Genomic DNA, 255,813 nt, shown 5'->3' with positions numbered 1-255,813 from the left:
TTTTGTGTTGAACAAAATAGTAGCTAAATAAGAATCATATAAGCTTGCAAAATTAAACAAAAAAAAAACCATAAACTTAGTATTATTTTTTTATATACCTATTCAAATAAATGGATACATAATATATTTTCAACAAAAATAAACTTTACTCTGTAAGTAATATTTATACTTTTCGTTAATTGAAAAATAAATTTATTCTTAAATAAAAAAAATATTAGCACTAGGACTGACACGTAATACAGGTGGTATAAAAGGCTTAAATTAATTTTATTAAATTTAATTATTAAATTATTTTGCAACTTGGCGTTTAAAGAAAATAATATATCAAATAAAAAACTTACTGTTTCTCTTCGACGCAAAGTTCTAAAGCATATACGAAACCAGTAGCACATTTCTCCATTGTCGACAACAAATTACGTTTCGTTCTTACACCCGTTTCACCGCTCACTCTTGAATCTTTTTCGAACGGTAAGATAGAACGAACAGATTTTGAGTCGAACGAATGAATGGTTCGACATTCAACACATTTCCTCACCGCGGAGAGTGCAACGAACACAACACACAAGAGGATAACCGACTTCATACTGCGTGTTTTAATGTCGAGCGACTGATGAGTTTGCCGAAGTTTTCATACGTTTTATACGGAACTTTGACGGCTCCTAGTGACTCATATAGCCATAGTTAGTTTGGTTCAATCCAATCAATTTTATAATATATTGTACTAACGGCTGATTGTCTGTTATACCTAGCTCTCAAAATCCGATGGGACGGTAATCCGACACGACAGGAAGGAGTTCAGGCGCATGACCAATGGCTTTACGTGCTTTTCGAGGCACGGGAGTGTACACACTTCCAACTTCCAAGCCCCGGGGTGCTTCTGAGAATTTTCTCGAGACAGAAAAAACCAATAACTTTTTATTGGCCCAACCTGGGAATTGAACCGAGGACCTCCGGGTCAGCGGCCTACTAGACCTTTACTGGTGGTAGGGCTTTGTGCAAGCTCGTCTGGGTAGGTACCACCCACTCATCAGATATTCTACCGCAAAACAGCAATACTTGATATTGTTGTGTTCCGGTTTGAAGGGTGAGTGAGCCAGTGTAATTACAGGCACAAGGGACATAAAATCTTAGTTCCCAAGGTTGGTGGCGCATTGGATATGTATATATGTATAATATGTACCATATAACAATACTGAGTTGTGACGTTTAGCGGTAGATTAAGTGGTAAGTGGGTGGTTATATCCTATCGTAGACTTTCCGATAGATGTCCAGCTATTTTCAATTAATGATATGAGTGAGCCCGGATTCATTATAAATTTCGTAAATTATTAAATAAATATCACCAATCAATTATATTTTATCTGAATAATAACCTAAGTTTTTACCGGTGGTAGAGCATTGTGTAAGCTCACCTAGGTACCACCCACTCATCAGATATTCTACCGCAAAACAGCATTACTTGATATTGTTGTGTTCCGGTTTGAAGGGTGAGTGAGCCAGTGTAATTACACTTTACAATTATTTACTGGTGGTAGGGCTTTGTGCAAGCTCGTCTGGGTAGGTACCACACACTCATCAGATATTCTACCGCAAAACAGCAATACTTGATATTGTTGTGTTCCGGTTTGAAGGGTGAGTGAGCCAGTGTAATTACAGGCACAAGGGACATAAAATCTTAGTTCCCAAGGTTGGTGGCGCATTGGATATGTAAGCGATGGTTGACATTTCTTACAATGCCAATGTCTAAGAGCGTTGGTGACCACTTACCATCAGGTGGCCCATATGCTCGTCCGCCTTCCTATTGTATAAAAAAAAAAAAAATAAAATAAACACCAACTATCTAGCCACTAGACCAACGAGGCAGTCAAATTTTCCTATAATGATTCATTATTTTCGATTTGTTCATTTGCAGCGAATACATTCAATTTTGTAACTAAGTACCATATTATATAACAATATTTATGACGCATGTTAATTATCTTATTTAAAAAAACGGATACATTTAAGGTATATTTAAGTATATTAGTATGTATATACGTAGGTATGTTATGGACAAAAAATTTAGTGTATGAATAATTATGGATGGGAATTTATGATTTCCAAATAAATCTGGTATCACTTATTTGTTGCAGCGGCTATTAAAATATGACATTTGTCAGATTGTCGATACTAGTTCCGTTTTCGACCACCTTTTCGTACACAATATAAAATTATAGTCAAATTTATATTATGCATAGAAATTCAGCTTTTAAATAATATAATTTTCTTCAATAGCTGTATCCGCCTTATTCTTAGAAATATTTATGGAAACGGCTAAATCTGCACGATCTAATTTTGAAAATAATAGTCAATATTATAATAATATTATTTAATATAACTAGTCTGATTGATATTTATTACGAGACAGTATATGTACATAACAAATTAATATTTATGCTTATTACTATACAGCAACATTTCTCATTCGGCACTCCTTATAAAGTAAATAACAAAGTTATGTATATATTAGGTTTTTATAAATTAAATTAAATTATGGCAATTAAGTGACGTCATTTGTTATCGCTTTGCAAGTGAATTTGCGCGAAATGTCGCTTAGTAGAAATGTGCGTACGTGCAACGCTTTTGTCTTCCAAACAAAGAGTCGAGTCAAGTAGATTTCATCATCCCTTCTTCGTCCACTGCTGAACATAGGCTTTTCACGCACTCCACTGAGTTCGATATTCAGTTGTCGATTTTCATCCGCTCCGCACTAATTTTCGTATATCGCCACCCCACATAGCTAGAGGGCGTCCTACGCTATTATTGTTTATCTACACATTATTATTTTTTGTAAACTAGAAACAGGTGAATGTACTATTTAAATATTTTAAAACTTTAAAACGCTTTGCGACTTATTTGTCCTTGACAGTATTGTTTCCATGTTGGTTTGAAGGTCGAATGAGCCAGTGTCACTACAGATACAAGAAATATAACAACTTAGTTGCCAAGGTTGGTGGTGTATTGGCGATGCAAGAGATGGTATATTTCTTTTAGTACCAATGTATAGGGATGCTGGTGACCACTTACCATTAGAGTCTACCTACCTATATGAAATTAGCGTTTTGTCGTACTGACCATTTTGATCTGAAATATCTCCTCCTCTTTGGTTAAGAATTTCAAATTCAAATTTATAAATTCATTTAGCTGGTACATTTGTACAGAGTTTTGAAAACAGTCATTCATTTGTTTTTTCCTCATTATTTTTTTCTTTAGCGTCGCTTATTACCTCACAATGGAAAACATGAAATATCGGTATATTTACGAGTACGTGTTCACAGAAAGCACGGTACGTTTTTGGTTTCAACGTTTTCGTTCTGGAAATTTCGACCTTCAGAACCAACCCCGTGGACGGCCGGAGACCAAAGTGGAATATGAAGAATTAAAGGCTATTGTGGAAGCGGATCCATCACAAAACACTTCAGAGATAGCTGCAGGCTTCGGGGTAAGTGATAAAACTGTATTAATCCACTCGAAGCAAATCGGGACAGTAAAAAAAATTATGAGTACTTTATGAATTGAGTGAATCGAACTTGCAAATACCCGTCGACTACTGTGTTACTTTGCTCAACCGACACAATAATGAAGGGATTTTAAATCGAATCATTACTTGTGATGAAAAGTGGATACTGTCCGATAATCGGATGCGCTCGTCGCAATGGCTGATGCCTGGAGACCTTGAGAGAACTTGAGAGGGCCAATGTCGTTCACTACAGCTTTCTAAAATCAAACCAAACGATTACGGCAGATATCTATTGTCAGCAATTGCAAAGCATGAACGAAGAACTAGCTGCTAAACAACCAAGATTGGTCAATCGCTCTAGACCACTGCTGCTTCACGACAACGCAAGACCACACACTGCACAACAAATAACCACTAAGTTAGATGAGCTACAATTAGAATGTCTGCGACATCCACCGTACTCCCCGGACCTTGCTCCAACAGATTACCTTTTTTCCCGAATTTGAACAACTTCTTACATGGAAAAAAATTCAACGCCTACAAAGAGTTTACTGATTCTCGCCCCTGTGTTTTTATTAGTAAAGGGATCAATGAACTACCTATGAGACGGCAAAAGTGCATAGATAACAACGGTGCATACTTTGATTAATTAAATATATTTTACAACAAAAAATGACTTTATATTTCTCCCGTACAAAACGCCAATTTCATATGTAAGGACCTATATATTTATATATATATGTATATACATAAGCGAATTACGTACTTACTACTCATCACGAGATCTCCCTAAACTTTCCGATTGACTTGAAAATTGTCACAGTTCCTACCCCAACGTAGACGTTCACTAAGAATGGATTTTACACAAATCCTATCCAAAATATATTTTTCTTATCTACCCGTAAGAAGCCGGGATAATTAGCTAGTATATTATAAAAAAAAACTTTTTCAAGAGGTCTGTCTGACAATGTAAGAAGAATGTACGATTAGTCACCGCTCACACACGGAACCCGTAGACAGAATTCTAAGAGACCTAAGAAGCCGACAATGTTTCGTATAATACGTATAAAACGGGAAAACTTCAGCAAACTTATCAGTCGCTCGACATTAGAACAAGTAACATGAAGTCTGTTATCCTCTTTTGTGTTGTGTTCGTTGCACTCTCCGCGGTGAGAGAATGTGTTGAATGTCGAACCATTCAGTCATTCGATTCAAAATCTGTTCGTTCTATCTAACCGTTCGATCAAAATTCAGGAGTGATTGGTGAAAATGTATAGAGAACGAAACGTGATATTACGTGGTTGTAATATTGTATCGACATATGCTACTGGTTTCATACGTATTTTAGATATTCCTACAAAAAGAAAAGTAAGTATTTTATTCGATATATTAATTTCTTTAAACGCAAAGTTGCATAATAATTTAATTTATTCTTTAATAAAATTAATTTAAACCATTTATAGGATTTTGACCCTATATTGGGAGTTGAACAAAATTTGTATTTCATGATTATTTAACGTCACTAACGCCGATGGTACCTACTTTTAATATTACAGCCATCGCCCAAAAGAATATTAAAATATTCGTTTCTTTATTTACAGTTAACAAAAACATAGAATTAAACTAAAGTAAAAATTTCTTCCAGTGTCAACATCTCCACGGCTACGCAGATAGTGACGAAATTAAGAAGAATGAGATTGAAATTCCGTCGTTGACTTGAAGCGTCGCGTCTGAGCAGAGCGGCCGACAAGTCCGCGTCACTATTTGATAGTCTGTTGTAATTTAAGATCAAAGCTAAGACTGAATATAATAACAATATCCTGGGACATTATTCACACACGGCCATCTGATCCCAAACTAAGCAGAGCTTGTACTTTGGAAACCAGACAACTGACGTACTACAGATACTAGTTTTTTTTATAAATACATATAGTAACAGTCTGTTAATATCTCACTGCTGGGCTAAGGCCTCCTCTCCCTTTTGAGGAGAAGGTTTGGAGCATATTCCACCACGCTGCTCTAATGCGGGTTGGTAGAATGCACATGTGGCAGATTTTCAATGAAATTAGACAGGTTTCCTCACGTGTTTTCCTTCACCTTCAAGCACAAGATGAAAGATATAAAGATAAACACAAATTAAGCACATGAGAATTCAGTGGTGCTTGCCCGGGTTTGAACCCACGATCATCGGTTATGATTCACGCGTTCTAACCACTACGCCATGTCGACTTTTTTAAATATATACTTATAGATATATTTACACTCAGACTCAGGACAAACAGACATGTTCATACACATTAATGTCTGTCCTGGGTGAGAATCGAACCCACAATCTTCGGCGTGAAAGGCAAGTATCTACCAACCACGCCAACCGGCCCGTCAAAACTAATAAAAGTATAAATTAATTATACGTATAAGTAAAGTTAAAACATATATTAAAAATCATTTAAATAATATTTTATTGAATAAAATAGTATATTTCATTCTAAATATATATTTATTAATGATTATTGTTGAGTTATGTATGTTTGTTTCTCTATGTATTTTTATTTAGTTTAAAGGTTTATTTCTTAACATCAATATTAAGAGGAAGATAATTAATATATACAGATACATAATACAAGATGTAGCGTATCTACATTTCCAAAAAAAAACTTTTTTTATTTAGTATAGATAGGACGAGCATATAGGCCACCTGATGGGAAATGGTCACTAACGCCCATATACATTGGCATTGTAAGAAGGTTAACATTTCTTAGGTAAGGTAGCCCATCGCTATGCAAATCTTCTCCTCCCGCCGTAATCTGCCTGTACATCGTACACCGAGAACCCCTTAAGATTTGGAGACTGGCAAGGCGGGCCAACCGTCGGGGCGTCACGGCAGTATGCGCAAGCGGTCCCGCGACGTCTCTCGAATAGGCGGTATGGGTACCACTGGTTTTTAGTGGGTATTCCGGCGCATGCTCAGCGCCTGCAAGTCACATCCCCCCCCCCCATACCCCCACATACCCCCACTTCAAATGATGGAAATGCGTAAAGGCGTTTTTCGAGCGAAAGAAAAGCCCATATGCTCGTCCGCCTATACCTAAACTATAAAAAAACCATTAAATTCTAAAAATCTAAAATTCTTGAATGTAATATGTTAAAGTAATTTAAACCACAGAACCATTCAATTACTGGATTTTAACCTAAAATAATAAAATTTAATGTTTGTACCGCATAGTTTCTCACAAACATGTTTTATCGAACTTCCTTCTCTCTCATAAAAGCGATGAATACCTTCTGTATTTTCCTTGATGCTTACTCAAGTTTGAACTCATGAGATTTTCGGTTCAAATTTTCTAACCACCACGCTATACACAATATACAAGCTACCCATTCGGAATCACGGTGATTACTATATTATAAAGCATACAATTTCGGTAGTATATAAGCCTTTACATTAAGTTTGTGTGTTAATATTTTAAAAACTGACCCGTTATATTGAAAACAATATACTGTTCATAATTTTTCGACCGCTTACCATATGGCTAGATTTATTATTAACTAAAGGTTCTTACATTTATGTATAAGAGTAGTGTTTTTATGTCCCATGGCTGGAAAAAGGCCTTCCTTTGAGAAGAAGGTAGTGGTCTTTGCTTGGGTTTGAACCCGCAATCATCGGCTAAGCGCGGCTAATTCACGCGTTCTCGCCACTAAGCCATCTCGGCTTTTCAATACAAGAAAAATCTCAATTATTAATATAATTACATAATATATACCGATTGGGTTTCAACGATATAATCAGCGTTAAAACCGATTAATATGTGCGTTGAGTACATTACATTTATAATTATAATAATAATATCCTGGGACATTTTTCACACACGGCCATCTGATCCCAAATTAAGCTTGTACAGAGCTTGCACTATGGAAACCAGACAACTGATATACTACATATACTATTTTTCTTTTGTAAATACATACTTATATAGATAATTACACCCAGACTCAGGACAAACAGACATGTTCATGCATTACAAATATCTGTCCTGAGTGGGAATCGAACCCACAACCTTCGACGTGAAAGGCAAGCATCTACCAACCACGCCAACCGGCTCGTCAAACACCTTAACATATTCTTAAACATAATTTTCCTTCTTTTGTTTAATTATAATCAAACGTATTAGATTCATTACCCAATGACGTCGCATTCCCCATGACGTAACGTATCAATTTAAATAATCTTATGAAATAAAGAATTATGCAAATGACATAAACGTGATTCAACATATATGAATTTACTTTTTCCAGCTTTAAATTTAAACCGACACTTATTATCAATTTAATACATATTTCGATTGTTAGTTCTAATAAAAAATAATAAAAATACCTGCAAAAAAATACGACCTCTTTAATTTTTACTTCCTCAAAATTAATATGACTTAAAAAATTATATAATCGAAATTTTTAGATCAAGATTGAGCCGTGTCGCAAAAAATCAATATTTACTTTTTAAATATTAAGGAATTTCATAGAGAATGTTGTCGCCACGTCCATTTTTTCTAAAACCCCTTAACAATCAGCGTCCTCGATTCACACGTAATTATTATGACTGGAATATGCAACATTCTATCATACCGGTGCCTCAGTATAATTATCTTAATTGCCCTGTCAATTATTAATATTAATCTATTTAATAGTAGGTTTTATTTTCAATTTACGGATACTACGTCGTTTATTACCCGCCAACATTATGAAATGATTACTAGCATTATGTTATATTGAACTAAGCGCCAACCACACGGGAGTTCTTTTAATTATACATCTCCACAAAATGAGCAATATGTGGCGATACATCACAGCAATGGTATCTACTATGGGAGTTCGAAAAAAATCGATTTTCACTCCACCACTGTGAAGAGCAACTCGGAGTAAGACTTGAGACTGTCTCTGAGTGCTGCCTATTGCCCAGGGTACGCAACATGGAAGGGAGGGCCAATTCGTATTATAAAAACTCTCAGTATAAGATAATTTTACTGTTATTTATTGTCAAAAATGTACCACCGGTTCCATGCCACAGGCTTACGCTCACTTATTACTACGAACTACTATTATTTTTTCAACAATTTACGTTTGCAAATTCAATATATTTATATTTTTATTGACACGAACTCTGGCTCGTCTCATTTCCAAGGTAGTAGGTACTAAGTTTAATAGCACTAAACATATGGAGTAATTTCAAGATACGTGGGACAAGTCGTATAGCACGACATGGGATGGGTAGGATCTTTTCAGAACCAAATCGAGGACATCCGAAGATTTTTAATAGGTAAATTTACATATAATGGGTCTTTCAAATTTTTTTTTGTTTTTCTACTCATTGAGGTCGATGATAGCTTACTTCAACTTGCTGAACCGAGTCGCAAGCGCCGACAGGATACGACACAGGATATAAAAGATGGATCCAGCGAATTCCAAAAGAGAATTTTGAACGATCAAAGGGATTTTGCAAAATAAAAATGGTAATGTAACTATGCTTTATATACTACTAAATCAAGCTGAAATGTTTTTGTACATATAAGTGCGCTAATCTCAGAATTTATGAATCTGATTCGAAAAAAAAATAGCGTAATGTAGCTTACTTATTCATAACACATGCTACAGTTACGAAAGTCCGTATTTGCGTATTTATTTATTCCAACATAAGTACTAACATTTATTTTTATTTTTGGCTTATGGGTAAAACTGACCCATTTAATGTTATTTTATTCTGATGTGTGAAGCCGCGCGGGGCAGTGTGTATGAAATAAAATTGATTAAGATGTAATAAATTTTTTATCAAAAAAAATGGGTTTTTGTTTACATATAAATAAAATAAAAATTTATAAATTAAATGTAACTATGAAATAAGTACTCGTTAATTTAAAACAAAAAAATCTTTACGATTTAAAGAAAATATCGTTTCATCTTTTAAGCTCGTGCAATTCACTGATTAGCTTTAAGCGTCAAAATGCGTCACATACCAATACGACTATGAAATACTCTAATTACCCTTAAAAGAACTGTTTGATATAAATGACGTGTCACAATGCTAGAAAGTTTGGTAGGTATCACGCAAAGAGGTTGACTAACATGCATGTACGTGGACAATAAATTATTACGTCAGAGTAAATTACGTGTTATATTTTTATAGTATATCTAGGCAGACGAGCATATATCTGATGGTATATACCTGATGGTAAGTGGTCACTAATACCCATAGACATTGGCATTGTAAGAAATCTTAACCATCGCTTACATCGCCAATGCGCCACCAACTTTGGAAACTAAGATGTTATGTCCCTTGTGCCTGTAATTACACTGGCTCACTCACCCTTCAAACCGGAAAACAACAATACCAAGTACTTCTGTTTTGCGGTAGAATATCTGATGAGTGGGTGGTACCCAGGTGAGCTTACACAATGCTCTACCACCAGTAAAAGCTTAGGTTATTATTCAGATAAAATATAATTGATTGGTGATATTTATTTAATAATTTACGAAATTTATAATGAATCCGGGCTCACTCATATCATTAATTGAAAATAGCTGGACATCTATCTGAAAGTCTACGATAGGATATAACCACCCACTTACCACTTAATCTACCGCTAAACGTCACAACTCAGTATTGTTATATGGTACATATTAAGTAGTCACCGATTGATTTCGTCCCTGTAAGTAAAAAATTAATTTAATAAATTTTAAAATTATTTTTGGCGACGTGCTCTAAATAAAAGTTCCGTAATATAAAGGATTCGGTACCCAATTAAAGCTTAGATCTCGAAGTTATCGCCCATAATAATTCCTGTATGTAATTAATTTGTGTATAATAATAATTTGATAATATAATCATATTACGATAAACATGAAGGCTTTATAATATATATTTTAATTTTATTATATTATTTAATTTAAACTAATATTAATTATAAATTTGAATATATTACATACCTGTTAGTTCAGGTAGCTCTTATAGGTTATTTTTGTCTTTATAAGTTAAAATAAATTTGCCTTTTTTCAGTGTTTCCGTGGGTTTCTAAATAATGGGATATCCCATGTTATAATTTTTTTTTTTGCGTTTCCCCCAAATGAGGTAGAGAGGTATGTAGGACTCGCCGACGTTGAAAGCGCCGGGATACCCACTAAAAACCAGCGGTCAGCCACACCGTCGTTTCGGGGACGCCACAGGATTGTTTGCGCTTACTACCGAAACGTCCCGAAGGTAAGCCCGCCTCTGCAGGCCTTCAAATTCTAGGGGGCACTCGGGGTAAAGAGACCCCCTAGCCCCGGTGACACTTACGGTGGGGGGAGAAGGTGTGCATAGCTTCTTATGGGGTGCAATGCTAGTTATGGTATAATAATATAAGTAGGTAGACTAGTACTACTAGCACTAGATAGCTTCTATATTATCTGTTACAAAGCTTTTACTGTACGACTTTTAATTACTTTTCTACGCAAACATTTTCGATTTAGTACAAAAATACGTAATTTTATGAAATATATTTTGTAATAATAAACAATGACAATACACAAATTTTAGCTTTCTGCACTCCTACAAACTTAACCTATCCCAATTATTAATAGCGCTCCTGCGCACAATTCTAAAACGGGTATAAAGTTTCCTCTTCCGGTATATAATATAGCTCAATCGTAAGTGTGAAAATAAAACAGCGATTATGTTTAAGTGTATTGAGTTAAACAAGCGCATGAACAGTCTGTAGAAATTTTATAAAAAAGCACAAACACTTACAAAACCTGCCGACAAAATTTTCTATACTCTCAGTACATTACATACATATATACGCATCAACCCGCATTGGAGCAGCGTGGTGGGATAAGCTCCATACCTTCTCCTCAAGGAGAGGAGGCATTCGCCCAGCAGTGGGATATTCACAAGCTGGTACTTTAAATACGCATGTCGTAAATATAATGCACTAGTTTCTGCTCGCTGCTTCACCGTGTTATGGGGGGAGAAGTATTAGGAATAATAGATTAGCCTGTTTCTTTTCAAAAAATTCGGTATGAAACAGTTCATACCAAGTTTCAACAAATACAAATTAGTGATTTAGCCGTGAAAGTATTACAGACAGATATAGAGTTACTTCCGTATTTATATTTGTATAAATGCCAACAAAATCTAAGACTTTTACAAGCGCTTTTCAATTGTTATTAAGTATATAAGTTTAAATTAAAGCTTCTAGTTCATAACTTAAGTATTCAATCGAAATTGACCAGCATATATTCATTCACGGTTTTTCTTGTACTGAATATTATGTCTTATTTATACGTGTTTTTTGGAATATTAACGTTTTTTGACGTCGGCATCTTATAACAAACAATTTTATCTATTACACAATGTTTCTCATTCAAAAGCAACAAACAAAATCAACGAAAATAGAAACAAAATATGTGAATAAATATATGAAAACTACTAAAACAATAATTTATTTAATTTGAATTATTTAAATTATTCAATTGCACAATATATATTTAATACATATATGGATTTAAACAATTAATGATTAATGTTACATTTCATATTCGTAGCTCCTTATGAGGTAATAATGTATGTAATATTTTAGGTTTTCATTAATGTCAATTGGATTTTAACAATTTAGACAATGTCGTCTCCATGAATCACACTATGAGTCTCCCAAGCGTAGTATAAAACATGCGAACAGTTCGGCAATTCCATCAGTCGCTGGACACTGGAACACGCGAAATGAAGTCTATTATCCTCATGTGTGTTGTGTGCATTGTGCTCACAGCGATGAAAGAGTGTGTAGAATGTCGAGCGATCGGTTCGTTCGATTCTAAAATCATTCGTTCTATTTTACCGTTCGACCGTGATTCTGTTGTGATCCGTAAAAATGTGTTGAGAACGAAACGTGAAATTACAAGCGTGTATTCATGCTCTGCACAGAACAATCGAAAAGGTCCGATTTGCATCCCTCAAAATTTGTAAGTACCTTTATAATTACTTTTCTTTACCAAGTTCTTTACCGGCTGTTTGATAGTAACTAACATGTTGGTAAATATTGAAACCTAACAATTATAATACGTATAAATTTTTATTAATGATTCATATGCAAATACGATGTTATTCGGAAGGAAAAAAGTGATATTTTAAAATGAATGTTGAAAGTATTTTTAATGTGAGTCGAGCTGCATCGTAAATTGAATCGCGAAGTTCAATAAAAACTCGTTTCTCTGATGATTATTGCTCGTTCATTTTGTATGATACCTAATTTTTATGTTATAATTGAATTTGTAAATAAACAATTTCAAATTTGAACAGAAAAGAGACATATTTATTACATAACATATAAAACAAATAGAACGCTTCTTCACTATGTCATATTTTTTATAGAATATCGTAGACAAATATTCAAATAGTGATTTTCTTAGACAATTGAATGAGCAGTATTGAGATTAAAATAAATAAAAAAATAAATTAATATCTTAATTACAAACTAAATATGAAAATATTAATAATTATTTATATTTTAAACGAACTAATAAAGTTACTTTGTCACGCACAATGCACATACAAGTTATATCTGTAAGGCTTAAATATAAATTAATTGAACATTTTTGGGAAGCAATTACAATCAAGCAGCGAAATACGACTACATTTATGTAGTGGGTTGTCTAAAATTTGCATAAATTGCATGCATATTTTAGTGGATACTAATAACAGCCATCAAAGATATACTAATGGCTAAAGATATTATATCTAGTACTCATTTCATCCTGCTTAATTATGAGGTTATATGTTTAAAAAAATTTAAAATAAATTAAAAACAAATGTATATTACAATATTATGCAATTAAGCGTCAGTATAGGCTTATGGGCAAATAGCAAAGTAGAAATTGCTGTTTCAAGCTATTGCATCTTCGTTAGTAACATCATCGGTCTATACTGATTTTAATTTCAAGTAATTTGATATGAAAATATAATATTATTTTATTTGAAAATACAAATCTTATTAAAAGTTATCATATAATATATAATAAATTATCATATAAATATTAAAATTCTTTTTTTTTTTGTTTACAGAAGGAAATTCAATCTCCACAGCAAACACCATCAGAAACATTAAACCAATAAAATATTAAATCTTCAAACGCAAACACTAATTTCGACAGCTACGCGATGCGTGATGAAATTAAGAAGAATGAGATTGAACGTGACGAAATCTGTCCTAGCGACGGCTGACGTGTCGTTCTAGAGTGGCCGTCAAGAAAGGTTCCTTAGTGGAACATGACGCCTGAGCAGTGTACTCTGTAAAAACTTACGTCATTACTCATCCGTGAAATATTGCAAGTGACTTAAAATATCATCATTATAATAGCTACTGTCGCATATCAATTTGTGGCATTTCACGTTCATCTTCTGCGGGATCAATTTTGTTCTTATAGAATAGCCCTACAGTTATCACACTCCTAAAGCTGTTGAGCGCTAGATAAATAATCATTTAATTAGATCCACTAGAAAAAATAAGTTATTTTTACAAATGAATCTATTTTTTTCGTCAGTGAAGTACTCACGGAGTAACTCACGAAGTACAGATATAATCAATGAAGTAGTATTGAACACATGTGCATATGGCTATCTCCTACCGAAATTTAACATCGAAGCAAAGACTGAATAGTATAAGACTATGATAATACCGCAAATTACTTAAATATTTTATTAAATTATCATAGTATTTATAGAATATTACCTGATTTATTTAATTATTTATAATGTTTATATTAAAATTGTGAGCTGGTACTAACAAATAATAAGACATAATAGATTTAATATTATATAATATGCATATCTTTAGCTGGTCTAAAGATGCTATTTATTAAATTATGTAATTTTTTTTTTTTTTAATTTTAATTGTTAGGCAATGGTATGTTATATAAAAATTAATACTACGTAATCCACAGATTAGAGATTGACATTGTAAGTAATATTAACCAAACCTTACATCGCCAATGCTCTACCAACCTTGGGAACTAAGATGTTATATTTTACTGGTGGTAGGGCTTTGTGCAAGCTCGTCTGAGTAGGTAGCCCACTCATCAGATATTCTACCACAAAACAGCAGTACTCATCCTTCAAACTGAAACACAACAACACTAAGTATTTCAGCTTGGTCTTAGCCACCCAGATGGGCTTGCAAGACACTATTACCAATAAGAAATAAATTACAGTTATTTTAGAATTATCTTTTCACATGTATTATAGCGGGTTAAACCCCGAGCTTATTAAGACCTTGAACCAAGCTTAGTAAGTTATGTAACAAATATTCGTTCACAATTTGTGTCATAACGCGTAGACTAATTTAAATACACTATATATAAACGTATTTCCCAAGAATACACTTTAAATATTATTGACCTTTTACCATTTGTCATTAATAATAAATCAAACTAGTTCACATGAGTATTATATATTAAGCTAGCTATGATCTAAACGCTTAACATAACAATACGTCATTCAAAACTGTTTATTACTTTTAATTTAACTTAATTGTTGAACACAATTACACTAAGTGTTAGTATTTACATTTATCATTAATTACTTAATTAAGTTATCATAGAAATATTTATAGTAATCGTTTATTCATACTACATTATTATATAAGTTGTTATGGTAAGTAACCATAGATGCCTATGGTTACTTACCATTCATCAGATGGCCACTTAGCCAGTCTACCTGCTTTATTTTAATTAAAAGACTTGTAGAGTTAATAAAATTATAATCAAATGTGAACTTACAAATTAAATTACGCAATTTCTCTGATACTGTTAGTTTTTAAACTACTGTTTTCGTCAAAATAGTTCTCAAGAGTAATTTATTTACTTGTGTGATGTGACATTGAGATATATAATAAGCATATTATTAACTAAAAGTGATATAAATAGGCTGTTATTCATATAATTAATTTATTATTGTATTATTGCTAAACTTACATTAACGTTTTATTCAATATTTTAATTTAATGTTAATTAACAATGTTTATTTATCTTCGAAGACTGATTGCTTTTTATAATTTGAAATAAAGTTGTATTTTCTATTTCGGTTTTTTTTTTTGACAAAATGACATCTTTTACTCGGCTCCGCAAGGATGCAATTTACTAAAGAAAACGAGAAGTGCACTTAGCAAGATAATATTAATTATACATATTCATTTTGTAATCTTTATTTATTTATAAGCTTATATAAGAATGTCATAAATGATATTAAATTATATTATAAATAATAATAAAATTGACTGGTTCACATAACAAATCTATTGATTAAAAAATTCACAATAAAAAGAGTAGAGTTTAGAAAGTGAGTGTCTACAATCTTGTACCTCGTACATCACGTAAAATAGCAGAATAATGACTTATTCTTGTACCCTTGTTTTTTCGCTGGAAAAACATATTTACGTGTTTCCACCGCATAAGATGGGAGGGTATGTGGAACTCGCCAGCGCTGAAGGCGCCGGAATACCCACTAAAAAACCAGCGGTACCCACTCCGTCTTTTCGGGGGACGTCACGGGATCGCTTGCGCATACTACATAGTAGTATGCGCAAGCGATTCCGACGGTTGGAGGAGATGATGTGCATAGCGCTGACATCTTCTCCCCGGTCTTCTTCGGCGAAGCGGGTCAGCGGAGGCACTCTCCTCACGCTCCCGCTCCGTGGCCATCGGCGGCTCTGCGACATGAAATTTTCGCAAAAGGAGACCATCTCCATCCACCACGTCTCGCTATCAAGCATGGCATTTATCACGCTCGGCAGCGAGGGGTCTCCGCCGAATTATTCTTGTAACTGCCTCTATGCAATCGTGTCGGATTGCCATCTACGCGGGCTACAACACAGAGTATCAAGTGCACCTGTGCTTGCACAAACACCTGTGCACGTTTATATCTCTCGCGCAATAGCTAATTTCTCTTGAGAATAGTAGCCGTGGTTAGTAGGACATCATAATCATATTCAAACGCAATCAAATTCGACCTTGAAGTTCTCTCAAAAATAAATCACTTCAAAACTTAAAATGCTCTTGAATTTATAAACATATTAAGTAAATCCCGTGCCGTCCCGTGTTATGTTATAAAATATGTATTTACATGTTTTTTATGTCTCTCAGGCTGTAGAGGATAATGATAAACACACGTTGTGTTGGTTTTTACGTAACTTTAAACTGGTTCCACACTACCTTTACAACTACTATACATAATGGGGATACCTCGGGTTTTTCTGGTAAAACGGAAATCTACATATCTCTGATTCTATAAAAAGTTATTATAGTTATATAAGGTTTTTGTTTAATTTTTAACTGTGTTAAATTGTTTGATTTTATTATGTTATCAGGTTTTTCTTATAATGTGATATAATACTAATATTTTTTGTTCTTTTGATCAGTTTTATTACTATCGTATTTACACAAGTTTTTTTTAAATGAATAAAGTAGGCGGGTAAATGTGTCTAATGGTGATGGTGGTCACCATCATCCATAGACAATGACGTCGTAAGCAATATTTACCGTTCCTTACATCGTCAAGGCACCACCAACCTTGGGAATTAAGATGTTATGTCCTTTGTGCCCGTAGTTAATTGGCTCACTTACAACAATACTAGTTATTGATATTTGGCGATCCTACCCAGACAGCCTTGCACAAACCCCTACCACAAAGTGATAAGGCTACCAGCAAATGAGCATATTTATTCTACTGAGATAATATATGATTATATAATAATAACTATTAATAATATGATTATATCATTCTTATAACTTTTTATTACATTTTACATACTTCCTGTTTTACCTGCAGCTTTAAAGAAATAAGTTATCTACTTCATTGGCATAAGCCGCATGGTTCGCGATCTAAAACTGTGTAAATGTAAACGTATAATATATATAATATAAGTTTAGGGATATCTTGTCCTAATTTTTTTTATAGAATAGGAAGGCGGACGTACGCATAGGCCACCTGATGGTAAGTGGTCACCAACACCCATAGACAATGGCATTGTAAGAAATGTCAATCTTCACTTACCAATGCACCACCAACATTTGGAACTAAGATTTTATGTCCCTTGTGCCAGTAATTACACTGGCTCACTCACCCTTCAAACCGGAACACAACAATATCAAGTATTGCTGTTTTGCGGTAGAATATCTGATGAGTGGGTGGTACCTACCCAGACGAGCTTGCACAAAGCCCTACCACCAGTAAATATATACATATTTTTTTTAAATGCACATAAAACATGCAATCTAAAAATCGTTTGTCAACATAATTTGTCATCGATTGAAAACAGAATACCTTTTTTTTAACAAACTACGTCATTAAGGCGCAAGGAAACGTTATTTGGATCGATAAAAGATTGTTTTGTGACATTTTATCGATTCGATATTTCATTACAGCAAGAGTTTATACCACAGTAACTAAGCTTTAGGTTGTACAACGTACGGTAAAAAACCCGTGATCTGAATCTCATATGTATATAGTAATATTAAACAGGCAACATTAAAAATAAACATAAGTTAACTATTTGTTAGCGTTTCCTAATACTGACTGGGAAATCCCTTATTAGCAATGTTTCTTTGACCACAGAGTAAAAATATTAAAGTTAACGAGTAATACAAGTCATGCAAGTTATAATTAGAATAATATTCAACAACAGAAACTCATTTATGTACCAAAATTTTAACTATAATAAACTTAGTACCAGCTGCCTATCTCGACTTCGTATGAAATAAAAATTTTAATTATTATATCATTAAAAAAAACCATCTACCGGGTCAATATTAACCATTAGGAATTCAAAAATACACACAAAAACTTTTCAAAATCGGCACGTCTGTTTAGGAGTTCAGTGTGTATATAAAATAAATATATAAGATGCTTTTACGTATATTTAATTACTTTTAATATATAACTAGTCTATTTTTAAATATTTGAATAAATAAAGAATAAAATACTGTTTTATCTTTTAGACATTTATATAGAGAGAATTTTTTTTATATAATTAGATTAATATTATATAGCATACTTAATATTATATTACTTTCACCAAAATTAAAAATATTACAAGAACGACGAACTACCGGCATAATATTTTCTTTTAAATTGTAAACATTTCTCATGTAAGAGACTGTATTTTCTTTTTTGAGGAATAAATGTCTATAAACTGAAGATCTCTTACTCCCTGTCTCCCTTTTTCCGTACCTTTAGTGTATTTTTTGTGAGTCGTACCGATTTCTGGATCTAGGTATAAAAAATATTATACGTTTGAATAGATCATTCATTCGCTTAATATTAATAAATATTTGTAAATATTAGGACACTGTAAGTACAAACTTAAAACTCACCGTAGAACACGGTCGTAAAATATCAGAATGTGAAATGCGACTTTAACCGCAATAATTAAGACAATCAAAGGAATCGCACATAAAAATAGCGTATCACTGTAAATAGGCTTACAACATTTTACGAGTGAGATACAAAGCGACTTCTTGAAGAACAGCGCTGGTGTACAGAGCTCCTAAATGCTTAAATGATCATTTCATGCCTTCGATCACTAAAGTTTCAAGCATATTATATCGGATCACGCTAATAATTCTGCCGAGAAGCCATTATTTTTACTTGCAAAAAGTCATAATACATCCTATTATGTTTCAATGCGTGTAAAAGTGGAATTCTAACGTTAGATATTATTTTGATTATAGTTCCTCATTAATATGAATAGTTTCATATATCTTTAAAACACAACAATTGACGATAGAATATCTGATGCGAGAGTGGTACTAGACACTACTTCCAATTATTCGTATAACTCTACAAATTACATTACATTCAATATCATAGCATATCATATTCAATGCGACCCATTAATGAATAAGCCCTTAAGTAATAATACGTCAACTAAAACGTGTGTGTCTCGTACCCGGCTCGGGGAATTTTATTTCTAGCACACGATGACATAATTGTAATATAATCGTACTTGTGATGAATTCTTAGATGCTATCTAAGAAGCTGATAAAAGTTTTTTGTTGATTTTTATGACTAATTAAATTTGTGTACATTAGTTGAAATTTTAAACAGAAAATAACAAAAACAGTTGACAAATATTATTAATTTTCCAGTTGTGAATAGAACGTTTTTATGTGAATTGTTTAATTTAACGATAAGTCATGTTAAACCGATCCAAAACAAAAATATTTATTAGTTTATGAGAAACGAGACCGTATATACACGTAACCACAACACGTAACCACAATGATTATACAAATATAAAATAATATTTTTTTAAACTATACTATAATTATAAAAGCCAATCCACCAGTCGTTGTAGATAGAAAAAGCATGAAAAGACGCTTCACGAGAGAGTCGTGCGCGTATAAAATCTGAATTTTTGTTAGTTTTAGGTGCATTCTTAAGCATAGGTATATATTTAAAAAAACGGCCTTTTTTTAATTTTCCTTATTTTTCCCTGTATGTCATTGGGAAGTCTTTAGAATATTTGATTCATTAATGACTCAAATAATGCATGTGCATAATAATTACGTTAAGTTACGGTGCAAGCCGGTTTTTCCAAGAGAAAAACTATGACGTAAATCTAGACCTACTCGTATAGGTCAGTTTTTTTAGTGATATATTAAACTATGCCATCTATATCACTAAAAACATGATATAACTATGTAATGAACAAATGAAATAAGGAAAGGCTTCGCACCTTCTAAAATTTTACTTAAAAATCGGTTCATCGGCTAGTATATAAGAACTCACTTAACGTATTTTTCGATATGTTACGTAACATGCGAGGTAAAGAAAAACTACTATTAATGCACTCTTAGGTTAAGATATCTCCTAAACCTAAACCAACATAAACTCTGACTCAGATTCGAATTCAGCACGTAGAAAATACTCGGGAAAATATATAGTAGGTTTCTTGTTATAAATTCATGTCCATTTTGTATCTAAACAAATTGCAAAGCCATTGCTTTAAATTGCTATATTAATACTGCACTTTAATTATACATATTATGGATAAAACATATATAAAATTATATAATAAGCGATGTATGTGTGGCCTATGCAAGTAAATATGCCTATACTAACATGTAGTAATTAAATAATAATAATAAAAAAATACACGCACGCTATCACGGGGTATGGACGTCTAATACCTGCACCCGCTCCCACGCAAGTGACGCCGTGGGCAAAAACTAATAAGCTATGTTTCGAACCGGTTAAAAACCCGAGCAAAACATACACACCTCCATTATTTATCTGGTCGCAATTTGCTTCTAATTTTATATTTTTTTAAATTACAAATTCAAAGAAGGAAATAATTAACGCTTTAAGAAATCGTGTTATAAAAAATAATAACTATAATATATATTTCCAAATTTAATATCCTTCGCGGTAGAATATAATAACATACAATTTCACCTCGGAATGTAAGTTATTTTCTAGTTAATATTATAATTAAATAACTGTTTTATTCTGTCATTTTTGACATTCAAAACTATACCATACCAACCCGCAACGGAGCAGCGTGGTGGAATAAGTTCCATACTTTCTCCTCAAGGGGAGAAGGCCTTATCCCAGCAGTGGGACATTCATAGGCTGGTATTGACATAGACATACATTTTATAATGATTTCCTGATATGATATTTGATTAGTATTCAAAAATATTAAGTGTAAAAAAAACAAAATGACATCTAAAAGAACCGTATCTGGTATATTTTCCAAACTAATTTGGTTTTTCTTGCAACAATACCGCTTTAAATTTGATATTTATAGAGTAATATTCACCATGTTTCGAAAGACCCATCATCACATGAGGACGCGTCAAAATCACGTCGCCGATTGACCGAGCGATATTCACCAATAAAGATTTATAACAATACAATTTAATTGGTGGTAGGGCTTGGTGCAAGCCCGCTTATGTAGATTAGGTATAGGCATAGACAAGGGACATAACATCTTAGTACCTAAATATGCCGCATTGGCGATGTAATAAGCGGTTAATATTTCTTACAGCGCCAATGCGTGTAGATTTTAGATCCTAGTGACCACTTACGATGAGATGGTGTGTTCAATTTGCCCGTCCTTTTACCTATTTTATAAAACAGCCTTATGTAATGAATACAGACGTAGTAGATATTCATCAGTAAAGAAAATTATAAATGAATTAAATTAATAAAATTATTGAAGCTGCGAAAATAAAGAGAGATTTTAGTGGATTTTATTCTTGGAAATTCATAAAACAACTATCATTTGATCCAAAGACAGGTGGAGTAACCGCGGGAAAGAGGTTTTAGAGGTATTCAGAGATTCGATCAACACCTCTAATTATCGTTAGTATTGTTGTGTTCTGGTTTGATGAGTGAGAGAGCCAGTGCAACAACACAACCCAACTTAGCTACCAATGATAGGCGCATATTGTTGATGTAAGTAATCCTAATATGTATATAAACGGAATACAACTGACTCACCACGAGATCTCCGAAAATTTAGCATCTACTTTGAATTTTACTTGTAAAAAGTTGGATCGGGCAGCTAGTAATATTATAAAGGCGAATGTGGGTTTGTTTGTTACGTCTTAATTACTTTACGCGAAACATAAAAAAGAATGAAATAAAATCAACGGCGGATGTATACAATAATGTTCATTATTTCTACAATAATAAAAACTAACTCGTAAAAGATTACTTTTTGTCTCAAATGCATTATCATCAATAATTTCTTATATTTTTATTCTTTTTTTGTATTTATCTTTTTTCGTTTTGTTTGAAGACTTGTCGTTTTTATTATTATTTTTATTTTATATTGTATGTATTTATATTATGTGTAATTTATATTGGCATTATTTTAGTTATAGGTTCATACAGCACCACGTACATCATATCCCATGAGTTATTCCTTACACTGTTAGTTGCCTGGAAGAGATAGCAATAAAGTCGCCAAAGTGGTAAGCTTTTTTTATTTAGACTGTTTTTATGTTTTATATATTTTTTATCTTTGTGGTGTAAAATAAAGTATAAAGTAAGAAGCTAATTTTCCAATAATGTCTTATGCATAAAATATGACCTTATATGATCCATGCATCCTTTTAAAGCTATGACGTCACAGCTGCTCCAACTACACACTAACAGCCCTTGAATTTATAGGACAGCGTGATTATTGGCAGAAACTAGGTTATGAGGTAGGTGTAAGTCGATCGGCAAACTATCTGAATAAAAAAAAGTTACACGACAGCAAAATAGTATATAATACACTAAGCAGTGCCAAATGACGAATTGAGTTTTTAAAACTGATCTACTTTCGTAAAAAATACTAAAACATTCGTCTTTGTTTTAAACAGATTGATATCCGCTGCGAATTTATTAATTAAAAACAATTTGAGAAGTTTTAATTATAGTTGAATAAAATTACAGCAATAAATGTAATCCTGACCTTCCTTATTGAGTCATGAAGACGCTCGTATGAGAAATCCGTGACGTGTACATAATGTACATGTAATGATGATAATGTAATGTCATCGCACTACAATGACCTTAAACTTACGTATAACGGTTGATTACATGCTATTTATAGCATGTAGTAAATATAAAAATAAATATTGTTTCTTAGAAATTGTACTAATATTATAGAGATGAGATTTGTATAGCAACAAATAAACAATACATCTTATAGTATTGCAATACATTATAATAGTAATTTACTGTTATTTACTTTTATTATCTTTAGGGTGAGCATGGCTTTCCAGTAAACATCACTGTATCTAATTGATAAAAAAAGGGCTTAAAAAATATATTGAAGCAATATTTTATTTACGACTTTCTGAATTACTAACTTGAACATTATTTATTTTATCAATTAATATTACTTAACTAAAACTCTAATACTGTCTATGTATGCTGTCTGTGCGAGCATAGCGAAATATTATGGAATATCTTCATTTTTTGTATAATAATATATTGCTTTTACTGACTGTAATCTGTTATGTGCCAAATGTGCATAAGTATCTGTGTATTAAAATAAAAAGCATTAATTTATATACATTTATAATAATTAATATTGATTAGATGATAAATATTGAATAGTTTTTATATAAGAATGTAAGAGAAAATATTATTTTTTTTCGTATTATTTCGTTTTATTTTATACTTTTCTTAAATGTGTGTAAAAAGGTAATTTCGTAGATAAGAATCTAATTAAAAGTCACGATTATATAAATTTTTTTTTTAATTGCATGTTAATATTTGCTTAATTGCATATTAATGTTAAAAAGAAACGTTAAAGATATTTTATAACTTTTTGACTAATCAAAAATTAATTTGAATTAATATTAAGAAAAAAACGATAATTCAGTTTTAATTTCAAATGTCGTTATCTCGAGTTATTGTTTTTGTTATTTGATACCGTAGTCCTTCAATTCAGTGTTGACTCTAAGAATCACAGTAGGAGTCGACATAGCGTCGTATAAAACATTTTAACACTTCGGCAAAACCATCAGTCGCTGGATACATTGAAACACGTGTAATGAAGTCTGTTATCCTCATGTGTGTTGTGTGCGTTGCGCTCACCGCGTTGAGAGAATGTGCTGAATGTCGAACTGTCGGTTCGTTCGATTCTAAAAATATTCGTTATCGTACGCCGTTCGACCAAGATTCGCATGTCGACATTAATGTGTTGAGAACAAAACGTAGTGGTATAGGGGGTGTGGCGTGTCCTGAAGATAAAAAGCGTTTCGGCTCGATTTGCGTTCCCAAAAATATGTAAGTTATTTACTTTATTTAAAATTCATATACGTTGGTAGACTGGCAAATGAGCTACCTGGCGGTTACTAGAGTATGAGCTCTGATTATTAGTTATATTAGCATTGTAAGAAATATTAGCACTTCCTTAATTCGTCTTAATCGTAATCGTGCTTAACTTGTACTTATAATTCATCTTGTACTCGGCACTTAAGGAAAACTTCGTGAGAAAATTTGCACGTGTTGGTTTAAACTTGCCACGTGTGAATACACCAACTGGCACAGCAACATGGTGAATAAGCTCCAAGTATCCAGCAGATGGATATTTAAAGTTTTTTTTATTTACTAATAAAGTTTCAATCTTATTTGCCAACACTTAATTTCTAACTAAATTAAAATGTGATTTTTTTTAAAGTATATATAGGTAAGCGGACGCGCGTATGGGTCACCAACGCCCATAGACATTGGCATTGTAAGAAATTTTAACCATCACTTACTTAGCCAATGCGCCACCAACCTTGGGAACTAAGATGTTATGTCCCTTGTGCCTTTAACTACACTAGCTCACTCACACTTCAAACTGGAACACAACAATACGGAGTACTGCTATTTTGCGGTAGAAATCTGATGAATGGGTGGTACCTACCCAGACGAGTATTTATATTATATATAAGCCTAGCGAAATAAAATTAGCATGTTATTAATTCTGTCTTAGTGTTCTTTAGTGAGCACTTCTATTAATTTATTAGCAATATTTATAGTTATTTGCAGTTGATACTGGTATTTTTATTAATAAAAAAATATATACATAATTTTGTTGCAGAAAGAAGATAAATGTTGAGAAAAACAATATGACCGTCACGGAACTTCCAGTAGATGTGAAAGATTAAAATTATAGTCATTGAAAGAATGTATAGATAGAAAATCGATAAATAAATATGAAATAAAAAAAATTAAAATAATTCGTTAATAAAGAAACGCATTAAGCACGCACAAGGAATTAGAGAACGGCATCAGAAAAAGGCGTACGAGAGCGTAAAGCCGTTTACTGTCAAGACGTACGTGGTGATTACCCCCAAGACGATAATAGATATTTCAAATCTATAATTGTTATAATATTCTGTCGGTCTTCAATCGCCAATAGCTATGCAGCTAGTGATGTACTGAGAATATTAAACAAGATTCTCAATAATCAAAATTCCTCTCCCGTCGGCGATATGACGTATCGTGCCTGCTGTAATACAGAATGACCTGCTTAAACAACTGACTTGAAACAATGTTCAGTCCGCAAGCCTACAAATCCACCACGTATCTAAATCCTCGTATCCTCTATACGAAGATTTCGAAGCTTATTCGACCACCAGCATACTCGAATGCATATTGGTGGATACATGTGTGGCAGATTTTAATCCACACATGCAGGTTTCGTCACCATGTTCTCCTTCACCAACTAGCACGAGACAAATTACAAATTACACTTATGAAAATTCAGTGATGCTTGGCTTGATTTTGATCAAACATATGAATAAGATCATAAGAATTTATAGTTCTCGATCTGCAAACTGAGTATTTCTAGCTTTGACTTGAGTGAGGTGAGTCAGGGGTCTCAATATATTCTACAAATCAACATCGAATATAAAAAGGAGTAATATATGTAAGTATTTAGTGATCTCGTATTTATTATCGTAGTAATTTCGTGATCTAATCTAATATTATAAATACGAATGTAATTCTATCTGTCTGTTACGCTTCCACAGCTAAACTAATGAACCGATTTTTATGAAATTTGATATGAGGCAAGCTTGAAGCCCAATGAAGAACATAGAGAACTTTCTTGTTACCTAGTGTTATACTCAATACCTGCTCCTTTCCTCTTTATACACGAAAAAATCGCTTTTTCTATTTAAAATGTTCAGTCTTAAGATATATCTTTAGCTGGTGTGTATGTTATATTGATGTCAGTTATAATTATGGATAAATTAAATATTTATAATCAAAAACAAAACGAAAGTCTTTATTCAATTATTTATCAATCAACAACAAAATATAACTATTTAATCAGTAGTTCTAGAACATTCTGGTCATAGTCTTGCAAACGGCAGCGTGAATTCTCCACATGCATTTGCCCAACTTTCCCGAGCAGCCAGAAGGTTTCCATTAAGCCTTTACCCTGAAAAAATAATAACATTTTGAATTAAACGCCTTGATTTTCAGTACTCAGTAACAGCTTGTGAATATCCCATTGCTGGGCTAAGGCCTCCTCTCCCTTTTTTAAGAAGAAGGTTTTGTTTCATTTAAATTTAATAGCCAAATTTTTTGATTAATAATGGCGTCAAGTAGATTTTTATCGATATTCAAAATTAGACCTTAACCAATGTGATAGCAGGAAACTGAACTTCAATGAAACAAATTGCAAAAATTACCGCGACATCGACCATCCCCCGGGATTCCACCATATAATTTCCGATAATATCCAAGGCTGTCTTCGTCGTATGCGATATATGTATTTTCATTGCTGTAAATAAAATAAAATACGTTCTTATATATCCATCCAATATATCCATTAGAACACTTATTTTTAGTATTTGGTCACTATATAAAGTTAAATATATAATCCACTTTTTATTTTGGGCCGGTTAGCGTGGTTGGTTGGCCACTTGCGTTTCATGTTGAAGGTTGTGGGTTTGATTCCCACCCAGGACAGACATTTGTATGCATGAACATGTCTGTTTGTCCTGTGTGTAATTATTTATATAAGTATATATTTACAGAAGAAAAGTAGTATATACAGTATATCAGTTGTCTGGTTTATATGGTACAAGCTCTGCTTAGCTTGAGATCAGATGGCCGTGTGTGAATAATGTCCCAGGTTATTATTATTATTATTGTAAAACTATCAACGCCAATGTACATTCGGTAAAAATTAAAGATAACTTAATTGTTTTTATTTAATTGGGGAACCTTTCAAAGTTATCCAGCATTTGTGACATATTGTTTAAGCTGTGCATTGATAGTCGTCAGAAACAAATTATTCCGTACATAAAAACATTCAATTTCCTCTCATAAACTTCGCGCCTATTTAATTTGTCTATAAGAGAAATCATCAACTCACGTTCCCCTGTGCTCTCCATCCTGCTAGCGGTGTTGATGGTGTCGCCGAAGAGGCAGTATCGCGGCATGGTGGCACCCACGACGCCAGCGACGCAGGGACCAGTGTTCACTCCGGCGCGCACCCGTAACGTCTCTAGCGGCCGGTGCGGCACGCACGCGCCTTGCACGCTATGCATCAACGCCAGAGACATATCCGCTATCTCGGACGCGTGACGATTGCCTACACGAATGGTATGTTTATGATAAATTTGTTTGTTTGCTATATTGATATTTATATCACAAAACTATATATATACATATATATCGCTCTAAACAATAAAATTTAACTATAAATATTACAGATATGCTAGGTAAGAGTAATCTCGGCCTAAAAATGGTTTTACACTGGTGAAATTCTGACTATACAAAGTAAAATATTACCTTCAATCTAATAATTGGCAGCGCATTGATGCGGTAAGGTTTAACCAAAATAAAACAAGGACTTACCGTTCCGCTGTGGTAGACCAGATACGACCATATACGCGTCACCTATCGTCTCCACTTTGTACACGTTGTACTGCATTATTGTATCGTCGAACATTCTGGAACATATTATAAGATCATTTAAAAACGTGAAAAAAAATACAGATGTCTGTTAACGGTTGCAGTAGTATTATCGATAAAAATTTAATATTGATTTAAAAAAAAACACTTAATAAACAATACATAAATAAAAATAATTCTAACCGATTTTTGCAACATTTACCGACGTTAATCTAGCTAGCTAGCGATATCGACATTTTCTCACTTCAAAAACAAGATTTTGTTAAAGTTTTGTAATATTCTCACCGGGACGATTTCATAATGTAATTTTACATTTGAAACACAATTCGTGTTATTCACAAATAATATCCTCCGGAACAATTTCTTTCACGGCAGGCGATCTCAAGAGAGATTAGCCAACTACGCAGGACATATTATAGTGCACAAGTGTGTGCGCAAACACAAGTGCGCTCTCTATTCCCTATCTCTCAAAATCCGATGGGACGGTAATCTGACACGGCTTTACGTGCTTTCCGAAGGTCGGGAGTGTACACACTTTTAACTTCCAGACTGCGGGCTGCTATGATTTTTTGAAAGCTCAAAAACTTTTTATTGGCCCGACCTGAGATTTTAACCCAGGACCTCCGGGTCTCCGGCCTTACATCTAGCTGCTAGACCAACGAAGCACTCTTTATTAGTGTTATTAATATTGATGCAATTAATACATATATGAAAATATAAGTATCTCATCTATCTAATATCTAAGAACTAAGATTAAATATTTGTCCGCCCTTTGCTGGCACTATAACTCATTATATTAAAACGGAAAGACATACTTTTTGACATTGTATTCAATTTATGACCTTTTAAAGGTACCACAGATTCAAATTAAAATTAATCTTGTAAAACGATTCAATCATGTGCTACTTGAATATAGTATATTTTGCTTTTGTCCATTTATAAGAAATCAAAAATAGTTAATTTAATGATAAAATGACGCATTATTTTTTTTTTATTATGTATTATGATCGCCATTTAAGAGAACACTTATCATAATAATTACTTCTTTGAAATTTCCATATTCCGATTAATTACTTATATATTTGTTCGTTTCAAAACTTTAAGGAAAATTATTGAATTCATTTTTATCAATAATTATGTATAAATAATACTTACAATTTTATATTATAAATATAAGTAAAAAGATGTGGAATATCAGGTTGTGGTTCAGGCTCCTCTTGGCTCTTCGGATCACAGCCTTATATCTACCAGAGTGCCACAGGCCAAGCTGCCGCCACTAGCGGTATGCAAACGTCGCGTTTGGCACTATAAGACGGCGGATTGGGACGGTATGCGCGATTACTATGCGTCGTTCCCTTGGAAGGAACGTTGCTTCAGTGGGAATGACCCGACAGCTAGTGCCGCTGCTGTTGCTGACGGGATCATGTCGGGAATGGAATACTACATTCCTAGCTCAGATCTCGTCAATAGGAGTACGCGTAACCGTTGGTTCACTCGTGAATGTGCCGATGCTGTATCATCTAAGCAGGCGGCATATCGCAAGTGGATCAACGGCTGCATTAGCGGGGCATCTAACATTGACTCACTGAAAGCAAACTATAATAAAAATTTCAAGTCCTGTAGAAAGACATACACGAGAGCGGATGCACAGCGCATTGTACAGATTGGTCATGACCTTGTTTCGCATCCTAGGGGCTACCGTAGCTTTTGGCGTCTGACCAAGTCTGTGCAAAACAATTTCTGCCAACCTTCGCTGCCACCGCTCAGAAATCCGGACGGATCGCTAGCTCACAGATCCGCAAGAGCAAGCTGATCTGCCTGGCTAAACTCTTTGCCGACAATTCCGTCATCGATGATTGTAGTGCGCTGCCACCTACAATACCTTCATGTGGCCATACGATGCCTGACATTAAAATCAGGCAACGTGATGTGCGTGCGGAGCTGCAATCACTTGATGTACGGAAAGCTAGCGCTCCCGATGGAATACCAGCCATAGTGCTAAAGAAGTGCGCAGCGGAGCTGTCTCCTGTGTTAACGCGCCTGTTCCAACTTTCTCTCTCTTCGGGATGTGTGCCGGAGGCTTGGAGAAGAGCTAATGTGCAAACGGTTCCCAAAAAAGGGGATCGGTCTGACCCGGCAAATTATCGGCAAATTATCGGCCAATAGCTATCACCTCAGTACTTTGTAAGGTGATGGAACGGATTTTAAACAACCAACTGATCCATTACCTAGAAGATCACCGTTTAATTAATGATCGTCAGTACGGGTTTCGACCAAAACGGTCCACAGGTGATCTTCTAGCGTACGTAACACACCTCTGGAGTGAAGCTATCGACAAGCATGGAGAATCGTTGGCTGTCAGCCTCGATATCTCCAAGGCTTTTGACAGGGTCTGGCACAGAAGTCTTCTCTCCAAGCTGCCGGCATATGGTCTGCCTGCTCAGCTATGCACCTGGATCGCCAGCTTCCTACACAAGCGTAGCCTTCGTGTTTTAGTTGATGGTTGCTCTTCACAAGAAGCCGAGATGGCCTAGTGGTAAGAACGCGTGAATCTTAACCGATGATCGTGGGTTCAAACCCGGGCAAGCACCACTGAATTTTCATGTGCTTAATTTGTGTTTGTAATTCATCTCGTGCTTAACGGTGAAGGAATTCATCGTGAGGAAACCTGCATGTGTCTAATTTCATTGAAATTCTGCCACATGTGTATTCTACCAACCCGCATTGGAGCAGCGTGGTGGAATAGGCTCCAAACCTTCTCCTCAAAAGAGAGAGGAGGCCTTAGCCCAGCAGTGGGACATTAACAGGCTGTTACTATTACTGCGCTTCACAATTCTATGTAGTGAATGCTGGGGTCCCCCAGGGATCTGTGCTATCTCCCACACTCTTTCTTTTGCATATCAATGATATGCTCTCTCTTGGGAACATACATTGCTATGCAGACGATAGTACAGTGCATGGTGGATACCACGGACGCGCAGTGGCTTGGTGAGCGGAAATTGAGGAGAGGCGGAAGGATCTTGTCATTGAACTCGATAGGACGTTAGGGCTCATCGCCAAATGGGGCTCTGATAATCTTGTTGAGTTTAATGCCAAGAAAACACAGGTATGCGCTCTCACGGTGAAAAAGTCAACATTTTCCCCTCTTCCCTCCCTCTGTGGTACTCCGCTGGTGATGCAAAGCAAAATCGCCATGCTGGGGATTGACGTTTGCTGCGACCTTAGTCCAAGGGATTACATCGAGGCTGTTATAAAAACAGCTTCACGGAAACTCGGAGTTCTGAACAAGGTGCGGCGCTTTTTCACGCCACAACAACTGTGCCTGCTGTACAAAACACAGGTACGGTCTTGCGTGGAATATTGCTCGCACCTTTGGGATGGCTCCGCTAAGTACCTACTTGAGGCCTTGGACCGGTTGCAGCGACGTGCCGTACGCATTATTGGCGACGTAAAGGTCACAAACACCCTTGAACCTTTACAATTGCGTCGTGAGATAGCAGCACTCAGCGCTTTCTATCGAGTGTATCACGGTGAGTGCTCTGAGGAATTATTCTCTCTAATTCCTGCTTCCCCCTTCCTTCTTAAGTCCACGCGAGCTGGTTCTCGATGTCACCGCCTAACTGTGACATCAATTTCCATAGCGAACAAAGAAATTTGGCAACTCCTTTCTTTGTCGCACTTCCAAAAAATGGAATTCCTTACCAGCTCACGTGTTCCCCTCCTCTTACAACCCGGGTTCCTTCAAACGAGGCGTGAAGAGGCATCTTGCGGGCCGGCAAGGCGAAGGCGGCTAGTGCGGAACGTTTTTCCCGTCTGTACTGGCCGTCGTCGCGTTTGGACTCTACTACCACTTACCATCAGGTGGAGTAGAGTCATTTGCCCTCCCGGCGAATATAAAAAAAAAAAAGATATATAATATCATTCGAAGTATAAACAAAATGGTAGGTAAAAATTGTAAGCTAATCAATAAAATTATTTAAATTCGCTTTTATATTATTATTTATTAGTTTATAAATAAGTCTTTTATCTCAATTTATATATATTAATAACACTGTAATATTTTATACTTTCACTTTATACGTATAGATTTATTTTCTTATATCTAAGAAATGTAGCAGTAATTTAGCAGTTTATTTTTATTGTTCACAATATTTCTTTAAGTTCTTGAAATTGTGTGTTATGTTGGATTCCCATTAAGTAAGTTATGTAGATGTGTCGTATCACTTATCAATTCAAATAATTAACTGACATTGCCGATAACCCCAAATATATTTGTCATATTAAACATTGAGTTTCTTTAATTACATACTCTATTAATCATAACATATCATAAAACAAAGTGCCCGCCGTGTCTGTCCGTCTATTTTAACGCGATAAACTCAAAAACTGTCGAACGAATATTCATACGGTTTACAATAATTGACGAAGTGATTCATGAGAAAGTTTTAAGCATATAATTTTTTTATGTTTTATGTAAATTGGCTGATATATGACGATAATTGCTGAAGACGTCGGAAAATATCATGCCGTCTGGGAGCATTACTAGCGTGCACCACGTAAACCAATATAGTTATATGAATATTAAAATATTAACGTTTTATACAGACCCTTGTTCTACCCGTGCGAAGCCGGGACGGTTCGTTGTCTAGTTGATTATAGAACTAAATTATTTATCATTTTTAAATTGAAACTGATTTAATTAGTAGTATAGATATATATTCTCAGTATTAGCCGCTTAAATGTTTCTTTTTAAGCTAAGCTTTAGAATTTAGGCTTATTATTATTATTATTATTATTATTATTTTTATAGAATAGGAAGGCGGACGAGCATATGGGCCACCTGATGGGAAGTGGTCACCAAACGACCTTAGACATTGGCATTGTAAGAAATGTCAACCATCGCTTATACAGGCAATGCGCCACCAACCTTGGGAACTAAGATTTTATGTCCCTTGTGCTTGTAATTACACTGGCTCACTCACCCTTCAAACCGGAACACAACAATAACAAGTACTGCTGTTTTGCGGTAGAATATCTGATGAGTGGGTGGCACCTACCCAGACGAGCTTTCACAAAGCTCTACCATTAGTATTAGTGTACATAAGGGACATCATCGGCAATCTGCAAGAAATAAAATCAAACGCGAACTACGCTTGCGCGCCACGCATTCTGTAATGCTGACTTTGATATCGACCATCTCTAGTCATTTCCACTTAAAAACTTCGCTAAAATTTTAAAAAAAGTAAGTAGTGCCTAATGTAAGATCCTTATACATACGTAGCCGAGTGCTGTCCTAGATGAGTTTTTTTGAGAGTCAAGTACCATTACTATATAAATATAATAGAAAAGAACGCCAACGAAGGTCTTTACACATTTATAACATGAAAGTTAAAACGGTTCCTGATGTTATCAGAAGTACTTTAAAATTAGATTTTTTTTAATAAGACCTTGGCTTTTTCCCTTATAAGCTACAATGTTTTTTTTTTATTTTACAAATTTCATTGTTTTACAAGCTAAAGCTACCATAAACTATGTCGCCCTAGTTTATTGTGATGTGTGGTTTACTAATCAATGGACGGATTTCCGATTAACGCAGTGACGGTGTGGCTGTTGTACTGCCTTGATATATATGACACACAGTATTGCAATCCAGCACCATCGTAGTAGCACCGCCATGTACACGAATCTTTACCCCTAATACCTCAACATGTATAAGCGATTGTACTAGTTGAGCGAGTTTAGTTTTATTTGAATTACTTAAAATGATTTTGTAAATTTTAATTCCTTTTTATTTATATTATATTATTATATACTGATTTTCTTTTTAATATTTTAAATGAGATGTTTTCAGCGTTCATTTAGAAATAATTCATTTTGAGATTCATATTTCTCTTGCACGTTACTTGGCAATTAAAAAAAATGTAATTTTTTTTAAGATTATTAATATAATCTAGTTTTTTATTTAATTGGATTAGAATTAAATATTTTTTATGAATCAAAATGCGATGTATGTAGTCCCTCGCACAAATATATAAAATAGCAGTCTGATGATAATAATATAATATATATAGTTATTTATAAAAAGTTATTGGGTTTTTCTGTCAGAAAATTCTTAGTAGCATCCCGGAGTCTGAAAGTTGGAAGTGTATTCACTCTCGTGCCTCGGAAAGCACCTAAAGCCGTTGGTCCTGCGCCTGAACTCTTTCCGGTCGTGTTGGATTTGCCGTCCCATCGGGTTATGAGAGTTAGGGAATAGAAAGTGCACCTGTGTTTGCGCACACACTTGTGCACTATAATATATCCTGCGTAGTTGGCTAACCTCTCTTGAAATTGGCCGCCGTGACGTGATCAAATAATGATCGTGGGTTCAAACCCGGGCAAGCACCACTGAATTTTCATGTGCTTAATTTGTGATTACAATTCATCTCGTGCTTTACGGTGAAGAAAAACATCCTGAGGAAACCTGCATGTGTCTAATTTCACTGAAATTCTGCCACATATGTATTCCAGTAACCCGCACTGGAGCAGCGTGGTGGAATAAGCTTCAAAACCTTCTCCTCAAAAAAAGGGAGAGGAGGCCCAGCAGCCCAGCCCAGCAGTGGGACATTCACAGGCTATTACGAATCAAATACACCGACCTGTACAGCATGTTCAACATATTGATGATCTCCATGGGCGTACTGTTAGCAGATATAGTGGTGAAGCCGACAATATCGCTGAAGTATATGGTGACGGCGTCAAAAGCCTCCGCCGGTACCGTCCTCTGAGCTCGCAGTCTCCTCAGCACCGGCATCGGCAACATCCTAGACAGCAACATGTCACTCTTCTGTTTCTCTGCCATCAGCTGCTGTGTACTCAGCTCTATGGATTCTGTGAATATCTGAAAATTGTTTATCTGCACTCAATTTTTAAGATTTGATGTTCTTCTAAAATGCCTATAAATTTAAGATCATTTAAGCAGTGTTCTGGTATCCAACTTGAGTATAAAATAAATAAGTAAGAAATTTGAGTAAGTTTATGTTACTGAACAAGTCAGACAGTTACTTATTAAACACCGTACCGTTAAAAACAACTTAATAAAAAATACCGTTAAACAGCTTTACTATTTTTTTTTTCAAAATGTGAGTGAGTCAATATATAATTACAAGCACAAGAAACATAATTTTTAGCACCTAAAGTTAGTGGTGGATTTTTGATGTAAAGAATAGTTTATTCATACAGCACTGAATTCAATAGGCGGTGGTGACCATCAGATAACCTATTTGCCAATAAGTCTACTTACTATTATAATCAATAAAAAGGAGTATTAGCAAAGGGGGGATCCCTTATTCGTCCTATCCAGCCATTGCGCCTGATATGTCTCTCTCTCGTGTCGGATTTGCCATTCCATCGGAATATCAGCTGTATTCGCGCAAACACTGAGCACTGAACTATCTCCTGTTGGCTATTCTCCGTTAAAATGGACAAAATGACAAAAATTGGCGAACAGACATCATTAAGAAATATATAAAATAATTATTTCAAATACAAATGCCTGATATTTGCGGACCATTTTATATGCTCACCTGTATAGTGGTAAGGGTGTGCTGCAGCAGCACAACGAGTACGGGTGCCGCGAACAGCACTATCGCGAGTACGCTCACACCCAATACTAGAGTACGTCGTGAGTTCCATATTTCTGTTGCCGTTGATTCGCTGGAAAAGAATCCATAATACTGGTAAGTTACATTTTTAGTGCAAAAGGTTACGATGTGTCTTAATTTACACATCACTTAACAATCAGTATACTTATATACCGTACACCTTATCTCTGAGATGAGTGCCATTTTAAACAAATATGTAACACTTTACCAATAAAGATATACTTTTCCCCCTCCTACGAGCTTTAAAATATCCACTATTCAGGTAAAAAGTTATAAAAAAATAAAATTCTCAGAGGTTCCACAAGTAAAAAAATTTTATAGAATTATAGTTTCGTATTGTCTGCTCGTGGCTTTGTCCACGTGAGGGGTACGTAGGGGGGTATGAAGGGTGTTAGATACCTTACCTCCCTTTCTATATCCCAGACAAAGTAAATGCAAAATATCATGATGATCCGTTCAGTAGCTAACACTTGAAAGTCTTACAAATAAACAAACTTACTTTTGCATTTATAATAATATGTAGAAAACGAAGTCGCAGAGGAAATCGTAAAACTGCGTGCATTCCAAGCGAATGATGTCAATCGTAGAGCATTTAAAAAATCAATGAAGAACTTTTCTATGAAGTAATTCAGGGAGAATTACTCCTAAGCAGTCTAGAGTATTTACACTCCTATGTCTCGGTAAGTAAGTACTCCCGTTGGTTCTATGCCTGAACTCGACCAAGTCTTGTCGGATTGTCATCCTATCAGATTATGAGAGTGAAGGAATAGAGCTCTCTTTTGCCAAGCACACCTGTATTTGAACTTACACTTATGCACTATAAATAGCTTAAAATTTACATTATTTGTTTACACGTTCCCAAAGTTAGGACAAATTATGGCCGTAAAAAAATAAAGTATAATATAAGTATAAATATTTGAGTTCATAATTCATCTTGTGCTTGACGGTGAAGGAAAACATCCTGACGAAAACTGCATGTGTCAAATTTCACTGAATTTCTGCCACATGTCGCATTGGAACGGCGTGGTGGAATAAGCTCCAAACCTTCTCCTCAAAAAAGGAGAGGAGGCCTTAGCCCAGCAGTGGGTCATTCACAGGCTGTTACTGTAACATGCACAACACAGCTTTTTAATAAAATACCATCTGAAATTAAGAACGCTTGATTTTATTACTATATCTTTAATACATTTAAAAGTAAACTAGCTCTGCTACATTATGACAAATACAAATAAACATTTATATACAAATAAATGCGCTAGAATGACAACCAATTCCATTTACATTTTGTATGAACTGTCATATTATTTTTCATATCTTAGACAGACAGACTTTTACATATCTTAGTTCTTGCATTGTTCTCGTATAAGTTACTTGTTAAGTCTTTAACCACAAAATAAAAAGTTAAATTAAGCTTTTTGCCATATTAAGGTTAAAAGTGATAGCTGGTGTTATTGCAAATTTAGAAATATATTATTAACGAAAAACAAAACAACCAACTATTAATGCTGTAATCAGTTGAAAATTAATTTTAATACGCAAAGTAATTAACTTCATACGAAGATATCCGTAGTTTAGAAATGTTATCATGTCGTAATAAAATAATTAGAGTTGTACAATAACGTCAACAATGCTTTTCACAAAGTGGAAGCTGTCGTTTTATAAATCGCAATTATGAATTTAATAAGCGAAAAAAACTATTTATTAACTTTTGGTAACAAGTTGCTTTAGCTGGTGACTAGAGCTAGGACATGCAGCAATACTTAGTATTGTTGTGTTCTGGTCTAAAAAAGTGTAAGAGCCAGTGTAATAAGGTGCATCAAGGGACATATCATCTTATTCGATTTATAGAAACGAGCAGACGATTCGATAACCTCGTTTTTGAAAGTCAGATAAAATTAAGGTCTTATGACTCTCATTTGAAAAGAATTTGTCGAGTCCGGATTAAAATAAAAGCTTACTCGTTGATTCACGACCAGGGCATAATAATTTTTATTAAAATATTTCAAATAGCTGACGCAGAATCAATCCGGTATTTTTCGGTTTAAAATATCTAAGCTTAAAAAATGTTTCCTCCATTAATATATAATATAAGCAATTATTTTTATTACACCTCTCTATGTAGAACTTATATATATATTGAATATAATTTCTCCATTAAGTACATACGAGCTATGACTGCGATTACGTTTGAATGAATCTAAATATATTTTATGAAATTTAAGATTCATATTTAATTTTAAATCGTTTTATTGAAATATTTGCTAATTTATAAGCATACTCTTGGCTTTAAGGTCCGTTTCAGATAATAATGCAAGTTTGCTAATGAAAACATAGATACGTGTGTGGTTTCTAGAAGCAATTTTCTCCGCAACTATATATGCAAATAAATGCTCTAGCATTCATGTCCTGAACACGTTCTCAAGACAAATGGATTCAATAAAGAAGGAATAGAACCGATATAATAAATAAATACATGGGTATTTCATAATTGTCATAGTTATATCGTACTAATAATAATAAATAATAATAATAATAAAAAAACTAATATACAACGATCAACATCAACGTTTATTCTGTTGCTAGCTTACAAGACTGCAGGTCACGATATTAATATATTATAATATCGATTTTCTTTTTACTACTATTTTTATGACTTTTTTATGATATTATTTACTGATCTGTATTAGTACATTGATTAGCCATTAACCACTTTTGATCACGTGACTCATTTTTACCAATCCTTTACAAGAGCGAAAAATATTTCATTAGATTTATATCTAAAATAATAAATGACCTTTGTGTATATTATATATCTTACTGTTTTGACAATGTTTTCCACTAACGTTGGGAAATAAGATGTTATGTCCCTTAATGCTACAATTACACTCACCTTCAAACCGGAATACAACAATACTAAATATTGCTACGGTATTGCTATTGGTACGTACCTTGACGGGCTTGCACAAAGCCCCAAGTAAAAAATTTGTTCCATATTTGCCAAAAACTCACACTTATGCAAAGACCCTTCTTTTCATCTTGTCTAAGGTTTTGCTTGAATTGCACATGGGGCTCGTATATTAATACACCGACATTAGTATTCAATATAGATATTTTCTCCGAAAATAATCTTTTACAATTTTATATAGATATTTTTTAAATATAAATAAAAATCGGCTTCTAAGAATTTTCTGAATATACAAAAACTTAAGAGATTAGATTTAATGAAGATTCAACTTTGTAACAACACTGAACCCATTTCAAAAACAATCATTAACATTGGTTCATAAAAGAAAAAGTTATACCCGAACAAGCATAAATTAAGTCGGTTAAAAACTTGTAAAAAAGTTAGCAAAAAAAATCAATAAGCTGGGCGAATTTCAAACACACGTGCTATACATATAAATATCGAGTACGCTTACCGAACTATAATCCACAAGTTGCTTTGAATTTCTCTCAAATGTTCTAGAAAGTTGTAGGTTTTCTCTGTAAAGTTGTATGACGTGTAGTGCCACGTACCTTCAGCTACATTTGTTTCATTCCAAACTAGCAACGTTGATGTTTTGTAACTGAAAATATAATATATGTAGTTTAAAAATATGATAAAATCCTTCTGATCGGTTTTGGCAACAGCGGCTATTGTCAAAGGCAGTCATTTACGCAGGACATAATAAAGTGCACAAGTGTGAACACAAACACAAGTACAGTGTTTATTTCTTATACTCATAATCCGATGACACGACAAATCTGACACGACCAAAAAAAGTTGAAGTGCAACGACTTTTGGGATTTTTAAGGTACGGGAGTGTAAATACTACGAATTTCCAGAATCCAGGGAGCTACTACACAGAAAAATCTAACATTTAAAATGTTCGCAGAACAACAGAATCTACAGCCTCATAAGGTAGTCAATTAGACCTACTAAAACAACATAACAGAAAGAGACATAAAATTGTACATATTCTTAACTTGTTTAGTAATAGCAATTAAATTTTTAATTGCTATTACTAAACAACACTCATATTAGGAACTGTAAAAAATAATGTTTTTTTCGTATTCTTTTTGGCATTATAGATCACATCGCTGTAAAAAGTCCGTATCTTAGTTCCATTTCAACTTTTACGACATCGCTTTTTTTTGTGCATTTATAGCGGTACCATATAAATACTTACAATACTAAAATCTCCTCAAGATCAGTAGTATTGATCCTCTCAACTTCCAAGTATTGAACAGTCGATTGCAGATGTTCCAGCGCTACGGCCAGATGGTTCTGCGCTTTCTGAATTCGTTCCAAATTTCCAGGTGACGAAAACGTAACCATGGTAAAAGCAATAGATAATTCATCCATTGTTTGCACGAGTTCGTAAGTCGCTGACAACTGCCTGAAATTGAAAGCATAAATAATTTTATTCTTAAACAATTTAAAACTATATCTCTGTTTGCGTTTAGTCGCTTTGTTCGCTTACTTCTTTGAAAGTAGTTGATGGATATTCTCCATAAACAAGACTATTTTCTCCGAAATTTTTTATTTAATAATAAAAGACGAATTTTAATGTTTTGTAATAATAAAAAAGATATCAAAATAAATATCCATTAAATAGTAGGCTTAAAAAGTCTGCTACGGCATATAGTTTAGCTTTAGTTTATAACACTTAAAATAATTTTAGCGTATATATTTCCACAATGTTATTTCATATTGAAATAAATAATATGCTAACTTATGCGTTTTCTGTTACAAAAAACCTATTAATACTTTACAATTTTGACCAATCCATGTAAAGATATTTAAACTCATTTCAAAGAGAGCGGTAAATTGAATTACCACTGTACAAGCGGATAGATCGTTTGGATCCATCGTTATTCTACTGTTTTTGTTAATTCAGATATAAACAATTAATTCATTCGGAATGTTGTAACTAATATTATATTAAAGAATATACGTTTTACATAAAACTCCTAAACATTTTTATATGTGGTATAAACAAAGTAAATATAATAATTCATTTTCCAGAATCTGAGCGAGCAACTAAATCAAGTCCGTTAACAGTTGTTGTTGTTGACGTTGGCTCTGCTACAAACACAATATCTGAGACTGCAATAACAAGAATTGGATATATCATGTCAGACTAGAACAATATCAAATTTATCATATAAAAAAGTTCACCTGATTTCCTCTCTAAGTCCGTCCAAACTGTAAGGCTTCCGAGCTTACTTAGTATTACTACAGGCAAAAAGGGCATAACATCTTCATTCTCAAGGTTTATGGCGCATTGGTAATGTAAGGGATAGTTAATATATCTTAGTGCCAATGTTTATGAGCAGTCGTGGCTACGTACCGTTAGTCGGGCAACTTGCCAATCTGCCTACCTTACAGGCGCTGATGCAAATAAGTAACTACTAAAAAGTAATTTAAGTACGTTTCCGTAGTTTAAGCTTAAAATACTTTTTCTAACACTGTCAAGTGAGATATTCTCTGTTCAACTAAGGATTAACTAGAAAAGTATACCTCTTGGCATTATTTGTGCAAATTAATAAATAAAAAGAAGACAGATAGTAGATTATAAGATTATTAGTTTAATTATTAAAGTATTCAGTCAATCTGCATGATAAACAATTATATTTGAAGAACATTAAGCTATTATAGCATCACGAAAGCATTAAAATTTGTCCAGCTGAATGAATTCCACTGGTCCGAATCATTGTTTATAGTGTATGGCCGATTAAGCCCCAAACCCAAACGCCAACATACACTTTATAACGCTATCTGCGTAGCTTTTACACTTAAATTGCAGTGGCGTAGCAGCAACTTTAATAATTCCAACAAACGAAAAGGCTTATATATTAGAGGAATTAAATCATATATATGATATAAATGTCAACCTCGTATAAATAAATCTTGTAAAATGGTCACTAACAAAATGGAGGAATCGTTGTTTTAATGTTTATCCAGTGTAAAACATTTATTGGTGTGGTCAATGATACAAAAGTAACTCATAAATATACGATGTAAGAATGAAAAAAAATAGCCTTCAATAACCCAAAACGTTTAATTTGTTATCAATGACTGTTACTTTGATTCGTTAATTGAATATGAAAATTATGTTACTAAGTCCACGAAAATAATTTGCTAAATAAATAAATTAAATAATAAATTCATAGTCTAGTCGTATATCAATAGCATCAATGCAATACATATCTTAGTCGATAGACCAGTGTAAGAAGTGACTAAGCCAATATAAGTACTTGGTAAAAGGTAAACACAAGGCCGGGAAAGAACACCTGAGTCTTCATATGCTTAAAATTCATGATGCGATCATCCGTGTTAACATTACGAGGAAAAATGCGTGTATCAGAAAATATCTACCATATGTTTCATTCACCAATACGTATTTGAACAGCGTTGTGTAATAAGCCCCAGTGTTTCCCTCGAGAGGAGGGGAGGTCATTACCCAACAGACATTTATAAGAACCTTTATAGACTGTTACTTTCCCTTTATAATAGAAGGTTAACTATCCCAGTAGAGCAATTAAATTGAGCATTTTTAGAACTTTTTATAGTACTAATGATCGATCATCCATAAAGATGAAGAAGATTAACAACCATTAAGTGAAAAATTAGTTCAACGAAGTTCTTATTAAAAAAAAAGTTTTTTTTAATTACCTCCATACCGCTGAATTTGTTGTCCTTGCATATTTCACGAGATAAACGAGCAACACGGCATTTATTTGTTGATATATTGATATCCTCTTGAACAGGTCTTCCTTCTTCAGATTTCTGGAATATTTTTTGGCAAAAAATATAATTTTTAATTTTGGTAAATTAACTTCGTCGTTGATATATAATTTGAAGATATATCCTAATTGCTATCAAGTATGTATGATGTATTAGAATCGACATTTCTCTGGACGTAACAAAAAAAAAATCTCAAGGTCGAATATGAGTTTAACGTGTTTATATGCAACATTTACAATGTTTCCGACACAAATAAGCTTCTGCTACATAATCGCGATTATTTTTTTACATTATATAGTGATTATGCTTTTAGTATTTAAATATTAAAAAACTCTACTTGCCGTCAGAATACAGAGTACAACCGAAAAGACGGTACAAACCAATAATAAAAAATAAAAAACAATATGAAATATTGCAAATACTTACGATATGCTCAGAATATCCTCTCTAAAATGGCTGCGTGAAATTTCAATGGGCATATTGAATAATCTATGTAAGATTTAAGTATATTTGAGCGTATTAAACAAAGAATGCCACTATCCAAAATAGGAAGCATTAGCTTCGTTAAAATCATTATTCATGCCACATACATATATAAAGTCGAGATGGCCTAGTGGTAAGAACGCGTGAATCTTAACCGATGAACGTGGGTTCAAACCCGGGCAAGCACCTCTGAATTTACATGTGCTTACTTTCTGTTTATAATTCATCTCGTGCTTTTCGGTGAAGGAAAACATCGTGAGGAAACCTGCATGTGTCTAATTTCATCGAAATTCTGCCACATGTGTATTCCACCAACCCGCACTGGAGCAGCGTGGTGGAATAAGCTCCAAACCTTCTCCTCAAAAAAAAAAAAAAAGGGAGAGGAGGCCTTAGCCCAGCAGTGGGACATTTACAGGCTGTTACTGCCACATATATCCTATTCACAAATCGTGGTTTAGTAGTTTTTACGTAACTAGCGAAGAAACAAACAAACAAAAGTTGAGTTATCTTCTATGTCAAATAACGTATATTAAACAGATGGAAAAAATATTTTTTGTAAAACACGAGTGTTTTTTTTTAAGATTAATTCGTCTCAATTAAATGTAAAATAAAATATAGTCTAATTACTTTAATATAACTTTTTTTCTGTTATCCTTAATTTTTTTTTACATACTCATAATTATGTTAAGTTTTTTAATTAAATTCCTATTGTCTAAAATTATTCATTAATTGTATCATACGTTAACTCTAATTTTATTTCACTATGTACAAGTTTGTATGAACTCTAAAGTAATAAATATCTTCATTTAAATTTTAACTATCTGCTAAAACCAGGTGATTAAAAAAAGTTGATTATTTTGTTGAATTTAAATAAATTGTAATTATCATATTGAAGCTGACTCATATTCAATTACCTATATACTAAAATTAACTCTATTATATAAAATCTAGAGCATAATTTACTATGAAAACAAATAAATACAAACGTATATCTCTGGATATTAATTGGACCGCGTTGTGCAAAAATGTTCCAACCTCCATTTATAAAAGTTATTAAAATTCAAAAGAGAAAACCATTTCTAATGTGATTTTTAAAATAATTCTGTTAAATAATATTATGCATATTATTACTTCAAAAATCTAATTATCATTCTCGTTTAAATATTCGTAACTTTTATTTGTGCTCCTGCACATTTGTACACAGCACGGTCCAATTTAATGTTATAAAGTTATCTCTTCTACTAAATATAAAATAATAATTAATCACTTAGTCGTTTCGCACTAGCTACTTCTAAAGATGACTTCCAACGGTGCGTATTATACGGACGAACGCCGACCAGCACGTACCGACGTACCGTGGGAAAAGTATCGCAGGCAAATCCGTAGCGGTGTTTCGGACCCGCAATGAGTCGGTAACTTCAAAGCTGCGATGCGAGAGCCGTAGCGGCAGGATACGTTCTCTTTTCATTTTGCATTATGGAATGACACAATGGCTTCGAATCTCAAGACTGACACGCACCGTTGGAAGAGCCTCGGTGCGGTCCGAGGCTGTCCGTGTTCATCGGCCATGCGTGAGTAAACCGCAGAATCACGCACTGTGGGAAGCCGGCGTATTAAGTTTTTAAGTTGTAAATGAGAATATTTAAAGCCCAAACTTAATAATATAAATTTCTGCAGTTGGTTAAAAATATAAACGGCATGCATTTAATTGTTTTTACTCGTTAACAATTTATTTTAATGTACGTAAGACAGGTTGTAATATATTATGTTATGTCGTAATTTTAGATTAATTATTAACCTTGATACGGCAAGGTTTCAAAAATTTGATTATTTGGTATATATTTATTACTCAATAAACAACTAATACACTTTTAAGCATATACGTCCTGAGAAACCAGAGTATATATTATCCGTGCAGAAAATCTAGCCATCGCGATGTAGAAATTCGATGTTTCGAGACAGCGCTATCTAGTGTAACTTATAGGAGTAATGTTGAAATACATGTGGCGCCGTGTGACAATTTTATTGCAGCTTAATTTTGGCTGTTATATTATTAAACTATAATGTACAAAATGTTTTATTTGAAGTAATGCGTGGATTATATTTTCTTCTTTTTTGAATGAATATCGATAGTTATCAATATTTATATAATGCGTACAGCGTTTATGCGTTTATTAAATTGTTTTGTTATTAATTTAAGATTAAAAAAGTATATGAAAACAAATATCGAAAACTTATTATATTTAATTCTTTCTTCATGCTAAGATTTCGTACTAGTTCATGTATAATTCTTTTTTCGAAGTTTTTAAAACTATATGATATATTATTATTGTATATCTACAGATGTACTTTTGTTCTTTTGTTTTATCATTTCTATAAAATAATTTACGTTATTTTAATGTGCCTGCTGTTATTTCCAGGCAGCAGCATAATACAAATTTTAGGATTGCGAATTGATGACAATTTGATGTTTATAATATTGAAAATCTTTTTTTTTTTTTTGTTAAAGGTAGGTGGACTGGCAAATGAGCCACCTGATGGTAAATGGTCACCGCCCATAGATTCCGAACTGCCAAACAGCAATACTTAGTGTTTATTTATTTTTATTTTATTTATTTTAAGGACCACTAGTAGCTACTACATGTTTTAATGACAAATGTAAAACAATTTAGTGAAAATAGCTAACATGTGAAGCTTTTTAAAGTAGCCACAACAATTACAATATTTGTTTTAAAAATACATTAACACATAATTATAGCAACATGAGTAGAAAGATTAAAAAAAAAAAAAAAGTCCAAATTGGTACAAATTAAAGATCATAAAAAAATAAACATGCACTTAATAAAATTAAAATTAATAACACAAATAGTTTGAAATTGATATAGGTACAAATTAAAATTAAATAATTCATTAAATTCATGCAAAGTTTACGTTACAAAAAAATTACTAAAAATATACTAATTAATACAAAATAAAATTAAGATAACATTATTTATTATTTATTTATTTATTTATTATTTATTTGCATCTCTCAACAATTCTAGCGCCCGTTTACGATAAATCATGGCAGAGTCATTGAAAATATCTAGATCTTGACAAAAACCATTGTACAACCGTGACGATCTAGGCATTGGTGCATTACATCCTAATTTCGTTTTTGATATTCTGACATCAAAAGTGCCCAGAAAACTACGAACATTGCGCCCTGGAATACGATAGTATATCTTTTCAAGTAAGTAAGTAGTGTTGCTGTGTTCTGGTTAAAAAGGTGAGAGAGTCAGTAAAACTGCAGGCACAAGGGACATTACGTCTTAATTCTCAAGACTAGTGGCGTGATAATGTAAGGAATGGTTAATATTTCTAACAGCGTCAACGTTTATGGGCTAGGGCCCACCTGACGCCCGCCTTCGTGTTTAAAAAATAAATAAAAACCTCACAAAAGAACCGACAACTTTTGAATAATTGAGTCGAAATAAGATTAATATATCAAAATCAAATTTCGGTTATTAATATGGAATGAGTGAAAAAAACGCCGAGATAGCCTAGTGGTTAGAACGCGTGAATCTTAACCGATGATCGTGGGTTCAAGCCCGGGCAAGCATCACTGAATTTTCATGTGCTTAATTTGTGTTTATAATTCATCCCGTGCTTGACGGTGAAGGAAAACGTCATGAGGAAACCTGCATGTGTCTGATTTTATTGAAATTCTGCCACATGTTATTCTACCAACCCGTATTGGAGCAGCGTGTGGAATAAGCTAAGGACCTTCTCCTCAAAAGGGGGAGGAGGCCTTAGCCAAGCAGTGGGACATTAACAGGCTGTCAAATGTTAGTCAGCAGATTAGATATTTCTTGCAGAGACTAAACAATAGCTCAAAAATATATTTTTGAATACTGTATCTATTTTGCATAACTCCGCCCATGTGAGCTACAAAATAATTTATTTATTTATTTTATTTATACTTTATTATACACCACAAAGATTAAAAAAACACAAAAAAAAATGAAAAAAGACTATGTTATGCAAATGTGAATCTAAGTAATTCAGTAAGTAATCTAAGTAAGCTCAGAGAATTGCACGGCTGTTGAAACGTTATAATATTAAATATATAAATACACCATTATGTATTTAGTGTCTTAATATTAATTAATTTACTGGTGGTAGGGCTTTGTGCAAGCTCGTCTGGGTAGGTACCACCCACTCATCAGATATTCTACCGCAAAACAGCAATACTTGATATTGTTGTGTTCCGGTTTGAAGGGTGAGTGAGCCAGTATAATTACAGGCACAAGGGACATAAAATCTTAGTTCCCAAGGTTGGTGGCGCATTGGATATGTAAGCGATGGTTGACATTTCTTACAATGCCAATGTCTAAGAGCGTTGGTGACCACTTACCATCAGGTGGCCCATATGCTCGTCCGCCTTCCTATTCTATAAAAAAAAAAAAAAAAAAAAAAAAAAAAAAAAAAAAAAAAAAAAAAAAAAAAAAATATATATATATATAATATATCATAACATATTGCAAACAATACATAAATATCATATAATAATAAAGAGATAATAATTTCCGAGTGTCTGGATGAGATATGCATTGCTTATATAATGCTGCAAAAAGATGCAAGTCGTTTCGGTTACATATTTATAAAAAAAAATTATAAATAATTTTATATAAAATAGGAATGCATATATGAATTCGAATTTCGAATATATTTTGATACGCTCATTTCTATTTTTAATTCATAACATAAAGGCTAAGTACTCACGAAGCGGTTTTAAACTGCGCCCCCGCAATTTTGGGCCTGCGGTTTCTGTAAAATGCAGAATGCAGATATGATAAAAAAATTGAATACGTTTTACGCCACGTTTTCGAGCTCAACGCCGTTGCCGCTTTGACGGGCCTCGCCCGCGCGCTTGGCGGGCGTCGCACTTACAGAAATCTTCGCCGTTTTGTATAATTGTTCGTTTACGATAATCGCCTGCCTAGTTTGCGGGCGATAAACGCAACCGCGATGTTCGCGTTAACCGAATAGAATTCCGATCTCGTGAGCTTAGAAATAAAACAGCTATTCTGCCACCGCGGCGGGTAAAAACCGCTCGGTAAGTTTTTAGCCTAAAATTCGTTCATAGCTACAAAATCAACAAAAGAAAACAAAATCAGTGTATAATCAATATATTTATACGTATAAATATGTATCCAAAAGGACTAGAAAAAACGTCTAATTAAATTAGCCACATCGGCCACGGCAGCCATTTCAGCCACACAAGGAGACTTTTTTCAACGCTAAAAAAAAGCGTTATGCTTTTTCCCCACGGAAACAGCGGGAAGGGGTATGTGGGCTCACCGGTGTCCAAGGCACCGAGTGCACCCCGAACATTGGAATACCCACTAAAAAACTAGCGGTACCCTTTCCGTCTTAACGAGGAGCGCCACGGGATCGCTTTTGCATGCTACCGTGACGAAACTCAAGGGAGACTGACCAACTGACGATATATTAAAGTGAAAAACACAGATGTGTGCACAAATACAGATGCACTCTCATAATCCAATGGGACAGCAAATCCGACACAACCGGAAAGAGTGCAAGCGTAGGACCAAATGCTTTACGTACTTTACGTTACAAACTCGAGCACAAACATACATAAATAAACTACAAAAAATATAAGTGTACTTTACACTGTCAATGCGTCCCCAACCAAACGTACTAAGTCATTTAACTTTGAATTACATAACTCATTTACCATTTAAAACGGAACTGAACAATACAATATATTTATAGTATTGATTTTTTTATAACACCAATGCGCCAGCAACCTTGGGATCTTAGATATTATGCCCCGTGTGCCTGCAATAACACTCATTCACTTCTCAAACAGCATATTTAGTATTGAAAGGTATGCTGTGTGGCAGTAAAATATCTGATGAATGAGCGTTACCTGCCCAGACTTGCAAGCCAGCCAAGCCAGTAGGAGCTTGCACCGGACCCTACCTACAAGTAAACATTATGAGTCAGATGATAACAAAATCCGTGTAAAAAATTAAATTTAATTAAATATTTCACATTTCTAAATAGCGCAGGCCAGATATTAGTTAGTAGGCATATAATAAAGTATAGAAAATCATTTTTAAAGCTGAACAAATTAATTAAAGTTACATGAACATTAGAAAGCAACTCCCGATAGTATTTCGAGCGTCAACAAGTATAACAAAACTTTATTGTAACTACGTTGCATTTGCAATTCGGCTTAGTTTTGAATAATAGTCGAACTTGGGTTATCTTTAAATAGGAATCCAATTGTTAAACTGCTACTAAAACGGAATCGATTGGCTAACTTTCCAAATTAGTGGAAGCCGTTTCCACATCACAATCGTTTGATGTAAAACTATTTTCCTGACTCACTTATAATATAAAAAGCATTGCTATTTTGTAAGAACTCACATTACTCGCCCGTGAAATGTTGATAACCGACTTATACTGATATACAATTTTGATGCGTGTATTCTTGAAATGTAATAATTATTATGGTCAATGTCGCATATCCCACTCTGATATTTTACGATCGTTTTCTGCGTAATGTTTCGAGTTTGTTCTTACAGAATAGCCCAACAGACTCGCAAATGTTAAAAGAAAAAGAACCGTATAAGTTCTGACGTCGAGACTGCTTTAACAATATTGATTCTGTGTACGTTTGTATAAATTGAATTGGTATGGCTTGAAGTCACTATACTGCTTACAAATGTAAGTTCAGCTAAGTGTTCTGTTAAATGAATAAAAAGTTAAATGGAAGTAAATTTTCTCTAAGGAATATGTAATAGAGTTCCATTGTATTTAAAACAATTGGTTCAATTATCTTGGTTGTATAAAAAGTTTTACTTTTCGCTGTTTAGTAATTCTCAGTAATAACTTGGAATTGGTAGTGTTACATCCTGATCTCTAATCTGGGTGCTCTCTGTTCTCAGGATGTCAATCTGACATCATGTCGGAGTGACATCTCCTGTACTAGCCCTTGAGCTTCTTCAGGAGGACTTTATCACACAAAAATGCTCTTACATGATGATGATGATCTCGTGAACAATTACGGTGACGGCTATTCTCAATTATGATTAGCTAAATGCGCAGGAGATAGTATACAACACAATATTGAGCATAAATACAAGTACACACTCGATTTCTTCTCGCTCATACTCCAATTTGCCAATTCAAACCACACACTGCTACTAAGAATTTTCCAATAGAAAAATCATTTACTCTGTATTAACCCTACCTTGTGCTTGAAACCAGTACCTCGAGATTTGCAGTCTTAAAAGCTCAAAAATATTAACGTCGAGTTAAAACAATGGAAATGTACAAATCGACTCACTATAACGCTAGCTTGAAGGAGTTCGGGACGTGAAACGTAGACTCCTCGTCTAACCAGCGATCCGTTATTGAAAATGTCCTTTGTAGTACTGTCCTGAAACAAATAAAAATTATATAGACCAAGTATTATTTCATAAAATTAAAATCTAAAACCCAAACATAAAAACACGAAATATTATTTGTTAAAATATCAATTATAATATTTCCGAACGTAATGAGACTTACGGCGGTTATCTCTTGCATGATATGGCCGCCATTTTGAATTATTATGATAACGTCATACCCTATGACAGGGGGTACTCTGACAAAGGTAAGACTGACCCCTTATTCGTCATATAACCAAATTTATAAAATTACATACATACAACCACAGACTGATCCATTAAATCATCCTTCATTTTGTTTTTAATTATAGCAGATTATAAGGGTAAATACATAATATCCTGTGTTTTGAAGTTAGTTAAAAAAACAAGCTTATTGTTTAAACAACATGGCATACACATGTTGTAATAATCTATGAGGAGAGAAATCCTGCAACTTTCACTTTGAACAAATACTTTGAAATACGATGAAAATACATGACATATCAAATCCATCAAAACAACATAAGAAAGTCAATATTAAATAAAAAATTTATGTCAAGGACATAAAACGACGTCTTAAAATTATCTTTCTTGATTAATAATTTTTCAAATGGTTTTAAATTTCGAATTACAAAAACAAAAAACGTAAGGAATGTTATGATATTCGCAGTCAAAAATCATTTTGTTTAGGCATTTTTATAGATAAAAAAGAATTTTTTCAATTATTTTCATTCCATTTTTGTAAAAATAAAAATATTTCTGCAAAGCTTTACTTAAAAATATAAAAATAATCTGTATTTATTCTAACACTTATATAAGTGTTGTATATACAAACTATAAGTAGTAAGAGATAAAATTATTAAAAACTAAAATTAAAAAACAAATGATGAAAATCATTATTACACATATTAAAATAGATAGAATTTTGTGATGTTTTTGTGCCCTTCGATAATTTGCCTGCATGTTTATTAACAGGCAACATTGACAATCTACGTTTCAGGAAATTATGGATCGTTTTATGACAACACCATATAGTTACATATTTGACTATTTTATCAGTCCGACTCACTCACATTTTGTGACTTGTGTAAATTTAAACACATATATTATTCATTCATTATATATATTGACTCGATAATATTAACTTAGTCTAATTATTCTTGAATTGATTGTTAAAATGTCTCATCATCCAAAAGGTAATGTGATACGATCAACGATTTCTGGGATTGAGTGCTACGCTACGTCATTCGTAGCCCGAAATGGTTCAAATATTAAGAGTCTAGAAAGCCACGCCTGATGATACTGCAAGCTAGAGCCAACAGTACACACTTTTTGATTTATTGCAAAATTCATTACAATAAAATAAACAGCAACTGGTAAAAAGGAACCAACCTTTAAAATAGCTCAAACATTACTTTTTCTTCCTAAATTTGTATGCTACTCATATTAATGACAGATAAATAATATAATCGCTCCGTAGAAAATGTTATGGTCAAATATGAATAACTGTACTACGCATGCTGATTATAATGACGTAATGATACGACATAAGTACAAAATACACTCATAAACCACAAACATACAAAGTTTTCCTGTATCCAAATTGGGACACATAATACACGTGAATCGAATCGAGAGTTGAATACGAGTTCCGTATTTCAAGAGTGCCTGATTTGTGCTCACTTAACTTGTGATCAAGTAATAAGGAAAACTTTCTAAAGAAAGTTGTATATGGGAGCAACTTCGAGACGTAATTAGATAACAATATACAAACCCGCAGGCTCTAATTCATCTTATATCTTTAAAATAGCCCTAAATATAATAATTATACGGGTGGTTAATCTAATGTTGATATTTCTAATGTGTGTTTCAAAGATGGACTTATCAGTTAACAGCCTGTGAATGTCCCACCGTTATCCCATTTGAGGAGAAGGTTTGGAGCTTAGTCCACCACGCTGTTCCAATGCGGGTTGGTGGAATACACGTGTGGCAGACTTTCAGTGAACAACCAGGTTTCCTCACGACGTTTTCCTTCACCGTCAAGCACGAGATGAATTATAATCACAAATTAAGCACATGAAAATTCATTGGTTCTTGCCCGGGTTTGAACCCACGATTATCTTTAAGATTCACGTGTTCTTACCACTGGGCCACCTCAGCAACATGGACTTATACGTTTACGTTAATAATTTTGAAATAAATCATCATATATTATTAAAAAAATCCCCGTCACATCTATCTGTCTGAACACGATAAACTCAAAAACTACCAAACCGATTTTCATTCAGGCTTACCCAATAGACGGAGTGATTCATGACGTAGGTTTATGTATATTATTTATTAAGGTTTTGGCTAAATTGACTGAAACATGAGGATTTCTGAGGTTATCGGAGAAAATATACCAACTGGGAGTCCTACAGCGATAGATTTATTTAGATTATTTTTAAGATTATTATTAAGATATATTTTTTAAATGTTGATCCATATTTTTTCCGTGCAAAACCAGGAAGGGTAGTTTGAATCCAACAACAATATGCGATTGTAAATATCCCTGAAAACGTTGTAATCTTTTAAAAGTTATCGCGAAATAGCAATACTTTTTATTGATGTGTTCCAATTTCAATGTTTACTGAGCGATTTCATGCAAAAATGACATAGCAGCCTATAGTAGTTGACGGTATAAAAATCGATTTATTTTTATTATAGCGTTAAACATTTTTTTTTATATATACAATAGGAAGGTGGACGAGCATATGGGCCACCTGATGGTAAGTGGTCACCAAACGCCCTTAGACATTGTCATTGTAAGAAATGTCAACCATCGCTTACATAGCCAATGCGCCACCAACCTTGGGAACTAAGATTTTATGTCCCTTGTGCCTGTAATTACACTGGCTCACTCATCCTTCAAACCGGAACACAACAATAACAAGTACTGCTGTTTTGCGGTAGAATATCTGATGTGTGGGTGGTATCTACCCAGACGAGCTTGCACAAAGCTCTACCACAAGTGAATTTTCTCCATAACAATTCAAATGATCCATTTTCTATATAACAAAAGTGGTCAGCACTTATCAAAAGATTTATGCATCTCGCATTTGCTTACTTACTTACTTGCCTTATTAAAATAAATAAAAAAGGAAGTAACATCATTAGAAGTCCTAGTTTCGGTAATGGTGGAACTTACCGTATCTTCTTATTTATTTTTATTTTATTTTTTTTTATTTTTTTTTAATATATTATTTTTTTTATTATCTATCTATACTAATATTATAAAGAGAAGAGACATGAATTTTTATACGTTTATTTTTAATAGATAAACTCGAAATCAACTAAACCGATTTTAAAAATTCTTTAACTTGTAGAAAGCTACACTCTCAACGCCTAACATAGACTACATTTTATTTAAAAAAATTGAAATCCGTACAAAAAATGCAGTAATGTTATCCAAGGTATCAATTTTTTCCCTTTAAAAGTTATTATTGGCATAAAAATGACAATTGTTTAACCTTACAGAAGTCGGGGTAGGCTGCTAGTATTTAATAATGTATTACTTATTATATATATTTGTTTAAAAATTGAATTAGTTACTACCTTTTGTTTCTGTTTTTGTTTTTGTTATTTATTTAAATATTTCTATCATTCCCAAATATAAGTTTGGGAATGGTGTGTTCTCTTGTAATCGGTTGTGCATTGTTAGTTTTAAGTTAATGTAAAAAGTGTTTTAAATGTGTGTTATGTACAACTGCTGGAGATCCAAATAAGTAAATATCTAATGCGGATACAATAAATCTTACTATTGCTTGCGGAAATATCCTGCTATTGCAATTTCAATGGTTAGAACATAATAATACTGATTATTATCAAAACACCTGCAGTATTTCACAACTCGCTCGCTTTCGTTCCATACGAAAAGTAAAGAGTAAATACTCTTTAAAATATTTTTGATAAATACAAAATATTATTGTATTATAGTTTTATATATTGAAAGAAATGGCTTCTGCCGAGTTTTTTGTATCTTTGCACTTCATTATGTCTTGTAACGTGACAATTTCTTGAGGATATATTTTTTTAAATTGACTGGCAGCAAAGGATCTAAGCTCTTTTATGTTTGACGGTAAAAAATATTGAATTTTATTTATATTTATTGTAGAAGAAGAATAAAAAAAAACATTTCTTTTTAGACATATCGTAATAATTAAATAATGTACAGCCGTATAATAAAATCCACAGATAATTGCCCTGTCCTGGGTTGCTTAAAAGTATTTTTAATTATAAAAATAAAATAAAATACAAATTTGAACTGATCATTATGGTTCTAAACATACAGCCTCGTAATATACAGACAAATAGCAAATAAGTCACGGTTAGTAAAAGGATAATCTTTGGGCATCAAACAGTAATCATTAGCTTTCACACTCGACCTCATTCCCGTAGCAATTTTTCTAATTTCACAAAATATTTAAAATTTTCAAAGTAAAAATAAAGTAAATCGGCACCCAAATAAAGCCAGTTTTTTTATATTTGCTATGTAAAATGAATGCCCCGCAATTGTTAGTATATTAAGTGTAGTGACTGACTCGTTGTTCTAGAGATTTCAGACCCAGTGGTCCTGGGTCAAATCCCAGGCTGGGCAAAGTTATTGAGTTTTTCTGTCGAAAATTCTCAATAGCAGCCCGGAGTCTGGAAGTTGGAAGTGAGTACACTCCCGTACCTCGGAAAGCCCGTAAGGCCGTTGGTCATGCGCCTGAACTCTTTCCGGTCGTGTCGGATTTGCCGTCCCATCGGGTTATGAGAGTTAGGGAATAGAAAGTGCACCTGTGTTTGGCCCACACTGGTGCACTATAATATCTCCTGCGCAGTTGGCTAATCTCTTTTGAAATTGAGTAGTACTCAATTAACGTTTGCAGTGCCTAACAAAATATTACGCAAAGCTATTTGTATCACTATTATTAATGTAATTTATATAAAATAAATAGTTAGTTATTACTTAGTTTTGCGAGTGTATGTTATAAAATAAATAAAAGTTTGTTTTACTTAAGCTTATTAGTCTAGTTATTATTTCCAATACAATACCAGATATCCAAACGGCATAAAGTTTATCTAACTTTACTTCTAAACTAGGGTAATAAAAAGAGGCTTAAATCTATGGCTATACCTTTCACTTAACGATCATTGTGTAATAAAACGAAGACCGCTAAGGCTTTGTGCAGGCCATTTGAGCCTAGACAATAGATAACTACCACTATACAATAATACTTAGTATTATTGTTTTTCAGCAGAACACGTAACTTATTTTATAGCGCACAAGATAATGTCTTTAAAGGTTGTTAAGTTATTAGCGCACTAGTAAAAACTAAGTAACAAGTAACTGCTTGTAATTGATATCCATCTACGAGAATGTTCGAAGTATCTCTAATGGATACACATGTTGAAGAATTCAGGATCCGGAACAAATTGGAGGAGGAGTAAATGAAAAGCTTCCAGCTAATCCTCTAATAGGGTGTGTGGCCTTATATGCTTTTTGTGACATTGTGTAAAATTTTGAAATCCGGGCCTTTGGAAAGTTCTAGACCAACGAGACATTCAAATGCTCATACGAATGCGTTGTATCATTATTTTATAATTTAATATGTTATCATTATGTTTAATTAAACATGTAATGTATTTGTTTACTATATTACCTAGTTAAGTTTTTCTATTTTTATGTTAAATATTATTATTATTAGTAGACGGGCCGGTGTAATTATTTAATAAATATTATATAAGTATGTAACAAACAAAAGAAAAGTAGTATATGAAGTATATCAATTATCTGGTTTCCATAGTACAAGCTCTGCTTAGTTTGGTATTAGATGGCCGTGTGTGAATAATGTCCCAGGATATTATTATTTTATATTTTAATGTTTGAATTTAAATATTTTATTGATTATTTTTTTCTTTGATATATTTTGTTGCTAACAACTTTTTGTATTAAATATAAATATTGTTACTAACTATAAATTATAGTGTATATTAAGATAAAATGTATCTTAAAATAGGTGTTTCTTACAAAAATAAATATATAAATCATCATAACATCAAAAATAAATCTTTATTATTTTTTTTTTATACATTACAGTCGCCTCCAGGTTTTTTTATATAACATAAACAAAAACTTTATAAAAAACAATAATCCCTCTGAATTTTGTTGGTTATTTTCAAGTTGAAGGCAATTATTTTCAATATATCTGATAGAAGTTTTAATAATCAGTAAGACGTTAGCTTTTAATTTATATAGAATTTATTTAAAAATATAGTTAATACATGCAAATGAAAGAGTGGTAGGACTTTGTGCAAGCTCGTCTCGGTAGGTACCACACACTCATCAGATATTCTACCGCAAAACAGCAGTACTTGGTATTATTGTGTTCCGGTTTGAAGGGTGAGTGAGCCAGTGTAATTTCAGGGACAAGGGACATAACATCTTAGTTCCCAAGGTTGGTGGCGCATTGGCGATGTTAGCAATGGTTAAAATTTCTTACAATACCAATGTCTATGGGCGTTGGTGACCACTTACCATCAGGTGGCCTATATGCTCGTCCGCCTACCTATATTATAAAAAAAAGATTACCACGAGACAAACAATAAATCGAATGTGATCTATTACTAAACAGTGACTAAAGTCTCAATGGGAAAGATAATGATCATTAGAATGATGACAATAATGAACAAAATAAAGAAAATGAAGATTAAAATTATAATTATGAGAATGCTACCAATGATTCTAACGATGATATTAATGGCGATGATGTTTTTTTTTATTTATTTATTTATAATAAACATTTACAGATAAAAAATAAAAATAGCTACTGTAAAAATTGTGACCGCGTGGAACGGTAGCAAGAATGCTGGCAGCATTTCCAGTTTGAATCGCAATTTCAATTCTCTGGGCAAAAATTAACCAGCATCTCACTAGTACAGGCAATAAGACGAGGTATCGCATATAATGACAATGACAAATAATAGTGAAATAAGAGAATAAGAATTACGTTATTTAATAATAATAACGTATTTAATAATAAATATAATAAGAAAAAAAATGTATTTATATTTCGATAAATATAAAAATTCAATACTGTAATATTTCAATGTTCCTTTGTAATGTACTTGAACATAGCATTATTTGATTTTGTATTAAGAGAAAGCCATAATTTAATCTCATAGTTTAAACATCCACTCAAGATCTAAGATGTTATTTTAAAATATAAACAACACACAAACATATGAATATTAAGTAAATATTCCTGATATAAAAACAAATCTATTTCATAATTAGACACAGAATCTACTGACACAGACAAACGTTGTTACATTCGCGCTAAACTATCGCTAATGGCTTATGATAATGAACTTTTTTTATAATAATTATAAGTGGTTTCACGTGTGTCTTGTATATGATGCATAATGTACGCAATTTAATATATATTTCCGATAATAGCAGTTCTGTTGAGTGAAATAACTTATTCATTTCGTTGAATAGAACGTATATTGACAATTGTGTTGATACAAAGTATAATCTAGGACATATTTAATCAGTTAGTATCGAACGTATTGAAGACATAATAATATGACTAATTACAAAATATATAAATAGCTCGATCATGATATACTAAATCATTATTCAACATATATTTGTTAAAAATAAAGTAGCAGCCTGTGTGTACTGGACTGAAGCCTCCTCTCTTTTTTGAGGAGAAACTTAAGAGTTATATCACCACGCTTCTCCAATGCGGGTTAGTAGATACATATGGCAGATTATCACCCACCATATGCACATTGTAATTCCAAGCACGAGATGAACAACAAACACATATTACGCAATTGAAAATTCAGTTGTGCTTGCCCGGTTTTGAACCCGGTTAAGATTCACGTCTTCTAACCACTTAGCCATCACGGCTCTTTTGTCTTACGAGTATTTAAACCGATTAATTCCTTCAGGCTATATTATGGACGATCTTTGACAGATCATTTTAGTGAATAAAATAATCAATAAAATCCTTCTATTGTTAACCTTGTTTTACATCCTTCAGGTTGTATAAGCCTTTAATAATAATAATCTGTATTTCTGATTGTCGATTATTCATAATCTTACGTATTGTTCTTAGTGGCCCGCGTAAATAATTTGTTAAGTTATGGCGATTCTTTCTTTTCAATTATTACTTGCAACCGTATGAAATAAATTCGATAGCAGCCTGAAGCCCTACTCCTATACTCCAGTCTAAACGTCATTGTAGCCTCACCTGACCTTACTAATGGCAATATCAATCCAGAGTCATATACCCTAACATATAATATAACATATATAAATCAATAGACCGGGCCGAACTCAAAGGAAACTCATAACGCAAAAGTATGCGCCATGACGCAACGATAAAGCTTCAGCCTGGATGAAAAAAACAACCACGTAACCTGACGGTTTATTTTATATTGAATCCGGTAGAATCTGCAATAAGTCCTAATGGTCCTAAAATTGGACACGATTTCCCGAATATTATATAAATGGTTCAACAAGTAATTCCATGTTCCATGATGTTTTTCAGAAAAATTAATAAAACAGATCTAATAAACGTAAAGTGTTGTTTTAAGCAATGTGGAAATAATATGAAAAAGTGTATAATGAAATTTCTATAATCCGCTTTAAATACATTTATTGATTTTATTTACAGCGCTTTGTTTTCTGTTTCTCCTAAGCCGGATTGACTAAAAATTTCCTAGCGAGTTGGACGTGAAGTCTTAAACTAATCCTTGGAAATTCTTTTATATCCGGGACAAACGAATCTACATTAGTCTTACCTACGTACGGTCCAGATGGCCCAGTGGCTAGAACGCGTAAATCTTAAGCGATGATCATGGGTTTAAACTTGTGCAAGTACTAATTAATTTTCATGTGCATAATTTGTATTTATAATTAATGACGTGCTTGATCTTGAAGGATAAGATCGTGTTGAACTTGCATGTGTCTAATTTCATTGAATTACACCGATCCGCATTGGAGCAACGTGGTGTAATAAGCTCCAAGCCTTCCCAAAACAAGGAGAGGAGGCCCGGCAGTGGGACATTCACAGGTTGTTACTACACTATATATGGTATATCGTCATGACCAAACTATACTATGTATGGTCATGGAGATATAAAATCTCAATTCACTCAAAAAATTTAATAGTTTACTTACTGTATTTGTTTTACTAATAGATAGAAATACGAACAAAGTTATTTGTAATTTTGATATACAAATCAAGATCCGAATTATTTTTATCTCATTAGAACAATTCGGAATAAAACACTTAAATAAATTCAACATGAATTGCATTCGTTTAAATTTTATCATTAAATAGTCTCTTTTTTAATTGCAATTATATGGACGAGACCGTTAAATGGTAAACCTATTTTAGTATCGATTTGATTCTGCCAGTACGTAATAAAACATGAGCTTCCCCTTAAATAGGATGCGGTTGGAATTTGAAGTATTTGATATTCGCTAGAAATTGCGTCAGTTTATCGTAAACGCGTTTGATATGATTTGTCCTATTTATTATACTTGGCATGTTTAATAATAAATAATTAATCAATGAGAGGTAAGTTTGGTTTTTAAAAACATTTTTTTGTAAAAATTACCATCACCAAATTTTTTGTAAAAAGGTTACCATCGCCCACGGACTTTGGCATCTTAAGAAATACTAACCATTCCTTAAATCGTCAATGCGCCAAAAATCTTGGGAACAAAGACGTTACGTCTCAAATATCAATATATTTTTAAATATATAAAAAGAAACGGAATATATTTATTTCTTAACGACTAGGATTATAATAACAAATCACTTAAATACATCTTCTTACGGCAAATAGTTGTATATTATATAATGCCTTTACCCAAAGCAGAAAGTTCGTAGCAAAGTTTACCAACTATGAACTAAAATATTGAAGAGCGCTTAACTAATAATTTATATATGACAATGTAACAAATAAAATTTCGATGTTCAGCTGCCAGAATAAACTGAGGACATTCCACATAAGCATAAGAGCTTTATACATCGAGGTGTGGAACAAGACTAAAGGGTCAACTCATTCACATTTAAAAAAATAAATATCTGGTGATTATTTCGCATTGATGGTGTTTTGCTAGACCCAAGTATTTCAGGAGTATAAAAGGTTAGGTATAAGTATAGCTTTTTCGAGAATGAATTCTATATAACAAACATCTTAATACACTTTAATCTAGTAATCGTCGGAATTAATCGTTTTAATTAATAAAAATACCTAGTTCTAAGCAAAAGTACATAAATAAATACTAACAACGGAAGAAATAGTCTAATTTTTTACAGACCATTAAAAAAGCTCTCGTATTTAAAATTACTGAAAGAACATCGCTCGGGGCATTAACCTTGCTGACGGTTGCTGTGTAGTATGTACCCACAATATTTGATACAAGTATACACAATGATGTCACACGACAGAAAAGCGCTTTCTCATACACACATTCATAAACTTCTAAAAAGTCACGTGACCCTGAGCAAAAATACATGGATCTTTAAAAGAAAAACACACGCGAGAATAGTAGCTTTTTTAGTACTTTAACCGTCGGTGACAAATACCGAAGTCTCATTAGAAGATTTTCTTTGAGTTATGGAACAAAAACCTTACGTTTGAGGAAAAAATAAATTGACTCAACCCTCGCCAAGGGAAAGTTTTAATTGAAGCGATCGCTGACTACATTTTTTTTTTACGGAAAGAGCTTAATATTAAATTTGTATTGGAAACCTGACGAAGAGGTTAATTATTCAGCAGAAAAAGTCTAAGCATTTAATAACTATTGCTACTTGCTTAGGCTTCATTAATCTTTTATGATTATTTACTTTCATTATATTCTTTTTTTAAATACAGCCTAGTTTTTTTTTTAAATACAGCAGTTTCTAGTTTCATTTCAAATGACAGCTCTTGACACTATTTTCAAATGACTATTAAAAAAACTTGTCGAACTTTATAAAGAAATGTTTTTTTTGGTTTAAGCTCAAATCAAGCTTTACAAGCTTGCAAAAAAAATTAAAAATTTAAAAAAAACTTTTCTTAAAACAAGCTTTTATTCAAATGCGCTAAACAATAAAATAATTTTTTCCCTTAAAACTTTTACTATGAATTAATATCGTCATTACACAATTGATATAAAAGCTTGTCGCGAGATTAAAATATTCGTATTTACATAGTTTACACATTATTGGTTTTTTTTTTCGCTCAATTTTAGATAAACTTCGAACGAGCTTCAGTTGTCAAATCAAACCAGCTTGACAACAACTGGCTTCCCACGAGGGGGATGACCCCTCCACCCTTCTACCAACCCGCATTGGAGCAGCGTGGTGGAATAAGCTCCAAACCTTTTCCTCAAAAAGGGAGAAAAGGCTTTTAGCCCAACGGTGGGACATGCACAGGCTGTTACGGTATTTACTAAGTTTGAAAATTTTAATAAATAAAATCAATCAGATCAAGTTATTTAATTAACTTGATTTTTCTACCAGGGAAAGCAATCAAATCAAATCAATAAGGTTATTTACGGTTACAGAGAGAAAATTCTCATACATAGGTTATATATAAACAGGGCTGTATTTTCTATCACTGCAATTAGAACTCTATAGCAATATCATAGAGCTCAAAATTGTATATTTAATTGTCATTAGTATTTTCGCGTCATTTTGAGCAATTTTGTTAATTAAACTTTATGTTCTTCTATTAAATGTAGTAATTTATATAAAGAAAACTTTTTATCATTAACCGCCATTTATCAGGAACTTTAGATTTCATAAAATATTTTAGGATAAAATCACAGATTAGTCAAGATCTCTGCGATGTAATGTTAACGCATGTTCGTTATTTTACATAATTATAGTACTTTTTAAATATTATCAATAAACTATGAAAAAATCAAACTTAATTTAAGGACTATATTGTTAAATAGGAATTTAAGAGTTTTAAGAACTTACTTCTTAATTTAGTCGTTTATTGATAAAAAGCGACTTACGGTTATACGCCATTTTGATGTGAGTGCACCTAAATGTTATAAATATTTTAAGTGGTGGTACGGATTTGTGAAAGCGCATCTGGTAGTTACCAGCCACTTAGATATTCTACCGACAATTAGCCATAATTAATAATGTTCTGTTACGGATCGAAGGGTGAGTGACCTAGTGTTTCTACAAGAGACAATGGGGTATAAGGAATGGTTAATATTTCTTACAACTGGGTATGATAAGGGGTATGATGTCGGTGATGACGACATACTATTGGACCATTTTCCCTTCCGTCTACCTAATTTAACATATATAGCATATCACTTTCTGACGATCGTGTTCTGCGGTGAGCTTCAAATCTGTTCATACAGAATAGCTCTACATGACGATAAGCGGCCTTATTTATAAATTTAGCTTAACGTGTTATCTGTTAAACAATGCTATCTTTTTCTTTAGAATGTCTTATCAATAATTACAGAAAGAGAGAAATCAGTGTTTCGCTGAACAGCTACAAAGCAACGTTTATAAATAGGGTCGTTAGTGTTTTTGTGTGTTCAAATAATAATAGACAAGTTATTGTTGATCTAGCAACATTTAACAAGCACTATAAAGTTCTGCATATCACTTTTTATGGAATATAAACAGCTGTCTCGAGTACCTAATGAGTGTAAAGCCTTGCGAATATCATTAAATAAATAGTCGTGGGTGTTAGAAACGTTTAAATAGATTGGTCGATATTTATGCTACCTTACCACATAGAATCGTAGCTTGTTTCATGCTATCGGGCCTCATAGATCAATTGGCAAGCTAGGCTTAGTCTAGTCCCTGAGGTCATTGATTTAAACCTGCACTTGAACTTACTCCAGTCGTTTCGATTGCTACTAGATTCTAATATAGATAAAATAGAGACTACACCTGTGTCTGCGCACACACTTGTGCAATACGTCTTTGCGACTGAGTTTTTTTTTATAGAATAGGAAGGCGGGCGAGCATATGAGCTACCTAATGGTAAGTGGTCACCAACGCCCATAGACATTGGCATTGTAATAATTAACCATAGCTTACATGACCAATGAACCATCAACCTTGGGAACTAAGATGTTATGTCCCTTGTGCCTGTAATTACACTGGCTCACTCACCCTTCCACAATAAACAATGAAATTGCCACAATACTTGGTATTGTTGCGTTCCGGTTTGATACTGCTTGTTTTGTGATAAAATATCTGATGAGTGGGTGGTACCTATCCAGACGAGCTTACACACAGCTCTACCACCAGTATTTGCCGTTGAAAGTGGCCGTCGTGATCAAAATCGCTCATGGTGCTATATATACATGTCCATTGTCAATGCTGTCAAACGCATTTTTTTTAATTAGCTTGTTACTTTATGGGTTTAGCACCTTCAAACATACATTATAAAAACAATATAGATAAGTTGCGTAGTACAATAAATTATAGTAAATGTCTTCCTTATAAAAATTTATTTTATCTCTCAATGAAACCATAATTGAAAGTTTGCAAATGTATATAAGCTTGTAAATTACATTGTACATGACAATTATTATGAATAAATTAATCAGATGAGTAAGTAATTAACCAATTTATTTGTTTATTTAAATAAATTTCGTTCACAAATTGATAAGCATTTCTCGAAACACAATTATAACATTCTATTGTTGGTAACTGTAACTGTCAATTATTTCTTGTGCACTAATTATTATTTTAATATTTTCTTGAGTCTATTTAATTATATTATTTAGCGAGAACCTTCTTTGTTGCGTATAATATTTATTAAACGATAATTGTTTTGACTTCCAAATGAAACTTAGACACGCACATAACCAAATATACTTTATATTCGCAATACAAAGTATACAGTATTCCGAAATCCGTCAGGAAATTAAAAACATCCTAACATTTTTTTTAAGTTTTACTGATTTTACCTGGGATTCGAATCTAAGTCCTCATTAATTGACTGTTGCATTTTTTTTTTTATAGAATAGGAAGGCGGACGAGCATATGGGCCACCTGATGGTAAGTGGTCACCTACGCTCTTAGACATTGGCATTTTAAGAAATGTCAACCATCGCTTACATATCCAATGCGCCACCAACCTTGGGAACTAAGATTTTATGTCCCTTGTGCCTGTAATTACACTGGCTCACTCACCCTTCAAACCGGAACACAACAATATCAAGTATTGCTGTTTTGCGGTAGAATATCTGATGAGTGGGTGGTACCTACCCAGACGAGCTTGCACAAAGCCCTACCACCAGTAAAAGTGCATACACAAACTACTACACCAACGAGGTAATTGAGTCTAATAGACTAATAGTTTTCTTCAATGGCTTCCAAGAATTCCTAACTGACATGGTCTATCTTTTTTTCTTATCATTAAGAGTATATTTTAGTAAAGTCAGCAATAAATTATAAAATTTTACATTGCTCGCATGGATAAAATTTAAAAACATATCCCGTGCTATTTTTAGCCAATGAAATATAAGCATTTGCCAAGCGCTCTACTAGCTAGTACTTTAGTCATCGTACAACACGCCCCTCCTTTTTATCAATCGTTTATTTAAATATCTTGTAATATTTCTAAAACTACTCGTTCGAATCGCAAAATATAAAAGGCAATATTTATCTTCGACGTAATATGTTTTTTTATTTACAATAATAATAATATATTATACATTATTCTTTGTGTTAATTAAATGAAACAAAATGTGTCGTTACTCTTTTTCTAATTATATTTACTTTTTCTATTAATATAAATATTTCTTTTTATAACATAGAAATGTTTACTGAATTATAGATAAGTATGCTGTAGTTAGCTACAGATATTTTGAAATGGGACTGTTTTGCTTTCGATTTTAAAGTTTACAATCCTTTGACAAATATATATAGCATCTAAGATAAAAATATAAACTAATTATAAAATTTCGTAGCCGCGAGCTACGAAATGCAACTACATCGAGAGAATAGGATGTTATTATGAGAATAAAGACAGAAACACTCGTTTGGAAATAGAGTAAACTATAAAATGATGGAAAAAGCCCAAGACGAGTTAAGGTTATAAAAAGTCGAATTTATTTAAAGTTCCGTATCTCAGCATTATTATAAAAACTATTGATACGACTACTGCTATTGATAAGACTGCATCGTTGGTCTAGCGGCTAGATTTAAGTGTAAGATGTGCTCTTAAGTTCAAGCCCCAGGTCAGGCCAATAAAAGTTATTGGGTTTTTCTGTCGAAAAATTCTCAGTAACAGCCCGAAATCTGGAAGTTAGAAGTGAGTACATCGTGCCTCGGAAAGCACGTAAAGTCGCTGGTCCTGCGCCAGAACTTTCCGGTTGTGTCAGATTCGCTGACCCATTGGATTATGTGAGTGAAGGAATAGAGAGTGCACCGGTGTTTGTACACACACTTGTGCATTATAATATTATATCCTTTACTACCCTACTGCCGTAGCCGAAATCAGTCAGGAAGGCTTCATCGTCATCATCGAAATATCAAACTTTATATTACTATTTTACTATTATATTTTACAAGCAATTTTTACTACTGACTAAATAAATATGTATTTAGTTATTGTAATTTTTATGAACAGTTTTCTTATTGATTTAGGAAGGCAGAGATATGGATTTAGCAAGGCTCGAAGGCACGAACCCTTCTCAAACATTTCTCGGCGACTTAGAAACTGAAACTTTGTCTATAAAATGACTTGGATTGAAATTGAAATGGTTTTAGGGTTCTGTATATCTGATGAAAAAAGGAACACAGGAATTATTTTCACACTTCGAATTATTTTCTCCGATTGTAAGTACCGAAAAACGAAAATGCGATGCGATGTCGCAACGCCAACAACTTTTTTTTACACTCGAAAAACGATAATCATTACGCGTTTACTCCACGGGAACATCGAAATACCCACTAAAAAACCAGCGGTAACCTTTCCGTCTTAACGAGGAGCGCCACGGGATCGCTTGCGCATGCTACCGTGATGCTCACGCATCGTAAGACCTTACTTATTGTGCGCATGGCAAAACTTGCAAATTAATTCGTAGGTGATGTAAATATGAGTGAGACGAAAACATACCTTGTCGCAATAAATTGCATCACAACAATTTGCATCGCGCTTATTCGCAGTTTGTATAGGTAGATGATGATTCAAGAAAAAGTTCCTAACTAAATAAAAATATACAGCGTTGCAACAATTGAACCCAGCTATATATACATACTATATATCTGCCCTTTTGTGTATTTAATTATGTCTAATTGCTTTGCTTGCTTTAATTTTGCTAACTGTACACTTATCAACGTCAAAATATCAACACATTCGCTGCATCGTTAGAGTCAGCAACAATATTTCAATTATTACAACAACAATATTTCCCTTTGTACGACTAGTGATTTTAATATAGGTAAACATTTACACATAAAAACTTATCGTTGTTGTTTCATCGTATCGATTTTCCTGCGTATAATCTCAATATTAAAAATAAAAAACAATTTTAAAATCTACCTAAAATTTGTGTAACAATAACAGCGCAGATAACAATAGAAAGCAGACTGTACTTTTAGGCGTCAGCGGGGAGGTGGGAAGGGGAGAGAGGGGGTTGATTCAATCTTACCAGCTTAACGACTTTTTACAGCTCTAAGTGCAGTTATAAAAATATTATTAAATTTATCACAAATTTTTAGTTTCTTTTGTGTGTGGTAGCCTGTAAATATGATACTGCTGGACTAAGGTCTTCTCACCTTTTGACGTTTGAAGCTTATACTTATAGACATGATAAGAATGAAATTTCCTCAAAAAGTTTCCCTTCACCGCTAAGCACCCGATATGATGAGCCCGCAATATTCGGTTATGATTCCCATGTTCTAAACACTGGTCCATCTCGAATTGGTTCCCTAAATTTATATGAACAATATATAAAACATGTATATCACAAATGTAATGGGATCACCATTAAACCACACACACAACAGCTTATGTATAATGCAATGCTAAAGTGTCAATTTGTATAAATTAATCGTTAATTTCGAATTAAAGCAATATACTGCATATTTGCATTCAATTTTACCAACACTTTTATTGATAATTGGCCGCAGAGGTATAATTAACGCATATATTGTCAACTAGTCCTCGTTTCGCTATTTATATTCCGCTTTTATCATTCAAAATAGGTAATCAGACTGGCAAATATGACTCTTGATGGTAAGTAGTCACCAACTTTAAAGTATGACGTAAGAAATATTAACGATCCCTTACATCGACAATGCATCGCCAACCTTGGGAACTAAGATATCACGTCCCTTGTGATCGATCATTAACAACAATAATACTAAGTTAAAAAAAAAACAATACTAAGTATTGCTGTTTAGGGGTAGAATATGTGATGTAACGGCGGTATCTATCCCGAGCTTGCACAAAACCCTACCTAAGAAAAAAAGGAACCATTTGTTAATCATGTTAATAAACGTTTCAAATTAAAGCTTTCGAATGTATTGTATTCATTTAATTTTACCATATTAATTTTCTGTTAATTGGACGCATATGTAGAATGTGCGCATGTGTTCTCAATTAAGTGGCCTCGTTTAGCTTTGTATATTTCGCATTGTTCACAAGCCAACATCATATCTAATGTAATTAACGTAAAATGATACAACAACAACAAAGTTAAAATTAAAGTAATCAATATAGGTAGTTAATTATTGTCTGTCAAAAAATCTACTAACAGCTCGTATAGAAACATTTTACGAGCCGAGAGAGAGATTTCCTGAGAAGAACTGTCTATAAAAACTCAGCGGGATTTTTCTTTTTACAACAATTGTATTTGCTGTGCAATTATTCTTTTTTTTTTGTGGCTTTAGATATGTACCTTACAACCTGCCGATAATTAGTATGCAAATGCAATCTTAATCTACTATCCGCTAAATAAAATTCAAATAACATAATAAAAAAAAAAAGTTTTAAAAATTATATATATATATAGGAAATACCTTGATCCATACAACAGCGTTTAAAAAAAAAGACGCGCTAATTTAAAACTGCCATTTTGTCGGACAGAAAGATAAAGTAATTAGTTATTGGCCCGACTTGTGATTTTTTGAATGTGCTTAAATGTTTTTCTGCATTTTTGAAAGAAATTGAGTAAGTTATTTATATCAATTTTTATAATTTGGTTTATTAATTTAAAAAAGACTAGTGCGAGGTTTTTATATAATCACTTTCACCAAATATATTATAAGAAAACTGAGTCAAACTTTTCGAACGTCATACGTCAAGCTGTTTTTTTGTTTTTGGTTTTAAAAATTTAAAATTAATTTACTTTTGGCGGGAGGCAATGCGTGTTTCGGTCAGGCGATTCCCTGATATATTTTTTATAATAATATTCATAAACCATATTTATATAAAAGTATTTAGCTATGTAATAAAATTCAGTTTGTTTATAAGTAATATCATAATTTCAATATCCATATAATCTATTCAAATGAAATAACAATAACACATTGGTGTCCATTAAATAACATTTATTAGAATAAGATAATTAATTAAACAAAAAACCTTTTACTTTATTTTTAATATTACAAGATTTAAATTTCGGTCAGCCAGTGACGCATGTTGCTTATAATAAATTTGAGGCGCCATATTAAAGAAACTATTTCCATAAACTGCAGTAGTCTGCTCGTTAAAACATAGTTTATTTCCTCTGCGCTCATTTTTTAAATATTCAAACAATAGATCATTCGTTTTAATGAATACCATCACTTCATAAATATACAAGCACATGCAAGATGGACATGTAAGTAACTCGTACTCGTAACAGCCTGTGAATGTCCCACTGCTGGGCTAAAGGCCTCCTCGTGAAGCAGAATTTTAGTGAAATTATACAAATGCAGGTTTCCTCACGATGTTTTCCTTCACCGTAAAGAACGAGATGAATTATAATCACAAATTAAGCACATCCAAATTCAGTGATGCTTGCCCGGGTATCATCAGTTAAGATTCACGCGTTCTTATCACTGGACCATCTCGGACATGTAAGTATTATAAACTTATCATAATATGACTCACAAGAATCATTGGGCTCAAATGTCATATGTCTAATGTATTTCTTTTGGCAATGAGACTATTTAAGTTCATTTTAAAAATCTATGGCTGTCTATAGCATTTTAAAATAACCTCCTAAACCAACTCCTTTCCACTTTCACATGACATGCGACTATTTATAAGTGAACTTGAGAATTTAAAAGTAATAAGTGACGTAAAAAAATAACCTTGCAATCGTAAACCAAAGAGATATATTGTTCGTATGTTATTTAATATAAACCGCTTCACATATTTTTAAGATTGATTTATTGTAACATACTATTTGTTATACCAGCTAGTAAGGCAAAGGCGACACAACCACTAGTTGAACGAACTGTACAACTAGGATTGGACATGAAAATTGGACGCCTCCGACGCATAACCTACCCAAAGGTTATGTCACGACATGATGGAGGATTCAGTGACTAAAAGACGGCATACCTGTCAGTCGTAGACGTTGTTTAGCTGGTGATTAGTTAAACAATGATTTCTCTCTTTTTGTCATCGTTGATTTGACATTTGAAAGAAGAAGACAGAATACTGTTTGTCTAAGATTGAAAAGTGAAGCTCGTTAGTGGTTAAAACACTTGAATTTTAATCAAAGAATGTAATTTCAATTCGCAATCACCACACGTAGTTTTAAAGTGCTTAATTATTGTATAAAATTAATTTTGTGCTCGACGATGAAGAAAACCATATTATATAATTAACTATAAACCGTCTCCTCCAGAGGAGAGAAAACCTTAACCCTATGTAACGTTAATGGGCTGTTACTTTAATTTAGACGAAAATTTTAAATATTTCTTTTGATTGTGATACATTGAAGGTATATTTTAAAATATATTTTATTGACTCGATAATAACACGTATTTTCTATTAAACCGCAATAGATAAGTGCGCATGAACTACTCTCGACTTAACATGTGAAGAGTGTGAATAAGGAAAGCTCTTTTTTATATACTCGTAAATTATTCATGAATTCTTCGTCAGAACTACTTGCAACATTGCATACAAATCGCTTCATAACTGATAAAACTGTTTGGATGTGATCAGTTACGATATGACTGAAAACGATAAATCGTTACAATTTTGGTATAATAGACCTCGGTACAACAACCAGGTAACAATATATAATATGGCGGAATATAATTGAATTTATAATTCAAGAAAATCAATAAATAAATATAGAGTAATTATATAACATAATTTATAGCAAAGAAATATATAATATAAGCGTTACGCACACACAATAAGCCGAGATATCCTAGTGGTAAAAACGCGTAAATCTTAACCGATGATCGTGGGTTCAAGTGCTTAATTTGTGATTATAATTCATCTCGTGCTTTACGGTGAAGGAAAACATCGCGAGGAAACCTGCATGTGTATAATTTCAATGAAATTCTGCCACATGTGTATTCCACCAACCCGCACTTAAGAGCAGCGTGGTGGAATAAGCTCCATACCTTCTCCTCAAAAAGGGAGTGGAGGCCTTAAGCCCAGCAGTGGGACATTCACAGGCTGTTACGGACGGCACCAACAAGGGAGAAGAGAACTGTAGCGGAGGGGCGGCATGACAATATTAGAGAGCGTCATGCCTTTGTCGTCACGGCATTCAAGTCTTTTTTACCCTCTCGGCGCGAAAACATTATGTTGCACACCAGAAAGTATATTTTCTTATATTGGCATTGAAGAATTCAGTTGTTTAGGTACGTGTAAATATTTCACTATTTAGTAGTTTCCATCGGCGGCTACAACCATGTTTTCTTACTGGTGGTAGGGCTTTCTGCAAGCTCGTCTGGGTAGGTACCACACACTCATCAGACATTCTACCGCAAAATAGCAGTACTTGATATTGTTGTGTTCCGGTTCGGTAAGCCAGTGTTATTACAGACACAAGGGACATAACATCTTAATTCCCAAGATTGGTGGCGCATTGGCGATGTAAGCGATGATTAACATTTTTTACAATATCAATGTCTATGGGTGTTGGAGCATATGGACCACTTACCACCAGGTGGCCCATATGCTCGTCCGCTTAGCATATACTATAAAAAAGGAGAGGTGAAGATGTACCATTGATAAGTGTGTGTAAAACGATGAGTTGAATAGTTAACACGTGTAAACGTAACAAACAAACAAACAAACAAACAAACAAACAAACAAACAAACAAACAAACAAACAAACAAACAAACAAACAAACAAACAAACAAACAAACAAACAAACAAACAAACAAACAAACAAACAAACAAACAAACAAACAAACAAACAAACAAACAAACAAACAAACAAACAAACAAACAAGATTGACGATTACTTCATATTACGATTTCGACTTCCCAAAACTATATTTAAAACACCGGAAGTAAACAATATTTTATATTTCAAAATATTAATATAAAGAAAAAGAAGCCAATAAAAAGTTACTCCAAATTATCCATACACTTTGTCTAAAACTTTTTCTAAAGATTTGTATATTTCTAAAACAAAGAACCGAAAATTCCCTTCTTATACGACTTCATTTCTTTGTTCGCATAATTTTTTTTTATTTTTCAAGTTTTTTTTTCTTTTTCGGGTAATCAAAACGTTTTAATTTAGTATTTTTCTAAAACGTGAGCCGAATTGGCTGGCAGTGCTGACACGTGATCTTAAACAAAGATTGCGGGCTTCGGGAAATATCATTTGCTTAACATCTGTTTATAATTCATCTCGTGCTCGTTGATGAAGGAAGAGATCGTAAGAAAACCTGCGTGTGTTGGATAAAAATCTACCACAAGTGTATCCAGCGAAACGCCATGGAGCAGCGTGGCGAAATACGCTCTAAGCCTTCTCCTCAAAAGCCTTAACCCACCAGTGGGACATTTACAGTCTATTACTCTTTACTATTCACAATATAACTTTCTATAAAACTGATTATCTGATACTCGTACGTTATATCAAAATCAAAAATATACTTTATTGAAATTGGCTTTTTAAAGCAATTTTAAAACGTTACTATACAAGATGAGGTGCCACCGAGAAGCGAGGAGAACTGTAGGTTCTCCCGAGAAGAACCGGCAAGAAGCCGATATTATGACATTCAATAGTGGTGACACAACAAAAACAAAAAATCTTGACTATTTTTATCACTAAGCCGGAAAGATTCTGATTTTGAAAAATAAAATATTAGTGAATGAATCATCAATCAACATTGACGAAGTTAAAAAATGTAAATATTAACAACAAAAATAGTGTCTGTAAAAATCACAACAGCGTGGAATTATCGTGCATTCTTAACTGGGACGTCTCACAAATTCGACGAGATGTCTTGGCAAGCCGTCCATTGCAGGAAATTATATTTTCAACCAACTGTGCCCGCGGCTTAACCCGCGTATAACTTAAATAATCACTGAAAGCAGACTTAGAGTGCTTCAGTATATACAACATTTTTAGTTTAATTTTAGGATGTTAGTATTTATTTATTTTCGCCGCACCCGGATCTAGATAGAACAACATACAATTGGCCATGAGAAAAACAGCATTCCCTTCAACTTATTCCGACATACTTGAAAAAACAATGAGAAAAAAATATATGCGGAGACAAAACGAAATATTTACCTAACCTATAAACTTTAAATTACAAAGTTTTTTACAAACCGAAAACAAATACTTAAGTATTAGTATTTTCAAGCAACCTACTGTTGAAACGTGTTGAAATATGTCAAAACTATAAAAAGTACTTAAGCTTGTCTATGATCGTATCTCGCTATCTTTCATAAGAATAAATGCCTTGTTTATAAAAACGACTGAATTACCATACAAAAGGTTATAGTGAGTCAACCTTAAAATAAAGACAAAGCATGTCTATTTTCGACGACTGTTTTCGAGTAATATAAAAAATAAAAGCGAAAAATATTTTGCATTTTAAGACCATTCTATAAGAACAAGCTCGAAATACGTCACTGAAAATGGTCGTGAAATCTCAGAGATTGATATGCGACATTGACCACTATAACTAAAACATTTAAAGAATACACCCATCAAAATAGTATATCACCAAAAGTCAGTTGTCAACATTTCACGGATGAGTAATGAAGTTAACCATAACAGAACGCCACTGCTGCGCTGCACGTGAATTTCGTCAAAGTCAAGTATATTATATGATATGCGAGAACAAGGAAGCATATTAAATTTCACTTTATAACACCTAGAGCTCGGTGCAATATTATAGAATACATTGTGTAAATACAATTACAGTTTTAAATAAACTTAAAATCAAGTTTACGAAGGAGTAAACTTGTATAATATATGTATTTTTTTATGTGATAATAAAGATTAAAAACAGATTTTGTGGAACCTGTGTGGCTAGGTGAGAGTTTATTATTTGTTCTATCATGCTATAAGCTTACGCTATAAGCTTACTTGCAAATGTTGTTAACAGGGTAATTAATTACACAAACCTGCCTTTTTTTCTCTTTCTTATGATATCTTTCAATGGCTCACTCACCTTTCCGTATTGCTGGTTGGCGATAGAATATCTGATAAGTGGTTACATACCTAGATGGGCTTGACAAAGCCCTAACACCAAATAATTTTTAAATTATATAATCTCTAGAATATTTGTCAAATTAGATTTAGAGGACGACTGATAATTTGTAATATAATTACTTTGTTCATGTAAATATTTAATATAAATATTGTATAATTTAATACATATTTTCCTTAAAAACAGTTTATCTACAAACCGCAATATAGCAATTAAATTTCAATTATTCGAACGTAAATAACTGACATTATATACAGAATTATAAATAGAGGTTATTCAAGCTACTGTTATTTTTAATATAAACAAGATAGTTCAGTGGATTTACCTGAAGGTCACAAGTTCAAGTTCAGGTGATAGCCACTGAGCTATACCAGAAATAAAGCAAATACCAAATCTCATATCGTGCTGAACTTTGGCGTATTGGAGGAAATTCTAACACATTATTATCCGACTTCAAAAAAAGAGGAGTTTTTCCGTTCGGTAATCTTTTTTTTATGTTTGTAACCTCAGAACTCATTAATAAACCAATTTGAAGTTTTGTTTGGAAGGTATATTTCTGTTTAATCCTTTTCAAATTTGAAAAAAAAACCACCTATAAGAGTAAAAATTGGGGAAGAAATTTTTTATGGTCTCGAATTTTATTTAAAGTCGGTTTTGTTTTTTTTGATTAGACAATAATTCTTTACCAATGTGAAGGTGAAGGAGAGTGTGATAAGCTCGAAATATTACCATTCAAGCGAAGTTTTCCAAAAAAATATGCAGAAGGAAGATCACAGATCCAGCTCAGTGGAGAAGCTTATGTCCACCAGTGGACGAAAAAGGGATGATGATGACGATGATGATGATGATGATCACTCAGCAGAGATTGTTCTTAAAAGAAAAAATAGACGGTCGTTAGTAGTGTTCATTAGATAAGAACTGCATATAATTATATGAGTATTCGTAAGTATGCATATTTGTTCAAAATACTAGAAAAACAGATGCACAGAGAAATATAATGTTACTATTTTTAATTTCTTCAAAGGAGTAAGTGAATATGACAAACATGACACCTGGAGGAAGAGAAATGTACGAACAAATAGCTTGAATAATAAAGGAGTCAGTTGTCTGATGGCAAATTGAGATAAATCTATAAAAGTAGCTGTCAGAAGTGGGGTGTGATACCATAAAAATAAAAATGTTCATTTGAATAAAGAAAAGCGGAGGGATTGAAAGGAATATGGCATATAATATGCAGAATACGAAAATTAATTGGGAGATTACTTGAGATTTTTATGCAATTCGGAAATTTATTTATTTGGACCTCCAACAGTTGTACATAAAATACACATGCTATGAGTTCACTAAAAATAAAAATTTACGAATAATTATAGAACACACCATTCCAAATCACGATTACAATGTTTAGTTTTAAAAATACTTATAAGTAATTTATCAGGTAACTGAACGTGACATATTTTTTTTTTAATTTTTAATATTTTAAATTACGACAAATATAATATCGTCGCATATTTTGAAAACTTTTTTTCAAACAATATTATAATTTCGTCGTTATATTATAAAAGCTATAAAAACGTTGTGCCATTGAATAAAAAGGATCTTTTTACTTTGACCTTGAAATTTATCCCTAATGAAAAGATCACAAACTTCAAAATTGCTTTCGTAAACGAACCTAAACATAAATTTAAAAATACAGCCGAGCATAAAAAAACAACTCACACTTTTCAAACGAATAAATTATGAATATTTCACAAGTTATTAGAGTCTAAGCTATTTTCATATAATCACCCAAAAGTTTAATTATCGCTAATCAGAAAAACAAATCGATTCATTAAAACATAAGAATAATATCTGGGTTTCAGTTCAGGTCGACTTTTCTCAGTAAATTCTACATTCTGAACCAATGATAGTTTTAGATTCAATTGAATCCTGTAGCATCCTTCTAAGCTACTTTTTTTTTATAGAATAGGAAGGTGGACGAGCATATGGGCCACCTGATGGTAAGTGGTCAGCAAGCGCCCTTAGACATTGGCATTGTAAGAAATGTCAACCATCGCTTACATATACAATGCGCCACCAACCTTGGGAACTAAGATTTTATGTCCCTTGTACAGGCGTAATTACACTGGCTCACTCACCCTTCAAACCGGATTTGCGGTAGAATATCTGATGAGTGGGTGGTACCTACCCCCCAGACGAGCTTGCACAAAGCTCTACCACCAGTATACAAAGCTCTACCACCAGTACTTGTAAGCCTAATTAAAATCTAAACTAATAAATGACAAGACGTGTTTCGGAATACCTATATGAAGAAACTACTAATATATATAAAAGTTGTATTAAAAGTTGCAGCGTGATTTGGAGAATGTTTTAGTATATAATATTAATATATAAGTAAAGCCGATATGGCCTAGTGGTTAGAACGCGTGACTCTTAACCGATGATCGTGCGTTCAAACGCGAGCAAGCACAACTGAATTTTCATGTGCTTAATTTGTGTTTATAATTCATCTCGTGCTTGACGGTGAAAGAAAACATCGTGAGGAAACCTGCATGTGTTTAATTTTACTGAAATTCTGCCACATGTGTATTCCACCAACCCGCATTGGAGCAGTGTGGCGGAATAAGCTCCAAACCTTCTCCTCAAAAAAGGAGAAGAGGCCTTAGCCTAGCAGTGGGACATTCACAGGCTGTTTTTTTATTTTACTTTATGTAAGTAAATGCGCTTTGCTGTTTCACTCGCTTTAGATTAAGACTAGTGACATGAGATGCGCATATTTCATCTTCTTGTAATGTATATGTATATTCATATATCACCAGATTCAATAACATTGCTATAAATGATTTATGCGACATTTCCTTCGTCGTCGTACCGAAATTTCCATGAAAATATACAACTGATACTTTTTATGTTATAGGTAGGCATACAAATATTTCACTTGATGTTAAGTGGTAATATATAATGAATATTAACCATTCCTTATATAGCCAAAGCGCCACCAATTGGGAACGGAGATATTTTGGCCTGTAATTAAACTGGGTCACCCACCCTTCAAATCGGAATTGCTGTTTAGTGGCGAAAAAAAGCCAAGATGGCCTAGTGGTAAGAACGCGTGAATCTTAACCGATGATCGTGGGTTCAAACCCGGGCAAGCACCACTGAATTTTCATGTGCTTAATTTGTGTTTATAATTCATCTCGTGCTTAACGGTGAAGGAAAACATCGTGAGGAAACCTGCATGTGTCTAATTTCATTGAAATTCTGCCACATGTGTATTCTACCAACCCGCATTGGAGCAGCGTGGTGGAATAAGCTCCAAACCTTCTCCTCAAAAGGGAGAGGAGGCCTTAGCCCAGCAGTGGGACATTAACAGGCTGTTACTGTACTGTACTGTACTGTTTAGTGGCGGAATATCTGATGAGTGAGTACTTACCCAGACGGGCATTAATAATATTATTTAATAAAATAATACTTTTGGCATTCATGTAAGAGTGAGGTGATCAAATTATTAATCACCCATACTGTTACAAAATGGCGAAGTTTTATTTCTCCTCTATATTAAGACCACAGATGAGCAAATTTCACCACCCTGCATGGTGGCAGGTTTCCTTTGAAACGTTCAGGATACCTCTCAATTTTTGTCTTTACCAATTATAAACATTATTTAAGGTTTCTATATATTCTCAAATGTCAATAGAACTGTGGTTTAATAAGTACTGGGCTGTATCAATAAGTTAAATCATATTATTCATATTAATCTAGAATTTAGATATTCCTGCTCCATATGTATCGATTTCAATTCAGGCTAATTTGCATTTAGATTGTCTTAGATTAAAGCAGTAAATGTATTTTATACAATATTGAAATGTTTTTGATTTTAATAATATGTAACGGAGCTAATGACGATGTCGAACACTGCTAAGTACAGCGGTGGTAACAGTCCTACCAGGGAATACTGGAGCTCTGGTCAAATAAAAACGTCCAGACTTTTTAAACCTCAGAACAAAATTTATTTATTTATTTATAATAGCACACTCACTTAGAACATAACTATAAAGCATTGAAAAAATAATTTATAAAACAATAATAGTATAACTAATATGCATGTCAATTACAATGTACATAGCACTTCCAGATTCAATCTAATCAAATTCAAATTAAAAGTAACAAAAAATCATCAGTAATTTTTAAAAATGACAAAATTAAATAATAAATATTCATTGTTATAATAAAAATTCAATCGACGATATCATAAATGAAATTATTAAAAGTATTCATTTAAAAAATCTGGTTATACCAATATAGATAAGTCAATACTGGTGGTAGGGCTTTGTACTGGTGGTAGTAGGGCTTTGTGCAAGCTCGTCTGGTTAGGTACCACCCACTCATCAGATATTCTACCGCAAAACAGCAATACTTGATATTGTTGTATTCTGGTTTGAAGGGTGAGTGAGCCAGTGTAATTACAGGCACAAGGGACATAACATCTTAGTTCCCAAGGTTGGTGGCGCATTGGCTATAAGCGATGGTTGACATTTCTTACAATGCCAATGTCTAAGGGCGTTTGGTGACCACTTACCATCAGGTGGCCCATATGCTCGTCCACCTTCCTATTCTATAAAAAAAAAATAAAAAAATAAAAAAATTGCAACCTTTTATCAAGCAAATACTTCATACAACATAAACACTTTCTTGTAAAACATAACCTAATTAACTAATTCGAATATTTAAAATGATTCGTCTTTATTAAGCGATGATCGACAAGCGTTACAACTTATTTCTCAATTTTGCTAAATATTAAATTTATAGTACTAATTAATATGCCTTCAAATGCACAGAAACGAGAAAAAAATAAGTGCAAGTGCGCATCGCACAGAGCGGAATCTTACTTTAATTAAATTGGATTTTTATGTAACATGACCAGGTTTGCCATAAAAAGGGACAATTAGCGTCCCGAAAACGTGTATCGTGGGACGCAATATGTGAGCCTTGGTAACGGGACATCGACGATTCACGTACCAACTATTATTTGTTAATGGTAATATGCTGAAAATATTCACGCAAATGTCAACAACAACTGTTCAGAGTTTCAACTCAATCGGAAGAATAGCATAGCGTTATCTTTGTGTGCCACATTGGTTGGCTTGCTATAAGACCCCGGTGTTCAAATTTCTCGTTACATGCCTTTTTCTATCATCAAATCTCAGTAGTCATTCAGAGTTACCGGTAGTATTTGATATAGGTTATCCTTGAGATTGGAGGCGATATGACGGCATTACGAAGACATAATATAAACTAATAAAGCATAAATATATATATATATATATATACATATATATATATATATATTAATATATTCAATTTTATATACATACACAACCTAATCTAACCACTAGGCCATCTCGGCTAAGAGCAAATAGCTAAACATATTTGAACAAAAATATACAAATATTTTTAATATCCGTGGAGACGGGTGACTATTAATTTTTATTGTATCCAATTTTATTTTGTAAATACAGATAAGCACAGAGATTGTAAATATATACACTTATAAGTAAATAAGTAATAGAAAAATTGTGCATTTGGTAAAACATTACTAATTAAGAAAAGACCCATATATTAAAAAAAAACACATTGTAATTTAAAACAGGAAATTAATTAATAATAATTTCTTATAGTGGTAGGTAGTTGGTATACCACCTACTCGTCAGTTAGTCTAACGTGTATGGTGTAAGCAACGATACCATCATCCGTAAGGCTGCACCTGGCCCAAGCAACGCGATAAGGCAACACACATCGTTAATTAACAGAGTCATCATTGGTGTCAAGAAGCTGACAAAAAAAGGATATATTGCTTAATCCTACTCCTCGTAAAATTCGAAGGCGCAAGATTATATTTTTAAATATATATTTAAATATATATATATACATATACAATATATATATATATATATAATATATATAATATATAATATATATATATATACAATCATACAATCATGTATTAGAATTAAAAACACATACAATTTACATTGGTTTACAATGTTGGTGTCGCATTGGCGATGTAAGGGGTGGTTAAAATTTCTTATAGGCGGTGGTAACATCTTAACATCAGGTGATCTATTACAAATATTATACACTAAGCGTTCGCGATCTTTAGGCTCACTTACCTTATAAACTGGAATGCAACCACATATATACATAGTATTATACTCATAATATATTAAGCTTACACGAAGTCCTACCACCGATTTAGCATGCTGATATTATTTCAAGAAATTCATAGTATCAAATGAAGTAACAATTCAATAAACAAATTTACTCGTCAAAATTATTTAAAAGCGAGTGAAACTGCGTTGCTGCTTATATAATAATATCATATACTAAAACCTTCTCCGAATCACACTGCAACTTTTTTTTCCACTGGTGGTAGGGCTTTGTGCAAGCTCGTCTGGGTAGGTATTCTATAAAAAAAAGAATAGGAAGGCGGATGAGCATATCGGCCACCTGATGCTGATAGTTAAGAAGTTGTTCAGTTAGACCTTAAAAAAACACGTCTACTCATTTATTAGTACAAATAAGATAGATTTTATATATAGTTAACGTGAATGTATATGAGCGTGCATTGCTTCTCAATGCTTGATCCATCGTTGATGAACGAAATAAAAATCCGTGTGCACTAAACAGCTATAGTTAAATGAATTAATAATATTTACTAAAAATGTACAGGTTATCATCGGAACACGGTGAAGTGAGAATGAGATTGTCTCTACGTATATGCTCCGCTCTGTCTCCAGGAAATAAGCTCAATGGTAACCGCTCCACGTCCTATTTTCCAGCTTACCCAAAACGAACGATATTGACAACGAACCGTCAACTACTTTGTTACAAATAGCCTCATCCGAATACGCTGCGAATACAAATAGATTTGACGTTCTTATCTTCGTTATCCGACATAGTTATGTAAGTATAGTTTCATCTGTTTAGATTATCTTAAATTGTGTTTATGGACCAAACAAACATTTTTTTTTTAATTTTTTTTATTAAATAGGAAGCCAACGCTGTATACAAATTTGTTTCTTATACTTAACTACAATCTTAAATAACTTAAATATAAAAATTGCATAACTCACTTATAGGCTAACTTAACATGCGTTAAGAAAAAAAATTACATTATTTGTAATAAAACTTAAAAAAGAATACAAGCCAAAATTGACTTTTGTACGGGACCTTAAATATTTTAGAACGGATTTGTACTTTTCCACTTTTGGAATAACAACCGCCATCCCTTAAATAAATTACAACTTCCAATTCGCCTTAGCTTTCCCCGCATGCTATTTATTATGTTGCCACGAAGTATATAACGGAGGCTGTGGGTATAATTATCATGATTACATTTGTTTATGTATTTACTCAATAAAGTTAAGTATCAATTAGTAAAAATACCATTGCTGGGCAAATATTGTGAAATGAACTGTATGAATGTAAAGAAATAATTGTAATATTTTTTTAATTTCTAAGTTTGTCTCGGCGCGTTCATTTAAGTTTTGCTATGGGTATTAGTATAGTAATTTAGGAAATTAAAAATGACATTAAAATATTTGATGTTATACAAAGAATTATTTAGTTAAAAGTAAAAAAGAATTGTGAAGGAAAGGACATGTGGAATAATAAACTTTAAATACTACAAACACAAATTAAACAAATGAAAACACAGAAATGTTTGTTCGAATTTGAACCCGCAATCTTCGGTTATGATTTATGTTCTACACGAATATTTTTTTTTGTTTATGTATGAGGAGGCAAATTCAAAATCAAAATACTTAATTCAACGTAGAAGCGTTGCTTTTACTTATTGATTGTCAAATATAGAAACTACCACCGGTTCGAAAAATAATAACCCAGACCTGAAAGGAACCAGCGAAAAAACTGGCAGGAGGTTCACCTGATGTAAAGTGACTACCACCGCCCATGGACATCCGCAACACCGGAAAACTTGGAGGTGCGTTCCTTTAAGGAAAAAGTAGGCTTTTTTCATAAAAGTTTCTATGTCATATCGTTAATAATATTTCTAATAATTCATGGTTGAAAATAACTTGCAATTAGCATAAAGTACATTAACCATGTTCGCTATCGGAAAGCGGTTTGTACCAATTAATTAATGTTTGTACGAATACCAATTATTTCATATAACACCAATTTATATATTACATCGTAACTAATTATGTACACTTGTTACATAACATATTGATGCAAATCCGTTTACAAAGTATACGTATAGAATAATATTACTGAATGAACTTATATATATATGAACTTATATTATAGGACACACGGAATTATTTATAAATTTTGTTAAACAATGCAGTTTTCAGAAAGAGGAATGTATGAATGAATGTATAGGGTTTTGTCAGAGTGATTCATGAAGAAGGCTAGGTGTTTAATTCACTAAGATTTAAATCAAGATTATTGTTGAATATCTCGGGAAAAAACATGATGAATGTGACGCTTTACGAGCGTGCGCCACGTAAACTAATAGTTATAAATATATTACGATATAAATGATTTTAATGGTGCTAGGGCTTTCTGCAAGCTCGTCTGGGTAGGTCCACCCACTCATCACATATTCTACCGCAAAACAGAAATACATGGTATTGTTGTATTCCGGTTTGAAGGGTGAGTGAGCCAGTGTAATTCTATAAAAATATAAAACATTGACTGACTTCTGCCCGTGCGAATGCGGGAACGGGTAACTAGTCAATTTAGAAACGACTGAGTTCTAGTAAAATGTTGAAGCTATCTTTGCGAATACGTTCTTTCTGGATTTGGAATAAGAATATTCCAAATCTTTTATTACGTATTCTTTAAGACTTTGGAATAATTTACGTATAAAATCTTCAACGGTAGCCACTTTTAAATCAACCACGAGAAAACATATTCGAAATAATACAAACATCGTATTTATTTTTGTTACATGTGTTCACTATGTATTTATTTATATTATCATATATATCTTAGTTTTATATTATTAATTGTTAAATCTAAGGACAGTAGTCTAGAGTTGGAATATATATATTTATAGGATATTTCCGCTTTTGTATTGTATAATTAAAAATAGCATTTAATTTAAAAAAACGGGTGTAATCTATATATGTCAGTTGATTTCACCATAACTTCTAATTGCCTGAACAGATTTGCATGTATGCGATATCCTTAGAAGCCTTACATCATCCCGAGTGACACTTGGTATAAATTCATTCATTCATTAATTGAGGGTAGACATGTTTTTTATTTTTAAGATTTCTGCGCGTCCTACTCGACTTGTAACACTATTGTGGTGAATTTTTTTTACAACATATGCGTATGCTGTGTCACTTGCTAAATAAGAATAATGTAAAGAGTTTTGTATGCAAAAGGTTATATAATTATTGAGATTATATGTCATTTACAGAAAATGAAACACATCTTTGTTTTATGACAAACATTATTCTCTGTGATATTTCATATAATAATTGTCGTCTATCAGGAACTTTAAAAAACCCGTTGAATCTCTTTCTCTTTTTTTCTATGATCTGATTTTGACTATGAATATATTTTTTTAATGTATGATTTCTATTTATGTAAGTGCTAATTGTTATTTTACTATTGGGCAATCACGATTTCGTGATAAAAATAGATCGATGCATAACAAAATAGACCGTATTAGTAATATCGACTTCAATTTTACAAAAACTTATGAACGACAAATTAAAAAACAATTGCCGCAAATGTTGGATTAACAATGTTGTATTATTTTTACACTAACGTAATATGTCACTGAAAATATCGGCATAACCGCTTGATAATAGTGCTTTTATTGAAAAAGGTAGACAGACTGGCAAATAGTCAAATAGGCCACCTGTTGGTAACCACCACTTCTCACAGACATTAGCGCTGTACGAAATAATAACTTTAATATAAATCGCCAACAACATTGGCTACTAAGATGCTATGTCCCTTGTGCCTGTAATTATACACTTTTCAAGCTGGAAAATAAAAATAAAAATATTGTTGTTTAACGGTAGAAAAAGTGATGAGTGGTACCACTCAGACGAGCTTGAACAAAGCCTCACCACCAAGTAAATATATTACTGAATATGTCAGCGTAAACGGTCGAAAATAGCACGCTCAACGAGCATGCTGTCAACGGATACGTCAATCTCTCTCCGCAATGATAAATATATGAAAAAAGCGTGCTCACTGGATGATAAAAACATTTGCTTGGCGACCGTTGGCCTGTTGCAAATACTGTACCAACTTAATTAATTGGTGAAAAATAGATAAAGTAAACTAGATTACTTAGTAAACAATGGTATTATTATAGGATAAATTGAACATATATAACATAATATGCTAAACGCAACATTATAATATCAAGCACAAAATAAACATTAATCTAGAAGACATGCAAAGCAACAAATGATGATTAATGCCCGAAACTCTTTTAAACTTTACCCCTCCCGAAAAGTCGAGTAAACATGTTTTATATAGCATTTTATTGTAGCTTTTTTAATTATAACTAAAAATAAAACTAAATGTGTTTAGAACTTGCATTTCTTTGTATTTGTAAGTCTAAGAGTAGTGTGCATAGTGCAAGTTTTTTTTCTTATTTGATAGCGTTGACGTCAGCGATTTATATAGAATTCTGATAATTGTCACCAGGCACTGTATTTTATAATGAAAGTTAGGTAATTTTGTAAACAGCATTCTATGTCGTGTATTATTTCATTGCTATCCGAGAGTGATTCAGCCATAAAAAAAATATAACACATTACATACCTGTAGAAAGGCTTACCATTTTGAGAAGAGTTTGCATCGAATATTGTAACGAAGATACGTGTTTTTGTATCCTGTTGTTAAACAATTTATGCACTTTAAAATCATTACCATTATTAATCAGAATCTTTGTGAAGTAGCACAAAATCAGCGAGTAGGCGAGATCGAATCCGTCCAACAGCAAAAGTCGTCGGCAATTCAAAACAGTACTTATAACACAATAAAAAGATCAACCGTACAAGCAAGCAAACTATTATAATTTGTTGTATTTTATTATCATTGTCATTATTGACATTTAGGCAAAACGTAACTATTTCATAAAATTGACATTAATAAAATCCGTCCATCAATTACCTACGCTTCGTTACATGAAGCGCCAATTAAAAAAAATAACAATTTTAGGACGAAATAATAATATTCATAATGTCGTTATTACTAACATATGACTACATACATATACTTATTTGAAACATATATTCAAATCTATTTATAATTTTTTCAAGGAAAAAAACTTTCTAATCGGCGAGTACGCGTACAAAGAAATGATTTTTTACTGATTTTTATTATAACAATGACATTAATTTATAATTTAATTTCAAAAATTTACTTATGATTTTTTTTACTTTTAAATTATAAATCTGGAAGTGCTCTGTACACTTGTAATTGACATGCACATTAGATACCTATATTTTTATTGTTTTATAAGTTCATTTGTAAATATTTTGTATATATGTTGTATGCGTGCTTTTACAAATAAATAAATAAATATATATATATATATATATATATATATATTTGTCTCGGGGGTTAGAAAACACAAATTAAATACATTAAGATTGAATCCATCATCAGTTATGATTTCCATGTCCAACTACGGGGCCATCTCTGCTCGTAAATCGATATATCACAAAAAGGGTTAAGTACCCTTAAGGCTCCAATGGCTTCAAGTGTCATTTACATATTCATAAGTCCATTCAAAGGTATACAAATGGATATAAAAAACAAACATATATATAGATATTTTTTATATGGAATAGGTAGGCGGACGAGTGTATGAGCCACGTGATGGTAAGTGGTCACCAATGCCCATAGACATTAGCATTGTATGAAATGTTAACCATCGCTTACATCGCTTATGCGATTGGGAACTAAGATGTTAAATCTCTTGTGCCTGTAATTACACTGGCTCACTCATCCTTCAAACCGGAACACAACAATACCAGTTACTGCTGTTTTGCAGTAGAATATCTGATAAGTGGGTGGTACCCAGACGAGCTTGCACAAAGCCTACCACCAGTATTGGTAGGGCTTTGTGCAAGCTGTAATTCTATTGGTGCGAATGGTCCTATGATCAATAATCAATAAACAATACAAGAGAGCATAAATACCAATTAATTTCAAATATTTAATTTGTACCTATTATTTTGTTGTACTTTAATAGCGTTTTGTCCGTGTTCAAAAAAGAAGATTCTGTGTTCGATTGTATGTATATTTTTATGAAATTATTAAATAAAATATATTTTTATTTAATAATTTGTTATTGTTTTAAAGCGTCTCGAGGTGGTACCATTATCACCAAGAATATGATGTTCCCATGTAAATCAAATCTGTTTGTGTTTTTTGATGTCGGTTAATTATTATTTTTTTAATTTATAAATGGATACCATTTTGAAAAAGCCCTACCATCTACCACTGTAGATTAGAGGTAATATTATTTATTAAAATAAATATCCCTGGAAAAAAACTTAAGCGTTGCATCTTAAGAACTATGCTATCTCTAGTATTGAAGTTCATTTTTAACTTAATATAGAATAAAATGATTACTTACTCATTAAAATAATCCATCGCTTGGTAATCTGAGAACAAATATCTTGTAACGAAAAGCCGTTCATCTTGAACTGCAAGCACCATTTCACCCAGCGACAGCGTCGTATTTACCTAAAAACATATAACATTTAATTACTTAAGCAGCATTAGCTGATATGACCTATAGGGTCTACGCTGAAGATTGCAGGTTCAATCCCATAACAGTACAGTAACAGCCTGTGAATGTCCCACTGCTGAGCTAAAGCCTCCTCTCCTTTTTTTGAGGAGCAGGTTTTTCCAGATTATTGCACCACGCTGCTCCAATGGAATTTTAGTGAAATTTGACACATGCAGGTTATCTCACGATGATTTCCTTTACAAGCAAGATTTTCCTTTACAAGATCAAAAAAAGATAAAAAATATTTGATCATTTAAGTGCAAATTATGGCACGGAATGGTGCTAATGTCGTTTATGGATATATATTGTAATATATCGCTCGTACTAATTTTTACTGCCTTGAATACTAACAATAAAAACAAAATTTATGTAACGTTTTTCCGCCACTACTTCCAAGTATATAATTTGATTTTAAAATTAAATAAAGAAGAATTTATAATTGTGTAATCAACGACATCAAAAAACCTTGCTAAATACGTACAAATTATATCTTTTATAATTACTCGTACAATGCGGGTGAAAACCGCAGCGGATGTGGATGTTAAACGCACTGTACAGTCTAAGCCTAATATGGCCGTAAACGTGCACTGTAATGTCAGAATTTCCACTTAATTTAATTTATCCTGACACAAAGTAGCTGTCGGCCTTAGACAATTAAATCGTGGCTATAACTGTACTTGATGCAATTTCTAATATACATATATAATAGAATTTGAGATGGGACATTAAGGCCATTGGACATTACATAACATTGTTATATAATACGATATACGCCGGTTGGCGTGGTTGGTAGATACTTGCCTTTCACGCCGAAGGTTGTGGGTTCGATTCCCACCCAGGACAGACCTTTGTGTGCATGAACATGTCTGATTGTCCTGAGTCTGGGTGTAATTATCTACAAGTATTTACAAAAGAAATGTAGTATATGTAGTATATCACTTGTCTGGTTTCCAAAGTACAAGCTCTGCCTTGCTTTGGATCAGATAGCCATGTGTAATTAATGTCCCAGGATATTATTATTATTATTATAGATAATGTCAACAATTCGGTTATGTATTTTGTTAACACACGCTGTAATTTAAGTTAAAGATTTTTTCTTTTTTGTTTTTTTTTTTCAATTAGAGCAACAACTTTTATTTGCATGTTATGTTAGTCTGTAATTGTATATACTTTGTAACACTACTTTTATATACGCATTAGGAAAATTTATTTCTTTGTATATAGGGTTGGCTATCTAATAATTAAGTAAAAAGTAACAGCCTTTGAATGTCCCACTCCTCTCCTTTTTTGAGGAGATGGCGTGAAGTTTATTCTACCACGCTGCTCCAATGCGGGTTGGTGGAATATACATGTGGCAAAATTTCAGTGAAATTAGACACATGCGGGTTTCCTCGTGATGTTTTATTTCACCGTCAAGCACGAGATGAAATATAAACACAAATTAAGCGCATGAAAATTCAGTGGTGCTTGCCCGGTTTTGAACCAACGTTCATCGCTTAATATTCACGCGTTCTAACCACTGGGCCATCTCGGCTTAATAAAAATAATATTAACCCGTAAACATATAATGATTGATTCTAATACAAATGACCGTATATTTAAATATTGCAATGATCATTTGCAGAATTAAATGTTGAACAATTAACGAGAAAATTAAAAAAGCTTTTTCTACCCTTATCTTATAAAGATTAGCTTGATTGATCTTCTAGTTCACTTATAAGGCTGCAAATCGTGAGTTCTTGGGTTCCAATTTGGTCCAAAATTTTCCGTCAAGAAAATCATAATATTCGCCATTGTATCTATCTACATTTATTACCGTCAACATTCTATTATTTTTTTTTAATAATTAATAAATATAATGAATTATACAATTTTTAGCTTAATAAAGCGTTAAAAGTAATATGTAATAAAAATGAAAGAAATTAAAAGATTGAAGGGCATTTTGTGTTCTTATCAAGAAAATTTTATTCTAATTTTATTTTAACTAGATATGCTCATACATGAACAAATAAAAAGTTATGGATTTTGCTTTATATATCTTAAGATTTACCATCTTGGGCGAAACTAGGTTAAGTATAAATTTTATTAAACATAATATTAAAATTTAAATCCTAATCATACTAAAAACTATTTAGATAAATTATTTAACCTAACTTTAAATAAATATAAGATTACTCAGAATTAAAAACAATTATTTTCAATACATTTAACGTAAGCTGCAACTTCTATTTATTTTACTAAACTTTCCAGAGACTGAGACTGGCACAAAGAAAACTAACCGCAGAAATATGTCTTCTTTAAAAAAAACTATTGTTTTTAACTGCAAACGCTGTTTTATTTAGTGCAAATTGTTTTTTATTTTAACTCTCCACTTTAATACTGGTACAGGATTTTTTAACAAGAAATAATAATCAACACAAATAATTTTCTCCTGCACGTGTATATATATCATATCATAGGGAATAGACAGAGTGCATTAGAGGCACTTTATATACATAACTTAGTTTATTTTGGTTGGCGTGGTTGGTAAATACTTGCCTTTTCACGCCGAAGGTTGTGCTTTCGATTCCCACCCAGGACAGACATTTGTGTGCATGAACATGTCTGTTCGTCCTGAGTCTGGGTGTAATTATGTATATAAGTATGAATTTACAAAAGAAAAGTAGTATATGTAGTATATCAGTTGTCTGGTTTCCATAGCACAAGCTTTGTACAAGCTTAATTTGGGATTAGATGGCCGTGTGTGAAAAATGTCCCAGGATATTATTATTATTATTATACCAGAAATGAAATTTGAATATACTCCGTCATGATAAAACTAAGGATAAAAGGCACGCTTATCCCTTGAAGGAATTACTTCCAACGTATACGTGCCGTCGTATAAAATCCAACTTATATGCTCCGGCTTTTTCAAAATCTTATAAAACGTAATAAACATTTAAATATAAAATATTTAACTTTCTCTCTCGCAAGAAAACTCGCAACTTGAAACTGTAATTGAAACACTTCGCATTGAAAATTTTAAAACACTGCCTAGTGCAACTTTGGTTTGATTAGTTGGCTAACTTGTTTGGTTTATACCGTAACCGTAACAGCCTGTGAATGTCCCACTGCTGGGCTAAAGGCCTCCTCTCCTCTTTTTTGAGGAGAAGGTTTGGAGCTTATTCCACCACGCTGCTCCAATGCGGGTTGGTAGAATTCACATGTGGCAGAATTTCAGTGAAATTAGACACATGCAGGTTTCCTCACGATGTTTTCCTTCACCGTAAAGCACGAGATGAATTATAATCACAAATTAAGCACATGAAAATTCAGTGGTGCTTGCCCGGGTTTGAATCCACGATCATCGGTTAAGATTCACGCGTTCTTACCACAGGGCCATCTCGGCTTTTTGGTTTATAAAATGATGTTTATGTGATTTTTGTTAAGAAGGCTCAAATCACTTTCAATTTTCTAATAATTGATTACAATATAAATTTAATGGTATTAAAATAATGACTGTCGCTTCTCAATATATATTTAATAATATTATGTACACATATAGGATTTTTCTATATACTGTGACGTACATACTGTTAACACAAGTAACAAGCACAAACCTGTAACTACTATAACCCAATTACACAGGGTTAGGAACTCTTTTGACGGATAACGTATACGCTTTCACAACAGAATCCCAGAAAACGTTCAAAAATATTCAAATGTTGAATATAAAATAACCGTTAATGAACGTTTGTGTGCTAATCTTTTTAGATAATTGCACACATTGGAAATAAAATGAACGCGTCCAGACCATTTCAAATAAAAAAATATAATTGTAAGAAACTGAGTCCCGCTAAGTTTCTTTCGCCGGTTTTTCTAGGGTCTGTGGTGTTTATTACTGTGCCGGTAGATTTTTGATAATAAATAGGCAAGTGTAACGCTTCTATGTTGATTAATTTTTTTACCTTTTTTAAATACTATCCTTATATACGTGGTATATTACAATCAAATACATATTATATATATATCTTACTGGTGGTAGGACTTTCTGCAAGCTCGTCTTGGTAGGCACTACCCACTCATCAGATATTCTACCACAAAACAGCTTCTGTAACAGCCCGTGAATGTCCCACTGCTGGACTAAGACCTCCTCTACCTTTTTGAGGAGAAGGTTTTTGCGGTGCACCTTCTTACCGCAAAACAACAGTACTTGGTATTGTTGTGTTACGGTTTGAAGGGCGAGTGAGCCAGTGTAATTACAGGCACAACGGGCATAACATCTTAAATCCCAAGGTTGGTGGCGCATTGGCGATGTAAGCGATGGTTAACATTTCTTTCAATGCCAATGTCTATATCTATAAAATAAAAACGTTTTCATGAACATACAGATACTAAATCAATGTAATGATGGGGCTATGTATTTGTGTTGGTGGAAAAGTGAATGAGCGAGGGTGTCATCAGCCACAAGAGACATTATAATGCCCCTTGTTACCGATGCATCAATATATCTGTCAATATATACTGTGCCGACATGAGCGGTGGTGACCACTTACCACATATTTGCCTATTGGCCTTTCTATATTAAATTTCAAACAAAATCAAAAATATTACTGTCGTCTTCCGGTCACTGTTTCCGAACATAAACAAACAACAAATTAAAAAAAATAAAGTTATTAAATTAATAAGTACGATGCAAAAGTTTAAATAAAAAAAATCTGAATTCACGAAACAACCATTTTGTAAATTAAATGAATTTAAAAAAGGTCTTCGCTATCGAATACATTTGCATACATAGCGCTTTAATTTCAGATTAAACTTTGAATCCATTTATTCTCAAGTTACATTTAAACATTGGCACGGTTCAAAAATTTTAGTTACTAAGCTATTTACAAACTAATGCACGTACTAGCTGTGGGAATCAACTAATTAAACTAACATAGAGGGAGTGCTTGCGCGGTAAACTACATATGTATTGCTAGTATTTACCTGTGGCTGCCTCCAGAGCCGTGATATTTCAGTGGTTAGAACTGGTGGATCTTAACCGATGATTACGGATTCAAACTCGAGATGCATATACTCTGCGATAGGGGAAAATATCGTGAGGATGTCAGCATGTGTCAGATAATATCTGTAATCTATGTATCCACCAACTCGCATTGGAGTGTGGCTAAGCTGCTAACCTTCTCCTCAAAAGGAGATAAGACCTAAGCCCAGCAGTAGGATTTACATTATTACTTTGCTTCTTCGTGACGATTCACTCAAAATTATCTTTATTTTGTAAATAATATTGATATAACAAAGTGTTTAGTGGTCTAAAATATATATAATATTTATATATGTATTTACCTTATAGTAATCTTTTATAAAAATAATAAATAATGTTTGTATGTGTGCTATATAATTCGTCCCTATTCACCCTATTGTGGTGAAAATTTGCCGAGCTATTCTGCGTACACTATAAGGAAACGGACAAAAAAAGTTTTTAAATAAAAACCTTCAATGTAGACCTTTATCCGACCCGTACAAGCCGGGACGTGTTGCTAGTACAATATAATAACCAAAATGTACCAATTGGGTACGTTAAAGTCAAAACTTACATTATTCAAGTGGGCTCTCTTTTGAATCGTCGTTATATTACAATTTTAATTTTAATATAAAGCACGTAAATGCTATATGTAATAATCATATACAATTATATTTACATATCCTGTGTGAAGATCTTCGATCAACTAATTTCAAGCTCTTCTATCATTTATATAATCCTTTACACACTGTACAGTGTGCATTATATAAAACCTTATGTATTATTATTTTTTCAAAATAATAATACATAATTAGTATTAATATCAGGTTGTCTAGCAGCGTATGCTGTGGAGCTAGTCTTCCTGTTAAGGACGACAAAAGCAGATTTATATATGTGATTTTTTTAAGTCTGTAGTATCTCTTGCCTGAAGATCTCTATTATTAAATGAAAATATTTGTTTTGTTCTTTTTTATATTTTATGTGTATAAATGATAAAACAATGTCTACGATGTCATATCGCGATGTAAAAAAATAATTAGATTTTGGCTGGCTGGCTCACTCACCCTTCAAACCGGAACACAACAATACCTAGTATTGCTGTTAAGCGGTAGCATATCTGATGAGTGGGTGGTACCTACCCAGACGAGCTTGCACAAAGCTCTACCACCAATAAAATATATTTTACATAGAATAGAAGATATTTTACGAAAAATATAAAAAAGAACAATCACAAGAACATTAGCACGGATACAGAATACTTCATTCCAACTTATTCAACAAGTTTCCATTATTGGAAAATGAAAACTTGTTGAATTATTTAGCGAAGAAATGAGTTCAAGAACTAATACTATAATGTTTAATTTATACAAAATCGATTTGATATTCTCGAAAATTCTACGAAATTGAAAGCCTTGGATAGATCACGCAATACGTCAATAGCATTTTGTGATTCCATGCCTCGTACACATGTTTCCGAAGACGATATTCCCGTATCAGTTGTCGTGTGACCCCTAATAACTTTAAGTTGTTTGTTATAGAATAACTTTTGCAGATTAGTAATATTAGTAATGAATTTGTAATACTGAAATTTGAATGTCAATTTGATTAATAACAATAAAGACTCAAGAAAAATTTGTTTATTGAAATTGTCAGCGTTTCAGAAGCTTATTGATAATTATGTATGTTACAAGAAAAATCAATGACAAATGAAAACTACTTAATAAAAACGTATTAATAAATCTTTGGCTTATCATCCTAGCTAATAACAGTATTTATATTGTATTGCTGTGTTCTGGTTTCACCGAGATGGCCCAGTGGTAAGAACGCGTGAATCTTAACCGATGATCGTAGGTTCAAACCCGGGCAAGCACCACTGAATTTTCATGTGCTTAATTTCTGGTTATAATTCATCTCGTGCTTGACAGTGAAGGAAAACATCGTGAGGAAACCTGCATGTGTCTTATTTCACTGAAATTCTGCCACATGTGTATTCCACCAACCTGCATTAGAGCAGCGTGGTGGAATAAGCTCCAAACCTTCTCCTCAAAAAGGGAGAGGAGGCCTTAGCCCAGCAGTGGGACATTCACAGGCTGTTACTGTTCCGTTTTGCAAGGTAAGTGAATCCTTACGCGAAATGGACTCATACATCTTAGATAGAATTAATGTATTGTTATGAATATCTTCCGAAGGGGCGTGGCCTAGCGGCTCGACTTGATCACGTGATGGTCATCGTGGTGGGGACTGGCCCTGCCCAGCTCATCGGCCGGCCAGGCTGGCTTTAGACGCTTGACTTGACTAGACTGCTTGGATTCTCGGTTGTGGCGGATATCTCATAAAGAATATTTCAGTTACTCAGTTTTGATTCCTTTGTTCTATTTATGTGTAAATTGTACGTGTCAATATACGTCTACTTTATTGTTGTATATTTATCTTTTTTGAAAAACCTATTTCCGTCCTGATTTCTAAAATATTATATTTATTAGAGAACTCTTACAGTCAAATGGCATATTCTCTAATCTTCTCAATATTAAAAATAGTTAAATATGTATAAGTATCTTCTTCTTGCCTCTTTAGACCGTCCGCGAACCGAACTTTTCATACCGAGTGAGACAAATCTGATTAGCCTTTCAACAGCCGATCGTTAGTCTGCACTGCACAAAAATATAAAGTTTCAACCATTATCATTAGCTGTGTAAATTACTGTTCACTTATTAATGCATAAATCGTGGGAGACAAATAAGTTCGGTGTCTTCTTCTTCTGTATTTGTCAACGTTTTACTTTTTTTTTTGTTTGACAGACACTAGTTACAAATTAAAATAAATTGGAAATAAAAGAAAATAATGCAAATTCAAACGTTTTTATACAATTTTCTATATTAATTTTTAGACAAACTTTGACCACTTGGAGAACATTAGTCATGTTTGCGAGTAGATATTATAATATAAAGTTTTGGTGCCGCATATCAATGCATGCTTGCTGTGACCTCAATGCTATTGTAATTTTCATTTAATTTTCAACAACAAACGGATTTATTCACGAAAAAGCTTTAGGTATTTCATTTATGTATATTTAATGATATGATATTAAGTAAATTTTGGCAAAAAACAAATTAGAATTTTGAAGTTTTGTGGACAGTTCTACCATTCGTAAGCTAAACGAATCGTTTTATGAAAAACAGTAACCAAACATTTGCCGAATGAATTTGGAAGCATGTCAACTCTTGTAGCTTGTATGTTGTATGCTAAATAAATCGATATGATAAGTTATATGAAAATAAATGATGATGGGATTGTTCCTCTTAAACAACACCAAAGAAAACTACCATACCAAGTGAGTCGCTAGTAAAAAGATCATTTAATTCACTAGGTTTCCAATTGACACATCTGCACAAACATACTCATAAAATAAGGGAAAAACAACAGATAAATGAAAAAAATATTGTAATCCCTTGGATCTCCAAATATCAAAATAAAACATTAAAAAAATTCAAGTATATTTTATGCAAAATAGTATCGGTGTCAGTATCTAAGAAATATCTTAAAAATATTCATACAATTATTATGAGCATTTTTTTCTTGTATTGTATCTTGTTGTTCGAACCTTAAGTGTATGCTTGTAAGCCTTACTATTTTACCAAACCTTCTCTTCAAATAGAGTTACGGTATTATAACGATTTACAAAGCCACACTAAGTTACGTACTTTTCGTATCTAAAACGAAACATAATTTGCTTGTTACATTAATCTTATACAAAGCTTTTCAAGAATACTCAGTTGCACGTAAAGGCACGCCTCGACTAAAAATATAATCTGGGAATGAAACGATCGCCACATGGCTATTTCTCTTTTCTTTTTTTTTTTTTTTTGTAAACGAAACATGATATATAAAAAACCCGCTGAGTTTCTTTTTCGAACCGGTGGTAGTTTCTAGTTTGACTATCAATAAGCATGCAAAGCTTCAATGTTGAAATGTACCAAATTACTTATGAGACTTAAATTGACATTAAATTATAGTTTATAGCATGAATACGTCTCGAAATTAAGGCTAGTTGGTGAAATCCAAACATTGACGTATTTTTGGTGCATTTAAAAATGAACTAAATTAATAAAAACTAAAAGTTTTAGTTTTTAACCAAGCGATATCCCGCTTTCTGCTAAACAATGTCCAACTTCTAATAGATTCATAAATATCCGAGGCCATAGATAACTATTGATTAAAGAATTTCCGTAACCGTACCGTAACCGTAACAGCCTGTGAATGTCCCACTGCTGGGCTAAAGGCCTCCTCTCCTCTTTTTGAGGAGAAGGTTTGGTTTGCCGAGATGGCCCTGTGGTAGCCGAGATGGCCCTGTGGTAGGAACGCGTGAATCTTAACCGATGATCGTGGGTTCAAACCCGGGCAAGCACCACTGAATTTTCATGTGCTTAATTTGTGATTATAATTCATCTCGTGCTTTACGGTGAAGGAAAACATCGTGAGGAAACCTGTATGTGTCTAATTTCACTGAAATTCTGCCACATGTGAATTCTACCAACCCGCATTGGAGCAGCGTGGTGGAATAAGCTCCAAAGAATTTCCCCTTTATTAAAATATTTTGCATTACTCTGTAAAAGTTTTAATTTTATATTATATGTTCTTTTAGTGCTTACTTATGTAAAAATTTATACAAAATTATACAAAAAACAAAAAAAATTAGCATTTTTTCAGAGTATATTCAGAGTTTATTGATGAAAAGCAAGCTATAAAACAATAGATGTTACTATAAATTACTTTTAGTTATCCAAATTTATAGGGGTGCTCTTTTATATAGTTTTGATTCAAATCCTACTTATATTTAACAATTTCAGTTGAGTTAACCACTTTTTATTTTACCAAGATATCAGCTGTAAGTCCTAAGCAAATATATTTGACTTGATTTTACATTTTTTTAAAGTTGAACAATTAATAAATACTGTTTTTTCATCGTAGTAATTGTTCCCTGTATTTTTTTCTATTTTAATCGACCTAACACTACTGTAAAACTTAAACCATTTATAATATAATGTTAATAGCTGGATAGGACTTTGTGCAGCCACTAAATCATCATATATCAATTCTAGAGAAGCATTACCTGGTATTGTTGTGTTCCGGCATGAGTGCGCCAGTATTAATATTTAATTAATGTTCTAAACGAGCCGGGGTGAAGCCGAGCCTAAGTGAATTCGATTCCCACCCAGGACAGACATTTGTGTATATAAACATGTCTGTTTGTCCTGAGTCTGGGTGTAATTATCTATATAAGTATGTATTTACAAAAGAAAAGTATATAGTATATCAGTTGTCTGGTTTCCATAGTACGAGAAAATTTTGTCTGAATAATGTACCAGGATATTAAAAAACATAGCAACAATAGACAAAGCGAATGTAAGTAAAAATGTAAACACTAAAATCAATCGCAGATATAATTCGCTAGCGCCTATTCCATTTATTTGAGGTCATCGCATTGTGTTTTTCTTCCTTTCATCCCTATCTCTATAGCCATAGCATCGTGGATTAACTCCCTCTCGTGCATATATCTGACGAAAAGATAAGAAAAAAGACAACTTGGAAATGAAAAGATCACAACGTCTGGCAATTTTTTTATTATATTAAAAATTGAAATCAATTAAAAAAAACACCTCAGGTGTTTATTTCTGAAATGAAGGTAGATTTTTGATAATCAATAATTGTAATGCTTTAAGTTAAATAGTTCCATCTCTTTCACTCTTATGAGTTTCAATAACATTTGAACAGACCACATATATATAGCTATATTGGCTCCGTGAACAAGAGTGAATAATATTAATATTTCCGACACAAACACTAGCTTAGGCACGTATCATCCATTATTTATAAAACTAAGCTTATAAAAATACAAGAAAATGTTGAATACTTCAAAATATTATGTTAAAATGTAAAACAGTGAAAACGATTAATTTTCTTTTGTAAATACACTAAAATCATACAATAATATTGCGACTATATTTTTGCTATTATAATTGAAATGATGAAAACGTTTTATAAAATGTTTACTATCGGTTCCGGCTTCGCTGCTCACAAGGGTTGAATAAGGGTCTGATTAGGGTATATATAGCGTGATATAAGGACCTTTCCTTCAATATAGACGTAAAAAGTTAAACGTAAAACATTTATATTAGACGACAAACACCAAAAATTTTTTTTTGGATTTTTTCTGGCATACTAGCTCACTAAAGTTTCAAAACAATCGGACGATCAGTTTAGGATCGCATAAAAGACAAACATACATATATTTAGAAAATACAAACATTTATTTAGAAAATAGATTATTTTTAAATTAATTTATTGAAATACAAATTTTATAAAGTAATGTAATATAGATACACTGAAAAAACCACAAAGGCTTGACCTCAATGCAAATAGGTTCGACCTCAGTCTGTTAATAAGTTAAATGTACATACATAATTATAATTAAGAAATCCTATTACGAATAATGCTTTAATGTTGAATAAAGTATTTTGATTTTTATTTAATACAATAAAGCAAATATAAAATACATTGAAAATAAGTGTAATAAATAAAAAGATCTAACGGTTCTTCAGAAAGTTAAGGAATAGCCAGTGAATGGCCCACTGGACTCCTGAGAATAATATATTAATATTCCATCACGTTGCTCCAAAAAATTATAAGGAGACCTTTCATTTCAAAGGTTTCGTGATTTTTCTTTTAGTTCATCGCTCACAAATTATAAACAGTAAAAACAGCCTGTGAATGTCCCACTGCTGGACTGCTGCTAAGACCTCCTCTCCCTTTTTGAGGAGAACGTTTTCGAGCTTATTCCACGCTGCTTCAGTGAAATTAGACACAAGCATATTTCCTCGCGATGTTTTCCTTCACCGTCAAGCACGAGATAAATTATAATCACATATTAAGCACATGAAAATTCATTTGTGCTTGCCCGGGTTTGAACGCACGATCATCGGTTAAGATTCACGCGCTCTTACCACTACAAATTATATACACAATATAGAAAACTAGAAACTCCATAGTTTAAACAATTATTAAAAAAACTCGATGTTAACACTTATAATATTTATTTAATTTTACACACATTCCATTTATCAGAATTTCCGCGCGTTCCTTACACGCCCTTCTCAAGAGTAATCAGTTTCTTGTATTATATTTCATGCAAAAATTATTATTAATATTTGAGGTAAATATATATCAATTTGCATGCTTGAGATTTTCCATTCTTAATTCCGTTTTTTTTGTGCATAACATTAAAGCAATAGCTAGCAAATATAAAAGTTACTGAGCTGCTTTGTCTTTGCCTATTATTTATATAAATATGTAATAATAGTTATTTATTTATTCAAGTAATAGAGACTCAATTACAAAATTACAACAAGGAAACAGTTTTATGTTAACAAAAATAAAAGAATCAAACAGTGAAATAAAAATTACCTAATACTATCTACCATTAGTAGCTTACTGCTCCAGTCGAAACTTTACAGCAGCAGCTTATAACTATACAATCTAGTCTGCTAGCGATTATGTCTAGGATTTTTTTTTGGAGCTGGCCCGCACCCTTCCAACGAATGGTGCCCTTCTTGCATTCATGCGTAAAAACACTCTATTATTCGCTTCAGCAAACATCCCTGGCACACTTATCATTATATTATAATATACTTTATATAACTACTAATCCATTACTAAACCATTGATGAAATAAAAAAGCCATGACATGAAATAATAATTCCAATTACATTCATCATATTGTTAAAAACTTGATTAATCTACAACTGTAGATAAACACATTGACTGACATGTGCATGTATTTACATGTCAAAAAAACACTTGATTGTTAATTATACGAAATTAACAAATATATATAACATATATATAATACTGGTGGTAGGGCTTTGTGCAAGCTCGTCTGGGTAGGTACCACCCACTCATCAGATATTCTACCGCAAAACAGCAATACTTGATATTGTTGTGTTCCGGTTTGAAGGGTGAGTGAGTCAGTGTAATTACAGGCACAAGGGACATAAAATCTTAGTTCCCAAGGTTGGTGGCGCATTGGCTATAAGCGATGGTTGACATTTCTTACAATGCCAATGTCTAAGGGCGTTTGGTGACCACTTACCATCAGGTGGCCCATATGCTCGTCCACCTTCCTATTCTATAAAAAAAAAAAAAAAATAAACAAGTTAAAGTTTTTATAGCTGATGTCGTTACGTCGTTATAATCGTGTCGTTCCACTGCTGGGCTCTTCATTTTGAGGAAAATATTTGAAGCGCAATCATGCTGCTCCATTGTGGATTAGTGAATACACACGTGGTGGTTGGTGGATGGATGGTGGCAGAATTTCTGTGAAATAAGACGTATGTAGGTTTTCTCGCGATGTTTTCCTTCAACGAGCACGATATATATATATTATATACACAAATAAAGTAAATAAAAATTCAGTGGTGCTTGCCTGGCTTTAAGCCCACAATTATAAAATAAGATTCAAGCGTTCTTACCACTGCGCCATCGACTATAAGGAATAACAAGGAAGCTTTTTCAAGGGTAAATCGCAATCCTGATCCTCAGGGCGAAAGATGAACGAGCTCATCATCATCGATGGAGACAATATATCATTTCTGACATATCAACCATTCCTGACATCGCCAATGCACCTTGGGAACTAATATGTTATGCCCCTTGTGCCTGTAGTTACACTGGCTTACTCACCCTTCAAACTGGAACACAACAATACTGAATATTGCTGTTTAGCAGTAGAATATATGATGAGTGGGTGGTACCTACGCAGACGGGCTTGCACGAAGCCCTACCGCCAAGTTAAATTAATAGTTTTTATTTATAAATGGAACTAGATATTTTGATATCATTTAAAAATCATACTAAAACTCTATTGTTAATAAGAATGAGAATCTAAGTCAACCCAATGTTCTGTTATTTTTTTTTTAACAAATTATACATATCTTAAACAATATATACGATAGTAACTACAATACTATAATACTGTGTCGTAGCTACTAACGCGCTCCAATTCGATTCGATTGTCTAATGTTAAGGCACATTTTCGAAGCACTTACGCTCCAAAACTAACTAGCCCTTTGTTTTAGTGAGATAAATTACTAAACTCCAGTTGTTAAAACTGTTTAAAGTCAGATTAACTAATACGACTTTAATCTGAATTCTGGTCATTGGTGGATGGGGACTGATGACGTAATAGATGACCAATAAGCAATCAGATTAGTCAATCTGAGTTTGATCAGTATTTCATCAATAACACGTTAATATTTGAGAACAAAGTGTTTTTAAGTATGTAGTTAAGAGTGAATTGAATTATTCCATTTCTTTTATTTAACTGCTTCTGAACCTTTTCAAATTGTGTTTTAGTTATATATATAGCATCAGTATATCCGTATGCTAATAAGGTAGAACGAGGATGAGCTGAATAATTTCAAAAGGATTAAACGCGCTACTCCCAAAGTTTTCTCTTGTTAAACTTCCGGTATTAAGGCTTATCATACTCACGACTATATATAGCAAGTTCATTGAAAATTATGCTCTGATTTTTAATTAATTAAGTTTGTATAATGCATGAAAAAAATATAATAAATGTTTTTCTTCATGTTAGCCTGGTACTTTAAATGTCGTCACGGTAGCATGCAAAAGCGATCCCGTGGCGCTCCTCGTTAAGACGGAAAGGGTACCGCTGGTTTTTTAGTGAGTATTCCGATGTTCGGGCCGCAATCGAAGCCTTGGACACCGGTGAGCCCCACACACCCCCCCTCCTACACTGTTCTCGTGGGGGAAAGGCGTAAAGCGTTTTTCCAACGATAAAAAATGCTACTTTAAATGAACACGAATGTAGTAAGTACTACGTTGGAGAATTATTTATTGAAATATTGTGTGTGTGAGTTGTAATTTCTCCAATTAAAAATAATCTGACCCTTTGATTTATAATTAATACTATTTCTTTATATAATAACTCGGTACAATTTTGACTTGCCATCAAGTTCGTACACGTTGCTATTATAAATAAGACTCGACTAAGAGTATTCATCTACCACGATACATTTAGCGCACTTACACCACACTATAGAAAGTAGGCAGACCCTACATGTAAATATTTACTCGCTTTATCTCTTCAGTAAAATTATTTTGTATTGTAAATACGTAACGCTAGCAGTTGTACACTAAAATGTGATATTATAACAAGTTTCATTGTGGCAGTTATTTGAATTAATAGCTTACTGCTTAATGCAAATTGCAGACAAACTCAAAAGAGTTATGTTTAATTTTTACGCTAGAAGTAATCAAGAGAATGAAATGGTAGCTGAAAGAAAGGGTTTTCTTTTAAAATAGGAAGGCGGACGGTCAGATAAGCCATCTGATGGTAAATAAAGCAATACTTAATATTGTTGCGTTCCGGTTTGAAGGATGAGTAAGCCAGTGTACAGGAACAAGGGACAAAAATCTCAGTTCCCAAGGTTAGTGGCCCATCGACGATGTAAAGGATGGTTATTATTTCTTACATCGCCAATGTCTATAGGTGGTAGTGATCACTTACCATCAGGTGTCCCATTTGGTTGGGCCCACCTATGCATAACATAAAATAATGGTCAACATCGTCCATAGACTTTGGCGTTGGCAGAAATATTAACCATTCCTTACATTGTCAATTCGTTACCGACATTGGGAACAAAAATGTAATGTCGCTTGTGCCTCAGTTACAATGGCTGTCACTCTTCAAACCGGAACACAACAATACTAAGTAGGTATTGCTGTTTGGTGGTTTAATTTGTGATGAATGGGTGCTTGCTATCCAAATAGACTTGCACAAAGCCCTGCAACCGATCAGATAACGCGTATATTTCACTGTACACTGTTTCCGGTATTGTTTATTGTTGGCCTTACTGGCCTTAACAACTTCATATTTGGGGAGGCTGAGGACTCAGAATCAGCCGAGAAAAAGGAAGACCATGTTGTATACACCACAGCAGGTTATCAAAGTTAAGCATTATATGTAATTAATATAAGCATAAAAACTAATTAAAAAATAGGCAGTCATAGGGACTGCCGATAGAAGTGAAAACTTGAAACTGTCAAACATATTTGTCCAATTTCCACCTTTATTAGAACTCCAAGTAATAATTCTACTCTTTTTATTATATAGCTTTTTATTCATTAAAATACACAGTGTAATGCAAACTAGCTACAAAATATTAATACAGCTTAATTTAAATAAATAATAGTTAAAATACACTTATGTTATTTGTATATACTTTTAGTATTTACATAAATTTCAAATGCTTAAATTATTTGTACTTTCAACGACTTCATTATATTAACATTAGCATGTCGGTGACGCAAAGCTACGAGTTTATCCCCTACGATACGCCTAAAGAATTTTTCTCTTCAAAAATCTTACCAGCCCGATTTAGAATCACAAAAACTTAAGAGCGCCATCTATTGACAAGTTATAAACTTAACTCGAAAACATTTTAGTTATTCTCAAATTAACAAAACATCCGGCCACTAGAGATATTTAACGGTTGCTTAATTATACTATTATAATATTAACTATAAGCGTCTTATAGTTAATATTATAATAGTATAATTACTAGTTACAGTGTTGGAAGAAATTACTTATCTAAACATCACGTTTAAGAACCGAAGAAATAGCAGAAATTCATAACTTTTTTTAAAATTAAATGGTTCAATGTTCTACTATCATAAGTATTACCAAGTTTATATAAATTAAATTTCTGCTCCCTAAATACGAAATGTTTTTAGGAAATTTAAAAAGTAAAGTCTACGTCTTTTAATTAAGTCATCAAAGAACAGTAAGCCAATTACATGGCTCACTCTTATTAAACTGTAAGATAAAAACATTAATTTAAAACTGAATTGAAGGTTTTTAAAAATTTCTACTGAAAAGTATACAATTTTAATCTCATTATTTGAGCAAATGATAAATTTGAGCCTTCTCGCGATGAGACTAGCAAATACCAACATAAGCTTGAAAAGTCAAACAGTTAGAACATAACAATACGATATAATGCATTTCTTTTATTGCACACCAAAGAAATAAAAGAAACCAAATTATAAATATATATACGCTTAACGATTCCGCTATACTATACGCTTTTAGAAAACATTGAATAATAAATTCAAGCTTTCCAAAAGAAGATAATAAAATATTTTATTTTTTAGTCTAAAAAAGGTAGCCGTCTCGGGCCGCCCGGCAGATGAGAAACAACAAAATTCTTTACAGTAACAGCCAGTAAATGTCCCACTGCTGGGCTAAGGCCTCCTCTCCCTTTTTGAGGAGAAGGTTTGGAGCTTATTCCACCACGCTGCTCCAATGTGGGTTGGTGGAATACACATGTGGCAGAATTTCGATGAAATTAGACACATGCAGGTTTCCTCACGATGTTTTCCTTCACCGAAAAGCACGAAATGAATTATAACAGAAATTACCGTAACCGTAACAGCCTGTGAATGTCCCACTGCTGGGCTAAAGGCCTCCTCTCCTCTTTTTGAGGAGAAGGTTTGGAGCTTATTCCACCACGCTGCTCCAATGCGGGTTGGTAGAATTCACATGTGGCAGAATTTCAGTGAAATTAGACACATGCAGGTTTCCTCACGATGTTTTCCTTCACCGTAAAGCACGAGATGAATTATAATCACAAATTAAACACATGAAAATTCAGTGGTGCTTGCCCGGGTTTGAACCCACGATCATCGGTTAAGATTCACGCGTTCTTACCACTGGGCCATCTTGACTTTTTTAAAACTTTTTTTAAAATTCTTTAAAAAATTTATAATTAAAGAAATAAATACATTAATTTTAAAATTTTAATATAAATTAATATAGAAATATTTAAGTATCATTTATAAAATAAATACATTTTATTACTATACTTTGGTAGGTATTCTTTACTGGTGGTAGGGCTTTGTGCAAGCTCGTCTGGGTAGGTACCACCCACTCATCAGATATTCTACCGCAAAACAGCAATACTTGATATTGTTGTGTTCCGGTTTGAAGGGTGAGTGAGCCAGTGTAATTACAGGCACAAGGGACATAAAATCTTAGTTCCCAAGGTTGGTGGCGCATTGGCTATAAGCGATGGTTGACATTTCTTACAATGCCAATGTCTAAGGGCGTTTGGTGACCACTTACCATCAGGTAACCCATATGCTCGTCCACCTTCCTATTCTATAAAAAAAAAAAAAAACTATAATAATATAATATACACGATGTTCTCCTGACTTATTTCGGCCACGACGGCTATTCTCAAGGGAGGCTGCCAACTGTGCAGGACATATTATAGTGCACAAGTGTGTACGCAAGCGGCGGAGATAGAGCTTGGCGGTAACAGTGATAAGAGTGTCATGCCGTTTCCCGTCACAGTGTGACTTTTGTACAGAAGTAAAAAATTAACAGTTACATATTAGTTTTATAATAAACTAATTATTTTTTCATATATTATTTAAAAAAACACGATAGATTTTGGATATGTTATATTCTAAATAAGATTAAAACATATATTATGTATTTAATTTAATAAGTATGCTATTATTTTTTATCAAGTGTGACCAATTTTTTAACCTCCAATATAATATCAAAGTAAATTTAATCACTGTTAAGATTTTTTTGATAATAATATATCAATAAAAATTCAGTCTTAATACTACATTTACATAATGCTCATTTCTAGACGGAGTCATTTTGCAGGGATAGCTACGTGTATATAAATTTTGATATAAAATATTTAGTTTGGTGATGGTGCCAAGAAAATATTTTTTTTTACTATTTAGTCCATTTTCTCCAGAATATTATATGAAGTCAGTGAAGTTTTTAGTTAAGTCGGTACCCAAAGACCAATTGAGCTGAAATCTAAAACAGGGCCGTGTGGTTGTCATCACACCTCATCTACTTAACATAATCTTACGCTTGGGCTCTTTTCGCCGTCTTCAATAATACCTGGATTTTTTTTAATTTATTTATTTTATTCTATCCGACATAATAAACGTGAAATGATATGGTTTCGACATCTTATTTACATTAGTCTCTCTGGGAATTGAAAATAAAAGAAAAAGTTCTTATCCAATGACAAGTCCAGAAGCAATTTATGTAAGCGTCAATACTTCGCAAGCAAGCTCATAGCTCTTACCTATTCTTATATGTCTAGATTTATATTGACATTTAGTTTATTTATTAATGCTTTTTTTGTTTTCGCTGGAAAAATGCATATACGCGTTTCTCCCACATGAAGTAGGAGGGTATGTGGGCTCGCTGCCGCTGAAGCCGCCGGCATACCCACTAAAAAACCAGCGGTACCTACACCGTCTTTTCGGGGGACGCCACTGGATCGCTTGCGCATACTACCGTGACTTATTTATTAATGCTTTGTTGGTCTAGATGCTAGCTTTTATAGCTGCAAATCCCGACGTCCGGGATCAAAACATTTTATTTATTCATAGAAGGTAGGTGAACTGTCAAATACGCTACCAACGTTGAGAGCTAAGGTCGTCATTTATCTTCAAACCATAACACAACGATACTAAAAGTGCTGTGTCTGAAGGCGAGCTTGCATAAAGTCCTACCGCTAAGTATTACTATTAAAATTAGTTTTGTTTTTCTGTCAAAACTTTTGCAATGAACGCTGCCATTCGAAAGCAAGTAGAGCTTAAACTCCTGCATGGAATAGCCACTCGATGAGATTATAACTCTGTCGAAATTTATCTTTATCTATGTTTGCGCACACACTTTTGCGCTATCTTTATCTTCTTCAAAAGCCGAGATGGCCTAGTGGTAAGAACGCGTGAATCTTAACCGATGATCGTGGGTTCAAACCCGGGCAAGCACCACTGAATTTTCATGTGCTTAATTTGTGTTTATAATTCATCTCGTGCTTAACGGTGAAGGAAAACATCATGAGGAAACCTGCATGTGTCTAATTTCATTGAAATTCTGCCACATGTGTATTCTACCAACCCGCATTGGAGCAGCGTGGTGGAATAAGCTCCAAACCTTCTCCTCAAAAGGGAGAGGAGGCCTTAGCCCAGCAGTGGGATATTAACAGGCTGTTACTTACTCTTATCTTCTTCGTTCCGTAATTTGATCAAGAACGCAAAATCTTCATGTCATAATTAGAAGCACATAGCACTTTTATAATATTTAAGACAATTTTATGAAGAAAATATAGTTAATATGAATCCTTCACCTTTTTGCTACAGAACTACGAGGCATCGTATAGACCTGCACCCGTACGTCGTTGACGTATTTAAGACACGTACGAAACGATTTGCTTTCTCGTTTCTAATACGCACTGCTAAGGTCTGGAATACCCTTCCGATCTCCGTTTTCTCACTACCTACAATATGGGTACCTTCAAGTCAGGAGTGAATAGGCATCTTCTAGGCAAGCGCACTCCACCTAGATTGCATCTTCACTATCGATCAGGTGTGATAACACTAACAGTCTATATATATAAAAATTATTTTTATTCCATTAAATTAAAAAAAAAAAACAAAGTTTACGCCCTTATAGTATTAGTATAATTGTGACATATTTACTGTATATAGCATTAGGAGCTGTTGTTGTTACTTTGGAAGCCAAGTTAACGGTAAAGATAAAGTTTTTTTATATCCTCTTAAAGGACTTTTATAAGAACTTTTTATTATCCGAGATCAAATGTCTTATATTCCGAACAATGGTTAAAGCTATTCAAGACCGAGTCTTATTTAAACCAATGGAGTGGATTCTTTTGAAATGTCCCAATGGATAGGGCACGTCAATTTTAAGCAAGCTAAGAATGTTTTATTTATCAACTTTCTCGATTATGAATAAATAGTACAACACAAATATTCTTAATTTATTTGGTCTTAGACCGGCTACCGGTCTGGGTAAGTACCACCCACTCACTTATTCTACCGCCAAGCAGCATTACTTAGTGTTGTTGTCCAGTTTTAAGGGTGAGTGAATCAGTATATTTACAGACACAAAGGACATAGCCATTAATAACTTTGGAAACTACTTAGTTTCCAAAGTTTTGGAACAGGAAAGAATTTTCTGGCAAAAACCCCAAATTGTTTGGGTCCAAGCCCTCGGAATCTACGATCTATAAGCCAATTATGAAGAAGAAAGAAATACTCAGACGCAATGAACAAATAAAAAACATATATAAGTAAACATCATTGAATAAAACGTATGTCATTAAATACTAGCGGTGCCTACAAAACTGGGGTGTAAGTGATCGGTTAGTATTCTTTTAATCGTTACCAACGGTGCCTCTTGCGTCAAAAAACCTACCTTATATATTTTTACTAATATTATATTGACCCAAAAATAAAATGAAAAAATAAATTTGGAGCGTATTGGCTTTTGTCCGTAGGTCATTTATGGGTTGCGGCTATTTATGCATAACACGAGCAAATATATTTCCACAATATTGTGCTTGGCATTTTTGTATTTAAATCTTTTTTAATCACGCCTTTATTGATCGTGTCTTTGTGCGCGTCAGTCTGGGTGGAAATTCGAACATTTATTTTGTTATGTAAATCAAAATGAAATATATAGGTGCATTGAATTTTAAATTAAAAACTTAATATCCAGATAATTCAAAGCGTATACTTGTTATAAATACATGTCAATTTTAAGAGTTAATTGAAAAATTCGAATCTCAAATGTTTTCTCAATTGACAACATTTAAAAATTGAAAAGTGTTGAAATAAAAATATCCGTTTAATTATTTTCCTATCATGAGCTTGGATAAATATTTGAAAATTATTTTTAATGCGTAAATTGGGAGAAAAACGTAATATTTAAAAATGTGTGAGGACGTCACATTAACCTTTTGATGAGGTCTTTGCCCAACTTGCATTAGAAATAATTAATAAGCATGAAAAAAATAACAATAAAGAAATTGAAAGGTATCTATTATGCCGTATGTGTAACGTCATTTGGCTTTTACTTCTGTTTAGAATGAAACAAAATTTAATGTAAAAAATATGAATGAAAAAAAGAAAAACATGGGTTATTTAATATTTTGTTTCAATCTATGTAACAATATATATAAATGTTGAAAAAATGAAATGTTGAATTCTAACTTTTGTCGATACTTATAAAATCAATATTTATAACAGCTCCGTTATACACAGAGTTCTTTATAACTTAGTAGAATTATTAGTACAATATTCTTGTAAAAGGAAACTTTGCACGCCATAAACAATTAAAAAAAAACCGACAACTTTCAGAAGCTTACAAATATTTTAATTAAAACCTACATGTGAACCTATTTTGTGTCTACGTACATATTTTATTAATAATTAATAATTATTGATATTATTATGATGTAAATAAAAAAAACGTTTGCTTCAAATCAACGTCTACAATAAATAAGAAGATTTCATATTCGATTTGCTGATTATATTTGAAATCAGAACGGCGTTCGTCGACGTCGGATTCTGTTATCGTAAGGCATATGATACATTATAAATTAAAAATATAAAAATACAGCTTAAAAATACCTTAAAATAAAAAAACAAACAATTTTACAAAATAATATGAAATACATCAATATCAACAATATATATGATATATAGAATAGCCAATTTGTGATTATATTAGGTCCTTACATATGAAATTTGCGTTTTGTCGTACTGACTATTTTGATCTGAAATATCTCCTCTTTGGTTGAATTCTAAATTCAAATTTAAAAATTCATTTAGCTGGTACATTTGAGTTTTGAAAACAGTCATTCATTTGTTTTTTCCTAATGGAAAACATGAAATATCGGTATATCCATTTTTTTCCAAAATTTGGATAACTTCTTACAAGGAAAAAAATTCAACTCCGATGAGGCAGTCCAAACCGCCTTCAAAGAGTTTTTTTGATTCTCGCCCCTTGGTTTATTTAGTAAAGGAATCAATGAAGTACCTATGAGATGGCAAAAGTGCATAGATAACAACGGTGCATACTTTGATTAATTAAAAATATTTTACAAAAAAAATTGACTTCATATTCCTCCCGTAGAAAACTACAATTTCATATGTAAGGACCTAATAATTCATCTCGTGCTTGACGATGAAGTAAAACATCGCGAGGAAACCTGCATGTGTCTGATTTCAATAAAATTCTGCAAACATACTCACAGCACTGAAATAATTTTAAATAAAAACAGTTTACTAATACAGTTTTCTTAAGGTTATTTCTGCTCTAAAATTTATGGCTCTCGAATGAGAATGAGTATATATTATCACTTTTTTTTATAAATTACTGCCAACTGCCAAACTTTACGCGGGTATTTACTTATTAATTATAATACATTGTGGACAGATAAACGTAAGAACTTTTTATTTGCTCACCAGGAGTTTTCAAACCAAGAAATCAGGGTATACAGCCTTATAATAAAACACTAGAGGACAATAACGCTATAAAGTATTCCTACGTAACAACGGGCTAAGCGCAAGCTTTGATAATAATATTTGTTTGTCTTTTTACTTACAAGAAAACGTTTCAGTATTAAACCTTAATTGTATTTTACCTGTGCAAAGTAAGAACGAATTGCTAGCTTATTATACGAGTATAGCTATTATACGAGTAAATTAAAATGTATCAAGGCGGGCTTATCCCAGAAAGGGATTCCATTCTACCAGGTTGGTTGAGGTAAGGTTCTTAAAAGATAATTAATTTTGAAGTGTGTTTTTGTGGTTAGTGAATTTTTCATAAGTAAATGTCTAGTACTTATGTAGAAGAAACTAATGAAGTCGTTTATTCCATAGAGTTTTTAAGTCAACACAATTCGGTCTGAATATGTAGGTATCAGCAACATTACTATCAAACAGTTACAATAACAGACAGTTGACAGCGATTTGGCAAGGTAATTTTTACAAAAAGTTGATTATTATAAGATACCATTGCACTACTTACAAACGTTACGGAATGGCTATTTAGTTAAACACTGATTTATCTCTTTCTGTCATTATTGATTTGTCATTCGAAGAAGAAGATAGAGCATCGTTTAACTATTCCTTCGCTAAGCATCGTTTATAAAGCCGTAATTTTTACACCATTATTTAAATGGGTCAATCGTTAGGGTTTTTTTATAAAAATAATAAATAGGCTTAAAATTATAGACGCAGAGCGTAATATTAATAAAACAATGTCTGTTTAGAAAATGGGTTCGTTTTTTAAACTATCTACATCGTATAATATTTGTTAGCTACTGGCTAAAGAGCTAGCGAGATTTTGGTATATGATTGGTTCATGTTTCATATCGATAACGGTTAAGATGAAATCAATACAAATCAATTAATTCAATTTAAAAAAGTCCTACGTCACTACGTTTTTGAGTTATAGCGCTTCGAAAAATAAAAAGGGTACTAAATTATTTGCCCATGTCTACCTATGAGGCTGATGGTCTTTTCGAATGTTGGATGCTAAGAAAATCCATGAGAATGAACTCGGTAAAAAAAATAAGCTAAGCTCTCCTCGAGTCGTAACAACTAAGGAAAACGAAAAAAAATACTGGGAGTTATGTTGCTCACTGATTCTGAGATTCATAGTAATTTCACATTTAAAACCTTCTTTTTACCCACACTTAATATAAGAAATGGGTGACGGTGAACATATAATGTCAGGCATACCTCGAGCGTGTTTTACCCGTTTAATATGAAACATAAAACACCAAGAAACACGAATAAAGCATAATACACGTACCTACACTCTTATTCATTTTTAATTTTAGACTTTAATTCATATTTAGTATTTCTTTTTTTTTACAGAATAGGAAGGTGGACGCGCATATGGGCCACCTGATGGTAAGTGGCCAAATCACTAACGCCCATAGACATTGGCATTGTAAGAAATTAAGAAATGTTAACCATCGTTTTACATCACCAATGCGCCACCAATCTTGGGTACTAAAATGTTGTGCCCCTTGTGCCTGTAATTACACTGGCTCACTCACCCTTCAATCCGGAACACAACAATACCAAGTACTGCTATTTTGCGGTAGAATATCTGATGAGTGGGTGGTACCTACCCAGACGAGCTTGCACAAAGCTCTACCACCACTAGTATTTCAAACAATAACAAAGTTCTCCATTATATTTAAAACATTCAAAATAAATTCATCTTTGCAGTTTGCACCTTAACGCTGGCTGGATAAAATATCTTACTCGGATAAATCTGTTGTATATTTTAATTTACTTTAATATTAAATATTTTGTAATATTATTTCAGTATTTAAAATATGAATTATCCAGTATAATTAAAAAAAAACAATGACAACTATAATGAAAAGGTTGGTTGAATGAAAGGTTTTTATTTTTTATTTGGGCTTATTTCGTTTAAGCGACTTCGAATGGTTTTCGAGGGTAGAGTTTCTTTGATCCCTCTATTTGTTTGTTCGAAGGAGTATTTGAGTACGATTTTCTCGAAAACCTTTTTGGAATGTCAAACAAAAGCAACGAACGTACTTCGAAGCATGAAGACTTTCAAACTTTATTTAAATTGATATAATATAGTTAGAAGATTCATTGATCTCTACAAGACGCCCGTTAATTTATGTAAAACCGCCATTTTTTTAATTTGAACAAATTATACATATCATAAACAATATATACGATAGTAACTACACAGCACATTTGTTTATTATTTCTTCATTGCAGACATAAAAATAAAACATAATTTAATTTCACATATATTATATATATTTTGTTGACAGAAAGTAATTACTTCGTTATTGGCTTGATTTGTGATTTGTTGTATGTGTTTAATTAGGTTATTTGGTTTTTTAAAAGTAATTGAGTGAGTCATTTACATCAATTTGAATGAGTTGGCGTTCTATTTTTAAAAATACCAATTCTAGGTTTTTCTAAAATCAGTTTCACTTTTGGATGCTAAATACATATTAATACTCAAAGCTAAATCCAAATATTCTTAATTCAAGTATTAGTACTAAGAGAAGTCCATTATAAGTCTTGAAAAAGGTAGACACTCAACTTTTAACAAAGGACGCCTTTCTATTTAAGAGACGGTTATGAAGTTTATTTCACCAGCCGCTTTACCTTGGGTTATCTGGATACATATGTGGTAATCATATCATCATCAGATCATAGGTGTCAATGAATTATAAATAGAAAATCATAAAAAAATAGGATTTGTAGTTGGGATCTTTAGTTAAAAACGTGTTCTAATTTTAACTTTTTTAGAAAAAGTCAAAGCTGTAGGTAACTAGCGAAGCGGAATGGTTTAAGCATGCATGATAAGTAATGGTATGATATAATGTTTTATTTGTGTCAGTTTTAAACAAAAGCATTAATTTTACTGTCCAACACGTCATTTCTCCCCAAGCAATTTCCTAGAGGAGATTAGAAAACTAAATTATTAACTTTGCAAGTTACAGCAAAACGATTCTCATATAATATTGTGCTACGTACAAAGAACCGCAAGTTTATCGTCTTCTATGAAACTTGTTACTTTTTAAATAATACTCACACTTTTATAAGATGATCTATAATTATATAAACTGAATTGTTGAACTAGTGGCTACAATACAAATGTCCCGTTAACGTCCCATTGACCTAAAAGAGTGAGAAATATTGTTCACAGCTTTAAAGACATATCACTTCGTAAGATTGTTAATTTTAAGTATTTATTGATAATTTGATGGTACAACTATTTCAATAAATAAACAAATAAAAAATAGTGAGTTCACCTGTATTTGCACACACACACACACACAAGCGTAAAATATCATCCACGTAGTGTCCAAAATGTCCTATGTTCCTAGTTCCATAATTTTACTTTCGAATCGATTTAAATTTAAACGTCAAATGAGAACCTGTTTGAAATTCGGATTATACTAAAATGGTGTATTAAATAAACCAGCCGACGGTAAATGGTAACCTTCGGTATCGAAAGAAGTATTATAATTTACAGCATCAATGCGAAACAAACCGTTGAAATTAAGATGTTAATATACTAAGCTGTTCTCTTGTATATGAAATTCCACTGAATCATTTACCATTCTAAACAGAACATAGCAATTAGCTTTTTGACAGTAGATTAACTTGATAAACGTGTGATACTCCTCCAGACGGTCCTGCTTTACAGTGGGTAAATATTATTATACTAATTAATAATTCACTATAACTATAAAATATCTTAAAATTTACTTGCTTTTACGAAACGGTCTGGTTTCGCACGGGTAGAATAAGTATCTATATATAACGTTTTTATTGAAGAATGAACATACAAAAAAATATTCATCTCTTTTTAGGCCAGCGCCTTCGCTGGCTTACGCGGAACACCTCATCAAAATATCATTCCAATCAGATAAACAGTTTAAGAACTCAAAGCGAACAAAAACACAAACATTAATTTAAGATGACGTCTTGATATTTTTTAAGAAAATTTAACACTAACACGTAATACGTAAAATACACCATAAATGTACATTAATTAGATGTTGATAGACTTTGTGTGTACGTCACTTGGCGCCACTTCGCCAGTTGTCGCAACCGGTGTTTATGTGCGTAAATATGTTGGAAACTTGGCTGTCTTAAATAACAGTGTGCAAACGTCAACAAATCTTGGAGTAGTACGGACAAATATTTTCATGGCATATAATTTGCGAACTGCATCTGAGAAGTCTAGTTGATGTTCTCAAATTGGCCCATTTTCATTTTGAATTAATAAAGACTTTAATATTATACAAATAACTCTGTTTTTCGCAAAACAATGTGCTTGATTGTCTAGATGATCTCATCATTACTCGGGAGATACGTGATAAATAGAAAGACAGATTATTGTGGACGAATACGACGTTTGATATTTTATGGCTCCTTATATTCAAAATCATAATGTTCTTAATATTCTCTCCACTATGCTCTTTTATTTACGACCCTAATATGGCGTTTCTTTATTATACAAATCCGAAACGGCTACAATAAAAAAACATCATCTCAAACTAAACTCAAGTAATATACTAATATGAATGAACAAAAGGAAATGTATACAAAAGAATTATTTACTTCAATTATTATATATTAACCAAAATTAAAAAAGATCTCTGTACAAATCGCGACCGCGTGGTATGTTGCCAAGAATACTAGCAGTATTTCAACAGTAATTCCAAAGCTATTAAAAAAAACTCAGTACCTTAAACACCGTGTAATACAGTATTTATTACCAGAAAATATAAAAAATAACAAAAAACAAGATGAAAAAATACTTAAAGTGTTTCATTATCTTGCTTATGTTTGTTAAACAACTTATAAAAAATAAACAAATGTATTCGAAGCGAACTTTGAAATTGTATACTATCGCTTAGGAATTAAGTTACCAGGCTTTTTGGTATCATTGATTTAAATAAATGTTTGTTCTTAAAAATCAAACACGGTGACATTATTTATTCATTAAATTTCATATGATAATCTGAAGGACCTTAGAAAGTTTAGGCGCAGGACCAACGGCTTTCCGTGTTTTCTGAGGCACGGGATACTTTCAACTTCCAGACTCCGGGCTGCTATTGAGAATTTTTCGACAAAAAAACCAAAGTAACTTTCTATTTGGTCTGAGCCTTACCACTAAGTAAAGCAGTAATAGTACTAAAGCCTTAAGTACTTTTGTGGTATATTTATATACTGTCTAAATTGTTTCACGCAATTATTTCATTGAATATATTTGATCGTACAGTTCTAAATAAATAATGGTTATATACAGCGTCGGTTACTTCGCCTACACTTCATGGTCGGTTGAGAAAGATAAGAAGTGAAAGCGTAGCAAACAAACTCATTTTCACATGTATAATATGAGTAAAGATTAAGATTTTTTGTTCGCATAATAACGGTTACCTTTTTTTTATTTTAGTAAATTATTATATAATAAACAAAATAACAATCTTTGTGTAATGAAAAATATATATATATATAAGATTATCAAAATAATTAAAACACAACAGTTACAGTAACAGCCTGTTTATGTCCCACTGCTGGGCTAAGGCCTCCTCTCCCTTTTGAGGAGAAGGTTTGGAGCTTATTCCACCACACTGCTCCAAGGCGGGTTCGTAGACTACACATGTGGCATAATTTTAATTAAATTAGACACATGCAGGTTTCCTCACGATGTTTTCCTTCACCGTCAAGCACGGATGAATTATAATCACAAATTAAGTACATGAAAATTCAGTGATGCTTGCCCGGGCTTGAACCCACAATCATCAGTTAAAATTCACGCGTTCTAACCACTAAGCCATCTCGGCAATACACAAACTTATTATAAAATGATTTATTACCAGCAATAAATCGTGTAAAATTTCAGCTCAATCATTTGGATGGAACTGTTTTAAATTCATTTGCGATATTTGCACGCACACCCACGCACACTAAATTACATAAAAGCTTCAAGCTTTTTGTCAAATCCATGTATATAATATCATTTGTTATACTGACTATCAACGCACGACCAATACTTCTAATACTATAAATCTGAAATTTAGAACATAAGCTTATTTTACAACGTAAACTTCCACCAGAAAGGATTTTACGAAATTTTAACTTTAAGGGTAGAAATGGGAGACGTAACTCTGTATAAATATTACCCATGTTAGTCGGAACAACTTCTTTAAGGATCATGATATAGTAAAGGAGCTTCTTATTTATTATAAATTTTACATAATAAATATAAGTTAATTTGCTTTTTGTTGAAATTTCAATTTAGTCGGGTTTAAATTCAATATATTTCGAATAAATAGAAAGTTGGGTAAAGGTGAATTCTTTAACAAGATTCTAAGGTCACTTTAGGGTTGTAGATTAAACATTTGGACTCAGCAAATACGAATATTGGGTCACGTAGCTTTTTATATTAGATTAGTAGCCCTTGACCGCTATACCAGGTGAAACATTGATGTGGTGAATAAAGTGAATATCGATATTCTCCAGCCCAACATCGATATATAACCGACTTTGAAAAATGGCGAAGGTTCTAAATTCGGTTGTTTTTTTAATATTTGTTTTTAATGTAGATAGGTGGACAAGCAATTGGGCTACTTGTAGGTGGTCACCAACGCCCTTAGACATTGGCATTGTAAGAAATTTTAACCATCGCTTACACCGCCAATGCGCCACCAACCTTGGGGACTAGGATATTATGTCCCAAAAACCTTAAAACTCCGGCATTTATGAACCGATTTTGGAAATTATATTTTGTTTGGGTATACGTCTGTTGGTGGTGACCACTTAGGTGATATTCGTCGTCGTCGATTTTGCTAAAGTAAAAAAAAAGGTATGTGAAGTTTTTAATCTACAAAATATAATGGCTACAAAAAAATCACAAATATTACCTCTGTGTTTAAAAATAGAGAAGCGTCGAAGGTCTGCGACAGCTGAGCCATTATTGAGCAGTTCTGGATTATGAGCGCTGCATGGGGCACGAAGCATAGAACCACCATTTGCAGCAGAAATATCCTTCGACCTTGTCTGAGAACAAACCATTGACACGCTATGAAATATGTAGAATTAAATAACTATCATATTCCAGCACGTTACAAACTTGTTGTAGCTTTAGGGGCAAAAAGACAGGCGGCAGAATTTCACCTCAATCATTCAGTTATTCTCATGTTATTTTTCCCTCTCCAACATAATATACACAAAATTGTATGCACATTAAAATTTAGTTGTGCTAGACCTGGCTTGAACCCGACATCATTGATTAAGATAATAAAAATATTTCAGTAAGTTTACAGAACACGTCTAATCCTAGGAACTAACCGACTAATTTAAAAAACCTCTTTTAAGTAGTTACATCTATAATCCATTTATTGAAACCATTCCAACACTTTTTCATTTCACACACTATTCCACAGAAATACTCTGTAATAAGTTGGTAAGGTTATCCTGCTCATTCCAGATGAAGCTCCTGCATCAGGCTATCATATCATTGCAATGAAATCACAGGATACTTAATATGAGGCCATTAGAGCAGTAGGAATTGTTCATAGTCCTCAAACAACTAGAATAGAGCTGATGATTTTTGAGCTGAATAGATATTCTTTAATCATAGCTATCTATCAAGTCACATTTTGAATAAAATAAACTAAATCAAAATTGGTTCATCCGTTAAGAAGCTACAATACCATATCAAAAATGTAATGCCCCTCTTTTTACCTTGGGGATTAAAAACAAGTAGGTACTGATCTTTAATTAAGATCCACGTGTTTTATCTCCGGGGACATATCAGCGCTGATAGTAAGTATATCATTTTATGGTAAGCTTAAAAGAAAATAAACATTTCATCTAATCTTGATGTATAATTCTTCTGTGTATATAATTATTTTTTATATATGTCACTTAACTCCTCCTAAACGGCGGTACTAATTTTGATGATTTTTTAAGTTTGCCCCTGGATGGCTAACATTGAACCCAGTGGGTGACGCTGTGATCAAATTCAAAGATTTTTTTTTACAAAAAAAAATATTATTTCAGTCATAAGAACTGGGCGTGCAGCTATTTAAATATATAAATAAACATTTTACCAGACATTAAACTACACGTCATTATGTCTCTATAAATAAACTGGCTCAATTATATTTCACATCGGGGCACACTACAAAATTTAAGCGATACGAGTCGAGGGAGCTCTTTAATAATAGCGATTATTAATGCGTATAAAGTTTCATTCGTAGTTATAACTTTGCATATGTCTACGTATATATGTATTCCTTATTTCCGAGAACAGCATTACTGATGATCTCTTTTGGAAATGATTTGTGCAAATGAATCAACCAACGCGCCAATCTTGGAACCACTCAAAGACATCTCAGAGTGCATGTTGGGTAAGACAATCGAAGACAATTTTAACTGGTGGTAGGGCTATGTGCAAGCTCGTCTGGGTAGGTACCACCCACTCATCAGATATTCTACCGCAAAACTAATATTAATACTTTATATTGTTACTTATTATTGTACTTATTTTAATATTAATACTTGATATTGTTGTGTTCCGGTTTGAAGGGTGACTGAGCCAGTGTAATTACAGGCACAAGGGACATAAAATCTTAGTTCCCAAGGTTGGTGGCGCATTGGCTATAAGCGATGGTTGACATTTCTTATAATGCCAATGTCTAAGGGCGTTTGGTGACCACTTACCATCAGGTGGCCCATATGCTCGTCCACCTTCCTATTCTATAAAAAAAAAAAGATTCAATTAAAATAATTCAATTAATAATTAAATAAATTGTATGTCCATTAATCATACTTTTAGGATATAATGGATAAAATTCATTTTAATTATTGAAACGGTGACCTCTGTAATACCATTAGTATAGTAATCCAATTACCAATAAATCGATAAATAAACATTATGTAGCTAATTGGCAATATCAAGCGCCTATGATATTCGGTAATTACAGCAAACATACGAACTGTTTTATATGATTGGAAATGAATTTTAAAAGATGAATGCCTTTGAATGTCCCACTGGGCTGAGCCCTCCTCTCCTTTTTGAGGAGAAGGTCCACCACGCTGCTCTAATGCGGATTGGGGGTTGGTGGAAACGTGGCAGATTTTCGTCTGCTACATGCAGGTTTTCTAATGATCTTTTCCTTCACCGCCGAGCACAAATAAATTTTAAACATAAATTAAGCACTGAAATCAAAATCAAAATCAAATCAAATTCAAAAGTCTAGCCTTGAACTGGGCATCATCGGTTAAAATTCTCGTCTTCTAATCACTGGGCTATCACGGCTGTAATGTATTTATAAAAAAAAAAAACGGAGCCCCAATGCGGGTTTGTGAACACATAAAACAGAATTTCATCCGAAACATGCAGGTTTCCTCACGGGTCATTATGTTTTCCTTTGAGACATAAATGGTAACGGTATTCATTATAATTACCCCTAAGACATTATAATACATATATCTATATATTTTCTTTTTTCGATATATAGTGCCTTTTTTGTAGAACTTTGTAATAGTTTATATACATCTTTATTAAGTATATATATATATATAATTATTTAGTTAAGTGATTAGCTTCATAATTATAATTCCTTGTTACACTATGTTTCTCATTCTTATTCGAAATGAAGTCGTAAAATGACCATATAATATGTCAAAGCAAGATATGAATATGTTGAACAATATTAACTATTATCTCATACTGTTGCTTTCACAAACAGACAAAATATATTCCAGCTGTTATATTAATTTATGGTGTTTTGATCATTGCATCAGAACCCGTCATGTTCAGACGCGCCCTTGTGACAGTTTTGATATACGTATATGAATATAACGATATATAATAAATTACGTAAACAGCTTTCACATTTATTGTTATCTTACTTTTGTGAATAAGCTTCCCATTGAATATTACTCATATTTTAACGTTTAAAAGAGTTTCGTTCAGCTATCTTCATATATCAAAGAGCTTACACAAGTTGTTTGTGTTTTATTTATGATTATATTTCATCTTGTCAGAGGTAAGAAATATCGAAGAAGCTTGCCTGTTTATCCAACACATATATATATTTTGACCACGACTAATGTCAAACTGGAACAAATCGCACTCTTGACTCCCATTGATCTCTATCAGATTACCGGGATGGCAATGGAAGAGATTAGAGTGATGAATTATTAAGACAAATTCAGAGTGAGGAAATTCCGTATAAACCGTATAAAGGAAACCCGTATTCTATGGAAAATATTCACCTGTTCTCATAAATTTCTCTTGCGGTCATACCGTTCGCTCTTTACAAGTTGATCTAAAAAGTATTTTTTAAGGGAATTTGTAATAAACCTTTCAATATTCTGTTATTGTTTTACTTTTTAATTTAAGGTACCTTTATAGTTCACGAATATATTTTTTATATGCTTAATAAATTTAATTCTACATAATATACTTTTATAGGATATTTTTTATTGTTTTACCATCTTCTCTTTTCTTCTTCCATATTTATGTGCATTATTATTTTTTCCTTTTCATAAATTATTAGCTTTTAGCGGAAACTCGATTGATTTATATGTATTAATTGTATGTATTTCAAATAAATAAGTAATATAAATAAATGAATAAAAATAAAATAACATGTTTACAAAGGAATCGATCGCTGAACCGAAACAAATAAAGCTAGGCGTATTAAATCGAGATAGTAATACGTCATAAAAATCTTTTTATGACGTAGGCACTCTCTGAAAAATATATTTATACCTCAAAGGTGTTATTGCATCCGTCATATTTGAAATTGGAATCATATTTTTTTTCGGTTTAATACAAAATAACGTGCAACACAACCAGTGTGATCATTTTTTCAAATTAATTATTACTTAAGGAATGATTAAAATTGTTGCTTGTTTTTGTCGAACGAAATTCTCGTTAAGCTATCTGTTGGTTAAATTTATGTTGTTATGTTTGTCTGTTTTCGTTAAATTTGTGGGTAACGTGTTTATTAGCCTATGTATGTATTTTTGTTCCTTTGTGGCGCCTAGAATTAACATTGATTTGTGTTTATCTTGCGAGTTTCACTTAAGACATGACGGTACTGTTTCTACTGTTGTGTTGTTGTACAATCAAATTTCAATATGGCGAATATCAGACGCGACATAGTAAAAAAGAAAAAATGAAAGCCAAAGAACTATGTTAAATATCATTGAATATGTATTCGAAAATCATCTTATGTTTCTTTTATCATTCTTCATTACGGATGACCATTTAGGATTTGTAACGATTTATAATCTACTACTATTTCCATTTAAATTGTCAATAGGTACTTATAATAAAGCTGCGATGATGTTCTTATATAATCACATAATAGGTATTATTTACGCAGACGATTGACTTACATGGACGCAGGGTTTATGTGAAAACATCCAACTTTCACGGAGACCAGCTGTGATGATGGTCTCTCAGAAGGTGTGGTGCAGTGTGACCAGTTGTCAACCTTCAACGCGTTCGATGTCATCCTGGGACAGAATTAAAATATATTAGGGAATTTTTTTAGGCTATTATCGATTTAAATACTTTTGAATATTAAAAACTACTTGAATATTTATCCTTTGTTTTTAACTTTTTATAGAATAGGAAGGCGAACGAGCATATGGGCCACCTGATGGTGAGTGGTCACCAAACGCCCTTAGACATTGGCATTGTATGAAATGTCAATCATCGCTTACATAGCCAATGCGCTACCAATCTTGGGAACTAAGATTTTATGTCCCTTGTGCCTGTAATTACACTGGCTAACTCACCCTTCAAACCGTAACACAACAATATCAAGTATTGCTGTTTTGCGGTAGAATACCTGATGAGTGGGTGGTACCTACCCAGACGAGCTTGCACAAAGCTCTACCACCAGTTAAATACAAATTCATATCCAAACATTATTTACTAATGACCTTTAAACACTGATTTCTCTCTTTCTTTCATCATTTGTCATACGAAAGAAAAAGACACAGCATTGTGTAATCGATAGTAAACAATTAAGTATACTTGAGAGTACAGCCTTACTAAATAAATATATGACTCAGTTTTAAGTACGGCAATGTAGTAACTAAAAGCAAATGTAGGACCAAGTTATTTTTGTTGGGAGCTTAAATGGACCTATTAGGTAATTGAAAATTGACGAGTGATTACCCTCCTTACCATTATGAAATGAAGGTCTTACGTTCGGTTACAATACTCAAGAAGCAATTCATTTCGCTTACGTCATAATTCTCTACGAGGCGTAATTCAGAAACGTCCCAATAAAAAGTGAGTCGCATATACTAGTATATGATATACAAATTTACAGGAACGACAGTAACGGCTAATTAGTAACTCAAAAGAGAATGGTTATTTATGTATAACAATTAAATATAGGATTCCAGTTATAACTAAATATGTAATATTCATTTCTTACATTTTAATTTTACGTACAAAGTTCGGGGTGCGATAGTTACGATATAGAGGCACTGCATATTATTGTAAATTTTCCTCTAAGAAAAGTGCAAATAAAATTAACAATCTCGAATGTAAAGGATGCAAACATACTACGTCATTGGTAGCGCTCATAGCGATGTGAGGAGCTTACTTTTAAATAAGAAACCTTTTTTATGTAAAAGGGAGGCAAACAAGCAGGAAGATCACAGTTATGATAAACTGCATTAACAAAATATTAAAATAAACAATAATAATAAGCTCACTAATATATTTCAAGTGATTTGTGAAAGAATCCGCAATCACAAGATCGACTATTGATAGAATATTTGCTCCTATTTTTGCATAAAATAATATATTGATAATTGTTGTAATATTAATATAAGTAAAAGAACATATGTGGGGCGTCAAATCACAAAGAAGGCTAAAATAAATACAAAATTATCAACGCGCGTATCGCAAAAGAGTCGCCCGCAATAACGAACCGGCGATGTAACGTCACAGTCAAAACTCGGACGGAGCAAGAATTATACGAGAGCAGCCCAAATTGATTTGCTTATCAAAAAAAGTTTACATGATATAATCATAACTTTTTCACACATGTTATTATAATCGTGTAAAGATTATTGTAGTACAAAAAAAAATATTTTTTAATTTACATCTTCCTAATTATTATTTATTGAAATATAAAAACCTTTTTAATTAACCTCTATGTATAAACTTTGTTTTTGTCTGTATTAATATAATTTTTAATAAATATATTTAATGTCACATATACATGCTCGTCCAAACTGCTTGTACCAAACACTTAGCAAGTGAAGGCAAGCCAAACATCGACTAAAGTAGAGCATGTCATTCACACGCAGAGGGTTAGTAACTCTTTTGTGGGACAATGTATACGTTTACAAAAGCATCCAAGAAAACATTTAAATATTTACTATTTCAAAACTACCAAAAAAATAATTTAGAAACTTGTTAAAAGTTATTATAAAACCAGCGAATGTAAGAAATCTTGGGAGTTAATCGATGACCTTCAGTGTTTAGACCATTTCAAGTAATAATATTAAAAGGCCAGAGATGGCCCAGTGGTAAGAACGCGTGAATCTTAACCGATGATCGTGGGTTCAAACTCGCGCAAGCACCACTGAATTTTCATGTGCTTAATTTGTGATTATAATTCATGTCGTGCTTTACGGTGAAGGAAAACATCGTGAGGAAGCCTGCATGTGTCTAATTTCACTAAAATTCTGCCACATTTGTAATTTTATCTTAAAAAAATAAAAACATATTTGATACAACGGAGTTTTTTTCTTTATGAAATAAGTAAGTCTACTATTTCTATATTGAACAAAGAATTTGATTTATTGTAAATATTTATACTTATATTATGTCTTTGCTTTTATCTTTTTCTCAAGCTTCGTATTATAAAATTGTTATCCTCTGTGACCTTACTTTAGTAATGAGTAATAACTGTACAACCATTTCTGTAACGCTGTTGATTACAAGTAAAAATAAATAAATAAATAACGTCAACATGCTTGCGATTGCTTATAACGCAGTTTTAAGGAAGATTGTTGACTGTCAACATAGCTCCGTCAAGAGCCAGCATGCTGGATGTTGAAGTAACCATTAATAATTGGCTGTTGGATCAGTCAGGTATTTTTATTACTTATTTACCTTAAAAGCCTGGATAAGTCATTTATTTGATTTTAGAATCGCAACCGAAGTTCGCCTTTTTAAATCTGGACAATCACTGTGTTTTAATATGCTAAATTTGTATTAAAATTTTACATCAGGCGGTGAAGAAAATTGTCGTGAGGGATAACCTGCGTTGCCCACCGAATGGAATGAATCAGCGTGGCGAAATAAGGTCCAATCCTTTATTAAGATCCGGAATGTTGGATATTTGCGGAATGTTACCTTATAAATCCTAATTACGTCATAGAGGTAAAAAATATTATGTAGGTATATAGAAAAACGATATGCGAATATAGCAATTTCACAGTCTTACTAATTACCAGTTTATCTATAATTATAATATTTACTACAATGTGTCACTTTCCTTGATTTGACAAAAAACCATCAAATCGACAACATGCGCTTGTGCACAATACCGACAAACTAAGCGCGACGCATAAATCGTGTGGGCGGATAAAAGGAAAAATCATTTATGCAACTTCGGAATCACGTATGCTAAAAAAAACGACATAAACGCGCCATCCGGGTTGACAAATTTTGCATTCGAACTTATGATCGTAAACAAATACATTATCTGTGCTTTCGAATTTCGACTTATTTAAATAAAATTGTATTATTTTTTATTTTCTTACTTTATTTTTATATTTTTACTTTTGTTTTACTATCGAAACACAATGTATTTATTTATTTTACTCTATCTATATTTATTGACTGTATTTAATTATAAATGCTTCAATAACTATTAATTTTAAAATTTCATAACTGTCGGGCCAGTGCCGTTATGGCCACGTTTCATTTGTTATTGACTACGGCCTTGTCTACTCAAACTGACGTTACTTGCGAGCCAAACCAAAGGCCTGATACACACTTTGGAATCTGCGACAGCTTGTCTAGACTTGGCAAGCGTATGTATATATATACATACGCCTGGTATATATATATATATATATATATATACCAGGCTTTTTGCTATTTACATATAATATATTATATTATTTATATTTGAGTATATTCTTTAAAATATTACCTCTACCTGAATGTAATAACACACCACCTCAGAAATAAATTACAGTACACCTGGATTAATTATGACAAGAAAACTATACTGTATGAACGACAGCATCTGCTTGATATATTCTAATATTATTTAAAAGGCCGTGAGGTGAGTTAGCTATATTCCACTGATAAATTTCACAGGCACGGCGGTCATTCTCAAGAGAGACTAGGCAACTGATCGGGACGTTTTATAGTGCACAAAGATGTGCACAGGTGTACTCTTTCACATAATCCGATGGGACGGCGAAACCGACATAACTTGATGAAATTTTCGTGACTAAACTACCACACGTAACTTCCAGACCCCGGGTTGTTTCTAAGAATTAATAAACTAAAAAAAATAGTTAATTTTTACTGGCCGTCTGGGTACCAACCACTCAATAGATATTCTACCGCCAAACAGTAACACACACAATACATAGTATTGTTGTGTTCCGGTTTGAATGGTGAGTGCGCCAATGAACACGCACAAGAGACATAAGATCTTAGTTCTCAAGGTGACTACTTACCATTCGGAGATCCAATCCACATTATAAAAGACCCAGTATCAACAATGAGATCGTTACATATTACATCTAAAAGAAAAAATTCTCAATTCAATAGCATTTGCTATTGACACAACCGATTTGTAAAAAATGCCAATTATTTGTGTGTACTTTTTATGTTAAGCGTGCAAGAGGCTCCCCTGGTGGAAAGTGACTACCACCGCCTATGGACCCCTGCAACACTGGAGGGCTTACAGGTGTATTGCCGGCCTTTAAGGAATGATTACACGATGTTCTTGAAGGTTTCTATGTCATATCGGTTCGAAGCAGTCGCCGGCGAAAGCTTGTTCCACAAAGTGGTTGCACGAGCCAGGAAATGCCTTAACAATCGCATGTGTTGTTGTAGATTTTGTGTGTTGTCACTTGTCTTTTTTTATTAGTTTCTCTTCTCCTTTTTGTTGGTATCAAGATTAATTTTCCTGTTTTTATCTGTTATGGTTGCATTGTAAATTGTTTCTTAATTTCGTGTAATGTCCGAGATAAAGGTACCAGTGCTGTGTTTCGAATCAGATATACTGATCTCGTGCCACAATTATATGAAATTCAAATTGTCGTTGTTTGCTTGGTTCTGTATAGCAATGAAAAAGATTATTTCATTCTTTGAAAACCATTCGAGGTAATTACCGCGGGCGCTTAAGGTAAGTAGAGCGGTAGACTTCGAGATTTTCCGAGACAAGTCATATAATAGAGACTCTCTCGGTTATTTCGTAAATTCACCGGTAATTAATTGCGCCTCAGCCTTAAAGGAGAGCTTAGTTGGCTCACTGATTAGAATCTGTAAATTTTAACCGATGATCGTGTGTTCAAACCTAGGCATACATCACTGAATTTTCTTATGCTTGCTTGGCGGTGAAGCAAAACGTCGTGGGAAAACCTGCATGCGTTTAATTACACTGAAAATCTGTCACATGTGCATGCACCGTCAGTATTGGAGCAGCGTGGTGGAATTGGCTCCAACCTTCTCCTCAATGTGAAAGGATGCCTTAGCGCAACAGTGAGATATTCAATTTACATTACAAATACTCTGGCAATTTATAACCAAAAAACATATAGTGATACCACATAATTTATATGTATGTGCTTATTATCTTTATTGTATACTCAAATACATATATATAACAAAAAGTCTTAATTCTGTTATTGTCTATAACTAAGAATAAAAATTTTTGTTAGAAATAATGACGTTCTAAAGTTCATTTTGCCAAAAACGGATTTCTGTTTTTATCTTACTTATACGTGTTTTCATAAATTCAAGTAATAATAGTTTTTTGGTTTGCTTTTACATAGAGTTAAAATAAATAAACTATAGAGCTCGCCGCTCGTAGTTCATTGTACCGGTCGTGACCAGTGAAGAACTTTCTGTAGCGTAGCCTTGATTACAGATGTACCTCAAGCGATCGTTCTTTCCAGCTAGCACTTTAAAAAAATCAGAATATACTCTATTGCTATATATACCAAGATGCAAAAAATAATGCTGAAATATTCGGTTAGGATATTCCGCCGGTTTCCCAACCTGTCGCCCTGGGGCCGTGTGGTCTCCCCTGTTGGCGACGTTAATCCTCCGTTCGCTGCAAATATTTATTTGAATAAAGAGAAAATACACAACTTTATATTTATTGAAGTAAGTTTATTGCAATATTATGTTTACTGTGTTATATACTTATTTTGTATGCGGGCTTGAGAAATTAGGATTTTACTTATTTTTTATCTCATAAAGGCAAGCGTTTGACAGTCGACTTTTCTGCTGTAAAGCATCAACACGGTTTAGCATGCTTGCTTATAAAACCTGTTTACTCTGGATTTGAAGAAAGCAGTGTTGCACCTATCAGGAAATATAGACTCAGGCAAAGTATTCCTCTTGCAGTGCAAATAATATATTATTTAATAGGAAACCAACGCGATACACAAAAATAACTTAAAATTACATAAATAGCACGATGTAACCGATTGCTTACAATTGCGTTCCATCTCTTCCAACTCAAAGAATGTAGCATTATATTTAATTCTTAATCTTAACAATTCGTAAGTACAATAAAAAAAATGCAAAAATATGAGGAAATCAAAGTTTTTTTTTAATTAAAATGCCACATATATATAAGAACAGAAAGGATAGAAAGCTTAAATATAATTTAAAGAATAATAGCGTAAAGGAATGAACTCAGCAGTTAGCTGCTTTTCAGTTCATTCCTCAGAAGAAATACCGCCATTAAAATGCTATGCTGTAAGAATGAAACAACATAATGATAATAACAAAACCCACTTTTTTTTACTCTATTTTTATTAATATTTTTTTTATATAACTAGATGAATTATAATCACAAATATCGTACTATACGGTGAAGGAAAACATCGTGAGGAAACCTGCATGTTTCACTGAAATTCTGCCACATGTGTATTCCACCACCCCGCATTAGAGCAGCGTGGTAGAAGAAGTTCCATACCTTCTCTTCAAAAAAAAAAGGAGGCCTTCAATGTCCCACTGCTGGGCAGCAATGGGACATTCACAGGCTGTTACTATAACTAGATGGTTTTCAGTAGAAAATAAAAACACACAGTAATGAAGTCACTTTTTTTTGTTATGTAAATTTCGTGTTAGTTTTTAAATAAGACAGCGCTTACTGTGTTATTCATTTAATTATTTTTTTTATAATAATAAATAAAGAGATAAGTAAATAAAACAAAATATAGACGTAACGTGATGCCCGGCTGTTGTAAAACAACGAAACTGCTGGGTTTTGAAGGAATCTAGAATCTATCTAAGAAACGAATAAATAGGACAGGAGTAAATAAATTTAAAAAAAATCCTGTTTCCATTTTTTTTATTGTACTTACGAATTGTTAAGAGTAAGATTTAAACACAATGTTACACGTGCTGAGTAAGCCTCTATGGTACGTTATTGTACGCTATCAGTTATAAAGTGTTTATTATATAATTTTAAGTTTTTTATCTATCACATTGGCTTCCTATTAATTAAATAAATAAAGTAAATAAAACACTTATTTCCAAGCCCGCATACAAAATAAGTACACAACACAATAAAATCATTTTACAATAAACTTACTAATATACATATAAGGTTATGTATCTTCTCTTTACCCAAATAAATATTTGCAGCGAACGGAGGATTAGCGTCCCCGGAAGTGGAGACCACACGGCCCCAGGGCGATAGTTTGGCCGGCGGATTATCCTAGCAGAATCTATATTCTACGAGTAGCTTTGTGCAAGCTCGTCTGGGTAGGTTACCACCCACTTATAAGAAATTCTTGGTATTGTTCTGTTCCGGTTGGAAGGGTGAGTGGGCCAGTGTAATTACAGACACAAGGGACATAACATATTAGTTCCCAAAGTCGGTGGAGCATTGGCGATGTAAGCGATGGTTAACATTTCTTACAATGCCACTGTCATAAAATATAATATATTATTGTAATAATATTTTTCTTATTATTACAATAATATACTATAATAACGTAATATATAGTATAGACACACACGAGGGAGCAGAATGCGGTGACAGAAAATTGGGACGGTATAAGAGAGCCTTAGGCCGTTTGCTAACATAAATTGCTTACAATACAATGTTTCACATTAATATAATATGTTTACAAAATAAATATATACGGCCTTACTTATAATCGTTGTTGAGCGGACGATTAGTCAAGCAATGCACTGTCTTTTTCTTTCTTATGTCAAATCAATAATGACAGAAAGAGTGAAATTAATGTTAAACAAAAAAACCGCTATGCAACGTTTATAAGTACAGTTCATAGTAACAATAAATGTACATAAGACACCTTCAAAAAATTATAAAAAATAATTTAAAAAAACATTCATTTATAACGGCCCATTGGCTCGTTTGGTAAGCATCGTATTAATAACGCAAAGATCGCGGGTTCGATCGCCTCATGGCCCAAATATCTTCTTTCATTTTCAAAATACTATCATAATACCTACTTATCCCATTTTGTTATTTGACGATTTCGAAGTAAAACTTCTTTAGTTGAATAAACAAGATGAAATTCGAGTAAAACATTTCTTACCTATTTATTCAATTTACATATTTACATTTACGTTGTGACGTCACGTTGTGACGTCCCGTCGTGACGTTGTAGTAAATTAAATATAAACTTCAGCATAATACTGAGAATTGACAGAAAAACCTAATTACTTTTTATTCACACGAGATTTGTACCCAGAACCTCGAGATCTACACCCTCATAAGCTAGCCACTAGGGTGATGCAGTAGAACGTTAGTTGTTTTAAAACGAGAATAATCCTTTTATCTAGATTTATCGTTTCAACACTTTCTACTTTAACTTAGTACTTTACTTTTACTTTATACGCGTATATATATCTACAGGAACACTTTAGCTGCGGTACAGTGTCGTACTTCTAAAGCGAGAAGTATAAAATTTAAAGAGTATGATTTTTTATGACGTAAGCGCTTAAAGGGATTTTTTAGATATTTCTAGACGAAATATATTTTTCTTCTAGAAATATCTAAAAATCGCTTCAAAGATAGTAGATACATGAAAATTAATATCAATCTTTAAAGACACGCTCAAGAGACATAACATCTCAGTTCCCAAGTTTGGTGACGATGTAAGGAACAGTTGTTTATGGGTGGTGATAAACACTTATCCGGTGGCCCCTTCGCCTGTCCGCCCAAAACATTAAAAAAGTGACTAGAATACGAAAGATTGTCGGGTTCAAATCTAGGCAAGCACTGATTTTTTAGTGGGTATTCCGATGTTCGGGGCGCACTCGGCGCCTAGGACACCGGCGAGCCCCACATCCCCCCCCCCCACTGTTCCCGTGCAGCCTTATGTGTTTTTCCAGCGTAAAAAAAGCATTTGCCGCATGTATCGAATATCGAATGTTCGCACCAAATAGCCCATTTAGCCGAGATAGTTAGAACGCGGGATTCTTAACCGATGATCACAGGTTTAAACCTGGGCAAGCATCACAGATTCATTTCGTGCTCGGTTGGAAGGACAAAATTGTAATGAAACCCAAATGTCTCGATTTCACTGATATTGTACCACGTGTGTATCCACAAAGCCGCATTGAAGCAGCGTGGTGGAAAAGCTTCAAGCCTTCTCCTCAAGAAGAAAGGATGTCTTGCCAAACCAGTGGGACATTTATAGGCTATATATATTATAACAATACTTTAGAAGTTAGTGTGAGAGTATGTTATGTTGATTATTAAAATAAAATAAAAATACGTGCGTAACTAATAAAAATCTTAAAAGATTTCATAAATATTTTCTTGATTTATTCATGAAATAAAAAAACATATTTCGCGTGAAAAGCTTGCATTTATGAAGCAGGAGTTGATTGAGTAACAAATATTTTCGATTACATGGCGTCGTCGACGTCACTAAAATCAGCTATTTCACAATAACCGAAAGACAAATATGCCGTGCGTATATCGCAATCAAGACGACCTTCTATCCCGGGAAAAGCAAGGTCGAGGTGAGATGGCAATACGATCATACTGCCGTCTCACTCTCACCCAGGCACGACCGTGTTGACGTCAGCACAGGGTTGCCCTTAGTCCGAGCTTTTTCGAATATACTGTACTTTGGAAAGAGAGTAGTTTTTTACATATATTAAATAATTAAAGGTTTTTCTTTGTTTGTTAATTAATAATTTATTTGATAAAAAATCCTTTCTCCAATGAACTAAAATGACGTAAGCAAAACAAATCCTTCATAAAAACAGATACAATAAACAAGAAACAAATAACATAAATGCTTAACTTCACCTCAATCACAAGTGAACTAAATCGTATTCATAAATATTATAAGTATAACTTCATTTATATGTAATATATATATGTAACAGTCCTAGTTTATCGAACCCATTGTTCCGGTTTTATGTACTCTAAAAGTGCAAACCCTACCATTATTAAGTTTTACAAGTAAATAATTCAAATTGTTAGCAACGCAGAAATCCGTAAATAAAAATCTTCAATTGTTTTTAAGTTGTCGAGCTGTAATAGTTTACAATGCTCGGTTATCTACGTGTAACGCCCACGTAACACGCGAAGTTACATTGTGCGAGCTATTTTTAGATCGAAAATCAAATCACATCGAAAACATTTATTAAATATAGAAATAGACATAGTTATTTATTGTTAAATTAGAAACTTCCACCGTTTCGGAAAAGAAAATACCCTGACCTGAGAACAACCACAACACATTTACAAAAACAAACACATTTTACAAAATCATTAACAAATCGTACGTTAATTATTTTTTATTAAAAATACTTCAATGCCCACAAACGTTCTCTATGCTTATAATGATTTATTTATTTTTTTAATTTATTTCAATTTTCGTAGCTCATTTACATTGTTATTCAAAAATATCAAGGAGGTTCTTAATTTTGAAATTTTGAAAACAATCGTTTTAAATTAATTATGCCACCGGCTTGGAATTTAAATTTTACCGCAAATCATTAAAAAAAAAACCAGTAGCTATTCATTTCCGACAGTTAAACCACTTGTAATTAAAAATAATTTAATAATTATTTATCCTGCATGGAAAACAAGGAATGCTAAATCCACGTTTTATATCCTTTATCGAGTAATATTATTATTTAGTTATATTTGACTGGTTGATTAAAAGTATAAAATAATGAAAAATACAGTCGTGTTCTTTCAGCGAAACAGAGCTATTTACTTAGTAGATATTCATGCAAACTCGTCTGCTCCTAAAGCGATCGCTCCATTCGTTGAACCCCACGGCCAGTGCTGATTGTGATTCGGTTTGAGGGGTGAGTGAACCAGTGTTACTACCCACACAAAGGAAATAACATCTTCGTTCTCAAAGTCGGTAACACATTAGCATTTTGTCTATGGGCGGTGATGACCACTTACCATCAGGTGGCGTATTAATCAATCTACCCGGAGGAACCATATTTATAAACCCACATATGCAATTATATGGTGGCCAACTGTTAGGCTATCAAGCTACCAAGATAAGTTAGCGTCAGGCAGGTTCTCTGACAAATCAATTCCAACTAGCTTGCAGGTGCTCCAACACATTCCAAACCGACTTCAAATATCTTAATATTAGTTTCGTATAAAGAACGAATCTTATTGAATTGAAATGTCAAAGCTATATATAATTTCATATTAAGGATATAACTTCTGCCAATAAAATGGGAAACATAAATTCCGTAGTGTCCTATTGCAGCATATACGATTATGTTAATAATTCTGATTAAATGTGAATATATGATCTCATACATAAGTTGACTTTTTATTTTAATCGCAAAAATTCGCATGTTAGGATGTTTGTAACTCAATCACGCAAAAATGTATTGAATTGGAATATATTTTTTATATAATCTACTTTTTTTAACGCTGGAAAAACGCGTTATGCGTTTCCCCCACGGGAACTAAGATGTTATGTCCCTTGTGCCTGTAATAACACTGGATCACTCACCCTTCAAACCGGAATACAACAATACCAAGTACTGCTGTTTTGCAGTAGAATATCTGATGAGTGGGTGGTACCTACCCAGACGAGCTTGCACAAAGCTCTACCACCAGTAAGGTAAGGTGTATGAGAGTATACAAAATGTTTTGTTACCTATTCGTCATCTTAATTTTGCTTGATGTAATTTTATTATCTTCATTTTAGTTGTATTTAACATAAATAAAATAAATCTAATTTTTATTATACTTTGTTGTAGGTAGAAGATTTGGAGCTTATTTCACCACGCTACTCCAATGCGGGTTGGTAGAATACACATGTGGCAGAATTTCAATGAAATTAGACACATGCAGGTTTTCTTACGATGTTTTCCTTCACCGTCAAGGACAAGATTAATTATAAACACAAACTAATCACCGGTAATAACCAGTGCTTGCCCGGGTTTGAACCCAGGATCATCGGTTAAGATTCACGCGTTCTAACCACTAGGCCATCCCAGCATCTAGAATATCTTGTAACAATAAAAAATCTTTAATATATTAAATATCATAAAACTGATATTGCATAATTGTAGATTACTTGTTTCATGTTTAGAAATTTAATACTATGTGAAAAAATATCGTTCATAAAATTCGTCTAATAATAATCGTTAAAACGCGCCTGTCGTTCAGACACGCGCTGTAACGCGCTTATAACTCACGTAGCGATTTCCGAACATAGTCGCTACGATTTTATTTATGGACGTTAGCTTTTATTTTGTAATCCACTACATATTAAATTAATTCGCTTAAAAATCATTATATACGTTTGACGCGTCATGTCGTCTCGTTCTCGATGGTGTAAGAAAATATCATCAGGAAACCTGCACCTATTGAAATTCTGACACATGTGTTAGATACACACTTACCCTAATTGGCTCAAAACCTAAGAACTCAATAACCTATTCTTCAAGGAAAACTGGTAGTTTGCCCAGAATTATGAAAGAAGAGAATTATTATATCAATGACGTGTGTTTTTATAATAACACACATACAAATAAAACAATTTATGCATACACACTATAACAATTATTAATATAAACATATAAATAACCGCTGCGTTTACGTTTGAAAATCGCAACGTAAGTATAAGGCCTAAAAAGGGCGTTTCGATCTGGTAGGGCAAGCTAAGAATGCCGCGTTATAAGATATTTATAAGAGGGCTACATACAATACGGAATGCCACTATAACGAGAGACGTCAGAGAAAATATTTACTATTTATTTTCTCAGAAATCTAGACACAACGTGACACATGTCAAAACATCTTACAAGTGTAAACATTACCAAAACAATATAAATAAACTAAATTTATATTTTGTTTATTTTTGTATTAGTAAATTTTTCAGTAATATTTAATATTAGTCATTATATTCTTAAATGTACCTATCACTTATCGTTAAGATAGCATTTAGTCTCATCTTAATAACTGACTTTATTATTTTACTATTAATTTAATGCTTAAGTCGGGATGGCCCAGTGGTAAGAACGCGTGAATCTTAACCGATGAACGTGGGTTCAAACCCGGGCAAGCACCTCTGAATTTTCATGTGCTTAATTTCTGTTATAATTCATCTCGTGCTTTTCGGTGAAGGAAAACATCGTGAGGAAACCTGCATGTGTCTAATTTCATCGAAATTCTGCCACATGTGTATTCCACCAACCCGCATTGGAGCAGCGTGGTGGAATAAACTCCAAACCTTCTCCTCAAAAAGGGAGAGGAGGCCTTAGCCCAGCAGTGGGACATTTACAGGCTGTTACTGTTAATGCTTACTTTGTTGTAAATAAAACGATAGTATGATTGTTTTCAATGGTTTCGTATACTTGTACATCTTCTTCTTCTTCGAGTGCCACTCCGACTAGGGAAGGTTGGCAGTCAGCTTTAAATACTCCTTCTTGTTCTTCGCGAGGCGAAAGAGTTCGGCAGAACTCGCGATTCCCGTCCATTCACGGATGTTGCACAGCCAAGACTTTTTTCTGCGCCCAACAGCTCTCCTTCCGGCAACTTTTCCCATCATAATCAGTTGCAAAAGTTCATATCTTTCATGCCTAAGCACTTGTACATAAGAAATACTAATTTGATTGATTGATATTTAGTGTATTTTATAATATATTGCGTTTCTTCCCCAACGCTAAATGAATAAATAAGTTCAATAGCGTTTACAGCTATCCTTATTAACACGTTATTTATTTACAACAACAATTTATTTATATTTATTATATACTAAGTTATTAATCGTTTTCAGTCAGTAGTATCAGTAACAGCCTGTGTCCCACTGCTGGGCTAAAGCCTCCTCTCCCTTTTTGAGGAGAAGGTATGAGCTTATTCTACCACGCTGTTCCAATGCGGGTTGGTACACATTTGGCAGAATTTCAGTGAAATTAGACATATGCATGTTTGCTCACGATGTTTTCCTTCACCGTATAGCACGAGATACCAGTAGGTTTGAACCCACGATCATCGGTTAAGATTCACGCGTTCTTACCACTGGGCCATGTCATCATAAAAAAAAATGCAGATTTTTTTTAAATAACCACCTGATTCCAGCATCTCTACTAATATCTTTATAATCTTCTCGTCTATTGTACATTGACAGTACCTACTATGCTAGAGACGTTTCTGTCCAAAAACCACACAAAAGCCTAATATATGAACAAAAATAAACACTTTTCATTTTAAATACAAAATAATTTGATGAAAAAAACCTAATCTACGCTTCAAATAACACACTAAAAATATCCAATTCAATTAAGGTGATCTTGAAGCATCAAGTTCATAAAAACAATTAAACTCGAACATACATGATGACCGTTTTCAACCATGGTGTCTAATACATATTATAGGGCACATGTGTGTGCGCATTGCGCAAACACAGGTGCTCTCTTTGTTCCCTCATTGTTATAATCCGATCCGAATCGGAAAGAGTTCAAGCGCAGGACCAACAGTTTTACGTGCTTTTCGAGGCACGAGAGTGCACACACTTCCAACTTTCAAAATCCGGGCTCCAGAAAATCCCAATAACCCTTTGTCGGCCTGGGGATCGAATCCAGGATCTCGGTACCTCGGCGGCCTTAATTAGTATGTAGTTAGTCGGTTTGAAGTTTAAGTAAGCCAGTGCAATTACAGGCATAAGGACGAGGACTATACATCTTAGTTCCAATCATAGTTAGGATTAGCGGTAAATTATATGACTAATACATCTTACACTGCCAATTTCTATGGGCGGTTGTGACCCTATACCATCAGGTAATCTGTTTACCTTTCTAATTTGGAACCGAGATGACCCAGTGGCTGGAACAACTGAATCTTAACTGATGCTTACTGGTTTAAGCCCAGATAAGAACCAGTAAATTTTCATGTGCTTAATTATTGTGTTAAATGGACTAACTTAAATGATCCTACTCAGACTTACAGGCGGCCAATAACGACCCATGTATTGTATTTATAGGTTCCTGTTCACTTTGTGTGATGTACAGAATAAAAATACCTTTATCTATTTATAGCATCGAGAACGTTTAAAGAAAACATACGAATACATATTGAAAACATTTCTACGAAGTATCAGTATTTATTTTTTTAATTAATTAAATTACATAAATGTATTTCAGTTTGATAAGGGTAAAATCTTTAATAAAATCAATCTGTGATAGTGTGACAGTGACGTAGGGCCTTCTTCATACAATATTCACGAGTTCGATATAAATCGAATACTCGTGACCAAATTTGCCGCCTATTGGTAAGTGGTCACCATCGCTCACAGACATGGCGCTGTAAGAAATATTAACCGTTCCTTACATCGTGCACCACCAACCTTAGGAACTAACATTTTATATCCCATGTACCTGTAGTTATATTGACTCGCTCAGCCTTCAATATGGGGGAGCTTTCGTCCAGCAGTGGACGGCGGTAAGCTGAGAAGACCCTTCAAGCCGGAACACAACAATACTATGTACTATTTTGCGGTAGAATATTGTACCTTTCACAACGCTCCACCAAGTAAAGTAGTAGTAGTCTTACCCCAAAAGCTCGAAGATGTTCAACATAAAAAAATCGTATTGAATACCTTTTTTTTTAAATATATTTTTTTACCGGAACACAACAATACCAAGTACTGTTTTGCGGTAGAATATCCGATGAGTGGGTGGTATGTACCCAGACGAGCTAGCACAAAGCTCTATTACCAGTGAAATACCTACCAAAGAGATCTGTTTCAACTGGATGAAGTCAAAAATTGTTGCTATTTTTACGTCAACGATGTATGGTAACACCTGATTACAAATGCCGTACGCAGACATTTCAAAGTTAAGTGCTGATATATTTTAATTTCATAACTAAATAAATGAATGTTAAACTCATTTCATATTTAACAAACAAGTCGTTAGTAATAATAATAATGTCCTCCAGACCGATTTCGGTCACGACGGCCAATCTCAAGAGAGATTAGCCTACGCAGGAGATATTATAGTGCACAAGTGTGGCCGGCGCAGAACCAACGGCTTTACGTGCTTTCCGAGGCACGGGAGTGAACACACTTCCAACTTCTAGACTCCGGGCTGCTACTGAGAATTTTCTACAGAAAAATCCAATAACTTTTTATTGGCCTGACCTGGGAATTGAATCCAGTACCTCCTGTTCTGCGGCCTTACATCAAGCCACTAGACCAACGAGGCAGTCTAACAAGACGTTAGACAGCTGTTGTGAAAAGTGACGACTGTCTGGCGCCGTAAGAATCTTATATATCAGCGAGTAGCGAATTAGTTTTTAACTTTGACAAATATTTGTCAACATAAATACTCTGCATAATATAGTCTAGCTTACTTTTGATGCAGCTAAGTAACTACTGTTGGTACGTTTAATGCTTTAATTTCTTATAGAAATAACTTTCGGAACGATCGATTTATATTGAATATTATGTTACTGTAACATTTTAAATTCCTTTATTTTTATTTAAAAGTCCTTGTAAAAGTATATTTGAATAAAACATATTTTGATCGATATAATATATTGCCTCGAAAATTCAATTAACTAACGTTTTTATGTATTTGTACCATTCAACATTAGATGTGTACCAAATTTAGTATAGCAATTCGAATTTAGTATGACAATAAAAAATATATATTTCAGTACAGTTTTATATTAAACCGTTTCCTTCAAACCTCGCATTGATTTTATATCGACAATCACAAAGACGAAAGATTTTTTTAAAGATATACTTTAAAAAAATACACTCTAGGTTATAGGGTGAAGGTTAGACATGCAGAATTAATATATGTATATGTCAATTTCATTATGTCATGCTGGATGTATGGCCTAAGCCTTTGTCTCCTTAGTAACCCTCTTAACAAAAAAATAAAGAAACTTACTTCGTCTTCTCTACGCTCGTTAAGGTTAGGTTTTGTTTTATCTTCAAGTTTATGTAATTAAAGTTAATATCAATGAATACTCTTAACGTCAATGGGCAATCCAGTTTCCCTGCGAGTATCTTTAATACCCCACACATAACCCTCCTTAGCTGTGAGCTCGGGTGTATATTTTGAAATATCTTCGCAAAGTTTATTAACAAAACATGGCGCTAACGTGTACCGTAAATAACTTTGTTCATTAAAATTTGCAAAGTCGATACAAATTTAGGACTATTTACGAGTTAGTTTTAATTTTCTGATATAAATCGTCACGCTATGTAGCATATTATATATATAATTTAAAATACCTTAGTGTACAAATGCACACAAATGTCTGTCCTGGGTGGGAATCGAACCCACAACCTTCGGCGTGAAAAGGCAAGTATCTACCAACCACGCCAACCGGCTCGTCAATACTTACTAGTGTACAAATCTATATACTATATATGTATATATATATATATATATATATATATATATATATGTTATAGGAAGGCGGATCTTCTCCTTAAAAGGGAGAGGAGGCCTTAGCTCAACAGTGAGAAATCAACAGGCTGTTACTGTCACGCTGGCAATCACACTTAAAAAGAACAACAACAAGTATTACTGTTTAGTGGTAGAATATCTGACGAGTAGGTGGCAGACGAGCTTGCACAAAGCCATCATCTGATAACTAGAATATTCAGCTATACCAAACCGGTACAAAAAAATAATATATTTGAAATTTTCAACCTTTGCGTACAATATGACACTAACACACTACAATTTATAACAACCTTCATAACTTGACGTTTAAATTTTATAACTTTAGGTTGTTGAGACGGATAATTTTATTATTTTCATTCAGCAAATTTCTGGATATATTCGGTAAGAACTTTCTAGAACTTTCGTCTTGCCTTTGTTATTATGATGACGAAAACGATATCCACGTTGTTTAATTAAATTTAGCGACATTCGAACATTCAGAGGTAAAACAAATCTTTATTAAGTTTGACTTCGAACTGTTTTATAAAAATTACGTGTTTTGAAAAAAAGCAAATAAGAAGTAAAAGAATAAATAATTAACGTGGAGGAATGAGTTGAAGGATCACCAGCAGTGCAGCATAATAATAAAAATATAGGTTTGGAAAGACGTTCAATTATAACGAGTTAATAGGTTTTGCGTCGTTTTGCTATCAGTTTTGTCACTCTGCAATCAAAACTATCGCTGACGCATAAACTTCCAGAACTATTCTATAATATATAAACAAATCCAAAAGTCACTGCAGTAATATTTTTCTTTATGATCTCACTTCGCATCTCACTCGTGAAATTTAATATAACCCATTTTAATATAAGCTATTTTTATACTACGTATTACTTATATGTTACAATTCTTGCAGTCAATGTCGCATATAATACTTTCTTAAATTTAACTGTTATGCGATGAGTCACGAGTATATTATAGTGTAATTACATAAAATTGAATAAGAAGTAATACATTGTCTAATTATTATGAGTTATATTATAACTATGAATTTAATTTATTCCCTTGTATTATTCAATGTACAAAATTGAATTGAAATGTTTATATTCAACAATCATTAATCTTATATCACGAAAAACCTACAGGTTTTTTTTTGTACTGTATATTTCAAGTCGTAAAAATTAAAGAAGACTCTAATTCCTTTTAAAACAATTATTTGGAACATTACCAAGAATTTTTTACAGTCCACAAAGCTAAACGTGCATATATATCAAGTGCAGTACTTGGTAAAAAAGTGCTGTGCATCGTTATACGTATATTTAAGTATTCACTAATTTTGTTACTAACTCTATATTCAATTTAATACATACATGTAAATATAAAGTTTCTTTAACGCTAAATAAGAAAACAAAATTGTATGCTAAAGAAATATAAAGCAAAAACATTAAGAAATGAAACGTAAGGAACGTAAGACCCTTAGAGTAAATTAACGTTTCTCTAAATTAGAGAAGGCTACAGATAAAATATTCATTTGACTCACCTTTTAGTATACTAATATCTCCAACACAATTACACTAACATAACATAACATAACAATAATTGAAATATTGAACAGTCAAATACACCAAAAAAACAAGTGAATTTCATCTTCATAATTTATACACATTTATTACTATCAAATTTCACTACGTTGTCCAATTCTAAAATAAGAAACAATTCTATTTTCGAATTCATATTTTATTAAAATGTCGAGTCTGCGCGTTCGTTGACACGAACGCCTGATGCTAAGGTCGCGGCAAAACTGCCTCTCAGATGAATGGAGCGCAGCCTCCCTGTCGTGTTTTAAATGATACTTGTAAACATTGAAAAAATAGCGTGTTATATGTATTTAGTATATAGAATTGCGAACTTTATCATACATTTTTTTACTATTCCGTACTTCCTAGCTACGCAAACTATTTAATATTCAATTCTGTTTATTACGAATAGGTTTCTGTAATTTTTTTTGGTCTAAAACGTATTTTAATCTTGTACAATTTCTACAGATATTATTTTAAAAGTTTTATTTGCATATATTTATGTTTTTTTATAAGGAGTGTTTTTTGTTTGTTATTACATAGCTCTTCTCATAGGGCCTTAATTTGTATTTATAATTTATCACGTGCTCGGCGGTAAAAGAAAACATTGTGCTAAAATCTGCATGTACCGAATTTCACTGCCACATCAATCTTCATCAACCCCCATTAGAACTGCGTGGTGGAATAAGCATGCCTTCTCCTCAAGAGAAGAGGAAGAGAAAGAGGAGCTTTTGCCCAGTAGTGGTACATTTATTTAATATTCTAAAAAATACAACATATTAGAAATACAGCTTTTTTGGTATTCATATAATATAAAAAAGGTATTTTGGAATTGGCTTTTTTTTCTTTTTCTTTTCATCAACATCAGACGCTATGACAAACAAACTTTTACAGTCAAGTGAAAGGTATAAAGAGCATTATAAAAATATTACATTAATTGTACATACAGGATGTTTTTATTACGTTTTCTATAAACATAGCATATTTAGACATTCGTTATTCTACGTTCATATTTATATTATGTATAAAGTCAAATTATGAATTAAATTTGAAATATTCACCATTTGGAACTTCTACTGAGCGACTATCTATTATATATTATTTTCTGAAACGTTTGTCAAAGTCGGAAAAACTATTTGACGAGCCGGTTGGCGTTGGTTGTTGGAGCCGGTGGTTGGTAGATACTTTCCTTTCACGCTGATAGTTGTCGGTTCGATTCCCACCCAGGACGGACATTTGTGTGCATGAACATGTCTGTTTGTCCTAAGTCTGGGTGTAAAATATAAGTACGTATTTACAAATGAAAAATAGTATATGTAGTATATCAGTTGTCTGGTTTCCATAGTACAAGCTCTGCTTAATTTGGGATCAGATGCCTTTGTCTGAATAATGTCCCAGGATATTTATTTATTTACCTTAATCTTAATGCTCATTGGTCGCTTATTGCGTCATCAGCTGTCATCGGCCAATGACGAATGAGATAAGCGTTTCAGAAAATGGAGATTAATATTGTAATTGTTAAAATATATCTTTAAATACCTAGTAGATTCGTTTTAAAAAGGTTTTTTTCTGATGAATGACCGATGATATGATGGTGATGATGATAACTGTGCATGCGTGTGTTTATAAATAATTAAAATATATAACAAAAATAATTTAAATACAGTGCAATATTACGTAATATTTTATCGATGACATCGTGATATCGATGCCGTAATAAAAATAAACCTATAATGAAAATTTCTGAGATAATATCAAACGATATCATGAATACGTATTTTCCGAGATAAAAAGGCTTTGCATCTTTTAATTAAATCGAACCACCAAGATGGAGTGAGAGAACTTCTGAAATGTTTTACTAAATTAGATTCTTTACACATCTAATATTGAATCTAATATTTTAGATCAAATGATTTTATTATACGTTGAATGGTTTTCGATTAAATTTTGTATTGATACTGAATATAAATTAGATTTTGTAAAATACTTCGAAAAGTAAATTATTATTTAATGACAAGTAAGATCATTATCAGTACGTACTGATCTTACCCAATGGTAGCTGTTTACAACAATAGACATTGACACTGTAAGGAATTTCAAATATTCCCTACATTGCCGAACTTGGAAACTAACATTTTATGTTCCTGGTACCTGTAGTTATACTTTATACTGGTCCATACACACTTCAAACGGGAACATAACAATACTATATATTGCTGTTTGCCAATAGAATATATAATGCGTAGGTGATACCTAACTAGACAGGCATGCAGAAAACTGGAACTTGTGCTGCCAGCCATCACCTATCAGCATGCCTGGCCAGGTTACGGTTAAAGACATTTATTTTCTCAAAAGATTTACATTAAAATCACTTACAGAGAAAATTACAGAAAAATTAGAAAAAAAATTAATTAAATCGAATATGCGTACATAGTAAAACAGTGAATGTTTATAAAAATTAATAAAAATAAAACATTATCTAATAATATCATAATAATATCGGTACAGTGCAAGCAAGTACGAGTAGTTTGTGACGTGAAGTAGGGTAGTCCAGTAAAAAGAAAATATTAAAAATAGTGCTTATACAAAGCAATGACAAGTAAGGGAGGTGATACGTTAGACTCATCTGATGTTTTTAGATTTTTTATTTTTAAATTTTGGTGTGCGATTGTTCATTATATAGACAGGCAATGCACAATATATAATGTATGTATTTATTTACGATAATGCTTATAAATATACATATATAAATTAACTAATTTAATATTAAATGATTATTGTCATATGTATAATGTATAATTGATTATAATAAGTGTACATTAACAGTATTCTCTGGTATATTATTATTATCTTAGTATACATACATAGTTGAGTAGTAGTTTTAGTAGTTATTTTACATAAGATATATCCATAAGTAATGTTTCCTGCCCAATTCCAGATTTTAATTCGACGTTGAATTTTTACTTTCGGAATGCGGTCTTGCAGTGTTATACCAAGACTAGCGTGCTCCATGGGCCTTTGTGCAGGCAAGATTCTACCTTATAATAAGAACACCGTCATCTTAGACTAGCATATCATATTATTTGTGTATGATTAAAGGCATTACTTCTTGTAATTTTACTAACTTAACCATTATTAACATCGGAATGTTTTATTTTCCAGTTTTTTAAGTAAATATGCGTCTCTTGTAAAAATAAGACCGACTTAAAATTTATCTATGAGTTTTCAGGTGTTTTATTTGTTGTTATTTAAGAACAAAGTCATCAGCGAAACCGCTATGTTAGATTAAATTGCAATACATCTGCATGTATAATACATTCATGTGTCGTAAGTTAATTAATCTCCAAAACTTTTCCACTATTGTGCAAATACAATTTTGCCCAATTGTGAAAAGGTTTGGAGTCTTTCAGTCACATATAATGAGCGATCTGGACACGATTCGACCCTTTGACTCCACGATAGCTTTATTCCTCAAATTAACTTGCTTTACTAAAGCATCGCTTAAAGGGAATGTTAATGTATCCTTTCATAATTAATTGTATGACGGACTTGTTAAATATGCAAATTATTTAATAACCTTTTCTCTAAGAAGCTTAGCGATATTAACAAGGCTTATAATTCCCTTTTACTTCAATGTATATTCTATACGCTTGTGCTTACAAAGTATGTAAATATTTATAAAGCTTTTTTGTATTTTATATTTTCTTTATTGCATATTGGATACACAACTCACACTAAGACAAAATAAAATATTAAGTATACGAAGTACTGACAATTCAATGGCGAACTTATTTCCAGTATTATAGAAAGAGACAAAACATTTTAGAGACCATGGTTAAATCAAATTATACAAACACATACAAAATTGAATCATAATATAAAGTTTATTTAATGAAGTTTGTTTCCGAATACCTTTACTAGTTTTCGCCCGCGGCTTCTCTCGCGTGTGAGGTGGTATTTATTTGTGTTAATAATTCATCTCGGGCTCGGCTGGCTGGCTGTTAACTGTACTGTGCTGTAGCCCATTTAGGTTATAGTGTGATTGTATGAGATCCTGCTACGACATACCGAAGTTACGCGTAGCAGCTAATAAAATAAAATATTGGTTTGTAGTCGCTATAAATTTATACTAAATTTACCCATAGTTTTAACTATAATGTGTTTTTAACCAGGGTATATATTGAAATGAAATAGGCCGTTGTTGTGTTCAAATTATAATTTTAAGTTTTTTTTTCCAAATTGAACCTGAAATTAAACTCATTTTTAGATATTACTATTATTTACAATAAAGGCTACGGAATAGCTATTTATTGTTTTTTTTTAATAATACACCATAAATGACGTACGTAGAAATGTGTAGTCTATGTTACATAAAATTCTTATCTAATTAGGCCAAAAGTTGTCATCTCCACGCGTTAACAATAAAGTCAGCGAAAATGTCGTGCATTTGATAACATAGAATTAAAAGTTTATGACATTCGATAGCAAAATTGGCATGTTGCGATCGCTGGTGAAATTATTACGTATAACGTAGTCGTATCTTTGTATTCAGTAACTGATACTTAGTTATTCATAAGAATGTTATAAAGTTCCTTTTTTATTTTTTTTACGACAAGCTGTGCTTCGCGGTTTCAACTGCATTAAATTTTTATGAAACATGTATCAATAAAAAAATATCAAAATCATATAATAACAGAACAAATCCCGTCTGGGTAGGTATCACACACTTATCCCATATTCTATCGCCTAACTTCAATAATTAGTATTGTGTTCTAGTTGAAGGGTGAGTGAGCCAGTATAGCTACAGGTCTTATTTACTTTTAAGGGGGAAAACGAGGAGTAAAATTATTCTTAGAAACTAATTTATTAGTTAGTTGTTTAGGCCAATAAAGTTCCCACAAATTATATCTTAATTGTAGGCTGGTGACATACCATGTAAATGATGGTTAATATTTCTTAAAGGGCCAATGTCTATGAGCGTGGTGACCACGTTCCAGTTGGATATCTGCCAGTGTACCTACCTCTTTAAAAAAAGTCAGTAAAACGACATTGTAAGTTACTCGCATAAAATTTGACCTGAACCGGTATTTGTTGGAACCTTGATGATAAATTTCCCTACACATTATTTATGCTCCTGATAAACATTAGTACAGTGTATTGCCTAATTTCAGTTTTAAGGATGAGCAAGTAAAAAGTCTTAATTTTTAAAACTCTGTATTATATGATCATTTGAATCCTGACAATTCCTAATTCATTCTTAGGAAACTGCATTGAAACAGCGTGGTGAAATATGGTCCAAACGTTTTCCTCAATATGAGAACTGCAGTATATTCACAGGCTTTAAATATAACAATGAATAAACATGAGAGTAAAATAGAGCACTATTAAATCCAATATAATACCCATTACAATGAAAAATATAATTATTTTTACTACTTATGAAATAGCGGTGCCTTGTTGGCTGTTGCCGCGCTACAAATAAATAAAATAACACAGAGGATTATAATTTGTTTACGCTTTTGTGACCGCTAAACCGAACAGAGATTAACTAGACGAATTTATACTCCATAATGACATACAGAATTCAACTATGCTATTATAAATAGTAGTAATTATAATCTCCTGTATCCTGAATGTCATTAGTGACATAGCATGACTATATAAATATAATCAAGTCCATCTTGGTGTTCGTGCACACATCATGCAAAAACCACTGAATTTGGAACTATCATAGTGGTTTTTTTTTTAATAAAATGTAAAACAATCGATTTTCGAAAGAGAACTAGGCACAGGAATACGTTTATATATAATATTCTATTTATATTCCACGTAAATCATAAACGTAAATATCTAAACGGATTTGGATGAAATTTTCTACACAAATGGTTTACAATTGCTGCAAATTCATTTTTTTTATTTATTCAAAAAATCGTTAAGAACAATGGTGGTAAGTCTTTATATAAGGCTGCGTAGGCATGTAATGAGGGCATCAAATATTCTACTACCAAACAGCAATACTAAGTATTGATGTGTTATGGCTTGAAAGATTAATGAGCCAATGTAATTACAGGCAAGTGACAAGCAAGTTCCCGATAATATGTAAGAGATGGTTTAGAGATCGTTTATATTTCTTACAAAGTCAATGTGTTTGGAAAGTCTAGACCATTTACCCTCAAGTGTCCCATTGGCATGTTTGCCAATTTTCATATAAAGAAAATAATATCAAGTGATGCTGAATATCTATTATAAGTTTAACGTAACCCACGAGTGGAGTATTTTGGATAAACTAAGTTCTCAATAGCCGTACTTACGACACATTACGACGTGGACGTGGTTTTCTCGGTAAATTTTATTCCTGTTTGAAACAAAGGACGATCAATTTAATTCCCAACAATTTAAAAAAGCAAGCTCTTAATTTCGTTTCGTAACTAGACTTTAAAAAAAAAATCAGTACATAATGAAAATTAGACAATCATTTATAATCAACCTGAAAAGTAAACTAAATAATCGTAGAAAAATAACTTAAACCCAAAACTATAACGCTATGAAAAAAAATAAAGACAAAAAAAATATGTTACAATGTCAGCCGTGATGTGTCCCAAAAATAGTTTCCATATTGAATTCCAAATATAAAACTTTCTGCTTTCAATTGTAACCCTTTGTACTGATGATGGGCGGAGACTAGATTGTAATATTATTATATAAGATAAGGAAACATTTTCTAATAATATAAATACGAAAGTAAGTTTGTTTAAGGATTTGTTCATTTGTACGTTAACTGTTAACTATTCAACTGATCTTTTTGAATACCCGTTGTCAGGAGTAAAGAAAAGGACAAATAAAGTAAATTAATCTTGTAAAATAATAAAGGAAAAGTATATTTAAAAGCCTCATGGGGGCGTTGCGGTCTGAGAGGAGAGGTCCTCTCCTCTCCAATGCGATTTTTATTTATATAATATGTAGACCGGCCACCTAAAGGTAAGTGGTCACCAACGCCCATAGACATTAGCATTGTAAGAAATTTTAACTATCGCTGACATCGCCAATGCGCCACCTTGGGAACAAAGATGTTCTGTCCCTTGTGCCTGTAATTACACTGGCTGACTCACCCTTCAAACCGGAACACAACAATACCAAGTACTGTTGTTTTGTGGTAGAATATCTGATGAGTGGGTGGTACCTACCCAGACGAAGCACAAAGCCGTACCACCAGGTAGGGTGATGGTAAGATTGGTAAAAAGTACCAGATTTTTATCCAACACACAAAATAAGTGAATATAAAATGACTCAAGAGTAATTTTTAAGTTAAGAACCATAAAACTCTAAAATCTTCTGCGTTAATTTAACTAATACATGAAAATAAATTAATTATATACGTATATAAGCATTTTGTAATTTATACAAAGCATATATGTATATATTAGCATAAGAATATCATACAGTACAGTAACAGCCTGTAAATGTCCCACTGCTGGGCTAAGGCCTCCTCTCCCTTTTTGAGGAGAAGGTTTGGAGCTCATTCCACCACACTGTTCCAATGCGGGTTGGTAGAACACACATGTGGAAAAATATCGATGAAATTAGACCCATGCAGGTTTCCTCACGATGTTTTCTTTCACCGAAAAGCACGAGATGAATTATAACAGAAATTAGGCACATGAAAATTCCGAGGTGCTTGCCTGGGTTTGAACCTACATTCATTGGTTAAGATTCACGCGATCTTACCACTGGGCCATCTCGACAAATAACATACAACTGAATATTAATTCAAGTAAACGTACAATACAATACATTTTACTGTGTCAGTTACATCGCTGACAAAGACTCAAGTCCAAAGCCACTTGAATATAGATAATTTGAATAGATAGACTTGCTTTTGATCGTTCATTATCTTTATGATATAGTCTCAAAATGTTACAAGACTGGTTGTCAATCTGACAAGTACAAAGGACATGCTGGTTCATATTTTGTTCGCTTAAATAAGAAGCAAAACTTCCAAGCAAATAAAAATAAAATATATAACTATAATTTATTATCGCGTAGACTTAAGAGAATAAGAATTAGTTTTTTTATATAAAACAGGTATCTTATGAAATGATTAATGACACTGTAAGAAATATTAACTACCCGTATATTGTCAAGGTAGTTACACTAATTCGACCTTGAACAACAACACTAAGTATTGCTTCTCAGCGGTAGAATATGCGTGGGTATACCTACTCAGACCGGCTTGAAATCACCAGAGAGTACGAGTCAACACATGTCGTTAACGGAAAATCGATTAATAACGCAAGTGATACCTCAACGGATAGTCACAATAATATTATAGCTATACCTAAGCCTTCTTTAGTTTTTTTTTTATGTTATAGGTAGGTGGACGAGCAAATGGACTACCTGATGATAAGTGGTCACCACCGCCCATAGACATAGGCGAGGTAAGAAATATTAACTATTCCTTACATCGCCAATGCACCACCAACCTTGGGAACTGAGATGTTATGTCCCTTGCGCCTGTATATATACTGGCTGACTCACCCTTCAAAACGGAACGCAACAGTACTAATTATTGCTGCTTATGGACAGAATATCTGATAAGTGGGTGGTACCTACCCAGGCGGACCTGCACAAAGCCCTACCACCATTGTATTAAATTAAATATCGCTACTATTAATGCGTCCTCTGTCATTCTGCATACTTTATACAGAACTTTATACACCTTACATTAGGAATTTATGACTTTATTAAATTGGAACTTTATTTTACATACGATTTTATGGATTAAAGTAATATAAGCGCTACGTAAATATAAAGTTGTTATAACTTTTCATTGTTTTTTTTAATTCGCTCGATGTCGTTTCCGGCCCTCCTACGTTTGGAAGGTGGCCGCAGAGTTGATGAGCTACGGGCCGAGTTGGCCAAAATATGTCCCAAGGCTGCATCATCATCACTCCCTGAAAAAATACAATGATTTTAATTTTAAATTTTCACTCGTATTGAATATTAACAAGGACAAACGGAAAGACTAATAAAAAAATAGTAGTTTGGATTTACATAATTAACAAATATGACATCACATTGACACTTAATTTTTTTCGTATATTATAACAGTAATGAGGCACAGATAAAAAATTACACAACCGCAGCAGCTACAGCTCGTAAATATAACGTATCAATAATTTAACAATATTATTGTTCCTGCAATAAAGGTGTCCCGTTACGTGAACAATACGATCGAAATCAATTTTCTGAAAGCGTTCATAAAACTATATCGTATAAGTACTGACCGTAAACCAATATTACCCATTAGAAATCACTGCAACGATATCGAGGACATTCTTGTTTTACTAGACTACATTAGAAGTAATCAATAAATTGCTTATTATAAAGCAACTGTGCCGTGACAGCACAGTGGTTAGAACCTCAACTGACGATTGCGGACTCAAATCCAAGCATGAATTGTCACATGTTTTTTAATGTTTGGTGGTAAAAGAAAACATCTTGCATTTGTGGGATGAAAATTTGTAACTGGTGGTATTACAGGGTCTTTTGCAAGCTCGTCTGGTTACCACGCACTGATCACATATTCAACCGCCAAACAGCTGTACTTAGTATTATTGTGTTCCGATTTGAAGGATGAGTGAGTGATGGATGATGACATTACTTCTTAATTACCAAGGTTGGTGGCACATTGACGATGTAAGGAATGCTTAATATTTCTTACAACTCCAATGTATCTAGTCGATGATACCCATTCACCACCAGGTGACCCAAAAAAAGGGTTGGTCCGCCCTGGAGTAACGAGGTGGAGTATTTATTTATATAAAAAACACTATCGGCATATTCATTTGTGGCTAGCACAGTGTGATACACATATATTACAGGCACTTACAAAAATAATATGCTAAAAACTAGAGTTTGGGAAGTCTATACATTTTTAGAGACTCGATAAACTTAGTCCCGGGACGTCCCTAGACTTTTCTAAATTTTAGTGATCCTACCAAATTAATATATATTGTACATAAAAATTATATTCTACCATTTTTAAGATAATCCTCATAATCCAAATCTTTTTTTCTTAAATACAATTTTATATTATTAAAACAGATTTAGCAAAGTAATTATTTTATTTTTTTATTTATCATCGAACATTAAATGGATTTAAGTAATGCCCAAAAAAGTCTATTGTATCGATGTAGCCGAATTGAATGCCTTTAATGCAGACAAGCAATATTATCACATCCCTCTGTATCGACATTAAGATATTTTTAATTTTTTTTAACTTTTATTTTGTAATCTAAAAAAATATTCTATAAAGCTCTTATTCTATAAACAATTTTGTCTATTATTATCTTTAATACGAATAACAATTTAATATCACTGTATTATCTTTTTGTTACAAATGTATGTCTTATAATATTGAAAAATTAAATATAATGTTTGATACGACACGATGCCGAGATGGCCCAGTGGTAAGAACGCGTGAATATTAACCGATGATCATGGGTTCAAGCCCGGGCAGGGGCCACTGAATTTTGATGTGCTTAATTTGTGATTATAATTCATCTCGTGCTTTACGGTGAAGGAAAACATCGTGAGGAAACCTGTACGTGTCTAATTTCACTGAAATTATGCCACATGTGTATTCCACCAACCCGCATTGGAACAGCGTATTCCACACGCTCCAAACCTTCTCTTCAAAAAGGGACATGAGACCTTAGCCCAGCAGTGGGACATTCACAGGCTGTTACGAAAAAGTACGAAAGATACGATTCGATAATGCGATAGTTTTTGAAGGAATACGAAATATATCGATTAAATACCGACATATCGTATAGCAGTCCGATAAATCGCATCGTATCGGTCATCCGTCGTGCAAAATGCAAATACGGAACCAGTAAAACTTGAAATACGATCAATGAAGATTTATTGATACAATAATTTTGGAAATTCAACTTAATAAAATGTGATATGAATACTGCTAGCCAGTCAGCTGTGCAAACATTAATTCGAGATAAAGACTGATTCTATATTATCGTTTTTACATAAACGAACGATATTACAAAACGGCCAATGATATCACTCGCTGTGTTTTCAGAAACGTTTTTCCATTGGTTTAAAAAATTTTAATGAGTCTTGCCTGCTATGTTCAATGATCGTAAAAAAAGTTTAATTAAAACTTATTTAATTAAATTAAGATTAGACTTAAGGCTATGTTGAGTAATATTTAAATATTTCAGTTTATTTAGGGTTGCCAATTGCTGGTTTTCATTTATTATTTATAGAAAGTGAGTATTAGATTAATTAAGCTTATCATTTTTAAGACATTATATAAATTATTAACGTCATAAAACAAAACCATATAAAAATTCATAAGAAATACTACATACAAATACAACATTTGAAGAATGGTACGAGAATTGTTGTGTAAACTTGTGTGCTCATTTACGGATCTCACGCACACATTAACGCACTTACGTTGACGTCATCTGACATTCAAAATCTTACGCTGATGTCAATTGACGCTCGAACTCTCAGTGTATTGAGCGCTAAGATTTTTACACATCAAAAACCATATTTCAAATAAGTAAATACTAAAGGCTTTCTAAAATCATAAATATATATTCAATATCACGTACATGATATTGAAATTTTATTTAAAATATTTTAGACAAGGATACCTTCTCTTAAAATGGCCATAAATTCTATCTGCTGTATAATATTAGGATTAAGCTATATCACCAAAACATTTCGCTTTCTAAAAATCTGCCATTTATAAATAAAAACTCGATACGTTCGTTTTAATCCTTTCTCTTACGTAACTAGTGATGTGCATGCTATTATTAGGGTTGTGTCAATAAATCTGTCAGAAATTATTGTCTATTCCTTAATGTGAACTATAGACAATTTCTTAGAGATACTTATATGTATAAAGAATATATAACTTAAATAATATAACAGTTTAAGCTGCATAAATCTATACTGCTATTATAAATGTGAAAATAACATTGTTTGTCTGTCTGCTTGCTTGTTGTTTACTTTCTTCTGCCTTGAAGCATAAGGAAGATGTTTTGTTCTACATGTTTGTTTTGTCATACATTATGTTTTTCTTAAACAAATCAATCACAAAGTATATACATGGTATGAATATATATCACATTCGTTTACCCATTTTTTATGTACTCGTTTATATACTACTTAAAAAATTACATAAAGTAATATACATTGACAACAATAATAACAAAATTAAAAGGATACGCGCATAAAAATAGAGTATCACCATATTATATCACATATAATACGAATTAGTATAATGTTTTATAATTTACCAGTTACCCGTCCCAATTACATTTTACAATCCTTTCATACGAATAAAAAAAGGGTAACATAAAACGTTTGTATCATAATATTATTCATATAACTCTATTGGCTTACGTGGCGCACGCGAGTAAAGCTCACAGTCATGATTTTTTCTGACATCTTGAACAGTCATCCTCATATTTTAGCCAATTTACACGAATTATCAATTGTACACCTAAATCTTTCTTATGAATCATTCCGTTCATTGGTGAAACCGTATGGAATATCGGTCGATAGTTTTTGTGTTTATTGCGTTTTGACAGACAGCCAGACGGTGCGGGTTAACTTATTTTTATAATAATATGCAAAAATAATATATACTGATATTCGCAATTAAGCTTAGCGTCTACTACGCGGGCGAAATTGCGTGCATTTGCTTAGTAAAAATATATTAATAAAGCTCGTTACTTTACTTTCAATGAAATTAGTGTTTTATTGTTTCGCAATTTGCTTACTCTCTCAAGGGAACGTTTTTATTTTCCGGTATATACATATATACAATCTATATCCCATACAGAATTGAGTAAAAAGTATATAAAAGCGCTTATATTTAATGTACTTTTCATTTTATTCTTTTTTTGTTATCATTCATTTATATCATTTTGTTCCTATACTTCCCTATACATTTTATTCTTATATTTAACTTTCTTGATCGCTATAGGAATAAGACCACCCATACATGCTTTAACCAGCTTTATATCCTACGCTATGATGTTGTATTGTATTTATGAACAAAAAAGCTTGTAAAGAGTTTGACTGTGGTGAACATTTACTATCAGGTAGCCCATTTGCATTTACCCGTCCTACCAATATTATACAAAAAAATATCACGAAATAAATAACGTTTAGTTTGTGTATTTCGTCTCATTCTCCTTTAAACGAGGTCTTTCAATTGTAAGGTAATCACTCCGAATGCTTCCACACCAGTTACTAGCAAGTTCATAGCAACTCTCCGTCAAAATGCTCTATTTCAGACCAACAAAGGACACGTACTGATAATTCTATATTATTAAAGATTTAATCAAATGTTAGTAAATATCTAACAACAAAAAAAAAAAACAAAAGGATCTATACCATCCGTAACAGCCTGTGAATGTCCCACTGCTGGGCTAAAGGCCTCCTCTCCTCTTTTTGAGGAGAAGGTTTGGAGCTTATTCCACCACGCTGCTCCAATGCGGGTTGGTAGAATTCACATGTGGCAGAACATCAGTGAAATTAGACACATGCAGGTTTCCTCACGATGTTTTCCTTCACCGTAAAGCACGAGATGAATTATAATCACAAATTAAGCACATGAAAATTCAGTGGTGCTTGCCCGGGTTTGAACCCACGATCATCGGTTAAGATTCACGCGTTCTTACCACAGGGCCATCTCGGCTTTTAACTTAACTATATATAGGGGATGTTATTCGGCCAGTCTTACCATAATCGGGTCATCACTATTATTGATAGGCATATTTAGGTTGTAATTAAGAAACTTCTGTGTAGTTGCGATTTGTACCCTCTTCAGCAGTGTTTCCAACACGTCTTCAGCGACATCGGTATTAAAATAATGTTTTTAGTGTAACCTGATATTGCAGCTACTGCAAAGGATACGTTATCGTGTAATAGCAGCTTTCTCACCGTATATTTGACAAGGATGAAAATCTATACTATTATTATAAATGCATAAGTTTCACGACTGAACCACTGAACCAAATTTGATTAATGTAATGTTCCTCCATTACCACGCGTGCAATTCTGCGGGCGATAACTAGAATTTGAGCCTTTTTTTTCCCGTTGTCGCGAATTCAGTAAGGCAGTCGCGAAATAATATCATTAAACGTGACGTGCAGTACGGTAAGAAGAGAATAAGTGTACGTGAAAGTTGCGTACCTCTCCCACCATTAAAATCTCAGCTGACTTGACGCAGCACCGTGCAGATCCAAGTGACAATACTTATCAATCAGTATATACAATGTCATAATGTCTATGGGCGTTGATGACCACTTACTATCAGGTGGCCCATATGCTCGTCCGCCTACCAATTCTATAAAACAAAAAAAAACATTGGCATCGTAAGAAATGTTAACCATTACTTACATCGCCAATGCATCACCAACCTTGGAAACTAAGACGCTATGTCCCTTGTGCCTATAATTACACTGGCTCACTCACCCTTCAAACCGGAACACAACAATACCAAGTACTGCTGCTTTGCGGTAGAATATCTGATGAATGGGTGGTACTTACACAGACGAGCTTGCACAAAGCCCTACCACCAGTAATAAACATATCGGGGGACCAGACCAACGTTATATATATAAGTATTCATTGTCAGAGACCAATCAGTATATGATATTTATTTATTGATATAAGCAACACTATCGGCATATACACAAAATTAATAAATTAAAATTACGATATTAGGCTAATAGTGTGATACACCAAAGTTAAAGTCAAGGTCAAAAAAAATTATCATTACTACTACTACTACTAAATCTTTACCATTATCATTACAAATAATATATCAATATATATCATCATATCAGTGTACGAATTCGGTCAACATTCAGTATCGTTACATAATAGAAATATGATTTGTTTTGTAATAATATATTCGTCCAATAAAATTAATTAAAGTATTTGTCGACACCCTTGGAGGAGAAGGCTTAGAGTTTATTCACATGCAGGTTTTCTCACAATGTTTTCGTTCGCCGCCGGGCACGAGGTGAATAGTTAATGAAAATTAAACACAACTTGAAAATAAAGAGTAATTTATGAGTTTCTTGCTAGCTCTCAGTTGAATCTTCATTCCGTACCAGAGCTAACTTTATATTCAATTAAATCTAATATTACGATTCAGAAGTGTTTCTAAAAATTTACTTTTATGAAGAATATTTTAATTAATAATGTTGTTTCAAACACATTTCTGTACAACTTATTTATCGTGTAACTGCCAGCCTTTTTTATAAACGTTTTAGCGGATGATTAATTAAGCAATGCTGTATCTTCTTCTATCGAGTGTCAAATCCATAATGTAAAAAAGAGAAATGTTTGTTTGTTTTGTTGAGAGGCCCTATTTTAAACAATCGAATTCAATATAATTTGAAAAGTATTCGAAAGAACAATTGAAATATCAAACGGAAACTGTTATACGAATAAATTTCATAAAACTGTATGTACAAACTTTTTTTTTCATTCGAAAACTTCAATGAAACTCATATAAAATCTCCCGAGAGGAAACTTAGTACCGGATCTTAAAAAAACTGTTGAACTGCGCTTATCGACTCTCGCTTTGGGTAATTATAATTACTTTTGGAATGCCGTTTTTTCAACATTGACTGATGATATTGTACTCCTGACTCATTCAATCCATTCTTATGGTGATAAGCCATTTATGCGTGACATATTGTTTTGCTCGCTTAGATTGATATAAATTTATCATCATAAGTTTCATCTGAATGATTTGTCAAATTAGACCAGCTCGAGAACAACTGGGTTCCCAAGAGAGGGATTATAGAGCACAAGTGTGTGAGCAAACTCAGGTGCACTCTCAATTCCGTCATTTTCACAATCCAATAAGCATAATGGGGTTGCATATCCGATACGACTAGAAAGAGTGCAGGCTGCCAACGACACAATGGCGCAACAACTTCCGGACACATAATTTATTAATAGGAAAATTCAATAACTTTTTATTGGCCTGGGGTTTGTACCCAGGACATCGGGATCTGCCTTATATCAAGCCACTAGACCGGCGAGACAGTCATCCTGGATTGTCGCATAGTTTAGGAGTCAAATATTTATATGACGGCGACTGCAATAGATTAGGCACGCCCGTCATCGGTAGTAGTTTCTGGAACAGGGTTCATGGCGTAGGTTTCAGGCAATTGATCACAAAGATGCAGTATGATAATTCTTGTAATTAATGAAGGTAATCAGTAGTCACAAATTACAAAGTAGGTATATAATAATGATTAAAATATTCGACCCGATTGATATCGACTTCAAAAACACAACTTAATTTACTTATAACAGATATAGGATATATATTATGTTAATTTTTAAATGTTTGAATGTATTGAGATACAGCTTAATGTCAAGAAAATTGATAACGCACACGCTTTCGAAGCTAACATTGTTAAAACGAAAACAGATATACAAATCATTTATACCACAGATTTATATGTCTATCTATGCTTATAGAATAATTTGTGCTGACTAGCAACATACAATCTAAACAACTTTGTCTGGAAAGTTGAAATTTTATGGAGGGAGAATGGGAGGGGGAAATTTGTATGAATTTTATCCATACGAACAATGGACGAAGCAAATATTTTTTGTATGCAAGTATTTTTGAACAGTATTTAATTATTTAATTATGAAATACAGCAAAATGTTGCTTTTTAAAATATTTATTAATAAACGACATTTTTATATTTTACAGAATCGGTGCATGGAACAAGTGAATCCATACCCAGAGATTTTATGGATTCAAATCTGAGCGTTTATAATTCATCTCGTGCGGTGAGGGACAATTTTATAAGGTAACCTGCATGGGTTGTATGATTTTTTTTTACAGTATATACCTATGATAAAAATATTTATATATAGATATATTTATATATATATATATATATATATATATATATATATAGCAAACATTATTTACTTAAACAAAAGAAAATAAAAAAAACAGCATTAGTTTAAATTAATTGATAAAAACAATAAATCCTAATCAAAATAAATAACACTAACATTTCGAAAGCTTTATGTAGATATTAAAATTTAAACTTCGCATTTGAAACCAGTAGTTTTAGAAATATTGCGAAATATTTAAATAAACGCGTAATAAAATACACGGGACGTGTTGTACAATGCATTAGGACACTACGTGCGAAGAGACATAAACGTAAATATTAGTGAAAACGTACCTCCGTGTTATATTTAATATATAATAAATTATGATTTTTCAAAAATACTTTATTTTGTATTTTATAAAAATGTCTGTATAAACCTAAAATTAAACTTATTACTGGTGTTTTAAAAATCAGTTTGTAGTGTGCTGATAAGAATGAAAAATACTTGTAAATGTTACAGGATAACAATTAATTTCAAATTATATAAAACAAAAGTCAATAAACTTTATGCAATATAGAAACATTAGACTTACTTATTGACTGTTGAAAAAGTCTACAACCGGTTCGGAACTCATCAAAGCTATTTTATATAATAATAATAATATCCTGGGTTCAATATTCACACGACCATCTGATCCCAAAATGCTACTACTACATATACTACTTTTCTTTTGTAAATATATACTTATATAGATAATTACACCCAGACTCAAGACAAACAGACATGTTCTTGCACACAAATGTCTGTCCTGGGCAGGAATCGAACCTACAACCTTCGGCGTGAAAGGCAAGTATCTACCAACCACGCCAACCGGCTTTTCTATCTCACACGTGAAATGTTGACAACCGAATTTTGATGATATTTATTTTGACGCGTGTATTGTTGAAATATAATTTCTATGGTCAATGTCGCATATAACTTTCAGACATTTCACGACCGTTTTCTGCGGCTGTCTCGAGTTTGTTCTTACAGAATAGCTCTACTGAATCTTAAAGCATTTAAAATCTATTTATTTGGCAATCACATGAAATTACAATATTACTTTACATTTTCCAATCATAGCAGATCGTGACATGACTGAAGTTAAAAAAAAATCTTTATTCGATATAGAAACGTTACACTTACTTATTGATTATCATAAATCTACCACCGGTTCGGAAATTAGCACTTCAGGCCTGCGAGCGAGACCGACGAAAGAAACTTAACGGATTCTTTTTATATCTCATATTTTACATGCAATAAACTATAACAGAATATTTTTTATTTATTTGAAATAGCCTGGATAGAAAGTATTTCTAGTAAAAAATCCTATTAACCTGTTTTCATTTATTCACTTAAATGAGAAATACCGTAAAACGTCAATTTCAAATATACATATGTTCATATATAAATCTCATAATCGGATTATAAAAGTTGTTTATTACTTTCAAGAATAAAGGTCTTCTGATTTTATATCTAGTGTTTTTATTAGGCGTATTAATAGGAGGAAAAGTAATAAGAATGTATTATTTATACAAGTTTTTTTTATTTATTTAATATATAGGCTAGTAAACGAGCCAGCTTATGATATTATCAGCTCTTTAAGAAATATTAACCATCCATTATATCGTCAATGCGCCATCAACCTTGGGAATTAAGATGTCATGTCCCTTGTGCCTTTGATTATTGGTTCAGTCGTCCTTCGAACCGAACACAACAATACACAGTATTGCGTTTGACGGTAGAATATGCGATGAGAAGATGATATTTACTCAGACAGTCGCAAAAGAAGTAACAGCAATTTTTTGTTGAACATGAACATGCAACAACTAATGTTTAAACAAGATAATAGATGTTAAGTGGTAGTAGAGTCCAAACACGAAGACGTACAGTCGGGAAGATTGTTCTGCACTAGCCACCCCCGCCTCACCGGCCCGCAAGATGTCTCTTCATGCCCCATTTGAAGGAATAAGCTCGTACTACCATGGCTTTGCATGTGGCTTTGACAAAACGCTTGCTAACAAGAAACGGCGGAACAGCCGAAGGAACGTTTATTTATTCTTCAAAATTGACATTTCCTTCTTTTTAATATGAAATTTCATTTGTATTTTTTATCTATGATTTTACCAGCTGATGATGAATGCGAAAGTGACTTTGTGAAAGTGAGTTTGCTTATTCGTTTGTTTGTTACGCTTTTAAGTTTTAACTACTCAACTGATTATCATAAAATTTTTCATAAACATTATCAGGGGTAAAGAAAGGGACGTAAGGTACAAAACACCTCCACCCCTCACGTAGACGAAGCCGCGAGCATAAACTAGTATACAATATTTATTAACTTTAACGCACCGCACACCGCGGGAAGGCGGGGCGTTAAAGTTAAGTGTTAATGTTCGTAAAAGTTTTAATATCCTTACTAATATTATTCAGGCGAAATTGAGTTTGTTTGTTTGTTACTTTCACGTTTTAACTACTCAAAACGATTATCATGAAATTTTGCATAAACAGAGAGATAAACATACACAAAAATAAATAGAGTAACTTACATTCATATATAGAAACTCAACTTTATATAAACAATTTGAAATCTTTGAAGACTGCCGCCAAAAATAAGTTTAAAAATAGAATTTTACTTATATACAGAAAGAGGCCCTTTATTATATTCAATGCGTTTTAATTTGACGTAACTCGCATGATCCAATCTCTGTTACTGTTTTTCTCTTACTACTCTTGTAAAGTATATGTCGCAGTAAAATGTCGCACGAAATTCTTTTTGTGTATTGCTCATTATTATATATGTGACTTATATTTCAATCTTAAAATTATAAAGATCTTAAAGCTAAAAATTCCTGAATCGTAGATGTTTTTGAATAGGTGTTTGTAGAGGCTGAAGGAGCCATTTAAAAACGGGAGTGTTTTGAGAATTCACGCTTTCATAACTTTTTAGCCTTAGTCTTGCAAGAGTATTAATTGGTTATTTTTCTTTGGTATTTTTTCATTATATGAACATCCATATCATAATAATAATAACAGCCTGTGAATGTCCCACTGCTGGGCTAAGGCCTCCTCTCCCTTTTTTGAGGAGAAGGTATGGAGCTTTTTCCCCCACTCTGTTCCAATACACACGCGCCAGAATTTCAGTGAAATTAGACACATGCAGGTTTCCCTACGATGTTTTCCTTCACCGTATAGCACGATATGATGTCCCAGTACTGGTCAAGGTCTCTTCGCCTTTTTGAGAAAGCTTGGAACCTACTTTGCCACGCTGCTCCAATGCGGGTTGATGCATTTCAAAGTAAAATCAAGTCAAAATGTTTATTAAATATAGAGGGATTGCTTATATTGCCTAGTTGGTCCAGCAGCTAGCTAATAAGGCCGTAGTCCCCTAGATCCTGGAATAAAAAATCAGATAAAAATAAAAAAGTTGTTGGGTTTTCTAGCGAGAATTTTTCACTAGCACTCTAGATTCTGGAAGTTCATCACCGACGTCTAACACATTCCCATTTAAAAATACATTTCCTTAAAGTAACACTACGTTCTAAATAAATATATATTGCTATTAACATAATAATTTATTAACACTAAGAAAATTTTTTTATTTCAAAAATACCATTATTCGTATCGTCATATTAAGTAACTGCTTGTGAATGTCAAGCACGGGAAGACTTATAAACACAAATTAAGCATATGAAAATTCAGTGGTGCTTGCCCGATAGAACCCACAATCATCCGTTAAGATTCACGCGCTCTAACCGCTGGGCCATCTCGTCTTGGTTAGCTTCATATTAATTGACATTTAATTACTATAAAATAAAACACCTTAAAACCTGTTATTGTGTAATAAAATAAACTCGCCTGCTACTCAATATTCCTGAAGAAAACGTGTCAATCAGTAAGAGATAATATTATGTTATGTTATAACACTAGTAAGTAGTCTTGACTTCGTTCGGATACAATTTAGAATTCCTTCTTGGAATCCCGAGATATTTACTACTTGGAAGCAAGTCAAGGATTAGGAAATAATGAAAGAATTAGTATAGTGTTTTCATTCATTTGCTGCTCTAAGAAAATGCTTTTTTTAAAAATTTGGTTTTCATTGTAAATACGCGGATTTCTTTTAGAGAACAATTATGACTGTCACTTTATAATTCGTATTATTTCAATATATTCGTTTATTATTAGGACTACTTTTTTAACCTTTTCTAAATTATGTATTTAGTAGTATCAATACCAAACGCTTGCAAAAGACTTACACTCGAATATAGGTTTTCATTATTATGTTTTCCTACAACTTTGAGATGTGTATTATAAACAACTAGCGCGTGAAAAGCTCTGTAGTGCTTGCTCAGAACAGAACCCACGACCTACATTAACGATCACTGAGCCTTTACTTCTCAGCATTTGGTATTCGTATACATTTTAAAAAACCTATTAACGGAACGTCAATAGTTTCACTAATGAAATTAACATAAAATAGTAGTTACATAAATGTGCACGAAATTCCCACTAATATTATACGGATGATGAAAATCCAAAAACCTTTCCGTGTGTTTCAAATCCGAGTATTATTTATGTGAGAAGTAACTAGCGAAAGTTTCCGACCCAAGTATACGGTTAGTATGCTAAACCGTCCTCGGGAACAGGCTTATTACGTTCGGAAACTAAGATTATATAAAGCACACAGACGCACTCGTGCATCATTTTAATATAAACTTAAATGAATAATTGCCGGCGTTAATTAGTGCAAAGCCCATACGCTCAACTTTAAGAGCAAATCGTTTTACATTTTATTGCTTGGCGACTTAGGGGTCCGGCGAATGGTTAAAGCAATTGTAATTTGAGAGAAAAATATTGCTATCTATATAGGAATCTCGCCTTGAAAAATTAAAAAGATAAACAACCTCTAATAATTAACGAAAACTTAAAAAACGCGCATAATAACGAAAATGCATATATTTATATGCAAATTGGGTTTAAATCCTTGCCTGCAGCAGAAGTTTTGCAGAATAAACAACAAAAACAAAACAAAAAGAACACTGGATATCTTGGGAATTATCTACAAAATGTTTATAGTTTTTTGTCATAATTCTTTAGATATAATTGAAACAAAGTTTAAGTAAAACTAACAAAACTATATATTTATTTTTAAATAATAGTGACAATGCTGATTTTTAAGGATTTACTAATATTCCTACTTTCCTAATAGCTGAACGGTCAGGATCGAACCTGCAAATTCACGTTACGTCACTAGACGGCTTGTAAATCATTGCGCTAATAACGTAAATTTTATTACCTCATTGGTCTATTGGCTAGTTTCAAAAGCTGCAGATGGTGAGGTCTTAAGTTATGTTAAAAAGATTTATTTGAGCAGCTTGAAATTTACTAGTAGTGATATCATTCCTATGGTTAAAAAGCGAGTACACCTGCCTGATGCTGTCCCACCCCAGATTATGAGAGTTAAGGCAAATATTCTCTGGACCTATATTTGCAAATACACTTGTCTTCTATTATATTTCCTATGTAGTTAAATACTATCCTTCGAGAGTGGCCGCCGTAACCCAAATCGGTCATGACGATTTCATGTATTGAACGAAAGGAATTGAATGAAGCATTTCTATATACTGACAGAATTAGGATAACGCATGATCCTGTTATTCGATGATTTTAATGTATGATAACCATTAATATTATTGTATATTGCACTTTTAAATACAGAAATTTATACATGCACTTTATTATATATTTATAGAATAAATAAATACAAACTTATTTAAGAGTAGAGATCAATAAAAAGTAAGCACAACTAGTAGTAAGAAATCATTGCATAAATACTACAGAAACTTAAAAAAAGAAGAACCGAAGAAAAATGAAAATATATAAATATCTAAAAAGTGATACTCTTAACTATTTATCATTTAGGTACATATCTACATACTTCCTAAAGCTGTAAATTGAATGTGCGTGAATGTCAACAAAAGAATAAATTTGACTAATTAAACAGAAGAGGATTTGAGCCCACAATCACTGCAAGGCCTCCTCTCTTCTTAATGAGAATATTTAGTTTCTTCCATCACGCTAATCCATTGCGGATTCATCCAAATAAATAAAGATTGAGTATCACTAGACCCTATTTATATAAATATTATATGTTATCTGTATATAAATATTATTTTTTTAATTTTGTTTGCATTGACAGGCTTTATGAATGTCACTTAATGTTATAATGCTTTATATATGTTTTGTTTTTGTAAAATTTTATTGATTGTACAATCATTATGGGTGGAAACTTAGCTGATGTATGTATCATTTTTCTATACTATTATAATATAAATGAAGTCACATTGTATGTTTCACTAAAAAAAATTATAAATAAATCAGAATGATCAAATTTCGAAATCCGCTGTGAAAATGAAAACGATTACATAAGCAATGGATACAACAATTTTTTGCAACTGTAAATAATTTAAGCGGAAATAAAAGCTGCAAACGTTACATATGAAACATTCTCACGTTAATATTTAAACTGTATCCGAACCGTGTCTGCGCATTAAACAGTTTGGAATAATAATTGTTGAGAACGTTATTTTTAATATATATAGTAAATTTTTAGAAAATATTGTCCTTTAACACAACGCGAATTTCACTATAGAGTGAAATTCGCATTTTGTTGTTTGTTGTTAAATTTTAATTAAATCGATATGTACTTCGAATCCAACAGACGGTAAGTGGTGATAGACGTTGGCACTGTAAGAAATATTTACCAATCTTTGTTTCACCAATGCACCGCCATATGGAAACTAAGATGTTATATCCTTGTGCCTGTAGGACCAAAAGCAAAAATACGATTCGACATCGCATAAATGTGCTAGTACGCACGAGGCAATGATGTCAATATTTTAACCTTTGCAATGAGACACCTTGCCGCAGAGAATCGCATCGCAGCAATTCACGTCACAGTTGCTTATGTTGCGAATTCATATGGTACTGATTCGCAGCTTTTTTTGTTTATACCCGTTATTACCCTGTCTCACTCACCTATCAAACCGGAATGCAATACAATGACCTCATGAATCAAGTCCACAAGTAAAAATCTTATGGAAATACATTCGGTAATTTTTAGTTTATCGGCGGGGACACTTTCTTTTATAATGAATTATAGATAGACGTGCCCCCCGTGATTATCCCCCACCAGTCTGGATACAGACTGACGCTTGTCTAACTACCCTGGCATTTCTCCAGTAATTCCAACTGCCGGTGATTATATTCTGGCCTACAAGACAAGACATTGTTAGTCCAGACGGCTATTTATCATTATTATACCATTAAGATTAGTATATATATATTATTTAGCCACTATGAATTGTAATTAGACTACCAGATGCTTATGGTAATGTACGCTCTTTATATATATGCAATAATTTATAAATAAAAATAAGTTCCAGCTTACATATATTTTACTGAAAATTTTACTAAATTTATTTTGAAGAAACCAATATACTTATTGTAATTAATTTTAATAATGTTGGTATGTATTACTTCCATTTATCATATCATGAATGTATTGATTTAATTGTATAAATAATTGACTTATAATATAATATTACTTATTTGGGAATGGCGTATGACTCTCTTTCTCTCTCACTCAACTTATATAGTTTTATAATCCTTGCAACAGTCACTTTTGCTATAAAGTTTGTATTTATGGTAATAAGACTTTAAATCAATTTCTTGTACTCCAGTATTATATATTGACAATATAAATGGGTGAATATGGACAGAAAATAGTGGGTTCGAACTGGGCGAATTTTAAACTTAATATCCAGGTGCTTTATTCGCGTTTATAATTCATTAAGTAAAAAAGTACCTGAATGTCAACAACAAAAAACATAATGAACCTGCATGTATAAATATCTTTAAAAAAAGAGACCTCCGTCCTTTGTCTAGCAGTAGGACATTAACGAGAGGTTCCCTTATATATCATTTCCACCCATACGTTTTCCAATCATTAGTAATTTTAAAATTATGAAAAATTTATATCTACATAAGGAATGTATTATCTTTCTGATATGCCTAAATTATACCATTTTTATTATAACCGGTTGTGATTAGTGATTTAATATATTTAAACTTCTAAAAAATATATAAAAACGGTTTTTGTGCACTTAGAAAATGACGTTTGTGAAATTAGAATTATTTCTTTCGTCTGTTTGTATCGTGGTGTCCAGCAAAGATCTGAAACCTACTGTTCGAATGGCCGATAGTGCATTACATGGTATACGTAAGTTTCACACGAATGGTCATGGTACGTTTACCAGCTTCTATGGGATCCACTGCTTGGCAAATACAGATTAAAGGTATATTTAGGTAGTCGTATTATTTACCTTCATATTTAAAAAGTATTTTCGTTTTTATTACTTTATACTTAATCTATATTATTATATATGTTTTTACAGAATAGGTACTTATAGAAATAGGAATAGGTTTTATAAAATAGGACGAATAAATGGGCCACCTTATTATGGTAATTAGTCACCAGTACTCATTGACCGAAAATTGATGCCTTGGGATACGTTAATGCAATTTTCGTAGGGATCTCAATGTTTTTAAATAAAGTTAAACTTATGTTACTCGCTGATAATGTAGCTCTTTAAAGTATTAATAATTACAAGTTATTTGATACTTAGCTGTATAATAATGTAATACGACGAAACGTACCTATTTTATGTATAAAAAGGCAAACACAAACCTGTTCAGTACATTTTTGCTTTATTTGTGAAACTTTTTTTTGTGAAATATCTATTAATGAAGTTTTTAGTGCTCTAATAATAAAAAAATAGAAATAAGTGTTGAAAAAATATCAATTACGCATATGTTTTGTCATAGACAAAACTTTACCCAAGATTTAAATACTATTTCATTAAAAAACAACATTAATTACAAATTGTTCTGAAATTATAATTACTTCAAACTCCTAACACACTCACCTTAGGTATTACCAAGGAATTATGGATTTATAAGCTTAATGAAAAACAATTGTAAATCATTCTGTAACATACAACGATAGTGTATATCTACACATTATTGATAGACTATGAAAATGTAATTAAAAACCGTTATTACACTGAAATTATATAACTTTTAATCTGTGAGTATGTGTGCATGTCAAATATTGTAACTGAATTTTAATGCAGTTCATCTAATCCCTCAGACAGATTGAAGAAAAGTTTTAATACAATCCTGTTATATTATTAGCAAATAAAGCTTGTTTTAAAATATAAATATATTTTTATTTATATATCTCGTTACAAATTACAAGGGTTCATCTTTAGACGTTCATACTCGAACAATCCGCTCATTCATCAATCATAACCTTTTCTTACTTCGACATTTAGCTCTTTCACTCATAATTTTGATTTAATAGTCTATATTTCATTCAATTCAAACGATCCATTCCTATATTACGTTTTTATTGAAGTAACCTAAAAAATCTGCTATTAAATCGTCATATTTATGTAATACCTACCGTTAACCGGTGATTCTTAGCACCCCCTGCCCTGCCGATACCGCTACCTTGGTCGGGCCTAGCGGGCTTGCCGGTAACTGGGGGCCTTTTTTTGGGCGTTTTGGGCCATTTAGAAGGGTTTGCCCATGCTCGTCGCACTGGGCAGGCGTGTTGGCGAGCGCAGTAGGGGGGTGAGATGTTTATGGGGGGGACGGGACGCTGCTGCCCATCCCCCCTTTTCCCCGTCCCTCAGTCGCCTCTTACGACACCCACGGGATGAGATTGGGGGAGTACTATTCTAAGCCGGTACTCCACTGCCATGACATACGGTGCCGAAACGTGGACACTAACTGCGGGACTAGTTCACAAATTCAAAGTCGCTCAGCGTGCTATGGAGTGAGCTATGCTCGGAGTATCTTTGAAGGATACGATCAGAAATGAGATTATCCGGAAAAGAACCGGAGTCACCGACATAGCTTGCAAAATTAGCAGGCTGAAGTGGCAGTGGGCTGGTCACGTATGTCGTAGGACCGATGGCCGTTGGAGCAGACGAGTCCTAGAATGGATACCGCGAATCGGCAAGCGCAGCGTAGGGCGCCCTCCAGCCAGGTGGACCGACGACCTTAAGAAGGTGGCGGCACCAACTGGATGCGGAAGGTGGAGGACAGGGAGCTTTGGCGCACCTTGGGAGAGGCTTATGTTCAGCAGTGGACAACGATTGGCTGTTGATTGATTGATTTATGTAATATAAGATTTTTTGTAGATATGAAGATTGATTTAAATAAAAGCAATACAACACAAAAGTTTTAAAAAAATAAGTTCGAAGAACTGACGAGTTTCTAGTGAGTTTATCGCTTGTTCTTCTCCCTAGAGTCTACATTCCGAGCTGTTGGTATCTTTACGCTACCTATAATTCTGTAAAATTGCGATTCAAGAGTGGAAATTGGAAAAGTCTACTTTTAAATCGCCTTAATCCTTACTAATATTATAAAAGCGAAGATTATTGTCTGTTTTCTTTTTCTGTTTTCTTTCGTATTAATTACTCGAGCGATCAACATGGGTACATAAAAGGACATAGAATACATAACACCTATCACGTACCTCCCTCATGGTCGTACTAGTAAAGTATAAATTGATTTTGATTTATAAACACAATAATTTATAAATACTTCTTAAATAATATATTATGTAATTAATATTCAAATTAATTTGTACGTTGCTATTGACACCAACTCGCATTGGAACAGCGTGGTGGAATAAGCTTCAAACCTTCTCCTCAAACCCTAACCCAGCAGTGCGACTTTTATAGACTGTTATTTTGTTATTCAATTTCAAATATTCAATTATTATCACAAGCATTTGCCTTATACTCCTTATAGAGTGGATACTTATGAAATATAAATGTTTAGTTGTATGTAAATTAATTCACGATACAAAGCTGCGACATAAAACAATTGAAACACAAATCAGTCAAACGATAGGTATCATTCACTCGAATTGATTTGAAAACGAAAACAGCTTGCGCCTAAATTACACTCTCCGCATGTTTGTTTTAAAAAAGTAGCTGACAATACATTGATCAATTGAACTTTCTACTTCTATATTAATAAATGAGATTTTTTGTAATACATAATAACCAATATACATAAAACTTATAAAAGAATATCGCAGCGTTTCGGAAGAAGTTTTAGTAATATATGGATATAAAATAAGTGCCCTTCGCACTTCGCTTTCATCCGTTTTAAATATAGATTATTGACGTATATTATAAATACGAACATAAAATACGCAACTTATTTGGATGTTAGTTACAAATTAAAATATAATAATTTTATTATTTTTTTGTTATTTCTCTCTCTCTCTCTCGTTTAAGCCAAATTTATAATTAATAAAAAAATTTATCCGTCACATCTACGCCTGTACTTTGTTATGAGTTAGACAATCATTAGAAATATGATTGGTAATGATTTGTTGATATTTGATATTTATGAAATTTACTGTTTGTTTCCATATAAATACAAATACAAAAGTGTCTCTATTTGTATACTTTATTTGACGACAGAATAAATTGCACAAACAACATTATCTGCCAACCAATGCCACCAAACACGACAAGTTGGTAAATAAAAGATGCAATGTAAAATGAAAGATAAAATAAAAATATAGATATGTATATATGACATAAAAACACTAAATAAAAATTTAGACGAATTCAGATTTATAGTAATTTATTAAGATTATTCCATCTGACGCTTAAGTAATTCCGAGTGGACTACCTCTTTGGTCTAGTAGCTTGATATAAGGCCGCAGATTCCCAGGTTCCCAATCCCAATCGCCCAATCGCCCCAATAAAAAGTTATTGAGAAGCGTGTACACTTCCGTACCTCGGAAAGCACATAAAGCCTGTACCTGAACTCTGTAAACCTGCGCCTGAACTCTTTCCGGTTGTGTCGGATTGCTGTCCTATCTCATAATGAGTGTTAGGGAATAGAGTTAGCGCAGTTAGCTAATCTCTCATGAGATTGACCACCGTGGCGGAAATCGGTCCGGAGGACATTACTAATTCCAAGTGATGAATGTCCTGATTCGCATTACATAAAACGTTATAAAGTCGACTACGGCAAACAAATCGACTATAAACCCAGAATGATCAAGAGGGAAGAAAAACAACTTTTCATTGAATCGGAGTGACCTATCACGGAACTCACCATGAAATTTAAATTTGGAACAAATGTATTTAGGATAAGGAAGAGGTTACTTACTAAGTTTCCTCGTAAATCTGCCTTCGCGAATGGAAAGCGATTGAATTCGAGAGCGATAAGAAGCAATATGGTCAAATTTACGAAGATTGAAAATAAATCGAATTGCTGTAAAAACCCGATCAAGTTTATTTATTAGATCATTATTCAGATCGAGATAACATACAACACAGTCAAGTATGGGAAGCTTATATTTCGCATTATATAAGTTGAAGTATTTTTTTATGAATTTCTCTATCTTATCTAAATAACTAAATAATACAAGGGATTAAGTTATTTAAATACTCGTTGGCAAAAAGGCACCACCTACAAATAAAGCATTTCATTGGTAAGTAATACATATTATTTACCAATCAAAATAAAAAAGAATGACTTCAATTATTTGACTACAAATAAACTAAAACTAAATATAATATTAACAAATCTGGTGGTAGAACTTTGTGCAAGCTCGTCTGGGTAGATACCACCGAGCTTGCACATCAGATATTCTACCACAAAACAGCAGTACCTGGTATTGTTGTGTTCCGGTTGGAAGGGTAAGTGAGCCAGTGTAATTACAGGCACAAGGGACATAACATCTTAGTTCCCAAGGTCGGTGGCGCATTTGTGATGTAAGCGATGGTTAATATTTCGTACAATGCTAATGTTTATAGGCGTTGGTGACCACTTACCATCAGGTGGCCCATATGCTCGTCCGCCTTCCTATTCTATAAAATAAACGTAATCGGTTAAATTTTTTATTTGGCTCTAGCGAAAGCAAGGCTAGGCTATTCAATTTACATATTATCTATATAATCCAAATGGGTTGTCGCTTTACATACAATCATTTTATCCTATAATATGACAAATCGAACATACTTGTAACAGCTTACTTAAATTAAGCATATTTGGACTTTTTGGTGTATAATTAATTATAATCTAAACTTTTCATGTACTTTTTTTTAATTTTTAATAATCTAGAATGAATAATTACTATAAACTCTAGAGGACACAAGGAGTGTTTATATTATTATTCGTATCTGAAGCTAAATTGCACTTACGGAATCACTCTCAAATTCTCGGTCACATTACGAACATACCGTAGCCAAGTATTATATTAAAATGATCATATAACATTATAGTTCTGAGTTTGTGTTTAATTTCATTAAGCTCCTCCTCGATAAACATAAATATTTTCGTATACACATATATATCAAGTACGTATCGTTCATTAATAATATAATAACACAATACTATTTGTTTACATCTCATTTGAAACGTTATCTTAACGCGAAGTCATAAAAGATAAGTTGTATTTTATAATTATACATAACAATTATAAACCAGTTGCGCTAAATAGCTCCGACTTAAGAGTCAGTATAAGAGAACACATCAGCGCGCGCGCACGTTTTATATAAAAATATGACGTGTGTAAAGTTGTTACTGTGTCTGTCGTTTGCGGTATTGGTGAGCAGCCAAGGTCCAAACCCAACTGTCAGAATCGGAAATGGTTTATTGCAAGGTATATGGAAGGTTTCGACAAATGGTCGTACATTTGCAAGCTTCAATGGGATCCCGTACGCTCGTCCACCGCTTGGCAAATACAGATTCAGGGTACGTACTCCAAGAATAAGACCTTAATAAATAATAATTATAAATAATTTTATATACTTAAATTCGAACCAACATAAAACGTTACTAAAATATCTACCTTAGAATAAAAATTGTAACACGAAATAAAAAATAATAAAAATCATTTCAAATTTAAAATTTATAACTATTTTAACTTTGTTTAATTTTGTATGTATATTTTCTCACGTACCACGTTCAGTTTAATTTTTGTATTTGGATAGAAATTTACTAACCGAAATTTAGAGCGGAAACCATACACGACTTTAATAAAAACCCTGTATTTTTGTGCAATGCCTTTTTTATCATTACAATTATTAACTTAAACGCCTTTAATAATAACCCGGACGTCATAATATACACATAGTATGTACTATAACGCTTAACGTCGAATAAACTAATATATATATATATATATATATATATATATATATATATATATATATATATATATATATATATATATATGTAATTATTTATAAAAAATCTTGATTGCGCCAGTATAGCGACAGGCACAAAGGACATAACATTTTTTTCCCAAGGTTAATAGCGGATGCTGATGTAAGGAATGGTAATATTTCTTACGGCGCCAATATGATGGCTTTGTGCAAGCCCTTCTGGGTAGGTACCGTCCACAATATTCTACCATCAAACAACAATTACATATTATATGTTATATTCCTTGTCCCTGTAGTTACACTGGCTCAATCACCCTTCAAAAAGGAACACAATTTGCTGGTGCGTCAGCTGACGGTTGTTTGACTTGATAGTCATTCGAGTTCTATTGAAAATGATGGCAATCGATCGGCTTAAAATCACTACCTAAAATGCAACTACCTCCTGGATAATAGTCAAAATGAGAAAAATCAGAATCTTAATTGCTTAATCAGAATGTACAATAATATGCAGCCCGTTTCGAAGAAGTTTTTATTATGTAATATTTTGATATATTATAACTCATTCATAATATTCATCATTTATAATAATAAGTTATTATATAAAAGAACAACTGACTGAAATATCAACCACAGCCCACTACTGTAGCTAGCACGATAAAAAATAGCGTCTGGGTTATTTTTACACAGAAGGTTATCACTAAGGAAGGATTTTTGAAAATTAAGGATAAATAAAGGGTATAAAAGTTTGTATGAAAATCCTTCATTTTTTGAGCTATGGAAGTTGGTACTTAGCCATTCTGATTTTTGACGCGTGCGAGACCGGGGGATAAAGAGAGAGTACTGTATAAATTTCTGAAAGAGATTGTACTTCGTTTTGTCTAGCATACTGTTGAACTCACCTGTGTGGAATATTTAACGATTACATTTTGCCTAAGCCACCTCTAAGAGACTTAGCTTGTCCTATACTTTGAAGAGTTATTATAAGAGAATATTTGTTGAAAAAAACTCATTAGGTGTAAGGCTGGTAATAATGTTCAAACTATTTAATTTAACTAATCAATATTTGAATTGACCCAAATCAACAATCCGACACCCGATTTCGACACGTTCAGTGTCGCAATGAAATATATAATTAATCCATTATAAATTAATCCAACCTCTGACCGGGCGGCCTAAATGTTTCCGTTGAAAATAAAATAATAACTTATTCTACGGTCTCATTTCTTGATTAATTATTTATTATTCAAACTTAAGTAATGTTCTAGCATTTTTTTAACTGTTAGAAAATCTTCAATTCTTGTTACGCGTATTTCTGAACTTGTATTTTTTAATAAAACTTTATAAAAAATATTCTAAATAAACATCTCGTCCCCTTCGATGTAAATAATTCATAATTTAATTCAATTTTACATATATAAAATAAAAATATTTATTCAATTTGCAAATAAAATATTTTTGTATCAATATCATTTATTTAGTTTTAAATACAACACATACAAAACCTTAAAATACAACCTTAATTTCAAAACGATGCGTGAAATAATTTTGCGTATCTGGAGATTTATCTAAAGGCTTTTGATTGTAGAACATGAAACGCGTTTAAGCTAAAATACCTTCACAATACGACGTTGAAGGTAAAGCTCTTGATCTTACTGTTTCATACTTAAATCAAAGCCTTCAGCAAGTTTCCAATAAAGGAATAAAGACTCCTCAATTTGTATTATAAATAGGTTTTCTATTTTTTAGTATACATAAATAATTAATATTTATTTCTGTGTTAAACTAGCGCTTTAACCCCGGCTTTGCTCGCATCATTATTCAGAATTGTATTATTTAAAACCAATTTCTATAGCTTTTCTTCAAAAATGAAGTATTTCCATAGAAAATTTCATCCCCTTTAATACTACAGTACAGTAACAGCCTGTAAATGTCCCACTGCTGGGCTAAGGCCTCCTCTCCCTTTTTAAAGAGAAGGTTTGGAGCTTATTCCACCACGCTGCTCCAATGCGGGTTGGTTAATACTACATTAGGGGTTAAATGTTCAAAAATCCTTTCTTCGTGCTAACCTAATATGAAAAAGGAACTTCTATGCAAATTTTTATGGTGCATTTCAGACTGTTAAATTTGAATTCAAAGCTTAACTTCAGTCTTCTTTCTTAACATGAAAGGTCAGCTCCGAAGTATACGCGGTTATACGAATTGAACAGCTCGAATTTCTATAAAAGAATTTCGCGGATATTTTTTAGCTTTTGCAAGCTATAGACTTAAATGTTATAGCGATAAATAATATAACAATAATAATTTAAGTGATATTAAGTACCACACCGGGAACTTTACTGGTGCGCGTCACGTAAACCAATTTGTTAATATGTTATACGTTATATTACGTATTGCGATGTAATCATTTTTTTATATCCTTATTTAACCTTATTTGACGTTAGCTAGTATTAGATATTTTATAATATGTACTGCTATTGTACACGAAGCAGATCAATAATTTATTTGCATAATTATTAATAAATAAAAGCAAAATTTTTAAACTATTGGAAATATAGATTATCCCTTAAACTATAAAATAAATACCACCAAAGTATGTTATTTACCGAGTACCCGTAATTACACAAAGACATACAATTAAATATGTATATATGTTAAATGGAAGAATTACTGATGTGTGTTGGTGGCAGTTTTACTTTGACTTTCGACCTTCGAAGTATACCTGAGCTCTGGGCCACTGGCACCATTTCAATATCCGTTTTCACATACGCATCAACTGCCTCATGCCATTGCTGGGCGTAGCCTCAGGGGAAGAATGATCTCGACTTCCCCGTACCTGTTTTAAACGCACACGGCAGCGCTAGACCACATCGGCTACGTGAAACAGGGCTCCTACCTCATATCCTATGAGTTACTATATTACATCGTTGGTTGCCTGGAAGAGATCGCTATGTTGCGATAAGGTCGCCAATATTGTATACTACTCTTATATAGGCTGTATCCATATTTTGTATTTTTTTTCTCTTTATGGTGTACAATAAAGTGTACATTAAAGTAAAGCAACCCTGGAAATCAGTACCGCTCTATGTTATATATATATCGACTGCCTCGTTGGTCTAGTGGCTTGATATAAGGCCGCAGACCCGGAGATCCTGGGTTCAATTCCCAGGTCGGGCCAATAAAAAGTTATTGGGTTTTTCTGTCAGAAAAATTCTCAGTAGCAGCCCGGAGTCTGGAAGTTGGAAGTGTGAACACTCCCGTGCCTCGGAAAGCTCGTAAAGCCGGTCCTGGTCCTGCGCCTGAACTCTTTCCGGTCGTGTCGGATTGCCGTCCCATCGGATTATGAGAGTTAAGAAATAGAGAGTGCACCTGTGTTTGCGCACACACTTGTGCACTATAATATCTCCTGCGTAGTTGGCTAATCTCTCTTGAGATTGGCCGCCGTGGCCGAAATCGGTCTGGAGGACATTATATATATATACGTTGAAACATGCAAAAAAAGCTTTTTTTACCACGGCCATTTTTGCAGCACTCTTTACCAAAGTTTAATCAAACAAACATAAAAACATTCAATTTCAGACTATTAAACATCAATTAAAAGAAAAATATTTTTAATTTGTATAATAACCTTAAAACTAAACTTAACTAATTAACTTAAAGTACTATGTATAAATAAATACCTATTTGGTGGTATCATTTGCAATGAACTTCGTGAAACATGTATTGAAATTTGAACAGTATTTACGAAACGCATAAATACAGCGTCGCGACACTAGTTTTTATTATTTTCGTCAAACGTAAATTTACAAACGAAAACGCTCAGGTAAACTAGCGCGTAACGAAATCACAAGTCACAATAAATACGGTTCAAAAGCAAACAAATTTGAACAAACAAATGAACCAAAAACACAAAGCGATCGTGTCTCCAATTAATCATGAATGTGAGGCTGCAATTCAACCAAAACCACCCGTTGTCACCTCAATTGTTGCAAATTCAACCACACAACCACGCTCCAATTGAACACGCGTTTGTATGCCTTTCATTGAAATGAAATTCAAATATTATTCTACCTTTCATTTTGTAAATCATGCATGCTTATTAAGCTTAGTAACTTAATTTTCAATTACAAGGCTAATAAAGTAACAAATAAAGTTCTAAATCACACTAGAGCTAAAATGAAAATATTCAAAACCTTGTGACACAGGTTTTGAATAAAAAAATGTTCAACCTTTTCTTTTTTAGTCGGTAAATGTAGTAAGTAGTACGGTAGCATACGAAAGCGATCCCGTGGCGCTCCTCGTCAAGGCGGGAAGGAGTACCGCTGGTTTTTTAGTTGGTACTCCGATGTTCGGGGCGCACTCGGCGCCTTGGCCCATCATACCCCCCCCCACGGGAACGGGAACGCTTTCGAGTTCACGTAAAAAAAAAACAGATTGTTTTCGCGGCGCAATTACAAACTGCAAATAATTAAATAATTTAAGATATTTCAAACATGTAAGGATAAGTAAGAGGTTTTATCATTTTGATGATAACTTCAATGTAAAAATCAATGTTTATTAATTCGCTAAAATAAATAAATATACTTATTTAGACTTAATTATTGTGTTCTTCTTAAAATATATATTTACTAAACTAGTACAACAACTATGATGTATGTATGTGGGTCAAATGAATTTGTAAAATATATATACAACTCTAAATTCGCAAATCTATTTCTTTTGAAAAAATTTTCAAACATGTTAAGTATCAGGAGTGTTCCAAAGCTTAATTTCTATAGCCAATACAATTTTGACGAATGATATACGAAGTGAGTTCTGACAGTTTTTTATTAAATAAAGTCTGTTCATTTGTAGTTAATGCATAGTAACTGCCTCCTCCCTTGCTTGCTGCTGCTTCCAATGCTTCCAACTGCTATGCCAATGCTCATTTCCTTGTGAAGAGTTGATTAGGACCTTATTCCACCACGCTGTTCCAATACTGATTGACACATGTAACAGTTTTTTTTTACATACAGATTACCTCACATTTTTTTCCCGAACCGCAGAGCACGAGATAAATTTGAAACACAAATGAAACACGTGATAATTCAGAGATTTTTTTATACAATAGGTAGGTGGAAATTTGTGCCACCTGATGGTAAACGTTTATAGAATAAATTTGTGATTATAATTCATCTCGTGTCACCAACGCCCTTAGACATTGGGATTGTAAGAAATGTCAACCATCGCTTACATATCCAACGCGCCACCAACCATGGGAACTAAGATGTTGTGCCTGTAATTACACTGGCTTATTCACCATTCAAACTGGAACACAACAATACCAAGAACTGTTGTTTTGCGGTAAAATATCTGACGAGTGGGTAGTATCTACCCAGACGAGCTTGCACAAAGCACTATCACTAGTAAATGTAGGCAGTATGTTTGCCTAGGTTTGAACCTGTAATCATCGATTAAGATTCACGTGCACTAACCCCTGGGCCATTTCGGCTCTTAAAACAAATTTTATTAATTCGTTGGCATCACAGTTTATCTCAAAATTCAATTTTTAATTAAAACTGGTCGCCATAAAGAACTAAGGAAAATTCGATTTGTAGACTTTTATGAGCTTGTTATAACATTAGACGCACGTTCTGCGCACATTTGACACGTTTTTCCAATTTCACTGAAACCTAATTCAGTCCTTGAAGAAACTTAATTTTAACTTCTATTATTCTAGTCAAATTATAGTAATGTAAGTGTAATACATAAGAAAAAAAAATGGTGTATGCCAAGGTACTCATGAGTATTGATGTGTTAACATGTGAGCTCACGTACCCATTTCACGCATAATACCAAATCTTACGCAGACGTCATCTGACGCTCGAAACCTTACGCTGACGTCATTTGACGCTCCAGCTCTCAGTTAGCCCCTACCGTGTACCAAGCGCTAAAATTTTTTTTACAAATAAAAAAAATGTATACAAAGAAACTTTCATTGGTAAAAAGTAATTTGAAACAGCAACTTTGAAAATTCGCGAAGAAATTTCAGAGAACGGCTAACGGAAACGAGTAGAGCCTGCTTTAAAATAAAAAAGTAACAGTAAATTTTCCACTGCTGGCCAAGATGGCTGACATAGAATCTTGGTAACACTATATGCTTATTCTAATGTACAACGTATTTCTAATTTATTATCCTTATAAGAAAAGAAGCCACATAGAGAAAACATATTGTATATAATATTTTTTTTACATAAAAAAGGACTGTTACTCCTTAAAGGCAAGGTAGACTGACGATTTGAAAAAGGTGGCAGGTACGAGATGGATGCGGGCTGCCTAAGATCGGGATGATTGGTGTTCTATGGGAAAGGCTTTCGTTCAGCAGTGAACGGCGATAAACTGAGATAACTCCTTAATACATGCTATAATACTCGAATCTATTTTATACGTATTAGGATAAATCATTTCTAAAATACACCTTTATGGTAACAGTTCTTTCATAGACATCCATTTGTGGAAAAGTTCGGGACTTCGAATTTATCTGAAATCCAATCTAATCATGCTTAAGGTTCAAAGAACATTGGAATCAGATATTTTACAGACAAAACATACAAAGAAAACCCTCTCGATTTTTTTTTTGGTACTTTGTCAGTAATCTTGAATAGCAGTATACTTCCAAATTTAAGACAATTCCCAACTCCAACTCGCCATTGAAATTATAAATCACAAGAGAAATTTTGAAAATCCATTTTTTGTCCTATGTCACTCTGAAATGTAGGAATTTAGAAAATAGAAGAAGTTTTGAAAATTTCCACATTATTTTGATTATTTGTAAATTTGAATTTTGAACTTTGCAAGGTTTTACCTTTCTTAGTACATTCATACATTTCATATGGCATGGTTTCTATTATTTAGCCTAGTATTTAAATGAAAGCGTTCGAGCTAGTAATAATAGTATTTGACGTACTTAAGACACGTACGAAAATTTTTGCTTCCTCGTTTCTGATACGCACCGCTAAAGTCTAAAATACCCTCCCGACCTCCGTTTTCCTCACCACCTACAATATACCTTCAAATCAAGAGTCAATAGGAATCTTCTAGGCAAGCGCGCTCCATCTTAGACTGTATCATCACTTTCCATCAGGTGTGATAACAGTCAAGCGCTAGCTTATATATTTAAAAAAAATACAGTGATTAAAATATATAAATCTGGTCGAGTACCGCTGGGTTTTCATGTGGAAAAGGATCTTGAAAAAATATGCTGTATCCGTACTTAAAAACCATTTCCGTCACTAGAGTTGAACAATTAAACAACGGAAAATACAATGTAGTTAAAGTTTCGTACAAGAAAGAATAATTTTCTTTAAATGACTAAAGTTTCTCGACTCCAAGTCCCTCTATAAGATATACACAAACGGAATATATATATACACAAACGGAATACAATCAATATACTAAAAATAAATACAATTTTTATATCAAAATTTAAATACAAACAGTTAGTATTTTTCATATTTCCTAAGTTTTTTATAAATTAAAATTACAGTTTAATATAACGGATGGCAATTAGCGATTGTTAGCGGCCATATTGGAACTCTAATGGCATTTTACACGTAAAAGTATATGTCGATTGTCAGTATATTTTGAACCCATGATCATGAAAGTTGGAACCTATATGTATTATTTTCATTAAAAACGTTTTTATTTCTTGTGACTCGCCATTAGATGGTGCTTCAGCATTTCATCTTTTATATAAATCAACTGATAGCCATAACAACTGGTATATATAATTTATACACAGTCAGGACAACGTCTGCCAAGATATGCTAGTCTTACAGACCAGAACGAAAAATGACTTTTTTTATTTTATTTCGTAATTATATATTCGAAACATCCAAACTTCGCGACAAAAAAGTAATATTTATCTTCTGTGACGGGTGATGACGCGCTTTTCTTTTTTTTTAAATATATTTTGGCACAAGGAATTAACACATTTGGTCGAAGATTGTTAAAACTAGTAAATTATATACTTCTCCATATAATAATTTAATTTAAGAACTAGTTATGATGAGAAATTATTTAACTATATTATGATAAATCTAAATCAGTTTATAATATAACATTAAATAAAAGCTTTACTTTAAAAAAAAAATTGAATATTTTATTTCCATACCACAGGAGCCACAGCAAATGAAGCCTTGGTCTGGAGTCTGGGACGCCTCTCGGCCTCTTTCAAGTTGCTTGCAATATGAACCGTTTCTCAAAACCATCACTGGTAAGAATTTATAATCTATCCCTAAATATTTCTATATTTTTTATTAATGATAATTTGTATATGCATACACATATCACTTAGTTCACTGTGTCCTTTTTTATTTTCGCATTAAATGTTTCAAGGCAAGCTTGCTTCATTCCAAATTTCATCTAAATTGGTCCAGTGAATTAACTGTGAAATCGTAACAGACAGCTTAGTATAGATAACTAAATACGATAATAGAGGAGATGTCTTACTAAAATATGTTGATATATACAATAGAAAATGGAAAGTAAATTTTAGGGGCAAAACGCATTATGACTACAGTTTCATGTGGAAGTCAGTCAGTCAACAAAGATTTCAATTGCATTAAAAAAAACCAAGGTAAATCGCACTTCTTTTCAGGCTTAAAAAAAGTAAAATAAGATTCATTAATGTCCGTCGAAAACATTGCGAACATTCCAGGCGCTGAATGTGACGAGAATTTGTTCACACACCTTCACAGGCTGGCGTTTTATTAAGTACCTGTATGTTATTTTTATTTATTTGAATTCTGAAAGGCTTTATATAGTTTTGATTAAATGCTGCGTGTTTGCAATCCATCTTTTTAAGTATTATGTATTTCAATATTTAAAAATAGGTTGTAAATTGAAACTAAAAAAGAGCACAACAATATAATGGATACGTCCATGGCAATTTTCTGTTGTATTTTCTTAATAAATAAAAATCAATATTTGTATGTAATTACCGTATACGTTGCTAAATTATTTATGCGATTGTGATAAAAAATTGATAAGGTGTTCTGAGTATGCCAGTGTAAGCCATGGCAGATAAAAGTAAAATTTACGAATAAAATTATGCGAAGCTTTGAAGCTAAATTACTCATTTAGAGTGTAGAAAAGATTCCTTGAAAACCTTCGAACGGACGATAAGAAGATAATCTCCAATTCATTCAGTGCTGGCCTAACTACAAATGTTCATAAATGAGAGTACAATTGTTTATAGATTATTTTAGTTCGTCCTTATCTTAATTCAAATATTACTTTTTTTATTAATGCCTTATTGGTAACAATATTTTTTACAATATAATAGTTTATATTTATATTCGCGTTTTTATTTTAGATTTATATTTAAACGTTGATTTTAAAATATAATTCGAATTAAATAATCGTTTACATTAACTAAGAATGAATCGTTTAAGTCGAAATCTTAACTTAACTTTGACGTGCCGGCTGGCGTGGTTGGTAGATACTTGCTTTTCACGCCGAACGAAGGTTGTGGGTTCGATTCCCACCCAGGATCGACATTTGTGTGCATGAACATGTCTGTTTGTCCTGAGTCTGGGTATAATGTGTGAATAATGTCCCAGGATCTTCTTCTTCTTCTTCTGCCTAGCGTTTTCCCGGCCTAGTAACGCCAGGGTCCGCTTTCCTGCATCTATGCCTCCACTTTGCCCGATCTAAAGCGTCCTCCTTAGTGAGATCGTGTTCTCTCATATCGTCCCTCACAACATCGAGCCAGCGCTTCTTGGGCCTGCCGCGGGATCTAGGGCTAATGTGGCCAAACCAACACAGACGGCTTTCCTGCAACTTATCCGCTACATCGCAAACTCCAAGGCTACCACGGATGTGCTCGTTACGAATTCGATCTAGTCGCGTAACGCCACACATCCACCGCAGCATCTTCATTTCCGCAACGTGAAGTTGCTGAACGTGTTTCGCGAGAGCTGGCCACGTCTGGCTGCCGTACAATAAGACTGATCGGATGATGCTCCAATACCTGTTTGTCCTCATCTACCAGTGCAATGTCATCAGCATACATCATGAGCCTGGGAGACGGCTCATGGGCTTTCACTGTGACAACTTCAAGCACTACACTGAACAGAAAAGGACTCAGGGCCGAGCCTTGGTGGACACCAACTGTGATCGGGAAAGGGTGTGTGTCGCCAACGGCGGTCCTTACTATTGATTCCGAATTATGGTATATGTCTCGGATAATGTCAATATAGATAATAATGTCCCAGGTTATTATAATTTTTATTAAATAGAGATACCAACACATTCAACTTTTACATGATATTAATATAATATCAAACCTCCTTATTTACGAATGAATAAATCAATTTAAATTTAAATCACGATTACTGATTCGATTTCTTTCTATTGTATATTTTGGTTTACTTGCTATAATTATAAATATTTCACTGCGTTTACACCGTTTTTTTATTTTACACGATACGAAACAAATAAAAAGATAAAAACAAATAATAATAAATGAGTTCAAAATGAAATCTAAAAATAGAACACGTTTAATTCGTTTTGTTACAGTATTAAAATACAAAGTAAAGCTGCGGTTTCAATTATTTATTCCATATATTAACTATTTCAATAAAATTTGACACGCTTTGTCAAAATTGATTGAAATAGTTTTTATTAAAGGCTGATAAATGTAGTCCCTTTGCTATTTCTATCGCAAATTTCGGTCAGCGTTTAAAGTTTTGCGGAGAGAACACATTACATTTCTTATCTGGATAACTTTACGTAACTTTAACTAATAATTCATGGTCGAGCGGCTTGAAGGCGTATTTAATGAACGCATTAGACCCGAATATCCAGGCGTGTGTTTAGTTTTAAGAGAAAGGATAATTTTGTAACAATTTGTAACTATCGTTTACGAAATAAACATAAATTGCATTTCAGTTAATGTTATATAAATAAGAACCACCGTTAAATTACCCCTGGAAATTGTTTTTGATATTTTCACCTTGCTACTAGGCGCCTAGAGCGATTGCTCCGCTGCCTACCCCAGGGTCGGCGCTACATATATCGGAGAAAGTTAAAGAATAGGGTTGATTGTTGGTTGTATGGTGCAAGTTATAGGCTATTTATAATTTATATTTAGTTTTTATATTGTTTAAATTAATCTTACATCCGTACCGTAACCGTAACAGCCTGTGAATGTCCCACTGCTGGGCTAAAGGCCTCTTCTCCCTTTTTTGAGGAGAAGGTTTGGAGCTAATTCCACCACGCTGTAATGTATTTGTAAAATTAATTAAAATTAATTAAATTATATGAAATAGTTACGAACATATAATCCTAATGACGCTCATGAAACATCTGAACACTAATCGGATAAGAACCATTATCCTTGACAAGGATTTATATTATAGGATATTTTTCTTATAGACTTAATCTTCAGTAGTTGTAACAACAAGAACTAAACTTATGTTTTTATATTTGAGACAGAATAATCAAAGTCGTTTTTTACGCATATTAAAAAAGACTTAAAAAGTTTGTAATAATTACATTTTTTTATAAATTAAAAGGTTTCACGATTCGCACAGCAGCTGATTTCGAACATCGAACTTGATATACAATGAGATAATTTATAATAAAACAAAAACAAGTAATAACTTCCGCTTTTCTGTCTCCTGTACATAGCATTTCAGTCATTTGTTCACAAATATTAAAATCAAATTCCAAATTTACAGAGGCCATAGAAAACTGGAACGTTAACTGCCCCAATGACGATATCCCTAAGGAAATCACCAAATAAAACTTTGGTATTCGCCATTGGTTCAAGTTACACAATATAGTTTGCAAAAAATTGTGCCAATTTTATCAACTAAAGAGTCATGTCAGTGGTTGGATACGGCTAAAACCTCGCTAGGTAGGTTCAGAACCAAGCAACTCATCAGATTTCTATCGCCAAACAGCAATTCTTAGTATTGTTGTACAATTATGTTCCGGTTTGAAGGGAATAAGCCAATGTAACGGGCACAAGGGCCATAATATTTTAGTTCCCAAGAATGATGGCGTATTGGCGATGTAAGGAATGGTTAATATTTCTTATAGTGCCAATATCTGTAGGTGTTGGTGACGTCTTACCTTCAGTTGGTCCATTAACTAGTCTTCCAACATGAAAAAAAATCATGTGTCCAAACAATGATGTGATGGTTGGCGTGGTCGGTAGATACTTTCACGTCGAAGGTTGTGGGTTCGATTCCCACCCAGGACAGACATTTGTGTGCATGAACATACCTGTTTGTCCTGAATGTGGGTGTAATTATCTATATAAATATGTATTTACAAAAGAAAAGTAGTATATGTGGTATATCAGTTGTCTGGTTTCCATAGTAAAAGCTCTGCTTAGTTTGGGATCAGATGGCAGTGTGTGAATAATGTGCCAGAATATTATTATTGAAATGTTATATTCATGTTGGTATGACTTATAATATTTTGAAAATATCAATCACAAATCCGTTATAGTCATACCAATTAATTAAACGAAAACGTATTAATAACGGTAATTAGATAAGGAATCAATTACGTAAGTTGTTTATTAATTGTATATTAGATCTGTGCAATATTGCGTAATTAATTCCAATGTATTTGTATATACTGCTAACCATTTAGGAGAGGAGTTTGATATAAATAGTTATAGTTACCACATGCAGTAAATATGTCAATTATTGCTTTGTTATTTTGGTTCGTCTTTTACTCATTGCCTCGTTGGTCTAGCGGCTTGATGTAAGGCCGCAGACCCGGTGGTCTTGGGTTCAATTTCGAGGTCGGGCCAATAAAAAGTTATTGGGTTATTCTGTCAGAAAAATCTCAGCAGCAGCCCGAAGTCTGGAAGTTGGAAGTGGGTACACTCCCGTGCCTCGAAAAGCACGTAAAGTAGGTGGTCCTTCGCCTGAACTCTTTCCGCTCGTGTCGGATTGTCGTCCCATAGGATTATGGTTAGGAAATAGATAGTGTTTGCGCACAAACTTGTGCACTATAATATCTTCTGCGTAGTTGGCTAATCTCTCTTGAGATTGGCCGCCGTGGCCGAAATCGGTCTGGAGGACATTATTATCGTCTTTGAATACATTTTCATATGAATATGTTTTCCCGGATTTATATAAGATCAAATGTAACTTTATTAGCTTATATATCGGCAAAAGATAGCGTACTATAGCGCAAGATGTCAAAAAACATACATATAGATGGATTTTATACAGATGAACAAATTCGCTGTAACTTGACACCTTTTAAACTTTAATTAAAATTCGACATGTTAATGATACGACATGTGATGTTTGTAGCTAGGAATATATTATTAAAAATGTACAGTGATATGGCCAAATTAAGCGGCGAAGCTGCGGCGGCACGGTCGCGTCCAATTTACGCGATGCGGTATCGGCGCGGGTACGTCACCGTCTACAGGAGGCCTGAAAAACATAAATATATTAATCGTAATAGACTTCGATATGTATATCAAATTAAATAATTATTTATTCAAGTTTTACAGTATTTAATTAAATGTAAAGCTAGCACCGGACAGGCACCGGTGCGGCATGTAGATTCTACCGCGAAGAAATTACCGACGAACGGTAAGAAATTACAATTAAATACAATTACATTGTGTTAAGTAATTATATATCAAAGCTTTTTTCTCATTTTAGTAGGAAAAGGTAAAAGTAACTGTACTACCAGGCCTATTATTGTTCACTGATAATCGCTAACAATATATTAAAAACAGATTCATATAATAATTAATTTGCAGATATAATAATTAATTTAACAGATTCATATAATATAATAAATGTATCATAATAATTAAGATAGTTACTTTAATAGCTTTGTAAATAAACATTCCATCGTCTTTATTACGTACTTAACTGATACACGAATAATATTTATTTGTTTTCATTACATGCTCAATTAATTAAACTGATGGCTGTATTTAATGTCTGTGTTTATTTATTATTCCTGTGGGATAGGAGGTTAATCGCTATACCAAGTATCACTTCGCTTGCTTGTGCAAACCTGTTAGCGTTGTTAAACGCGTGGATGCGTGCAATAAAAGCGTAGCTTGCGCAAACATTTATGAAGAGCGCTAGTAGCGCAGCGAGCGTTGCAAATGTTTTCGAAAAAAATAAAACTGGTTTACTTTTTACCGTGTACTGTAATTTAACAGCGCGCGCACGTTACGAACGTGTTTCGTTGTAACGAAATGTACGAACGTGCTTGTAAGACGGTTTAAATTATTGGCAGAAAAATATTAAAGCAAAACAAAAGCAGCTCAAATTGTCAACGATCAAGTTCTTTCCAACGGGCTTTATTCCTTTGAATTTGCGAAGCGACGGATCACTCTGCATCTTCTACCACATCTATCGCGGGGAATGCTCTGAAGAATTGTTTGGATTAATCCCGGCCGCTGAATTTCACCGGATATCGCGTCAGAATTATAAATTTCCATCCATACCATCTCGATGTCTGGAAATCCATCATTTTCACCAATCCATTGTAACCACCACACAACCAAAAGGCATAATCACTGTAAAACCAGCTTTCGCCGGCAACTTTTTCGAACCTATATGACATAGAAACCTTTAAGAAATGAGGCTACTCATTTCTTAATACGACTTAACTCTACTTTTAATTCTGTCAGATGTTCGACCAGCCGCAGAGAGCGTCCTTTATACGTGGTCAGAAACAGTCGCCGTTTGTGGTACCCTGCCGTAGCCCGGGGATTCTTAGCACGCCCATCGCACCGTTACCATGTTCCGTACCGTGGCCAAGAATAATGCGATTACCGGGAATTAGAGGCCGTGAATTTGTGTCGTCACTCATAGGGGAATATTTGCCTTAGTCACCACGCTTGGCAGGCGGGTTGGTGAACGCAGTGTCTGGAAATCTGCTAATAGCGCTGCTGCCCGCTATCAGGATTTGCATTTTTGGATTTCAGAATTTGTGTGGTTATACCGCCACAATTTTGGTCGCCAGAGCCTTGTTCGTGGATTAGCAGGATGCACCACGAGCAAGTGAGGTTGACGGTGGGGAGCCTAAGATTGATGTAGACTTACCCTTACATCCCTTCCATTTCTTAAAGGCCTGGGAGCCCTCCTGTGTTGCAGACATCCATGGGCGGTGGTAGTCACTTTCCATCAAGTGAAACTCCTGCCCGATTGCACCCTTCTTAGATAAAAAAAAAAAACAAAACAAAATCTGCATTGTTTTTTATATTAAATATTTTGATTTTAAAGTTTGGCGGTTGAATATCTGATGGGTGGTATGTTCCTATCCAAGCAGGCTTACGCACGCAGCACATTACGCCTCAATAGATAAGCAAATTACTACAGTTTAAAAACAAATTAACAACTCACTGTCGCTGTGGGTCACTCACTTCTCTATTTGTCTTGTTCCATTCGATTATTAATTTCTCACATAAAATTGTACCATGTACATGACTTTTCAATGTAAATACCTTACTTACTTTTATTACTTAGGACAATAGTCCACTGAATGTATATAAATTGTATATTATATCCACCAACGAAACTTAACCCAAGCTCATTGTTCTGTGAGCCTGCGCTTTACGCCCTGTGCAGTGTCTCACACAAGACAGCTGTAAAAGTATGCAGATAGTATTCAGAAATAGCGTTTGCGTTTCGAGGGAAATGTTATGGAGTTTTTTAATTTTAGAACATTTTAAATTTGCTTTAGTGTTTAGTTATTAGTACCTGGCGAATTAGCTTCGTTCGGGTACAATTATTAGTTGTAAAAAAATACCGAGATGACTCAGTTGATGGAACCCGCGAATGTTAACCGATGATTGTGGATTCATTCTGATTATTATGGGCTTGTGTTTATAGTTTATTTCGTGTTCGGCGATGAAGGGATGTATCGTTGGTAAAACTGCATGTGTCTAATTGGTTCAGCGTGGTGAAATAAGGACCAAACCTTCTCATTAACGTGAGATGAGGTCCTAGCTCAGCATTGGGACATTAATGGGCTGTTACTGATACTGATAAACAATGTTTTTTCGTGAATAATTGCGTTTTTTTAGGAAAGGCACAGATAAATATATAATTAAAAAGCAAAACCTTAACTAAATACAAAGTTTGAGCCAAATCGTTAATGCTGTTCCCGAGATATATATATTTTTAGAATTTTTATTTAATATTACAACAAAGTAATTGTTATGCGAAAAATCTAATGATTAAAAAGTTCATTCCATTACCATATTTAATTAACGATATATGTCCAATGACATTTCTGTTATAGGCTTTGTTCTGGATTGTCCACATTAAAATGGATCGCGTCACACCACGACGTTCAATCGATACGTCTCGCTTCGCCGCGTTACGTAGCACTGCCTTTATGACCGAATAATTTCCACTGCACTGCGTCACGCTCATATGACACTGTCCACCCGGATGTCACTTACCCTTCGAATAAAACAAACGTTTCATATATTTTCATCAAGCTTACACTATGCTACGCTCACAGGATGTTCAGCTTTAAATAACCATATGCGAAATTCTATTCAACTTTAATACAATACAAGCTTACCTCACGCTTATGATTCTCCTTTAGTATTCTCTATTTTACGTTTCTATTCGGGCAACAATGTAGTTTCCCATTACTATTGTAACGTGAAATGTTATCTCTAAACATTAACTGCCTTACTAACAACGTTGCTTAGCAAGTACTTAGTTAAATATTGATTTATCTCTAGCCGATGACAGCTATTGAGCCAGCATTAAAGCTTAGCTCGCACTACTATTAAACCCGAGCGGTTAGAAAACGCCGAAAATTATAACATCGATACAAATGCACGCACGCAACTTGCGCTTAATCACAATACGCACTAAGCCTAATTTGCAATTTGAAAGAAGTAACAACATTCTTTAACTACTTACCCTCTATAGTAGATTCTTCTGCATGTGAGGTTGAGCAGTTAGGAGGTGAAAGCGTGACAAACATACAAATAAAAAACGAACGAACAAAAATAAACTATAAAATTAAGATAAAAGAAAATATATTTGTAGCGTTATCTATTTCGTTTCCTATTATTAAGAACTTAAAATTAACTCTCTGATTTTCATCCTGTTACAGAATTATCGAATCCAAAAATATGTTTGTCCCATATGTGTTTGTAGGGTTTCCGGCATCAAAAAGAGTTTAAAAGTTTAACCCCAATCGGCTTCATAGAAATGATTTAAAATTACTTAACGAGATTTGACCTACTAATATAAACAATTAAAATAATGGCTTGTAAATATTTTTATTAAAGGCTTTCTAGTAAAGGCTTGTAAATATTTTTACAAGCCTTTATTTTAATTGTTAGTCTGTGCTGGGTGAAAATATTTGTAAATGGCATTGAATTATATAAAAGGACGAGACTACATTACAAAAGAGCTCGGTCGAATAAATTTCACCTTTTGTCCGGTTTTCAAAAGCCTCAAAGCGTTTTAACTTTTCATACAAAAAATATTGCTTAAATTTATGTTAAAAAAAGATTTTAAAAACGATTATAAAGATTATTTCAATTTTACTTTTAATTTAAAAAAAAAACTACATAACAGCCTGTGAATGTCCTACTGCTAGGCTAAGGCCTCCTCTCCCTTTTTGAGGAGAAGGTTTGGAGCTTATTCCATCACGCTGCTCCAATGCGGGTTGGTGGAACTTTACATAATAAAGATATAAATAATCAATAAATATAAACGATATAAAATCTATTCTGATGTTAAAATATCAAAAAAAAAATAGATATACGTATAAACATTTATATACCTTACTAAAGCCTATACCATCATCGAAATACTAGTGATAATTAATCAAATCTCGGATTTACATATTCCATAAGTAAAGTAAAGTAACAGCCTGTGAATGTCCCACTGCTGGGCTAAAGGCCTCCTCTCCTCTTTTTGAGGAGAAGGTTTGGAGCTTATTTCACCACGCTGCTCCAATGCGGGTTGGTGGAATACACATGTGGCAGAATTTCAGTGAAATTAGACACATGCAGGTTTCCTCACGATGTTTTCCTTCACCGTAAAGCACGAGATGAATTATAATCGCAAATTAAGCACATGAAAATTCAGTGGTGCTTGCCCGGGTTCGAACCCACGATCGTCGGTTAGGATTCACGCGTTCTTACCACTAGGCCATCTCGGCTCTTTACATATTCCATGCGATTGTTAATAGTTCTGCTATATTATGCGCTACAAACAGTTCTTGATTAATAATATGCTTATTTATAATACAAAACTTACTTCCGCTTAACTACTTACAGCAGCTTTAATTTTATATACAGTTTCATTATAAACTGCGTCGACATTCAATATGCTATTTTTTTTACGAATTCATAATAATTATCATGATAAATCAATGTCAAAGTTATTTTTTATCTTCACTCCTATATGAATGATCTTTCCTTACCTTTATGTATTTCGACCTATCAATTGTTTTGGTAGATTATGTAATTAAAATCAGTTATTTTTTTACTCTTGGAACTTGGGAGTAGGCTATAGCGAGTACCGCCGGGTACTTTTATTTCCTTCTCGTACTGTAGCTTCGTTATTTTCGACTTATTTTTTGTATAGAATCTACCTATTTTTCGGACGAGCATATGGGCCACCTGGTGGTAAGTGGTCACCAATGCCCATAGATATTTGCATTGTAAGAAATCTTAACCATCGCTTACATCGCCAATGCGCCTTGGGATTTAAGATGTTATGTCCCTTGAGCCTGTAATTACAGTGGCTCACTCACCCTTCAAACCGAAACACAACAATAACAAGTATTACTGTTTTACGGTAGAATGTCTGATGAGTACATGGTACCTACCCACCCACAAAGCCCTACCTCCAGAAAAATAAATACCAGTAAAAAAATAAAAATTACACTAAAGTTATAGATTCTGGTTTTGTTCCTCTTTTCAGGTAGCGAAGATTGCTTGTTCATAAACGTTCACACTCCTAAGCTGAGCTCTGCGGCCTTATTGCCAGTGTTGGTGTACATACATGGTGGTGCGTTTATGTATGGTTCCGGATCGTTGTACGAAGCATCGCATTTATTAGATTGGGATATGGTAGTAGTTACTTTAAACTACCGTCTTGGACCTCTAGGTGAGATATATAAATTAATAATAATGTTTGGCGAACCATCTTCACAAGAGATTTTATAGATATAAATGAATTTGCATTTTCTTTTCCACTTGTAGCAAAGAAAATGTTTCTACTAAAGCTAGTCAATAGATACCAAACTAATAATAATATTAGATCCTTATATATGAAATTAACGTTTTGTCGTACTGACCACTTTGATCTGAAATATTTCCTTTTTGGTTAAGAATTCCAAATTCAAATTTATAAATTCATTTAGCTGGTACATTTGAGTTTTGAAAACAGTCATTTATTTGTTTTTTTGCTCATTTTTTTTTTCTTTGGCGTCGCTTATTACCGCACTACGGAGAACATGAAATATCGGTATGTTTACGAGTACGAGTTCTACTGTGGCACCAGTGCTGCAGAAATAGCTCGAAGGATTAATCACGTGTACGGCGCTGATGTCGCGAAAGAAAGCACGATACGTTATTGGTTTGAACTTTTTCTTTCTGGAAATTTCAACCTTCAGAACCAACCCCGTGGAGGGCCGGAGAATAAAGTGGAGAATGAAGAATTAAAGGCTATTGTGGAAGCTGATCCATCATAAAGCACTTCAGAGATAGCTGCAGGCTTCGGGGTAAGTGATAAAATTGTATTAATCCACTTGAAGCAAATCGGGAAAGTAAAAAAACTTGAACGATGGGTACCTCATGAATTGAGTGAATGGAACTTGCAAACACGCGTCGACTGCTGTGTTACTTTGCTCAACCGACACAATAATGAAGGGATTTTAAATCGAATCATTACTTGTGATGAAAAGTGGATACTGTACGATAATCGGAAGCACTCGTCGCAATGGCTGAACCCTAGAGACAGAGCCAAATCCTGCCCTAAACGAAAATTGACTCATAAAAAGTTACTTGTGAGTGTTTGGTGGACTAGCGCCGGTGTCGTTCACTACAGCTTTCTAAAATCTGGCCAAACGATTACGGCAGATATCTATTGTCAGCAACTGCAAACCATGAAGGATGACATAGGCTGCATAACAACCGAGATTGGTCAATCGCTCAACGCCACTGCTGCTTCACGACAACGCAAGACCACACACTGCACAACAAACAACCATTAAGTTAGATGAGCTACAATTGCGTTGTTCACGACATCCACCGTACTCCCCGGACCTTGCTCCAACAGATTACCATTTTTTCCGGAATTTTGACAACTTCTTACAAGGATAAAAATTCAACTCCGATGCGGCAGTCCAAACCGCCTTCAAAGAGTTTATTGATTGTCACCCCCATGGTTTTTTTAGTAAAGGGATCAATAAACTACGTATGAGATGACAATTTTACAAAAAAAAATTGACTTTATATTCCTCCCGTACAAAACGCCAATTTCATATGTAGGGACCTAATAATTAATCGGTTACAGGAAAAAATATACTGAAATTTTTTTCAATTACCGATTAATATATAAATATTTTAATACGACATTAGCTAACAATTAATGAAATATTTGGATAATTAATTTTTTATACATGAGGAAAATATTATTAATATAAACTTAAAATTACTCGTAAACATTCCCGAAAAGTATACTGAAAGTGTTTTCGATGTCAATTACATGTTTTATGATATTTGTCTGTTGATGAAAGACTTACCAAATGAAAAAGACCGCTATTCATACTTCGTTTTATATTAAAAAGCGATCATAAAAGACAGACTTAACAAAGTAAAAACATTATGTTCTTTTTAATCTAAATATCTAATTATATCCTCGAAAAATATTTCAAGGAAACTATTTTACTACCAGAAAGGTTTGAAAAATATCCACAATTCAATTTGAAGTAATTAAATTATACATACAATTTTTAAATAATAATCACATCTGAATATAAAACATTCTTATAAAATATATATTATATTTTTCTTTGCAAGCAAAAATGCTATTATAAAAGTGATGTTTTTGCCCTTGTGCCTATAATTATATTGGGTCATTCACCCTTCAAGCGATAAACAGCAAAACAAAGTATTGATATTTATCTATAATAACTTATGAGATGGAGACAATCACCCACGGGCTGGTGCAAATACCATTTTTGTATGTAATAGTCATTTTTTTAATCATATGTCCAAATTTTCTATTACATTGTTATACTAATATTAACTTTATAATATAAACATAGGATTCCTCAGTACGGGTGACGAGGTAATTCCTGGCAATGCTGGGTTAAAAGACCAAGCCTTCGCCCTAAAGTGGGTTAGAGACAACATCATGATGTTCGGCGGAGACCCCCAAAGCGTCACACTCACCGGCTGCTCTGCTGGCGGCGCGAGTGTACACTACCACTACATATCACCGCTTTCTGAAGGTAGGTCACATTTAATGTAATATAATAATTATATCGTTCATACGGCTAGTATAAATAGAATTCCCGATCAACTATAAAGAAAAAAGTTATTTATAAAACATGTTTAGCAATGGATACAATTGTCGTTGGCTGTTTTTTTTATTTTCATTTATTAGACCAGCGGCTTAAAAAATCTGATGATTATAAATTTGTCTATTCATACACTCTCATAAATCGACGCGATGGCAATTTACCGCGACTAGAAAGAGGTCAAGAGCAGGACTTAATGGCTTTACGAGCTTTTTGAGACAAACAATGCCAAATTCCAAACTCCTAATGAGATTATCTTAACATAATGGGAAACGGGTCTGTTTATGAATAGCTTTTTCATAAACAAACCCGTTGCTTGAACCCAGGACCTCGAGATCCGTAGCTTTATAAGCTAGACACTAGACCAATGAGGGAGTCAATGCACCGTAATAGTGTCTACGGTAGGATAGATTAAAGTTATACGGTTTGTTTGGAGACGCTGTTTGAAGGTATGATACTAAGAGTCTACATACACGGTTTACATTTTAACTGCACGCCAGCCGTAAAATTATAGTTATGAAGTTTAATGCGGTTGGCGTAACAGCATTTCAGTCAGGTCTAGGTTGGATTCTAACACTGGACACCGACTGTTGTGGCCGACGTGCAGTTGTAATGTAAGACATTAAATAATGGAAGTCTAGAATATTGGCAATATGCATATCGTTAAAACACGTAAATCATAGTCTTTTATTTAGGAAATATGAATAATATAAAATTTTTTTTGATAAAATAAGACATCCATCGACAACTTTTTTTATAAAATATACTAACCTATATTAATATTAAAAATGCGAAAGTGACTCTGACCGTCTGTCTGCCTTACTTAAGCCACTGAACCGATTTTGATGGAATTTGGTTTGAAACAAACTTAAGGAAATAGACTACTTTTTTATTTGTAACACCTGAAAAAACATGAGCAAAACCAAGTAACTAACGTAGTGAACGCCGTATGTAGTACTATGTTTAAAAAAAAAAATTAGATGCACAAGCTAGTTTTATTATGCTCTGCTCAAGCGTCTAACAATCACCATAAACTTTACCTGCCTTACTTACCTTTAGCCACACTAATAAAATTTAAATCACAGAATGGTATGAATATATACAACGCATATATAAAAAATATCAAAAACTGGTAGAAGTCAAAATATTAGTATAACATATAATACTTTTACAAACAATTTGTTTTGTTTACAATACTAAAAAAATATTAAATTGTCCTGTCTTTATAAAAACGCTTGGAAATCCTAATCAAAAGGTGCACTGCCCTTAAGCCTTGAATAGCAGGAATGTAAATAGCAAACCTTTTATCCATTTACTTGAGAACTATTTAAATAATTACTTACTCTTATCTTGAAATAAACAACGCTAACGTTTAATCTAACATGCTTTATCACTAGATTATAATATTTAACTTCACTTACAAGTTTTGTATAATTAAGCGAGTCGTTGTATCTTATGTGTCATTTTATTAAAATTGTCAATTCACAAAATTATCATTTAATCTAAATTACATATATAATAAAAATAAATGTATAGTAAATACCAAGCGTCAATGGTGTACGGTCCGGCTCACGACGTTCATAGTCACAAGTTCGATTCTGGCCCCTTGTTGTCAATCAATAGTCGCCGTTTACAGAATGAGAAAATAGAAATATAAGTAATTCCTTGCAAACAGGCATTATTAGGTGGTATCCATTTAAAAAAAATGCATATTGTATTGTATGGTAGCGTGAGAACTCAAATGATTCTAATACTACTAATAAAGTTTTTATGTATGGATGTTTGTTACTCAATCACGAAAAACGTCTGAACGGATTTGTATAAAATTTAGAACAAACATAGCTTATTGACTGAAAACAACCGTGTAAATCGGCAGGCAGCAGGTTTTAAATAATAATAATGTTCAAGAATCTAAATGTTTCCTCAGGCACATTCCATCGAGGTATTGCCTTCAGTGGATCAGCCTTCGCGTCATGGACCCATGCATTGAAACCAGCGCAAAAAGCGAAGACTCTAGCCACCATTGTTGGTTGTCCTACAGGCAACAGTCGGGAGATGGCTGACTGTCTTAAATATCGACCAGGCGAAGTCATCGTTAATGCCCAAATAGAAATGATGGTGAGTGTAATACTGAAATTTGTCTTTTCTTTATTATTACTATAAAAAGCGACAGACGTTGTTCTTTCTATAAAAAGCTTTATTATTTGTTCCCTTAATAATCCAGTTAAAATGAATGTTCAGGTAACAAATAGGTACTAAATCATAGTGCTAAGACAAACTCCCAAAACGGAGCCCTTATAACTTATGAGGTCATCGTGACGTCAGAATGGCTAGACATATTTAATTTTTTTTTTTTTTATAGAATAGGAAGGCGGACGAGCATATGGGCCACCTGATGGTAAGTGGTCACCAACGCTCTTAGACATTGGCATTGTAAGAAATGTCAACCATCGCTTACATATCCAATGCGCCACCAACCTTGGGAACTAAGATTTTATGTCCCTTGTGCCTGTAATTACACTGGCTCACTCACCCTTCAAACCGGAACACAACAATATCAAGTATTGCTGTTTTGCGGTAGAATATCTGATGAGTGGGTGAATTTATTTGTTAATAACACAGGTAGCAACAATTTAAACAAAGGTATTAATAGTATTTATTATACTTCTCATTGTCATTCTAATGCATAATAGGTTGAACGCTATATAAACATATGACATATTTGATATATATATATATATATAGATCATATTATATATAAAAATAAAATAGTTAGGTGGACTGGCAAATGAGCCACCTGATGGTAAGTGGTCTCAACCAACCATAGACATTGGCTCTACAAGAAATATTAACCATTCCTTACATCGGCAATGGGGCTCCGACTTTGGGAACTAAGGTGATACGTCCCTTGTGCCTGTAGTTACACTGGCTCACTAATCTTAATAACTAGAATACAACAATACATTTAGTATTATTGTGTTCTATATCATCGTTGATACACAAAGCCCTACAATCAAGTGGTGACATGCTGTAGCGCTAACAAGTTACAACAAAATCAATAGTATAAATCGTCTACATGAAAAAATAGATGTACATATGTACTTTATTCTTTGTAATCGGTTAGAGGATAAATATGTCCATTAATCTCAAACAGATTTTTTCATATTATGTATAAAAAAAAACATTAAATTCTTATTTCTCATTAACAAATACTTCATTGCAAATTTGAAAACGTTCCAGTCTCTAGAACTTAAAGCCTAAATCTTTCAAGTACCAAATTCAATTTGCAGCCAAATGCTTGGACTGGGCGAAACTTTTGACGTAAGAAACTTGTTTAGTTTTAAACGACTTGAGAATATTTATTTTAGCTATAACTCTGCACTTTACTAAATAAATAATAAAAAATAAAGAAAACAATAAATTGAACCATAATTATAATTACAAAACTCTGTATAATAATAATATTAAGTTTTATTTCAGACAGTTATTTATACAAACCTAGTACACATACAAGATAAAATAAACGATATATAAGCGTGAAGTTAGTATTTGTTAATTTCCAAGCAGAATATATATAAATCTAATCGCATTTGATGATGACTCCTTAAATAAAAGGGTTAACTTACCTAAGTAAACGAGTACTTACTGAGTTTCTTGCCGGTTCTTCTCGTTGGAATCTACATTCCGAACCGGAGGTAGCTCATTTGATTCAATACTGTAACATTACGATTCAAAAGTGCTCTTAGAAGTCTACTTAAATAAAGAATTATTTGATTTGATTTTAACCCATAGCTGCCCCGCAACGATTCAGACAAAATGAAAAATTGTAGTCTACTACAATTTTTCGAAATGATGACCTAGATCCTAAATCTACACACTCCAAAACATTCTACGTATCCAAAAAAACTGTTACAGGATTGGAAAGTGCACATGTTCACGCCATTTACACCAACCATCGAGGCTCCCGGTACACGGGACCCATTCCTGAGTCATTACCCATACATAGCAAGCCAGGCTGGATACATGAAACCAGTTCCTCTCATCACCTCAGTCACGTCTGAGGAAGGATTGTATCCCGCTGCAGGTATAATTATGACTGAATGAATGAACGAATAATCAAAATGCATTATATTACCAAATGAATATTCGCACATGGATGAAATTAGATTATTTATTATTGAAAAGTCTTCTGTGTACTGAAGTGTTAATATAAAATTATTATTTTGAAACTGGATGAATTAAAAATAATCTATTACAATGCTCAAGATATAATGTAACAAACATTGTGTACGTTTATTTTTTATTAAATAGGCTTATGAAATAATTTGTACAATCCCAAATAGAAATTATATCCATTTAACAATATGGTAATTATTATCTTACTATTATGTAATATTTAATAATATATATATATTTTTGGTATATACTTTACTAACTTATATATAACTGGTTTTTTTATAGTAATGTTATAGTTAGGCGAACGAGTAAATGGGCCACCTGATGGTAAGTAGTCACCACTGCCCATAGACATTGGCGAGGTAAAAACTAATAACCATTCCTTACATCGCCAATGCGCTATCAATCATGAGAACTAATATTCTATGTCCCTCATGCCTGTAATTACATTGGCTCACTCACCCACCCTCACCCTTCAAACCGGAACGCAACAATACTAAGTATTGCTGCTTAGCGCAGAATACCTGATGTACAGTAACAGACTGTGAATGTCTCACTGCTGGGCTAAGGCCTCCTCTCCTTTTTTGAGGAGAAGGTATGGAGCTTATTCAATCACGCTGCTCCATTGCGGGTTGGTGGAATAAACATGTATTCGGGCGGGCCTGCACAAAGCTCTACCATCATTATAGTAATATTTTCTACAATTTCTCATCAAATTTTTATTTTTTAGCTTATCAAACGGATCCTACCCTTATACCGGAGTTAGAATCGAGATGGGAATACCTTGCTTCGAATATCTTTGAATACAACGACACCCTTCCAATGGAATTGAGATCTACCGTCGCGAGAAAGATCAAACAGCACTACTTGGGTGGCAAGCCTGTCAACCAAGATACTTTCCCACAGTTAGTTCAAGTATGTGAAATAATTGTAATATTTTTTTAATTTCTAAGTTTGCCTTCGCGCTGCAATTAAGTTTCGGTAATAGTTTATCTATGGTAATTAAGAAAAATAAAAAATGACGTTGAAAGATTTGATGTTTAGTTAAAAGCGATAAGGAATTGTGAAGGAAAGGACATGTGGAATAATAAACTTTAAATGTCCTTTCTTTGTTTACAGAGCGACTACAAGTTTATTCATTTGTAATCCAGATTCTTCCTTTATTGAAATAACAAAAGATTTTACATATGTATTTAGGAATTGACTTATATTGTAATTATATACAACTGCTACTACCTTAATATTTATACAATGATCAAGTCCTAATCTAGATAGACCTTTTAAATCCTTTTGAATTTTTATGTCCCTTAATTTTTAGAATTTATTAAAATCGCGTTAAATTACTTCATTTTGCTACATTTAGATACATACATACATATATCGATGAATGAAAAAAGAAGTAAAACGCTGTTTATGCACTGTTCTTTATAAAGAATAAATTAGCCCAATAGAACACTATACATATGTACAACGTTTTGTTCAGGCCCTCGGAGATCGTCTCTTCGTGGTGCACGTTGGAAAATTGGCTCAAATCCACGCCCAACGTTCTCACCAGCCAACTTACTTGTACCGTTATTCGTATCGTGGACAATACAGTTTGTCAAATTTAATGGCCAACAACGATAATAACTACGGTAAGATAATATTTTTAATTACTATATATACAGTTCTACATATAAATAAAATAATTGTATTAACGAATATGGATAGGCTTGAAATTATATCGAAAATTTTAGAAAATGACCTATATTTTGCCTTTAAAAGTCTTCTCATAGCCTTAAGGCCGTTTTCTAATTTGAAATTATTCCATTATATAAAAAGTTGTAAATGACGTTTTATCTTAAGACACTATTAATCCACACAAAACTCGGCCTTAAACACATGGGACACGTGTCATTTTCGTCCGCAATGGCCTAAGAAAAGTTTATCCCCGTGTTACACTTTGAAACTTTGGAGACATTATAATAAATATTTTATAAATAAACGTTATAAATTGATCTTGTTATATCTTATTCACTGAGCCAGTGGTAACATTGAACTTATCTTGGTTCGATCTGGGCAATTAAGTACTTATTAATTGCTTCATTTATGTTTAACTCATCTTGCACTCACTAATGAAAGTAAACCTGCGTGTCAAATTAATTTTAGCCGTACCTATATTTGACAACCTGCATTGGATATTCGTGATGATGAACTGTAAAGTCGAAACTTTCACCTTCAGAAGTTTTTAAAAAGTAAAGTGTCTTATGATGAAATATAAACTGAATGAAATGAAATTTAATATGAAATATAAAAAATAATAAACTAATTTAATTGTAAACTTAATAATTTTCAAGTAAATTAAAAAAAAAAACAGAGAAACTGTTAATTATTTTTTATTAATCATTAAAACAGACAGATGATGTTGCGGCACGAAACGAGCGAATTATGTAAATGTTTTTTTTTTTCGTTTTTGACAAAGGTGTGAGCCATGCGGATGACGTATTAGCAGTTTTCATGTATATACTCAGCGAGAACAATGACGACGCCAACATGAGGAACAAACTTATTGACATCATCTACAGTTACATGACAACAGGGTAATTTATTTTTATCTTAAAACCTAAAGAATCGTGACGGTCCCATTTTTAGATACGTGGACTGCTGGATCAGATCCCATGATAGCGAGTTCTCATCCGGGCTTTCACGTGCTTGATTTGTGTTTGGAATGGAAACTTGAATATGGCGAATGAAATTGTTATATTATGTGTGAGGTGATGAAATAACGTTAAGGAATATGCTACAGATATTTTCTTTAACAGACTTTTGTCCGGAATGATAAATTGATAAATGTGTAGAATTATATTTTGCTTATGAAACATACAGGCGGACTGGCAAATACGCCACTTAATGGTAAGTGGTTACCAATGCCCATAGACAATGGCGCCACCGACCATGGAAACTAAGATGTTACGTCTGTAATTATACGGGCTCACTCACCCCTGAAACCGAAACACAATAATACCGATTTCGGCCACGGCGGCCAATCTCAAGAGAGATAGCCAACTACGCAGGAGATATTATAGTGCACAAGTGTGTGCGCAAACACAGGTGCACTATCTATTCCCTAACTCTCATAATACGATGGGACGCCAATCCGACACGATCGGAAAGAGTTCAGGCGCAGAACCAACGGCTTTACGTGCTTTCCGAGACACGCAAGTGTACACACTTCCAACTTCCAGACTCCGAGCTGCTACTGAGAATTTTCTGACAGAAAAAACTCAATAACTTTTTATAGGTCCGACCCGAAAATTGACCCTCCGGTTCTGCGGCCTTACATCAAGCCACAAGAACAACAAGGCAGTTTATCTTTATAATATTAGTATAGACGAATGTAAATCAAGTCAAACATACCCTTCGTGATATTTACGACAAACTTTTATATATTATAATTAATGCATGTCGTCATTACAATGTTTTCTTGCCTAATGACTTTAGCTGTATTATACAACTACGTGTCACACCGAGTATTCTTTATAAAAGAGATAATAAATTTAAAGGTAGATAATTTGAATTTCAATATACAATCATCCAACATTTTATTTTATATTATATTAATTATACACGTTAATAAATTAATTAATATCAATTTTAAACTCCATCCGTTGCATATTATATATCTTAATTATTAGAAATTGTTTTATTATCGAGTATACATTAGATTCATACTGAAAACGTCTTTTATTGAACGTATAGGTTTTTTTTATGTACATATATGTTCACGCATTTCTCATAAACGTGCGAATGAGTTTGGATAATTTAAACAGTAACTATTGTATTATGTGTGTCTTACACATATCCCAAGATACAGACTACAACAATAGATACAACAACCATTTCATTAGGTTATAAATTTCGTGTGATCGCCGTTAAAAACTGATAATTTTAATTTCTATAGATTCGTTTTCAGACGCCAAGCGGTATCTAAATATAAATCCATTTTGCTTTAAAGATTCGGTGTATGAAATATAGGTACATTTGATATTTGTAGCACACTCGTCCCACCTACGTGCCAATTCTATTGTGTTAAGCTACTCTGAGATATGCACGGACCACTACATATGTACCTACACTCATATATATTCTTAAACTGATATTTACTATGCCTCCGGGACAAGTTCTAGTATTAGCTTGAATCCAATTTATCGCTGCACTAGTAAAACATACAACAATAGTTGTTGTAAATAATAATATTGAAATAAATTCATAAGTACCCATATCTAAATTGAAACCATATGTAATTTATATTCCAACTGTACGTAAAAATAAAGTTTGAATATATTAAGTATATAATATATATTTTATTCTAGTAGAATCATTCATTTACAATTTCATTTCACTGTAATATTTTACTGGTGGTAGGGCTTTGTGCAAGCTCATCTGGGTAGGTACCACCCACTCATCAGATATTCTACCGCAAAACAGCAATACTTGATATTGTTGTGTTCCGGTTTGAAGGGTGAGTGAGCCAGTGTAATTACAGGCACAAGGGACATAAAATCTTAGTTAGTTGGTGGCGCATTGGATATGTAAGCGATGGTTGACATTTCTTACAATGCCAATGTCTAAGAGCGTTGGTGACCACTTACCATCAGGTGGCCCATAAGCTCGTCCGCCTTCCTATTCTATAAAAAAAAAAAAAATCAGGATGTAATAATATTGTAAAATATTCATATTTTCTACTCTTTATATATCTATTAATTTAACTGCGATGGCTAGTATGAATTTACAAAAATATCAAGACTTATTTCTCATTGGTCTTTATACATTCACTATGACAATAGTTAATTACCATTTCACAATTCTATAAATAATAATCATTCACTGTAGCAAATACCTAAATACTGTGAAGACATATATTAGTATTTTTATATTATAATATTTAGTAAATTCCCTAACATACATACTCCCCTAATATATCGGTACTTAATTATAGTACTTATATGCTTACAGAGTACCAAAAATAGCGAACGGACCAGAATGGTTACAAGTGAAGCCAGGCGCACCTGAATTGAACTACCTCGAAATAGCCGGACCGAACAAAATAGAAATGAAGACGAGCTCCGATTTCGGTCAAACTAAATTCTGGGACAGTCTTGGATTTGTCGAGAATGAAATGTTCGATGCTAATATTAAAGATGAATTGTAGTGTAAACTCCTTTTACAGAAAAGAGCATCTTTTAATTTTTATTTCCAAAACATTGTTTATTAATAATTCTAATAGATTATTATATACATTTAATACATCAATAAACTAAGTTTTATTTGCTAAATTTGAACCACATTTGGCATATTTGCCGAGCAAGCATGCTTTTAGCGAGCTCGTACTAAACGATACCACATGCATAGACTTGAAAAAGCACGGTAATGCGAGACAATAAGCTTTGATTTATAATAGTTATGTCGCAGAAAATGCGTTCCTTAACCTACTTATTGCACGTCCTTATTCGCTTTGACACAATCAAGGATAAATCTAACAGTTTATTCATTTTAGATTTTATTCCAATGTCGTAATTAGCAACTTAAAATCAGAAAATGATTCGCTATGCCAGATCTGCTTAGAGTATAGATCCGAATTCGGCTTCATTTGATGCCGCACAATAAAATTTTCAATTAATTACTTTATACATAAATATATAGTATATTAGAAAACATAGGTACATAAAAAAATATTATATAGAGCGAAATATTATATTTGTATGTTAATGTTGTCTCGACAGTGCTCGACATTTAATTAAAACAAAATTAGAAAGCTGATATTAAATTTGGAAGAAATTGGAGGACACGATGTAATGTGGAAAATGCGTCTTTATTTCTTCCCACTACCTCTACACTGCATGTTTAATAATTATAAAGGAAAATTTATTAAATAATACATTTCGGGTAGCTAAAGATTTAAATAGCTGGTCTAGCTCGTATTTCAACAATAAAATAGAATAAATATTAAAAAACAAGAAAATCTTTAAAGCCACAAGAATAGATAGACATACACAAATTGCTCATTGAAAATTATGAAATAGTTAATTGCAAATAGAATAATTAGCAGTACAGAAAGAGTATGTATGTAATCTTTATACAGAAGACTTTCACATTACTGTTTTCAAAGTGTTACCTCATATTAAATAAACTGTATTTTCTTTAAAAAAATTATTTCATGCATTACCATTATCACTAATAATTGTTACTGTGTAATAGTGTGTGGAAAGAATAATCAATGTCACGAAATTGTTCTCTTATCTTAATTTTTTTTTTGTCATAATTTTGACAGATTTTTTGACACAAAATTAAATTTTTTAGAATATTCATTAGTTTTTTTTATGCACATCAATCAATAAAACTAAAATTTGATTAAAAATATTTTATTATCATCGATCAAAAACCTAATCAACACCTAAAAAGAAACCTTAAAAACTTTTCCATGCAAGTAAAATACAATTTTAAGGATCAAGACAGTATAATATCAATAAGTTTTTATGAAAAACAAATATCAGTCAAATATTTCTATAGGTGTTCCAATATAACATGAATTTATAGTATCTATTTATAAACTCAATCAGTTGTATGTAAGATAGGAAAATTATAAGTATTAATTTTAAAATATGATATAACTTTAATTGCTTTTTTCTTTACAATGAAAGGGACTGGACTGATAACTATTTGGTAAAAGGCATTTAAGCTATCTTGTATATAATATATGGTTACCCTTAAATGCAAAGTGGAGAAGTTAAAGTCTCTCTATTATAAATTGACCAGATTAAAAAATCACTCTATTCATTTGCCTCTAATTTTTTATTTATGTTATACATTGTTTAGAGGATATTTTTTTTTTGTTTTTAAGCAATCATTCCAGGTAATAACTACTGGAATTTTATGTACAAGACACAACATTGTCTTTTACATACTCTGTGGAGACTTTCTGTAAATTAATATTATTGATGTTGCCATATTAATCCTACCTATTTTAAATCAACAATAAAATGCACCTTTACAATATTAAAAATATTATTTTATTAAACCTCCAGATATATTTTATGTACAACAACAGTTAAGTAAAAAAACATACAATAGTTTAGGATTATATTTAAATGTGAAAAAGCAAACATTAAAACAATCCTTACTCACAAAAATAATATCAAACACGCTTAAATAAAAAAATGCCACAATGCTAAAGCAAACAGAAAACAAATCAGACTTTTTTTTTACAAGACTAATATTTAGTTCAAGCGAATAATGTCTTTTAAAGAGATAAATAACATACCATTACCATATTCAAAATTACACAATAATATTTGAAAAGATATTAATTTATACAAAAAAGATTTCTTCAAGGCCCATGTCGAATCACAGCGCTTTATCAGTGATTATATTTAGATGTTACAATGCAAGAATATAAGGTTTAGAAAAATAGTAATTACTACTTATTAATATGATAAATGATTATTCCATTAATGGTTTTAATCATCCTTTTTGTCACCACCTGCTACTGTGATTTTCTTCTGCAACTTGCTGTGTTCCTCAGTGAGCCTGTCATATTCACGATTGAGGCTCTCAGCTTGTGACTTCACAGCCTCTTTGTCTTTCTTCTCTTTAGCCAACTCTTTCTCTAGAATAAGAATCTGACCCCTTAAATCTTCAATGTCTTTCTTTGCTACTTCGTCACCAGCGCCTTGCTTTTCAAGGAGCGTCTTAGCCGCGACAGTTGCACTTTGAGCCTGTCGGAAGTTTGCCTCAGACTGAGCGTATAAGCCAGCCAACTCACAGATCATTTGGATAAGACGACGGATGACAACTAGGAGAAATAGCGCAATACCTGAGATATAGAAGTTCCTTTGAGCGCGGAACAGGCGCATGTTACCTTGCATTTCTGCGTCCAGGTGCTGATGATCCGTCGACTCAATGTTAGAGTATTTCTGCATCTCGCGAATAGCATCAAGAAGACATAATATCAAAACACCAATCAGCACGACAAAATAAATTGATGCTTGTCCACTTATATAAGCTAAAAACTTCGATTTGAAGAATTTGTTCCATCTTGCAGGACTTGCTATCGGCAAAGTCAATAATAGCACAAATGCTATTTCTGCGTACAAAAACGTAGCAATAATGGTCCACTGGAGACTCATGGTGATATTCTAATGAGTTTAAGCCTCGAACAGATTTATAAATGAGCACTTCTGACGAAAAAGTTAATAACAATGCGGCAATACAACTTCGAGAATATCGGTGACTCAACACAGAGCAAAGTCAAACTTGTCAACTTGTTAACATGACGTGTACTTACTTGAAACCTAACCGGCAATATAAAAGAGGTAAAAGCACTTAACTGCATACGTCACATACGCGAGTGAAGGCGTTTAGATCTGTATAAGTTTTCAAAAGTATTACATAAAAGTATTAATATTATATATATAAATAAAAACATAACTTATAAAAAGTTTCACGTGAAATGAAATAAATTTGTCAAGTTGACAAGTGACGTTTTACTAGTCACTGCAGTTTCTGACGAATCTGACGTCATCTTTACTAAATAAAGATATACATTGTAGAAATATAAGAGAAAAAGAAATAAAACAGGATTGTATCTACATCTTATTACCATTACAAAATGGCAGATCCAAAATATGAAAACCTTCCCGGCATCGTAAGTTTAAGTGAGCTGTACATTTTCAGATTATTGATTTTGCTAGCATTGGTTGATTAAACCACTACATTTCCAGGCTTACGACCAACCCGATATTTATGAAACCGGTGATTTGCCCGAAGCTGATCAACCTGAACCATACGAAGAAGAAGACAATGAAAGCATTGAACAATTACATCTCTCAGTGAAAGATTCGTTCAATAAGTTTAAAGGGAAGTTTCTTACGGGGAATGTTGATTTTTCCGATAGATTAAGCAGAAAAAATCGTATCGGTTATAGGTAATTAAAAATCTAAAGCTATTTATCAAATTTGTCACAAAGTTGTTCTTTACTGGATAAAAATGAAACCATATTTTTTAAAAATTAAAAAATAGTAAGATTAATAGAAAAATGCATTACCTGTAAACTTATTTAAGAATATACAATATCAATCATATATACGTAAATAGTTTTTAAATAATGGATGTCTAATCAGGTCTGGTGAATGGGAACTGGCTGCCGAGGGTGAGCCTGAAACAACATTGGAACGCTACAATAGACTTCGCTGTGAGTTTTCCGAGTTGCTAGAACAAATAGCAGAACAACAAAACAAAGCTACAGAAAGTGAAAAGGTATGCAATGTTTTTTTTTAATATTTCTTTTAAATCCAAAACTCTCCAAAGTTCTAAGTAAAGCCCGAAACCAATCTTTTTACTCTTATAAATAAAATAATTGTAAAATTTATACTTTTATAGGAAGAGCATTCAAAATTGGCATCTCAAATAAACACAACAAAGAAACTCCTAGAAGAACTGAAGCTGGAAGAAGGAGAACAAGTCGATCCTAAGGCTGAAAAATTAAGGTAAGTTATTTATTACTTGAATTCTAATCAACAATAAAATGCACCTTTACTTCAAATATTTCATATAATAGACCATATCATACTAAGAAACACTTCTCAAGCGAATGTATTATATTTAATCTAATGATATGGTATGTTACTTTATTCTTTACTAATATTAAAAATTTGTTGAGTAAAAAACTCAGATTCAACCAATAAAAAAAAATATATGTGTTTGTTATATATTAAGGAGGAAAGGTTATATATTATATAACATTAATTCACACCTTAAAGAGCCAGATCATTAATGCTTAACAAATTCAAAACTGAAAGGCAACATTAGATTGTATAATAAAAATCTGTATACAATAAATTTATTTCTATTTTTTAAGAATACTAGTTGCTTACTCCAACTTCATCTGTATCATCTTTTTTGAATTCATCCTTTATTTTATAAATTCTTCTCGTTCATTTATTTTTTCATCACCTACTTGTAAGCTATAGAACCCACAAAAAAATACTGTCATAGTATATTTGCCCATTATGACTGAGTTCTCATAAAAGTTGACCCAACAGCTATATGTAACATACATATAGATTACACAGGAGCTTACTTATTTGTTGACAGTGAGTACCTGAGCACAAATGGCAAGAAGAAACAGGGTGAAGTTGTAATCGCCCATCTGAAACTTAAGCCAGAGGTCACCCTTGCACAAACCACCAGGGTAGCACAATTAGAACACAGGTAACTAATAACATAAATCAAGGATTTGTTAATCTCTAATCCTTATGTTATTAGAATAAGCTATATATAAAATCATGCTAAGTAACATGTAATGCGGCTTAAGCTATGGTTTCTTTTTTATAAATCTTATTTTTATTCAGATTACATAAGCTTGAACAAGCGGCTGGTGTGAGGGATGAAGAAGCATTCCGCAGGTTGCAGGCTGCAACAGGAGAGGTAAATATTTTTTGAGTAGTATTTAAAATTAATAGCATGTGAGTGTTGTTTATTTCTAAATATATATTTTTATATAGGCAACATTATGTGGAGCGGCAGCAACTTTAGCTAATCAAGCTACTTTACTTCGCCCTATGGATTTAGCTGCGGCTGAAGCTAGAGTCACGTCACTCCTTACTAATGTAGAAGCCTTGAAGGCTGCTGTTAAACCAGCTGAACCGGAAGTCGAAGCCAAGGTAAACATTTACACTAACTGCACTTTAATATAACTTTATTGTTTAATTTTAATGTTTACCATGTTTTATGCACTTTAGGTAAAGGAATTACATAAACTATTGAAACAAATAGATGGTGTATCACATTCCGAAATCTTAGAGCGAATGGAGGCACTTGAAGCTCTCCATAATCAAGGTAATTATTTAAAAATCATAACTTATTTTGTATTCATTTATCTTATTATAAATGTGACCATTTTTTTCAGCAAGTAACTTTGGAAAGTCATTAACAGAGTTAGAAACACTACAAAGCACTATAGCCAGTGGTGTTCAAAATAATAAAGAGCTACTCCAAGGAGTCCAAGAAGTATTCGCTCATAATATTGACAGTCTTCAAAAAGAAATAAAAAAGTTGGATGGGAGAATCAGTAAACTAGCTACTGCATGATGATACAAAAATGTTTAGATGTGCTTAAAATTGATTTTTTATCTGTAGTGAGGGCTGCAATGAATAAAGTTATTGATATTATATTAACATAGGAACATAAAGAGTAATTTGGTGAGCGTAAGCATTAAGAGACGAATATACCAGTTACAATCGCTATCCTTGATCGCGCCTATTCCACCTTGCGTTGCGCTGTGGAAAGTTCATTTTATAAAAAAAAAATTAAATAAATGATTTGTATTGTGTCATATTTTAAACACTTATAATATTATTATATTACGTTAAAAACTTGATTTGTAGCTGCTGTTTCCATTGTCAAATTGACTCCCGTTGGTTGTTAATCATGCTTTGAAAGGCATTATTTGGATACTATTATATACATCTCAAATGACTTCCATTCCACAATTTAAAATTTACTTGTAATCTCACATTTTATACTTCTTAAATAACCACAGAATTCATTTATTATATTATTGTATATATGCCCTTGTGATGAATATAACCAGTATTCGTTAAAGGGCATTAGGTAGACTGCTTAAATAATTAATTTATTAAAAAATAAAGCAATTATTTCAAATGATAAACTTTTATTTACATACCCTAATATAACTACTTATAAAAGTACCTAATCAAAAAAAACATTGTCCTGAAAGGTTTTTTTTTTGTTGCAAAATATTCGAAGTTAATATCTAATATTTATTTCGAATATTTTGTGACAAAAGTACAACCTATCAGGACAAGGTCCTAAAGTTGAGTCAAATGACTGAATTTTGTTTCAAGATCTAAATTTTCGTTTCAGTTTGGTTAGTCTTGTTTTAATTTTGTTTGTTAATTAATTCTTGTTATGAACTGTAAATTTAAACATTTTTTAAAACTTATATTGTTGTGTGTACTTCTATTGGGGTTCCATCTGAATAAATAAATAAATGACAAAAGTTGCTAAGTTAACTGAAGATTATGCAATTAACCGAAGATATTTTTAAGGAGAATTTAAAATAAAACGAAGCGAAATTGCTTTTTGTAGTGTTTATTTTAAATGTAAGTTACTTAGAACCTAAGCTTCTGGAAGAACCATTTGTTCTTGCCACTCTTGTATCTTTCCTCAAAGCGGACTCGTGTGTTGAAACGGAGCTTCTTGCACTTTGCGGGATCCTTCAAGTCCTTTGCACTGAACTTCTCAAAGCTGAAGTCAACTGAGTAACGCGTTGGCATAAGGTGGTTGTAGTTGACAACCTGAAAGATAAATTTAATAATAGTTTCAACTATTTGTTATAAAAATACATAAGCAACTTCATTATAATATATGTTATATTATATTGGAATGAACTGGATTGGATTCAGTTCATTCCAGTGCCGGTTTAGATTTTTCCAGTAAGCAATCCAGTACTGGACTAGATCGCAGGACTGGAATAATGTAAACCAGGCATTATTCAAGGATTCTTATTTATTCATTCAAAACTCTCTTTTTAATAAATAAAAAATTTGGTGAACAAATGAATAGTGACTGTTCATGCTTATTAAAAAAAAATGGCTCGAAGACATAAGTTATTATAATATATATGATATTTTTTAATTATTGAAGAAACACGTAAATTTGTATACAAATGGATAATTTGATAGTTAGGCAAAAGATTTATTGTAATCTGTAATAAATATAAGTAATTGCTTACAATTTCAATGCCCAAGAACCATGGGGATAAATTAAGTAAAAGTATGTGTAGATGATACATAATATTAAAAGTATTTCATAAATTCTATATTGATATTAAACCGATTATTAATGTTTGTGAGTTGATTTAATTGTGTTTTTCTACATATGAGCTATTACTATTTCGATACAAACTATACACAGTGTCTTACAACAGAAACAGTTAAAAGAACTGAAAAATGCAGAAGTTATTTGGTGTTATAATATATATGAAACAGAAAATGAAAGGAAAAGTTAATTAATAACTGACATACTTTTTCATTTTATTTCATTTGTCATAATTAAAATATTATAGATAGATATATACATACATAGATACTGCATCTATAGTTTTTGGGAAAATTGAAATTTCGCTTATTCTGCTTGACCTTTAACAATATTGACAAGTTATAAGTCATAACATAACCTGAAAACTGTCTTACCTTAACGAAGGGCTTGACTTTGGAGCGCTTGTGGATTTTGTTTTTGCCCATTCGCTTGTGCACTTTGCGGGGATACCTGTCGATGCCGGCGACGATAGCGTGACCGTAGGGTTTGTCTGATGTGCCCTCGTCGTAGTTTTTCACGACAATCGCCTTACGGCCTGCGTATCGGCCGCTGAGGACCAGCACCACTTTACCCGGTTTCATAATCTTACCCATGTTGGGTATATCTGTAAACGAAAACTAACCTTCAATTGAATGTTTCCATAAAACAATTTTGTGTATGCTTTAAACACATGCAACAGCTTATAGAAATATGAAAGTTGTATTAAATTCTCTTGAACTCTAATATTTTATTTACATTGTTATTTATGTTATTGGTTATTTGGTGAACAGTTTGAAGTAAGTTTTTCTCAATATTGTTCAGCGTACGCTTAAAAATATCTACACGACATCACAAAATGAATCACAAATACATTGCTGGTAAAATATAAATTTTGTATTTCACTCTTTTTCACAGATTTATTTGGATTTATATTTTCAAATAGATGTATTAAACTCACACTCTTAACCCGTCGACAAGAAAAGACCACAGAAAAAGAAAAAATTACAGATTATAACTTGACATTGACATTTGAATATTATAGTTGCACTAGTGTAGCCATATTCAATTTCTTGTAATTCTTTTATACAATTTTACCGAAAATGTAAAGAGTTTAAAATGTAAAAATAGCGAGTTTAAATTATAATACAAAAGGGTTAATTTTAAAATTAATCACATTGAACTTGCAACACCATTAGTCATATTTAGAATTAGTTGTTGACTGTTATATTCCCAAATTAGTAATAATTTTATTTGCAACATAAACCATTTTTTAAATCGTTCCTAAATAATGTCACATAAATGTAAACCTTCTCGTTTTTTTGACTATTTGTCATTTTTTTATTCGGCGTAATCTTTAGATTTGAGAGAACATCTACAAAAAAAACCTAAAAGACGATGTAATATATATGTAATATGTGATAATTATCACCTTTACTAAAGATTAACTTTTGGTTGGGGTAGTTTAAAAAAAAAAGTCGAGATGGCCCAGTGGTAAGAACGCGTGAATCTTAACCGATGAACATTGGTTGAAACCCGGGCAAGCACCTCTGAATTTTCATGTGCTTAATTTCTGTTTATAATTCATCGTGAGCAAACCTGCATGTGTTTAATTTCATCAAAATTCTGCCACATGTGTATTTCACCAAGCCGCATTAGAGCAGCGTGATGGAATAACCTCTAAACGTCAAAAAGGGAGAGGAGGCCTTAGACTAGCAGTGGGACATTTACAGGCTGTTACTGGGGTAGTTTTATAAACTCTTGGCTTAGTCGTATTGGAAATTTGTGTTGTTACTCTATACTGCTGGAAACACGATGGTTCAGATTTTTTTCGTTTTTTTCTGTCATCATTAACATTTGGCTTTTTACATGTTGTATCACTTTAAACCTTCATCTTTTAAAATTAACTTTTTTTTCATAAACTATGGAAACAAAGTTAATTTTAATCATAAATAATTATCATTTTATTATTGCCTTAAGTGAAAACTTATAACTTATGCTACACAAAAAATGAATGCTGTAATGCTATATGTAAACAAGCTGAAGGAAATTTGAATACCATAACTGTTGAGATATTTGTCTTCATACTATGGAAAAGGAAAATAAATTTCAGGATAGACGAGGTTTCAAATACAATATCAGAACGAAACATTATAAGCACTAACATAAATTGATTATCCTATGAAAGCGAGGAAGAGGATAAATAGGAAATGTCTGGAGTTGATGAAATTCATTATTAAAAATTACGCTTTAAATTAATTACACGATTAACATGACGTATAATAAATCATAGCAACAGCAGATAGATAAACGATTAAAAGTTGTTTCTTTTATCTATCTGCTGATTCCGCACCATACTATCAAATGAAAATGAAGGTAAAGAAGATAAATCTGTACGATTCCTCTTTTCCCCTTTTTTGAACACATTCTTTGGGCACTATGTCTTCTGCAGAGTTGAGTGCAAAATGTATTATTATAGCCATAAAGGCAGCAATCATAAAAAAAAATAAGGTAATATTCAAAAAATAAATAATCATATTTTAATTTCAAATATAAAACCAAATTTCACCCTCTATATTCTATGGCTATTACAGAAATAGCCATAGAATATAGGGGGTGCCAATTTAAGAATTAAAACGGGGATTTCTTCAGCAAATAACGAAACGATGTTTTTATAAATTTCTTTAATTTAATCAAACACAGCTTGATTAATCGAGTTTAATATCAATAAAATAAGAAAATTATTTACACAAATTTTATCAAAATACAAAAATAAAACACTGTCACATACACATAGGTAATAACGATTTCTGAAGAGGTACTATTAATATACATGTTTATCTTAAATAACCGTGATAGACTGCTAACAGGACTCGACCCTCAGACACACTTTGAGCTATAATAATGTCAAATCACTAAAATCTACTTTTGTAACTCTTATGTAAAATACTATTTCACAACGAATAGAAGAAAATGTGAACAATAAATCAACATGAAATAATACTTAAGTTCAAATTCTCATCGGAAGGCGACATTCATACGCAACTATGACAGCCACAATTATGTTCTTTTTTTTTAATCTAAATTGTATCACACACGTAAAATTAATTTTATACGAAATAATTTATCCGACAAGAAGAAAATAAAGAATTAACAACAAATAGTCTATTGTCATTCAAGTATAAGTAGGTTAGTATAAAACATTAAAAAACAATACAAGTTGTCTTTGGTAAGTAATAAAATGCGTCAATGAATATGAACAAATGCACTAAAATGTTGTCAATTCTTAATTATTTAACGTTAACAAATAAGTGACAAATGACAAAAAAATGCGTAAATTAAGTACGCAACATGGCAGATAATATAAAGCTTGAAGTCTTGAAGTACGGAATGTGAAAATTCGAAGAAACAACATCTCTTCAAGTAATGGAAGGATAAAAGTAATATTTAATTACCAGCTTACTTTTAACATTTTTGAGGGGAGTTAATAGTCATCCAAATAACACGACATTACTGAGAGTTTGATAATACGGTATTGCCCTTTTATTTTTAAATTTAAAATACAATCATATACACATTATTACCCGACTACAGCGGGGTCTGAAGGAGGGTAATGTTTTTTTTTCTAGACCTTTGAAATTTAAAGAATATGAAGATTGAATGGGTACCATACTACAGTGTATATTTCAAATAATATATACATACTTTATTGCGAAGTCAAATAAATAATTAATTGCACGTCCTTACCACCAAAACATACTTATATAAAATAAGCTTCCCTTAGACATTGTTTGTAAAAATACAGTACTGATCGTAAGCTCGATTACTTTAAAAAGAACAATATTTAATTTAAAAAAAAAAAAGTCAAAATATAATAATCGGTCTAATTGAGATATTCTTATTTTAAAATTTAATAACAGAAACTCTATAATTATGACTTCTAAAAAAAAAAAATGTTAACATTATTAGACAAACATTGTTTTCTAATCAGCTGTAGTTAGTACCCTGAGTTAAAAAAATATCTACTGATATGTCAATAGAGGAAAACCGATACTAGTTACTGGCACCGTAAACAAATACACGAATAAAGAACACATACCATATATAGTAACATTAACGATACACAGTATATACTTTGATTTCTTATATATAATTATATATGATATTTACATATTCAATCTTATTATATAGATGTGTCTATCAACCTGTACATTCAAACATAATTTTATATAAATATTATATATATGAAGAAGTTACATTTGTGTTTCTTTCTATATCTAATAAACATTAACATATAACTATCTATATATTGTACAAATCTTATATTAATTGATAAATATATTATATTTACAATGGACTCCTTATTGTAATAAACAACTATTTGTTGTACCACATCATATAATAACACAGCACATTTGAGATTTTTATATAACAATATATATATATATATATATTAGTGTGTTAAATAAATGGTACCCACAAGCGCATTGGTTTTGGAGTGGCTACCATTTATTTAAATGATTCCACACGAAGTATCGTAGGACTAGGATAGCTAGTAAGCTATCCTAGTCTTTTATTAAACATGTTTAATATATAAATGAAGCGATAAAATAATATTACTATTAAAACTAAATACTATTTTTTTTTTAATCTCTCAAAAAATGTAGGCAGAGAAGACAGAGAGGATGATGTAGGCAGAGAGGCAGTGAAGTTTAAATACTAAAAAGTTAAATTTGCAAATAAAACTTTTTCATAGTTTCGTTTAAATTTTTTATATAAGTACAATGTATATACACATATTTCTGTTCATTGAAATAATTTAAAGTGATTGGCATATCATAGTGTATTGTTCATTATAGAATATTTATCATCAAGTCTATTCAATTGAAAAGCTTATATGTACACAGTTATAGGATTACAAGCATTGTTAAAAAAAATTAAACATTTTATATAATTAATCTCTAATGTGCTGCTACGCATATGATAGAATAATTCAATGAAAGTATTTTATTTATCTAATGACTTGGTACATTTAATTGGTAAAAATATAATAAATATATTAACTTATTTACAAGAAAATAATTATCATCTAACATTTAAAAAAAATGTTAAACCTATATTGAATCTGTCCACACGGTTATATATTTATTAATAAATAACTTTCCATTAATTATTCAGGCATGTTACTGTAATACAATGGCAATACAGTAGACATTCCAGTGTTGCCAGTCTTAATTTGCTTTCGTAAGTAAATGTTATAATATGTGGGATAATATTTTTAAAAATTGCACATATACACACGATTGATTACAAATAGAAGTTTTCAAACGCTTCATATTTTATTTAAAATTCACACACAGATTTATACAATTTTTTTTTTGCATTTTTATGGACATTAAAATTCTCATGTCATATATTTTTCCAACCCTATATATTTTTTAAAATCGAAATCTTCTAAGTACGAATCGTGAATTTATAAAATTCTATGAGATCTTGAGTCAATTTGACGTTACATTTATCATATCTTGATTAATTAAAAAAAAGTAAAAAAAATTAAAAAAAATAACAAATTGTTATGATATAATTATTAATAAATTACAAAATTTTAAAAGTTTGAAGATATTTATTAATTATTTTCCTAGCTAGAGATATCGTTTTGGAAATAAAGGCAAAGATTTTAAGACATCAGTTAGTTATTTAAGCATTCAAATATTTCAACAAAACTGTTCAACTCAAATCGTCTAATTTATTTTTAAAATGATTAACTCTATATTATCAAATTTCAATTCTATACACTAAATGCGTTGTCTTTGACGCGTCACCGTGAGCACAAAATTTTAATTTCTTAGGAACTGAAATAAAATAACTGCCTTATCTATGGCTATGGCTGTCTACAATATATTTGGCACAAACTTTTTTTAAATGTCAATTTTTACTGCCAATTTAGTTTAAAATTTAGTCATACAAATTGTTTTTAAAAATAGCAGTCAGGGTTGATTTAATATTTTTCTTGCGCGAAATTGAATCTCAGTTATCTAAAATAAATTGAGGCAGATTTACGATTCAGTCAATTTCCATCTCTAATCGTGATATATTCTTCCGAAATACATACACAGACAGATCGAACGACTCACCGTCTGTTCTAAAATATAATTACGTCATCACGAAATCACAACACTGGGGGACTATTTACACAACGAATCCAGACTAATAAATAAGCGTCTCGACGTCACAGATCGCTCACAAATATACATAAATATAAAACTCTAATTACACCTAACAATTCTTACCTAAACACTTACAACGACACACAATCACTCGGACGCCGACCGCGCGCCGGTCCGTCACACGGCCGTCGCACTCGCACGGCCTCGGCCAACCTTGTGCGTAAGCGGGGGAGGGAGGGGAGTAGACAATCTTTGGAATCGCCGGAGCCTCCGGACGGCCCCGAAGTCCGGTCGATCGGTTTTAAACTGGCCTATTCCGAAAATAGGGAGTCAAAAGTCAGCGCGGGGCGCGGCCGACACTCATACAGAGATCTCGTAGTTGCAGTCGTAGATGGAGGCGCGGTCGGGAGGGTCGGGCGGCGGCGCGCGCTCCAGCTGGTCCTGCACCTCGAGCGCGCGGATGAAGGACAGCGGGCGCGCGGGGCGCGGGGCGGGCGGGGCGATCGGCGCGGCGGGCGCGGCGCGGCGGCGCGCGTGCGGCGACGGCGCGGGCGGCGGGCGCTCGGCCCACAGGTACGTGCCGCGCTGCGGGGACGCGGCCAGCTCGCGCACGTCGTGCGGCGGCGCGGGCCCGGCCGCGTCGCGCAGCAGCTCGCCCTCGGACAGGAAGCGGCGCTGGGGCGAGGCGCGCACGCCGATGAAGTCGGGCCGGCGCGGCTGCGTCGGCGTGCCGGGGTTGGACCTGTGCGCGGCGCTCACGTCAGGGGTTTAATCGCGCGAGCTCGTCCGAGCGCTCGCTATCGTTATCGTACGGCCTACGGACAGAAGGAGACGGGAGCTGCGGGGGAGAAGCGTCCGGCGCCGCCGCCCCTCGACTCGCGTTCAGAACTTCTCTCGGCACCGGGCGGCCGAGACTAGTGCGCTACGATATGCGGTTGAACAATGTTCAGGCGATGTTGATTTCGTTATCGAAAGCTGTCGATGACAATGATCGAGACGTGGCTACTTCTAAGCCGTCTATTGCGCTAATCGTGACTATATCCTACGGCAAATATTCGGGCCGATACGAGCCCCGACATTGTTAAACCCGTAGCCGAAAAGCGATTGATAGCAAACTAGTTCTGAACGTTGTGAGTCCAGGCGGCTAGCAGTTGCGGAGAGCATGCCAACGCCATGCCAACTGTACACTATACTACGCACAAACTACTGCAAGCTAATCGTCATATCGCTTTGTATCTTGGCGGGTAAGCTTTTATTATGTTAAAAATCGATGTACAATAGCTAATTGAAAATTGTTTAAATTTTAAAAATAACATTATAAATTTAATTTCTAATCGAAGATTTTTTTTCAATCGTATTCCAGGATACAAAAACGATAAAGCGCAGGCGTCAGAGAGACGAAATAAAATGGCTGGTGAACTCGTAAAAAAAAAAAAAAAAATAATTGCTTAAAAAAACTGTTCAAAATCGAAGGACAGTTTTCAAAAACTATGTCATAAAAAAGTCTTTGTCTAATGTTTCTATTTTAATCTGCTATAGAAAATAATTTAACTAATGTAATAATTTTATACAAAAGCTATTCTAATAGAAATATATAACTTATAAACGTTAAACAATATTAATAATTAACCAATAAAAAAAAATCACAGAAGAATAATGTTGATTTTCCATCACTTGTGTAAATTTATAAATTATTGTACAGAAGCTAGATATAACATTTCATTAAGAAGCATTATATGAAAAAAAACTAAAAAAAAAAAATCATCTACAGAATTGAAAATACGCAGATAAAAATAGGCAAAACACGAGGCCCGATAGGATGAAGGAAGAACAGAACAAAAATCCAAATAGGATTGATAGAGAAAAGGGAAATAAGTTATCTGTGCCTATTACCCCAAATCTCTTGTCTATGGTCACATATAGACCGCAGATATGCGACGGTACCCGATACCAGCCATAGTATAGTGCGTCGCGCTACGCCCTCGCTCCACTTTGGAACAACAGCTTGCAAATAAAATAAAAAATGTACATGTTTAATACAAATTTGGTGTAAATTCTGATCACAGTACAAAAATCCAGGTAGTTCGTAATATAATTAACGTATGAAATTAACTTGAAATTTCTCGACTAAATTCTTCTATATATCAACAGATGATATGAATATACTCATATTGACTGAAAATAAATGTTTTACATTCCATGTTAAATAAATACAATTAAATGAAATAAGTAGAAACAGAATTTACACTTAGTGAGCCATCTGTTAATAAAATCATAATAAATTTATATCTGAAACGTTTTAACAGTCCACAATCCAATACATAACAAGAAACAAGAAAAATAATTTATTATATAATTTTACTAAACGATGGTATAATTCAATGTGCATACAAAACATGCCTTAAAAAAAAAAAAACAAATATTGCATTTTGAGCTGAAATAAAAAGTAAACATTTTACATATTATATTTTTAAGTCGATAAGAAAATTAATTCCACTTTTAAAAATATACCATATTATTTTATGACTTTAACAAATACAATATGCAAGGGAACATGAGGGGTTAATGGATAACTTTACGTTTTGCAAATGGACGTTGATAAAAGAGCTGAGTGGTATTCTTAGACTGACCTTGGAATTAGTGCATAAAATCACAAGAAATTTCTCGTACATTTTAATTTTAATAATTAATCGTATTTTCTGAAGATATAATTCAATTTATATATATATATATATATATATATATATATATATATATATATATATATATATATCAGTCAGACACAAATTCTCTAGGCGAAAGATGAAGATAATCTGACTCCATTTTTTTTAAAGAGTATTATTGTATCAGTATGAAAAAAAAACAACATTTACGGCCTTATCTCATTAGAACACCAAGGCGGCGCCATAGTTCGAGGCACCAACAAAACATGTAGAGTTGTATGGAGGGTACCTTACCTGGAATCAGCTTGGTTGCGCAACCAATTTGTTGGCGGCAACCGAATCACCCGCTCGTGGCGCAACCATTAATATGTACAGAGCTATTTGGCGTGTCACTCACTCCACCACCGGTTGCGTTACCAAGGACGCAAGAATCACCACTGTAACGTAACGGACATTCTCACATAATAAAAAAAAACTTTGATGGACATTCTCAGGTCTTCGTATATGTTGACGAATTTTCCTTTACTAGGACGATCGACTAGGAAAGGATGACTCCACCACTGCCTGTTTTTCTTTTTATTTAACTTTCTTTTGCTTCGTACGTATAACAAAAGAAATGTTAACTCTTCGATGTCCATTTTGAAACTGACAATCCTGGTGTTTGTTTTGGTGTTTCTCACTTGGTAGCTCAAGACACCACATTGGCGCTACCGGTTGCGCCGCCATGGCGTACCAATGAGATTGGATCCAAAATGTTGTTTTTCCGTAGTTAAATACTCTTTTACTATATAATTTATATATCAACCATATGACACCAAAAGCATTTGTTATATAAAACAATCAACATCTGTTCATTGTTTCTATCCAATTACCAACACTAAGGGTTATTGATATTGGCCCTTTGAGCACCAGGCCACAGAAATGCATTTGAATAAATCGTTCTAAAACAAAAAAAATGTTAGTTTTGTAGAAATTCAAGGAGAGTCTTATGAAAAATATCTTTGCTTAATCAATATTAGCATCCACTAACCCACACTTATGAAAATCAAGACGAAACAAAACGCACACGCACACACAAACAGAAGCAAACACAAACGATTTACCGTCGACACGTCGGCTTTATGCGTTAGGTCCATCTGCCGCGGTAAGCGGTAAATTTCACTTATATCATTACACTTATATATTATATAAAAATATTTATTATCTACATTTTAATATAATATCGTTTTGTCGATTTAATTTTACTTGTGTTATGTTAACGTGTGTTAGACTACGGTGAATGTATTCATTTGGCTATTTCAAGTGAAACTTCTGTGGTCACGATGAGAGTAAAATTTTTAATATCGAATAAGAGTGCAAACGTTACTATATGAAACGTTATATATCAAGTTGAAACGTTTCTAACGCGAAGTTTCACTTCTGTCAAGCTTACCGAGTTGTATGCGTTCTTTTATTTGATTAATTTTAATATATACAATATTTTGAAAGTAAACCAATACAATTTTGACTGTTATGCACTGAGCTTCCTTTAGGTATATTGTTCATAAATGTATGATATTAATGAGTGAATAGTGAGTTGATAAAACAATTGCGAAGAAATTCGTTTAACATTATTTTAAAAATGGGTCAAATAAGTAATAAATAACTTTGTGAATAATAATAATAACAAATTTGAATATATTGTATGTATGAATAAAATACGTTACATGTTTGATTTTAAACGAATAAATGACATTTCCATACATACGTCACGTTAATATAATAACAGCTTTATATTTTAAAAGTTTTCATTTAAGTAATGTTTTTTATTGATCATTTTGGACGGTTTTATAAGACAATAATAAATATAGTAAGGATGAGAAACAAAAACCGATTAAGACAAAACTCAATCAACAAAGAGATAGTGTTGTTTCAATGTCATGTTATTAAAAAATAAAAATTGCAAAAAGTATTTCATTCATAAGTTTGCTTATACTTGGTCCTTCGAGCCGGACATCTTAACGGAAGTTTTAATCGTTAAAATATAAGCAAAGCATATATAATTTATATAAAATGTGACAGCCACTGGGTCAAGTATGACTGGTCTTTCAGGCCAGAAGTATGGACGCGGTAAAGTAGTTTATCGGGAGGATAACCCTACGAACCGTCAGTTATATAAAGTATAAGCAAACTTTATTTTAATAACACATTCCGTTATAAAATTGTTTTCTTTTTAATTGTGATTGTAAATATTATATAAAAAATAAAACATTAATTTAAAATAACGTTCTTTTTTTAAATTTTACAACGGATTATATTATTACGAAATAAAAAAATGTACACAGGCGTTAATGAGATTTACAAGATATAAAAAAATTGTCATTTCCCCAAAATTAATATACATGTCAATGAGGCAAAACATTTTACATGCAAATAAAGTTATCTAACACTCATTAAAATTAAAAATATAAGCGATGCATGTGGGTAGGGTGTATAAGATTTTTAATGCGATGGGGAAAAGGCGATGAGGGAGAAACAATACCTACACAGGAAGTCTTCTTTTTGATCGCCAATTATTCCAATAGAACTTTTTTGAGCTAGCAACATTAAGCAGATTTGTCAAAGTTGAGAGTTGTGGACACCCAACATTTATTGACATATTATTTATATTGTAATTTTGTTTAAAATGTACATATGAGCGGGAATTCAAAGAATTGACATAATGTAGATACAAAGGTTAGTCAGGTTTTATACTATAAGGAAAATCAAAGGTATATTTCAATATATATAGCTACTGATATATATGTTAAAGTTAATAAATACTTCGTCAAAATGAATGTAATAAGTACAATTTATCATTTATAAATCTTTAAATTCCCGCTCTCCCGACCCAAGATACATACCTCCGCACCGGGCTGCTGACAGCCAGAGGGGTCGGAACCCCTAACGCTTTGATCCTCTGCTGCATAGTCGGAGATGGTCGAGCTCCCCCATTCGAGCCCGTGTCGTACCGGAGAGGTTCCATTACCACCCGGTACCCTGACGTCGTTGTGCCGCCATGACTATCGACAATAACATTAGATTGTTGTATTGTAAAATGTTAATATGCTTACATGCGTGGATTTTTAGCCCATAAGTATGAAAGTAAAGTTTATTGAAACTGTAATAGTTAATACTATCATCAATTAAATATTTTAGAGCTGGTGGAATAAGCTCCAACCTCTAATCTTAAAAGTAAAAAACCTTAAAATATACTTGCAGTCTTTTTTTCCGTTTTATACCCCCATCTCGGATATAACGAAGGTTTATGTCGGACTGCTACCGACTAAAACCATCGCGGTGTTCTTTCTCTCCGCAAATGAGGTCGCGGATACGCTCGCGCATTCGTCCGCGACCCCGCCGGGAACTTGCAGTCCATTCTAGCTTAGTCGAAGTGTCCCTTACCTCGTATTTCTTGATAGCGGACTGAGCCTCGGGTAGTGGTGCGGCCGGGGCGGTAGGTGGTGGTGCGACTCAGCGGGCGGGAAAAGGTTGGCGGCGGAGCCCCGGCGCTGCAGAGGCGGCGGCGTTGGCTCACAGTCTGCCGACTGGGAGGCCCCCGGGCCCTCCAGCTCGCCCTCGTGCTCCTCGCGACCGGGGGACAGCTGGGGAGTTGGCGGGCGATAGCGACACGTTAAGGGATAGGACGCGATACCGTTGTTACAACCAATTCACATATATTAGTTCTCTTTTTTACTGTTATATCAATTTTAGAATATAAAGATGAATTTTATAGGTCTAAGGTGATTTTATTGAACACTTAGTGATTTATTTTTGTCAAGTATTTCATTCATATTAATAACAAAGAATATTTTTATGACGATTTTCCTATTGAAATAGGGAAATAAGTTGTAATTTTACCAATACATTTGTCTTCTAATATGAAAATATATATATATATATATATATATATATATATATATATATATATATAACCATACCATAACGATAGTCAACCTTAATCTTTATTAAGACAAGCATTCAAAATATAGTCATAAATATATTTTAATATGTGCACATTGTATTATCACATTACTGTAAAAAAAAACGCTTTTGTAAATACTGTAAAGGTAAAAATAATTATGCTTCAATATCAATGCTCTGGTAGATTAGGTGTAATTAAAAAAAAAACATAATCTGTTTAAATAAAGAATAAATACATTTAAAATAAGAACAGAAGAGAGCCAGACATACCATGTCTTCAACCCACGGTTTTATAACATGTTACGTGAATTGAAGGTATTTGATTGCTCTAAAAGCGTGATAACTATGTGATAATCTAGATGGTATATTGGCAATTGATTTTCTATATAAGCATGTTATTAAATGTCGTAAAGCACTATATAAATAACTATAATACTTCTACTTTTTTAAATAATAATTATCAACAGGATTATCAAAGGGCGGAAACAATTCTAATATTTTTATTTTAAAAGAGATATTGTATACATCCTTGGATCGAACCCACAACCTTCGGCGTGAAAGGCAAGTTTTCTACCAACCACGCCAACCGGCTCGTCAAACATCATTGTCTTCCTAATATCTTAAAAAAAAAAAATCTACCACCTCTAGATTTTCTTTATTCTAGATTCCACTTACAATGCTCTGTGGACTCCCTTAGAGTGTGCAGATATTTTATTATTAGTATAGAAGTAGCAATACATCTACGTTCTTAATATAATCATAATCAAACTCTTTACTCCCAGCAGTCCTCGTGTAAATATCATAGGAAGCTCCTAAACATTTTACAAGCGGTTTCTGAAAGATAACTACGAAGCTATTAACTATATTATATACCTATTATAAACCATTAGGCGAGTCGAACACCCGAACTACAATAAACCTTACTTTATATATGCATAAAGTCGAGATTTGTTTGTTAAGTTCGAATTCGCTTTTTCAAAAAAAAAAAAAAAACATCTTACACCAATTTTAAAATGAAGTGACAAAACATTTGACAATATGTCGAGTGTTGTTTAAGAAAGCATTCGCTTTTTCAAAAAAAAAAAAAAACTTACACCAATTTTGAAATCGAATGACAAAGCATTTGAGAATAAGTCAAGTTTTGTTTGTTAAGTTCGAATACGTCTTTTCAAAAAAACATCTTACACCAATTTTTAAATCGAGTGACAAAGCATTTGAGAATAAGTCGAGTTGTGTTTGTTAAGTTCGAATACGCCTTTTCAAAAAAAAAAAACATCTTACACCATTTTCAAAATCGAGTGACAATACATTTGACAATAAGACGCGTTTGGAAATATAATTTAATTTATCTATTGTTTGAATGCTAAACGTATACAATGATCTTATTTTCAGAAAACGCCCGTAAATACTAATCATATTGGCACACCCAGGGATTATACTAATTATAAAATTGAAAATCATATTAAATAGACTAGTGCAATATTTAAATGAAACATGAAGTCACGATTTCAATTATACGCTTAATTTATTTTTCCATATATCCGAATAAGGTTTTTGGTGGAAATTCTGTCAAATTATAGTTAATATGATTTTCATTTATAAACACACGGAGTAGTTTAAGTATCGTTTTCTTTTATCAAAAACAATATGTTTATTTCTGATTGGCCATTAAAATATTAACAAGAAAATTTCTTAATTGTTTAATCTTAGTTAAACATATAAAAAGTTATTATTATATCTATAGTTGGATTTAAATATTGTAAAAAAAGAAAACGGTACAATAGTTATTACTACCACACAAAATATAATATTACGAGCTAGAGAACTAGTGTTGTCGGAATATTTTTTTGTTTATTGAAGTGAAACTTTTTCGCGCGCGATGTGAATTCGTTGAATATTTAAAGGTCGAATTGTGCAACGTTTCTAGATGTTACGTTTGAGTAAATACCCAAAAACGTTTCACTTCTATCACGTGTACTGATTCGTTTCAAAGTATCGATATTCCGACGACACCGGGCACTCGCTAGTCAGTCGTGTCTGGCTCTCACCTTGTTGTAGTGCGCGTGCGCGCCGAGCGGGCGGTGCGCGGAGCCGTTGTCCGCGGTGTAGGTCTTTACCTGCGCGTGCGCGTGCGCGTGCGGCGCGTCCGCGATCGTGGAGATGGCGGCACCGCTCGCACCGCGACGCTTCTTGCCGCTCTTGTAGACGTACTTCGACGGGCGGACCAGGCTGGAACGGTCGGGTTGACGTATCACGTGACAGCTCATGCGTTACTTTGTATGTGCGTGATTGTAGTGTTCAGTCACTAATTTATTTTGTATCTGTAGCTATCAAGCTGTCCTAACATTATTTTTACAAAAAATCGACATTTTAGCAAAATTACCTAAAAGTTTAGGCATAGATCGTATTATATACTTTGTATCATAGTAATAAATTAAACTATACTTAATATTCTTTACATATATAAATAATACGACCTTTAAAATATGACACAAATTAGTAAAACCGTCCTCACCTAGGATACTGCGGTCCAAATTGCGTGTAGCAGCAGTTGTACCAGCAGCCCCTCGAGAAGGGGTTGTATCCGCCCGTGAACTTGCCCGTAACCTGCTCGTTGGTGGTGCGACCGCGCGACACCAGCACCATGTGGAAACCCGTCAGACCGAATATGGGAATCGCGAGTAGTGCGATTATACCCATTATAACCATACTGTTTTATTGTTTAGGACCTTATTTATTTAAGCCATATTTACTTAACACAGACTTGAGATCGTTAATACCAATTATTGTTACGCTTGTGCCTCTAATTATAATCATATCAAGATTATATTAAATATTCGAAATTAAGATTATTCTACATAACTAATTAACTAAATCGTATTATCGCTCACATAAACAAAACTGGTTTTTTTTTTATAAAGGATACGATACAATAGGCTCGACCTGCGTGAGCGTCTTGTTGTTATTCATGATGTAGTAGAGGCTGAGCCCGAATATGCTCAGCATGTGTATGGAGAGCGATATTAGGAAGAAGAAAAAGAACCTATAATTCCGCCTTCCGATGCAATTGTTCACCCACGGACAGTGGTGATCGAAAGTCTGAAATTACAAAATAGAATACGATTAAAAAAAAAGTCGCTCATAAGTCTTTACATATTATAAATGCAAAAGTGAGTTTGTTTTTTATTTGACGAACCGATTGACGTGGTTGGTAGATACTTGCCTTTCACGCCGAAGGTTGTGGGTTCGATTCCCACCCAGGACAGACATTTGTGTGCATGAACATGTCTGTTTGTCTTGAGTCTGGGTGTAATTATCTATATAAGTATGTATTTACAAAAAGAAAAATAGTATATGTAGTATATCAGTTGTCTGGTTTCCATAGCACAACCTTTGTACAAGCTTAATTTGGGATCAGATGGCCGTGTGTGAAAAATGTCCCAGGATATTATTATTATTATTTGTTTGTTACGCTTTCACGTCTTAACTACTCAATCGATCATCATGGAGCATCATACGTTGTCAGGGGCACAGAATAGGACAGGGCACTTTTCACCTCGCCCCCTTCCCATTTGCGGGCATAAACTACTTATTATATATATATATTGTACATTACCTAATATTTGTTTTTAGAATAGGCAGGCGGATAAGCAAATGGGCCACCTGATGGTAAGTGGTCACCAACGCCCATAGACATTGGCATTGTAAGAAACGTTAACCATAGCTTACATCGCCAATGCGCCACCAAGCTTGGGAACTAAGATGTTTAAACCAGAATACAATAATACCAAATATTGCTGATTTGCAATAGAATATCTTATGAGTGGGTGGTACCTACCCAGACGAGCTTGCACAAAGCCCTACCACCAGTAAGTATTCTTCGATTGTATGTCGATAAAAAACATAAAACTCGTAGTACTCGAAGAAAAACTACCAAACTGGGACCATAATACCATAGTTCTGGTATTCTTCGAAAATTTTTTGCCTTTATGGAATTAAATTACCTACAGAATGTTATAAACACTATTTTCTTGCTGTCTCTTGTTGTATGTTTAAGTTGTATTATGAAAATATAAAATAATCTTTTGTGCTCCGCTGAGAACACAAGCCCCCACGGGCGGTGGGGGCTTAATGGTTGTATTAGCAAAACTACGTCACTTTTTTTTTTTTTATAGAATAGGAAGGCGGACGAGCATATGGGCCACCTGATGGTAAGTGGTCACCAACGCTCTTAGACATTAGCATTGTAAGAAATGTCAACCATCGCTTACATATCCAATGCGCCACCAACCTTGGGAACTAAGATTTTATGTCCCTTGTGCCTGTAATTACACTGGCTCACTCACCCTTCAAACCGGAACACAACAATATCAAGTATTGCTGTTTTGCGGTAGAATATCTGACGAGTGGGTGGTACCTACCCAGACGAGCTACGAGTCACTACGTACTACAACGATAAAAAATGTGTATAAAATAAAAACTTTATAATAACAAATAATCGATACATGTACTTCGAAAACGTCACGCGTTCGTAAATAATTAAACACAATCAAATTAATAGAATTTGTATTCTAGTTTAATTGTTTATTATCGATCATGACGATTCAAAATGAATAAATGAGTACTTCTGAATAAAGTACTAACTATAATAATAATAACATCTTGGGACATTATTCACACTCGGCCATCTGATCCCAAATTACGCAGAGCTTGCTATGGAAACCAGACAACTGATATACTACATATACTACTTTTCTTTTGTAAATACATATTTATATAGATAATTACACCCCAACAATGAAAGTACTTGTTAAACTTCTCCACACGCGTTGAACAATCAATTTGTAGATATCGTATATAAACATAAAACCATTATTACGGACTATTGTCAAATTTCAAAAGACTCTACCGAAACTGATGGATTAGTATTAGTTTAGTAGGTATATAAGCCGAGATGGCCTAGTGGTTAGAACGCGTGCATCTTAACCGATGATCGTGGGTTCAAACCCGGGCAAGCACCACTGAATTTTCATGTGCTTAATTTGTGTTTATAATTCATCTCGTGCTTGACGGTGAAGGAAAACATCGTGAGGAAACCTGCATGTGCCTAATTTCATTGAAATTATGCCACATGTGTATTCTACCAACCCGCATTGGAGCAGCGTGGTGGAATAAGCTCCAAACCTTCTTCTCAAAAGGGAAGGGAGGCCTTAGCCCAGCAGTGGGACATTAACAGGCTGTTACTATTACTATTAGTAGGTATAAATTGGCATCGAGATCGCGGCTCGTAAGCATTTCTCTTAAAAATATAGTGCAAACGGTTATAAATATTGATCTTCTACATATCGAATTAAAGTTTATTTATTTTTATTTATCTATAGCTTTAAACGACAAACCTCTCACTGTATTATTCGAACATATTTAAACACGGTTTCTATATCCTAAGACAAAGTTTTGCTAACGGACAGTGTGAGCGTAAAATTGTCGTTAACGTACTTTTTAAACGCCTCATCCACCATTCCTTTGTACACATTATTATTAAAATCCTATCATCCTATCATCTTCATACGTTTGAGTTACAATTTGTCATTCGTAACGTCGCCTTCTGATCTGAAGATAACTTCGTAACACGCGTCGTTGCAAATTACAATTCGTAAGCAAAACGAAACGTTTCCTGAATATAGTAACTCAGCATTAGTACTTGACCCAAGATCTCTGTTAAGTTTTCATACTAGTAAAGTAGTAGTACTCGTGAACGCACTCATTTTGTATTTATAAATAATTCCGTGTTCGGTGGTGATAAAAAATATCCTGAGTAAACCTGCATGTGATTGGTGATATTGTCACATGTCGCAGCCGAACGAAATAAGCTTAAACTTTCTCACTATGAGAGACTTTTTTCAACGAGCTCTTTCTTTTTAATACTGTATATATAAATTATAAATAATATTGTGATTATAAGTAGATTTTTCCTTAGACTAATCCCAAGACCAAGACTATATGATATATACCGGTGTTATTTACTACATATATATACGTATATATCTTACTTCTATACAGTGGTTGCACACGGAGCAGTGGGAGCACCGCGGCGGTCGGTAGAACTTGCACGTGACGCACCATTTCATGCGCACCGTTATGCCGTTTATCTCCACGCTGCGATACAGCGGCGCTCGGAAGTCATCCTCGCGATCCTCGTCAGGTGGAGCTGGAGACGAGATAAATAATGATTATATTCATGTAATATAATTATTAGTAACATTATCTTTACTAATAATGTCTTTAAATCCAGGGTAAACGGGTTCCTTCTGGGCAGGCGCGCTACATCCTAGACCGTGACTATGCTTAAGACCAGGCAAGTCAACGGTCAAGCGCTTGCCTATTATGTGTAAAAAAAAAGAATGTAAATGCGAATTTCTATCTGTCTGTTGGTCCATCGTGAGCCACTGAACCGATCTCTATACTTTGTAGGTTTATTTACTGTGAATTATTTAATGTTGTTGTTGTTGTTTAATTTTTGTTGTTTTTTTTTTATATTCATGTGATGTTTTTTTTTCTATTTATTATATTTGCAGTAGAATATCTATCACTATTGTAGTTTTTGTTAATGCGTTTATAACATAGGTTCCCATCATGAATGTGCTTAGCGCAAAGGTTGACCGGCAGAATGACGTAAAGCAACTGCTTGTAGACGATAAATTTAAAATAAATAAAAACCAACGAATCCAATGCCATAACCCAGTTCAACTAATTAAAGCATTGTTAAAAGCCTTGTTGGTTCACAGAATAAACTTTTTCATCGTAGTAATATTTTTAAATGCGAATTTTGTTTTTTTTTTTTTGTGTTAATCTGATCACGCTTGAACGGTTCGACGATTTTGAATAAAACTTTATTTACAAGTCGAGTTTGTCGTAGTTAAATGATTATACTTTACTTTATTTTATACTTTTTTTGTACACCACACCACAAAGAGATATTCATTTTATATATATATTTATTTCCCACTCATCAGATATTCTACCGCAAAACAGCAATACTTGATATTGTTGTGTTCCGGTTTGAAGGGTGAGTGAGCCAGTGTAATTACAGGCACAAGGGACATAAAATCTTAGTTCCCAAGGTTGGTGGCGCATTGGCTATAAGCGATGGTTGACATTTCTTACAATGCCAATGTCTAAGAGCGTTTGGTGACCACTTACCATCAGGTGGCCCATATGCTCGTCCACCTTCCTATTCTATAAAAAAAAAAAAAAAAAGAGAAAAATACAAAACATGTATACTGCCTAAATAAATGTACAATTATGGCGACCTTATTGCTACATAGCGATCTCTTCCAAGCAACCAACGGTGTAAGTAGTTACAGATACGATATGAGGTAGGTGTTGGTATGAATAAAATAATATAAATATTTAATTAAAACAAAACCAATAAACAAATGTAAATATAAAATACACATATTATATATAAATAAATAAATTATATTATCAGTACATACAAAATTACAAGTATATGATATAAATACATAATATATACAGCAACATATACATACATACTATATACAGCAAATTATAATAAATAGATTATTTTCGTTTCGTTTTAATCGTTTTATCGTTATTATTATTATTGTATCGTTTTATCGATCGTTTTCGTTTTAGTTTCACTACAAATCACTGTTAACCTTTTGACAGGGTGCATAAATTGTATACCTGAGATGTTTCCGTGGATAGAACACAATAATCTTAACCAAAGATCGCGGGCTCAAACATATTATTAAGGTTCAATGATGAAGGAACCGTGTGTGCAGGTTGCATATGTCAGATGACGCTTCACGTGTATCCAATATCCAACGTACCGTAACTCATTACCTCAGCTGTTAGTTTAATTTTTTTAATTACTAAGTTTATTGTAAAACTATATCCATCAACATAAAAAAATATATATTTAATACAATTTATTGGATAGTTTCGTTTCCGACGAAACGTATTATACCCACTTAAATTTAAATAAATCTCTATAATAAATAAATATTTACTATGTTGTAACAAACAAGGACAAATTATATACCTACGACTATCAAGAAAAAAATAATCCTATATTATTCACATAAGGTTTAGAATAGCTTGTGATGCGTTAAACGTTTATTTACGATACGGCGTGGTATAATGAAATCAAGATGCAAATGTGATTCGTGCAATTTACTAAATCAATAACTAAGACATGTAGACCATGAGTTTTAATTGCATCCGACTGCGCCTCCAGCCGACCGTGCTCGCTACTCGAGCATTACATTCAAGATCAACAAAGCAAAACAGCTTTGACAACAATCGAAAATTACTTATGCCGACAATCCCAGTAATCAGTACAATACAGTAACAGCCTGTAAATGTCCCACTGCTGGGCTTAGGACTCCCTATTGAGGAGAAGGTTTGGAGCTTATTCCCCCACGCTGCTGCAATGCGGGTTTGGTGGAATAAACATGTGGCAGAATTTCAGTGAAATTATACACATGAAGGTTTCCACACGATGTTTTCCTCCACTGTCAAGCACGAAATGAATTATAACCACAAATTAAGCACATGAAAATTCAGTGGTGCTTGCCAGGGTTCGAACCCACGGTCATCGGTTAAGATTCACGCGTTCTTACCACTAAACCTTCTCGGCCCCAATCCAATCCCAATAATCAATTTAAAAAAATTAAAAATATAAATCGGAATATACCTTATTAGATTCAAAAAAACTATTTGTAACTTACTTGATAATTGATTCCCGGATCGTAATTAATTTAAATAATTCAAATTAAATTTATATAGATGGAAATATATAAATTTTATTGAGAGAAACAAAAGTAGTCAGTTATGCATTACGTTAACTAGGTAGGTATGTTGCTTTAATACATATTCATTTTAAATTTAATAAATTTAAATTTATTAATTATTATTCTCTCCCACAGATTTTTTTTTTATAATATACATATATAAATACAGTTGTATGTGGGAGACAGGAGCCCAAACTAGGTTGCCCAAGCTAGGTTGGTATATTAAATTTGAAAATGTGTTTATTAGTTTTTAAAAAAGAAAAAGTTAAGAAAAATCTAGAGGAATCAATATATTATTTATTTAATTATCTATCGTAATGGGCCAACCATCGCTTTGTCTGTTTGTGGTAGTTATACTTATTTTATAGAAAAGGTAGGCGGACGAGCATATGGGCCACCTGATGGCAAGTGGTCACCAACACCCATAGACATTGGCATTATAAGAAGTGTTAACCGTCGCTTACATCACCAATGCGCCACCAACCTTGGAAACTAAGATGTTATGTCTCTTGTGCCTGTAATTACACCGGCTCACTCACCCTTCAAACCGGAATACAATAATACCAAGTACTGCTGTTTTGCGGTAGAATATCTCATGAGTGGGTGGTACATAGCCAGACGAGCTTGCACAAAGCCCTATCACCAGTAAACTACTATTCTTGTACATTTAGTGAACCAATTGATAGTTCTTAAAATATCCAGCTCCAATTGAATTCATATTGACACGTTCTTTTAATTATAGTAAGGCGATATATTGTAACCGTGAGCCGTAATTACACTGCCATTATCGACCTTCAAACCGGAACATAACAATACATTATATTGCTATTTAAGTGCAGAAAAACTCGTGAATTGATATTTTTCGAAAGACAATTCAAACAATTTCATGCAATGGGAAAACCGCATGATAAATGAGCTAAGGGTAAACGAATGATTACGAAAACTAATAACTCAAAATAATGTAAGAATCTATATATGTATGAATAAATATCTAGCGCTTGACTGTTATCACACCTGATGGAAAGCGATGATACAGTCTAAGATGGAGCGCGCTTGCCTAGAAGATGCTATTCACTCTATACTTGAAGGTGCCCACATTGTAGGCGGTGGGGAAAACAGAGGTCGGGAGGGCATTCCAGACCTTGGCGGTGCGTATTAGAAACGAGGAAGCAAATCGTTTCGTACATGTCTTAGATACATCAACTACGAATGAAGACAAAACAGTTCAATACATTATTCTACACTAATCGTTAACCGATTATCTTTGTAAAGAAGTCATATACGAGCTTTATTTGATATCAATATATATAATTACAATAAGAAATAAATGTGCGAAACAAAAAAAATAAATCATATGCATATATTTTCCTGAAATCAATACAATAAACATTAAACAAACGAACACTGGTTTTCTCGTAGAACTCGTTATAATTTAATCGCACGATATCAAAACAAATCATCACAATCTTTACTATTGTCTACAATAACGTATCTGTGTGTGTAACCGTTGATAATATTCAATTGGTTTTACCTTGCTTAATCACGCAAATAACTTTTTTAACACATTGTCGTCTCATATTATTTATACCTTGATCTTATAATTTAAAAGAATTAGATTTAAAAAAAATAATAATAAAAAAACATAACAGTCGAACGTAGAACCTTTTTTGAATTCGGTTAAGAAGTTAAAATGAAAGCCGATTGAACCGCGAATATAAATGTCTATCGATAATAGTACACTCGCCGCTTTGCGTTCCTGGTGTGCAAAAAATATACAATAGAGCTTTCAGCGTTTGTCGCGCTAACGGTGACCTAGATGTCCTGACCTGTATATGTAACATATTTATTTGTATTGATGCGCTAAAAAGAATAACACACATAGGTCGGCTGGATAAAGATGAAGTTGGATGAAGATTAGGGGACATCAAAATATCGCTAAATCATTTCCCTCATCTGCATTATAAAGTCTAGTCTCTGTCTTTATATATGAAGATAAACAGTGAAGACATTGCCATATATAAAAAAAGGCTTTCCATTCAACGAGATAATTCATTATATAGATGACCGGGTTTAATAATGGCAAATATAGAGCACTAGAGCGTTGAATCGCAATTCAAATTCTATAAGTGAAAAATGAACCAGCTATTCTGCCAACGGTAACGTTTTATATTCAGCGAATTCATGTTTCTAGAATGTACATATATGCTATAGAGACTTTTGATTCTCCGAAAACCATACAGTCATACAGTATAAATACATTTTTTTGGATTTGTGTTCAGAAATTTAACTGTGATGAGAAGGTATCGAATGAGAAAATGTGACACAAGTCTAGTCAAAATTGATTTGATGGCAATCAAAATTTAATTAAAATATTAGGACGAAAAAAAAAAAATTGTTATCTTCGTTTATAGAAATAAATGACTAGTTGCTCCGCTAGGTATAAATATGAGTATATCATGTCGAAATAAATATAGCCTTTCTCAATAAATTGCCTACCTAAATCAAAAACCTTTTGATCATGAGATTAGAATGTTCAAATAAACAAACTCCTTAGATCAATAATTTTAATACAGATTACTAAAAAAATAATATTGTGAAAACGAGTATAACGTTTACTTAATATTATAAATGCTAAAGTAACTCCGTATGTATGTTACGCTTTCACGGCTAAGCCACTGAACCGATTTTGATGAAATTTGGTATGAAACAAGCTTGAATCCCAAGGAAGAACATAGGCTTTAATACCATATAACGAGCGAAAAATAATTTTTTTATATAACCCCTTAACTTCAGGTTCTACTCTACAATATTAATAAATGTGATTTTGAATTGAAAAAATAAATTAATATGAGTAGACTTAAGCATTATAATTTCCATTGTCATTTCAAGTTATTGTTTTTATTAACGTTCGAGTTTTACTCGTTGTGTTCGTAAAACAAAAGACCTGACAGAGGACGCCTGAGAAATCTTAGTAATTATATATAAAAGGTCAAATTTAAGAGCCAAGTATAAATTTATACTGAACAATTCTTGAAATGAAATTTAATATCCTTGATATTCCTAGAAAATTGATTTAACAAAACAAGTAATTGCGAAACTGTCTCGTCTACGACCTACGTAATTAATATCTCAACGCTATTTTCCCAAGTTTTTAATGCTGGATTAATTTCATTACGGTCAACGGTGTCTTGGTAGAGTTTTTATTCATTTTATATATTATTATTTTTAAGTTTAATACACTAAAATATATATATATTTTTAGTGTATTAAAAAAATCGTTCGATAGTTGAAAAAAACCTTGATAAGATCATTCTCGTATCTGTCCGTTATGTTATACACAGGGAAGAAAATATTCTCTGAATATAAGGTCTGAAAAAATTTAGTACTTCAGTTTTACTAAAGCCGTTCTTGTTAGTTGCAGAGGTATTTGTGCCGAATTTATAACCGAGTTAAAACTTTCTTTAAAAAGAATAATTTAAATATACATGTCCTATTAATACCAGGAATAATTATTATTATATAATTAACACACAAAAAAATTAACAAATTAAAAATCAAGTATTTAATTACTTTCATATATAATTTCGTTTGGTTAGTAATACTTTTCTGAAACAATGTATACGCTTTTACAAAAAGTATTAAATTAAAAACAAATGTTAAGAATAGATGTGTATACAAGGGATATTATAAAAGTAATGAATTTTTAGACGATAACAAAGCCTCGGGAATGATACCTTTGCCCGCAGGCTGTTTCAAGCACAAATAAAACCACTGTATACATACAACTTCTAGAATAAACCGTTTACTTTCATAACCGGTAGTAAATTTCTAACTATCAATAAGTGTAAAGCTCCTTTATTGAATAAAGATTTTAACATTGATAATTTATATAATCTATGGGCGATGTAGACCACTTACTACCAGGTGGCCAATTGCTATTAGCCTGCCTAGCTATTTTGCAAAAATATATATTTCCGGTTTTTAAAGATATGTAAGTAACAGTCTGTAAATGGCCCACGGCTGGTCTAAGGCCCCCTCTTCTTAAAGATAAGATTTAGACCAACGGTGTAGGTTGGTGCGGCAGATATTCATACAAAACATACAAATTTCCTCACGACGATTTCCTTTACCGTCGAGCGCAACATGAATTGTAAAGTCAAATGAAGCAAATGAAAATTCATTGATTTGAACCCGCAATCGATTAGGATTTAAGATTCAATATATACCCGGGATTTAGATATACAGTAGAACATTTATAACGAACAACAGAGAAGACGGCAAAACGGTTGAGTTATTGAGTTTTCGTCTTATGGAGGATTTCGCCTTAGGCGGATTTTGTTTCGACTCGTTGGAAGTTAAGAAACAGTCTATTTTTTTTTTATATTTTCCGGGAAAGCAAATGACTCTACTCCACCTGATTGTAAGTGGTAGTAGTCTAAACGCGACGACGACCAGTACAGTCGGGGAGAATGTTCTGCACTAGCCGCCCCCGCTTTGACAAGATGCAAGATCTACACGCCTCCTTTGAAAACCAGAATGTTGTATCTGAATCGAGTTGTAAAGGTTGTAAAATAAAACATAACCTACCATGTTCGAGGTACAGATGTCCGATATATTTTTTCGAGTTCAAAGAGAAAATATTTATCTACCAAAATGGCTTGCAGGGATTCACCGATTATTTAGACTAGTACATGGTTGAAATTTCGAGTTATGGAGGTTGTGACTTTTGTCATTCCAATGCATTGCGGATAGCTATCAATTAGATTTTTTTTTAATTTATATATGCATTCAATATAATCGACTGCCTCGTTGGTCTAGTGGCTTGATGTAAGGCCGCAGACCCGGAGGTCCTGGGTTCAATTCCCAGGTCGGGCCAGTGAAAAGTTATAGGGTTTTTCTATCAGTGTCTCGAAAAGCACGTAAAGCCGTTGGTCCTGCGCCTGAACTCTATCCGGTCGTATCGGTTTGTCTTCCCATCGAATTATAAGAGTTAGGGAATAGATAGTGCACCTGTGTTTGCGCACACCCTTGTGCACTATAATATCTCCTGCATAGTTGGCTCTTTTAATCTCTCCTGAGATTAGCCGACGTGGTGAAAATCGATCTGGAGGACATTATTAATATTATGCATTTAAGCGAAGCTTAGAAAGAACTGTTCTTTTATTAATTTATGTAAGTAAGAAAAAAATCTTCTAGATTTTTTTTTTAACAAAATGCATTTATAATGCCTATTATATACCTAAGCTCCTCACGACTTCACATGGGTATATGTCTATATAAAATGTTATATTTAACATGTTTTTAGGGCATACACAGAATCACACACAAACGGTTTTATTAGAATCAAATAAATGGCTTAGTAAGAAGACAACATAAATAATATTTTATATATAGAGCATTAAGTATTTAGTAGTAACTAAATAAGTGCTACTAGAAACAGGTTATTCCATATGTATTATATAATTGTGGATATTTTATTTGTAAATATTTGCAAAATTTTACTAACTACCATAATTCATTCTTAGAATGAAACATTTTATCTATTTGTTCTATGACACAGTAGTGGGCATTTGATTTCAATTATTTTTTTGTACTGCTTTTATTTGGTAGCCCATTTACAATAAATGGGTATCGGGTAATATTTAATATTACTTAAAAAAAATGGATAGTGAAGACCACTAAGCCTCAGTTGGTCTATTTACTTCTCTGGCTACCTTGGTTTTGATTATAATTTAAAAAAAAATTAAATGTATTATTCCTACAATTACTTTCGTAATGTTTTTCGACTTTTACGTCTTTACTAAAAACTGTTTTATAGACTGTTCACTTTAAACAATAATTGTAAATAACCAAAATAAATATATTTTATTTTTATTTAAGAAAATTTGATTGATTCTATACAAAGGAAAAATCGTTAGCATTTTGATACAACATTTCGAAATGATATAATGTAATAAACGATTCTGCTAATGAAAGATAACTTTATATGGATAAATACAAAGTGATAATTACTATTATAGCTATCAATATATGTTCTATGAGCACTTACGTAGCCAGTGAACTTTCTCTGTGTGTATCTAAGCTGCTATTAACATTACATCTTACTTATATTATAAATAACTTTGTAATGCCATCACTGTCACTGTCTCATTGTTTAAGCTGGTTTCTACTTTATAAAACTGCAAAATCCGTAATCATGGTTTGAAATGCCAATATATAATGTTTGAGTTTTTATGTCAGGAAATTGTTAATATATTTTTGATTATTCAAGATTAGATTAATAAAATTTAGATTATTACTTAGATGGTAAATGGTCACCGACGTCCATAGACATTAGCATTGTAAGAAATGTTAACCATTGCTTACAAATACCAATGTGCCACCAACCTTGGGAACTAAGTTGTTATGTCCCTTGTGCCTTTAATTACAATTATTTAATTGTAATAATAATTACAATTATCTTTGGGGCAATTTTGTCAGAAGTGTATTGTTATTATTATATAAAAAATAACATCAGAAACCTATTTGCAGCACTCATGCATATTTTATTAATTTGTAATTCTCATTTTGTATGCAATCATTGAACTTACAATTTAACTATGTAAGTAATTTTTAACCACATTATATAGGAATTGTAGAAATATAATAAAATTCACCTCACCTTTTGGTATAACTCCCGGGTCCATGAAAGTGGCCAGTGTAAAATTGGCCAAAACAAAAAACGTTATGACACCTTGGTATGCAGGAATCCATGGATGCTTGTGGAGATAATACTGGCAGCTGTAAAAAGTAAACGAAATAGTTAAAAATAATATTAAAAAATATTTTTGTGTAACATATAAACCTATTTGCTTAATGCTTTATCAAAATAATGATGATTATGATCCCAAGTTGATTACATCAAATGTATTTATGATGCAAGTAATCTATTTAAGTTAGTTAAATTTAATAATATTTAATTTTATTTTGCTTTTATTTCCAAAACTTGATAAACAAACTTAGTAATAGAAAACTCACTATCACATAATAAATTTATATTAAGGAAAGGAAAAAGTTTTGATATATTATTTATTAGTACATATTACACACATAAAGTCACATTTATTTACAAGTACAAGTATATTTAAAAAAAAAAAACATTTGTTTTTAAGTCCTTTTGCTACAAAAATTTGATCTTTACATATAAATAAATGTTATAAATGTTTAAATTTTTTATACAATAAATAAAATAAGTCCGTAAGTCGATTTTTATATGTACTATGTATACTAATAAATTTTAAGTAATAATTCTGAGAAATTAATTGTTTCTATGATTCACTCTCATTGAGTCAAGCCTTTTGTTTACACAAACTTGGTTGTAGTGAACATTAATGGTAAGGGATAAATCATGAATCGAAATACAAATTCCGATAGGAATATTAAGTACTTTGTGGTGTAAATAATGACTGCCTTGACACAACCAATGAGCACTATTAATCAGAGCTTTAATCATTTAGTTGATGAAAGATAAATGTATACAAAAAGTCATACAGGGCATAGGTAGTCCCGGGGTAAAAATAGAAGTAATTCTAAAATCCTCTGTGAAAGTTGTCAAATCAAAGCAAATTCGCATCCGATCGACATTAATGTATACTTACGGAAAATAAAAAAACAGAGACGTCGTGCCCAAGAGTAAAGTCCAGGCGAAGGTCGCAGGGATGTATCTCGTTTTGAGGTCGCATTTGGGCATATTGTGTCTATTTTATTTCCCTAAAAACGGATTATCTTGATTTTATTCACTACAGACCAACATGGCCGCGCCTATTAATGTGACAACCAGAAACTGTGTGGCATATATGACTTTGACAGCCTGCTATTAACCTATTTGAGTTAATTAAATTAACATAAATTAAAAACATTTAATGATTATAAGAATGTACTATATTATTTAATAACATTTGATTGATGATTAATCTTAATAGATGTTAACAAATACTACAAAGTACGTCAACAATCATTTTATCTTAAAAAATAGAGGTCACCACTATCAAAGCTATGTTTTTGACAAAATAATTTAATAAATAAGATGAACAAAATTTATGAATATTCTATATTTGAACTTTATTTTTACACATTTAAAGAAACAGTGGTTATTTCATAATTGTTGTCATTTATGGTAAATAAACAGGCTACTCCGTGAGATTTAACCCGCGTTAAATTTTTCAGCTTCCCCGTGGTGATGGACCATAGTGTGCTGTTAAATAGTACTTCCAGAGTTAGTGCGTTTAAACTAAAAGCAAACAAATCCATCAGCTTATTTATATTAAGTCATGTTATTATTTATATTAAATAATGTGGTCAATACTAAAGATGATTCTGAATTACTGTTTGTTACATGCTTAATAAAAATAAATCAGTAAAAAGTACATTTCCTTCAATTTAAATAATTTAATAAGGTGAAATTTAAATATTGTTCTAGTTTATAAAAATAGCAATTATTTGAATTTTAGATTTACATTTTATTATAACATGGAAAGTTAAAAATCAAAAATGTAAAAGAATACATTAAATGAAACTTGTACTGTTTAATATTTTTGCTAATAATTTGATGTTGTAAAAACTCTATTTATTTTAAGTAATTTTAATAATTATATTTTCATATGTCTTCTATAAAATTTTCTCTGTATCAATAGTGCAGAAATTTTGTTTTGTATTGGCTGGAACATAGGAAAAATAATTTTATTTCACAAAATTTAATAATCTTAAATACTATTGGTTAAAATAATCAGCTGTCATATTTCATACATTAACATTGGTTAAACATTTTTTTTTAGTCTCGCGGATAAAAATGGCCGCAGTGTTGATTTCATGCTTAAAGAGTGTGTAAGATTTAAAATTTGTAAAACTTTCGTAAAAATTACAACGTTTTAGTAAATTTCGTAATTAAGTTTCGGTGTAGATTATTGCGTTATTGTTTAATACGATGTCTGAAAGTACTAGCCCAAGTGTTTTAAGTTATCTAAGACAGTATCGGTTTCAAAGGAAACCTACCCCTGGATCCAGTGGAACCTTGACAGTAACATCGGCCCCATCGAGTAATCGTAAGTACTAACAGTAAATTAATAAAAATCTTGACTGGAATGGTGTTAAGACACGTGTGTTTGACAAGCTGTAACGAACAGTTGCGACCACGTTTATCGAAGCCTGCCTGGTCACGTTTCGAAGTTCAGGTTTTTTTTTGCCTTGCCGGTTTTAATTGTAATTTTCTTAACCATGACCTGAAAAATATTTTATACAGCCTTTAATATTATATTTTTGTACTTACACATATTTCACTTTAAACTTAAATTCAGGAACAAAAACTAAGTCTTGGGACACGAACTATCACACTTACCATTTCTTTATTAAAATTAAAGTCTTAATATCTTGGTTTTCTGTTAATTGATAAATATAAACGAACTTATATTTTTGCAATTGCATAATATATTTGTAACTACAAAATTCATATTACAAAAAACACAATAACAAAAAATCCTTGTCTAGTGTTAATGGAAAAAAATATTTATATTAAAAACAGGAAAAATACTTTAATTTCTTGTTACAAATTTAATAATAAATTTTCACCCTTTAAATTTTTAAATTAAATTTATATTTAAAGCTATAAATAAATCAGTCATGTCTTTTGTCTTGTAATATTTTATTATATTCTTATAAAATATAGTACAAAGATTTAAAAATATTATTGATTATTAAAAACAATCATTTATCTTCATTTTATTCATATAATTGTCATATTACACAAAAACAAGTGTTTACAATATTTATTTACTTTTCATATTATAATGAATCATAGTAAAATGAATCTGCTAATAACAGTTAAAACTTGGTGATCAACAATAATTATAATAAACATCAATAACAATAATATAAACATGTATTTTATTTAAGATTCTGGTTACATTGTTGTAAACATTAAATAAAAATTTTAATTATCTCTTGCCAGTATAAGTGATTTTGATTTCGTTTTTCTTATTATATTTGTGTTCCTATAATGTCCCTTATATGTATAATTTAAAATGATAAATTTTTTGGCAAAGCAATAAATAATAATGATTCAATTATTGCTTTGTTTTATAAATGCAACTAGAATATCATTTAAAGAAGTTTATAGTTATTTGGCATATAAATATAGTTAGTTATATAATATCTACTAAATATTGAAGACCAATTGGAAATAGTGACAACTCACAGTCAGTGAAACATTGGCCTTTTCTAATATGACAATTACTAAAATAAAAATAATATTATTGAGTTGTAAGTTGTGGAATGGAAACTAGTTATTATCTCTCATATTCAGAACAGCAAATAAGGATGCCTGCTCCAAACACAGCAATTAGAAATGGACCAATAGTGTACAAACGGATCAGAATACAGGACTCAGACTCTGATGATTCAGCTTCTCCAGCAAAGAAACCAATTGTGGAGTTGACCACGGCCGTTAAGGAGAGAAGGTTCAGGAACATGCTGGAAATGTTTCCTGATATATCCCCTTTGGTAAGTTGCTAGCTCAATAGATTCCCTTTAGTCCTTCAATCAAATTACACATTATTATTTATACAATTTATTGATAAGTTATTTGCACTTACAAAAAAAGAGAAGCAAATCTATATAGACAAATTTTCTTGGTATATAATTATGTTTTTATTTATGTATAACAATACTCGGTCCATTAGTTATTAACTTTTTGACAGACAGTTACTGCAGCAATTTAACTTTTTAATTGTTGATTTATTATTGACACCTTAATTGGTATTTAGCAGCCATTATAGATTTTTCTGTTATATAAAATTTTCTTTTATTTTGTTGGCTATTTCGTTATTAAATTGTAACTTCGTCAAAACAAAAAAAAAATTGTAACTTCGTTAAATTCTAATATCGCGGGTTTTTATAGAAAATAATAGTATTACAATAAAGTATAGACTTGTTTGTTATATCAAAGTTCAATGTTGGAAGACTAAGAATAAGAAACATATGATGATAATTTTATATTAATTTTATATTATAGAATTACATTTGTCATGTAATCTCTTAAAATATTTCAATTAATAGATAGCAGTGGTAGTTAAATTATAACAAAATATTGTCCTGGCTTTGTTAACTCGCATAAAACCATATTAACTTAAAAAGAGGCACTTAGTTTAATATCACAGGCAGATACCGTTTTATAGATACATATTTACTGTAGTAAAACTTGTAAATGAGCCATTGACTTATTTTCGAAATATATAGGAAGGTTGTTTAATTAATATATTTTATTGCGCGGATGTAAAGGCTTTTCCTATACTTGTTTACCTATGTGTAAAATGATTATTTTCGAATGATTATTAGTTTGAATACATTTAATGCCGTCACTAAGAGCCATAGAAAGTAACTGTAAAGCCTTATAAATGTAAGGAAGAAAAATATTCTTTTTTTTTTAAATTGAAACTTTTACGTTAGTTAGTTTACATATTTATAAATTTTTTATTTCGTATTTTAATATTACAATTGTCAATTTTATACGTAAAAAAAGTTTAATACGTAAATTGGAATAGTTACGTTCTACGGCAGATGTCAAATAGTGAATAACCAAATGGTTAGAGCATATTTATCTTTTTTATTCTATACAGTCAGTAGTTGTGACCATGTGAAATGTTACAGTTCGTCAAAAATACTTTGGTTAAACATGGTTGGAATGAAGAAAGATCACGTGATGAGCTTTTAAAGCATGACCCTGAAAGTGATGACAAGGCCTCACCTTCCACCTTCTTCGCATCCCGGCCAGGCTTCTCAGGGCAATTGCCTAAATCTAATGGAATGGGGGTAGTCAGAGTGACAAGTGGACCTAGTGTAGTTGTTAGAAAGTCCTTAGCTGGTAAGGGTGGAAGGGCTCGGAGAGGGAGCAGTGGTAGTGAGGATGACGATTATGGAGTCAGAAAAGGAAAGGACGACAGAGTTTATGATAGGTATGATTCGTATTTTTTTTATATAAAATTGAATGAGCCACCGGATGGTAAATGGTCATCACTGCACATAGACATTGGCACTGTAAGAAATATTAACCATTCCTTAGATCGCTAATGCGCCACCAACCTTGGGAACTAAGATGCTATGTTCCTCCTGTGCCTGTAGTTACAGTGTCTCACTCACCCTTTAAACCGGAACGCAACAAATACTAAATATTGCTGCCTGGCGTCAGAATATCTGATGAGTGAGTCGTACCTATCCGGTTCGAGATTGCAATAAGCTGAACCACTAAGTGAATAATAGTTAATTTGATTCTGTTCATTTTATTAATTTCATATAAATTATAAAAAAATTATAATTAAAAAATAATGCTGTACATTTTTATTTGATTCTTGTTGTTCCTTCCACTAGAGATACAATGAAATCTTTATTAAGGAATGACAATTATTATATTAAAATCATAAATGTAAATACTTGTTTGAAAATACATTTTCATCTTCTTTTGCAATTGACATTGGTATTAATTTAAAACATCAACATTTCTAAACTTGCATCATAGCATCAATGCTATGTGATGTGTTTCTGTCAATCATATTGAAATGATCAACAAAAATTTATAAACCCATAGGATTGAGTATAATTAGTGATGAGTTCTGTTTTGAACAGCCTAAGGAATATATACAATGGTTATTTGAATAGTATTTTTTTTAAGAAATCAATCAAGTATGTAATTATTTATGTCTGGCCTCAAAACTTATGTTTCTTAATTTTTCTATTTCAGTGATGATTCAGACAACGAAATAACTGATGATCTCGTGGGCGATAAGAGAAAAGTATTCGAATTCCTAAACACAAGCAACATGAATGAACTCTCATTGCTCAGTGGCTGTTCACAGAAAAAAGCGGAGGCCATCATAGCACAGAGACCTTTCAAGGGATGGCTTGATATGGTAAGACGTGAAAATTGAAGTTGGATGAATCGATTTTGATACTTGATTTTAGAGTTATAAAATGTGAATATAATTTTGTGTCCAGGTAGAGAAGTTCAATAACAACAAGATGCTGAGCACGGATTTATTGAATTCAACACAAGAGCTCCTCTGTACCAGAAACAACATACAGAGGTTGATGAAAAAGTGCGTCGGTCTCGCTCAGCAGCTGGAGTCTGCTGTGGCTGCTGGAGCGGGCCGGTTGAAGCAGCCGACCACTTTAGATTCAAGGTAACAAATTTGTTTAAAATATATATATTGTATTTTCTTTTATGTTAAGTGATCGTGTATCGCTTGATATAGTGAGCGAGACAAGAAGCCTTGACGGCGATACACTTCCGGATATAACGGTTTCAGAATTTTTTCTCCTAAGCTTTCGTATCCTGTGTTTATAATGTGACGAGCCGGTTGGCGTGGTTCGTAGATTAGACCTGCCTTTCACGCCGAAGGTTGTGGGTTCGATTCCCACGCAGGACAGATATTTGTGTGCATGAACATGTCTGTTCGTTCTGAGTCTGGGTGTAATTATCTATATAAGTATGTATTTGCAAAAGAAAAGTAGTATATTAGTTGTCTGGTTTCCATAGTACAAGCTCTGCTTAGTTTGGGATCAGATGGCCGTGTGTGAATAATGCCCCAAGATGTTATTATTATTATAATGTTTATATTTGAGCATAAGTTTCGTTTCAAAGGACTATGTTATCCAAATAAAAATATTAAAATCGGACTATACAAATATAGATTTATTATACCAACGAAATTTAAAAAAACCTATTTATTTTTCAGTTTAAAATTAGCACCATACCAGCTAGTAGGACTCAACTGGTTAGCGGTGCTGCACAAGCAAGGAGTGTCCGGTATTCTTGCGGATGAAATGGGCTTAGGGAAAACCGTCCAGGTGATCGCTTTCCTTGCACACTTGAAAGAGACAGGACAAGCCAGGGGAACACATTTGGTCGTCGTACCAGCTTCCACACTAGGTGAGTCATTAGTTTTTTTTAAATTGCTGTTAAAATAATAGTGCCCATATATATATATTGTAAGAAATATTTCTTATACCGTCAACGCCAACGAATGCTAACTATGTATTCTAAGATGCATTCCGCTTAATACTTAGCATTGTTGAGTTCCAGTTTGAAGGATGAGTGAGCCAGTGTAAGTACAGGCACAAGGGATATAACATCTTAATTCCCAAAGTTGGAGGCGCATTGACATTGTAATTGTAAAAAAGCCGAGATGGCCTAGTGGTTAGAACGCGTGAATCTTAACCGAGGATCGTGGGTTCATCCCGGCAAGCACCACTGAATTTTCATGTGCTTAATTTGTGTTTATAATTTATCTCGTCAAGCATGACGATGAAGGAAAACATCGTGAGGAAACCTGCATGTATCGAATTTCACTGAAATTCTTCCACATGTGTATTCCACCAAACCGCATTGGAGCAGCGTGGTGGAATAAGCTCCAAACCTTCTCCTCAAAAGGGAGAGGAGGCTAGCCCAACAGTGGGACATTAACAGGCTGTTACTGTGACATTGTAAACGTAAGGAACTGTTAATATTTCTTACAGTGCCGATTTCCATGAGTGGTATGCCCAAGGCACTCGTTCGCTTACCTATATTATATAAAAAAATAATCAAAATAATTAATGTTATAGATAATTGGAGTAGTGAGTTGGCCCGCTGGTGTCCGTCGCTACGTGTTAGCAAGTATTACGGTAACCCAGAGGAGAGGCGACTGCTTCGCATTGAATATTCGCGGGGATTAGATCAAATTGACATCGTTCTTACAACGTAAGGATTTTATTATAAATATTTTATAATTCATATAATTTAAAATATAGTAAAAATTCTGCTTTAAACAAGTTAATCATTAAACTTTAATTTGATTATATATTTATTAATGGTTTTCTTTTTATTAGATTGACATATCATTTAATTATAATTTTTTAAACAAATCTACATTTTTATTTCTAGATAGTATCGTTATTAACTCATTTCGGATGTAGCCATTTCTTTAATTATAAAATTATATATAATACCAAAAACGCAATTTTTACTGTTTGTTTATTATCCATTATATAGATTATATTGGTTTTGAATTTTTTTTAATCATCCTTTAATAACCTTATTGATAATATGTTGTTGAAATAATAATAATTTGAAAAGTAATTGGTTACTCAATGAAACTCATTTACATAGTTATACAATGGTGAGCAGCTGTCCCGAAGAACGCAAGATGTTCCGTATAACGCCGATGCACTATGTCATATATGACGAAGCGCATATGCTTAAAAATATGTCAACTCAAAGATATGACAACTTATTAAAAATAAAGGTAAATTACACTCGGTATTTACTTAGATAGTTTAGTGTATTTTTTTTTATAGTATAGGAAGGCGGACGAGCATATGGGCTGCCCTGATGGTAAGTGGTCACCAACGTCCTTAGACATTGGCACTGTAAGAAATGTTAACCATCGCTTACATCGCCTAAAGGACCTAAGATTGTATTTACTGTACTATTGCCTGTAATTACATTGGCTTACCCTTCAAACCAGAACACAACAATACCAAGTACTGCTGTTTTGCGGTAGAATATCTGATGAATGGGTGGTACCTACCCAGGTGAGCTTGCACAAAGCCCTAACATCAGTAATTTGTAGTGTTCGTGAAAAACGTTTTAAAACAGATTTTAGAGATAAATATTAATATTTTGTAAACACTGTTGATAAACACTTGAAAATAAAAAAAGGTTCTAGTAGGCTTAAATAATCTAATAATTATTTTAATGCTTGACAATAAGGACACAATATATATTAAGATGAATAATATAAAACAGTTATCGTTTTATCATTTATTATTAAAAAATATGCTTACGGTCTGTATTATAATTTCAGTCCAAACACCGCCTGCTACTAACGGGGACACCTTTACAAAACAACTTAGTCGAGTTGATGTCACTTCTATGCTTTGTGATGCCACACATGTTCTCTGGTAAAACTGATGATTTGAAGAGCTTGTTCCAAAAGAATGCGGTAAGTTATTATCGTCAGCAAATATATTGCATGAACTCATGAACATAACATTACATAGTTAATAACAATTAACCTTGTACATGAAATTATTATTATTTTTCATTATAATTATTTTCCAACTATAAATAATAGTGTATACACGATACATATTGTTTTGAGTCGAATTAAAATCTGTTTTTAACATACCATTTTACACCAACAGACCGATCCATCTTAATTTTGCAAAGATAAGCTATATATATTAATCAGACATTATGTATATATTTTATACAAATATCAGAAGTAAATATAATATATTGCTGTATGTTACTACACTAAGCTATTCCCCTGTACCTGGTTTTTAACCATTAATTTTTACTGGAGTTAGAGCTTTCTGCAAGCTCATCTAGGTAGGTACCACTCACTCATCAGATATTCTACCGCAAAATAGCAGTACTTGATATTGTTGTGTGCCGGTTTGATGGGTGAGTGAGCCAATGTAATTACAGGCACTTGTGCCTGTAATTACATTGGCCACCCTTATGTCCCAAGGGACATAAGGGTGGCGCATTGGTGATGTAAGCGATGGTTAATATGTCTTACAACGCTAATGTCTATGGGTGTTGGTGACCACTAACCATCAGGTGGCCCATATGCTTGTCCGCCTTTCTATTCTATAAAAAAAAAAAAATTGAAAGGCAGGTGCTAGGAACCCTATCCTTTTTTGTACTTCTATACAACACCTATCCAAGGTTCGTGATAAACAGTTGAGTAGTTAAGCCGTGAAAACGTAACAAACAAACAAACTTACTTTCGCATTTGTAATATTAGTAAGGTTTCATTTCTTTTTAAATAATAGAAAACAAACATTTAATAATAAGAAATGGATAGTGTCTCTCTATTGTATATAGATCTCTCTGTTAATATAAATATTATTTCTCATTAAATTTCAGAAAGCAAAAACCACAAAGAAAACAAATGGTAACACAGATGATGACGTGCCAGCCTTTGAACAGAGCCAGATAACACAGGCCAAGCGTATTATGAAGCCTTTCGTACTAAGGAGGTTGAAACGTGATGTACTACAGGACCTGCCAAAAAAAACCAACCATACAGAGCTGTGTCCCATGTCCGAGAAACAGCAGAGGCAGTATAAGGAACTCATTGCCGGATTCTCTGCAAAGGATGGCACAGTTCGTATTTATTATACTTTAAAAAAAAAAACTTAAACAGTATTGTCTATGCTGTTAACCATTGAGGAGTTTCATCGTCTGGAGCTAATCCTGTGTGTAAATCAGGTTGTGCTTAGCATAAAATAGCATTGTCATTTAACCAAACCAAAATGTTAAATTTAATTTTTCTCCAAAGGGTAACAAGCACTGAGCTTCTAATTTAGCTCACAAGATTTGATTCATTTGATTTGATTTATACTATTTATAGTAACCATCAAAGATTTTTGGATATGTTAAGCTTGCCTAAACCTTTTAATGTAATAGAAATAGAATATCTGTGAGCAAAACTTTCGGCCCACTAGTATCCACGAAAATAATAATATGTTATGACCTATCAACAGATACACGCAACGACCGAGCAGAGCGGTATATCGATGATGATGGACATGCGCAAGCTGGCCAACCACCCGCTGCTGCTGCGCTTCCACTACGACGCGGCCGTCACGCGCAAGATGGCGGCGCGCCTGGCACGCGACCCCGCGCACAAGGAGAAGAACGAGCAGTACGTGTTTGAGGACCTCATGTGCATGTCCGACTTCCAGATGCACCAACTCACCCAGCAGTATTCGGTGAGATGACATTCTTTTATTAAAGTTTCAATTATATCACACAATGGTGGCCATCCCATCGGATTATGTTAACAGTACTATAATATCTTAGTCAGCTAGTTTCCGTTGATAATTTATTCTATGTAATTGCCTTTACATGCTAATAATTTACATTAAAACAGACATATAAGAGATAGATATTTGTGTGAATATTTCATGTTATTAAAATTTTATTTTATTCAAATTTCAGTGTATTAGATCATTCTCGGTGCCAGATCATTTGATAGAAGATTCTGGTAAATTCCTTAAATTGGATGAGATGTTGCCCAAGCTTAAAGAGGAAGGTCACCGTGTCCTAATCTTCAGCCAGTTTACAATGATGCTGGACATCATCGAACCATACCTCAGACTACGTAACTACCGCTATTTAAGGCTAGACGGCAGTACTGCTGTTAATGAAAGGTGGGTAATATCCTAGATGATAACCGACTCAGTATAAAATTGATGGAGCTGTCATATTTATTTATTTATTAATGTGTTAATATATTTTTAATTTTGAGCAAGTTATTGACTATCATACATACGTATGATATCATAGTAGAAACTATGGCATTTGACAACATGAATTATTATTTCTGTTTTAAATATAGTTTTGAGTCATTTTTTTTAAATAAGTGTAATTATAACATATCTCATATACCTGTATGCCCCAGATGTAGTAGACCAATGAGCTGTGACTGATATATTGTGTCATTCTGCATGTGAAACATTGAACTTTGTTGTCCTGGGCCCCTGCAGACGGAAAAATAGGCCATCTGATGTTAAATGGTCATCACAAGCAAGAGACATTGGCATTTGAAGAAATATTAACCATCACCAATTGACCACAACCATGGCAACTAAGAGCTTAATGTCTGTCTTGTCTGTAGTTACACTTAGAAACTGTATCACGGCGAGTGCTCTGAGGAATTATTCTCTCTAATTCCTGCTTCCCCCTTCCTTCTTTAGTCCACGCGAGCTGGTTCTCGATGTCACCGCCTAACTGTGACATCAATTCCATCGCGAACAAAGAAATTTGGCAACTCCTTTCTTTGTCGCACTTCCAAAAAAATTGAATTCCTTACCAGCTCACGTGTTCCCCTCCTCTTACAACCCGGGTTCCTTCAAACGAGGCGTGAAGAGGCATCTTGCGGGCCGGCAAGGCGAAGGCGGCTAGTGCAGAACGTTTTTCCCGTCTGTACTGGCCGTCGCGTTTGGACTCTACTACCACTTACCATCAGGTGGAGTAGATTCTCAAGATAAGACAGTAGTCATTTGTCCTCCCGCCGAATATAAAAAAAAAAAAAACTTGATTACTTACCTTCAAACCAGAACACAACAAAACCAAGTGCTGCTGTTTTGCAGTAGTATATCTGATGAGTGGGTGTTATCTACCCAGATGAGCTTACACAAATCCCTACCAGCAAGTAAATAAATATATTGAATTTTAATCTTTGTGTACATGGAATTTAGGGCACTATATATTAATGGTTGATAATGAAATTGTTTTCTACGATTATAAGTAGAAGAAACTTAATCTTGTTTTCCATAATTTGATTTAATTTGAAATGTCACATATACTTTTTTTTAGGTTAGGTATTTCGTTTCATCAAAATCTATGCATGATGATTGAATTAATTTGCTACTTCTGCTCGGTTACAGACAAGATCTAATTGATCGGTATAACAATGAGGACATATTTGTGTTCCTGTTGTCTACAAAAGCAGGAGGTCTTGGAATAAATCTAACGGCTGCAGATACTGTGATCATTCATGATATTGATTTCAACCCTTATAATGACAAACAGGCTGAGGACAGGTAAATGTTACGTTTTAAATAAAATTATTATTGGTACTATGGAATTTTGCTAGCTTTTATTTAACTTCAACTGTAAGTATGTGTGGGTCCAATCTTGCATTTGATTTGCAACAAGTCCTATCAAACTGATTCAGTTGAAATTTCAGGACTCATTTTGTCGCTGGTAAATTGGTGATAATAAAATTGATATGTTACATAAAAGCTTAAACATTAGCATTACATAAAAGCTACATTAAATAAAAGGTTGTATTTAGTAAAAAAAATTCAAACAACATGTCAGTATTTTTTTATTCAAAACGTAAAAAGCTTTTTTTAATACCAAGATTTATAATACCAAGAACCATATCATAAATAACTATGTTTATACATAGTATAATTGTTCATTAAAAGAATATTACATCATAAAATAAAACATATTCTTCTAAATTCCGATTTCTCTCGAATGAATATTGAAATTCTAATGAATATTTTATTTGATTTGATTTAAGAGAATTTTTGCTTGAATATGTATTGTGTATTGTCTACTTTGATGATCTAGTAAGCGAGGCTTTATTCAAGGACCTCGATGTTGACACTTAGAGAATGCTACTAATTGTCATAAATTTTAATATAGTTTCGATTAAAAATTATAAACAAATTTATTTAATCTGTTCCAGATGTCACAGAATGGGTCAAACTCGTCCTGTAACGATCTACCGTTTGTTAAGTGCTGGGACAATTGAAGAGGGCATTTATCAAGTGGCACAAGAGAAGCTGAACCTTGAGAAACATGTTACGGGCGCTGATGGTGTGTATTAATTGTCTTTTTTATTTTTCTAAAGAAATATTGTTTTGCGAAAGGTATAGAAATAACTTTTTAACAATATTAAATGTATGTTAAAACCTTATAATAAATTTCACAAGTGCTAAAAACATTATTTAACCCAGAGTATAAAACTTACATGATGCAAAAAGGTTTCACTTTAATTGTTTAATCCAGTAGACCAACAAGATAGTGAACTTGTTATTATGATTATTAAGAATATCGTTATATATTTTTTGTTTTTTTTTTACAGAAAATGAAGGAACTGAGCAGAAAAATGTAGTGCGTCTATTGTCAGCAGCCTTAGGATTGACTTCACCGAACAAATGATTGTTAGCGAATGATGTAATTGTCATAGACTAGTGAAATGACACTGACCGTCGTATGAAAGTGACTTAAAAAAGTGCTATGAACCTGAAACAATAGTGTATCGTAATATATTGTGTAGAAGAACAAAACAAATACCTAAGTGATTGTGTACAAAGTGAAAGAGGTTAAGTCATTCCCATTTGTTGAGATGTTAACTTTGAATGATACTGTATTTATTCTTTATCTATTGTCATATAGAAACAAAAAAAAAATTTTAGTTCAACATTATGAGGCATTTTGTTAAATTTTATCCAAAAAAGAACAAAGTTATTTTTCCGAGTTATTTTTTATGACCAATTGAAATATTTCGTAATGGATTTGTCAGTTAACCCGTGCAACTTATAAATCTATGGTTAAATGAATAATTGTATAGTAATTATTATATTTACTATAACTATGAAATTTATCTTTGCACAAAATTTCGAAAAAAGGCCTTGATCTGTGACATAACTTTTTTGGGTTTCTATCAGACAATAGTGTAACATGAAACAGGATATATTTATTAAGTGATTGCTATGTGATTGGGTAAAAAATATCCACACCATATAGGACTAAAGAAATTTTTGGATAATAAAATGAGTGGGAGCAAGATTATTCATATTATATGTTCTGATGCTTAAATTATTAATTAATTGGTTAAGTATATTAAACTGCTGTTAATTTTAAATTAAAATAAAACTAAGTTTTGAAAAAAAAAAACCCTTTCAATTGTCTCGATTTGTAATTGTAAGTAAGAAAAGATCTTGTAATTCCTTTTACATATTGCTTGTGAAGTGGTAAGCGATTCTATAGGAGCTCAAGCTTACAGCAGACGAATCACATTTGGCGCAGGCCAGTGTTGCCCCTAACCTCTTATTCGATCCAAGGCTGAGCTTGCATTGTTATGCAGCACAATAAGTTGACATGTTCATGTGTGTATAAATTGAAAACTATAAATGGCTCAGGGTAGAGAGTTGCAGTAGATGTATGTTGTTGCGTTTTCGTAGGATTAATGAATCAGTGTAATTATAGAGGGAACGTAACATGATTTTCATATATTTTAAATTAATATTAGTATGTTTTTAATATTGAAATTATAAATTCATATTATTTAATGCAATATATAGTTGATAAATGAATCTATAATTAAATGAAAACTGGGTACTTAGAAAAGTGAGTGGCTTCGGATTTCTGGACCTCAAATAAAAAAGTGCCTAGGGGCTTAGGATATTTGATTTAGCTCTCAATAATAAAAATACTTTTAAAATCTCTTGCTAATTCACAAGCAAATGTATTAAAATAATTTATAAAATAGTTAAACCTCAAATGACTTTGGTCTGTAATTAATTGGAAATTGTCTCTAAGCTAAATTAATTTGATCTAGAATATAATAAAGGAGCTGTATAAATGTTATCAATGTTTACTTTCCAACCACACTGCCTTTTCAAAATATACACGGAGACTGTCATATATATGTAAACTATATTCTAAATATGTATATTAAAAACATGAAATAAAATAAAACGAATTAAAAATATGACTACGCATTATTTATAAGATAATAAACTAGTATTAATTAAAACTAGACTAACGAGTTGAGATTTTCATAAAAAACTTTAATTTAAAAATACTATATAAAAGTATCATTCATTATTCAGAACTGATTTGTAGAACAAAAATATTTCCATTTTGCCCTTGTATAAATACATGTTTATATATTCGTAAGCTTTTCCTGAGTAGTTTTATTTTAAATACGCTACCATATACGGTAGCAAATTGCTTGCGTGCGACTTAACCGTACGTTTAGAAACAATAGTATGTTGGGTAATACTATTTGTATTACATAGACCATTTCGCGGCTTCGTTACTTTGTCTGTCTCAGGTTTTGTAGTAACGTTCTCAATATATTTTCGATTTGATCATTTTGTCTCATACATTATTTTTATGAATACTAGAAACCGTTACATATTAAGGTTATGATCAAATTATTCTATATCCATATCAGTATTTATTTAAATGGTGTTTCGCAAATATAATGTGCTTCATTCATGTTTAAAGGCAACATGCGTGCAGTCACGAAGGTAGATTGTACGCACGTTGTATCCTCAATACGTACTTGTAATAACTTATTTTAAATTCTTCATATATAATAATTAAGATATATAATACTGCTATATATGTGATATGGCAATCGCAAGTTATGCCTCTTAGCTGTATAATATAGACAAATATGTAGCCATAGAACTCGAATTGCTTGTAAATATTAAAATATATATATATTATTACAATAAAAGTAGAAATAAAATTGTAACTGATTTTGGAATTTAACATTTAATAATTAATAAATAATTCTTGTATAACGTAACAGCTTAAATGGATTGTATTGTTTAATATATACATATATGTAAATTGGTGTATGTTATGTAAATCTAAAATATTTATAAGATAAAGTATTAAGAACTTTAATATTACAGCTCGGCGAGAAAATATTACTGTCAGATCATTTTGTGCTTTTGCTTTTCGAATAAAATTGAAAAAAAAATCTTTATTACAGAAACATATTTAAACTAATTTAAAAAAATATATTATTTTCATTACCTATTACAAACGCTAAGTTAAATGAGAAAAAATTGCGATTGTCAATTATAATTAATGAAATAATTATTTTAGTTTAACAGTTCAAATAGTTTATTCATTATAACTGCATGACAAAGATTTAAATTATTATAATTAATTTATATTTATTTTTAAACATTAATTAATCAGATATTTTTTAAGA

General features: G+C 32.9%; 7 protein-coding genes across 12 annotated transcripts; 3 read left to right on the top strand and 4 right to left on the bottom strand.

Moving 5' to 3' along the window:
- Positions 1-26,334: 26,334 nt before the first annotated feature.
- On the bottom strand, positions 26,335-140,931 carry LOC126773591 (adenylate cyclase, germination specific-like). The gene is made up of 15 exons (XM_050494562.1): positions 140,830-140,931; positions 121,570-121,689; positions 117,075-117,210; positions 86,541-86,650; positions 50,155-50,247; positions 42,738-42,767; positions 42,240-42,353; positions 39,751-39,960; positions 39,001-39,147; positions 35,504-35,633; positions 34,577-34,818; positions 27,882-27,976; positions 27,397-27,615; positions 26,708-26,799; positions 26,335-26,454 (listed from the first exon to the last, which is right to left on the bottom strand). Exons 2-15 carry the CDS (start codon positions 121,686-121,688, stop codon positions 26,335-26,337), a joined length of 1,857 nt encoding a protein of 618 aa, XP_050350519.1. The 5' UTR covers position 121,689; positions 140,830-140,931.
- A 30,497-nt stretch (positions 140,932-171,428) lies between these two features.
- Positions 171,429-204,160, top strand: LOC126773593 (venom carboxylesterase-6-like). The gene is made up of 10 exons (XM_050494565.1): positions 171,429-171,679; positions 180,247-180,343; positions 191,037-191,222; positions 193,387-193,572; positions 195,569-195,759; positions 197,557-197,725; positions 198,548-198,732; positions 199,301-199,451; positions 200,279-200,396; positions 202,813-204,160. Exons 1-10 carry the CDS (start codon positions 171,488-171,490, stop codon positions 203,006-203,008), a joined length of 1,671 nt encoding a protein of 556 aa, XP_050350522.1. The 5' UTR covers positions 171,429-171,487; the 3' UTR covers positions 203,009-204,160.
- A 467-nt stretch (positions 204,161-204,627) lies between these two features.
- On the bottom strand, positions 204,628-206,144 carry LOC126773604 (B-cell receptor-associated protein 31). The gene has a single exon (XM_050494582.1). The coding sequence runs from the start codon at positions 205,980-205,982 to the stop codon at positions 205,314-205,316; it is 669 nt and encodes a 222-aa protein (XP_050350539.1). The 5' UTR covers positions 205,983-206,144; the 3' UTR covers positions 204,628-205,313.
- Positions 206,145-206,353: 209 nt separating this feature from the next.
- Positions 206,354-209,518, top strand: LOC126773603 (dynactin subunit 2). The gene is made up of 9 exons (XM_050494581.1): positions 206,354-206,500; positions 206,577-206,779; positions 206,976-207,111; positions 207,235-207,341; positions 207,949-208,065; positions 208,206-208,281; positions 208,359-208,517; positions 208,596-208,692; positions 208,763-209,518. The coding sequence occupies exons 1-9, from the start codon at positions 206,465-206,467 to the stop codon at positions 208,942-208,944; spliced, it is 1,113 nt and encodes a 370-aa protein (XP_050350538.1). The 5' UTR covers positions 206,354-206,464; the 3' UTR covers positions 208,945-209,518.
- A 434-nt stretch (positions 209,519-209,952) lies between these two features.
- On the bottom strand, positions 209,953-211,741 carry LOC126773608 (60S ribosomal protein L27). 2 transcript variants are annotated; one of them, XM_050494589.1, is made up of 3 exons: positions 211,635-211,741; positions 211,072-211,301; positions 209,953-210,174 (listed from the first exon to the last, which is right to left on the bottom strand). In XM_050494589.1, the coding sequence occupies exons 2-3, from the start codon at positions 211,288-211,290 to the stop codon at positions 209,989-209,991; spliced, it is 405 nt and encodes a 134-aa protein (XP_050350546.1). In that variant the 5' UTR covers positions 211,291-211,301; positions 211,635-211,741; the 3' UTR covers positions 209,953-209,988. The 2 variants fall into 2 exon arrangements, with proteins under 2 accessions (XP_050350546.1, XP_050350545.1); XM_050494588.1 differs by lacking the exon at positions 211,635-211,741 and adding an exon at positions 211,433-211,601.
- Positions 211,742-213,345: 1,604 nt separating this feature from the next.
- LOC126773595 (palmitoyltransferase ZDHHC8) lies at positions 213,346-240,064 on the bottom strand. Of its 5 annotated transcripts, none has more exons than XM_050494567.1 (10): positions 239,899-240,064; positions 238,923-239,041; positions 229,496-229,653; positions 226,372-226,544; positions 225,961-226,155; positions 225,494-225,674; positions 222,927-223,126; positions 222,386-222,544; positions 219,798-219,940; positions 217,469-217,655 (listed from the first exon to the last, which is right to left on the bottom strand). In XM_050494567.1, exons 1-9 carry the CDS (start codon positions 239,988-239,990, stop codon positions 219,844-219,846), a joined length of 1,374 nt encoding a protein of 457 aa, XP_050350524.1. In that variant the 5' UTR covers positions 239,991-240,064; the 3' UTR covers positions 217,469-217,655; positions 219,798-219,843. The 5 variants fall into 5 exon arrangements, with proteins under 5 accessions (XP_050350523.1, XP_050350527.1, XP_050350524.1 ...); XM_050494568.1 differs by having other exon boundaries at positions 217,567-217,582; XM_050494566.1 differs by lacking the exon at positions 219,798-219,940 and having other exon boundaries at positions 213,346-217,582.
- A 1,032-nt stretch (positions 240,065-241,096) lies between these two features.
- LOC126773588 (SWI/SNF-related matrix-associated actin-dependent regulator of chromatin subfamily A containing DEAD/H box 1 homolog) lies at positions 241,097-255,488 on the top strand. The gene is made up of 15 exons (XM_050494555.1): positions 241,097-241,341; positions 242,598-242,794; positions 243,941-244,245; positions 245,028-245,196; positions 245,282-245,466; positions 246,022-246,215; positions 246,890-247,025; positions 247,434-247,569; positions 248,131-248,268; positions 249,201-249,440; positions 249,821-250,048; positions 250,278-250,489; positions 251,729-251,884; positions 252,541-252,671; positions 252,940-255,488. The coding sequence occupies exons 1-15, from the start codon at positions 241,224-241,226 to the stop codon at positions 253,014-253,016; spliced, it is 2,622 nt and encodes an 873-aa protein (XP_050350512.1). The 5' UTR covers positions 241,097-241,223; the 3' UTR covers positions 253,017-255,488.
- Positions 255,489-255,813: the final 325 nt, after the last annotated feature.

Source organism: Nymphalis io, chromosome 15, assembly GCF_905147045.1.
Source record: "Nymphalis io chromosome 15, ilAglIoxx1.1, whole genome shotgun sequence".
Lineage (NCBI taxonomy): Eukaryota > Metazoa > Arthropoda > Insecta > Lepidoptera > Nymphalidae > Nymphalis > Nymphalis io.
Note: the sequence above shows the minus strand (reverse complement) of the source record. Positions and strands in the feature narration are given on the sequence as shown.

Excerpts from the sequence above, each read along its gene's own strand:
- LOC126773591 (XM_050494562.1), bottom strand. The coding sequence starts at position 121,688 with ATGACATCGAACGCGTTGAAGGTTGACAACTGGTCACACTGCACCACA. Across the intron at positions 86,651-117,074 it reads CTCTATTTTTAAACACAGAG|GTAAATACGACGCTGTCGCT; the intron begins GTAATATTTGTG and ends ATATGTTTTTAG. Across the intron at positions 39,148-39,750 it reads CTTGAGGAGATTTTAGTATT|TTACAAAACATCAACGTTGC; the intron begins GTAAGTATTTAT and ends TTATATTTTCAG.
- LOC126773593 (XM_050494565.1), top strand. The coding sequence starts at position 171,488 with ATGACGTGTGTAAAGTTGTTACTGTGTCTGTCGTTTGCGGTATTGGTG. Across the intron at positions 180,344-191,036 it reads GTTTCTCAAAACCATCACTG|GTAGCGAAGATTGCTTGTTC; the intron begins GTAAGAATTTAT and ends TCCTCTTTTCAG. Across the intron at positions 193,573-195,568 it reads CATATCACCGCTTTCTGAAG|GCACATTCCATCGAGGTATT; the intron begins GTAGGTCACATT and ends ATGTTTCCTCAG.
- LOC126773604 (XM_050494582.1), bottom strand. The coding sequence starts at position 205,982 with ATGAGTCTCCAGTGGACCATTATTGCTACGTTTTTGTACGCAGAAATA.
- LOC126773603 (XM_050494581.1), top strand. The coding sequence starts at position 206,465 with ATGGCAGATCCAAAATATGAAAACCTTCCCGGCATC. Across the intron at positions 207,342-207,948 it reads CCTAAGGCTGAAAAATTAAG|TGAGTACCTGAGCACAAATG; the intron begins GTAAGTTATTTA and ends ATTTGTTGACAG. Across the intron at positions 208,282-208,358 it reads TGCAGGCTGCAACAGGAGAG|GCAACATTATGTGGAGCGGC; the intron begins GTAAATATTTTT and ends ATTTTTATATAG.
- LOC126773608 (XM_050494589.1), bottom strand. The coding sequence starts at position 211,290 with ATGGGTAAGATTATGAAACCGGGTAAAGTGGTGCTGGTCCTCAGCGGC. Across the intron at positions 210,175-211,071 it reads AAGTCAAGCCCTTCGTTAAG|GTTGTCAACTACAACCACCT; the intron begins GTAAGACAGTTT and ends TTTATCTTTCAG.
- LOC126773595 (XM_050494566.1), bottom strand. The coding sequence starts at position 239,990 with ATGCCCAAATGCGACCTCAAAACGAGATACATCCCTGCGACCTTCGCC. Across the intron at positions 239,042-239,898 it reads TCTCTGTTTTTTTATTTTCC|CTGCCAGTATTATCTCCACA; the intron begins GTAAGTATACAT and ends TACTTTTTACAG. Across the intron at positions 217,583-222,385 it reads GTCAGCAGCCCGGTGCGGAG|GTCCAACCCCGGCACGCCGA; the intron begins GTATGTATCTTG and ends CGCCGCGCACAG.
- LOC126773588 (XM_050494555.1), top strand. The coding sequence starts at position 241,224 with ATGTCTGAAAGTACTAGCCCAAGTGTTTTAAGTTATCTAAGACAGTAT. Across the intron at positions 241,342-242,597 it reads ATCGGCCCCATCGAGTAATC|AACAGCAAATAAGGATGCCT; the intron begins GTAAGTACTAAC and ends TCTCATATTCAG. Across the intron at positions 249,441-249,820 it reads TCTCTGCAAAGGATGGCACA|ATACACGCAACGACCGAGCA; the intron begins GTTCGTATTTAT and ends ACCTATCAACAG.